Genomic DNA, 208,082 nt, shown 5'->3' with positions numbered 1-208,082 from the left:
ATCAAAGTGTTGTTGGAGTCTGGGTGCCAGAGGGAGTGAGCTGGAAAATAGGAAGTGGTATTTGCAGAGTGGGGTGCAGTTATTGGTTATGGCAAAGTCTAACCTATGACTCTGGGATGAAGTGGCAGAGGTGGGTGAACTATGTTATTAGAGAAGAGACCCCAAAAACCAAACCCGTTGTCATTGAGTCAATTCCGACTCATAGTAACCCTATAGGCCAGAGCAGAACTGCCCCATAGGGTTTCCAAGGGGTGGCTGATAGATTCGAACTGGTTAGTAGCTGAGCTCTTACCCACTGTGCCACCAGGGCTCCTATAGAAGAGAAGCTAAAGCCAATGATAGGACTGAGTATTCAATGGATCCTGTTTGTGAATACTGACATCACCAAGAGTGAGGACAAGAAAAATGATGGAGAGGAAGAGACAGTAAGGTAGATGCTAGAATGAATGAAAGAGAAGCCAATAAGTGACTACAAAAGGCAGAGGCAGTAAGAGATGATGATTTATTGCCATGTATTTTTATTTTTAGGAGGGAGGAATAAGGGTCTAGAATTGGCAAAAATAAGACACAGCTCACTTTCAGGATCAGTGATTAGTTGGTCTATAACTGATGGAGTCGGTTTGAACTAGTTCTATCTGATTTTAAATTCTTTCCATTATACCACTTCAGATCTGGATTGTAATTATAATTCTTGGACCTAGATTTCAATATTTTCTTACCATCCTTCCAGTGTAAACCATTCAGCTGCCCTCAAAGTTGTGTCACTCCAAGTAATTGCCAGGATCTATTTTAAAAGTCTGATTCCTGCTTTAAAAAACGTATTATGGAAATTTCAAACATATACAGAAGTGGAGTGGCTACTATAACAACCCCCCATGTACCCATCACCCAGTTTCAACAATTATCAACTTAGAGCTGATCTTTGTTCTTCCATACCCCCATCATCCTCCTCCTTGATTGTTCTGAAACAAATCCCCGACTGCATGTCATTTTATCAATAGCTCAGTATTTATCTCTAAAATATAAAGAACCATTTTTAAAGAAGTCACCCCTAAAATTACAATAATTCCTTACTATCATCAAATATCTAGTCAGTGTTCACCCTCTCTGATTGGCCTATAATTTATTATTATTATTATACAGATGTTTATTCAAATCAGGATCCAAATAAAATCTATACATTGCAATTGGTTAATGTGTTGGAGAACTGAGTTCTTTGTTCTGTAGTTTCCCATGGTTTAGACCTGGCTCATTGTGTCCCTACGGTGCTATCTAATGTGTTCCTCTGCTCTCTGTAATTCCTGTAAATTGGTAGTCAGATCAGATTGTTTGCTTTTTGGAAAGAATACCTCATAGGTAGTGCTGTGATTAGAGGTCACATAAATTCAGGTTCTCTTTCTTTGGGATGTTAGTAGCTACTGATGATTTTTGCCGAGACTCATTATTAGTTCCGTTATTTCATTAGGGTATAAAACAGTGATCTATCAATTCACCTTTATTTATTAGATTGCCAACTTTGAAGCAGAGCAACCTGCCTTAATTAACTATTTGGTTACCCTGAGGTACAAGTCTTGTAAGAAAGGTAGGCTTTACTTCTTATCTATTCACTTTTGAAAGGGGCTTATCTGAGAGTTCCTGCGGTTTTAAGGGATGTGTAAATTTTGCCTTTAAAGTATTTAATTGTAGCTTGTCCTATGGTTAGGTGTCCTACTTTTAAAATTAGACTATGTTTACAGGATGCAAGTTCACATTGTGGTTTAATATGGATAGATTTATGGTTAAATGGGAATATACTATAGGATTTAGTGTTAACTCTCTTGAAGGACTGTACTGAGAAGCACTCAAATGTTCAACAAGTAGCTTTCCATTGCTCCGCTGCATTTCACGAAAGCTGATAAACTCTTTTCTGAAAGGTGACCAGCTAAATAATTTATAAAAAACAAAGTCTCATGCCAGTGCAAGTACTAGCAAGTATCTTTTCTTTAATTCAAGGAGATGTCACAGGGGTATAGTGGCTTTGGAATCAGGCAGATGGGGTTTGAATTCCCCTTCACATATGGTGACTTCATTACTCCAAACACACACGTGCGCACACAAACACACACACACACACAACCCGCTGCTCTCAAGGCCTACTCATAGTGACCCTATAGGACAGAGTAGAACTGCCCCATAGGGTTTCCAAGGCTGTAATCTTTATTGGAGTGGATAGTCAAGTCTTCTCTCCCAAAGAGAACCGACCTTTCGGTTAACAGCTGAGCGCTTAACCGTTGTGCCATCAGGGCTCCTGCAAGTTATTCTGCATATCCCGAATATATAACAAGAGAATCTGAAATATCAGTGAATATTCTAAAATGTTACACATTTCTAAAGCATTAGAAAATACACATTTAGCAAAAGCCTCCTCATTACTTTGGTGAGGGTGGGGATGAGGTCAGGAATGTTGCCAATTGCCAGATATTGTTAACTTGAAACAGTAAAAATTCCTGTATTGAGAACATGACATGGTTGATTCTCAGGGCAGTGGTGGTGTAGTCAGCTGTAGGCTGAAGTCCTTCGTAACACTGGTTGAGCTGCATTTGAGGCCAGGCAGGTTTACACCAGAGAATTCCCCTAAAGCAGTTTAGGGAGAGGGAACTGGGCAAATGACCAGAGTTAAACTTGCCTTTGGTTCCACTAAGGGTACAATGGGAGACTAAGCACCAGTGAGAGAGAAATGCACTCTAATTGACTAGAAAATAACCATAACATACCTAGACATTTCTATTCCATTATGGCTAACGTTAGCCCCTTGCCTCAACCTGCTCTCCTTCTCGCTCTCTTTTTTACCTCTTCCCAGGCTGAGTCAGTACTATCCCATTCCTAGTTTGGCTCCCTGTCTTACTGGATTCCTATTATCCCACAATTGTGTCATCTTTTGTGACAGTGCAAACACAATTTCAGAGTTGTTAATTCACGGGGCAGCAAAATGATTTCCAAATCACTGAGAAAAATATATAAACACTGGAAAATGTATCCCTGCTGCCTAATTTACATGGGTATCTATAGATTAGAAAGATATGAGAATTGAGATAAGTGGGGGAATAGGGTATAAATTATTAATACACAAAGGATTTTACGATGTAAAGGTTATGTTCATATTTTGTCACTGTCTTAATCATATTATGTATACTTTAAGTTCTGTGGGCAGTGTCTAAGAATTACATTTTTACAAACTTTTTATTGAAGTGTAATACACATACAGAAAAGTGGGATTTACATTTTGAGATTTACATATTTAAGGTCATCACGCATAGTGCCATACAGCCATGACTGCCTTATTCTTTTCCGTGGTGACCCCTAATACTGTTAAAATTGTGAATTCATATGATAGAACGTTCTCATCTTTAAAGCAGCATTAAGTCCAGTTGTGCTGTGCTGCATCCCAGTTAGTTCTGAGTACAGTCTAGAACAACGCATGGTCTGTTATATTAGCTAATGTGTCTTATGAGTCGGAACCGATGCGACAGCACCTAAAAGCAACAAACGTATCTTGTAACTCTTGAACTCAACAAGCTGAATAAAGTTCAAGCTACACCTTCAAGGTTATATTTCTTACACACGCACACACATTCGAGAACAATTTATGGTTTTCTTAACAAGGAGGATGTTAACTACAAACAGTAAAAAGATTTTGCAACCAAGAGTTGCAATGGAAACAATAGAGACCAAATTGTGTTTATAGACACCATTATTGGCAGTTTTACTATCAGTCATTTCCTGTGGGACTATTTCACTGGGATGGAAATTTATGCCTCAACTATTCATTAAGTAGTCCTAGGTCCATGGAATGAAAATATTCAGAAGTATAAATAGAAATACATGTAAATTATAGCGTAAAATTTCATAGCAGTACTTTTCAGAGATGAGAATTATTAAACTATATTTCTTATTCATCACTGAAACTAATTTTAAGATAACACTAGCACAGTATGGTCTAGTGGAGAGTTAGGCAATAGACTGGAAATTAAGGCCATTTGTTTCCTCTAAACTAAAATTGATATGAATTCAACAAATATTTATTCACTGGTACAGTACATAGGATGCTATACTGGTTCTGTGGAGAGTACAGAGGTGAATAATAAATAGTCTCTGCCTCTATGGAGTTCATGATTTTCTTATAAAGGAGATAGGGCATGCACAGAAATACATAAAACAAAGAAATAATAATAATACTATGAATGGGTATGAATAAAGTACTACTAGAGTTTGGAGAATGAGAAATTACATCCATCCGGGAGGTCAGAGACAACTTCATGAAGTAGAAAGCAGTTGAGCAGAGTCTTAAAGGATGAATAAGATTTCTGCAAAGAGAGGTGAAAGCAAAATTATTCCAGGACACAGAGATTAAGTACTAATAAGGGTAGTTTAAAGACTGGAGCCTCTGACTGGTGCAAAAGAAAAGTACATAGGAAAAAACAGTTGGAAATAAAGTAAGTTAGGCTATTTTCTTTTATTCAATTATGTAGGCATTCATTCAAAAATATGTGCAGATACTGTACTAGGTTTAGGAGTACATTTAGGAGCAACTCAGACAAGAGCCCGTTCTGACAGCGACAGGTTTGGTTTGGTTTGTTTGAACATAAACCAAAAAAGAAAAAGAAAAAAAAAAAACCAAACCCAGTGCCGACTCATTGTGACCCTATAGGACAGAGTAGAACTGCCCCACAGAGTTTCCAAGGAGCATCCTGGTGGATTCGAACTGCCAACCCTTTGGTTAGCAGCCGTAGCACTTAACCACTACGCCACCAGGGTTTCCTTGTTTGAATATATAAAGACTAAAAAGTGTAACTCTTAAGTCAGGGGTGACAGCAACACTGATTCTTATCAATGACTGATTCCAACTGATCTGTGACTACAAGGGGTGCTTTAGTTTAGAACTGGTACACAGAACAGGGGATTTAGTGTTTGTCAGAGTTGGAATTTCTAAATTACATTGTTTCTTATTTTCAATCTGATTGTTCTCAACTCACTGTTTTAATTAAAATGAAATGTTAACTTTTTTTTTTTTTTGGAAAGCTGCCAAACTGTGTTTTTAATACGGTAGTCTTGTAGGTGGGGTGGTACACAAACAAAAACAAACCCATTGCAGACGAGTGGATTCCGACTCATAGGGACCTTACAGGCGGGGTGGTGGGGCCACTAAATATGCGGTTCCAGCTTACAAGTTTTGGCTAATGTAATAATTTCGTGCTAGAATGCATCAGTTGAGAGAGACTCCTGTTGGTAAATCCACCCCCCCCCTTTTTTTTTTGGTGAAAAAAATACACAGCAAAAGATACCTCATTTCAGCAATGTCTACACGTGCAATCCAGTGACAAGTTTTTCAAGTTGTGCAACTTTTCTCGCTATCCTTTTCCAAATTATCCCGGTGATTTTCTTGACAAAATGATTCGCTAACTCCTCGTGGAATTAAAACGATTCGGAACTTTTTAGAACACATTGCACTACATGAGATACTCTTAAGCTCTGTTCTTCAAAACAATCTTTGTTTTCTCTCAAACTTAGACTTGCTATATTTTAGGCACGCCTCAGGCAATGGTGACGACGGTGATGTGGTAGCGGCCAGGAGGGCACTTTCCCTTTCTGCGGCTCCCTAGCCAAAACCTTGCAGCCGCCAGCCATTCCAGACTCATCCTCCACCCCACCCGCTCTCTCGCTCTTTCATCCTTCCGTAACTCTTACTGCACCCCTCGCGCACTGAGCGCTCGCTCACTTCCTCGGTTTCCCTTACCTCACCCCTAACCCTGCTCCCCTCCCGCGCCCTCCGCTTCGCCCCGCGCCGCCCGCGCGCCCCGTCGCGGCCCGGAGCTCCGGGGCATGCGCGCTGCGGCCCCGCCGCCCGCCCCCACCCCTTCCCGCGGCACAGTTATGCCAAGTATGTGAGGAGCCCGCGAGGGCCAGCGCCGGTCATGGGGAGCAGCCGCCGCCGCCGCCGCCGCCTCTGCGAGCGCGGCATCTTCCGGAGCGGAGCTCCGACCTCTCCCCGCGGCCCGGGCGAGCCTGGCTGCTGAGGCCGGGGGAATGGCCGACCCTCTGAGGAGGACGCTGTCCAGACTCCGGGGGAGGCGGGGTCCCCGCGGTTTCGGGGGGCTCGGGCTCCGGGCGGCAGCTGCAGCGACCGTGGCGGCCGCCTCGGGAGACGCCGGGAGTACTTCGGTCGCCCCTGCACGCGAGCACGCAGGAGGAGCTCTGCAGAGCCTGGGGCAACCTCCGCCGTCGCCTGCGCCGTGGGGGCTCGAGGCGCGGGTTCCGGAAGGGCACCCGGAGCAGTCCGGGGCGCGGGGGCCTCGACCGTGCGGCGGGAAGGACGCTGACCACCCGGTCCGTGGGCTCACCAGTGCCTCCTTTCTGCACGCTCCGCGGGACCCGGAGGGCAGCGGAGAGGAGGAGGACGACGACGACGATGAGTACGCCGCCGACTACTACGAGAACCTGCCCGGCGGCTCCCAACCCGCGCCCCAGGCTGAGGGGGCGGAGGCGGAGTGGCGGCCCCCGCCTTCCCCGGCGGCGGGCTCCTCCCCGGGGGCGGAGGGCGGCCGTCTGGAGACGGGCAGGCTGCGGACCCAGTTGCGAGAGGCCTATTATCTGCTGATCCAGGCCATGCACGACCTGCCCCCTGACTCGGGCGCGCGGCAGGGTGGTGGGGGCTTGGCAGATCACTGCTGCTCTGCGGGAGCCTGGGCTCCGGGCCAGCCGCCTTCCCCCAGCGGCGCTGCGGACCGCCGAGGCTGTTCCCGAGACTGGGAGCGGGGAGGCGGCGGTGGCTCTCTGCAGCAGGTGTCCCCGCCCCGGTCGCCACCGAGGGAGTCGGGGAGAGGCCGCCTGCGGACTCCTCGGATGCAGCTGACCTGCAGCAGAAGCCTCGAGAGCCTCTTGGTGGGTGTCAAGCCGCCTCCCTTCCAGCGGTGGCCAAGCGACAGCTGGATCAGGTGCGGTGCACGCGGGGACCAGGACGCACTCCCGCCACGTGGAGGTGGGATGGACGGCTGCAACGGGGGTAGCTCCCCGGCCGCGGCCCCGGCCGGCCTCCTGCTTCCCCAGGCCAGGGACCCCGGCCGCTCCTCGGGGAGCCCTTTCAGGGATCCAGCGGGGCCCTCTGTGATACGCAACGGCAAAGGAGACGGCCAGGAGGTGCCTCCCTTCTTCAGGCCGCCCGCGGTGACAGTCAAAAAGCTGCAGAAGTGGATGTACAAAGGACGTCTACTGTCCCTGGGAATGAAAGGTCGCTCCCGTGGGACACCCCCCAAAGTCACCGGAGCGCCGGCAGCCTCCCCAAATTTGGGTGCTTTGGAAGTGCATGAAAGCCAAGCCCTCGCGGTCCCTCCAGACCAAAGAATTACGCTGACAGGTAGAGTACTTTGCAACCAAAACGCTAACAACTGAGGGCACTCGTGTTTATCAGCTAGGCGTCTGCCTTAACGAAGAATACTGTTTTTGCAGACAGGTGCGTTAACGTGCCAAAGTAGGTGTCATGTAAGTGGCAGCTTAAAGCGATTTCGAGGTTACTTAGTATAATGCATTCACTCATTTTGCTTTTTTAAAAAGGCAATGGCATGAGGAACTTTTTTTTCATTTTGTAAGAGCCAGTGTGCCTACTCCTCAACACAAAAGTGCGTAAAGGTTAAGTTCGCCACACTTTAGTAGGTTTAGAGATGGGCAGTGCTGCCTTGGTTTTTATTCTTTGTAGCTCTAGGCAAATCCATAGACTTTTGTGGAGTTTGTGAATTTGAATTTGGTCCAAGACAGACTTTACCAGGTTCATAAACTGTCATTTTACTCATTATGCTTTTTCCCTTCCCTTTCTGCCATGCATAAAACGCGCACACGCACACACAAGCAGCCAAACCAAAGCCATCATGAGTAAAAAAAAATTTTTTAGTCAGGTGAGATTTCACATACTCCTTCCCTCCACCGCCCTGAGAGGGGGAACCCAATAAAGTAAGTAATCTTTTTATTATGGAAATCAAGGATTTCCTCCCAAACTACATTTTTTTTTTTTCCGTGTGAATGCGCAGTGGTTAAGCGCTTGGCTGCTAACAAGCGGCTGGAACCCACCAGCTGCTCCGCGGGAGAAAGACGTGGCAGTCGGCTGTAAAGATTACAGCCTCAACAGAACAGGCTCAACAGCAGTGGGTTTTTGAATTCAGTGTCTTATTTGGGCCCTGCTATAATCAAAAGAAGGATGTTTCTCACTACTTTTAAAAAGTGTGCAGACATTCAAAGTTATTTGTAAACTAAAAAATCTTGTTTATATTAGAAGTAAATTAGTTTAAAAAATATCTGTTCTTATAATAGAATTTAGCCATTTTTATATGCAGAATTTTTAATTTTCACTGAAAGTGTAGGTTATCAGTTCTAGAAATCTGTTAGCTGTGTTGGAAATAAACCAAAAAAACAAAAAACCCACTGCCATCGAGTGGATTCCAACTCATAGCTACCCTACAGGACAAAGTAGAACTGCCCCATAGGGTTTACCAGGAGCGCTTAGTAGATTCCAACTGCCAGCCTCTTGGTGAGCAGCTGAACACTTAACCACTGGGCCACCAGCGTTCCATGTTGTAAATAGCAAAATGTTTTTTTCTGAAAGAAGTACAATACCTTCAAACTGAGCCAAAAACAAAATGGTCTTTTGACCTACATACTTAAATATAAAAAGTTTTAGTGAATTGAAAGGCTTACATGTAAGTAGAAACATAAAAAAGATTATATGCTGAGATGTAAAAAATGTATTCAAAGTAGTTGGCAGTTTTTCTCATAAGAATCACAGGTCTTACAGGATTGGGCTTATACTCATTAACTTTGCTTAACAAATAAACAGAACAGTGGGGAGAAACAAAGTTCACAAAACTTTTAATAACACAATAAGGACAAATCAAATGGTTTATTTTGTATGTGTATAAAAGAAAACCGAAGCTCACACAAAGTTTTTGAACTTTTTCCTCAAATTTAAATATTCCATTTCATTGGGAAAAAAGGACGTTGTTAGGTGCCATCTAGTTGATTCCGACCTGTAGCAATCCCATGTGACAGAGTAGAAATAGGGTTTTCTAGACTATAATCTTTACGGAGCAGATTGTCAGGTCTTTCTCTTGTGGAGTCTCTGGGTGGGTTTGAACTGCCAACCTTTAAGTTAGTAAAAGGTTAGCAGCCAAGCAATTAACCATTTATGCCACCGGTGCTCTGATAAAGAATTCAAAAACCAAACCAAACCCAGTGCCGTCGAGTCGATTCTGACTCATAGCGACCCTATAGGACAGTGTAGGACTGGCCCATAGAGTTTCCAAGGAGCGCCTGGTGGATTCACACTGCTGACACTTTGGTTACCAGCCATAGCACTTAACCACTACACCACCAGGGTTTCCGAATAGTAGGATGTAAATTCTTTTTGAAGTTTATTTTAAAATATGTGTTTCCAAAGAAAAGTATTCGTAATCATTTATTAGATTTCATTGCCACAATATCTTTACTTCCCCTGATCTTGGCTCAGTTAACCCTTTGTAATCTAAATGTCAGCCAGTACTAAATCTGTATAAAACTTTAGTCAGGTATTTTCTACCCTTTTATTATAAAGGTAAAACTTTACCATTTGATGGCTTTTAATGCTTTCAGTTCTGGTGCAAACATTCAGTTGTTTAAAAAGTAATAATAAATTTTTTTTTTTTTTTTTAGCTCCTCTAAGGAGTGATGTTTCCACTGGGAAACTAACTAAATTAAACTCATAACTTTAAAAGAAACAAAAATGAAACATTAGAACTATGTGATAGTATATACTTAATTACATAGATACATTGAAAACTTTTGAGACCATATGACAGATGGAAGCCAAATGATTTTCTGTGCTGATTTCTGGCCCCTGCTAAAACCACTGGGTACTAAAACCAAACCCATTGCCATGGAGTCAATTCCGACTCATAGTGACCCTACAGGGCAGAGTAGAACTGCCCCACAGGATTTCCAAGGAGCAGCTGGTGGATTCAAACTGCTGACCTTTTGATTAGCACCCGAGCTTGTATGGCTCCTACTAAGAACCACTAAAACTTTGCTAGTACAGTTGGCCTTCGCTCTTGGTGGATTCTACATCTGTGGATTCGTCCAACTGTGGATGGAAAATATTCAGGAAAAAAAAAGTTCTAAAAAACAAATCTTGAATTTGCCACGAGCTGAGCACTGTGCTGAATCCACAGGAATGAAATGAGGCATACCCGGCTGTAGCCTCCCACAGTTTTACAGACCCTCAGGCTCTTTCCAGCACTTGTTTGGGCTTGCAAAGACCGAGAAAGGATTAACCCTTTCGTGCTCCGATTATTTTTTCCTTTTTTTTGATACTATGTGTTTTCAGTAATGGAGTGCATGCTGAATTATACTGTGTGTGAATTTTTGGTCGATAATATGGTTTTTGTTTTACGCCTCATTCCACAAATTGAACCCTTTGAGTCCAGAGGTACATACATGTACCCCTGTGAACACAAATTCTACCCTCAGAGTCCAGAGGCACATATGTATACCAAGTAAAAGTTTCAAAATTCATGTTTTTCCCACCACAAATTCAGTGATTCAGCACCACCTCATCCAATACCTTCTAAGAACAGTAAATTGGGCACATGCCTGTTTTTTTCCATTTCGAACTGTTATACGTAATATAGGGCCCTGTCTACCGGAAGCACATACTGTCAGCGCAACAGTAGCTTTCCAATGACCCCCAGAGTTTCGAAAAGTAAATGGTAGCTATATGCTGCCAGTCCTGAAAGAGTTACATGTAAGTATTAACAAATATTTACATAGCATTTACATTGCATTAGATATTATAAGTAATCTAGAGATGACTTAAAGTATACAGGAGGACCTGCATAGGTTATATGCAAACGCTATGCCATTTTATATAAGGAACTTAAGCATCCTTGGATTTTGGTATCCTCGAGGGTCCTGGAACAAATCCCCCACAGATACCCAAGAACGACTGTACTATATGCAATTATTTTGATTTGATGCAGTTAGGTATTTAGTATTCACAGATTAGCTAATTTGTTCCTAATTGAGATGATTATTTAAGAAATCTAAAGTCATTACACATAGTAAATATTGTCAAGTTTCTGCAAGCCTTAAGATTATGAAGGGGTCTTTATTTACTGACTAAATTTTAATGAAATTACTCTACTCAGGGAGCCTTGGTGGCGTGGTGGTTAAGAGCTACCAAAAGGTTGGCAGTTTGAATTCACCAGGCAGTCCTTGGAAACCCTATGGGGAAGTTCTACCCTGTCCTGCAGGGTTGCTATGAGTCGAATATGAGTCGAATCGACTTGAGGGCACCGGATTTACTACTCAGAGGTAAATTCAAAGGCCCCAGGTTGGACTGAACTCTTTTGTCTTTGTTATTGCTTAAAAAAAAAAAAATCAGCCTATTTTGACTCCATTTTTCCTGACCTCTGAAGGAAAAAAATTAGGGCTTGTAATTTGTTAATATTTTGTCTAAAATCTTTAGACAATTCTTTTAAAGTAGTATTCATTGGTATGACCTGGTGTATTATATCTTAAAGTGAAGTTGACACTTATTAGGATGCAGATTCCCATCTCTTTCTACTAGTTTTTTAATTATTTATGGCTCTGATTTCTTATATTTATGAGCATTATCTTTCTGTATTTTTTCAGCAAATTCTTTCATGCATCAGCCCTCTTCAAGATTAGTGGCAATAGGCATGTAACTTTTGGCTATCTTCTAACTTTAAATCTGCCTTTGAGAAATTCTGCCTTGTGGCCCTAGAAGCAAGTGCAGTTTTTTTTTTGTTGTTGTTTTTGAAAGAGTGTCATAAAACGTTGGCATTGCTTGTGGTTGGAAAATTTTGAAAACTACAAATGCAGCAGAAAATAGTTTTGTGTTGATTTGAATGTCCTACATTTCTGGATCATTTGTTCCGAAGAGATGTGTGGCATTTGTGTTTTGAGAACCAATAAGACCACTTTCTAGACCTTTGCCACTCAGAGTGTGGCTCACGGTTCTAGAACAGTGTTTTTCAAGCTTAAGGTACATTTAAATTCCTTGGAGATCTTATTAAAATACAGATTCACCAGGTGTAGGGTAGGACCTGTGTTATGGATTGAATTGTGCCCCCCCAAAATGTATGTCAATTGGCTACCCCAAGATTCCCAGTATTGTGTGATTTCCACCATTTTGCCATCTGATGTGATTTTTCTATATGTTATAAATCCTATCTCTATGATGTTAATTCATACTTGGTTAAGTACTACGGCTGCTAACCAAAAGGTCAGAAGTTTGAATCCACCAGGCGCTCCTTGGAAACTCTATGGGGCAGTTCTGCTCTGACCTATAGGGTCGCTATGAGTCAGAATCCACTCGATGGCAACCGGGGGTTTATGATGTTAATGAGGCAGAAATTGAGGCAGTTATGTTAATGAGACAGGACTCAATTTACAAGATTAGGTTGTGTCTTAAATCAATCTCTTTTGAGATATAAAACAGAAAAGCAAGCAGAGAGACAGGGGGACCTCGTACCACCAAGAAGCAAGAGCCAGAATAGCATGTCCTTTGGACCCGGGGTCCTTGTGCTGAGAAGCCCCTTGGCCAGGGAAAATTGAAGACAAAGACCTTCCCCCAGAGCTGACAGAGACAGAAAGCCTCTGGAGCTGGCACCCTGAATTTGGACTTCTAGCCTCTTAGACTGTGAGAAAATAAATTTCTGTTTGTTAAAGCCATCCATTTGTGATATTTCTGTTACAGGAGCACTAGATGACTAAGGCAACCTGAGATTCTGTATTTTCACAAACTCCCAGTGTAGATGCTGCTGTTTGGTGGACTACACCGAGTAGTAAGGTTCTGGAGATCTCATGTCCCCCCACTCACCTATGTTGATACGTTTGTTATAGTTCTGAAATGCGTTCTCACTTACTTTGATACTTGAACTAACTCCCTTAAGAGCAAAGCACTTGATTTCTTTTTGCTTCAGTTTTATATGCATGAGTTTATACTTACCATTTAAGAATAATGAATTTGGGCAATTTCCTCCATATTGGTCCCACCTTGCACCAACAAAAAATTGGGAGAATTTGGAATCTGCAATCCACTCCCACTGCCATCAAGTCGATTCTGACTCATAGCGACCCTGCAGTAGAGGAGGCCAAATAGTATAGTGGTTAACAGAATAGAGACTTCAGAGACAGATTGTCTGGGTTTCTAATTACAGTACCACTTACCAGGCTCCTGTCCTTGGGCAAGTTACTCAGCCTTGTCAAGTCTCAGTCCTCATGTTCCTCATTTGTAAAATGGAGATAAAGATAGCACCTATCTCCTAAGGTTGCTGTGAGGATGAAAAAAGATAATCCACTTAAAGCATTTAGTACCATACCTGGCACTTGGCTATTATTATCAAGAGAAAGGCAAGCAACTTTTTCAAGAATATTGCCTTGTCCCAGGTCATTAGAATTTTGGATGAAGAGGGAAGTGGAGGAGTACTGCCTTGAGTATTGGGAACTAAATCAGAGGGAAGCCCTTCAGGGGGCCTTACTCATTCTGTTCATCTTTTGTGCTTCCTTCCCTTGCCCCTCCCCATTACTTTTGTGGAACTGAGCACAGTCTCAAAGTTTTCTTCTCTATTTTCCTGTCCCCAAAACTAGCACACAGCTTTCTTTTATTTTTATTACTATTCACAAGGGAGGAAAAATAGATATAGGAAAATTACTTCTTTCCTTTTCCTTCTCCCCATTTAGATTCATCTGGGAAAGATATATACGTACACACACACACACACACACACACACACACACACACGCACTAATGTATATGTATACCTAAAGCTTAAGTTTATTCTCGTCATTTCATCTGGGCTGCCTAGCTTGACTCTGTAAGCAGGGACTGCTTATATTAGTTTAGTAATCTAACACAATGTTTATATGGATAATTTTATTTAGGAGTTTTTAGGAGAAGTAAGCAAAAGCAATAGTTTCTGCAGCAGAAATTTAAAAATGACGAAAAGTTGTGGATAACAGTACATTTTCAGTGAGGGTTGAAATATATCTCAGAATGTTTGCTGATGCATTTGAGCTGGGGCAGTAGTTAAATGTTCAGTAATAGTTACCTGGGTTTGTTATGAAGCAGTAGCTGAGAAAACAGAATTGGTCTGAGTAGTTCACTGCTATGTAGAATATTTTTCTGAGTGAAAAACTTTTAATTGCTCCCACTGCATTCTCTTACAGATTTTTAAAGGGAAATGACTTTAGTTACAATCTGAAAATTATGCCATAACATTCATAGTTGCAAGAGAATTAGGATTTTTTTTTTATCTTGGAACTTTGCACACTTATTTTTATATTTTATTTGTGCCTTCTTTCAGTATGTATATATATATATATATATATATATATATATATATATAATCTGAGGCTAAAGGTAAGCTTATAAATCTATGCTAATAAAAAAAAAGCAAAACCTGTTGCTGTTGAGTTGATTCCGAGTCATAGCGACCCTATAGGACGGAGTAGAACTGCCCCATAGAGTTTCCAAGGAACACCTGGTAGATTTGAACTGTCGACCTTTTGGTTAGCAGCCATAGCTCTTAACCACTACGCCACCAGGGATTCCTGTACTGATAAGTTTTTTTTTTGCTAATAAGTTCAAATATTAATTTTAGCATAAAATGGAAGGGCAGGGAAGATTGCAAATACTTTTCCATTTCTGTGTAGTTTACATTCTATACATCTATCTAACTTAGATAAAAATTAAATATTTAAAATTATTTGTAAGTGCTTAAGTAAAATTTATTTCCCTTGATAATATGTTGCTTATATTCAATTTTAATAATGAAATAAATTAGGCTTTTATCAGAAATTATGATGTAGCTATTCATATCTAAATTTAAACTCTAGCATCATGTGTTTTGAAACATTTGAAAATAGCAATCAGATTATACAAGTTTCGAGTTTTTGTAGTTTTATTAAAAATAGTTGAAGTGGCTCTCAGAAGTCTCCATTAAATGCCTATATCAATAGAAGTACAAACTTGTTTACATATGAGATGCTAGTAGCTTTATTTTCCTCATTGCAGTTCCTTGGAAGGTAGTAGAAGTAACAGTGTATTTAAGGAGTCATTTATAGTATGTGTCCAAAGACTGTTAGGACTCAAAATAATATGCCTAGCTGTGTAAAATTGTGGATGTTGTAAGAGCCTCCTGAGAAAAAGATAAAATGAGGTGTAGCTCATAGCCATCGTGAGTTAATTTCATAATTTTTGCATCAAACTTATAATTGCGTCAGAATTATATATAATACTTTGTGAAGGTCTGAAATGCTATTAAATAACGTGTGGTTTGGGCTCAGATGTGAAATAGATCTGGATTTCAGTGCACTTGATGAAAGATGAAGTCACTAAAAACCCGGAAGCCCCAGTGATTCCTGAGTATGTTAATTTTCAGTTCTTAATTTTAAGTGTAAAGGAGACAGAGCCAAAAATAAACTCTTGAATCTTCAGGTTTTCATGAATTAAATTAAACTAAACCAATTCAAGATTTTTATTGAATATTTTATGTTTGTGTGTTAAATACTAGGAGGGTGGAGGTGGGTATCCTTTATCAGTAGTGGCTCTGATGTACTACTATAAACTTCGGAGTCAGAAGTTTATTTTGAATGCTGCTTTTTCCATTTACTTGCTAGGTGGTCTTAGCAAGTTTTGAGTGGTGCTTTATAGTTTTCAGAGTATTTTCTAAAGTTATATAATTGTTAGAAGTAGTCACCCTATAAAGTAAACTGGGTTGATATTATCTTCATGTTCAAATAGGGTCACCTGATTCCCTACTGTTAGTGGGTAGCATGTTGTGGGGAGAGGGTAAGGGCATGGATTTTAGGGTTGGACGGGATTAAATCTGAACCCTGGGGCACAATCATATTCCTCATATTCTTTTAGGCACATGGAGATAATTGTGCCTACCTCATAGGATTATTGTGGGGGCTAAATGAGACTATTCATTACCCATTGGTATGGAATTGATCCCCACTCATATTGACCCTGTAGGACAGAGTAGAAGTGTCCCATAGAGTTTCCAAGTCTGTAAATGCTTACAGAAGCAGACTGCCATATTTTTTTCCTGTGGAGCGGCTGGTGGGTTTGAACTGCTGATCTTTCAATTAACATCCAAGTGCTTAACCACTGTGCCACCAAGACGCCTCTAAATGTGGGTCCAAACCAAACCCGTTGCCTTCGAATTTAATTCCATCTCATTGCAAGCCTGTAGGACAGAGGAGAACTGCTCCATAGGGTTCCCAAGGCTGTAAATCTTTACGGAAGTAAACTGCAATATCTTTCTCCTGTGGAGCAGCTGGTGGGTTCGAACCGCCGACCTTTCAGTTAGCAGCCAAGTGCTTAACCACTCAAATTGGAAAAGAGTACGAAAAACTTTATTTAGATTAAGATTACAGTGGAATGGCAACATATTAGCATTTAATATATGCAAAAATAACTCTGTTCACTCAGAGAAATAGATACTCGAATTCAAGATCAAGTTCTCTCAATATAGGTGAATGAGTATTGCTCTGGAATGAGCCTGAGTTCATGAATGTGATTCTCCTTTTTAATTAAGGATAGGTAGGTAGGTGGTAGGAGCCCTGGTGGTGCAGTGGTTAGGAGCTACAGCTGCTAACCAAAAGTTTAGCAGTTCAGATCCACCAGCCACTCCTTGGCCCTATGGGGCAGTTCTACTCTGTCCTATAGGGTAGCTATAAGTCGAAATCGACTCCTCGGTAATGGGTTTAGGTAGGTGGGGGGGTGGATAAATGGATGCATGAATGGTACAATACCGCCCATTAAGATAAGTCAACTCTTTTATCTGGTGCTCAAGCAGAGGGATGGTCATCTGTGCTCCTGGAAGAAAGACTAGTTGTGTTGTGCTTACTGTGAGACAGTATACCAGGTCCTAGAATGGGGCCAAGTAATTTTCAAGGGTAATTTTAGCTCTTTGATTTTTGCCTTAGATATTTAGAACTTGAACCCTGCATGAGATGCTACCACACTATGTGGTTAGGAGACAACTGTTATGTTGAAATTTTGGTAATTGCTAAGGCCTACTTTTTAAAAAGATTATTCAGAGTTAACCTTTGTGTGAAGAGGTTGGAATATTACATGTGTTTTCTAACAACTCACTGGTTCTTGTAATAGTGAGTTGAAAATTATTCAAACATTGATCAAAAGGATACTGTATACAAAGCACTTTATATGAACTTTTTATAAAGCATGTTTTGCTTAGGGTAAGGCTTTGGTAGCACTGTAACAAAAAAAAACAAAAACAAAAAACCAAACCCACTGCTGTTGTCGAACTGCCCCATATGGTTTCCAAGGCTGTAATCTTTACGGACACAGACTGCTACATCTTTCTTCTGCAGAGTGGCTGGTGGGTTTGAACTACTAACCTTTTGGTTAGCAGCTGAGCGCATAACCACTGTACCACCAGGGCTCCTTGCTAGCACTGTAGTTTTTATAAATGCAGTCTCAGAGTTTGAATATTCTTTTTCTTAGAATTCTTATTGCATATCCTAATAGTATGATTTCTAAGTAATAGATGGAAAAATCCAAAGTATTTCTTGTTCAGTTTTGGTCCCTGAATGTGAGTAATATTACTTTTCTTTTTTGAAGTAGTACTTTAATAACTGATCTGAAGTGACCCATCTTTCTGGTATACCAGGAATTATATTCTGCCTTTTTTTTTTCTTTGTAACAGATTTATTTGAAAATGTCTATGAGTCTTCCATGAAGAGAAGAGAACTTGAAGATCTGAAGGATAGTATTGAATTCAGAGGTCATAAGCCACTTAACACCATCACGGTTTCAAAGAAACGTAATTGGCTGTATCAGAGCACTCTGAGATCTCTTAATCTGGAAGAAGAAAATACAAAACACCAAGATATAAGCAATTTGCCCACCTCACCTGTGTCTCTGCCTAAGCACCAGCTATCACAAGCACTCCCCAAATCATCTGAAGACTATTGTACTTATGTGGTGTGTAATGCCACAAACTCTTCATTATCCAGAAACTCTTCTTTAGACTTTAACGAGGAAAATGATGCAGATGATGAAGGAGAAATATGGTACAACCCCATTCCAGAGGATGATGACCTTGCCTCTAGTTTTGATGAGGCAAACCCTGCTGTTTTGAAGCTTCCTGCTCTTAGTTCGAGAGTATTGGCTGGTTGTGACCTGACCAAAGCTGAGCAGCATGCTGAAGACTTGCTGCGCTCTTCTGAACACACAGGTGATGCTCAGACCACACAGTCAAAGGAAACAAATCCTGTCGATTCCATGCATTCATTTGTGCAGCAGTATAAGCAAAGGCCTGGACACAAGACCCAGGAAGGTATGATGGTGGAGGACAGTCCCATGTTGAAATCTCCCGTTGGAGGTAAAGATCATACGTCTGCCTTTTGAATTCTTTCACAGTAGCTAAAAGTAAATATAGAAGATGTCTATTGTATTGATGTACTTTTTCTCACGAAATGAATATATTTTCACAAATATAAAGAAAACGTAAAAAGGTTTGCAAACATTTTTATATAGTTGGTGGTTTAATTATTCCTATCACAGACTTTGTTTTGTAATCTACTGTGCTTTAATATGTTGATCCTTTGAAATAGTAATTACTTTTAGTTGAACGAATGGAATCACGAGGAGTAGAAGAGACATATTCCTTGTTTAAATCTTATTTTGCTTCATTCATTCATTTATACCTGTCCTGGCCACAGCTGAGAAAGTTGTATTTGCAGTATACCAGTAGTTCTTAGTTTGCTTAGCTTCTATGCCCTAGTTTCCTCATGGGCAAAGGAAAGGAAGAAGAAAAAAAGAAATGAGACAAAAGTAAAGACCTTGCAAATATCCACTATAGTAGTATGGAATCCAGAAAGGAAATAATTGAAGTTTGATATATTAAGTTGGAACATATAAAGTTTCCATATTCAGCCATTTTTGATTTTGCAGAACACAGCATTTCATATGGCTTGACCTAATGGTTTTGTTATTCCTTGATTGCCGTTGATTTTCTGGTATGCTTCTTTTCATATTTAGTCCTAGATACACTACCCAGGACACAGAGCATAAGGCATGTTTTAGTTGCAAGTATCAGATGTTGAATCGAAAGCAGCTCTTTTTTATTCACAGAGTTTTTATTCATATGAATTGTCATTTGTAGAATTTCAGATGATGTAGGATATTAAAAAACGTGGGGTGTAGCAGATGCTGTCAGTGCATTGCCTATATTGCTTGGGTTTTACTGCTTCTGTGGGAGCAGCCTCCTTCCGACCACAAGTGCATCCCTGCCTGAAGGCTTTTTCAGAACTCATAAGGAGTCTTCTGCAGGGCATCCGGGGAGTCCCCTCACCCAGTGACTGACAGGAGTTGGTATATGACTACCACAGCTTCCTTACCCCTTGGGTAGGATAATTCTGAGGCAAGTATTCTACATTTTTCATGAGGTTAAGCTCCAGGTACCCATAGGGGTTGCAGGCTTGATAATTTACCTTCTACTGGCTGCATTCCTTTCCCAGAATTTCCTCACTTCCTTGCTAGTGTTTCTGTACTTTGCAAATAAACTACTTGGATTTTAATCCTTTTTTCAGGGACATTGGGCCATGGAGTAAATATTATATTGTTAAGAGAAAAAGAGTTATACAATAGTGTGTACTGTATGGTGTCAATTTTGAAAGAAACACTGAAAAGCTATACTGAAAATACTTTTTTTTTGCTATGGAATGTCTTAGACTAGTAAAGCAGTAGAATTGTACTGTGATGTGTGGTACAAGGGAATGCTTTGTTCAGTTTATCAAGCACTACATTTCTTATTAGCTGCTTACCAGAAAAGCCCAGTAGGCATAGTTAAAATAGTCCTTTCTCTGTAAAGAAACCACTTCTTTTCATTAGGACACATAAAGGGGCTTGGGGGAGTGTTATATTAATACTTTTAAGAAGGTAATTTAATTTGTTGATCTTTGAAATGAATAAAAACTTTTTTTCTTATTTTAATTGTGAAATGTAAGGATAAAACAATGGGCTCAAGCGTAACAATGATTGTGAGGATGGTGCAGGACCAGGCAGTATTTCATTCTCTTGTGCGTATAGGGTCGCTGTGAGTTGGAACCGAGTGGACAGCACTTAACAACAACAGGGATGAAAATGATACTTCATAGATTAGCTTCTGATATTAGGGTCAGTAGGGATCTTCCTCTATAAGGAATGGTTAGACAAAGTATGAAAAATTAATTTCACATAATTAGAATAATACTGGATTGTTTTTCTTTAAAGTAATAGTTTATATAGTACTAGATTTTAATAGATACTTTCACTTTGCTTTCTTAGTTTGAAAACTTACTAGGAACAAGTTCAAATTTTAAAATGAAATTGATTAGTCTGCATAAATTTTTGAATGAGGGGACTGAACTAACTTTTTTTTTTAGTAATATTTTATTGTGTTTTCAGTGAAGGTTTACACAGCAATTCAGGTTCCCATTCAACAATTTCTGTACAAGTTATTCAGTGACATTGGTTACATTCTTCACAGTGGTTGAACATTCTCATTATTTCCGTTCTGATTGTTCCATTTGAACTATTTAACTTTTTAATAAAAATTGAGAGAGGTCTTTAAAAAAAATTAATGTGTATGTATGGACAGAGAAATGTTTAGAAAAATGGATAGGCTGAAAGTGTAGTAGTTAAAAGTATGGGCTCTGAAGCCTATCCTTAGGTTCGAATCCTGGCTCTGCTACTACCAGCTTTGTGATCCTAGACAAATTAGACAGCTCTGTGCCTGACGTTCCTCGTAGAGAACGGGGCATTAATGGTATCTAACTCAGAGGGTTGTTGTGAGAACTAAAGGAGTGTCTTTGCATGCTAAGTAACCCAGTAAATGTTGACTGGTATTGTTATCGGTGCCTCGGTGGTACAGTGGTTAAGAGCTCAGCTGCTAACCAAAAGGTCGGCAGTTTGAATCTACCAGCCACCCCTCGGAAACCCTTTATGGCGGTTCTACTCTCTCCTATAGGGTTGCTATGAGTCAGAATCAACTGGACAACAATGGGTTTTTTGGTTTGGTGGTGTTATTACTATTTTTAATATTTTCACCGAAGTATTTATAATGGTTAATCTCTAGGTAGTGCAGTCTAGACCATTACCTACTTTAGTTGTACTTTTTTATATTAAAACAAATTTTTTAAATAATAGGCCTGAGTTATTTTGACATGTAGAAAAGAATAAAGCTATTGTGTGTAGATAAAAATTCAGAAGTATTTGAAGGTTTTACTCCGTGAAAATTGAAAAATTTGGAGAATTATTTATACCTTTGTACTGATGTTTAACATTGAAAATTGTAAGGCAAGTCTTTAGTTTAACTTTTGAGATTCTAGGGAATTACTGTACATGAATAATATAAGAAAGAACATGTCTTAATACTTTTGAAAATTGCACAGTTATATTTATGATATTCAACATTTGATTATTTTGATTGACTAGAGTTCATTCTATATAATCTTTGGTGATAGGCTGTCATAGAATTTTAGAACAAGGAGGGGATCTTAGCTGTCAAAATTATAAACTTCTTTGGTTATTAACTTTTTTTTTTTTCCTTAAAGCAGTGCTCCTTTGGGATAAAATTGAGTTTTTAGAGCATTATAAATATAGATGAAATACCTTTTTAATAGTATAGGACTTCTAGTTGACATAAACATTTTAAAATAGACAGCTTTTCCTGTTTTCTCTGCTAACTGCTGTTTAAGGTTATAAAATAAAGTACTTGCTGAGGTATTTTGGAGTGGAAAAGATTTAAAAGGAACCTATATTACCCTTCCTCAAAATCTTCAGAACAGAGAAGTAGATGGAGAGGGAGATGCTTCTTTCTATTAGACACCGTTTAGAGATTGTTGCTATTCTACTTGAACCTGACATCTTTTTCCTTGAGATGAGACAGGAGAAGAATTTCTGTCCATGTGAGAGCTTGTTTAGTTGATTATATAAAAGCAAAAGAAGGAATCAAAACATATCGCTTAGTAATATCCTTTTTTTTTTTTTTTAAAGGTCCTGGGATCCTAGCTACTACAAGTAAGACTGAACTGGGAGTTATAGAACCATGTTCTCCAAGTCCTAGCCCTGTGAAAAAAGGCAATTCAATTAATTGGTCTTTCCCGGATAAAATAAAATCTCCACGAACTGTGAGGAAACTTTCCATGAAAATGAAAAAGTTGCCAGAACTTAGCCGAAAGCTGAGTGTTAAAGGAACCCTGAATTACATAAGCAGTCCAGATAATACTCCTCCTTTGTCTAAATGTAACTATCAAGAAGTTCATCATACTGTCATTCTGCCTTCTGGGAACACAACCACAGCTGCTAAGAGGAATGTTATAAGCCGGTACCATCTTGATACCAGTGTATCTTCTCAGCACAGCTATCAGAAGAAACCTTCTATGAATTCTAAGTATTCCTGCAAAGGTGGTTACCTCAGTGATGGAGATTCACCTGAACTCATAACTAAATCTAGCAAACATGGATCTGAAAACAAATTTGGAAAAGGAAAAGAAATAATTCCAAATAGTTGTAGCAAAAATGAAATAGATATTGATGCTTTTAGACATTATAGCTTTTCTGATCAACCTAAGTGTTCACAGTACATATCTGGACTCATGAGTGTACATTTCTATGGAGCTGAGGATTTAAAGCCACCCCGGATAGACTCAAAAGATGTCTTTTGTGCCATTCAGGTAGACTCAGTAAACAAAGCAAGAACAGCTTTGCTCACATGTCGGACAACCTTTTTAGACATGGATCACACTTTCAACATAGAAATTGAAAATGCACAGCATTTGAAATTAGTAGTATTCAGTTGGGAACCTACTCCACGGAAAAATCGAGTGTGTTGTCATGGGACAGTTGTTCTCCCCACCTTGTTCAGAGTGACAAAGACACATCGGTTGGCTGTCAGACTTGAACCTAGAGGTCTTATTTATGTGAAAGTGACCCTTATGGAACAGTGGGAGAATTCTCTTCATAGACTGGATATAAATCGTGAACCAGTAATATTTGGGGTTGATATTCGGAAAGTTGTGGAGAAGGAAAATGTAGGCTTGATGGTGCCACTCCTGATAAAGAAATGTATTATGGAAATTGAAAACAGAGGCTGTCAGGTAGCATTTCACTGTGTTTCTCTACTACCTCCTTTATTATTTATTTATAGTGAGTTTTGGAGAAAGGAGTTTGAGGTAAAAAAAAAAAAAAACTTGAACATTTTCCCATTCTTATTCTTTATTTCATTAATGTTTTGAGTATAATGGATACTCTGTGTCGTCAATGATTAAGAGCATGTTCTATGGTTCCATAGTTTATATTGTGATACAGAGCTACGTGGGCCTTATACCTATAGGTCAAGAATGTTTTATAGTGGCATTCCTAGGACAAGCCAGAGCTGATGACACAGACTTAATTCATTTACGGAGTCCTTCTGTATAGTCCACTGCTGCTATGGTAGAGAGTTCCAGTAGTGAATATTGTAGTGCTGCTTAATTCCTAAAATTAACTCCCTGTCCTTATTCAGTACTACCCCTTAGTTCCACTCATTAGAAGGCATTAGCTTATTCTCTTACCTTTGGGATACCCTGGAAGCTGAGGAGAGGTCCTGCAAATAACACATCTCATTCTCTTAGTAAGGAGGCAAAGGTAAACCCACTAAAACAAATAAACAAAAAGCCTGGTGTTATTCGTAGCAAGATAGGTATATGATAGCCAGCTAGTAGACTTCATCTTTATTTTCGTGAATGCATGTGGACTCTGACGATGAGAAACCGCATTTTACTCAGGGTACTGTTCTGAGATACGAGTAATTGTTTATACTTATTTTGTGATACAAATTAGGCCTAAAAATGATTATAGTCTGAGATATTTCTGCTGTAGTAGTTTTAGAACTTACAACATTGGTTAAAAAGATAAAAGATGTTGAGAGTAAATGTCTGAAATATGATTTCTTTATATGTAAAAAGGAATTTAAAATAGCTTACTTTGAACTTAACATGGAAACTCTAGTAACAGCTTAGGTGAGTGTTTTGCATTAAGATGTAGAAGACCTGGACTCTGGTTTCTTCTCCATTATTAATTAGCTGTGTGTAATGCTGGGCAAGTCACTTAATCTCTTTCATTCTTACTTGCTTATGTCTATAAAAGTAGATACAGTCGCTTCCTGACTCTAAGATGTAGCACATCTGAACTCTTGAAACCTCCTCTAACTTAGATATATGATCCTGTAAAGCCCAGTTTATGTTGCCTTTGTGGAAGTGAGGTCTTTTGGTTTCAAATCCAACTTCTGGCCAAATCTGGTTACAGTTTCTCTGTCATTGTCCTCTGGCAGCCTGTAAAAAGTTCAGAGATTAGGAGGGCTTTATTTTATTAATTATTTTACTAATAAATAAAAGTTTATTAAACAGAAACTTTTATAATTGAATATTAAAATAAGTAACTCAAATAGCACTGTACTTTTACAGCCTATTTTCTGAAATAGTTTATAAAGAGCAAGTATCTAAGACTATTATAACTTAAGTACCAAGAAATATTTTTAGCAGCCCTTTTTATATCTATACTTAAGGTTTAGAAAGATTTCATTAATGAAAAATTATTTCCAGTGAACTAAAAAGTAACATTTACCTTGTGCATTTGGAACTGCACTTTTTAAAGACCTTCTTCATTTTGTTTCTTTTGCTTTTTCCTCCCCTTCCCGTCCCTCTACACACAGAGTTAGGTTTATTATGCCTTCATTTTACAGACCGGCCTACTGTTTAAAGGAGCCTTGGTGGTGCAGTGGTTAAGTGTTCAGCTGCTAACGGAAAGGTTGTTGGTTGGAACCCACCCAGCCACTCCTCAGGAGAAAATCTTGGTAACCTGCTCCTGTAAAGATTACAGCCAAGAAAATCCTGTGGGTAGTTCTACCCTGTCACATGGGATAGCTGTGCGTTGGGATCAATTCGATGGCACCCAACAACAATACTGTTTAAATTTTGTTTACCTTTAAATTTTTTCCTTGCTTTTTCACTGTGCAAATCAGATTTTGATAGATTCATATGGAAATAATTTGTGCCATGGACCTTTGTATCTTCCAAAAGCTTTGAGTACTACTACCACCCATCCTCTGCTTCCAGTGGGAAAAATTACTGCAGAGATCATACTCATGGTCCATCTGATAGAGGCATCAAGCATGTACTGCAAGTGCTTGATTTGAGAAGTCAGCCTCTGAAACTAGGGATATGTTCTAAAAACCCTTTCCTTGAAATACCAGTATTAGATCTTCCTTCCATTTATTCTTGTCTTTTTAAAGTTTATCTTTGTAATTTGAGCTTTTTCGGATAACATGTTACATTAATATGTTACCTACTATTGAAGTAGTAAGCACTTTAATTTGTTCTGGACTCATCTCTTCAAGTTCAAGAGGAAACATCTTTTTTCTGTAGTATTATGGGATTTGGGAACACTTAAGTATTAAAAAAAAAAAAAATTTTTTTTTTTTAAGTATTACTCTTTTGACTGTCTCTAATAAATTTAGTTTTTTCTAATGTGGTAGCATTTCCTTTGATCCTGTTTAATGCTTTAGCTTCATTTTCTGGACCATCTCCAATTTTACTATGTCTTTCTTGAGATGACGTGGCCAGAATAGCACATGGTATTCTCAATGCACCATGAATTTGAATAAGAGTAGAAAATTTGGATTTTCTTCCCAGCACATTCCTTGGCTTCCCATATTACGTTAATCCTTTGGAATGCAGCAGCACCTTGCATTACCATCTCTTAGAAATAGCTTTAGGTTCTTTACTGTTTTTCAATGAATACTTAATAGCTTATCTCAAATATTTTGGATAACATTTCCCTGTTTCTGTTATTGACACTTTCCCACATTGAGACCTACTTGCCACTTACCTAAATTCCTGCAAAGTCTTGTAACATTTTTTCTGTACTCTGTTTTACCTGTTTGTATTTAATGACTAAGAAGAGCTTAGTGTCATAAGTAAACCTAGAAATTTCATTGTGCACTTTGTCCTCTGGGTCGTTTATAACATTATAAAGTGATTTTTAAATTCAAATCCTTGGGGATCCCTGTTGTTTGTTTTTACCTTATTCCTCTCTTGAAGTAATTTCTTTATCAGTAACTCTTCCTTCAATTCAAGGTGATTGAGCTTCCTAAGTAGTCTTTGATGTGGAAGTATAGATGACAACCACTTTTTCTTAATTTTCTTGAAGGTTTATTCTTCTAAAGAACTTTGATAGATTAGTCAGGCATGTTTTCTGTTTACAGAGACCATGTTAATTTCCTATCCATGAATTTGTGGTAAGCTTCTTAAGACTTAGAACCGGTATGAACAGTTTAAAAAACAAATCTATTCAGTATAGATTGGGGAGTGGTAGTCTGTGCATGTTATATAAATTTTGAACTAGAGGTTTTATTTTACCTTTAATATACTATTAAATTCCCTTCATCACTTTATAAACAATTAATTTGACAAGTTAAAAAAAAACCCTCGGTTTACTTTTATTTCTTGAGAATCTATTTTTTTCTAAAATGCTAGCTTTACATAAATAGTACTGTAGAATCTTATTTCAACTATATATGTATTTTCTAGATAAAGCAACTGAGTTTTAAAGAGATTAAATAACTTGCCCAAGTTCACCAAACGAGAAGTGGTAGAGTGGGGCTTTAAGACTCCGAAACCCTTGTTTAACCACTATGCTGCACTGCTTCAGTCTAGAACAAAGGATGTTAAAGGACAAGTTCTTGGGACATGGAGATACTGGATGAGCATATAAAGCAAAAGGGGAGGAATCTTTACTTAAGATAGCCAGCATATAGAAATAGTGTATTGTTTGAATTTAAATGAATAGCAAGTTTTTATTAAACTAATTAATATAGTCTACAGTGAGATTTCAGAAGCTGTGTTTGAGGTTTTTTAATTAAGTATATCAGAACATATAGCATTGCCAATTTCGTGTGATTTATACATGCTGTGCTACTATATTTTCTCTTTATCTAATTTACCATAATGCGGTCATAATTTTATTTCTAGGTAGTAGGCCTCTATCGATTATGTGGTTCGGCTGCAGTCAAGAAAGAACTTCGAGAGGCTTTTGAGAGGGATAGCAAAGCTGTTGGTTTGTGTGAAAACCAGTACCCAGATATAAATGTAATAACAGGTAATAAATAGATTTTATTTTACGTACTCATTTTGGAAAGACTATATCTGCAGGAAAAAGAACTGAAATACAATTTTGGAACCTAAATTAATTTGGTTTTATTCTGTAGTCTTACTTTCCTTCTTTCACAAATACTACTATGTTACTTTCTGTGGAGAGATACTAGGATATCTTCCTTGCCTGCAAACAGCCAACAAAGGTTGGGGGAAAGTAGTACCTATACTCAATTAGCTGTGGTAGCCAGCAGAGAGAAAGAGTACCTTCACATAGGTGTAAATAAAATGCCATGGAAGATCAGTTGACTGGAGCTTAGATAATGTGAAGGGTGTTGACTATCTCATTAGATGGTTTAGATTTATTTAATAGGCAGAGAGGATCCATTAAGATTTTTGAGCAGGGGAGCAAAATGGTCAGAGATAGTCTTCAGAAATATTAATCTGGCAACTCTATGTGATGGATTGAGATTGGAAAAGACCAGAGGGAAAATCAGTTAGGAAGCTTTGACAGTAGTCCCAGCAAAGAGGTGATGAGTACTGAAGAAGTTTCTGGCAGTAGAAGTAGGAAAGAATGGAACTGAAAGAATGTGAAGAAAGAGCAGCCCAGGCAAAAATGACTTTGAGTTTGAGACCTGGTTGATTGGGAGAATAACGCCGTGACCATTAGCAGAAATAAGAAAGCTGGGAGGACAGCTACTGCTTTTAGTAGGAAAATGTAGATTATGAATTGGGTTTCAAATACATTGACTTTGAGGTGCAAATAGGAGACATAAGTGGATGTGTCAAGCAAAACTGAAAGTGCTCATCTGTCCTAAGGAGAGGATGTGGTAGAATTCGAAGTGTCTCTTTACTCACTCAGGTGGTATTGTATAGCACTGAAGATATTCTTCTAGTGACCCTGAGAGATAGAGATGGAAAATGGCAATTTAAGGGTCCTTGGCCTTTAGCGGGGAAACCCTGGTACCATAGTGGTTAAGTGCTACAGCTGCTAACCACAAGGTCAGCAGTTCGAATCTACCAGGTGCTCCTTAGAAACTCTATGAAGTAGTTCTACTCTGTCTTTAAGGGTCACTATAAGTCGGAATCAACTTGATAGCAATGGGTTTGGTTTTGGTTTTGGCCTCTAGGAGGTTCCTGGTGGTGCAAGCAGTTTACACTTGACTACTAACCGAAAGAAAGGTTGGCGATTCGAATCCACCCAGCGGCGCCATGGAAGAAAGACCTGGCGATCTGTTTGCATAAAGATTATAGCCAAGAAAATCCTATAGAGCTCAGGTCTACTCTGTAACACATTGGGTTGCCATGAGTTGGAATCAAAGGCAACAGGGTTTTTGGTTTTGTCCTGTAGGTGTAATTAAAGCCATGCAATTTATCCGTAAAATTTGAGAAGACAGCAACTTTAGGGGATTTTCAGACAGGCAAAAGAAAGGAGAAATAGTTAAAGACATTGAAAGGGAAGAAATTAGAAAGATTGGGAAGCAAGAGACAGCAGAGTTATGGGAAGGACGTGGTGTAGCTTCATTTTGTGGAGAGATCAGATAAGATGTGAACAGGAAAAGGTCTTTGAATTTGGCCATTAGGAAATAGTTCATAACCTTATCGATATCTTCAGGAGCTATTGGCTTATATAGTTCTGTGCTTCTTGTTTTACTTTTTATTATCAAAGTATTCAAGCATATGTGAAAGTAGAGAGAATGCTATTATAAACCTCCCTTATCCATTATCTGCTTCCATAATTATCAGCACGTGAATAAACTTGTTTCATTTATACCCCATATTTGGTCCTCCCCAATCTTGGATTGGAGCCCTGGTGACTCAATGGATAAGGCATTTGGCTACTAACCGAAACGGCAGCAGTTTGAACCCACCAGCCACTCTGTGGGAGAAAGATGTGGCAGCCTGCTTCTGTAAAGGTTACAGCCTTGGAAACCTTAAGGGGCAGCTCTGCTCTCTCATATAGGGTTGCTATGACTCCAGATCCACTCACTGGCGATAGGTTTGGGTTTTTTTGTTTATTTGTTAATCCTGGGTTATTTTGAAGCCAATCTCATAGTTCATACCATTTCATCTGTAATGCTTAAATATGTATCTCTGGATGTTTGATGTATTTTGATAGTTCTTTCTCTTCTCTCGGCAGCCAGCGGTCTTGCCATAATAATGGTGTTTATCTCTTCTAATTTGCTTTCTTATTTTGCTCACAATTAATTATCTGGGTGAGAATTTGAGGAAGGTTCAACTTGTACATTTTAGACATTTTTATTGGTTGAAATACATAAAGCTTACTTTTAGGATTGAGGCTTTCCAAATAATTGAAGTTATCAATCTCTGAACTCTGATTGACAGTATTTTCATGGAGCCCTGGTGGTGGAGTGGTTAAGAGTTAGGCTGCTAACCAAAAGGTCAGCAGTTTGAATCCACCAGCCGCTCCAGGATTCAGTATATACTTTTGAATAACCAAAACTTTTATCCCAACCATTTTAATTTTAAGAGAAAACAAACCAAGGCACTTTTTCTTTCTTATAAATTTTAGCAAATTAGAAATGTTTACTTTTATTTTTTAATAAAGGAAGAAAGGGTTCTAATTTCCACAAAAAGAAAGATGTTTTTCCCTTGTTGATATGTAATTAACAAAATCAGCAAAGGATCCATTTTATGAATACATTAAAAAGAAAGTTTATAAACAGAAATTCTTTAGAAAGTGCACTACAACTAAATGAAAGTGGATTTTTGTCTTGGTGAAGCCTTGTTTTTGAAATAAAAATTATGTCAAACACATACAGATAGCTAAGATGAAATGATGCGATTTCAATTCATTATTTGTTATTAAGAGAGGGTCCTTAGTTTTGGAAATTAGCAGTATATGCAGGATATATGAATAAAAGGCCCATGAATATTAGATTTATAACTTTTTAATTGAGAGTTGTCATAGTTTACAATTGGGGTGGGTATTCCTTGGCTCCCTACTCTGTTTACTATTCCATTTCAGTAATGGAAAGAACCTAGAGCTATTTTCTTTTTTGATGAAAAGCCAGTGAAACGATTTAAGATTTGTCTGAGAAATATCTTTGGAATTGCAATAAATTATACACAGAGTCTCACAGGGACTCAAAATAAAGTATTGCCGATTTGGGGAATTGGCCAGTAATGGTGTTGCCTTATGTGTTTGTTCCATTGGAACTCACATTTCTGAGTAAACCCTGAAATATAATGAATGGCCAAGTAGGTCTAAAACTGAGAAATGAATGAAGTGAATGTGAAGTTTGTTCACAGTTTAATGTGTGTCTGGGGCATAGAACAAACTGTAGCACAGCTATACTGTGAATACTGTTCTGCAACAACAACAAGAAAAAACAGTTGCCATCAAGTCAGTTCTGACTCGTGCCTGACCCAATTTGTGTCACAGTAGAACTGTGCTCCATAAAGTTTTCAATGGTTGGTTTTTCAGAAGCAGATTTCCAGGCCTTTCTTCTGAGGCAAGTTTGGGTGGATTTGAACCTCCAGCCTTTCAGTTAGCAGCTGAGCGTGTAACCATTTGAACCACCCAGACACTCAAAAGCATCATGCTAGGATCCCAGGAAAGTGTAGTGCTAGATTTAAAACTCCAGTCCTGATTTGGAGAAAACAAAACATAATTTTTCAGTAGTAACCATTTATTAACTCTGCAACATAATTGGATCATTTTTAAAAAAGTTTTTACTAGATACTGTACACAGGAATTTAAAAATTTCACTGATTGTCTCTGAACATAATGTGCACTGAATATACTTTAGGCTTAATCAGTATTTGTTAATAATGCCCCCTTATTTGCCTTCAAATTATAGTGAAGTAAATAATCTTGATCTTGAGTTAATTTAATATTCCATTTATATTAATTACATAAAGTAATTAATTACATAAAGTATATTAATTACATAAAGGATAATGATATTTGAAATATGTGTCTTACTAAGTTATAAAATTATCTTTTAGGTTTTAATTTAATATAATTGCATTATAGGGCAAGTCTCAAACTACGGGGGCAAATTGAGTTTTGTAAGAACTAACAAGTCTTGCTTTGTCAAGGAACAAATACAGGATCCCTTTCTTTAATCATGCCCCAGAGGGTTAGTAGGGTCTTTATTTGGCAGCTGCAGAAAATTGCATTTCCGATTGTCCTCTTTACGTTGAACATTGCTATTAATTTTAGGTAGATTTAGACTGAAAGAAGTAAAGGGAGTAAAGATCACATGATATAAATTAAGGAATGAGAATAAACAAGTTTTGCATGTCTGCTGTCTACCAAATACTTTATCATGTCATCACTATTACAGCTTACAGGTCTTGATTGCTCATGATGTGCCAGGCATTTTTATCTATCTCTTTTTCATATATGTCAAGGAAGGAGTTTGGTCAGTATTCCCTTGGCTCCCTGGTGCTATTTCCAGGTTATTACCTTTCTACAAGTAGAAACTTATGCTCTCTTGAAACTTATGCCACATGCCTACACGACCTGTATGTGCCCTTTTTACTTAACGTCATCTATAGAACTCTTGGAAACCCTGGTGGTGTAGTGGCTAAGTGCTACGGCTGCTAACCAAAAGGTCAACAGTTCAAAATCTGCCAGGCGCTCCTTGGAAACTATGGGGCAGTTCTACCCTGCCCTGTAGGGTCGCTGTGAGTCGGAATTGACTCGACGGCAGCGGATTTGGTTTTGGTTTTTTTTTTTTTATAGAACTCTTGGATACTCCAATTCATTCATTGCAAATTTTGATATCTCACGTATGGTTATATTTTCATCATAAGTTCTGTCATCATCCTGGGTGACATTAAAATGCACATAACCAATCCAGAATCTTAGACTCTCAGTTCCTGCAATCTCCAGTGACCTTTTTATGTCAACTCCACTTCAGTGACCTTTTCCTAAAATCATAATTTGGTTCTTGTCATCATCCTGAATTGCTCTGCCTCTGAAACTTGGAATTTATTTAGGTCTGTAAACTGCAGTTTTCTGTCTGTCAAGTTCTCTCATGCTTACTGCTCCTGCTCCTGTCTTTCACCTCATTAGTCATTCTTAAATTTATTTTTTCTTGGATCAGTTCCCTTCTGTCTTAATTTCTTCCTGTAGTCATATTAGATTTCATGGTTCATCATTTCAGCTACTTTCATGCAAATGTCCTTAATTTCCTTGCCCAGTTGTCCCTCTATCCCATCCATCTGGCAAAACCTCCACTTCAGAATGTCAATTATCAGTCTTTTTTTCCCCCACAGCTTTATTGAGGTATAATTATCATATAATAAACTACATGTGTTTAAAATATACAATTGGATAAGTCTTGACATGGGTATACATCCTGGAACCATCACCACAATCAAGATAATGAACATAACAATTACCCTAAAGGTTTCCTCATGCCCATTTATAATGCTTCCCTCCCACACGTCTCCTCCCACTGTCCCGTCATGAGGCAACCATTGATCTATTTTCTGCCATTATAGATTAGTTTTTATACAGGAGTATATGATATATAAGATATACGTATATATTTGTTGTTGTTCCTGTTGAGTTGATTCTGACTCATGACGACCCCGTGTGTGCAGACTAGAACTGTGTCCATAGAGTTTTCAAGGCTGTGCCCTTTCAGAAGCAGATGACCAGGCCTGTTTTCCGAGGTGCCTCTGGGTAGGTTCAAACTGCTAACTTTATATGTAACTATATATATAAATATATACATAAAAGCCAAAAAAAAAAAACAAAAAACCCATTGTCATCGAGTTGATTCTGACCGATAGTGACCCTATAGGACAAAGTAGAACTGCCCCATAGGGTTTCCAAGACTGTAAATCCTTATGGAAGCAGCCTGCCAAAACTTTCTCCCTCGGAGCAGCTGGTGGGCTTGAGCCACTGACCTTTCTGTTTGCAGCCGAGTGCTTAACCACTGTGCCACCAGGGATCCTAAATATATACATAGTTATTAGAATTTTATATAAATGGAATCATAGAATATATTCTTTTATATTGTCTGGTTCCTTTTATTAGATAGTTGTTTTGAGATTCATCTGTATTATTAGCGTGTATCAATAGTCCATTCCTTTTTATTGCTAAGTAGTATTCTGCTGTGTCAATATACTGCCATTGGTTTATCATTCATTCATTGATAAACATTTGTGCTGTTTCCACTTTTGTGCTATTACAAAAGCTGCTATGATCATATGTGTATCAGTCTTTGTGTGGGCGTTTACTTTCATTTCTCTTGGGTAAATACCTAGGAGTGGAATGGCTGGTTCATACACATGGTAGGTATGTGCTTAACTTATTAAGAAATTGCCAGACTATTTTCCAGTTTTACATTCCTACCAGCAATATGTGAGAATTGCAGTTGTTACTCTGGTATAACCAATCTTTTAATTTTAGCCATTCTGATAGGTATATAGTGGTAACTCATTGTGACTTTAATTTTGCATTACCTAGCAACTAATAATAGTGAGCCTCTTTTCCAATGCTTATTTACCATCTGTGTATTTTCACTTAAGAAACATCTATTCAAAATTTTTTTTCTCATCTTAAAAATTAGCATGTTGATTTTCTTATTATTGAAGTTTTAAAGTTCCTTATATATTGTGGATACAAATACTTTATCAGACATGTGATTTGCAAATATTTTTTCCCAATCTTTAGGTTGTTATTTCATTTTTTTACTCACTGTCTTTTGAAGAACAGAAGTTAATTTTATCAGTGTTTTCTTTTGTGGATGGTGCTTTTGGTGTTGTATATAATCTTTCCGTAACCTAAAGTCACAAATATTTTCTGCCATGTTTTTTTCTAGAGGTTTTATGGTTTTACATTTAGGCCTCTGATCCATTTTGAATTAATGTTTGTATACGGTATGATGTATGGATTGATGTTTATTTTTTACATATAGCTATCCAGTTGTTCCAGCACTGTTTGATGAAAAGACTCTTTTTCTCCGCTAAATTGCATTGACATTTTTGTCAAAAACAAATTGACCATATATGTGTTCATTTCCTTTTGGACTCTATTTTGTTTCATTGACCTGTTTATCTATGTTATGCCAAAATCTCACTGTCTTGATTATTATGGCTTTACGATGAGTCTTGAATTCAAGTACTGTAAGTCTCCAACTTTTTTTTTTTTTTCTAAAGTTCTTTTAGCTATTCTAGGTCCTTTGCATTTCCATATGAATTGTAGAATCACTTTGTCAATTTCTACAGAAAACCCTTCTGGCTTGTGTTAAGATTACCTTGAATTACAAATGTATTTACCCTTTGATTTAACAGCCCTGCTTTGGGAATTTATCCTACAGTCATATCTGTATACATACAGAGTGACCATGTGCAGAGTTATTCATTGTAGTATGGTTTGGAGTAACGAAAGATTAGAAACAATCTAAAAGTCCATCTGTAGGGGATTGAATTAAAAAAAACTGTGGGACATCAATACAATGGAGTACTATGACGTGGCTGTAAAAAAGATTGAGGAAGCTCTCTGTGTACTGAAATGAAAAGATTTCTAGGATATGATGTTAAATGGAAAAGCAAGAAACAAGTATGACATATATGCTATCTTTAACATAAGAACATGGGATGAATAGTAATGTATTTATATTTACATAAACACTGGGAGGATGCATAAGAAAATAGTGAAATAATGCCACTTTTAATTATAGAGGACTTTTTTTTTTTTTTTTTAAGGTGGTAGGGGACAAGGTGGATGAAATCAGAGGTGACAGTGAGACTTTGTTTGGCTGCTAACCGAAAGGTTGTCACTTCAAACTCACCAGTGGTTTCGAGGGAAAAGATGTGGCAGTCTGCTTCTATAAAGATTTCAGCCTAGGAAATCCTATGGGGCAGTTCTACTCAGTCCTATAGGGTTGCGATGAGTTGAAATCGACTTGACGGTGCACAACAACAACTGCTGTCTATTAAAATTTTCTGAATTATCAGATGGGAAGCTACCATGTGATCATGTTTAAGTTCAAACTACAGCTAATCTGAGAGCATGTTCTCAATCAATATTGCATGTATTTAGGTTTTAGGTATCAGTACTCTATTTTCCCTTGTCATCACATTCCAGCCTTTAGCTAGTACCTTGTCTACCTTGCTTATATGAAACAACCATTACTCTTTCTTGTTTCCTTTACTATAGGTAATATCTCTTCGATCATAAGCACTTGGGCTGTGTTTGCAATTGATTTCCCTCACTCCTTTTGTGGTGACAGGTCTGATGTTTTCTGTTCTTGGCTTTTGGTTTTATTTGTTTTGTTTTAGAAATGATTTTTTTTTCTTTCACAGGAGAGTGTAGTATTTGAGATTATCCAGCTATCTAGTATAAATACATAAAACACATCTCCTGTATTAAAGAGGAAGCATATAATCTTATTTATTTGCAAGGGCTTTGGACCACTGGTATTCTTTCACTATTAATTTAAAGTCTAGAAACTCAAAATTCTTACTATTAGAATTATTGGCAATTAGTATTAGTGTGCCTTGCTTACTTAGCTTTTGTTTTATATCCATTTAGACGGGCTTTTTCTTGGAGGGGAAATTAATAGGGTATATGTATTAAGAACAGCTTACTTTATGAAAAACAAACCTAATAGGTATGGTAATTTGATATTATATATATGCATATTTAGCATGCTTTCAAAACAAAAAGGCAACTTATGGGAATGCAAAATGCTAGTGTTTTGTTATAATACTTTTCGTGTTATTGCTTTTATTGTTTTCAGAATATTAGAAGAGCTGGCCACAATAGTACTTACATTAAAAAAAAATTACCGTAGCTCTTCATTTCACTCTGAAGACCAATAGCCAACTGTTTCTAGTTCGTTTATTTGTTTGTTTGTTTGTTCTTTAAAGGTGTTCTTAAGGATTATTTAAGAGAACTTCCTTCTCCTCTGATAACAAAGCAGCTTTATGAAGCCGTATTAGATGCAATAGCAAAAAATCCTTTAAAAATGTCATTAAATGGTTGTGAGAATACCCCCGGCGACTCCAAGTACGCTGTTGACCTGCTGGATTGTCTGCCTGATGTTGAGAAGGTAAGCGTGATTGGTGTGTGTTTTTCCTGAAAGTCAGCTAATGAATTACACTTAGCTCCCAAGCTACAAATGATATTTTATGTTTTTGACATTTGTGGCATTCATAGGTTTAAGCTCTGCTTTTATTGCTTTCGGAAGCCCTGGTGGCATAGTGGCTAAGTGCTACGGCTGCTAACCAAAGGGTTGGCAGTTCGAATCTGCCAGGCGCACCTTAGAAACTCTGTGGGGCAGTTCTACTCTGTCCTGTAGGATCGCTATGGGTCAGAATTGACTCGATGGCAATGGGTTTGGTTTATGGGTTTTATTGCTTTTTAAACAGACTACACTAAAAACTGCTTCTTAAACAGATTAAATCTAGAAAGCCATTTTTTTGCATATGATTTTTACCAAGGCAAGAATACTCCCTATAAATTTTATTTTGTTATTATTTATTTTTATTATTTTGGGTTTTTATTATTTTAAATTTATATTTATTTATTATCATTTACTTATTTTTATTTTTGTTAAAAAATATACACTTATAAAAAGAGGAATGGAAAATAACAATGATCAATATCCAGAGGCAATTATGATGAATATTTTGGAGTATTTCCTCTTAGTATTTTAAAAATATGGTTGTGAACTTTTTTATATGCACTTTTTAACCATTTTGGGGGATTGGTTTTTAAAACTTGGCATTATAACATAAATATTTAAATTGATGAAAACTGGTCATATAAAAATGGGCTCAAAACATAAGCAGCCTCCCCTTCCCCATTTCCTTCCTTCTTACCTTTTTCGATTGCCCTCTTCCCTATGGTCTACATCTTGGAACCAGAATCCTCAGGTATGCCTACAGGAGAGACAGAAGGATAGCTGAGTCTGCAGAACAAGCATTAGCTTCACTTCAGCTGTTGTTCCTTAAAACAAAAAGAAAAAATAAGAGAAAGACACATGGCTGGGCTTGTCCAGATGAGACTGACTTTGCCTGGATTTGCTAACCATATAGGGGCAGCAACTGCAAAAATGAGTGGGAAGAAACTTAAAGTAAACCCAATAACTTAGCTACTAGTTTACTGTGGTCGCCTGAGTGTTCTGGTCTCTGTCCAATTAGGTTAGCAATTGCTTCTCCTTTTGGAGAAGAAATGGGTAGAAGCAGGAGGGTGGCGTGAAGGGGTAGAAATATTCCCTCCCCAACACTTGGCAAAATTATAAGTGCCTCTTTACAGATGAAGAAAACAAGTGTCAGGCAATTTAAATCACTTGCCCAAGGTTATATAGCTTGCGAGTGTTGTAGTCAGCCACACAAATTTAGGTCTGATTATAAAGCTCACACTGTGAACAGCCTTTCTGGAAGTATGCATAATATTCCATTGATTGAATCTGACATAATCTGTCACTATGCCCTTTGATGTAATATCTAGGTTTTTAACCTTTTTGTTTATATTTGTACATAGAGGTTTCTTTTCAGTTAGAATTATTTATTTAGAATAGAATCTCAGAAGTGGAATAGCTGCTTTAAATGCTCTTAATGCGTGTTTTCAGATTAGGCTTCAAAAGAGACATAGCAATTACATTTTTGGCTCACTTACTTAGCAGACCAAAAACAAGCATCCTATTTCAAGTTTGATTTCTTTATTTGCCTTTGAGATTGAACCTAACATATTTAACCATTTGTGGTTCGGCGCTGGGTTATGTGTGTGTCTGAATGTGAATGTTTCAGTTATAATGCACTGACAATAGCCTTAATAGGTCAACGTATGTGGAGTCCCATTTGTGTTAGGAAATGTATAGTGAAAAAGAGGCAGAAGCAAATATTTATTATCTGCATTCTTTTATGATTCATATATTTGACTTGTTTTGATTTCAAAATATCAATTATTATCTTGTCTAGTTTTCATATCTGCCTTCATTCCTTCCCTTCACACCCAGACATTGAGAGAATGTTTATCTTTGCTGTCATCACTTCTTCACACTCATTTACTATTAGACACATTGCAACCTGGTTCCTACTTCATCTCTGTGAACTTGTTCTTGCCAAGATTACTAATAACCTCCTAATCGCCAAATCTAATAGTCCCTTTTGGCACCAGAAATAATATGCCATCTTGATTTCTTCTTTGTATATAAGATTTTTAACTTACACTTTTTATTTGACATTTCTTCAGTGCACTTCATAAAGAAGAAATTACACAGTTATTATTAAACAATTGGTTATATAACGATACCTCAAAAAAACATTACTCCTTTGCATAATTACTTAAACTTAAATAAAATACTACTGGCCATTCCACTTCTTGGGCCTACTTCCCTTACTAGTTTCTTTGAGGATTTTTTTTTTTTAAATAATTTTTATTGTGCTTTAAGTGAAACTGTACAAATCAAGTCAATCTGTCACATATAAGCTTATATACACCTTACTCCATACTCCCACTTACTCTCCCCCTGAGTCACCCCGCTCCCTCCTTCCAGTCTCTCCTTTTGTGACGGTTTTGTCAGTTTCTAACCCTCTCTACCCTCCTATCTCCCCTCCAGACAGGAGATGCCGTCAGTCTCAAGTGTCCACCTGATACAAGTAGTTCATTCTTCATCAGCATCTCTCTCCAACCCATTGTCCAGTCCCTTCCATGTCTGACGAGTTGTCTTTGGGAATGGTTTTCCTGTCCTGGGCCAACAGAAGGTTTGGGGACCATGACTGCCGGGATTCTTCTAGTCTCAGTCAGACCATTAAGTATGGTCTTTTTATGAGAATTTGGGGTCTGCATCCCACTGTTCTCCTGCTCCCTCAGGGGTTCTCTGTTGTGCTCCCTGTCAGGGCAAGTCATCGGTTGTGGCCGGGCACCATCTAGTTCTTCTGGTCTAAGGATGATGTAAGTCTCTGGTTCATGTGACCCTTTCTGTCTCTTGGGCTAACAGTTATCGTGTGACCTTGGTGTTCTTCATTCTCCTTTGATCCAGGTGGGTTGAGACCAATTGATGCATCTTAGATGGCCGCTTGTTAGCATTTAAGACCCCAGATGCCACACTTCAAAGTGGGATGCAGAATGTTTTCATAATAGAATTATTTTACCAATTGACTTAGAAGTCCCCTTAAGCCATAGTCCCCAAACCCCCGCCCTTCGAAGCATTCAGTTTATCCCGGAAACTTCTTTGCTTTTGGTCCAGTCCAATTGAGCTGACCTTCCATGTATTGAGTATTGTCCTTCCCTTCACCTAAAGTAGTTCTTATCTACTAACTAATCAGTAAATAACCGTCTCCTACCCTCCATCCCTCCTCGCCTTGCCTCGTAACCACAAAAGTATGTGTTCTTCTCAGTTTATACTATTTCTCAAGTTCTTATAATAGTGGCCTTATACAATATTTGTCCTTTTGCAACTGACTAATTTCACTCAGCATAATGCCTTCCAGGTTCCTCCATGTTGTGAAATGTTTCACAGAATCGTCACTGTTCTTTATCGATGCGTAATATTCCATTGTGTGAATATATCATAATTTATTTAACCATTCATCCGTTGATGGACACCTTGGTTGCTTCCAGCTTTTTGCTATTGTAAACAATGCTGCAATAAACATGGGTGTGCATATATCTGTTCGTGGAAAGGCTCTTATTTCTCTAGGGTATATTCCAAGGAGTGGGATTTCTGGATTGTATGGTAGTTCTATTTCTAACTTTTTAAGAAAACGCCAGGTAGATTTCCAAAGTGGTTGTACCATTTTGCATTCCCACCAGCAGTGTATAAGAGTTCCAGTCTCTCCGCAGCCTCGCCAACATTTATTATTTTGTGTTTTTTGGATTAATGCCAGCCTTGTTGGAGTGAGATGGAATCTCATCATAGTTTTAATTTGCATTTCTCTAATGGCTAATGATCGGGAGCATTTTCTCATGTATCTGTTAGCTGCCTGAATATCTTCTTTCATGAAGTGTGTGTTCATATCCTTTGCCCACTTCTTGATTGGGTTGTTTGTCTTTTTGTGGTTGAGTTTTAACAGAATCATGTAGATTTTAGAGATCAGGCTCTGGTTGGAGATGTCATAGTTGAAAATTTTTTCCCAATCTGTGGGTGGTCTTTTTACTCTTTTGGTGAAGTCTTTAGATGAGCATAGGTGTTTGATTTTTAGGAGTTCCCAGTTATCTGGTTTTTTCTTCATCATTTTTGGTAATGTTTTGTATTCTGTTTATGCCTCGTATTAGGGCTCCTAATGTCCCTATTTTTTCTTCCATGATCTTTAACGTTTTAGTTTTTTTTTTTTTAATTTTATTAACTTTTATTGAGCTTCAAGTGAACGTTTACAAATCAAGTCAGACTGTCACATATAAGTTTATATACACCTTGCTCCGTACTCCCACTTGCTCTCCCCTAATGAGTCAGCCCTTCCAGTCTCTCCTTTCCTGACAATCTTGCCAGCTTCCAACTCTCTCTATCCTCCCATCCCCTCTCCAGACAGGAGATGCCAACACAGTCTCAAGTGTCCACCTGATATAATTAGCTCACTTTTCATCAGCATCTCTCTCCTACCCACTGTCTAGTCCCTTTCATGTCTGATGAGTCGTCTTCGAGAATGGTTCCTGTCCTGGGCCAACAGAAGGTTTGGGGACGATGACCACCGGGATTCCTCTAGTCTCAGTCAGACCATTAAGTATGGTCTTTTTGTGAGAATTTGGGGTCTGCATCCCACTGATCTCCTGCTCCCTTAGGGGTTCTCTGTTGTGCTCCCTGTCAGGGCAGTCGTCGATTGTGGCCGGGCACCAACTAGTTCTTCTGGTCCAAGGATGATGTAAGTCTCTGGTTCATGTGGCCCTTTCTGTCTCTTGGGCTAACAGTTATCGTGTGACCTTGGTGTTCTTCATTCTCCTTTGATCCAGGTGGGTTGAGACCAATTGATGCATCTTAGATGGCCGCTTGTTAGCATTTAAGACCCCAGATGCCACATTTCAAAGTGGGATGCAGAATGTTTTTCATAATAGAATTATTTTGCCAATAGACTTAGAAGTCCCCTTAAACCATGGTCCTCAAACCCCCACCCTTGCTCCGCTGACCTTTGAAGCATTCAGTTTATCCCGGAAACTTCTTTGTTTTTGGTCCAGTCCAGTTGAGCTGACCTTCCATGTATTGAGTATTGTCCTTCCCTTCACCTAAAGCAGTTCTTGTCTACTAATTAATCAGTAAATAACCCTCTCCCACCCTCTCTCCCTCCTCCCCTCGTAACCACAAAAGTATGTGTTCTTCTCAGTTTATACTGTTTCTCAAGATCTTATAATAGTGGTCTTATACAATATTTGTCCTTTTGCCTCTGGCTAATTTCGCTCAGCATAATGCCTTCCAGGTTCCTCCATGTTATGAAATGTTTCACAGAATCGTCATTGTTCTTTATCGATGCGTAGTATTCCATTGTGTGAATATACCACAATTTATTTAACCATTCATCCATTGATGGACACCTTGGTTGCTTCTAGCTTTTTTCTATTGTAAACAGAGCTGCAATAAACATGGGTGTGCGTATATCTGTTTGTGTGAAGGCTCTTATTTCTCTAGGGTATATTCCGAGGAGTGGGATTTCTGGGTTGTATGGTAGTTCTATTTCTAACTGTTTAAGATAACGCCAGATAGATTTCCAAAGTGGTTGTACCGTTTTACATTCCCACCAGCAGTGTATAAGAGTTCCAATCTCTCTGCAGCCTCTCCAACATTTGTTATTTTGTGTTTTTTGGATTAATGCCAGCCTTGTTCGAGTGAGATGGAATCTCATCATAGTTTTAATTTGCATTTCTCTAATGGCTAATGATCGGGAGCATTTTTTCATGTATCTGTTAGCTGCCTGAATATCTTCTTTCATGAAGTGTGTGTTCATATCCTTTGCCCACTTCTTGATTGGGTTGTTTGTCTTTTTGTGGTTGAGTTTTGACAGAATCATATAGATTTTAGAGATCAGGTGCTGGTCAGAGATGTCATAGCTGAAAATTCTTTCCCAGTCTGTAGGTGGTCTTTTTACTCTTTTGGCGAAGTCTTTAGATGAGCATAGGTGTTTGATTTTTAGGAGCTCCCAGTTATCTGGTTTCTCTTCGTCATTTTTGGTAATGTTTTGTATTCTGTTTATGCCTTGTATTAGGGCTCCTAAGGTTGTCCCTATTTTTTCTTCCATGATCTTTATCGTTTTAGTCTTTATGTTTAGGTCTTTGATCCACTTGGAGTTAATGTTTGTGCATGGTGTGAGGTATGGGTCCTGTTTCATTTTTTTGCAAATGGATATCCAGTTATGCCAGCACCATTTGTCAAAAAGACTATCTTTTCCCCAGTTAACTGACACTGGGCCTTTGTCAAATATCAGCTACTCAGAGGTGGATGGATTTATATCTGGGTTCTCAGTTCTGTTCCATTGGTCTATGTGCCTGTTGTTGTACCAATACCAGGCTGTTTTGACTACTGTGGCTGTATAATAGGTTCTAAAATCAGGTAGAGTGAGGCCTCCCACTTTCTTCTTCTTTTTCAGTAATGCTTTACTTATCCGGGGCTTCTTTCCCTTCCATATGAAGTTGGTGATTTGTTTCTCTATCACGTTAAAAAATGTCATTGGAATTTGTTTCGGAAGTGCATTGTATGTATAGCTGGCTTCTGGTAGAATAGACATTTTTACTATGTTAAGTCTTCCTATCCATGAGCAAGGTATGTTTTTCCACTTATGTAGGTCCTTTTTAATTTCTTGTAGTAGTGCTTTGTAGTTTTCTTTGTATAGGTCTTTTACACCTTTGGTAACATTTATTCCTAAGTATTTTATCTTCTTGGGGGCTACTGTGAATGGTATTGATTTGGTGATTTCCTCTTCGATGTTCTTTTTGTTGATGTAGAGGAATCCAAGTGATTTTTGTATGTTTATCTTATAACCTGAGACTCTGCCAAACTCTTCTATTAGGTTCGGTAGTTTTCTGGAGGATTCCTTAGGGTTTCCTGTGTATAAGATCATGTCATCTGCAAATAGAGATAATTTTACTTCCTCCTTGTCAATTCGGATGCCCTTTATTTCTTTGTCTAGCCGAATTGCTCTGGCTAGGACATCCAGCACAATGTTGAATAAGAGCGGTGATTAAGGGCATCCTTGTCTGGTTCCCGTTCTCAAGCGAAATGCTTTCAGGCTGTCTGCATTTAGAGTGATGTTGGCTGTTGGCTTTGTATAAATGCCCTTTATTATGTTGAGGAATTTTCCTTCAATTCCTATTTTGCTGAGAGTTTTTATCATGAATGGGTGTTGGACTTTGTCAAATGCCTTTTTTGTATCAATTGATAAAATCATGTGGTTTTTGTCTTTTGTTTTATTTATATAGTGGATTATATTAATGGTTTTTCTAATATTAAACCAGCCTTGCATACCTTGTATAAATCCCACTTGGTCGTGGTGGATTATTTTTTTGGTATGTTGTTGAATTCTATTGGCTAGAATTTTGTTGAGGATTTTTGCATCTATGTTCATGAGGGATATAGGTCTGTAATTTTCTTTTTTTGTGATGTCTTTACCTGGTTTTGGTATCAGGGATATGGTGGCTTCATAGAATGAGTTAGGTAGTATTCCATCATTTTCTATGCTTTGAAATACCTTTAGTAGTAGTGGTGTTAACTCTTCTCTGAAAGTTTGGTAGAACTCTGCAGTAAAGCCGTCCGGGCCAGGGCTTTTTTTTGTTGGGAGTTTTTTGGTTACCTTTTCAATCTCTTTTTTTGTTATGGGTCTCTTTAGTTGTTCTGATTGTGTTAGTTTAGGTAGGTAGTATTTTTCTAGGAATTCCTCCATTTCTTCTAGGTTTGCAAATTTGTTAGAGTACAATTTTTCGTAATAATCTGATATGATTCTTTTAATTTCAGTTGGGTCTGTTGTGATGTGGCCCATCTCGTTTCTTATTCGGGTTATTTGTTTCCTTTCCTGTATTTCTTTAGTCAGTCTGACCAATGGTTTATCAATTTTGTTAATTTTTTCAAAGAACCAGCTTTGGCTTTGTTAATTCTTTCAACTGTTTTTCTGTTCTCTAATTCATTTAGTTCAGCTCTAATTTTTATCATTTCTTTTCTTCTGGTGCCTGATGGATTCTTTTGTTGCTCACTTTCTATTTGTTTAAGTTGTAGGGACAGTTCTCTGATTTTGGCTCTTTCTTCTTTTTGTATGTGTGCATTTATCGATATAAATTGACCTCTGAGCACTGCTTTTGCTGTGTCCCAGACGTTTTGATAGGAAGTGTTTTCATTCTCATTGCATTCTATGAATTTCTTTATTCCCTCCTTAATGTCTTCTATAACCCAGTCTTTTTTCGGGAGGGTATTGTTCAGTTTCCAAGTATTTGATTTCTTTTCCCTAATTTTTCTGTTATTGATTTCCACTTTTATGGCCTTGTGGTCTGAGAAGATGCTTTGTAATATTTCGATGTTTTGGATTCTGTAGAGGTTTGTTTTATGACCTAATATGTGGTCTATTCTAGAGAATGTTCCATGTGCTCTAGGAAAAAAAAAGTATAGTTTGCAGCTGTTGGGTGGAGTGTTCTGTATAAGTCTATGAGGTCAATTTGGTTGATTGTAGCAATTAGGTCTTCCGTGTCTTTATTGAGCTTCTTACTGGAAGTCCTGTCCTCCGAAAGTGGTGTGTTGAATTCTCCTACTATAATTGTGGAGGTGTCTATCTCACTTTTCAGTTTTGTTAAAGTGTGTTTTATGTATCTTGCAGCCCTGTCATTGGGTGCATAAATATTTAATGTGGTTATATCTTCCTGGTCTATTGTCCCTTTAATCATTATGTAGTGTCCTTCTTTATCTTTTGTGGTGGATATAACTTTAAAGTCTATTTTGTCAGAAATTAATATTGCTACTCCTGCTCTTTTTTTGATTGTTGTTTGCTTGATATATTTTTTTCCATCCTTTGAGTTTTAGGTTGTTTGTGTCTCTAAGTCTAAGGTGTGTCTCTTGTAGGCAGCATATAGACGGATCGTGTTTCTTTATCCAGTCTGAGACCCTCTGTCTCTTTATTGGTGCATTTAGTCCATTTACAGTCAGCGGAATTATAGATAAGTGTGTGTTTAGTGCTGTCATTTTGATGCCTTTTTGTGTGTGTTGTTGACAATTTCAGTTTTCCACTTTTTCTTTTGTGCTGAGACGCTTTTCTTTGTAAATTGTGTGTTCCTCATTTTCATAGTTGTTGAATTTATGTTTGCTGAGTCATTATGTTTTTCTTGGTTTTTATTTTGAGTTATGGAGTTGTTATACCTCTTTGTGGTTACCTTAATATTTACCCCTATTTTTCTAAGTAAAAACCTAACTCGTATTGTCCTATATCACCTTGTTTCCCTCTCCATATGGCAGTTCTATACCTCCTGTATTTAGTCCCTCTTTTTGATTATTGTGATCTTTTACATATTGACTTCAATGATTCCCTGTTTTCAGCATTTTTTTCTTTTTAAAATTAATCTTAATTTGTTTTTGTGATTTCCCTATTTGAGTTGATATCAGGATGTTCTGTTCTATGACCTTGTGTTGTGCTGGTATCTGATATTATTGGTTTTCTGACCAAACAATTTCCTTTAGTATTTCTTGTAGCTTTGGTTTGGTTTTTGCAAATTCTCTAAGCTTGTGTTTATCTTTAAATGTTTTAATTTCACCTTCATATTTGAGAGAGTTTTGCTGGATATATGATCCTTGGCTGGCAGTTTTTCTCCTTCAGTGCTCTGTATATGTCATCCCATTGCCTTCTTGACTGCATGGTTTCTGCTGAGTACTCTCAATTTATTGTTATTGATTCTCCTTTGTAGGAGACCTTTCTTTTATCCCTGGCTGGTTTTAAAATTTTCCCTTTATCTTTGGTTTTGGCAAGTTTGATGATAATATGTCTTGGTGTTTTTCTTTTTGGATCAGTCTTATATGGGGTTAGATGAGCATCTTGGATAGATACCCTTTCGTGTTTCATGATGTCAGGGAAGTTTTCTGCCAACAGATCTTCAGCTATTCTCTCTGTATTTTCTATTATCCCTCCCTGTTCTGGGACTCCAGTCACACACAAGTTATTCTTCTTGATAGAGTCCCACATGATTCTTAGAGTTTCTTCATTTTTTTTTAATTCTTTTATCTGATTTTTTTCAGGTATATTCGTGTCAATTCCCTTGTCCTCCAGGTCCCCCACCCTGCATTCCAATTCCTCGAGTCTGCTCCTGTTACTCCTATTGAGTTGTCTAATTCTGTAATTTTACTGTTAATCTTTTGGATTTCTGAATGCTGTCCTCTATGGATTCTTGCAGCTTATTAATTTTTCCACTATGTTCTTGAATAATCTTTTTTATTTCTTCCACTGCTTTATCAGTGTGTTCCTTGGCTTTTTCTGTACATTGCCTTACTTCATTTATGCAGTCATCCCTGATGTCTTGACACATTCTGTAAATTAGTTTTTTATATTCTGCATCTGGCAATTCTAGGATTGTATCTTCATTTGGGAAAGATTTTGATTCTTTAGTTTGGGGAGTTGTAGAAGCAGTCATGGTCTGCTTCTTTATGTGGTTTGATATCGACTGCTGTCTCCGAGCCATCTATAAGATATTGTAATGATTTATTTTGTATTTACTGACTGAGTCTTATCTTGTTTGGTTTTCTTTCAATATATGTAGATGGGCTACTATATTGCGCTATCTTGATTGTTGTAGCCCTTGAATCACTTATGTCCTATTACCAGCTGGTTTGGGCTGTTACTAGATATATAAGCCTAAGAGTCCGTTCACTATTCTTGAGTAGAATCTGATTTTGGGTCATCAAGTGTGTGGTGCAGACTGTCACCTATCCACCTAGCAGAGTAGTGGTGATAGTTGTGTTCACCAGATTCTAGTAGCAGCAGGGGGTCACACTCCAGGGGGGGCAGGATGCTGACAGGCTTCCCCCAAGTGCCAGTGAGGTAGGTGTGTCTTTTCCTAAAACACTTTGGTGGGTGGGCTCTGCAGCTGTACCTTAGGCACCCAATGCAAGTACCTCTACAGATTGGTAGGTGTCACCATCCTTAGACCCGTAAGGCAGGAGGCTAGGTGATCTGCGGGGAGCTTTAGCCCTCAGTTCCCTGTTGTGGGTCAGTGAGGGCTCTGTTGAACACGCAGAGTTATCAGACCTGTCTTTCCAGTAATCAGCTAAAACAATTACAGTCAGATCCCTATCAGAATTACCTTTGCATTATAATAGCCACCTTGTTCCCTGTAGGGATGAAAGCCCAAGACAGTGGATCTCATATACTTGGCTGGAGCTGGTTCTGTATTTTTAGTCCAATTAGGGAAGGATTTTTGGTCCCTGGGTTTTTTGTAGCTGCTTCTCTCAGGCCAGGAGAATGGGTTAGGAAAAGACGGAAAAAAAATGAAAAAGAAATACCACAGAGCGCTTCACTCTCTGGTTCAGGAAATTCCAATGTTAATGAAGCCGCCTGGGAAGGAGAGGGGAGGGATCAGATAAATAGGAGAGAGTAGCATCCCGGAATATAGACAAAGTTACTTATCTTGTTTGGTGATGACTGTTTTATCAGAGATTCCCGAGGCGTGTGTAGCCTGTGTGCATTGGCTGGGTCAGGATTGCCCCCGAGGGTCAGGCCTGTGTCCTGTGCTTGTGCTGTCTCAGAAGCCGTGGTCAGTTCCTCAGCTCCCAGTGCAAAGCCCAGTGCCAAGGTTCCCGGCTGGGACGCTGCAGTCCAGGCTCCAAAATCAGTCACTGCCTCCCGGTGACTTCTTCTTCTGTCAGCCTGTCACTGCACTGCCTGTGTGCACCGGCTGGGCTTCCCCCGAGGTCACTTCTGGGGCTAGGGCTGTGCCCCGTGTTTGCGCCGTCTCAGGGTGCTGTGCTCAGCTTCCCTGCGCTCAGTCCAAAGCCCGACGCCAAGGTTTTCTGACTCGGACACTGGCTCCAGGCTCCGAAAGCAGTCATTGCTTCCCCATGGTTGTTTGTTCTCAGTCTCTGTCACTCAGGTCAACTCTTTAGATCTGTGTTTGATGATCAGGGTTCATAGATTGTCATGTATGTGATCAATTCACTTGTTTTTCCGAGTCTTTGTTGCAAGAGGGATCCACGGTAGCTTCTACCTAGTCAGCCATCTTGGCCCTGCCTCTCGAGGATTTTTTTAAAAATTTGTTTTTGGGGTGACGCCCCAGTGGCAGAGTGGTCAGATGCTTCCGGTGAACCCTCTTACAACAAAGACCAAAAAAACAAGTGAAAAGATTACATTTATGACAAGCTAGAAGCCCTGAACATCAAAGGCAAAGTTAGAAAATGGACTGAGTTGCCGGGGGAGGGAGATATAGTTCAGAAGCAGAGAGGAGTTGCCAGACCTGAATTCCGGGGAACCCTCAGGCACCATTCCCGGGAGCAACTGTGGTGGGCCAATGGTAGCCTTCGGCCTCAGTTTCCTCAAAGAGAAACATCCAGCCACACAGCCTACTCAAACCTCCAGAACCAGAGAAGAACAGTGCTCTCGGCAAAAGCTAAGTACTTCCATGTATTTTATCATGTCCCCTGCCCCAAAGCTGGCTTCAGTGGCTGTTGATTTCCCTCGGCCTGAGATACTTCCTGTTGCGCAGCTTGAGCCATTCTCTTGGCCTTGGAGAAGGAATCAATTCATAACTGGGGAAAAGATAATCTGCCAGCTCCATTAACCTGGGGAACTCAGGACAGAAGTGGCTCCTGTCCAGGCATAAGCGGTCCATGGATTTTGAATAACTTTTCTCCCTGTGTGGACCTGTGCGGGCCTATTTCAGGAGAGTAGGCTTTTGTTGGCCGACTGTAACTGTTTCAGCTGTGCAGTAGAGAGGTGAGTGTTTGATGTTTGACACCGCTTTGTGTATGAAACAGGCTCCTCACCTACCCACGTCAGGGGCCTCAGGACTGGTGATTCCACTCAGGTCACCCAGCCACCCGTGACTAGGGTCCAAAGATAACTGGTAACTCCCAGGCCTTACAGCCAAAAGCACTGGGTGCCCAAGGTCCATCTGCAGAAACCACCCACCTGTGTGCTCTAGGGAACAGGGATGTGCTTTCCTCACAGACATTTGGGAGATGGTTGTCACCTTCTGCCTTGTTCATAACGTGATCCCCTGCTGCAACCAGATACCAGTACCTACACCAATCACCCATTCCCCCTAAGACTTTAGGACAGAGCTGGTACCCACACTTGATGAGCAACTACCTGAACACCTTAGCTGAATCCATACAAGAAATGTGAATGGACTCCTAGGCTCATATACCTGATAACAGCTCTGGCTATCTGGTGACAGGACGTTAGAGCATCAAAGGTGAAAATAACCAAGGTAGCTCACTCAAGCAACTTATTTGGGCATATCGAAACAAAACAAAGCAAGAAGCTAGGATACACTAAGCAAAACATAAAATTAATGCAATAACTTATAGATGGCTAGGAGACAACAGTCAATATCAAATCACATAAAGAAGCAGACCATGATCGCTTCAACAAGTTCTCAAAACCAAGAATCAAGGGATCTTCTGGATGAAGGTGAATTCCTGGAATTACCAGATGCAGAATACACAAGATTAATATACAGAACTCTTCAAGACATCAGGAAGCAGATCAGGCAATACGCAGAACAAGCCAAGGAACACACAGGTAAAAAAGCTGAAGGAATTAAAAAGGGTTATTCAAGAATATGATGAAAAATTTAATAAGCTGCAAGAATCCATAGAGAGACAGCAATCAGAAATTCAGAAGATTAACAATGAAACACAGAATTAGGCAATGCAATACAAATTCAGAGGAGCAGAATTGAGCAAGTGGAAGGCAGAATTTGTGAGATTGAAGGTCAAGCACTTGCCACCAATACACTTGAAAAAAAATCAGATAAAAGAATTAAAAAAAAAAAAGAAGAAACCCTAAGAATCATGTTGGACTCTATCAAGAGAAATAACCTACGAGTGATTGGAGTACCAGAACAGGCAGGGAGAACAGAAAATACAGAGAGAATTGTTTAAGATTTGCTGGCAGAAAACTTCCCTGATACCATGAAAGATGAGAAGATATCTATCCAAGATGCTCATTGAACTCCACATAAGGTAGATCTTAAAGAAAGTCACCAAGACATATTATAATCAAACTTGCCAAAACCAAAGATAAAAAGAGAATTTTAAAAGCAGCTTGGGATAACGAAAAGTCACCTACAAAGGAGAGTCAATAAGAATAAGCTTGGACTACTTGGCAGAAAACATGCAGTCAAGAAGGCAGTAAGATGACTTATATAAAGCATTGAAGGAAAAAATTTCCTGGCCAAGAATCATATACCCAGCAAAATTTTCTCTCAAATATGAGGGCGAAATTAAGATATTTCCAGGTAAACAGAAGTTTAAGGAATTTGTGAAAACCAAACCAAAACTACAAGAAATACTAAAGGGACTTCTCTGGTTAGAAAATCAATATTATCAGATATCAACTGAAGACGAGAACACTGTACGGAGCAATCAGATGTCAATCCAGATAGGGAAATCATAAAAATAAATCAAGATTAAAAAAAAGCCCAAAATAGGGAAACAGCGATGTTATTATGTAAAAGAAGGCAACATTAAAAAAATAAAGAGGGACTAAGAAATGTAGTCATAGATCTTTCATATGGAGAGGAAGACAAGGCGATATGAAGAAGTAAAAGTTAGGTTTAAACTTAGAAAAATAGGGCTAAATATTAAGATAACCACAAAGGAGACTAACAATCCTACTCATCAAAATAAAATACAAGAAAAAAATAGAGACTCAGCAGAAACAAAATCAGCTACAATAAAGAACAGGAAAACAATATATAAAGATAAACTACTTAGCATAAAAAATTAAGTGGGAAAAAGAAACTGTCAACAACATACAAAAAAAGACATCAAAATGACAGCACTAAACTCATACCTGTCCACAATTACGCTGAATGTAAATGGACTAAATGCACCAAAAAAGAGACATAGAGTGGCAGAATGGATAAAAAAAAACATGATCTGTCTATATGCTGCCTATAAGAGACACACCTTACAGACACAAACAAACTAAAACTCAAAGTATGGGGAAAAAAATACATCAAGCAAACAACAATCAAAAAAGAGGAGTGGCAATATTAATTTCTGACAAAATAGACTTTAAAGTTAAATCCACCGCAAAGGGTAAGTAAGGACACTGTATAATGATTAAAGGGACAATATACCAGGAGTATATAACCATATTATATATTTATGCACCCAGTGACAGGGCTGCAGGATACACAAAACAAACTCTAAAAGCATTGAAAAGTGAGATAGTGCCACAATTATAGTAGGAGACTTCAACACACCACTTTTGGTGAAGGACAGAACACCCAGAAAGAAGCTCAATAAAGACACGTAAGATCTAAATGCCACAGTCAACCAACTTGACCTCATAGACATATACAGAACACTCTACCCAACAGCAGCCAAGTATACTTTCTTTTCCAACGCACATGGAACATTCTGTAGAATAGACCGCATATTAGGTCATAGAGCAAGCCTTCGCAGAATCCAGAACATCAAAATATTACAAAGCATCTTCTCTGACCATAAGGCCATAAAAGTAGAAATCAATAACAGAAAAAGCAGGGAAAAGAAATCAAACACTTGGAGACTAAACAATACCTTGCTCAAAAATGACTAGGTTAAAGAAAGCATCAAGGATGGAATAAAGAAATTCATAGAATCCAGTGAGGATGAAAATACTTCCTATCAGAACCTATGGGACACAGTGAAAGCAGTGCTCAGATGTCAATTTATATCAATAGATGCACACATCCAAAAAGAAGAAATGGCCAAAATCAAAGAATTATCCCTACAACTTGAACAAATAGCAACAAACGAAACCCTCAGGCACTAGAAGAAAGCAAATAATAAAAATTAGAGCAGAACTAAATGAAATAGAAAACAGAAAAACAATTCAAAGAATTAACAACACCAAAAGATGGTTCTTTGAAAAAATCAACAAAATTGATAAACCATTGGCCAAACTGACAAAAGAGAAACAGAAGAGGAAGCAAATAACCCAAATAAGGAATGAGAAGGGCAATATTACAACAGACCCAACTGAAATGAAAATCATATCAGATTACTATGAAAAATTGTACTCTAATTTGAAAACCTAGAAGCAATGGATGAATTTCTACAAACACATTTCCTACCTAAACTAACACAAACAGGGGTAGAACAACTAAACAAAGTTATAACAAAAGAAGAGACTGAAAAGGTAATCAAAAAACTCCCAACAACAAAAAAAAAAGCCCTGGTCCGGAGGGCTTCACTGCAGAGTTCTACCAAACTTTCAGAGAAGAGTTAACACCACTACTGCTAAAGGTGTTTCAGAGCATAGAAAAGGATGGAATGCTCCCAAACTCATTCTATGAAGCCAGCATATCCCTGATACCAAAACCAGGTAAAGAAAGACACCACAAAAAAAGAAAATTACAGATTTCTATCCCTCATGAACTTAGATGCAAACGTGCTCAAGAAAATTCTAGCCAATAGAATTCAACAACATATCAAAAAAATAATTTACCAAGACTAAGTGGGATTCATACCAGGTATGGAGAGATGGTTCAACATTAGAAAAACAATAAATGTAATCCATCGTATAAATAAAAGAAAAGAACCACACGATCTTATCAACTGATGCAGAAAAGGCATTTGACAAAGTTCAACAGCCATTCATGATAAAAACTCTCAGCAAAATAGGAATAGAAGAAAAATTCCTCAACATAATAAAGGGCATTTATACAAAACCAACAGCCAACATCATCCAAAATGGAGGGAGTCTAAAAGCATTCCCCTTGAGATCGGGAACCAGGCAAGGATGCCCTTTATCACCACTCTCATTCAATGTTGTGCTAGAGCTCCTAGCCAGAGCAATTAGGCTAGATAAAGAAATACGGGGCATCCAGATTGGCAAGGAAGAAGTAAAAGTACCTCTGTTTGCAGATGACATGATCTTATACACAGAATACCCTAAAGAATCCTCAAGAAAACTACTGAAATTAATAGAAGAGTTCACCAGAGGATCAGGATACAAGATAAACATACAAAATCATTTAGATTCCTCTACACTAACGAAAAGAACATCTAAGAGGAAATCGCCAAATCAATACCATTTACCATAGCCCCCAAGAAGATAAAATACTTAGGAATAAATCTTACCAAGACGTAAAAGACCTATACAAAGAAAATTACAAGACACTACTGCAAGAAACCAAAAGAGACCTACATAAGTGGAAAAACATACCTTGCTCATGGATAGGAAGACTTAATATTGTAAAATGTGTATTCTACCAAAAGCCATCTATAGATACAATGCAATTCCAATCCAAATTCCAACATTTTTTAATGAGATGGATAAACAAATCACCAACTTCATATGGAAGGGAAAGAGGCTACAGATAAGTTAAACCATTACTGAAAAAGAAGAAGAAAGTGGGAGGCCTCACTCTACCTGATTTTAGAACCTGTTATACCACCACAGTAGTCAAAACAGCCTGGTACTGGTACAACAACTGATACATAGCCCAATGGAACAGAATTGAGAATCCAGACATAAATCCATCCACCAATGAGCAGCTGATATTTGACAAAGGCCCAAAGTCAGCTAAATGGGGAAAAGGCAGTCTCTTTACCAAATCATGCTGTCATAGCTGGATATCCATCTGCAAAAAAATGAAACAAGACCAATAGGTCACACTATGCACAAAAACCAACTCAAAATAGATCAAAGACAAATATAAAATCTAAAAACGATAAAGATCATGGAAGAAAAAATAGGGACAATGCTAGGAGCCCTAATACATGGCATAAACAGTATACAAAACATTACTAACAATGCAGAAGAAAAACTAGATAACCGGGAGCTCCTAAAAACAAATACCTATGCTCGTCCAAAGGCTTCACCAAAAGAGTAAAAAGATTACCTATAGACTGGGAAAAAGTTTTTAGCTATGACATTTCTGATCAGTGTCTGATCTCTAAAATCTACTTGATACTGCAAAAACTCAACAGAAAAAGACAAGTAACCCAATTAAAAAATGGACAAAGGATATGAACAGGCACTTCACTAAAGAAGACATTCAGGTAGCTAACAGATACATGAGGAAATGCTCACGACCATTAGCCATTAGAGAAATGCAAATCAAAACTACAATGAGATTCCATCTCACCCCAACAAGGCTGGTATTAATCCAAAAAACACAAAATAATAAGTGTTAGAGAGGTTGTGGAGAGACTGGAACACTTATACACTGGTGGTGGGAATGTAAAATGGTACAACCACTTTGGACATCGATTTGGCACCTCCTTAAAAAGCTAGAAGTAGAACTACTGATCCAGCAATCCCACTCCTTGCAATATATCCTAGAGAAGTAAGAGCCTTTACACGGACAGATATGTGCACATCCATGTTCATTGCAGCACTGTTTACAATAGTAAAAAGATAGACGGAACCAAGGTGCCCATCAACGGATGAATGGATAAATTATGGTATGTTCACAGAATGGAATACCACTCATAGATAAAGAACAATGATGAATCTGTGAAACATTTCATAACATGGAGGAACCTGGAAGGCATTATGCTGAGTGAAATTAGTCAGTTGTGAAAGGACAAATATTGTATGAGACCACTGTTATAAGAACTCGAAAAATAGTTTAAATAGAGAAGAAAATATTCTTTGATGGTTACGAGAGTGGGGAAGGAGGGAGTGAGAGGGGTTTTCACTAATTAGATAGTAGATAAGAACTGTTTTAGGTGAAGGGAAAGACAGCACACAATACAGGAGAGGTCAGCACAACTGGACTAAACCAAAAGCAAAGAAGTTTCCTGAAGAAACCGAAGGCTTCCAAGGCCATTGTAGCATAGGCGGGGATTTGGGGACCATGGTTTCAGAGGACATCTAAGTTAATTGGCATAGTAAAACCTATTAAGAAAACACCATGCATCCCCTTTTGGAGAGTGGTGTCTGGGCTCTTAAACACTAGCAAGCGGCCATCTAAGATGCACCAATTGGTCTCAACCCACCTGGAGCAAAGGAGAATGAAGAACATCAAAGACACAAGGTAATTATTTGCCCAAGATCTAAGATGCACCAATTGGTCTCAACCCACCTGGAGCAAAGGAGAATGAAGAACATCAAAGACACAAGGTAATTATTTTCCCAAGAGACAAAAGGGCCACATAAATCAGAAATTACATTAGCCTGAGACAAGAAGAACAAGATGGTGCCTGGCTACATCTGATGACTGCCCCCACAGGGAACACAATAGAGAACCTGTGAGGGAGCAGGAGTGCAGTGTGATGCAGACCCCAAATTCTTGTAAGAAGACCAGACTTAATGGTCTGACTGAGACTAGAAGGACCCCAGAGGTCATGGTCTCAGACCTTCTGTTAGCCCAGGACAGGAACCATTCCCAAAACCAACTCTTCAGACAGGGATTGGACTGGTCTATGGGATAGAAAATGATACTGGTGAAGAGTGAGCTCCTTCGATCAAGTAGACACATTAGACTATGTGGGCAGCTCATGTCTGGAGAAGAGATGAGAGAGCAGAGGAGGGCAGAAGCTGGCTGAAAGGACACGAAAATAGAGAGTGGAAGGAAGGAATGTGCTGTCTCATTAGGAGAGCAACTAGGAGTATATAGCAAGGTGTACATAAGTTTTTGTATGAGAGACTGACTTGGTTTGTAAACTTTCACTTAAAGCACGGTAAAGATTTTTTTTTAATTTTGTTTTCAATGAATTTTTCTTTCATTTCTAACTGTACTCTTCTTCCCTTTTATATGGTTCATGTATGTAAAATATTTACTGTTAAGAAGCCCATTGGTCTTTTTATAAGTCTTTCACTATCTGGACCGTGATAGAACTTGACCATGTTTTGAAATGGTTACCTTGAGATTTAAGTATGGTAGTTCCCTATTTAGGCCTCTAAGATTTACCTGTACTTAAAAATGAATGCTCCTACCCTGATCTTCTTTCTATCACAGCCTTTGCTGTTGTCATTTCCGAGGAGAGAAGAGAGTAGAGCTGATAATGCATTTGCCTAGGAACTGCAGCTGAAATTTGAATGCACTTCTGAGTATTTCATAGAGTGGATCTTTTAACCATTTAATGGATATAAATTATGTCATCGGAAACTATGGACTCTGGTTAATGTTTCTCTAAGAAAATAGAAGTTCCAAATATCTATTCACAAACAAGGTTTTGAAACAACCCTCTTTAAAAGTGATAAGATGCCTACCTATATTTTCTGCTATATATTGTTTCCTTGAATTTGCCCATGTTTATGACTATATTAAGTGAAATTTAGTTTAATTTAATTTAGGCAACCCTGAAGATGTTGTTGGATCATTTGAAATTGGTGGCTTCTTATCATGAAGTGAATAAGATGACCTGCCAGAATTTGGCCGTGTGCTTTGGACCAGTATTATTAAATCAGAGGCAAGAGACTTCCACCTATAACAACAGAATCTTTACTGACTCAGAAGAACTTGCAAGTGCTTTGGATTTTAAAAAACATATTGAAGTTCTTCATTACCTACTCCAACTCTGGCCAGGTAATGAATCTATGAAAATATTTTTCTGTTTCAATGTTAGGGTGTTTAAATTAGCTAATCATTAAATATGCCCATATATGATTGAAGAAAATCTAGATTTTGCTTCTTCAAATAGTTATGATTTGATACCTGCCTTTTTTTTTTTTTAGATTTCTCCATTTAAATTTCCTGCCTTTGCTGATATTATTATAGACATATAGACCAATGTATACATTTTGGATTGAGTCACGTCTTGATTTGAATCCCGGTTTTGCCACTTGTTAGCAGTCTGACCTTGAACAAGTTCTTTAACATCTCAGAGCCTTGATATAATTTTTGTCATACAGTTTTAATAATATAGAATTTATATGAGGATGAAGTGAGGAATTATGTATGTAAGGTGCTCGGCATAGCTCTTGACACATAATACCAAAACCAAAAACCAAACCCATTGCCATAGAGTTGATTCCAACTCCTAGTGACCCTATAGGACAGTGTAGAACTGCCCCATAGAGTTTCCAAGCTGGTAGATTCAAGCTGCCGACCTTTTGGATACCAGCTGAGCTCTTAACCACTATGCCGTCAGGGCTCCTGACACATAATAGGTGCTCAATAAATACTAATTTATTTACTCTTCTTATTTTTAGTTCAACCTATATGAAGCAGAATTCATTTTTCTCAACTTGGTTCTTCTTACTGACATATATATTACATTCATGGTCATTCAGATTACCCAGACTTGAACTGACAATTGTCTTTGATCTTTCCATCTTTCTTATCAATGTCTTATTCCAGTCAGTGATCAAAGTTGACAGTTATTTTCCTAAAATATCTCTTTACAGTTTTAGAGCTGAAAGTAGTATATATTCAATTAGATGTTTTGTAAAGCATCCTGTGCTTCAGTCCCCGAATTTTCTTATCCTGTGGTAATTCCTGCTTCCCTCCCACCACCCTGTATAGTACCGAGGATGAAAGTACTTAGATGTTTAGTGTAGAGAATAGTGGTAAAAGTTTGTGGGCCATGCATTCAGACCTGGATTCAGATCCTAGCTGGGGTACTTAGCAGCAGTGTAGCCTCAGACAAATACATTAACTTCTTTAAGCCTCAGTTCTTTTCTGTGTAAATGGTGCCTACCTCTTAGAGTTGTTGTGAAGATCAAGATGAAGCATCTAAGCCAGCGTGCAAAGCTCTTAGCACAAAGTACGCCCTTGGGAAATGTTCTTTGTTACTGTTCTATTGATGTATTTGAGAAGTATAGTAAAAAATACAAGGGAATGCTTGTGAGAGTCTTAAATCTAAGTTTTAAATGCAGATTAAAAATTGATCTAATAAAAATTTCCATCCTGAACTTGGAAAGTTTTTACTTTTTTTTTTTTAAAAACACAAGCTTTAAAACTTAGTTTTAATTTATTTTTTTTCTGAACTGGGACGTATTTATTAATTATTTAAAAACCTGAATCAAGATTCTCTGGGTACTTGAGCTGATTACTGCATGTGGTGCCCAACATAAGGTTAAATTTTAAAATATGTGATTCCTAGCATTTTCTAGAACTGCTTTAATTCTGATAAACATCAGGAATTTGGAAGAGGAACCATCTCATCATTGCAATTACAAATGAAAACTTGCTTCCTTGGAGATATTAAGTTTATTATCCTTACCTGAGTTTCTTGTCATTAATTCTGTATCAGAGGTTAATGTCACTTCATTATTTTGTACTAGTCTCCTTAGTTCTATGTTTGGCATCAATAAAACTTAATTTACGTACTGTTATATAGCAAAAGCAGATTCAGATTTCATATTCACTGCATTTTAATGACAACCTTAAACAGCCATCTCCTAGTATACATATAGTCCTTCATTTTTATAACCTGTTATTTTTCTTTGGTTGTAGCATCTCAGACAAAAAACAGAACAGGGATGAAGGTATGAAAGGAAATAGCAGTGAGCTTTGCCCTCTAAATCACTTGCTATTGGGTTCAAGAAAAGGCAGATATCAAGTAGATGTGGTACAGTTACTGGGCCTGAGAAAATTCATGGTAACATAGAGGATGTGGCGAGGACTGGGCCATATATAGCATATTAACTTGGTGAATGCCTGCCTCCATGCATTTAGTAGAAGGTATTTGGCTCTCTTGCAGTACATATCTTCTTTTTCTTTTTGGAATGTTACCCTCTCCATAGGTAAAAAGAGTTGTTTTTCTGCTTCATTTTTACTTAATGTTTTCTTGTGGTATACTATGTTGTTGTTGTTGGGCGCTGTTGAGTTGATTTCTACTCACAGCAACCCCATGTAACAGAGGAGAACTGCCCCATAGGATTTTCTTGGCTGTAATCAAGTTGTTTCTTCCAGAGAACCACTGGATGGGTTCAAAACCACCAACCTTTCAGTTAGCAGCCTAGTCTTAGCCGTTGTACCACCAGGGCTCTACACAACATAAAATTTGCCGTTTTAACCATTTTCAAGTGTGCAGTCCGGGGCATTAGTCACACTTAGAGTATTGTGCAATCGTCACCACTGTTTGTCTCAAAACTTCATCACCCAAATAGAAACTCTGTACCCATTAAGCAATGACTCCTCCTCCCAACCTTCCCCAGCCCCTGGTAAATGCTAGTCTACTCTCTCTTTCTATGAATGTGTATATTCTAGATATTTCGTACAAGTGGGATCATGTAACATTAGTCTGTTTGTGTCTGACTTATTTCATTCAGCATAATGTTTTCAAGTCTCATCCATGTCACAGCATGTATCAGAGCTTCATTTTACTTTATGTCTAAATAATATCCCATTGTATAGGATTAACCACATTTTGTTTATCCATTGGTCTGTTGGTGGACATTTGGATTGTTCCCACCTTTGGGCTGTTGTGACTAGTGCTGCAGTGAGCATTGGTCTACAAGTATCTGTTTGAGTCCTTGCTTTCAGTTCTCTTGGGTAATATACATAGGAGTGAAATTGCTGGGTTATATGGTAATTTTATATTGAATTTTTTGAGGAACCACCAAACGGTTTTCCATAGCATCTGTACCATTTTAACATCACCACCAGCAATGGATGAGGGTTCCAATTTCTCCACATCCTCACCAACACTTTTTTTTTTTTTAATTTGGAGCAAGAATATAATTTGCTTTGAGCTTTCTATTTGAAAAATCTTGTCTTCAAAGTGATTAGTTAGAACTCTAGCATATCAGCACCAGAAGGCAAAAATTATCCTGCCAAGAGTTTTTCCTATTATATTCCCTAGGGTTCTTTGGAAGTGGCTTTGGTGCCGTATCTGCAGAGCGTGGGGGGGAAAAAGTGGAAATACACCTTCTTTTTGACTGGAGCAGTTTTCTTTTCATCTGTTTTACGTATTGAGTTTTCACAAAATTTTTCCTTTTAAAAATAGATTGTTTTAAGAAGAATGTTGAAAATTACTGAGGGATCACCCTTTTATTTTACAGATAAGGAAACAGGCTTAGAGAATGACTCCTAGACCAGCTCTTTATTGTACCACATTTTTGTGATGAGTAGATTTGGGGCAGTTTTTTTGAGGAAAAGGTAGCAATTTTTCTCTAATTATTTTTATTTGATTTCCTCACAGGATAGTAAGCTTCATAAGGGCAGGACTATATATTGCTTACCCTTAGGTTTCCAGGTCTTAACTGTACTTGGCACTAACTAGGCTTTCAGTATGTTTTGTTAAATAAAATAATTATACTATAGGTAAAAAGCTAATAAGCCAGTGATTAAAAGCATACATCTCTTGGTAGAAAACAGGATAAGGAAAAACTGAGTTTTTTAGTACTTATCATTATGTTTTGAAATTTTTTTCAGAAATCTTATAGACTGCTCCCCGCCCCCCCCCCCCCCCCCCCGTTCTTTTGAAGGTAGGTAGTCAACAGTGCTGCAAAAATCAAGAGCTTTTCTTTGGGGTTAAAATGAGCCATTTTCTCTGCATATTTAATAAGAAGTCATTCCAGCAACAGCAGTTAAAAAGCCAGTGAAGATGATTTTTCAGAAACTGAATTTTTAGTGTAGAAGAAAGAAAATATTAACTGGCTTCTTAAATAGTTTCCAAGAAAATATACAATAATATATTTTAACATATAAAGTGCTTGAATAAGGTCTTAGTTAAACAGCTGTAAGCAACTGGCAGTAAAATGAACCTAGATTTTGCAGGTGAATGTCAGAAAATGAAGGCACAGTAAGGGAAGCTTAGGACACATAGTTAAAAGATGTTTTGTTGAATCACAGACCAGATGACATGAAGATTAGCAAAGTACTGTAATTGGTTGGCAAAAACAACAGGCATGACAGTTAAGCACTGAGAAAAACAGGAACAGCATAGAGAATGAAGGAAAAAAAGCCAAGGAAGCTTAGTGGAGATAAGCAAGCAGAGGAAGAAAAGGCATATGAATAATTAAACACTGGGAAAATTCAGCTATCTGTTCCCCGATTACATTAGTTAATGGCATGGAATATTCTCTGTTATAAAGGATATTAAAGATCAATTTAAAATATTTATCAGAACTTTATTTTATAAAAAAATTTAGATCAAGAATTTTTACCTATCTGATGGTGTATAATAACCATCATAACAATGTATATAAATAGAAAAGTTAAAATCATCCTATATATGGTTATCAAGTATTTTAAATAAAATATAAATTAAAAAATTACGTGGTCTCTGACAAACATTATGAATATCACTGTAAGTTTGGAATACTAGACTCATATACATGTTTGTATAGTTTTCTGATTTTCTTATTTTGTACAATAGCAAATAAGCATTCGTTGTATGTTGGGGAGTGTAAAGCTGGTTTGTTACCACGTTTCCGTGTTCCCTTTAGGGAGGTATAAATGGAGAGGCACTTATTAAAGTAGAACAAACAAGCAGAAGGAGAAAGGTGTCTTGAACAATCTTTAAGAGTCAAGTCCAGACATTTTAAATTAAGTCCATTTTATTTATAGAAGAGCCTTAGATAAATGTTTTGTTCAATATACACAAAAGAGCAAGGAGTAAAGCCTTTGTTGAGAGGTGATGTGTGTCTCCTGGTAATCTTCAGTGTGTCCAGTATGAATGCATAATCTCAGAGGAAATTTGTCTTAATATGAGGAATATTATTTGGGATTGTTAGGTACCTAACCAGAATGGGAAAATAAAATATTTGTACTATTTTCAGGCAATAAATGAAGACTATTTAGTAGCTAATGCTGTATAATCAAACTCAGGTAACAAGTGGTCAAGTCTAGTATTCGTGCATTTTATCAAAGTGAAATTTGGGCTGCTTGGTACAGTAAATTATGACACTGCTGCTAATAGAATTGCAAAAAACAAAGGTCAGAACTTTTAGAGTGGTCACTTTAGATGCCTTGGCCTTGTTAGATGTTTGCAGATGAAAGAACTTTTTGTTTTGTTTTACCCAACATGCCTTGGCTGCTTTTTGCTCTAGCTTTTAATTTAGAAGAAGCTACCAGCTTTTTTTTTTTTTTTACCAGCTTAGCTGCTGTTTGAATTATAGCTAGATAATAATTAACTGGCACAGAAAGTTAATCAACATTGAAAGTTTGATTTGTTTTGGGACATTATGATATAGCATGAATCAGCACCACTAAACTACTAGCGTCTATCCCTAATCTTGATTATGTCTGGTGATAGGAAAAATAATTATGGAATGCTTTATTTTTATAGTGTGCATGTTTAAATGCATGTTTGTAGTTGATTATTAAATGGCTTATCTTAAGCTCTGTTTTTTTTAAGGCCAACTGGATTACTGTCACTAACACAAATTTATTCTTCGTTTTCAGTGCAACGTTTAACTGTCAAAGAGTCGACAGACAGTTTGTCCCCAGAGCAGCAATTTTCTCTGAATTATTTGAGGCGGAAGAGAGAACGGCCTTGCGTGTTAAATTTAAGTGGTACTGAGACATTAGGATTACTTAGGCCAAGGCAAGCCAAATTAGACAGCCCACTTAGCAATCGTTATGCAGGAGACTGGAGCAGCTGCGGAGAAAGCTACTTTTTAAATACAAAAGGAAATTTAAATGATGTGGATTATGACGATGTCCCTTCAGAAGAGAGAGAAAATGGAGAAGATTATGGCAAAATGGATGGACCAGATATAATAATTGAGCAGCCAATCCCCATGTCCAAAGAGTGTGCATTCCAGACATATTTTACAATGCAGACAATTGAGTCTACAGTGGATCGAAAAGCCAATCTTAAAGATCTACAAGAAAGTATTGATACTTTGATTGGAAATCTGGAGCGTGAGCTCAACAAAAGCAAACTTAATATGAGTGTTTGAGATTGAAGGTTTTTGCTTTTTTTACATAATGTCTTATTATTTCAACCAGTCTTTTCTCTCTTTTCTTGTACTTCCCTCAGTGATGTTTTTATTCTTCATTCTTGAAACCTTCAATTTCTAATAAGTTTATGTGATGTAATTAAAAAAAACTATTGATTAGTATAGTTTTTACTGATCCCATTAGAAAATTTTTCCAGGGGTAAAGATATCTTGGACTTCTTGTGGATATTTTAATAAATCTTGCCACTTCTAATGGATATAGCTTTTAAATGCACTTATACGGTTCAGATAAGTTACTAGTCTCTTAAGATTTTTATACTTCATGGGAAATGCTCTTCTGTAGCAGAGATACACTTTCCTTTTAGGGAAACGCTGCAGCCGCTTAGTCTGATTTTCAGAGTGAGTCACTGTATACTGCAACAGCATTTGGCCACATTTCATCTGCATTGCAAAGGCTGCTGTAAGAAAACCTTTTTATAAATAAAAGTAAAGTTATACAAATATTAATGTATTCTATATTAACACTGAGTATTTAAGCTCATAAAAAGTAAGTATTTTTATAATTCTGAAAATATGTATGTATTTGTAAGTACATATATATATAGGCATTAGACTGGGGAGTTGGCTGTAGAATCACATGTATATTTAAAGTCTATATGTCATGAGGCCAAAATCATTAGCTTAAAAATACTTTTCTTCAGGAAAAGAACATTTAAGTTAAAGGAGGAGAAATAATATTAACACTTGGACAAAAAGGAAATTATCATTCTAGAAACCTCTATCTTAATAGAAATAATAGACTTTCTTTTATTCACAGAAAGTCACACTATCCCCTGTGAAAAGTTATCTTTTAAATTGAAATCCCCTAACTCCTTAAGGAATTAAGCGCCCAGATTACTGCACCGATGACTTAGATTTAAAAAAAAAAAAAAAAACTTCGTCACCTACTGTTCTGTGCGTTTTTATATTCTGCTTTAAGTGTTTGTTTATGGTAGTACATTTATAACATTGACTTTACAATTATCCCCATTTGTTTTTAAAGAAATCTTGCCAGCATACTACATGTTATTGATTTTTAAAAATTAACTTATTTTGGCTAAGTGTATCTGGAAGGTAGTTATTATATCACAGCAGTGTTTGAAAATGTAAATTTAGAAGGCTTTTTTAAAATTAAATCAGGATGTATTTTTTTTTAACTTTTATACTTACGGATTGTGTAATTTTAAAATTATAAATAAAATTTGAATTACCAACTTAAAGGTGTAGCAGCCACTAAAAAAAAAACTGACTTCTTGATGTTTTTCTAAATATTAAAATATTTAACTATTTGTATGCAATATACACTGGTAAAGAACACATTATTTAATTTGAAAAGCCAATTGTTTTAAAACCAGATGAATAAATATTTTTCTAAGAAATCTTCATTTTTTTAAAGCTTTGTGTAATGATTCAGAAGAATACCAAAAAAATATGTGACAGGTATATGTATTGCGTAAGCTGTCAAAGAAATGTACTTGTAAATGTTTTATAGGAAGACAGTCTGTTTTCTTCATTTTGTTTACTATATCAGGTATATTGTATAAATTGAATAAGTTCTAGAAATTTAAAAATTTTATTGAAATATTATAACCTTGGTATCATGCTATTAATTATCATAATGATTTTAAGGATCACTTATTTTAATAATATTCTTTTTAAACAATGATATTAAAGCATTGGACTGTCATGTTTTATTCATAAATGTTTGTAGTAACATTTATTTGTCCAAAATTGAATTTTCCAGAATCTGAAATATTTTAAGGGTATTTTGTTAAGCTGTTTTGGATAGGACTACTTTTAAAATTGATCTCTGCTGTCTTACATAGAGAATACTAGAGTTTTTTTGTTGTCTAAATCACTGAGTCATAACTATAAGCCTGTTTTATCGATCCTGCTATATCCAGTAGGGCTGAATAAGTTTTAAAGCTTTTTACTTTAAATGGTCTTTCACTTCAAATATTTTTTTGTTTTCATACCTGCTGTTTATAATTTCTTGGGATCATCCTACACTTTTAGACTGAGTCTGCCAGCCTAATGTTTTTTAAGATTAAAAACAATTTTAATTTTAATGCATGTACCTGCATAAAAATTTTAAATAATTCAGATGGATAGAAAACAAGTAAAAGTGCTTGCCATCCACATGGATCCTCCCTCTCACAGGTAATAACCACCTTTTATTCTTCAGGTAGTTACCTCCATTGCTCTAATACGTTTATTGCTGCTGTTTCTTGATTTATCATTGAGCACTATCTGTTGATTGTCCACTAAAAAGGATAGCAATTTATCACACTCCCTTCCTTCTCCTCATTCTTGATAGTTATGTTTTTAGTTTTTCTTTTGATTTCCTTTATAACTTTAGTAACCTTTATCTCTGGATCCATCAATTTTTAAATAGTATTTCTTAACTCCCTACCATTGAGGAAATGATCAATCCTGTACTGACCTTCCAACTCATTACTGCTCTTTACCTTCTGATTTCTGTAAGTCATACTACTATTTTATATAATCAGCATTTATAGAAATACATTATTTTGGGGAACAATAATTGACTTATGTTTTTCCTTTATATTTTACTTCCCAAAACTGCAAATCAGTGACTGGCAGTCATGCTAGATTATGCAAAAGTATTCACAGGTAAAACAGGTGATTTTTCTCCTTCTACTTACCCAGTCTTGCATCCTTAAATCTATGCTGATTTAAACAACATTCCAAAGGCAAAGGTCAAATGGTTTATCTTAAAGCCATCAATTTCTCAAAATTACGCCATGTGTTATTGGCTTCATACTGGGTCATGGATTTTGCAGACATTTGTTTTTCCTGGAGTATGTAATTGCTTTTTTTTCCCTGACAGACGAAAAATTCTTCATGATAACACTGGTATCATTTTAAGCTTCTTTTATTCGTACTATTGAATTACGAAATTTGTTCAGAGTGCTTTCAGCTCTGATCCTGGGATTCTGAAATATATTCTTGTCTTTATTTTTTTCTTTGACAAGAAGAAAAATACCTTCTTCACTGTAATCCTGAGATTATTTTAAGTTTAATCAAATTTAGTCAAAGTGATTTTACCTATCATCTTGGGATGTATTTTCTTTTTATTCCTATATTCCACTTTTTCCTGGATCCCACTCTTTCTTGAATTTTTTTTTTTTGTTGATATGTTGACGTATATTCCCAAGTATTACCTTTTTTTTTTTTTTGCCCAGAAAGGGTGCATGGGAGATAAACTTTGAGCCCTTGAATGTCTGACAGGGCTTTATTTCTTCCCCACACTTCATTTTTGTTAGACTTGTCATTCTGGGTTCAAAATCATTTTCCTTTAGAACTTTGAAGGCATTCCTATATTATCTTCAAGCACCCAGATTTACAATAATCCAAGTGAGAGGTGGTGGTTCAGATCAGGGTAGAAGCACTAGAGGTGTTGAGGTGGTTAGATTCTGGATATATTTTGAAGTAGGAGCCAAAAGAATCTGCCAGTGGGCTGTGAGAGAAAAGAGGCCTGAGCAACTGAAGGGTGGAACTGCCATCAAATGAGATTGAGACAGCACCATCATATTTTTGAAATGAGTTCCTTGTTTTGGATGTTGGTATTAATGCAGTGCCTATTGAAATGCCCTATAATGTTCTGTTAACTATAAGTGCTAATCCTTCTGTGCCTAGAGATGATGCCCATAAAGTCACTGCTAGAATAAGAAACCCAAAAGACCCCACATCTAAGCAAAGTCCTACATAACTGTCTTTTGGTAATTTCAGATTGTGCAGCTCTATAAGAGGGGGCCTAAATAAACAAGTTTGGGTAGTGTTATGGTTCCCGAAAAGAATTTTGTTTCTAGACCACAGAATGAGTTTGAGGGTTAGGGTTTTATAATTTAAAACATTAATTTTTAGGTCTGTGGCTTATGATAAAGTTGTCGTATGCCTACTAATAACAAATGCTAATTTGAATCTTACTGCCCTGGAGACATTGGCACAAACAGGAATGCTCTTTTGCTCCTTTTTCTGCCTAATTTTCATTTTTAATTGAGTAAGGCTCTGATGTGATAAAGTTTTAAGTCCCAGATATTAGGGTTCTTGGATGCATCCTGACTCAGCCAAAAACTGACTCTAGATAACTCAGGCAGAAAATGAATTTATTGTAAAAATAATGTATCAGAGGGGATGCTGTTTTAGGGTGGTAGAAGTGTTTTATATTTTGATCTGGGTGGTGGTTTCACAGACGTTTATGTGCATATCAATTGCATACTTAAGATTTGTGCACCTTATAAAGTCATACCTTAATTTTTGATTACAGTAAATTAAAACTAAAAACTGGGAAATCTGGGAAAGTAAACTTGGAAAATAAGTAGAGACAAGAGACTCGGTGGTCAGAATGATAGCAGTCAAGGCTGTGCTGCTGCCGCCACCACCACCAAACATAGCCCCACATGCGCCACTGGAGGTGATTATAAACCATCCCTGGCTTCTTTGCATCATTCCTGCTTCAGAGTCGCTGACTTTGAATCAGATAGGCTGCATTTGGGCCATACACTTGTGCCCCAGCTTCCAGGAATTAGCCATTAGCTGGTTACTTGGCGACCATCCCTTCCTTAAAACTCACACAGTGGTAAGTTCTGTGAATATAAGAAAGGGATGCAGGCAAAACTGGCAAATGTCTACAACACTTCTCTAGTCTTCGTCTCACACAGTTGTCCCCAGATTGGAGTTTTTTCCCTCCCCGTTTCCAACCCGTCAACAGGTCTGGCTACTGTATGCCCTGACACTGTGGACTTAACTTTGTTACTGCTGGCACTGTAGTCCAAACCACTGTCGTCTCTCAGTCTCTTCCTATTTCATCTCTTGCTGTCCCTCTCCCCTCCCACAATCCACTCTATCCATGGAAACCAAAGTAATCTTTTTAAAAGATAAATCACATAATTTCCTAGGCCATTTCTCTTGTTCCCCAGTGCTTTAGTGACACTGGGCTTTATTGCTGTTCCCCAACATAGGGACCTCATTGCTGTCCTTATGGTCTTTGCATTTGCCATTCCCTCTGCCTAGAAGGGTCTATCCAGAGCTTACTTGGGTAGCTTCTTTTTTGTCATTCACTTCTTTTCTCAAATGTCACTTCAGAGAGGCTGCCTCTGCAAATTAAATCAGTAGCCTGCTTTGAGAATTGAGGGAGGAAGGACATAGGGATTTCTGTTTCTTGTAGCAAGCACTGTGGTAATATTTGATTAAACTATAGGCATTTACAACTTTGTTAGATGTGAAAACCAAACTCAAGGAAAAAAAAGATTTTAAGTATATGCACACCCATTGTCACTCATATATCACTCTGGCTTATTTTTATCATGGAAAAAATTTTTTTTTCTTTTATTTATCACTGTCTGAAATTAACTTGTTTATTTATTATCTACTTCCACTCCACTAGAATGTAATCTCTATAGCAGCAGGGACATTGTATATCTAGTTCATTGTCATGTACTAAGATGTCCAATTAATTGTTAATGAAAACGAATGTAAAGAGATACTGAAAAATGATAAAAATTGTCTTTTTGTCAGGAAAAGATTAAGGACTATGAGATGTAATGTCTATGTAATTTTTTAAAATATTCACTCTCAAGTAATAAATTACTTGTGGTAAAGAAAGTAATGTCACCTTTTTTTTCTTAAGTGATTGGTATTTATTTCTTTTAGAATCAGAGTGGGTTTGGAAAAATTAGTGACTTAAAAAGTTAATGGGTTGTTACATGGGGATAATTTTGTGTATTAGTGCTGCGGAGTACAGTAGAAGGAGTTGTTTAAGTATGTGTGAGCGGAAAGGTACATCTTGCTGTAGGAATGGAAGGACTCTAAGAAAGCTTTTGCTAAAACATATAATTTATTTCTTTACAGAAATCATGAGGGAAATAGACCTTGCTAGCAACTCGATGACAGTGGATTAAAGTTTTGGCCCAATTCACTTCAGTATGTATTTTGCTAGAACTAGAGAAAAACCTGTTTTTGATTTTACTAAAGGAAAATGTTTTTATAAAATTAATGAACCCTATAAATGTAAGTCTTCTTTATTAGAAAGAATCGCAGAGAACACTTTTGGGGACAAGCACACATTTAATGTTTTTATGTTCTCAATGCCAAGTGTTTGTTTTAAGTGAGTGAGAAAAAATGTCTAAATATTATTCCTAGATTGAACTAAATCCTTATTTGCTTGATAAGCCATCTGGCGTGCTTTTAAGTCCTTTGGATTAATTGTGCTTTTTCTCTCAATGGAGGTGTAGACTTCAATGTCCTATATACTCCTTTGACTAGAAACTATTCTTCAAAATAAAATCTTCCAAGGAGAGTTTAAAGTTTCAACTTTAGAAAAACACAATGGATGTTAAGTCAAGAAAAGGGAAAGCCCCTAGAATTCAAGACTCTTTGTGAAAGTTATGAGACAGCAAGCCTGTGACTCGCATTTTTTCGCAGCTGCAGATACTGAACAGTGCCCCTTGTTCTTGACCTTTGATCAAGAAACGGGTTGCCAGCCTCTTTACGTCTGCTCTTGCCTAACTTTTTTCCCCTGTAGCCATAGCAAAACCCGTGTTTTAACTTAAGAGCAAGTTTGAATCATTAGGTAAGTGAAAACAGCTTGTCTGAACTGGTAGATAAGAAATGTCAGGGCATAAAGTGCTGTCTGTCCAAGGTTATGAATTGGTGTTTGATCTGTACCCTGTCAAAACTCACCTGCACTGTCAAGCAAACTAGACATAAGAGAAGCCATGTTAGTATCTTTTCCCCTTAACACTTTATCATGAACACTTTCAAATATAGAAAATGTTGAAAATTGCACAGTGAACACCCATATATCTAACACCTAGATTCTGTAATTATAAGCATTTTGCCATATTTGCTTGATCATAAATCTATCCAATCATCCATCTTATTTTTGTGTGCAGACATCAGTACACTTCACAGTAAGTGTCATTTTGAAAGTAAAAAAATTGAATTAAGGATGAACTTTGTGTTATAAGTAACTTCCGGGAGAGTCACATAATACATGAATTCACCACAAATCCTAGAATTCAAATTCTTTTCTGTTAGAAAGATCCAACTTTGCTATTACTAGACTCTAAAAAGTAGTGAGTATTTTGGGTATCTTGTGATCCCTTCCACATTGCTTTCAGATATCCCAAACTTCCATTATTCACAGACAACCCTCATAATTTATAGCATATCCACATTCTACCTATAATACTATTTTCTCTAAAAAGGCTTTTTAAAATTAAGCTTATTCTTAGAGTAAAGCTTCCTATCAGTACCATGAATGGAAGGTCAGTATCATTTGTCATAAACAGAAGTTAACCATAAATTTTTCTATACACTAAAATAAATTTGTAACTATTAAAATAATTAAAAAGTGTGTTTTATTCAGCATATGTACCACACTTTGGGAAATACTGAGTTAAAGTCTCCATCCTTCCCCCTTTTCGTATCACAGATACCAAACCCAAACCTGTTGCCGTCGAGTCCGATTAATAACGACCCTATAGGTCAGAGTAGAACTGCCCCATAGTTTCCAAGGAGCACCTGGTGGATTTGAACTGCCGACCTTTTGGTTAGCAGCTGTAGCACTTAACCACTATGCCACCAGGGTATAGGGACATAAAACAAAAATAAAGTTGCATTTGCAGTTGAACACATAGATGGTAACAGGTTTATCTCTTTTTAAGGAACAAAAGCAAATAAAGAATGAGCAAAATTCATGAACAAACACCTCATGAAAGAAGATACATGGATGGCAAATAAATATAGAAAAATATGCGCAACATCATTAGTCATTAAATGCAAATTAAAACCACAATGAGCTACCACCACACACCTATTAGAATAGCTAGTGGGGGTGTAGATGAACTGGAACTCTCATATACCGCTGGAGAGAATATAAAATGATACAACCACTTTGGAAAACATTTAACAGTTTCTTAAGTTAAACATACACACCCCTACCGTGTGATCCAGACACAGTAGGGGTGTGTATGTGTGTTCCTGTATTTATTTATTTCTTTTTTTCCAGACAGAGAAAGTAGGATGCTAATAGGTAAAACCTTTGTTGGTATTCCCCTGAGCCCTGGAATATTTTTTTGAACTGGTGATATGTTGAATAACGCCCCCCAAAGATTTCCATGCCCTAATCTCTGGAATCTGTGAATGTTACCATACATGGCAAACAGGACTTTGCAGATGTAATTAAGTTAAGGATTTTGAGATGGGGAGATTATCCTGGATAATCCAGGTGGGCCCTAAATGTAATTACAATATCCTTATAAAAGGGAGGTAGAGGGAGATTTGACTACAGAAGAGGAGATAGCCATGTGAAGATGGAAACAGAGGTTGGAGTGATGTGGCCACAAGCCAAGGAATGCTGGCAGCCACCAGAAACTGGATGAGGTGAGAAACAGATTCTTCTCTGGAGCCTCCAGAAAGAACCAGTCCTTGATTTTAGCCTCATAAGACTTAGTTTGGACTTCTGACCTCCAGAACCACAAGAGAATAAATTTCTGTTGTTTTAAATCACTGAATTAGTGATAATTTATTACAGCAGCAATGGGAAACTAATACAGAGCTCTACTTCCCAATCTTCTGTAATTATTCTTTGCTGCTTTTTAAATTTGTTACTGCTTCTGGTTACTTACCCTTTTCTTTCAATGAGTGTTTTGCAGACATGGGTGCAAAGTGAAGATTAGCTGCATTAGGGATGCAGCTAAACACCCTGCAGTGAACATAAAAAAAGTGAGCATAGCAAAGAATTATTCCACCCAAATATCAATAGTGCAGAGATTGAGAAGCTCTGTTTAGCTCCTACCCCCAGCCCGACTTCACCTGGCTAACTCTTCAGGTCTCAACACTTCCTAGGTTAGATAGCCTTCCTGTAATATTGCCTGTTTTCCTATGTCTCCCCCTTCTGACCAGTGATTCTTAACCCTGGCTGTACATCTGCCCTTATACAACACTCATAGGTGATTCTCACGTGTAGTCAACACTGAGAATCCCTGCTGTTGATGTGGATTTTTGGAGGTAGTTGATGGCATAAAAGGAGCCCTGGTAACGCGGTGGTTAAAGCAGTCAACTGATAACCGAAAGGTCAGTGGTTCGAAACTACCAGTGGCTCCTCAGGAGGAACATTTGACAGTCTGCTTCCCTGAAGATTCACAGCCTTGGAAACCCTATGGGGTCACTATACGCTTGAATCAACTCAATGGCAATGGTTTGGGTTTTGGTGATGGCATAAGGAGCCCTGGTGGCGTAGCGGTTAAGAGCCATGGCACTAACCAAAAGGTCGGCAGTTCAAATCCACCCGCTGCTTTTTGGAAACCCTATGGGGCAATTCTATTCTGTCCTATAAGGTCGCTATGAGACAGAATTGACTTGATGGCAATGGGTTTAATTTGATTTGATTTGGGTTTTGATGGCATAAATAAAGCAACTCAGGCCTTGCAAGCTTAGAAAACCATTTTGCAAATCCTTGTGGATTTTCACTGCTTTCTAAGGCACATGTACTTGGACAACTTTTGATGAATAAAGTAAAATGCTCAAAGCCATCAGAAATATTTCTCTAGTATCCTTTATTTTCAACTTGCATATTTATTTTTAATGGCTTTTTTAAAACCTGGTGATATGGTTTTTTTATAAAAATACTACTTATTTTAAAATTTCAGACAATATGAAAAAGCACAAAGAAAAAAGAAAAAATCTTAAGAACTCTGAACATCCAACGATGGTTAGATTACTTGTTGGTGAATACCCTTTCAGACATCTCACAGTCCACATAGTATATACGTAATTGTATGTATGACATTTAAAGAAAATAGAATTGTATACATACTGTTCTGTAATTAATTTTTTTAACTCAAGACTATAAATCCCAGGTATCTTTTCTAGTCAATAAATACAGATTCACATCATAGTTTTAATGAATTTCTATAATTACTTTTTATAGCTCCTTAATGATTTACATAATTGGTCCCCATTGATGGACATGTAGGTTGTTTCCAATTTTTCACTGTTATAAACAGTGCTGATATGAACAACCTTGTGCAAATAGAGGCAGTATAAGAGTCAGGAGTGTGGACTTAGGGCAGGATTGTCTGGGTTCAGCTCTTAGCTCTACCACCTACTTGCTGTGTGACTTTGGGTATGTTATTAACTCTATAACGGGACTGTAAGAATCAGGTAAATTGATATATGTATAATGGTATCTAGCACATAGTCAGCATTTCATATTATTATTATTGCATCTTTTCTTTTGTCACATATGTGGTTTGCAAATATTTTTCTCCCAGCCTGTAGCTTCTCTTTTCATGCGCTTAACAGGGTCTTCACAGAGCAGAAGTTTTATTGAGGTCCAATTTTATGGATCATGCTTTTGGTGTCAAGTCTAAGAATTCTTCGTCTAGTCCTAGGTTCTGCAGATTTTTTCCTAGTAGTTTTCCAAAAGTGTCATAATTTTACATTTAAATTCGTGATCTATTTTGAGTGAATTTCTCAGATATGAGGTTTAGGTTTATTATTATTACTTTGTCTAGGAATGTCCGATTGTGTTCCAGTACTATTTGTTAGAAAGGCTGTCATTCCTCTATTGGATTGCTTTTGAACCTTTGTCAAAAATCAGTTGGTCGTATTTGTGTGGGTCTATTTGTGGGTTTGCTACTTATGTGTTCTATTGATTTGTGGTTCTACTCTTCCAGCAAAACCATATAGTGATTATATAGTAAGTTTTAACATCAAGAAGAGTGACTTCTCCCACTTTTTCTTCTTTTCCAAAGTTGTTTTGACGATTCTAGGGCCTTTCCCTTTCCATATAAAGTTTAGAATAAGCTTGTCTACCAAAAACATTGCTGGGATTTGGATACAAACTGTGTTAAACCTACAGATGAATTTGGGGAGAACTGATATCTTTACTAGGTTGTATGCCAGTCCATAAACAAGGTAAGTCTCTATTTTTGTCTTCTTTGATTTCCTTCATCAGTACTTTGTAATATTCAGTATACAATTCCTGTACTTGTTTTGTTAGATTTAACCCTAAGTATTTAATTTTCTTTGGAGCAATTGTAAATGGAGGCTGTATTAAAATATACCCTGCCAAACTGCTTTGCAGGCTCTGCAGTGCTGCTTTCTTTAAGGCTTCATAAATATTGAGAATTATTAACCTTTCCTTCTTTCCCAATGTACAAAGAATAGTAGTTTTTGTTTTAAAACGTACTTCTTTGGTCTTTCATAAAATTGGACATCTTTTTTTTTTTTTTTGCCATTCGTATGTCTTGATTCGTGAACTGTTGGTTTTCTTCTGAGATATTATATTTTCTTACTGCTTTATGAGGGTTCTTCATATTTTAGAGGTATTGATCCACTGCCTAGTTGTGTTGCAAATAGTTTTTCCAAATTGAAAAATTTTATTGAAGTAAATACAGGCTTGAGTTGTGGTCACAGGGATACATAAGTAAAAATCAAGTCAGCTGCACACTTAAGATTTGTGCACTTTACTGTTTATAAGTTACACTTTCATAAAAGGTAATAAAATATGAAGAATGCATGTTTCCTGTAGTGATTCCAACAATATGTAGAGTCTGCAGCTGAAAACCCATTCTTCTATACTCTTCTTGTCTTTCCCCGCCTCCTACTCAAATACAATCCCACTCACCAGGGTAGGACACATGGTTCTCTGGTTGACAAGGACATAGAAAGTGTCTTCCACTCTTTTCAACAAGTGTTTCTCTTCTTTAATAAGATAATGTCTAACTTTTTCCCTCCTTCTAAGTTTTAGACTATGTTGTTGTTGTCAGGTGCCGTCGAGTCGCTTCTGACTCATAGCGACCCTATGCACAACAGAACGAAACACTGCCCGGTCCTGCGCCATCCTTACAATCGTTATTATGCTTGAGCTCATTGTTGCAGCCACTGTGTCAATCTACCTCGTTGAGGGTCTTCCTCTTTTCCGCTGACTCTGTCAAGCATGATGTCCTTCTCCAGGGACTGATCCCTCCTGACAACATGTCCAAAGTATGTAAGATGCAGTCTAGCCATCCTTGCCTCTAAGCAGCATTCTGGCCGCACTTCTTCCAAGACAGATTTGTTCGTTCTTTTGGCACTCCATGGTATATTCGATATTCTTCACCAACACCATAATTCAAAGGTGTCAACTCTTCTTCGGTCTTCCTTATTCATTGTCCAGCTTTCACATGCATATGATGCGATTGAAAATACCATGGCTTGGGTCAGGCGCACCTCAGTCTTCAGGGTGACATCTTTGCTCTTCGACACTTTGAAGAGGTCCTTTGCAGCAGATTTGCCCAATGCAATGTGTCTTTTGATTTCTTGACTGCTGCTTCCATGGGTACTGATTGTGGATCCAAGTAAAATGAAGTCCTTGACAACTTCAATCTTTTTTCCGTTTATCATGATGTTGCTCATTGGTCCAGTTGTGAGGATTTTAGACTATAAGACCTGTGTAATTGTAAAATAAGTTAGTTGGCTACTAATGCATGTAAATTCATGGTTTATCCAGTGTGCTTAGAGAATGGAACATCTTGGTTTGCTGAATGTTAATTAAGTATTAATTATCAGGAATTACAGTGTAATAAATATATACTACAATAGACTTAAGTAAACTTCCTTTGATGATTCACAAGTTACCTTAGGACTCTAAAGTTATTCAGCATCTATAGCTCTTGGTAGTCCATGTATTCATTTTTATAGCACGTAAACTTTACAAAGTACTTTCACATGTTTTATTCAATAATCATCATAATTCTGTGCAGTGGCAATTATTATCCCCATTTGATAGTTGAGGACATGAAGGGTCCAAAGGTTATTTGCCCAACACCACAAAGCTGGAGAGCAGCTATGTTTTCACTCACTTGACTGTCTCTAAAATGATGACCTTCAATAATTCTTGTCCAGATCCATTTGGTTATAAAAACAATAAATTCTTTTTTTTTTTTTCTTAAGCAAAAAAATTTTTTTTTATTAACTTTTATTGAGCTTCAAGTGAACGTTTACAAATCAAGTCAGACTGTCACATATAAGTTTATATACACCTTACTCCTTACTCCCACTTGCTCTCCCCCTAATGAGTCAGCCCTTCCAGTCTCTCCTTTCCTGACAATTTTGCCAGCTTCCAACTCTCTCTATCCTCCCATCCCCCCTCCAGACAGGAGATGCCAACACAGTCTCAAGTGACCTCTTGATATAATTAGCTCACTCTTCATCAGCATCTCTCACCTACCCACTGTCCAGTCCCTTTCATGTCTAATGAGTTGTCTTAGGGGATGGTTCCTGTCCTGTACCAACAGAAGTTTTGGGGACCATGACCACCGGGATTCCTCTAGTCTCAGTCAGACCATTAAGTATGGTCTTTTTATGCAAATTTGGGGTCTGCATCCCACTGATCTCCTGCTCCCTTAGGGGTTCTCTGTTGCGCTCCCTGTCAGGGCAGTCATCGATTGTGGCCAGGCACCAACTAGTTCTTCTGGTCTCAGGATGATGTAGGTCTCTGGTTCATGTGGCCCTTTCTGTCTCTTGGGCTCTTAGTTGTGGTGTGACCTTGGTGTTCTTCATTCTCCTTTGATCCAGGTGGGTTGAGACCAATTGATGCATCTTAGATGGCCGCTTGTTAGCATTTAAGACCCCAGATGCCACATTTCAAAGTGGGATGCAGAATGTTTTCATAATAGAATTATTTTGCCAATAGACTTAGAAGTCCCCTTAAACCATGGTCCCAAAACCCCTGCCCTTGCTCCACTAACCTTTGAAGCATTCATTTTATCCCGGAAACTTCTTTGCTTTTGGTCCAGTCCAGTTGAGCTGACCTTCCATGTATTGAGTATTGTCCTTCCCTTCACCTAAAGCAGTTCTTATCTACTAATTAATCAGTAAAAAACCCTCTCCCACCCTCCCTCCCTCCCCACCTCGTAACCACAGAAGTATGTGTTCTTCTCAGTTTTTACTATTTCTCAAGATCTTATAATAGTGGTCTTATACAATATTTGTCCTTTTGCCTCTGGCTAATTTCGCTCAGCATAATGCCTTCCAGGTTCCTCCATGTTATGAAATGTTTCATAGATTCGTCACTGTTCTTTATCGATGCATAGTATTCCATTGTGTGAATATACCACAATTTATTGACCCATTCATCCGTTGATGGACACCTTGGTTGCTTCCAGCTTTTTGCTATTGTAAACAGAGCTGCGATAAACATGGGTGTGCATATATCTGTTTGTGTGAAGGCTCTTATTTCTCTAGGGTATATTCCGAGGAGTGGGATTTCTGGGTTGTATGGTAGTTCTATTTCTAACTGTTTAAGATATCGCCAGATAGATTTCCAAAGTGGTTATACCATTTTACATTCCCACCAGCAGTGTATAAGAGTTCCAATCTCTCCACAGTCTCTCCAACATTTATTATTTTGTGTTTTTTGGATTAATGCCAGCCTTGTTGGAGTGAGATGGAATCTCATCGTGGTTTTATTTGCATTTCTCTAATGGCTAATGATCGAGAGCATTTTCTCATGTATCTGTTAGCTGCCTGAATATCTTCTTTAGTGAAGTGTGTGTTCATATCCTTTGCCCACTTCTTGATTGGGTTGTTTGTCTTTTTGTGGTTGAGTTTTGACAGAATCATATAGATTTTGGAGATCAGGCTCTGGTTGGAGATGTCATAGCTGAAAATTCTTTCCCAATCTGTAGGTGGTCTTTTTACTCTTTTGGTGAAGTCTTCAGATGAGCATAGGTGTTTGATTTTTAGGAGCTCCCAGTTATCTGGTTTCTCTTCATCATTTTTGGTAATGTTTTGTATTCTGTTTATGCCTTGTATTACGGCTCCTAAGGTTGTCCCTATTTTTTCTTCCATGATCTTTATCGTTTTAGTCTTTATGTTTAGGTCTTTGATCCACTTGGAGTTAGTTTTTGTGCTTGGTGTGAGGTATGGGTCCTGTTTCATTTTTTTTGCAAATGGATATCCAGTTATGCCAGCACCATTTGTCAAAAAGACTATCTTTTCCCCAATTAACTGACTCTGAGCCTTTGTCAAATATCAGCTGCTCGTATGTGGATGGATTTATATCTGGGTTCTCAATTCTGTTCCACTGGTCTATGTGCCTGTTGTTGTACCAATACCAGGCTGTTTTGACTGCTGTGGCTGTATAATAGGTTCTGAAATCAGGTAGAGTGAGGCCTCCCACTTTCTTCTTCTTTTTCAGTAATGCTTTGCTTATCCGAGGCTTCTTTCCCTTCCATATGAAGTTGGTGATTTGAAAAACAATAAATTCTTAACAGCAACTTACTTATTTGCCTTTGTTGTCACAAGTGTTCATTCCAGAACGAGAAAATAATGAAGTTCCAGTTTTTGGTTGTTAAGATTCTGAGTAACTAGGAGCTTATTCTTTTGTTGTTGTTTTGTTAGGGTGAGAGCCATACAGTCTAGAGAACTTCATTAACAGCAAAAAATGATGTCAATTTCAGCTGTTAGTTTAACTTGTTTATTAAAGCTGAAATAAAGAAGCTTTCCAAGTTTGACTTAGCGTTTATTGTTTCTTATTTTTAGTTTTTTTTTTTTTTTAAGAGAATTGGTGTTCTTAAAAATAAGGTTCCTAAAAGGGGCTGGGAAATGCATCTTTGGTTGACAATGAAAAATGTGAAATCTGTTTTACTCTTTCTCCAAGGAGCCCTGGTGACGCAGTAGTTAAGCGCTGGGCTGCAAACTGAAAGTCGGTGGTCAACCTACCAGCGGCTTTGCGGACGAAATAGAGATTACAGCCTTGGAAACCCTATGTTGCAGTTCTACTCTGTCCTATAGGGTCTCTAAGAGCTGAAATTGACTTGATGGTGATGGGGTTTTTTGGTTTTGTGTCTTCCCTCTCCTTTGTAAGAAGCTTTGGTGGGGCAGTGGCTTAAGAGCTCGGCTGTTTACCAAAAGGTCGGCAAGTTCAAATCCAGCATCTCTATGAGTCAAAATAGACTCGATGGCAACAAGTGGTTTTTTTTTTTTTCTCCTTTTTAAGAAAAAAGAATTTAAAAAGCTCAATATCACATGACGTATACTGATGAGTCAGAGAAAACTTATTTTCTATCCTTTTACGTTTGGAGTATTGACATTGTTGGAGGGAAACACAACCCAGTTATTTGTCAGACTTACTGCGTATATTTTTAATGTTGTATTTGAACAAGAAAGCATTTGGAAGCAATTACACTTACTCTTATTAAACCATCGCTTCCCAACAAACTTCCAAGGCGCCAGCGTTTTTCAACAACAGCTTTCTGTTGGTTTCTCTGGTGTTCGGGGCTCCGCCAATCGCGCACTGTTTTACGTGATGAGCCTGAGACCCTCCAACAGCCCGGCAGCCCGGGAAGGCGTGAATTCACTGCACAAGGTTTAATCTGCCCTTCGCTGAGAGATTTAATTTCCAGCCGAGGGGGTCTTGCTCAGTTACATAGTATGTGACCTGGCAATGGCAACCTAGCGACAGGGTGGAATGCTGCCTACCGAGCCGCATCCAGGGTAGAAGGGTGCAGGGAGATGTTAATTATTTACGACGGTGGATTAGCAAGGCTGCCGAAGAGTACTCAGCCACTGTCTGCTCGAGTTAATTACTTTTTCATCTGCAGGACGCACAGATGATGTGTTTATCCGGGGACCCAAAAGTATGCTGGTTTAATTATACAACATTTCATGGTGGGTAAAAAGCATTTTGTAAAGGTGAATGATAATTAAATGTAACCTAAGCCCATGCAAATAAATCAACTATTATTACTATGGGTAGAAAAAAAATACGGGTAGCCATAAGCATTTTAAGTTCTGAAGAAAATAAAAAAAGAAAGAAAAGAAAAAACTACTGTTCAGATTTTAAATAACCAAAAACCAAACCAATTGCCATCCAGTCAATTCTGACTCATAGCAACCCTACAGAAAGATCAGCGGTTGGAACCCAACAGCCGCTTTGTGGGAAAAAGCTGTGGCAGTCTGCTTTGGGAAAGATTTACAGCCTTGGAAACCCCATGTGACAGTTCTACTCTATCCTATAGAGTCGCTATGAGTCAGATTGTAAATACTTCGACCGATAGTTTCTGGTCCCACATTAAAATGATCAAAGGCTAATATTAAACCAGGCATGCATAGCTACTACTTAAGTCCCATTTTTATTAATAATGACAAAAATGTTAAAGTCAGAGATTATTACGTAGGACAAAGAGGAAATACTATTGTCTTTCTGGTGTGTGTTTGAGCATACTTGAGACCAGGCAAGAAAATGAGGCAACATTGTGGTGCAAATGATTAACGTGCTTGACGGCTAACTGAAAGGTTCGCGGTTCAAGTCCACCCAGAGGCGCTTGGGAAGAAAACCGTGGCTATTTACTTCTGAAAAATCAATCATTGAAAAGTCTGTGAAGCACAGTTATACTCTGACACAGATGGGGTTGCCATGAGTCGGATTTGACTGGACAGCAACTGGGTTATGAGCCATGTACTTTATATACATTGTCTTTGTATGTTGTCGTTGTTATTAGGTACCTTTGAGTCTAAGGTAACAATAATGACCATCCCCATTTTACAGATGAGGTAGGTAAGCCTTAGGGGATACTGCAGCTTGCCTAAAGTGGTGGAGCTGGGATTTGGATCCAGGTCTGCCAGAATTTAAACCCCTTGCTTTTCACTATAGGCCAGACCAAAGGATTTTTTTTTTTAAGATAATATTTTGTGTTTTCGGTGAAAGTTTCCACAGCAAATTAGATTCCCATTTGATAATTTCCATACAAATTGCTCAGTGACATTAGTTATATCTTTCATAATGTGTTAACATTCTCTTTAATTGCTTTCTAGTTGTTCTATTTCCAGTGCTCTAGTTTCCCTGTCCCCTTATCTTCTTATCTTTGCTTTAGTGTAATTGTTGACCTTTTGGTTTCATACAGATTTTTTTTTAATTAATTTTTATTTTGCTTTAAGTGAAAGTTTACAAGTCGGGTCAGTCTCACATACAAAAATTTACATACACCTTGCCATACACTTGTAATTGCTCTCCCTCTAATGAGATAGCACAGCTCTTCCCTCTACTCTCTCTAGTCATGTCCATTCGGGCAGCGTCTGGGCCCTTATGCCTTCTCATCTCCCCTCCACACAGAAGATACCAACGTAGTCTCATGTGTCTACTTGATCCAAGAAGCTAGTTCTTCACCAGTATCCTTTTCCGTCCCATATTCCAGTCCAATCCTTGTCTGAAGAGTGGGCTTTGGGAATGGTTCCTGTCTTGGGCTAACAGAAGGTCTGGGGACCATGGCCACCTGGGTCCTTCTAGTCCCAGTCTGACCATTAAGTCTGATCTTTTTACAAAAATTTGGGGTCTGCATCCCACTGCTCTCCTACTCCCTCAGGTGTTCTCTGTTGAGTTTCCTGTCAGGGCAGTCATCAGTTGTGGCCGGGTACCATTTAGTTCTTCTGGTCTCAGGCTGATGTAATCTCTGGTTTATGTGGTCCTTTCTGTCTCTTAGGCTCGTAATTACCTTGTGTCTTTGGTGTTCTTCATTATTCCTTGTTCCAGGCTGCTTGAGACCAATTGATGCATATAGATTTTTTTTTAATATAATTTTTATTGTGCTTTAAGTGAAAGTTTACAAATCAAGTCAGTCTCTCACACAAAAACCCATATACACCTTGCTACATACTCCCAATTACTCTCCCCTAATAAGACAGCCCACTCTCTCCCTCCACTCTCTCTTTTTGTGTCCATTTTGCCAGCTTGTAACCCCTTCCACCCTCTCATCTCCCCTCCAGGCAGGAGATGCCAACATAGTCTGAAGTGTTCACCTGATCCAAGAAGCTCACTCCTCACCAGCATCCCTCTCCAACTCATTGTCTATTCCAATCCACATCTGAAGAGTTGGCTTCAGGAATGGCTCCTGTCCTGGGCCAAAAGAAGGTCTGGGGGCCGTGACCACTGGGGTCCTTCTAGTCTCAGTCAGACCATTAAGTCTGGTCTTATGAGAATTTGGGGTCTGCATCCCACTGCTCTCCTGCTCCCTCAGGGGTTCTCTGTTGTGTTCCCTGTCAGGGCAGTCATCGGTTGTAGCTGGGCGCCATCTAGTTCTCCTGGTCTCAGGCTGATGTAGACTCTGGTTCATGTGGCCCTTTCTGTCTCTTGGACTCGTAATTGCCTTGTGTCCTTGGTGTTCTTCATTCTCCTTTGATCCAGGTGGGTTGAGACCTATTGATGCATCTTAGATGGCTGCTCGCTACCGCTTAAGACCCCAGATGCCACTCTTCAAAGTGGGATGCAGAATGTTTTCTTAGTAGATTTTATTATGCCAATTGACTTAGATGTCCCCTGAAACCATGGTCCCCAAACAACTGCCCCTGCTACGCTGGCCTTTGAAGCATTCAGTTTATTCAGGAAACTTATTTGCTTTTGGTTTAGTCCAGTTGTGCTGACCTCCCCTGTATTGTGTGCTGTCTTTCCCTTCACCTAAAGTAGTGCTTATCTACTATCTAATTAGTGAATGCCTCTCTCCCACCCCCACCCCCCTCGTAACCACAAAAGAATATTTTCTTCTCAGTTTAAACTATTTCTCAAGTTCTTATAATAGTGGTCTTATACAATATTTGTCCTTTTGCAACTGACTAATTTCACTCAGCATAATGCCTTCCAGGTTCCTCCATGTTATGAAATGTTTCACAGATTCCTCACTGTTCTTTATCGATGCGTAGTATTCCATTGTGTGAATATACCATAATTTATTTATCCATTCATCCATTGATGGGCACCTTAGTTGCTTCCATCTTTTTCCTATTGTAAACAATACTGCAATAAACATGGGCGTGCATATATCTGTTCGTGTAAACGCTCTTATTTCTCTAGGATATATTCCAAGGAGTAGGATTCCTGACGTATAGTAGATCTATTTCTAGCTTCTTAAGGAAGTGCCAAATCGATTTCCAAAGTGGTTGTACCATTTGACATTCCCACCAGCAGTGTAGAAGTGTTCCAGTCTCTCCGCAGCCTCTCCAACATTTATTATTTTGTGTTTTTTGGATTAATGCCAGCCTTGGAGTGAGACGAAATCTCATTGTAGTTTTGGTCTGCATTTCTCTAATGGCTAATGATCGTGAACATTTCCTCATATATCTGTTAGCTACCTGAATGTCTTCTTTAGTGAAGTGTCTATTCATATCTTTTGCCCATTTTTTAATTGGGTTCTTTGTCTTTTTGCAGCTGAGTTTTTGCAGTATCATGTAGATTTTAGAGATCAGGCGCTGATCAGAAATGTCATAGCTGAAAATTTTTTCCCAGTCTGTAAGTAGTCTTTTTACTCTTTTGGTGAACTCTTTGGATGAGCATAGGTGTTTGATTTTTAGGGACTCCCAGTTATCTAATTTTTCTTCTACATTCTTTATAATGTTTTGTATATCGTTTATGCCATGTATTAGGGCTCCTAGCATTGTCCTTATTTTTCTTCCATGATCTTTATTGTTTCAGATTTTATATTTAGGTCTTTGATCCATTTTGAGTGAGTTCTTGTGCATGGAGTGAGGTATGGGTCTTGTTTCATTTTTTTGCAGATGGATATCCAGTTATGCCAGCACCATTTGTTTAAAAGACTGTCTTTTCCCCATTTAACTGTTTTGGGGCCTTTGTCAAATATCAACTGCTCATATGTGGATGGACTTATATCTGGATTCTCAGTTCTGTTCCATTGGTCTATGTATCTGTTGTACCAGTACCAGGCTGTTTTGACTACTGTGGTGGTATAATAGGCTCTAAAATCAGGTAAAGTCAGGCCTCTCACTTTGTTCTTCTTTTTCGGTAATGCCTTATTTATCCGGGGCCTCTTTCCCTTCCATATGAAGTTGGTGATTTGTTTCTCCATCTCATTAAAGAATGTCATTGGGATTTGGATCAGAATTGCATTAACTGTATATATCGCTTTTGGTAAAATAGACATTTTTATAATGTTAGGTCTTCCTATCCACAAGCAAGGTATGTTCTTCCACTTATGTAAGTCTCTTTTGGTTTCTTGCAGAAGTATACTGTAGTTTTCTTTGTATAAGTCTTTTACCTCTCTGGTAAGATTTATTCCTAAGTATTTTATCTTCTTGGGGGCTACTGTAAAAGGCATTGATTTCGTGATTTCCTCTTCGATGTTCTTTTTGTTGGTGTAGAGGAATACAACTGATTTCTGTATGTTTATCTTGTATCCTGATACTCTGCTTAACTCCTCTATTAGTTTCAGTAGTTTTCTGGAGGATTCCTTAGGGTTTTCTGTGTATACGATCATGTCATCTGCAAATAGAGATACTTTTACTTCTTCCTTGCTGATCTGGATGCCCTTTGTTTCTTTATCTCGCCTAATTGCTCTGGCTAGGACTTCCAGCACAACGTTGAATAAGAGTAGTGGTAAAGGGCATCCTTCTCTGGTTCCTGATCTCAGTGGGAATGTTTTCAGGCTCTCTCCATTTAGGGTGATGTTGGCTGTTGGCTTTGTATAAATGCCCTTTATTATGTTGAGGAATTTTCCTTCTATTCCTATTTTGCTGCACGTTTTTATCATAAATGAGTGTTGAACATTGTCAAATGCCTTTTCTGCATCAATTGATAAAATCATGTGATTCTTGTCTTTTGTTTTATTTACGTTAATTGTTTTTCTAATGTTGAACCATCCCTGCATACCTGGTATGAATCCCACTTGGTCATGGTGAATTATTTTTTTGATATATTGTTGAATTCTATTGGCTAGAATTTTGTTGAGGAGATTTTTGCATCTACGTTCATGAGGGATACAGGTCTATAATTTTCTTTTCTTGTGGTGTCTTTACCTGGTTTTGGTATCAGGGATATGGTGGCTTCATAGAATGAGTTTGGTAGTATTCTGTCCTTTTCTATGCTCTGAAATACCTTTAGTGGTAGTGGTGTTAACTGTTGTCTGGAAGTTTGGTAGAACTCTGCAGTGAAGCCGTCCGGACCAGGGCTTTTTTTTCCTGGGACTTTTTTGATTACCTTTTCAATCTCTTCTTTTATGGGTCTATTTAGTTGTTCTACCTCTGTTTGTGTTAGTTTAGGTAGGCAGTGTGTTTCTAGGAATTCATCCATTTCTTTTAGGTTTTCAAATTTGAGTATAGTTTTTCATAGTAATCTGATATGATTGTTTTAATTTCAGTTGAGATTGTTTTAATCTCTATTGTAATATCGCCCCTCTCATTTCTTATTCAGGTTATTTGCTTCCTCTCCTGTTTTTCTTTTGTCAGTTTGGCCAGTGGTTTATCAATTTTGTTGTTTTTTTCAAAAAAACAGCTTTTGGTCTTGTTAATTCTTTCAATTGTTTTTCTGTTTTCTATTTCATTTAGTTCAGCTCTAATTTTTATGATTTCTTTTCTTCTGGTGCCGTGGGTTTCTTTTGCTGCTCTCTTTCGATTTGTTCAAGTTGTAGGGATAATTCTTTGACTTTGGACCTTTATTCTTCTTGTATGTATGCATTTATTGGTATAAATTGGCCTCTGAGCACTGCTTTTGCTGTGTCCCAAAAGTTCTAATAGGAAATGTTTTCATTCTCATTGGATTCTATGAATTTCTTTATTCCATCCTTAATGTCTTCTATAATCCAGTCTTTTTTGAGCAGGGTATTGTTCAGTTTCCCAGTGTTTGATTTCTTTTCCCTGCTTTTCTTGTTATGGATTTCTACTTTTATGGCCTTATGGTCAGAGAAGATGCTTTGTAATATTTCAATGTTTTGGATTCTGCTGAGGCTTGTTTTATGACCTAATATGTGGTCTATTCTAGAGAATGTTTCATGTGCACTAGAAAAGAAAATAAACTTGGTTGCTTTTGGGTGGAGTGTTCTGTATATGTCTACAAGGTCAAGTTGTTTGATTGTGGCATTTAGATCTTCCGTGTCTTTATTGAGCTGCTTTCTGTATGTTCTGTCCTTCACCGAAAGTGGTGTATTGAAGTCTCCTACAATTATTGTGGAGCTCTCTATCTCACTTTTCAATGCCGAAAGAGTTTGTTTTATGTTTGTTGCAGCCCTGTCATTGAGTACATAAATATTTAATATGTTTATATCTTCTTGGTGTATTGTCCCTTTAATCATTTTATAGTGTCCTTCCTTATGCTTTCTGATGGATTTAACTTTAAAGTCTATTTTGTCAGAAATTAATATTGCCACACCTGCTCTTTTTTGATTGTTATTTGCTTGATATATTTTTTCCATCCTTTGAGTTTTAGTTTGTTTGTGTCTCTAAGTCTAAGGTGTGTCTCCTGTAGGCAGTATATAGATGGATCTTGTTTTTTAATCCATTCTGCCACTCTCTGTCTCTTTATTGGTGCATTTAGTCCATTTACATTCAGGGTAATTATGGATAGGTATGAATTTAGTGCTATCATTTTGATGTCTTTTTTTGTGTGTTGACAGTTTCTTTTTCCCACTTGATTTTATGTGCTGAGTAGATTTTCTTTATATATTACCCTTTCTTCATATTTGTTGTTGTTGATTTGTTTCTGCTGAGTCTGTATTTTTCCCTTGTATTTTGTTTTGATGAGTAGAATAGTTTGTCTCCTTTGTGTCTACCTTACTATTTACCCCTATTTTTCTAAATTTAAAACTAACTTTTATTTCTTTGTATCTCCGTATCTTCCTCTCCATATGGAAGGTGTATGATTACATTTCTTAGTTCTTGTTTATTATTTTAATGTTGTCTTCTTTTATGTAATAACCTCGCTGTTACCCTGTTTTGGGCTTTTATATATATATATATATAACCTTGCTTTGTTTTTTTGGATTTCCCTTTCTGGGTTGCCTTCTGGTTGCTCTGCCCAGTGTTCTAGTCTTGGGTTGATACCTGACATTATTGATTTTCTAACCAAAGAACTCCCTTTAGTATTTCTTGTAGTTTTGGTTTGGTTTTTACAAATTCCCTAAACTTGTGTTTATCTGGAAATGTCTTAATTTCACCTTCATATTTAAGAGACAGTTTTGCTGGATATGTGATTCTTGCCAGGCAATTTTTTTCCTTCAATTTTTTAAAGTATGTCATCCCATTGCCTTCTTGCCTGCATGGTTTCCGCCGAGTAGTCTGAGCTTATTCTTATTGGCTCTCCTTTGTAGGTGACTTTTCGTTTATCCCTCACTGCTCTTATAATTCTCTCTTTATCTTTGGTTTTGGCCAGTTTGATTATAATATGTATTGGTGACTTTCTTTTAACATCTACCTTATGTGGCATTTGATGAGCATCTTGGATAGATATCTTCTCATCTTTCACAATATCATGGAAGTTTTCTGCCAACAAATCTTCAACAATTCTCTCTGTATTTTCTGTTATCCCTCCCTGTTCTGGTACTCCAATCACTTGTAGGTTATTTCTCTTGATAGAGTCCCACATGATTCTTAAGGTTTCTTCATTTTTTTGAATTCTTTTATCTGATTTTTCTTCAAATATATTAGTGCCAAGTGATTTATCTTTGAGTTCAGAAATTCTAGCTTCTACTTGCTCAATTCTGCTTATCTGACTTTCTATTGAGTTGTCTAATGCTGTAATTTTATTGTTAATCTTCTGAATTTCCGATTGCTGTCTGTTTATGGATTTTTCCAGCTTATTAAACTTTTCATTATATTCCTGAATAATCTTTCTAATTTCTTCAGTTGCTTTATCTGTGTGTTCCTTGGCTTGTTCTGCAATTGCCTCATTTCCTTCCTGATGTATTGAAGGGTTCTGTATATTAAACTTTTGTATTCTGCATCTGGTTAATTCCAGGAATGCACTTTCATCTAGAAGGTCCCTGGATTCTTTGTTTTGAGAGCCTGTTGAGGTGATCATGGTCTGTTTCTTTACATGACTTGATATTAACTGTTGTCTCCGAGCCATCTATAAGTTATCGTATTAGTTTATGCTTGCTTACTGTGTCGTATGCTTGCTTACTGTGCTTTGTTTTGTTTTGGTATACCCCTATGGGTTGCTTGAGTGAGCTAACTTGATTATTTTTGCCTTTGGAGCTCTGGTGTCCTGTCCCCACCTGGCTAGAGCTGTTATCAGGTATATCAGTCTAGGAGTCCATTCAGTTTTCTTGTATGAATTCAGCTCAGGTTTCCAGGTAGCTGATCATCAAGTGTGTGGTACAGGCTCTGTCCTACAGTCTTAGAGGGGCAGGGGTGATTGATGTATATACCAGTATCTGATTGCAACAGGGGGTCATGCTCTGAACAAGGCAAGGGGCTGAGAACCGACCCCCAAGTGACTCTGAGGAAAACGCATCTCTGTCCCCTGGAGTGTGCTGGTGGGTGGGTTCTTCAGAGGGACCATGGGCACCCAAAGTTTTTGGTTGTAAGGACTGGGAGGTACCAGTTATCTTTGGAGCCCTGTCGCAGGTGGCTGGGTGACCTGAGTGGAGGTACCAGTCCTTAAGTCCCTGATGTGGGTAGGTGAGGATCTTGTTTAATAGGCAAAGCAATGTTGAATGTCAAACACCCACCTCTCCGCTGCCCGGCTGAAATGGTTGGAGTTTGCCAACAAGGGCCTAGTCTCCCGAAATAGACCTGCACAGGTCCATGCAGAAGGGAAAGGTGCTCAAGGTCCATGGACGGTTTATGCCTGGACAGGAGCCGCTTCTGTCCTGAGCTCCCCCGATTAATGGAGCTAGCAAATTATGTTTTCCCCCTAATTGCAATTTTTTTCCTTCCCCGAGGCTGGGAGGATGGCTCTAGGTGCTCTTCAGGGTCTATCTCGGGTCCAAGGATTCAGCCACTGAAGCTGGCTTGGGGGTGTGGGGACACGGTAGAATATACGCAAGTACTTAGCTTTTGCCGAGAGCACCGTTCTTCTCAGGTTCCAGAGGTGTGAGTAGGCTGTGTGGCTAGCTGCTTCTCCCTGAGGAAACTGTGGCTGAACGCTTATGCTAATACCAGCCAGCCACCGCCGCCACCGCTCTGGGAATGTTGCCTGAGGGCTCCCTCGATTCAGGTCTGGTAACTCCTCTCCACTTCTGAACGGTCTCTTCCTCCCCCTGCCCCTCAGTTCGTTGTCTAATCTTGTGTTTGATGCTCAGGGCTCCAGCTTTTCACAAATATACTCGTTTCACTTGTTTTTTGGGGTCTTTGTTGTAAAAAGGACTCTCCGGAAGCGTCTGTCTATTCCGCCATCTTGGCTCCCATAGATGGTTTTTTAAAGGAGCACCGTACTCCATTAAAATTAAGAATATTAGTAATATCCTTTATTTTGTGTGCTAATCAGCTCCTTCACTAAAAGGTGACCCTAGGGGATAGTTGTGGCTCAAGGTTTAAAGAATATCTCAGGGTGAGAGTCTCAGGGAGTCCTCTAGTCTCAAGTGGTCCAGTGAGTCCAGACTTTTTAAGAATTTGAGTTCTGTTCCACATTTTTTTCCCATTCAATCAGGGTCCATTTATTTTGGCCCTGATCAGAAGGGTCAGGCATGATAGCCAAGCACCATATAGTTCTTCTGGTCTCAGAACGCCATGGCTTGTATAGGCTATTTGCCCTGTAGAATAAGTTTCTTCTCTGAGACTTCAGATCAAAGGATTTAAGGGAAGAAGACTCACTGTACAACTGGAAAGGAATGGATGATAGGAAAAGAGTTAGAGCTGTGGAGATTGGAAGGTGCCAGTTAGTTCCATTTTCATTCACCCCAATATTCCTACGTTTTTAGTTAGAACTGTTTAGGTTCCTTGTTTGAGACTCAGCTGTGTTCTCAGGTGGGTTTCAGCATGTGTGACCTTGTCTGATATGATGGTCAAGGTGTCTTAAGTGTCCATTTGGCTACTAAATTATCCAGTTATTTAATCAAACCCTGATCTAGGTGTTGCTATAAAGGTATTTTATAGATGTGATTAACATCTACAATCAATTGATTTTAAGTAAAGGTATTATTATGAATTGAACTGTATATGTATTGAAGTTCTAGCCCTTATAAATGTGGATATGATCTGGTTTGGAAATAGGGTTTTCTTTTGTTATGTTAATGAAGCTATATTAGAGTATGGTGGGTCCTAAACCTAATTACTTCTGAGTTATAAAAGACCAGAATAGACACAGAGAGACACACACAGGAGGAAGGTGCCATAGGAGACACACACACACACACACACGGCAGAGGCATCTACAAGCCCAGGAATGCCATGGATTGCTGCAGCTACTAGAAGTTGAAATTGACAAAGAAGGACATTTCTCTAGAGCCATGGCCTGAATTTAGACTTCCGGCTTCCTGAACAGTGAGAAAATAATTTCTGCTCTCTAGAGCCACTCACTTGTGCAATATTTTGTTATGGCAGCACTAGGTAATTAAAGGAGTCCCTGGGTGGTGCAAACAGTTAACTGCTTAACTACGAACCAAAAGGTTGGTGGCTTGAACCCACCCAAAGTCACCTTAGGAAGAAAGGCTTGGCAATCTGCCTCTGAAAGCTTACAACCTTGAAAACCCTATGGAGTGTAGTTCTACTCTGCGTACATGGTGTTGCCATGAGTTGGAATCAACTAGATGGCAACTGGTTTGATTGCTAAGACAGGTGACAAAGACAAGAGATTACCCTTGGTAGTGTGGGTAGGCCTCATCCAATCAGCTGAAGGTCTTAAGAGCAAAACAGATTTCTTGGGGAAGAAGAAATTCTGCCTCAAGTTTGCAGCATCAAATCCTGCTGAGTTTCCAGCCTGCCTTATGGATATCAGACTTGCCAACCCCCACAATTGCATGAGCCGACTCCTTAATGTATATATCTCCTATTATTTCTGTTGCTCTGGAGTACTCTCGCTGATACATCTGTAAATAGATGGGCTGGGTCAGAGAAAAGGTCATTTGCTTGAGGGGTTGAAGAGCCACAGAGAGAACTCATCTTAGGGAAGGAGGCAGCACATGAGTTTGCTTGTGTTCCAATACCTCAGTGTCAAAGGAAAGTGGGCATGCTGAGTGGTTCAAGCCTTATCCTACCCAACTCTCCTTCCTTCCCTCTCTCCTTCCATAGGTACCAGAACTGCATCGAGGTCTGAAGTCTCTTCTCGGCTTCTCCTGCTCCCTCCCACAATCTCTTGCACATCTCATTTTGCCTTGGTGTGTGCATCTTGGTGGACTTGAACTAGCATAAGGGCATTGTTCTAGTACCTTCTCCACCTTCCTCCCACTATAGGCATTGGGCAGCTCCGGCACATGGAGCCTAGATTGCCTGGTGGCTGTGGGTTTCTTTTCAAATATATGGGACTCCACCTTCATCCCAGGGACTACTGAGCACACCTTGGGACACTTTGCAGAAGGCTGAGATCCTAGGTAAGTAGGTGGTCCAAGGTCCCATGAAACTTGGGCTAATGCTATTAATATGACCTCTTTGGTGGCTGTAGGCTGGTGAGATGATGAGACCTGGAAAAACTGAGCTTATAAACACACAATTAAAATATACTAAACTGAAAATAACTGCTTCCATGAGCATGGTGAAACCCATGTTTAGTTTCTACAGCAAGAAACTGTATAGGGTCGCTGTGAGTCGGAATTGACTCAATGGCAGTGGGTTTTTGTATAGCAATCGTGTTATAGATTTGGTAAAATAATAGGAAATGTATTTAGTGTTTACTATATGCCAGGCACTAGATTAAACTCTTTGATAGCCCTAAGGCAAGCATTTAATCAATATCCATTACCCCTTTCTTCTACGCTAACAAAACCCGGCTTTTGTTTGGGACAACAATGTGCCTAGCCCAGGTAATGATTTATGTCATGCAATCATGACACTCCTGCTCTGTGTATTCCCAGCTGCTCTTGCATTCAGGGGTGGCCATACAACCTAGTTCTGTCCAGGAGCCCTAAGCAGAAATCTGCTGGGGGAGGGGCTGGGTTCTAGAACATGCTTTTCATAGAAGGCTATGTGGTGAAATTGCTCACTCCCTTCAAGTCTCTAGAAATCGTAGTGGCATAGTGCTTAAGAGCTATGGCTGCTAACCAAAAGGTCCACAGTTTGCCTGCACCAGGTGCTCCTTGAAAACCCTACGGGGCAGTTCTACCCTGTTCTATCGGATCGCTGTGAGTCGGAATCAACTTGACGGCAACATGTTTCTTTCTTTTTTTTTTTCAAGTCTTTGCTCAAATGTCCCCTTCTCATTAAGACCTGCCCTGATCACCCTGTTTATAATTGTAGTCTGGCACATAGCAGGCACTCAATGCATTTTTTTTCCCCATTTGATTTTATTGATGCTTATTTGGTAGATTTTACATTTCAATAAAACTGTAAGTAAAAGCAGAAGAAAGCACATATAAGACAACAAAACAAAACAAAAAAACCCTCAAAAATGTGCAGTATCATTTGAAAAATGGAAGCATATGGCATTGCAGATGACTATTTTATTGGCTACATATAATCTTTTTAAAATTTTATTGTGCTTTAGGTGAAAGTTTACAGCTCAAGTTAGTTTCTCATTAGAAAATTTATAACATTTTTTGCGTGAACATGTGAAAACAAAATAAAAAGTGGCATTTATAATTCTGCAGATCATCAATTTTTGTTCTTTTTATAACAAGAAAAATTAAAGAACTGCTCTTGCATTGACAGTGTCTTTTAACACCGGGAAATCTTCTTGCCTGAAGGACTGAGAAGCCATCTTGCAGAGGTCTCGTTCTAAGCAACTAAGGGGCCAGAAAGGAGCCAACCCAGCCCCATAGCTGATACCAATCGCTCTTTCCTGGGCCCCGGCCACCCTTCCTGCCTCTGACCCTGCTAGGGCATATTTCTCATCTGGGAGGGAACACACTCCCTCCCCTGTACCTCTCTCTCTCACCCTCTAAAATCTTATTCAGCCTTCAAGGGTTTGGCAATGGGTCTGGCTTTTTGGTACTCTGACTTTCTAATGGATCATTGGAAGGAAGAGCTTTAGGTCTCAACTTGGTTGCCCCTCTGCAACATTTATTGCGGGTGACCATGAGTTTCTTCTTGAACTCTTTTTCTCTTGTGGGTTCTGTGGTCATACCTTGGACTAGTTTCTGTCTCTCTGGCCATAACTTCTCAGTTTCTTTTACTGCTTCTACTTCTCTATTCATCCCTTACATGTTGGGGTTCCTCAGCCCTTTTCTACGTATACATGCTTCTTGGTGTTTTCACCCACTGCAACGGCTCCACCCACTGCTTGTCTACTGCTGCTGCCCATCTTTCGGTTTCTAGCTTTTATGTATAGCAGCAACGGATATGTCTACTTTGATTCAAAACTACAAGCTCTTTAAACTTAACATATCCCAACAGATTTCATTATTATCTCTCCCCATCCCAAAACCAAATCTGTCCCCTATAGCATCAAAGTGTACACGACCATATAGCACAGTACACAGCAGCATAGGCTCTAAAGTTCATGGGTTAAAAATCCCTAGTTCTGCCTTTTACCAGTTGTGGGACCTTGGGAAATATCAAATATCAGATAGGGTGTCATTTAACAGGATTTTTAAAAAAAATGTTTGTCCTTGGCATATTATAATCACTTGAATGAAGATGATGATTCATTCATTAATTCAATAATTCAATGACTATTTATTGAGCAACATGTGTGCCAAATGGGCCCATTGGTGCAATGGTTAAGCACGCAGCTGTTAACCGAAAGGTCAATGGTTTGAACCCACCAGCTACTCCGCAGGAGAAAAGACCTGGTGATCTGCTCCTGTAACTATTTCAGCCTAGGAAACCCTATAGGGCAGTACTACTCTGACCTTTAGCGATGAGTTGGAATTGACTTGGCAGCACACAACAATATGTGTGCCAAGCACTGCTCCAGGTATTAGACAATCAGGAATAAAAAAAAAAAATTGGCAAAACTGTGAAGTATTTGGGCAGCAATAAGTGCAAAGGAAGGGGAAAAGCATGAAGTGGGGATATGAAGTGTCAGTGGAAGTTTGAACTTTTAGGTGGGATTGGCAGGGAAGGCTTTCCAGAGATCATGGCTGTCTTAGCTACCTAGTGCCACTGCAACGGAAATACCATAAGTGACATGGCTTTAAACAACAGAAATTTATTTTCTCACGGTTCTGGAGGCTAAAAGCCCAAATCAGGGTTTCAGCTGTGTTGATTCCTTCTGTGAGCCTCTCTCCGAGTTTCAGGTGTCTGCCAGCAATCTTGGGCATTCCTCAACATTTGTCTTCCCTGTGTGTGTCTCTGTGCCTATTCTGCTCTTTTGATAACTCAGAAGTGATTAAGTCCAGGATCCTCCCCACCCTGGTATGATCTCACTAACATAACAAAAGAAAACGCTTATTTCCAAACAGAGTCATATTTACAGGTATAGAAGTTAGGATTTCAACACAGATTTTCGGGGACCACAATTCAACCCGTAAGAGTGGCTTTGAGCTAAGACCTGAGGGAGTGAAGGAGTTAGCTCTTCAGATAGTTAGAGAAAGCACAGAACGATGATTGCAAATGCTCTGAGACAGGAGCGTGTCTGGTGGGTCTGATGGCTAGGAGGGCAGGCAGTTCATAGTCAAGCTTTTCATTCATGCTCTGAGTGAACTGGGAAGCCAAGGAACAGCTCTGGGCAGAAGAATGACAGTATCTGACCTCCATTTTAAAACTACCATCAGACTGCTGTTGAGAGATACTGAACAGGGGCAAAGGTCATAGCAGGAGAACAGTTAGGAGGAGGCTGCTGCAAAACTCCAAGCCAGTGGTGATGGTGGCCTGGACCATGGTGGTAGCAGTGAGGGTGGAGAGAAGTGATCTGGTTCTGGGTATAATTTGAAAGTGCAGTGAACAGGATTTGCTGACAGATTGAATATGGATTGTCAGAGAAGAGAAAAAAGGGAGACTTCAAGGTTTTTGTTTCAAGCAACTGGAAGCAGGGTGATGGGGAGGACTGCAGGAGGAAGGGGCTTTGAGGGGAATCAGGCACTCAATTTTGTACATGTTAAGTTTGAGACTGTCTATTACAACATCTAGTTAGATGGATATACAGCCCTTGATTTCATGGGAGAAGTTCAGGCTAGGACTATAAACCAAAAAAAAAAAACCATTGCCGTTGAGTTAATTCTGACTCATAGCGACCCTACAGGACAGAGAACTGCCCCACAGGGTTTCCAAGGAGCACCTGATGGATTCGAACTGCTGGCTAGGGATATAAAAAAATTTCTCTCTCTCTTTTCTATTGTGGTGAAAACACACACACCAAAACATCTGACAACACAACAATTTCCATATTTACAACTCAATGCCTCGATTTCATTTTTCTTGTTGTGCCACCATTGTTACTATCCTCATCCAAAACATTTTACTGCCATTAACATAAATTCAAAGCCCTCCAGACAAAAACTCCCACCATCCCTCTCCCTCTCACCCCTGGTAACCATTAATCATGTTTGGCTTCTATACTTTGCTTATTTCATGTAAGTGAGTTCATACATTATTTGTCTTTTTGTGACTGACTTATTTCACTGAGCATAATGTTTTCAAGGTTTATTCGTGTTGTGGCATGTGTCAGAGCTTCATTTCTCTTTATGGCTGTATAATATTCCATTGTATGTATATACCACATTTTGTTTATCCATTCATGTGTTGATGGGCGCTGTGGTTGTTTCCACCTTTTGGCTGTTGTGAAAAGAGCAGCACTGAACATTGGTGTACAGGTTTCTGTTTGCATTTCTGCTTTCACTTCTTCTGAGTATGTACCTAGGACTGGGATTGCTGGGTCATATGGTAATTCTATGTTCAACTTTTTGAGGAACCACCAAACTGTTTTGCACAGTGGCTGTACCATTTTACATTCCCACCAGCAATGGGTTGAGTATTCCAATTTCTCCACAACCTCACCAGCACCTGCTGTTTTCTTTTTTTTTATCATTACCATTCTATGGGGGGAGGGGTACGGTGATATCTCATGTGGTTTTGATTTGCATTTCTCTAATGGCTAATGATGTTGAGCATCTTTTCATGTGTTTATTGGCCATTTGAATATCCTTTTTGGTGAACTGACTATTCAAGTCCTTTGCCCATTTTTTGATTGGGTTGTTCGTCTTTTTGTTGTTAAGTTTGTAAGTAGTGCTTAAAGCTATGAAACTGGATGAATTCACCTAAGACAGAGTGTAGGCTAAAAAAAGAAAAAAAAGTTCAAGGGCAAGGATAAGCCCTGGGACATTCTAATGATGACAATATGTGCTGGACACCAGCAATTTATCTACAGGCACTCATCTGTCCCTCATAAAAAGGCTGCAAGGTAAATACTATTGGTCTGACCTGATGAAAGGGAATTCACAGAGATACAGAATTTGTGCAAGAGCACATTAAAAAAAAAAAGGCCATTGAGTCGATTCCGGCCCATAGCGACCCTACAGGACAGAGTAGAACTGCCCCATAGGGTTTCCAAAGAACGGCTGGTGGATTTGAACTGCCGACCTTTTGGTTAGCAGCTGTATCATTTAACCATTGCACCACCAGGGCTCCTCAAGTGTGCATAGATGGTTACTAAAAACAAAACCACCAAACCCGTTGCTGTTGAATCAATTCTAATTCAAGTGCTAATAAATACCTCTCTGACTTCAAAGTTTTCCTTCTTCCAGCAACCTAACTTGTAAACCTTGGCATAATCCTTTCTCTTCCCTTTCCCATCCAACTGGCCTTTCATTTCTATTTTCAAATTGAGCTTAAAACAGGCCATCCTAATCTTTTACCTTCAACTATTGCTATTGCCTCTTAATAGGATTTCCTGCCTTGAGACTCTCCCCACTCTAATCCATTCCTTATCTTCCTGAAAATAAAGCTGCTCATGTCACCTTCCTGCTCAACCCTTCTATTAATTCCCATTATCTATGAAATATAATCCAGCTTCCCTAGTTTGGTTTACAAGAGACTTTCCCATCTGGCTCCAACCTACTTTTCCATCTCATCTCCTGCTACTTTCCCCCATTCCCCCCTCCATTCCCGTTGATTCTCTGGGACATTGAACCTCTTACTGAGAAACACTAAGCTCTTCTGCAACCCAGACAGTTTCATGTACTGTTTTGTTTTTGCACTCACACTGGTTAAACCTCGGGTGCAATAATGACTAGAAAGTGTGATGGTGGACATCATGTCTTGTGCCTCATCTCAGAGGAAAGCTTTCATGTTTTCACCACTAAATATGATGTTTGTTGTAGGATGGTTTTAGGGTATCTTCATCAGATTAAGGAAGCTCCCTGGCTAAGGATTTGTTATTGTCATGAAGGGGGGTCAAAATTTATAAAATGTTTTTCTGCATCTATTAAGAGGGCATCATCATTTCTCTCCTCTAATCAATCATTAAACAAGAATTATTTCTGCAGTTAAATTAACCTTACATTCCCAGATAAATCCAGCTTGATCTTTATGTATTATCCTTTAAAAAAATATATATGGGTTCAATTTGCCAATATTTTGCTTAGTATATGGCCTTACAGTTTCAGCGGTGGCCCCCCCAAAAACCAAACCCATTGCCATTGAGTCAATTTTGACTCATAGCAACCATACAGGACAGAGTAGAACTGCATCATAGGGTTTCCAAGGACCATCTGATAGATTAAAATTGCCCACCTTTTGGTGAGCAGCTGAGCTCTTAACCACTACGTCACCAGTGCCCAGAGGAGCACTTTTTGGAGAGTGACCAAAAGCAATCTGATAATTAGGAACAAAGTTTGATGTCACTTCTGTCTGGGATTAGGACGTCTGAATGGATAGTGGGGGCGGGAGTTGGAGGGGATGTACGAAGCTTTGTATTACTTTAGGAAAATGAAAATGTCATAACATTTTTTCATATTCAGTCTAATAATAGCCTAGTACCAAAAGAGAAACAGATCTTCTTGTTATAAATCAAAAGTTTCAATATCGATAAAATAAAGGCCTACATTTATATATAAATCTAATTATGTTTAGTTTGCTAGTTCCATAAAAAAAAAAAACTAATGAATAAAGGGGGAGGGGAGTCCCATACAGTCCCCAAAAACCCTTTCAGCAAGGTTTCCTACAGAATGTCCATGTATGACACTTTCTCTGAGACTTTGATTAGTCCGAGGTTGATGAGGACGGTCTTTTCCAGTTCCAGATAATTGTCATAGTCCATTTTCAATTCAGCTTCCATTTGTTCTTTTGACTTGTGATAGGTTTTCTAGGGGAGAAAAAGCAAGACACTCGTATAAAATTCTGACAGCTAAAAATACCAAAGGACGAGCAGGGGCTGTTGTAAACAATTGGCCTGGCTGTGCTCTCAGGGAGTCTGCAGGAAGGCAGGAGGGAAGGGGGTACCTCTTGCTGCAGTCAGGGGGAGGAGCTGCTGCTCTGTACAGAGAAGGTGGACACCCAGCCGACTAGTGTGGATAGATTCAAGATACCTCCTGGAGGGGGAACAGACACAATTTGCTGCTGAGTTGCCTGTGGGGGTCTCAGGGGAAGGGAGGAATCTTGGATGCCTTGCAGGCTCCTAGCTCAAAGGAGAGAGCACAACCACTTACTGAGGGAGGAGAACATTGACAAGGGAGAGATAGCAGGGAACCTTCATGCTACCAAAGAGTCTCTGGGTGGTGCAAACAGTTAAGTGCTTGACTACTAACTTAAAAGTTGGCAGTTCAAACCCACCCAGAGGCACCTCAGAAGAAAGGACTGGTGATGTTTCCAAAAGGTCACAGTTCTACTCTGCACACATGGATGGGGTCACCATGAGTCAGGATCGACTAGATGGCAACTGGTTTGGTTTTATTTATGCAGCCAATTTATCCAATACCACTTATTGGATAATCGGTTGTTCAGGATTCCTTCAGGGATTTAATACATTCTTACAGAGTCTAGGAGTCATTTCTGGACTACCTGTTCTGTTTTTCGATCTGTAAGTATTTGCATCAGTACTGATCTAGTTTAATTATTTTGGTATTTGAACTCATTATCATATCTGATAGGGCAAGCCCCCAGGCATTATAATTTTTCAGAAATTTTTCCCCATCTGTATATTCTTTCAGATGAACTTTAGAATCATTTCCATTTTGGTGTATTGTCCTTGTATTGTCTTTCTTTCCCTCCTCTTGTCTTCTCCCCCATCCTACTGTCTTCCTGTGTCACTAAGCTCCGTCTTTGTGTGTTCCATTAGGGGGATTAGTACTCTCGACATTCATTCTAGTTTCATTAGAGAATAGTTTTTAAACAATGTTTTCCTCCTTTGAGACTTCAGAGTAATAGTCCCTTCTTCGTCTGGGGTGTTTTTCCATATGTTTGCTTATCTTTCCCTTTTCTTAATATCTCTGACTTTCATATTCCTCATCTCTAATGATAGGACCCACTTCATAGCATTGTGAGTGTTAAGTGAATCGTTTATTTAACCCTCATGTCAAATCCTCAGAATAATGCCTGCACTTAATACCTGCTAGCTGCAATATGTAACCAATTCACAAAAAAAAGCAAGACTCGATATGGTAAAAGTAGAAAACACCTTCTAACCACTGTCCTTTGCAATATATGTAGCAGATCCCAGGGCTTTTCCTATTACTTTTAGGTACTATGAATAGTGTCAGGTTCAGGTATTAAAAATCCAGGCCCTCCCATGGCAGTGCCCCCTGATGTCGGCCATAGGTCCTGGCTGGCTGCTGATGGGCCTGCCCCCAGTTTATCTGCACCTGACTGTGCACCTCCAGCCTCTTTCTGCTGCAGCTGCCTCACCCCAGATAGAAAGTTCTTTTGGACACCTGATTTGAGCCCAAGTACTTTCCAAAGGTGTCTACTTGGCCCCAGGAAAGCTTGCCTCCCCCTCTGCCATCAGGAGATGCTCCTCGCTCCACCAACCTCTCTCCACAGCCTGCTGTCAGGGCACCGTAAGCCAGTATCTGGCCTGCAGGCTTTTCAGGCAAGAGCCAGACCTAGTCACTGGATTCTTAGCTCTCCCCCACATTCTGCTCTGTTCCTTGATAACATGTGGCCCTTGGATTTCTGCTGCTCAAGAAGCCTCTCTCTAGCAGTGGTTCCCCGGAAGGTCTCCTCAGGAAGTCTGATATATTGAGGAAGCGGGAGTCGGGAATTCATGGCCCTCTGATGCCTGTCTCCCAATAAGAAAAGAAAATTTTTTTTCTCTTGCCATTGACTTCCCTATAACTCTTGCCTCCTCTATGTAGCCTGGAGGCTGGGGGATTGACTAGAGGATGCAGAATTCTTTTGAACTCCCTCCCACTCCCTTTATAGATGGTGTAGCTTGTGGGGTTATGTGGCACTACTGTTTTCCCCACTTTTGGGTCTCCGGCTGAAACTTTAGTTAAGGAAATTCCTATTTCAGAGCTGTAATTACTATTACCCATCAAGAAGTGAGCTGTATCAGGTTTGATGTTTGCAAAGATGCAGGAATATGGTTCCCTGGGATCTGCTGGTTGAAGTGTGCAGCCTAATGCCTGGTACTGGTGGGCATCTAGAACGTCTATCCCTGGGACAGATGTGTGGTCTTCTAGATCCCTCTGTAAAAATACTAATACTGAACACTTACTGGCACTCTCTATGTGCCAGTTATTCTCTTGCTGTGTGCCTTAGAGTCGATTTTTGACTCAGAGTGACCCCATGTGACAGAGTAGAACTGCCCCATAGGGTTTTCTAGAGTGTAATCTTTTTTTTTTTTTTAATTTTTATTGTGCTTTAAGGGAAAGCTTACCAATCAAGTGTCTCTCATACAAAAATTTATATACACCTTGCTATATACTCCTAGTTCCTCTCCCCGCAATGAGACAGCACATTCCCTCTCTCCACTCTTTATTTCATGTCCATTCAGCCAGCTTCTGACCCTGTTTGCCCTCCCATCTCCCCTTGAGAAAGGAGCAGCCCACATAGCCTCATGTGTCTACTTGATCCAAGAAGCTCACTCCTCACCAGTATCATTTTCTATCCCATAGTCCAGTTCAATCCCTGTCTGAAGAGTTGGCTTTGGGAATGGTTCCTGTCTTAGGCTAACAGAAGGTCGGGGGACCATGACCTCTGAGGTCCCTCTAGTCTTAATCAGACCATTAAGTCTGGTCTTTTTAGGAGAATTTGGGGTCTGCATCCCACTGCTCTCCTGCTCCCTCAGGGGTTCTCTGTTTCATTCCCTGTCAGGACAGTCATCATTTGTAACCAGGCACTATCTAGTTCTTCTGGTCTCAGGCTGATGTAGACTCTGGTTTATGTGGTGCTTTCTGTCTCTTGGGCTCATAATTACCTTGTGTCTTTGGTGTTCTTCATTTTCCTTTGCCCCAGGTGGGTTGAGGCCAATTGATGCATGCTAGCTTTTAAGACCCCAGATACCACTCTCCAAAGTGGGATGCAGAATGTTTTGTTAATAGATTTTATTATGCCAATTGACCTAGATGTCTCCTGAAACCATGGTCCCCAAGCCCCCACCCCTGCTACACCGGCCTTCAAAGCATTCAGTTTATTCAGGAAACTTATTTGCTTTTGGTTTAGTCCAGTTGTGCTGACCTTGCCTGTATTGTGTGTTGTCTTTCCCTTCACCTAAAATAGTTCTTGTCTACTATCTACTTAGTGAATACCCCTCTCTCTCCCTTTCTCCCCACTCTTGTGACCACCAAAGAATATTTTCTTCTCTGTTTAAATTATTTCTCGAGTTCTTATAACAGTGGTCTCATACAATATTTGTCCTTTTGCAACTAACTAATTTCACTCAGCATAATGCCTTCCAGATTCCTCCATGTTATGAAACATTTCACGGGTTCACCATTGTTCTTTATCAATGCGTAGTATTCCACTGTGTGAATATACCATAACTTATTTATCCATTCATCCGTTGATGGGCACCTTGGTTGCTTCCGTCTTTTTGCTATTGTAAACAGTGCTGCATTGAGCATGGGTGTGCATATATCTTTCGTGTAAAGGCTCTTATTTCTCTAGGATATATTCCAAGGAGTGAGGTTGCTGGATCGTACAGTAGTTCTCTTTCTAGCTTTTTAAGGAAGTGCCAAATGGATTTCCAAAGTGGTTGTACCATTTGACATTCCCACCAGCAGTGTAGAAGTGTTCCAGTCTCTCCACAACCTCTCCAACATTTATTATTTTATGTTTTTTGTGTTAATGCCAGCCTTTTTGGAGTGAGATGGAATCTCAATGTAGTTTTTATTTGCATTTCTCTAACAGCTAATGATCGTGAGCATTTCCTCATGCATCTGTTAGCTACCTGAATGTCTTCTTCAGTGAAGTGTCTGTTCGTAACTGTTGCCCATTTTTTTATTGGGTTATTTGTCTTTTTGTAATTGAGTTTTTGCAGTATCATGTAGATTTTAGAGATCAGATGCTGACTGGAAATGTCATAGCTAAAAACTTTTTCCCAGTCTGTAGGTAATCATTGTACTCTTTTGGTGAAGTCTTTGGATGAGCATAGGTGTTTGATTTTTAGGAGCTCCCAGTTATCTAGTTTCTCTTCTGGTATTTGTGCATTGTTAGTAATGTTTTGTATACTGTTTATGCCATGTATGAGGGCTCCTAACATTGTCCCTATTTTTTCTTTCATGATCTTTATCATTTTAGATTTTATATTTAGGAGTTTGATCGATTTTGAGTTCGTTTTTGTGCATGGAGTGAGGTATGGGTATTGTTTCATTTTTTTGCAGATGGATATCCAGGTATGCCAGTACCATTTGTTAAAAAGGCTGTCTTTTCCCCCATTTAACTGAATTTGTGCCTTTGTCAAATATCAGCTGCTCATAGGTGGATGGATTTATGTCTGGATTCTCAATTCTGTTCCATTGGTCCATGTATCTGTTGTTGTACCAGTACCAGGCTGTTTTGACTACTGTGGCGGTATAATAGGTTCTAAAATCAGGTAGTGTGAGGCCTCCCACTTTGTTCTTCTTTTTCAGTAATGCTTTGCTTATCTGGAGCCTCTTTCCCTTCCATATGAAGTTGGTGATTTGTTTCTCCATCTCATTAAAAAATATCATTGGTATTTTGACTGGAATTGCATTGTATTTATAGAACACTTTTGGTAGAACAGATATTTTACAATGTTAAGTCTTCCTATCCATAAGCAAGGTATGTTTTTCCACTTATGTCAATCTCTTTTGGTTTCTTGCAACAGTGTCTTGTGGTTTTCTTCGTATAGGTCTTTTACGTCTCTGGTAAGATTTTTTCCTAAGTATTTTATCTTCTTGCGGGCTGCTGTAAATGGTATTGATTTGGTGATTTCCTCTTTGATATTCTTTTTGTTGGTGTAGAGGAATCCAACTGATGTTTGTATGTTTATCTTGTATCCTGATATTCTGCTGAACTCTTCTATTAGTTTCAGTAGTTTTCCTGAGGATTCTTTAGGGTTTTCTGTGTATAAGATCATGTCATCTGCAAATAGAGATAATTTTACTTTTTCCTTACCAATCTGGATGCCTTTTATTTCTTTATCTAGTGTAATGTTGAATAAGAGTGGTAATAAATGGCATCCTTATCTGGTTCCCAATCTCAAGGAGAATGCTTTCAGTCTGTATCCATTTAGGATGACGTTGGTTGTTGGCTTTACATGCCCTTTATTATATTAAGGAATTTTCCTTCTATTCCTATTTTGCTGAGAGTTTTTATCATGAATGGGCGTTGAATTTTGTTAAAAGCCTTTTCTGAATCAATTGATAAGATCATGTGGTTCTTGTCTTTTTTTATTTTTTATATGATAGATTACATTAATTGTTTTTCTAATGTTGAACCATGTCTCGATACCTGGTATGAATCCCACTTGGTCATGGTAAATTATTTTTAAGATGTGTTGTTGAATTCTATTGGTTAGAATTTTGTTGAGGATTTTCGCATCTAAGTTCACGAGGGGTAGAGGTTTGTAATTTTCTTTTTTTTGGAGTATCTTTACCTGGTTTTGGCATCAGGGATATGCTGGCTTCATAGAATGAGTTTGGAAGTATTCTGTCCTTCTCTATGCTCTGAAATACCTTTAGTAGTAGTGGTGTTAACCCTTCACTGAAAGTTTGGTAGAACTCTCCAGTGAGGCTGTCCGGGCCAGGGATTTTTTTGTTGTTGTTGGGAGTTTTTTAATTACCTTTTCAATCTCTTCTTTTGTTATAGGTTTATTTAGTTGTTCTACCTCTGTTTGTGTTAGTTCAGGGAGGTAGTGTGTTTCTAGAAATTCATCCATTTCTTCTAGGTTTTCACATTCTTAGAGTACAATTTTTCATAGTAATCTGATACGATTCTTTTAATTTCAGTTGGGTCTGTCATAATATCGCCATTTCATTTCTTACTTGGGTTGCTTCCTCTCCTGTTTTTCTTTCGTCAGTTTGGCCAATGGCTTATCAATTTTGTTAATTTTTTCAAAGAAGGAACTTTTGGTCTTGTTAACTCTTTCAATTGTTTTTCTGTTTTCTATTTCATTTAATTCTGCTCTAATCTTTATTATTTGCTTTCTTCTGGTGTCTGAGAATTTCTTTTGTTGCTCTTTTTCTATTTGTTCAAGTTGTAGGGATAATTCTTTGATTTTGGCCCTTTCTTCTTTTTGGATGTGTGCATTTATTGATATAAATTGACCTCCGAGCACTGCTTTAGCTGTGTCCCAAAGGTTCTGATAGGAAGCATTTTCATTCTCATTGGATTCTATGAATTTCTTTATTGTATCCTTAATATCTTCTATAACCCAGTCATTTTTGAGCAGGGTATTGTTTAGTATCCAAGTGTTTGACTTCTTTTCCCTGCTTTTTCTCTTATTGATTTCTACTTTTATGGCCTTATGGTCAGAGAAGATGCTTTGTAATACTTTGATGTTTTGGATTCTGCTAAGACTTGCTTTATGGCCTAATATGTGGCCTATTCTAGAGAATGTTCCATGGGCAGTAGAAAAGAAAGTTTTTACTTGGCTGCTGTTGGGTGGAGTGTTCTGTATATGCCTATGAGGTCAAGCTAGTTGATTGTGGCATTTAGATCTTCTGTGTCTTTATTGAGCTTTTTTTCTGAATGTTCTGTCCTTCACTGAAAGTGGTGTGTTCAAGTCTCCTACTGTAATTGTGGTGCTGCCTATCTCACTTTTCAATGCTGTTAGAGTTTGTTTTATGTATCTTGCAGACCTGTCATTGGGTGCATAAATATTTAGTATGGTTATATACTCCTGGTATATTGTCCCTTTAATCATTATATAGTGTCTTTCCTTATCCTTTGTGATGGATTTAACTTTAACGTCTATTTGTCAGAAATTAATATTGCTACTTCTGCTCTTTGATTGTTGTTTGCTTGATATATTTTTTTCCATCCTTTGAATTTTAGTTTGTGTCTCTAAGTCTAAGGTGTGTCTCTTGCAGGCAGCCTATAGACGGATTGTGTTTTTTTAATCCATTCTGCCACTCTCTGTCTCTTTATTGGTGCATTTAGTCCATTTACATTCAGGGTAATTACGGATAGGTATGAGTTCAGTGCAATCCTTTTGTTGTCTTTTTTTGTGTGTTATTGACAGTTTCTTTTCCCACTTAATTTTAAGTGCTGAGTAGATTATCTTTATGTATTGTCCTTTCCTCATATTCGTTGTTGATTTTGTTTCTGCTGAGTCTCTATTTTTTTCTTGTGTTTTATCTTGATGAGTAAGATTGTCAGTCTCCACTGTGGTTACCTTAATATTTACCTCTATTTTTCTAAGTTTAAACCTAACTTTCATTTCTTTATATCACCTTGACTTCCTCTCCATATAAAAGATCTATGACTACATTTTGTAGTCCGTCTTTATTGTTTTAGGATTTTCTTCTTTTACATATTGACATCATTGTTTCCCTGTTTTAAGCATTTTTTTATTTTGATTTATTTTTGTGATTTCCCTATCTGGGTTGACAGCAGGTGCTCTGTCCTGCATTCTAATCTTGGGTTGATATCTGATGTTATTGATTTTCTAACCAGAGAAACTCCCTTTAGTATTTCTTGTAGTTTTGGTTTGGTTTTTACAAATTCGCTAAACTTCTGCTCATCTGGAAATGTCCTAATTTCACCTTCATATTTGAGAGACAGTTTTGCTGGACATATGATTCTTGGCTGTCAATTTTTTTCCTTCAATGCTTTATATAAGTCATCCCATTGCCTTCTTGCCTGCATGGTTTCTGCTGAGTAGTCTGAGCTCATTCTTATTGACTCCCCTTTGTAGGTGACTTTTTGTTTATCCCTAGCTGCTCTTAAAATACTCTATCTTTGGTTTTGGCAAGTTTGATGATGTCTTGGTGACTTTCTTTTGAGATCTACCTTATGTGGAGTTTGATGACCATCTTGGATAGATATCTTCTCATCTTTCACACTATCAGGGAAGTTTTCTGCCAAAAAATCTTCAACAATTCTCTCTGTATTTTCTGTTATCCCTCTCTGTTCTGGTACTCCAATCACTCAAAGGTTATTTCTCTTGATAGAGTCCCACATGATTCTTAGGGTTTCTTCATTTTTTTAAATTCTTTTATCTGATTTTTCTTCAAACATATTGGTGTCAAGTGCTTTATCTTCAATCTCACCAATTCTGCCTTTCACTTGCTCAATTCTGCTCCTCTGACTTTCTATTGAGTAGTCTAATTCTGTAATTTTATTGTTAATCTTCTGAATTTCTGATTGCTGTCTCCCTACAGATTCTGGCAGCTTATTAAATTTTTCCTTATGTTCTTGAATAACCTTTTTAATTTCTTCAACTCCTTTATCGGTGTGTTCCTTGGCTCCTTCTGTGCATTGCCCGATCTCCTTCCTGATGTCTTGGAGAGCTTTGTATATTAATCTTTTGTATTCTCCATCTAGTAATTCCAGGAAGGCACCTTCATCCAGAATAGCCTTTGATTCTTTGTTTTGAGAGCTTGTTGACGTGATTGTGGTCTGCTTCTTTATGTGATTTGATATTGACTCTCGTCTCCGAGCCATCTATTAATTATTGTATTAGCTTATTTTATGTTTGCTTACTGTATCCCTGCTTCTTGCTTTGTTTTGTTTTGATATGCCCAAACAGGCTGCTTGAGTGAGCTAGCTTGATTATTTTCACCTTTGAAGCTCTAACATCCTGTCACTAGATGGCTAGAGCTGTTTTCAGGTATATGAGCCTAGGAGTCCATTCACTTTTCTTGTATGGATTCAGCTCAGATATGCAGGTAGTTGGTCATCAAGTGTGTGGTACAGGCTGTGTCCTATAGTCTTAGAGGGGCAGGGGTGATTGGTGTAGGTATACCTATCTTGTTGCAGCAGCGGGTCATGCTCCGAACAAGGCAGGGGGCTGACAACTGTTCCCCGAGTGTCTGTGAGGAAAGCACGTCCATGTTCCCTAGAGCGCACAGGTGAGTGGGTTCTGCAGATGGACCACGGGCACCCAATGCTTTTGGTTGTAAGGACTGGGAGGTACCAGTTATCCTTGGATTTCTGTTGCAGGTGGCTGGGTGATGTGGGTGGAGCCACCAGTCCTTAGGCCCCTGATTTGGGTGAGGACCCTGTTTATAGGCAAAGCAGTGCCAAACATCAAACACCCACCCCTCCACCACACAGCTGAAATAGTCACAGTCTGCCAACAAGAGCCTACTCTCCTGAAGTAGGCCCACACAGGTTCATGTGGGGGGGAAGGTATCCAAAGACCATGGACTGTTTATGCCTGAATAAGAGCCACTTCTAGTAGGGTTGGCAGATTATCTTCTCCCTAGTTGTGAATTGATTCCTTCTCCAAGGCTAGGAGAATGGCTCAGAGCATTCAACAGGACCTATCTCAAGTCCAGGGAAATTGACAGCCACTGAAGCCGGCTTGGGGCCTGAGAGAGCAGTAAAATATACGCAAGTACTTAGCTTTTACTGAGAGTGCTGTTCTTCTCTGGTTCCGGAGGTGTGAGTAGGCTGTGTGGCTGGCTGTCTCTCCCTGAGGAAACTGTGGCCAGAGTGCTACCACCAGCCTGCCACAGTCACTCCCAGGAATGGTCCCTGAGGGTTCCCCACAATTCAGGTCTGGCAACTCCTCTCAGCTTCTGAACTATCTCTCCCTCCCCCTGCCACTCATTCCATTTTCTAATTTTGCCTTTGATGTTCAGGGTTCCTAGCTTGTCATAAATACAATTGTTTCACTTGCTTTTTTGGGTCTTTGTTGTAAGAGTGATCACCAGAAGCATCTGACTACTCCACCATCTTGGCCCCACCCTCTAGGGTGTAATCTTTATGGAAGTAGATTGCCAGACCTTTCTCTCACAGAGCCTCTGGGTGTGTTAAAACCACCAACCTTTTGGTTAGCAACCAAGTGCATAACCATTGTGCCACCAGTGCTGTAAATCTCTTAACTCATTTAATCCCCACTGCAATCCTCTGAGGTTGTTACAGTTACTATTCCTATCTTGCCCTATTTCCTGTTTATCACCAGTTGCTTATAAGGAATTATGTCTTACTAACACTAGTTGTTTTTCCTTCGTGTCCTTTTTCATATTCTAATGTAGCAGAGGAAGCCTTTTAAATTTGTTCATTTATCCAGGATTTAGCTTCAGAGAAATTTTGAGAAATGATAACTCTACTTAGAAGTGGGTACTAAGTCAAACGGAAATGAAGTTATAAAAACGAAAAAGTTTGGAAACCAGAAAGCACAATACAGTATTATAATAGTTGGGTGCTTTAAAAGTATTTCACATGCAAATTAATTTTGGGTTATCCACAATTCACTTGCTGCCACCGATGTAGCTAAATAGGAACAGTCAGTGTGGTATATGAACACTCATAATAACTGTGGATAATTGCTGGGATAGGGGAAGGTGGAAGATTATCCCCTACAACATAATTTCAGCCAATGTTTGTGGGTGTGCAAATAAACAAGCCAAGATCAATTTGTTTGTAGTAGGAGAAAACAATGAAAAGCTAATTAATTGGTACTCTTTTACACTTTGTCATTACTAAACAATTCTTTTGAATGGAGGCCCTCTGGCTTTATAACACTAATTAGGATCTATCTATAAATGATAATGTTAATCTGAAACCAAATATGTTGCCATCAGTCAATTTCGACTATAGTGACCCTAAAGGACAGAGTAGAACTGCCCCATAGAGTTTCCAAGGAGTGCCTGGTGGATTTGAACTACCGACCTCTTGGTGACGTAACCACTATATCACCTGCTAACGTAGTACATTAAAATATTTCCACATGCTGATGCTTTGGGACCTAGGGTCTTACATGAATAATTACATTGAAGGACGTTAGATACTTGGCTACAAGGAAACCAGAGATGGGATCAATGATGAAGTTGCTGGTGACAAAAGTTCAAAGGATGGATGAGCAACAGATTCAAATAAACAGCAAAGAGAAGTAGACATATAGACTGAAGTAACATCAAGTGGGAAAGAGAGAAGCATGAATTCACAGAATATTTAAAGTCTCCAAATTCCAGATGAGAAAGGGGAGATCAACAGAGTGACGATTCATATGAAACAGAAAGCAGCTGAGAAGAGGGGGAGAGGGGAATATAGAGCTTTAGGTTCCTTTTCGGTAGAGTTTACTATTGTTGTCATTGATTCCAACACAGAGACCCTATAGGACACAGTACAAACTGCCCCCATAGAGTTTCTAGGCTGAAATCTTTATGGGAGCAAATTACTAGATCTTTTCTTCCATGGAGAAGCTGGTAGGTGTGAACTGTCCACACTTTGGTTAGCAGCTGAGCACTTAAAGCATTGTGCCACCAGGGCTCCTGAGTTTCAGACAGATGCGTCTTATATAAATTCACTTCTACATTGAATTTCAAAGGTCCAGTATACTATATTGTAGTAGAACTCATATATATAGTTATAGTTACATTAAAAAAAAAAAAAAAACTAGTAGCTACCATTTAATGAAAAATTATTTGTCAGGTTACTTAACAGTTACCCCTACAGTAACCCTAAAAAAAAAAAAAAAACCCTAAAAGGTAGTTATTATTATTCCCATGTTAAATTGAGAGAGCAGATAAAGGATAAGAGCCTTGCTCCAGATCTCAAGTTAGTGAGTGGGCACTTTGAGATGTGAGCCCACGTCTTGACTCCATATTTTACTCTTTTTATGCTATCTATTTTAACACATTATTCACTGGGTGTTAAAATTCTATATAGTATTCAAATGTTGAATCATTGTATTTATACCAAAGGAATTCATAGAAATTCATAGAGAAAATTTCAGAAACAGAACTAGATGAAATCTTGCTAGTTGTCCCTCGGTAGTTCTCACACACGGTGAGCTAGAAAAGCAGAGAAATGCCCTCTTGACTCATAAGACCGAGGGAAGAATATGAAAAGGTATTACTTTTCCATTAAAACTGTGGAATAAGCCAATCAAATACAAAACCATTGGCATTAGAGGAAAGCAACTTCCATTTCTGAAATTTAACTTACAATTTTTTTCTTCTCAATTTCCAGATCCATCTCTTGCTTTTCTTGCTCACGAATTTTTTTGCGCTGCTCCACATATTCCAGATGCTTGACTTCTCTTTCAAAGTAGTGGTTAACACTCGCTATCTGTTAAAACAAAGGCCCACGAGAAGGTAACCCATGCGGAAGCCCCCATGTTCTTCATAAGGCTCCCCTGGGATTCCTGCTGCTTGTACTTAGGTAAATTAGCTACTTTGGGACACCATTAACCATTTAGGTGGATGTACTTTGGAAATTGTTCACTTTAATTGCCTGTCTAAATCTCAGAGAGAATGCTTTTGCAAATCTATAGTTGATAAAGTAGCTTCCAAATTCCCCATTCTCTCAGATTTGTGAGGATTTCTAATACTTCTTGGCAATGCTGGGCAAAAAAAAAACCCTTCGAAGGTGTCACAGCTCTGGCTTGTCTTCATGACTGTTTAAAGCAGGGACTGCTTGATGTTATGGTTAAAACGATTTTGAATTGTATTCCAGAATGAATTGCAGTGGGAAACTGGGCCCTGGATTGTATATGATTTCAGGGCAGTTCAACAAACACTTATTGAGCACTTATTCTAAGCACTGGAGCCCTGGTGCCACAGTGGTTAAAAGCTTGGCTGCTAACTAAAAGGTCAGCAGTTCGAATCCACCAACCACTCCTTGGAAACCCTATGGGGCCGTTCTACTCTGTCCTATACGGTCGTTATGAGTTGGAATTGACTCGACGGCAACTGGTTTTATTCTAAGCACTGGGAAAACAATGATGATATGCTGTAAGAGAAAGTCCATTTTTACCATTAGAAAGTTTTGATACTGGTCTTTTAATTCAAGTGACATCAAGTGCGGTACTTATATTTAAGCTATTTCTACCTGTAATACAGGTAACTAGAGGTAATGGGGAGGGACAGGGTTCATAGGCCCATAGCCCCATTACCAGCCAAATTTGCAGGTTATAGTGCAAAGGTTAAGGCCCTATGAATTACAGGTTTCCAGGAAGAGAGTGGGGTTGGAACAAGAAAGCAGCAAAGAGTTGTAACTTCATAGAAAAATGTTCAGGGATTGCCTTTATCCCTGTTATTCCTTCTTTTTCTAAGCTGGAGGGAAGTTTCATGTCATCAAGCAACTTGGAAAACTCAGATAAGAACATCAATGTAGATGCTAAAGGGACTGGAATCAGAGGTGAGTTCCTGCTGCCCTGGAGGGTATACTGTGTGGGCCTGAGAATAGCAACAGGAAAGGCTGCAGAGACCTTGGGGAAGGCAACCAGTGGAAAGAAGGCTTTTTGCTTTCTAGTAACTAAGCTCTGTGAGGAATTGCAACAGATTGCAATCTATATATTTAATATTGGTTCTATGTATATATATACGTATGTGTGTGTGTACATATATATATGTTGTTGTTAGGTGCCATCGAGTCGATTCCGACTCATAGTGACCCTGTGTACAGCAGAATAAAACACTGCCCAGTCCTGTGCCACTCACATGATTGTTATGCTTGAGCCCATTGTTGCAGCCACTGTGTCAGTCCATCTTGTTGAGAATCTTCTTCTTTTTCACTGACCCTCTACTTTACCAAGCACAATGTTCTTCTCCAGGGACTCATTCCCCTTGTCCAAAGCATGTAAGACTTAGTCTCACCATCCTTGCTTCTAAGGAGCATTCTGGCTGTACTTCTTCCAAGACAGATTTGTTTGTTCTTTTGGCAGCCCAGGGCATATTCAATATTCTTTGCCAACACCATAATTCAAAGATGTCAATTCTTTGGTCTTCCTTATTCACTGTCCAGCTTTCACATGCATATAAGGTGATTGAAAACACCATGGCTTGGGTCAGGCGCACCTTAGTCTTCAAGGTGACGTCTTTGCTTTTTAACACTTTAAAGAGATCTTTCACAGCAGATTTTGCCAATGCAACCTATCATCTGATTTCTATACTGCCACTTCCATGGCTGTTGATTGTGGATCCAAGTAAAATGAAATCCTTGACAACTTCAATATTTTCTCCATTCATCATGATGTTGCTTATTGGTCCAGTTGTGAGGATTTTTGTTTTCTTTATGTTGAGGTGTAATCCATACTGAAGGCTGTGGTCTTTGATGTTTATCAGTAAGTGCTTCAAGTTCTCTTTACTTTCAGCAAGCAAGGCTGTATCATCTGCCTAATGCAGGCTCTTAATGGGTCTTTGTCCAATCCTGATGCCCTGCTCCTTCTTCATAGAGTACAGCTTCTCAGCTTATTTGCTCAGCATACAGTTTGAATAGGTATGGTGAAAGGATCCAACCCTGATGCACACCTTTCCTGACTTAAAACCACAAAGTATTCCCTTGTTCTGTTTGAACGACTACCTTTTGGTCTATGTACAGGCTCCTCATGAGCACAATTAAGTGTTCTGGAATTCCCCTTCTTTGCAATGTTATCCATAATGTGCTATAATCCATCCAGTCAAATACTTTTGCATAGTCAATAAAACACAGGTAAACAACCTTCTGGTATTCTCTGCTTTCAGCCAGGATCCATCTGATATCAGCAATGATATCCTTGCTTTCCACGTCCTCTTCTAAATCCAGCTTGAATTTCTGGCAGTCCCCTGTCAATATACTGCTGTAGCCACTTTTGAATGATCTTCAGCAAAATTTTACTTGTGTGTGATGTTAATGACACTGTTCTATAATTTCTGCATTCAATTGGATCACCTTTCTTGGGAATAGGCAAAAATACGTGTGTAGCCAGCCATCACTTACCAGTCTGAAACTCCTTCCTCTCACACTTAGCCTTTGAGGGATTGCTTTGATCACTTCATTGCTTTTTTAGGCCCCCCCCCCTTTTTTTTTTATAGAAGCAAAGGGTAAGCACAACACAACTAGTGAATGACGGAGATGCTAGGTGAACTATGCTCAAACAACAAGCGCTAAAGACCAAAGATCTGTGAAATGGCAGGAAGCTACGGCAGGGGATGCCCCCACATCACTTTCATTCTCGTCGATTCAGTGTAGTGCTTGGCATGTGGCAAATTCAACTTTTGCTTTTTGGAACTTTCTTTTCCCGAATATTTTCAATCCGCGATTAGTTGAATCTGCAAATGTGGAACCCACGGCTATGAAGGGCCAACCAAAACCAGAAACCAAACCTGTTGCCGTTGAGTTGATTCTGACTCATAACGACCATACAGGACAGAGTAGAACTGCTCCATAGGGTTTCCAAGGAGCAACTGGTGGATTTGAACTGCTCACCTTATGGCTTACAGCCATAACTCTTAACTATTGCACCACAGGGCTCCATTTACATATATATATATATATATACATACAATCAATATCAAATATATAGATTGCAATCTATTGCAAGTCCCAACAGAGCTTAGTTGAGGAAGGCAAAAAGTACGAATAGCAGTTCTACTCTGTCCTATACGGTCACTATGAGCTGAAATCGACTCAACAGCAACAGCTTTGGGGGTTTTTTTGGTATATAGATGTATGCGTGTATGTTCACGATAAAAGGAGAAAATATTGAAGTTGTTGAGGATTTCATTTTACTTGGACCCACAGTCAATGGCCAAGGAAGTGTAGAAGAAAAAAATTTTTTTTTTTTTTTTTTGCAAGGAAGCAGCAGTCAAGAAATCAAACAACGGATTGCATTGGGCAAATACGCAGCAAAAAGACCTCTTTAAGGGGTTAAAAACCAAAGATGTCATTTTGAGGACAAAGGTGTGCCTGACCCAAGCCATGGTATTTTCAATCACCTCCTGTGCATGTGGAAGCTGGTTACTGAATAAGGAAGACTGAAGGAGAATTGATGTGTTTGAATTATGATGTTGGCAAAGAATACTGAACCATGGACTGCCAGAAGGATGAATAAATCTTGTTTTGGAAGAAGTACTGCCAGAATGTTCCTTAAAAACAAGGATGCTGAAACTTCATCTCACTTACTTTCGACATGTCGTCAGGAGAGATCAACCCCTGAAAAAAGGCCATCACACTTGGTAGTGGGTCAGCAAAAAAGAGGAAGACTCTCAGCAAGATGGATTAAAACAGTGGCTGCAACAATGGGCTCAAACAGAGCAATGATTGTAAGGCTGGTGCAGGTCCGGGCAGTGTTTCGTTCTGTTGTACATAGGGTCGCTATGAGTCAGAACCAACTCAATGGCACCTAACAACATAACAGCAACAACATATATATATATATTTCTATTCACTGATCTTCTTTTTATAATTTCGTTATTAACACTGCTTGAAACACTTGGGTGGTAGATATGGAGGGGCAGAATGTTGCCGGTTCAGAGATGCCTGCAATATCCCAAGTTGGAGGAGGTTAGGACAGGGGTGGGTGACAGAGAGATGCATAAAAACATCAACTGGGTCCTCAGGAAAGGGCATGATTGAAATAAGGGTCCTACACTTTGGTTGACCTGAAGATAATATTTTATGGTAATGAATCTCCAAGTCAATTCTCTCAGAATCTGGGCTTCCTTTACTTGGCCTTTCTCCCATTTCACATTTTTGTTTTCTAGCTTTGAACTATTTAACTCATGCAAGAGGAATATATATCATGATTTTCAACTGTATGATTCTTTTGTTTTTTTAAATAGCAGAAATGATGTCATTTCTGAACACACTTTTAAAATATGCCTCATAAATATCTGGTCACATAAATCTTTGAAGACAAAAGTTACTAACCTCATTGGCAGAAGGGTGACTTAATGTCCAAGGAATCTCTAATATATGCAGCGTTCCGTAATAATCAGCTATGGCTATAAATTGCTGCCTAGCTGAAAGATTAAAACAACGGGACAAAAATCAGCAAACAGGAAGCTATCTTGGAGTATAAACATAAAATGTGCTTTTGTCTTGTGGTCTCTCTTGGGGCCTGCTGTGGCTACAATAATCTTGGCATCTTCATTAGATGCTCATAACTGGCAAAAATGACGTGTAAAAGTCATTTTTTTCCAGTCGATGAAATGAAAGCTGAGACCCTGCGCCCTTGTCAGCCACCCTGCCTCTTCAAATCTTCTTCTCCTGGTGTCTACATAGGGACTGTGGCTCCTGGCTCAGGTGGACCCTCTCTGTGGTTGGGCCCTCTGGGTAGATTTGAAAAGAAAGCAGGGACAACACATGCGAAGATTTTCAAAGAAAAGTCATGAAGCATATTTTTACCAAACACTCAATAAGGTCTAAAGAATACCATTATCCAAGTGAATTTCCAACACATAGTCAGGCCCACAGTTTTCCTATTATAAAAACAAACTGCCTGCTTTGAACATTTAAAATGGGTAAAAACAAATATGTTTGAGAATTTTATATCTCATCATGTATTTGTATTTTTTTGTCATTCCTAGAATATCTGGCTCATATTGCCAAATTCTGGACTCTTAATCCCTATAAGGATGCAAAAGCAATGTTTTGTGTCAAAGATGGGAGAACGCAATTTGGTAACATGTATGAGTAAGCAGTAGCCAGACTGTGGCACTCCAGGGATTCTGAAGACTCAGTTTCCAAATCTAACGTTTTTGAGAAAGAAATGGATAGAAAATTTGATGCCCGCACTTCTTTGGAAACAAAAGGGAAACTGATCTTCTCTTTAAAGAAGCAAATATACTAGATTTATACAAAAAGTAAACTTGGGTGAGACAGAAAGATTAGGGCGAAGGAGATGAATTATTTTTCTATAGACACATCCTTGAATTTCTGCATGCTTGGTTGTACATTATTTTTTCCTTGTAATTAATTTAAAAATTAGTTTAAATAGATATACATTCTCAGAGAGTCATCTGATTTTGTCAAAAGGACTGCTTGATATCGTCCAGGGAGAACCACAAAAGTGATGAAATGTTGGGAAAATGTGGCTTATAGTGAGAAGTTAAAAAAACAAAATGTATTCTGTCTGGAAAAGAAACAGCAAAACGTAGCAAAGATTTAGGGATCGCCCTGTCCGGCCTGGAAAAGATGAGAAGGGTGTTTTCTAATGTGTGTTTCAAAATCAGCCTCCGTTTGACAGGCTAAACATGTCTCCAAAGTAATTGTTGATAAAGCACAACAGTGAGAGAAGCTCAGGTTGTATCCAAGATTTGAGAGCAAGAGGGAAGGGAAAGGAAGGGAAGGAGACAAAAACAAAAACCTGAGAGAAAATACTAGAAGCTTTCCAGATGAATGTCCCAAGTTACCTAAAAAAGGCATAATGAGTTAGCTCTTAACATACCAGAAAGGGTCCAAGGTTTGATGTAGGTGATCATTGTTACGCAGATGTTTTGTGACTGGGCTGGTTCATGGGTTTTTTCCAGAAGGTCCCAGATATCGATGTATCCATCTTCTCGTCCAACATAGAAAACCCCAGGCCTTGTCAGGGACCAGTGCCCTGAGGTGTACCTTTTTGGTGCACAGCATGACTGAAGTAGGGGTCCACTCTTAAAAAAAAAATTTTTTAAGACAAATTCAAAGTCTTTTTGTTACCATCTGAGGGAAATTCGGAATGATTTTCAATTCTGAATCTAAAGCAGTTTCCTGTAAGTACAAGTCAGATGGCTATGATCACATAAGAGCAAAAATATGTCCATTCAGAGTCTTACTTCTTTTTATGGTAGGGTTTTGTTTTTTAAAATATAATTTCAGCTCTTTTCTTTCCTATGTGTTTTCATAACACCCTTTTTCTCTTTAGTTGCTTTTTAGAAAAGACTAAACCTTCAAATCAAGCTGTAATCATTCTAATAATCCAACTGCTGCTAAAGTTCATTGCTATTTCTATGGAGGCTGATGGGCATTAGATAAGTGAAGTTTATAAGGTGATTATCACTGCAGACCTTCATTTTGCTATCAGATGTCTGCTTCCCATGGAAACAGCTTCGGTAGCCAGGTAAAGCAAATGAAAACTCTTGTCAATCCTGGCTATGAGCTGCATGTTGAAAATGCACAGCAGGGTTGGCAAACTTGTGCTAAATAACTTTAAATGGAAGCATCTAATGGCTTATAAATATTGTTTGGAAGGGATCGTAGACCACTAAAGCCTCATGAGATCATCTCTTTTCTCTACCATGGGGCCATCTGCATTCTTTGGGAGGTTTTCACGGAGAAGGAAGATCAGAATGTGCTTTCTTCCCACTCTACGCGCCATCTGGCAAGCAGGCGTACCCACTGACCTACTTACATCTGCAGAGGCTAAACTAGACCATGGAGCTGCCTCTCATCCTCCAATACATGCATAAGAAACGCTCCTGTAGGGAATGAAGAATGTCACAGATTCGTGGACTCAGAAGCAGCACTTCAAACCTGTTCTCCTTACCGGGGGATAGCCAGGTTCCTGACCCCTGCAGAGACTCTGGACAATCTTGCCTGAATTTTCCTTTTCTTTTAAACTACAAAACTAATACTTTTTCATTGTTAAAAATAAAAGAAACACAAAAGCAAAAACCTCAAACTTTACAGAAGTACATTTGGTATAAAGTAGATGTCCTCTTGCTGATGGGCATTTAAGTAGTTTCCAGTTGTTTCAATGACAACATCCTCGCACATACATTCATCCACATTTCTTCGTGTATTTGTGTTAGAGTCCCAGAAGTGTAATCATTAGGTCAAAGAATATATATCTCTATATCTATCTCCAGCTGTGAACTATATATACATACATTTTTCATATTTTGATAATCTTGTCAAATTGCCCACAAAGGGATAGACCAGTTTAAACTCTCACCAAAATCAGTGTTTCTCCCATACCGTTGCTTTGCTAGATTTTATCAGTCTAATTTTTCCAGTTTAGTTTCTCTGCCTGGATCTAGCCGCTTTTCCTAACTGACCACCACATTCTTGTCACCGCCTCACCACTACCTCTGGCACATGTGTGTCTCTGGATGGGTCATGATCTACCAGGTAATGGACCACATAGCTTACTCCCTCTTTCTGAACCTACCAACATATTCCTGGTACCGAGCAAAAATGCCAGACCAAATGTTTCTCCTTGGGCTTATACAGTAATCAGCATCACACCTTTTATTTTAAATGGAGAAAAAAACATAAAAGCAAGTCATTGGCCCACAAAAACAAAAAAACCAGGCCCACAATATATATTATATCTCAAAGAAAAGATTATAAGTTTTCAGAGAACAAGGGACTTGTAAATGTTGTTTCACTCCCTCAGGAAAGAAAAGCAAATGGTTGTTTTTAAAAGGTTAACAGTGGTTCTGCTGACTAACTGGAGCCCTGGCCATCTGTTCTAATTTTCTAAGAAGTATCCCAAAGGCACTGTTATGTCAGAACAGTCTGTTGTTCTATTTGTCTTTCTCATTAACAAATGGCCACACACCCACTCATACATTTTCCATGCAACTTACCACAACACCTTCTTTCCAGATAGCCACATTCCATCCCCCAATGGACAGGATAATGTCCTTGTAAAAAGGTGACCTCTGAATAGTGTGGACGGCTCCATCATGGACAGTGTAGAGGTGAACTGGCTTCTTTGCTGTTGGAGTGGAAAAGGCCATTTCATCCTTAACAGTACTGTTTAGGTCCCCACAAGGAAGAATTGACAGGTCACCAATGGACAGATAGATCTCAATTAATGAAGTTAAAGAGTGGCGAGCCAGAGATCAGTTGGGGTAAATGAAACTATCAACTAATAGCTCCTCTTCCCCTTTTTGTGAAAAGTCCAAGGAACTTTACATTGAGGCCACTTCTCAGGCCTAGAGTGATTCTTTTTTTTTTAATTTTTATTGTGCTTTAAGTAAAAGTTTACAAATCAAGTCAGTCTCTCACACAAAAATTTATATACACCTTGCTACATACTCCCAATTGCTCTCCCCCTAATGAGACAACCCGCTCCCTCCCTCCACTCTCTCTTTTTGTGTCCATTTCGCCAGCTTCTAACCCCCTCTACCCTTTCATCTCCCCTCCAGGCAGGATATACCAACATAGTTTCAAGTGTCCACTTGATCCAACCAACATCCCTCTCCAACCCGTTGTCCAGTGCAATCCCTGTCTGAAGAGTTGGCTTTGGGAGTGGTTCCTGTCCTGGGCCAAAAGAAGGTCTGGGGGCCATGACCACCGGGGTCCTTCTAGTCTCAGGCAGACCATTAAGTCTGGTCTTTTTACAAGAATTTGGGGTCTGCATCCCACTGTTCTCCTTCTCCCTCAGGGGTTCTCTGTTCCGTTCCCCGTCAGATAGAGGGATTCTTTATGTTATTTATTTAACTCATTCATTCAGTCAGTAAATACTGGTGGATTGCCTACTTGTACCAGCTACTGTACAATGGTGAACAAACAGAATTCTGCCCTAATGGAGCTTACAGTCTGATGGGAAAGACAGTCAAACAACCCCAAAAATATACAATAAAACACTGAAGAGTGCCGTGAAGGAAAAAAAAAAAACTAAAAAAATAATAAAGGGACATAATTTAGACTGGATGGCCAGAAAAGGCTTCTCTGAAGATGAGTTGTCTAGGCCTGAGTACAGTGCAGCATGGGAACATTTTGGTGTGGAGGAATATTTTAGGTAGAGGGTACAATACACCAAAGTCCTGAGGAGAGAAAGTGGTGCCTTTTACAAGTTTGAGGAAGGCATTCTGACTGGGGTTTGGTAATCACAATCTGACTGGAGTTTGGTAATCACAATGTGAGAGGCATGAAACAAGTAGAAGAAAGGTAGGTGGAGATCACTCAGAGCCTTGTAGGAAAAGAGATTAGATTATATTCTAAGTACAGTATGTGTTCATGAGTCTTTTAGGCTTAAAAGTGAGATGTTCTGATAGATTTTTCCAAAAGATTCTCTGGCTGCTGAGAGGAGACTGGATTAGAGGGAGGTAAAAGCATAAGAAGGGAGTCGATGGGAGGCCATCATGGTAGTCCTGGTGAGAGATGATGGTGGCTTAGATTAGGTGCAATGGAGAAGAGTGGATGGTCAAGAAATACTTGGGAGCTGGCATTGCCAGGACTCGGAGACGGCTTAAATGGGAAGGGAGCAAGAGAGGAAGTATAGCCAATGGCAGCCTCGCTTCTGACAAGAGCAACTGGCTCAATGGAGTTTCCATTTATTGCAACTGGAATCACTAGAGAAGGAACAGTTTGGATGTTAACAGCAAGAGTACTGTTTAGTCCCTGCCCCAAACCTCTGAGATCTCTTTACCCAGCCATTGCTTGGGTTTCCTCCTGCCCCTCCTAATCCCCAGGCCCAGCTGTACTGTGGAGCTGGACGCTTCGCTCCCCGTTCCTTGCCACAAGCGCAGTCCCAGTGATGGCCATAAACAAATAATCCTGTTGAGGCTGAACCACAGTGCTGGGCTACTTTCTACTAAAACCACAAACTTATTCAGAAATCTTATCATATTAATTGCTATGTGAGCGCTGTTACCCGACCCTCCCCCCACCCCGCCAGAACACTGAATGGGGCATCATATACAAAAAGAGTTACTGAATCTTCTAAAAAGCTTATAAAGTAAAAATAAATAAATGAAAAAATTTAAATATAGCTCTTCTGGATTAGAAAAAAATAAAAATAAAAGAGCAATTTTCCTCCAGCCCAAGCCTCATCTTGAAGAGAGCATGAAGATATACTAGTCAGGCCATTCCTAAAGTGATGTGCAAGGTTCCTGGGAATTAGAGGCTTTCTTCCTGCTGCTGCCCCAGATTCTCAGAACCTGCTTTTGCCCTTAGGGCTAGAGGGGCTTCCCCAGACACCAGCTCACCTGGTAAGCAGGGTAGGGCAGGCGCCTGGAAGCCCTCTGAGAACTGTAATGATACCAGTGATAACAATATCAACAAAGATCAAGGTTATACTTTAAAATAACATGTTCATAGATAGACAAATGGCCACAAGCACGCACAAAGATGGTCAACGTCATTAGTCATTAGGGAAATACAAGTGAAAACCATAATAAAATACCACTTTACACCCACTAGGATGGCAAGGTTGGGGAGAAATTGGAACCCTCGTGCATTGCTGGTTAAAATGTAAAATAGTGCAGCTGCTGTGGAAAACATTTTGGCAGCTCCTCAATAAATTAAAAATAGAATACCATAAAACAAAACAAAAAACCTTGTACACGAATGCTCATAGCAGCATTGTTCACAATAGCTAAAACATAGAAACAACTCAAATGTCCATCGACTGATGAATGGATAAACAAAACACTATAGATCCATACAATGGAATATTATTCAGCCATAAAAGGGAATGAAGTACTGACACATGCTCAACATGGATGAACCTTGAGAACATTACGCTAAGTGAAAGAAGCCAGTCACAAGAGTCACATATGGCATGATTCCTTGTATATGAAATGTCTACAACAGGCAAATCCATAGAGATAGAATGCAGATTAGTGGTTGCCAGGGACTGGGAGTAGGGGAAGGGGGAAGTCAGGAGTGACTGCTTAATGGGAATGGGGTTTCCTTTCGGGGTGATGAGAAAGTTCTGGCCCCCGATTGCGGTGATAGTTGTACAGCACTGTGAATATAATTAATGCCACTGAATTGTATGCTTTGAAATGGTTAAAATGGTAAATTTTATATTCTATGTATCTTACCACAATAAAAAATAAATAACATGCTAGATGTTTTCGGCCTATAATAACTTCTCCTTTCTGGGGCGGGGTGGGTGAGGGAAGTGACTTTTCCTTCCCTTTGTTCTTTGAAAGACCTTAGGGAAAGGATGTTCCATCAATACACCAATGAATGCAGCTGCCCTAGAGCTATTATTAATTTTACTAATGGAGTGCCAGAGCCCACAGGCCATGTTATTTTAACAAAACTACAATAAACAAGAAGTAGTTTGTTCCAGAGTCATTATCTAATGCGGGTTTCAGTATAGTGATGAGGTTAAGAGCATGGACTCTGGCAGCCAGACTGCCTGGGTTCAAATCCTGCCAACGCCACTTATACTACTTAGCCCATAGGGTTGTTGTGAGGGTTAAACAAGTTGATCCATGGAAAGTGCTTAGAAGAGTGCCGGGCATGTGACATGCGCTGGTTTGTGAGCATACAAAATGATTATGTGAACTGTCATCACTCAGCCTGCATTTTCTGGCTTGTCACTTAGATTATTTAGAAATTTTGTTTAATTTGAACTTCTTCATCACACACTTCAGTCAGGGGGTTGGTAATCTGCCTTTCAGAAGTCTCTTCTTAGATGAGGAAATTATTTTTCCCTCCTAGTTCTGTATTCATGATAAGAACATGGGATTCCAAACAGACCAAGAGGGATGGGTCCCAGTCATTGCCTCTAATTGACATTTACTCAAGAAATCTACATGGTGTTTATGAAAGACACTGCTGCTGGCAGGTCCAAAGGAAAACATTGCCAGTTCACAGAATGTAAATAGAGCACATGGTTTACCGTTGAGAACATCTATGCATTGACTCTCATTGCATTTCAGCCATTATCCAATGGGAAAACCAGTGTTTTCCTTGTTACAAAATAATTGATGATTTTAAATAATTATTATAATCATTTGATTGAGTGGTTAAAGCTATTTCCCACTTTTTTGAATGAACTAAGTACGAAGAAATTAAAAGCTACCCTTCTTCCTTACCACCCACATCCCATTGGTCACAATGCCCTGCCATGTTAACCTTTAACTCTCTCTCCTACTTCCTCTGCTATACATCCCTGTCACCACACCTGTAGCTTAATCCTCACTATTTCTCACCTGTGCTATTGCAACTGGTCATCCTGGTTTCATTATAAATCCCACCAGTCAGTTAAGCCAGCCCCTGCTCTCCTGCCAGAGTGATTTTCTAATTAGATTGGTGGCTCTAGGATAAAGTCCAAAGCATTCAAGGCTTTTTGCCAACTGGACCCAAAAGTCGATCCTGCCACCTCTCCCGCTGCTCCCTTCCTTATTGCTATGCTTTGGTCATGAGATCTCCTCTCTGCTCCCTAATTGCCTGGTGTTCTTTTGGGTTTCCATCCCTTTGCATATGTTATTCTTTCTGCCTGGAATGTTTCCCATTTTCTCCATGTGGAAAACTCCTACTCACCCCCTTGAGGCCCAGATCAACTGTATTTCTTTTCAGTAAGACCTTTTCTTAATAGCACAAGAGTTTCAGTCCCTCCCTGGGCTCCACATCACTTTGGGTTTGCTTCCAAGTACAGTTCTAATGACACTACTATAAGTCACCATTAGTTTATGCATCTAACTTTTCCAATAGATCATGGGGACTTTTGGGGGAAGGATAATATCTTAGCCATCTCTATATCTCTAGCATCTAGCACACCGCCTGGCACAAAGGCGGTTCTCACTAATGATTTGATGAATGAATGAAAGATCAAACAAATACCCATAAGATTCAAACATAAAGCTTCTGAGTTTTAAGTTTATTATCATTGGTTATTTTATAAATAGAATCTATTTAAAACAAATAACCAAACCGCTTATCATAGGCCCTCTCAAAAGTTTAGAAAGCTGGTTCCAGGAAGATGTGGGGTTGGAAGAAAATTTCTGTGACCAGGAGGAAGCAGGGTTACCAGTACACAATCAGGCCATGGCACCAGGCCCTCAGCTTATAACCCAGATGTGTGGTAGAGACTGGCCTGCCAGAGGTGCTCAATAAACATTCATGAATTATGGACTAAGTAATTTATGAATAAGCATAAAAGAAGTTGAATGGAATTAATTATATTTAATTATACAATTTTGAGACATTCAAGTTTAAATCATGTAATTAGGAATGAACGGAAAGTAGAAAATGAGTATAAATCCTATATGCTCTTGACCAACCCTTGGGTCACACTTATTCCTCTCCTAGTGCCCCATTGTTACCAATAACACTTATTTGGTCCACATACATTTGGGTTTCTGGTCAGGTGATACCAAGTAAGAAAAGTAGGGATGCTTTTGCTTCGAGATTAAAATGGCTGCCCTGAAGGCTAGGCTGACAAAGAAAGCCTTCTCAAGTCTAAGGCATACTCTTACCTGTGGAAATAGACTCAGTAAAAGTGAACGGGGTGAAGTTTGGAGGTGAAGACCCAGCCCCAGCAACTGCTTTCTGCAGGTTATGACTCTGACTTCTGCCCTTCATCAGTCACTCATATTTCCACTTGTTCCAACCACTTGCAGTCCCCTTCTGCCAACATAACCTAGCTGCTCCTCCACACTGCTCCTGCCTGTGGCATTCTGAAGCCTTATTACCAGCCTTTACTTGTCCAGCAGTCCCAGGAGGGGCCCTCTTCCTTTGCATATGGCTATTCCACGCTTTGAAGTATAGTATAAATGTATTTTCATGCCATGATAAAAACCAAGGCTTTACACTAAGAAGCGACAATTGTAGTCAATCCCAAGGCTCTGAGCCTATTAAAGAGAGGGAGGTTTGCTTATTGGGGACCTGCACTCCTGACTCTGATTCCTGTCACACCTGGGCGTGACCCACATACCTCTGCTCAGCTGCCCAGAGCATCAGGACCCATGGGGCAGGGAAACACATGGGCACTACCTGTCTCAACCCTAAAAGAAAGTCCAGTAGTCACTTCTCCTGTACTGTCCTGGGGCCTTCAAGATCATTGTAAATGTAGTTTATAATCTCACACTGACTTTGATTTTTCCACACTGTTGAGCTACTGGGTGTCAAATTACCGAGACGGCATTGTTATTTTTTAATTAAACTGTCCAAATCTCTCAGTCATTTAAGTATTATATAGGCCAGTGGTCCTCAGATTTTGGTGTGAAAACAAATCACCTGGAGAATTTTATTAAAATCCAGATTTGGATTCAGTAAGCCTAGGGTAGCATCCAAGATTCTGTACTTCTAGCAAGCTCCCAGGTGATAACTATGCTGCTGGCTCAAGGCCCTTCCTTGGAACAACAAGTATATGGTCAGAACCATAGGTGCCCTCCCACCCATTAGCAAGGCTCAGTTACTCAGTACTCAGTGAGATTCCTCTGGGTAGGTTAATTTAAAAGGAACTTCTTATTAATAATGGGGCAGTCACCAAAACTTACCCATCAATCGTCCAGTGTCAGGGTCTCTTTCCATTTTCCAGTCTGTATATATCACTTCACCTTCCTAAAAATATTATACATTCCCAATGAGTTCAATGACAACTTAAGAGACAAAAGACCTCACATGCATGTGCTAAGCCTAATTGTAACCAAAAGCAAACACAGAATGACAGGTCAATTTAATCAAATAATAATTCAATACAGTAGGGGAGTAAAGGTTCAAACTGATTACTTGATTGCATGTTGAACAAACCCCCACGTGTCTGTCAGTTTGTCATACTGTGGGGACTTGTGTGTTGCTGTGATGCTGGAAGCTATGCCACCAGTATTCAGATACCAGCAGGGTCACCCATGGAGGACAGGTTTCAGCAGAGCTTCCAGACTAAGACAGACTAGCAAGAAGGACCCGGCAGTCTACTTCTGAAAAACATTAGCCAGTGAAAACCTTATGAATAGCAACAGAACATTGATATAGTGCTGGAAGATGAGCCCCCCAGGTTGGAAGGCACTCAAAAGATGACTGGGGTAGAGCTGCCTCCTCAAAGTAGAGTTGACCTTAATGACGTGGATGGAGTAAAGCTTTCAAGACCTTCATTTGCTGATGTGGCATGACTCAAAATGGGAAGAAACAGCTGCGAACATCCATTAATAATCAGAACCTGGAATGTACGAAGTATGAATCTAGGAAAATTGGAAATCGTCAAAAATGAAATGGAATGCATAAACATCGATATCCTAGGCATTAGTGAGCTGAAATGGACTGGTGTTGGCCATTTTGAATCAGACAATCATAGAGTCTACTACCCTGGGAATGACAACTTGAAGAGGAGTGGCGTTCATCGTCAAAAAGAACATTTCAAGATCTATCCTGAAGTACAACGCTGTCAGTGATAGGATAATATCCATATGCCTACAAGGAAGACCAATTAATACGACTATTATTCAAATTTACACACCAACCACTAGGGCCAAAGATGAATAGAAGATTTTTATCAGCTGCTACAGTCTGAAATTGATCGAACATGCAATCAAGATGCATTGATAATTACTGGCGATTGAAATGCGAAAGTTGGAAACAGAGAAGAAGGGTCAGTAGTTGGAAAATATGGCCTTGGTGATAGAAACAATGCCGGAGATCGAATGATAGAATTTTGCAAGACCAATGACTTCTTCATTGCAAATACCTTCTTTCACCAACATAGACGGCGACTAGAGGCATGGACCTCGCCAGATGGAACACACAGAAATCAAATTGACTACATCTGTAGTAAGACACCATGGAAAAGCTCAATATCATCAGTCAGAACAAGGCCAGGGGCCTACTGTGGAACAGACCATCAATTGCTCACATACAAGTTCAAGCTGGAACAGAAGAAAATCAGAGCAAGTCCACGGGAGCCAAAATATGACCTTGAGTATATCCCACCTGAATTTAGAGACCATCTGAGGAATAGATTTGATGCACTGAACACTAGTGATCACAGACCAGACGAGCTGTGGAATGACATCAAGGACATCATCCATGAAGAAAGCAAGAGGTCACTAAAAAGACAGGAAAGAAAGAAAAGACCAAGATGGATGTCAGAGGAGGCTCTGAAACTTGCTCTTGAGTGTCCAGCAGCTAAAGCAAAAGGAAGAATTGATGAAGTAAAAGAACTGAAGATTTCAAAAGGCCTCTTGAGAAGACAAAATCACGTACTATAACGACATGTGCAAAGAGCTGGAGATGGAAAACCAAAAGGGAAGAACATGCTCGGCATTTCTCAAGCTGAAAGAACTGAAGAAAAAATTCAAGGCTTGAGTTGCAATAGTGAAGGATTCCAAGGGGAAAATATTAAACGATGCAGGAAGCATCAAAAGAAGATGGAAGGTTAAACAGTTAGAAATAGAACTACCATACAACCCAGAAATCCCACTCCTCGGAATATACCCTAGAGATACAAGAGCCTTCACACAAACAGATATATGCACACTCATGTTTACTGCAGCTCTATTTACAATAGCAAAAAGCTGGAAGCAACCAAGGTGTCCATCAACGGATGAATGGCTAAATAAATTGTGGTATATTCACACAATGGAATACTACGCATCGATAAAGAACAGTGACGAATCTATGAAACATTTCATAACATGGAGGAACCTGGAAGGCATTATGCTGAGTGAAATTAGTCAGAGGCAAAAGGACAAATATTGTATAAGACCACTATTATAAGATCTTGAGAAATAGTAAAAACTGAGAAGAATACATACTTTTGTGGTTACGAAGGGGGGAGGGAGGGAGGGAGGGAGAGGGTTTTTTATTGATTAATCACTAGATAAGAACTGCTTTGGGTGAAGGGAAAGACAACACTCAATACATGGAAGGTCAGCTCAATTGGACTGGTCCAAAAGCAAAGAAGTTTCTGGAATAAAATGAATGCTTCAAAGGTCAGCGGAGCAGGGGCGGGGATCTGGGGAACATGGTTTGAGGGGACTTCTAAGTCAATTGGCAAAATAATTCTATTATGAAAACATTGTGCATCCCACTTTGAAATGTGGCGTCTGGGGTCTTAAATGCTAACAAGCGGCCATCTAAGATGCATCAATTGGTCTCAACCCACCTGGAGCAAAGGAAAATGAAGAACACCAAGGTCACACGACCACTAAGAACCCAAGAGACAGAAAGGGCCACATGAACCAGAGATCTACATCATCCTGAGACCAGAAGAACTAGTTGGTGCCCGGCCACAATCGATGACTGCCCTGACAGTGAGCACAACAGAGAACTCCTGAGAGAACAGGAGATCAATGGAATGCAGACCCCAAATTCTCATAAAAAGACCATACTTAATGGTCTGACTGCGACTAGAGGAATCCCGGCGGCCATGCTCCCCAGACCTTCTGTTGGCACAGGACAGGAACCATCCCCGAAGACAACTCATCAGACATGAAAGGGACTGGTCAGCGGGTGGGAGAGAGATGCTGATGAAGAGTGAGCTAATTATATCAGGTGGACACTTGAGAGTGTGTTGGCAACTCTTGTCTGGAGGGGGGGATGGGAGGATAGAGAGAGAGGGAAGCTGGCAAAATTGTCACGAAAGGAGAGATTGAAAGGGCTGACTCAATAGGGGGAGAGCAAGTGGGAGTACGGAGTAGGATGTATGTAAACTTAGATGTGACAGACTGATTGGATTTGTAAACGTTCACTTGAAGCTTAATAAAAGTTAATAAAAAAAAGAAGATGGAAGAAATACACAGTCATTACACTAAAAAGAATTAGTCGATATTCAACCATTTCAAGAGGTGGCATATGATCAGGAACCAATGGTACTGAAGGAAGAAGTCCAAGCTGCTCTGAAGCCATTGGGGAAAAACAAGGCTCCAGGAATTGTTGGAATGTCAATTGAGATGTTTCAGCAACAGATGCAGCACTGGAGGTGCTCACTTGTCTATGCCAAGAAATATGGAAGACAGCTTCCTGGCCAACTGACTGGAAGAGATCCATATTTATGCCTATTCCAAATGTAGAAATTGTAGAACAATATCATTAGTATCACACGCAAGCAAAATTTTGCTGAAGATCATTCAAAAATGGCTGCAGCAGTACATCGACAAGGAACTGCCAGAAATCAGGCTGGTTTCAGAAGAGGACATGGAACCAGAGATATCATTGCTGACATCAGATGGATCCTGGCTGAAAGCAGAGAATACCAGAAGGATGTTTACCTGTGTTTTATTGACTATGCAAAGGCATTCAGCTGTGTGGATCATAAGAAACTATGGATAACACTGGGAAGAATGGGAATTCCAGAACACTTAATTGTGCACATGAGGAACCTTTACATAGACGAAGAGGCCGTTGTTCGAACAGAACAAGGGGATACTGATTGGTTTAAAGTCAGGAAAGGTGTGCGTCAAGGTTGTATTCTTTCACCATACCTATTTAACCTATATGCTGAACAAGTAATATGAGAAACTGGACTATATGAAGAAGAACGGGGCATCAGGATTGGAGGAAAACTCAATAACAACCTGCATTATGCAGATGACACAACCTTGCTTGCTGGAAGTGAAGAGGACTTGAAGCACTTACTAATGAAGATCAAAGACCACAGCCTTCAGAATGGATTACACCTCAACATAAAGAAAACAAAAATCCTCACAACTGGACCAATGAGCAACATCATGATAAACGGAAAAAAGATTGAAGTTGTCAAGGATTTCATTTCACTTGGATCCACAATCAACAGCCATGGAAGCGGCAGTCAAGAAATCAAAAGACGCATTGCATTGGGCAAATCTGCTGCAAAGGACCTCCTCAAAGTGTTGAAGAGCAAAGATGTCACCCTGAAGACTAAGGTGCCCCTGACACAAGCCATGGTATTTTCAATCACATCATATGCATGTGAAAGCTGGACAATGAATAAGGAAGACTGAAGAAGAGTTGACACCTTTGAATTGTGGTGTTGGCAAAGAATATGGAATATACCATGGAGTGCCAAAAGAACGAACAAATCTGTCTTGGAAGAAGTGCGGCCAGAATGCTCCTTAGAGGCAAGGATGGCGAGACTGCATCTTACACACTTTGGACATGTTGTCAGGAAGTATCATGCTTGGCAGAGCACAGGGTCAGAGTACAGCGTCCTCGTTGAGGAAGACCCTCAACAAGGTGGATTGATACAGTGGCTGCAACAACGAGCTCAAGCATAGCAACGATTGTAAGGATGTCTCAGGACCCGGCAGTGTTTCGTTCTGTTGTGCATAGGGTCACTATGAGTCGGAACCGACTCGACGGCACCTAACAACAACAGCAATGTTGAACAAAAAAATGAGTTTGTTGCGTTTTTATCTACTTAGTGTAGATAAAAAAGGGAGACCGAAGAAGAATTGATACATTTGAATTATGGTGTTGGTGAAGAATATTGAATATACCATGGACTGCCAGAAGAATGAACAAATTTGTCTTGGAATAGGTATAGCCAGAATGCTCCTTAGAAGCAAGGATGCCAAGACTTCATCTCACAGACTTCGGACATGTTATCAGGAGGGATCAGTCCCTGGAGAAGGACATCATGCTTGGTAAAGTAGAGGGTCAGCAAAAAAGAGGACGACCCTCATTGAGATGGATCAACACAGTAGCTGCAACAATGGGCTCAAACATAGCAAGGATCATGCGGATGGCTCAGGACCAGGCAGTGTTTCCTTCTGTTGTACATAGGGTCGCTATGAGTCAGAATCAACTCAATGGCAACTAACAACAACAACAACACATTACAAAGACACTGTTTAATAAATATTTGTGAAATAAGAAAGAGTGAATGTGAATTTATAATATGGTGCTCACTACCTTTTAAAGTTGAGAACAGGAAACGAAGTTCTATCAAAATAAAATAAGAAGTAAAATGTATTTCATTTGTTGTCTATAGCCATCTTAAAGGTTAAGGGAGGATACAGACCAGTAAAGGTATTGCTAGTCTGCTGCCCTGTGAGGCACTTTGCGCAGTGCTGGCACTTCTCCCTCCTAAGGACCATTTACTGAGCACAAAGTGCTTGCTGCAGTTGTCAGTAGTTTTATGAGCATAATCCCCAACCCTCACCATAGCCCTATAAGAGAGCTCTTAAAATCTCCTGGGTCTCACAGCTGGTACGTGGAACAGCGAGAAGGAATCAAGTCACAGGGGAAGAGTTTGGATAAATTTAATAAGCATGTGTTGAGTTCCCATTATGCCAGTTAGTCACCCAGCTAGAAAACTTCACACCTGTCCCCATGCAGTCACCAGTCTGACAGTGCTACTCACACACTCACCTGTGTGGACATTCTCAGCCCCACTGCACAGGCCCTGGGTTGGTCTCCCTTCCCGACCTCTCTGCTTCCAGGGTTCCACTCCCTCCACCTTAGCCCTCCACCAGAGTGTTTGTAGTCTAGAGGGCCTTCCTTAACCACCATCTCCAAAGTAGGAGGCTCAGCCACATCAAGAGTTGGGAGAAGAGCATCCCACTAGAGTGTCAGCCCCACAGGGCAAGGAATTTTATCTGTTTTGTTCACTGCTACACCCCCAGGCCCAAGAACAGTGCCTAGCATATGTTAAATGCTCAATAAATATCAACTGAATGATGGATGGAAACCCTGGTGGCGTAGTGGTTAAGTGCTACAGCTGCTAACCCAAGAGTCAGAAGTTCAAGTCTGCCAGGCGCTCCTTGGAAACTCTACAGGGCAGTTCTACTCTGTCCTATAGGGTCGCTATGAGTAGGAATCGACTCGACAGCACTGGGTTTGATTTGGTTTTTTGGAATGATGGATAAAGAAGTTCCAAGCAAAGCAAGGGCTGTAAAGGCAGGAAAGAGCTTGATGTATAAGAAGAATGTGAGAAAAATCAGAGCAGTTGGAGTGAATCAGAGGGAGAACGGTGCAGATGGGTTGAGGGATAAGCAGGAGCCAAGTTATGCAGAATCTTACAGGCCATAGTGTGAAGAGTTTGGATTTTATCTGTGTTGCGCTGAGTTGCCACTGATAAGAGTTTAAATGGGGGTGTGTCATACTTAAAAATTTCTGTTTTAAGATCTTATGGTCCTTTAGCTTTCTCAAGTTGACCTCACTGTGTCATTCCGCTGCTTAGAAATCTTTGGTATGAAACTGAAGTTATAAAATAATTACCGAACATGGCAGAAAAGGCCTGTTGGTAATTGACCTGGCATTCGAGGCCTATCTTCCTCTCTTACACCAAACTATTCCACAATCTCCACACGAATCCTGTTGTTGTTGGCTGCCATTGAGTCAGCCCCCAGTTCGTGGCGCCACCATGTGTTACAGAACAGAACTGCTCCATAGGGTTTTCTTGGCTGTTATCTATATGGAAGCAGATCACCAGGCCTTTCTTCCATGGAGCTGCTGGGTGTGTTCAAACTGCCAACCTTTGGGTAGCAGCCAATTGCAAACCACTCGCACCACCCAAGCTCCTTAGACAAATCTTAGACTTTCATCACTCCAAAATGTTGTTCAGGCTGTTACGTCTGCTTGGAATGTGTCCTCACAGTGATCTTTCAGGTTCCTTCTCAACCTCCAGTGTCCCACAAGCTCACAGATCACTTCTGTGAGGCTCCCTCAATCTCCCCCTTCTAGTTCATGCAGCCTCTGAACAGGCGCAGGCATCTATCATACTGCCCATGTATCTGCTCCTTGACAAGGCAAGGAACATCCTGAGGACTGGGACTGGGCTAGCCATCTGTGATCTCAGCGCCTAGTGCTGTGCCTGCCAGCTCTCAAAGGCATGTGGAATTGATGGATCCCCCCCTTTTTCTTCTCATAATACTAAAATGTGAATACTAATTGTATTCCCATGAGACTGAGCTATGGCATTTCCTCATGGTGGTATGGCCTGGGAGAAATTCCCATTATTTCAGGGAAATAGAGTTATGAACAAAAGAGCAGCTCTGACTCTGTATGACTGTGGATTAAGTTCTGAGCCTCAGTTTCATCTGTACAGTGGGGGTACTAATATAAACCTTATAGCAGTATTGGGATTAAATGAGATATAATTTGGGAAATACCTAGCACGGACCCTGTTCTTATTCATTGCTATCGAGTCAATTCCAACTCATGGCGACCCCATGCGTGCAGAGTAGAACCACTCTATAGAGTTTTCAAGGCTGTGACCTTTTGGAAGTCGATGGTCAGGACTGTCTTCCAAGGTACCTCTGTGTGAGTTCAAACCACCAACTTTGTGGTTAGTAGTCAAGTGCTTAAATGTTTGTGCCACCCAGGGGCTCTATATAGACCCTAATAAATGATAAAAATGTCTAATAAATGTATGCTCTTGGTTATCATAATAGATGCTGAAAAATGGCAGCCATTATAGTTATTATAATCGTTATTTATCTTTTGAATTGAGTGAGTTTTTCACTATCTTTCCTACTAGACCATGCTATTCTAAAAAACAGCATATTTGCTTAGGAATACCTAATATTTAGCATGGTTTCTTCCACATGGTATAGGTGTTTGACAAACATTTGTAGATTGATCAATAAATTATTGATAAAAAGGGTCATACCTAATTTTATGGGGTTTTCTACATTTGTTCAGGAGCATTTCAAATGTGAAACTATGAGCCATCGAGGTTTAAAACTTTAAATGCAAATAAGTATATTAAAATATGAAAATGGTATAAATATAAACCAAATCCTTTGCTGTCGAGTCGATTCCAACTCATAGTGACTCTATAGGACAGAGTAGGACTGCCCCATAGGGTTTTCAGGGATATAAATCTTTACAGAAGCAGACTGCCACATCTTCCTCTGGCTGAGTGCCTGGTGGGTTCAAACAGCTGACCTCTCGATTAACAGCCGAATGCTTAACCACTGTGCCACCGGGCTCCATAAATATTATAAGTGCTCATAAAGCACACATGTACAATAGGGAGTACAATAATATATTTCAGTGTAATTAGAAGTATTACTTTTAAAAGCAGGTAATTCCAACTTACCTCCGTTCCCATAAAGAACTTTGTGGAAAAGTCTTCTATTGGCTTAAGAGGATTGGCCAGCCCAGCTTCCAGATTCTGGTACGGGTTCATTTCGCCTACCTTCATTGCTTTGTCCTGGGCTAACAGTTTCTCTTTCAGAGGAGTATAGATAGAAAAAGCACATATTTACAGTGAAAGATCTTTTTTAAAAAATATAGCTTTCAGTTTCTGCTCGTAGTCACACACAGCCACCCCATTCCCTCCCCAATGTGGTGGGCAAGTCCAAACATTTTTGGACTTCTAACTTAACAGTAGGACCCTTTTCTCAAACTGAAGCTTATGTGGAATTCCCTGCACGTAAAACTGATCACAGGGGTGTAGGGTTTGAGCAACAAGGAAAGGGGCTTCATCAATAGTTTAAAGAGGATGAGGCCAGAGAAAAATGTTATCATCAACTATGTCTACTCAGGCTTGACTGGAATAACTTTTCGGTATTTACTAAAGTCAAGGTCATGCTTATAGGACGTGGATTTACCATCATTGAGGATAGTAATCAGAATTGCAGCTAACATTGTATGCATACTATATGCCAAGCACTAAACTGTGTGCTTTAACCAAAACCAAACCAAACCCAGCTCCGTCTAGTCAATTCCGACTCATAGCGACCCTATAGGACAGAGTAGAACTGCCCCATAGAGTTTCCAAGGAGCACCTGGTGGATTCGAACTGCCGACCGTTTGGTTAGCAGCCCTAGCACTTAACCACTATGGCACCAGGGTGTTCGCTTTAGGTGACTTATTTCATCAGTTCAACACCTCCTGAGGCAATTAAGCACTAATCCTTCTTTAAGGATGAGTAGACTGAGCCTCAGAGACGTTAGTGCTCAAGGGCTCACACTGGTGGCCAACACTTACTGTGAGTTAACTTTGTACTGTTGTCAGTGCTAATGTTAACAGTCACTTTATCTTCACAATACTCTGTGGTGTAGTTACCTTTATTGTCTACTCCCCTTTCCTCCTCCTTTCTTTTTAAACAGGTTAAAAAGAAATAAAGAAGAGTAAAGTAATTTGTCCTGGTGAAATAATAAATTGCTGTGTGGGAATTCAAACCCAGACCACGAACTCCAGAATCCACACCCCTAACCACTATGTTAATTGCTTAGAAAATATCACACGTTCTGAAGGCAATTCCAAAAGAGGAATTCCAAAACCATTTAGAGCAAAGGCTTTGTCATTAGAATAAATATATAAAAAAAAAAACCAGTGCTGTCAAGTCGATTCCGACTCATAGCGACCCTATAGGACAGAGTAGAGCTGCCCCCATAGAGTTTCCAAGGAGCGCCTGGCGGATTCGAACCGCCCACCCTTTGGTTAGCAGCCATAGCACTTAACCGCTACTGCCACCAGGATTTCCAGAATAAATATGAAAACCAAAAAACCCAGTGCCGTCGAGTCGATTCCAACTCATAGCGACCCTATAAGGCAGAGTAGAACTGCCTCCATCGAGTTTCCAAGGAGTGCCTGGTGGATTCGAACTGCCGGCCCTTTGGCTGGCAGCTGTAGCGCTTAACCACTAGCCACCAGGGTTTCCAAATAAACATCCCAAAAAACCCAATGCCGTCGAGTCGACTCCTACTCATAGCTTCTTAAAATGACTACTGAAAGGGCCCAGACTATAACGGACCTAAAATGGCAGGCAAACGGTGAGCGGCCTGTGGCCACTAGGTGGCAACAGAGTACTAGGCACTGACTCTGAGTGAGCCTCTTAAAAACTTATTTCCAATCCCTTTATGAACTGATTTAACCAAATATGTCTTTCTTAAGCAGAAAATAAGCACTTTATAAATATCTGTTAAATACATGAAAGTATGGGCCATGTTGGCACAGTGCCTGACCCATGGCTGGAATTCAATAAATTGTAACCATAATCATAATAAAGGAAGGGGAGGAAAAAAACAAAAACATGCCTTAGAGTCCCACTGGAATAAAGCTGGCCCAAATAAACCAGAAAGCATTACATCCAATGTTTCATATTTTACTGCTTTGAAAATGTCTATGAAAACGTAGTGATGCCATTTTTTTCCTTTTTTAGCATGAGCTCTTGGGTTACATCTACAAAATACATGGCTCCAAAGTGAAATTTCGCTCAAGCTGGGTATCAAGCATGGTATGTTTTTGTTAGACTTCCTATTATTATTTAAATGAACACTGAAAAATTTATAAGTGGAAATCCTTTTGATAAGGCAAATGTTTGGAAAATATTTCAATTGCTAGTTATTCTTGGAGATTTTCATCATGTGTCACTCTCAAGGTGAGATATTTGTGCACACCTTTATTTGAATTAATCTTGTACTCCTATAAGGCACCCTTCATTTATGTCAACAAAGATGAACGGGTTGAATGGAGATACATGTAAAAGTGAATTGCTCTATCTTATTCAGTTTTATCATGGTGCTATACAAATATTAATTTTTCTATTATATTCTGGCTGAGAACGGTAATTTCTTTCTTAGTACTTCCCAATTTACTTGCTAGACTTCAGGTGTGTTCCATTCTATAGAGTTATTCTTTAAGCATAAACATTCATTACGTGGGCTTCATTAAATTTTTTTTTTAAATAATGAGTTTCAAAAAATACATAAATGTGCTTAATAAACATTTGTGAAACTGAATTGACTGAGTTTTGTTAATTTTTTTGTGTGCGTAAGTAGTTTTAATGTGCTGGCTACACAGCTATTACTGTTATGGTTAGCTGCTGTCATGTCTGCCCATGACTCATGGCAACCTCATGTGTTACAAAGTAGAACTGCCCCATAGAGTTTTCTTGGCTGTAATCTTTATGGAAGCAGTTCACCAGGACGTTCTTCTATGAAGCTGCTGGATAGGTTTGAACCACCAACTTTTAGGTTAGCAGCCACTTGCAAATTGTTTGTGCCACCAAGCCCCTATAGCTATTATAAAGTTCCATATTGGGGGTTTTGATTTTCTTTGTACTTTTTACAAAGGGGACTATCATAGCAAGCAATTCACCTCAGACGTAATCAGCCACTAACACTCAACCTACTAAACACCTTTTTAATAAAGCAAAGCAGTTACCTTCTGATCTGTAAAGGAGATGCTCTTCGCTCAGGCTTATCTTGGTTGGGCAGTGTTCTAAACTTGTTTCACCCTTAGACAGCCTTAACTTTCGGGAGAACATATAAGAAAGATTATTCCCATATATCCCTGTGTGATTTGTCCTTGCCTCTCCCTTCTGCCTCCAGATTGCCGTTTCCTGCCTCCTTCTCCCTTCCTCTTTCTCTTTCAGATTCCTAGTTGCTTTTCTCCATGGAAAATACCTAAACCACAGTTCCTACAACTTTCCCACTGAAGAGGTGCTCATCTGGGGGGCAGAACTGCAAAATCTCTAGTCTTCATGTGTTGTTTTCTTTGCAAAAATGTCTTATATTCCATCCTGTTAGTTTTAATATAAAAATAATGGTGCATTCCTCTCTTTCCTAATTCTTTCAGTTAAATGAAACTCCAGGGGCTGAGCAGGGACTATGCACCCACCTGGCCACCAATGGATCCCTTCAGGGATATGCGTGCACATGAGTATCAGAAGCGGCCACAATGGAAAACTGTTACATTTTACATTTTTTCTTTATCACCCCCCTCCTCCATTTTCTCCTCCAGAATGTTTACATGCTCTGCAATTATTCTGAGGGTGTTTTGTTTTTTTTAAACTAGATACAGCTCAAACACTTCTACTTCAGAAAATTTCTAATCCTCTCTTTCCAGTTTTTTTCCATCTAACTCAGGAACATTCTCTTCCCTTTGTGGTCATTCTTCCATTGAGAGCAAACACATAAGGATGTAACTCTACTGATAGTGATAAGGCAAAAGAAAAGAAAAGTCTTAAGTTTGGAATTAAAATTAGACATCTACAGAAAGAGAGCCATCAGCCTCAGAAATCTATTCAGACTTTCTATACCCATCATATCCACAGGCTTGTCTTTCTCAAATTAATACTGCTTTTCTTCAAGATCTGCTATTCAAGATAAGTACAAATCATTTCTCACTCAGCCACTGCTCAGTTTTGTTTGGTCATAGGCATTACAATAATACCATTTTCTACCATTGATATGCAAAATATGCAGAATTTTGGCTACAATAGAGGTAAAATTAGCTTTTCTGGGATAACCTGGGAGCCTGTCAATTTTCAAGAAACTGATATGCATTTGAATATTATATAAACCATTTGTAAGTTGTGACTTGCTTATACATGAAAATATCAAGGCTCAAGTTCAGGATGCTTGTGACTTCTGGCCTGATCCAAGCAGACATCGTAAGAATTCTCATTCAAAGAATTCACTGGTTAAATGAGTACATGAACTGTAAAGTCCTGTGTTAATTTGAGCTGCTTTACTTTTAACGTGTGCATATTTGTGTATGTATACATATTATATGGTGTATACACCTTCTCCTCACGTATCAACTATCTCATTATCTGACATTTCGAATTTACAACAATAGTAAAAAATCTGCTATCTGACTATTTTGCACATTAATGACATATGTCTGGCAGTAACGAACACCAAGGTGTGAGGTGAGCGTAATGGTGGGTGTGATTGTTAAGGTTATGTGTCAGCTTAGCTGGGCCATGATTCTCAGTGGTTTGACGGTTGGGTAAGGACGCAATTTGGCTGTTATATAATGATATAGTCATTTTCCATTTTGTGAGGCAATGTGGTCATACTCCATTCACATAATGCCAATTTTGCATAACAACCTGGTCTTTGGGACCTAAATACATCATAAGTGAGGAGAGGGTGTATAAGCAAATTCCCAAAACCCAGTGCTGTTGAGCCTATTCTGACTCATAGCAACCCTATAGCACAGAGTAGAACTGTCCCAGAGAGTTTTCAAGGAGCACCTGGCGGATTCGAACTGCCGACCCTTTGGTTAGCAGCCATAGCACTTAACCACTACGCCACCAGGGTTTCCATAAGTGAATTAGGATGGAATAAATCCCATGTTACTTACCTTAGTGAGAGGTTTCCAGGAGAGATCTAGATGCAAAAAAGTAGATGGTATATCATAAGGAATTTCAATACTTTCTTCTTTCTTTTTCTCTGTCTGCTGGGGGGTTAAAGTTTTCTGTGGTCTGATGTCCCAAAAACATATTGTGCTAAAAAAAAATCAAAGTTTTATTTTATTTTTTTTAGTGAGTACTAATAAGAAGTATAACCTTAGGACTGCCATTAGAAAATACAGCCACGTCATGGTAGCTTCACGGATACATCCAAACTCCCTGATGGACTGAATTGCTGGGCAGAGAGCTGTGGGGACCATGGTCTCGGGGAACATCTAGCTCAATTGGCATAACATAGTTTATAAAGAAAATGTTCTACATTCTACTTTGATGAGTAGTGTCTGGAGTCTTAAAAGCCTGTGATTGGCCATCTAGAATACTCCATTGGTCTTACCCCTTTGGGAACAAGGAAGAATGAGGAAAACTAAAGATAAAAGGAAAAAATTAGTCCAAAGGACTAATGGACCGCATCTACCATGGCCTCCACCAGACTGAGTCCAGTACAACTAGGTGGTGCCCGGCTACCACCACTGACTGCTCTGACAGGGATCACAGTAGAGGGTCCCTGACAGAGCTGGAGAAAAATGTAGAACAAAATTCTAACACAAAAAGAAAGACCAGACTTGAGGGCCTGACAGAAGACTGGAGAAACCCTGAGAGTTTGGCCTCCGGACACCTTTTTAGCTCAGTAATGAGGTCACTCCTGAGGCGCACCCTTCAGCCAAAGATCAAACAGGCCATGGAACAAAACAAGACAAAAAGGGCGCTCCAGCCCTCGGGCAGGGACTAGAAGGCAGGAGGGAACAGTAAAGCTGGTAATAGGGAACCCAGGGTTGAGAAGGGAGAGTGTTGACATGTGGGATTGTTAACCAATGTCATACAACAATGTGTTACTGTTTGATGAGAAACTAGTTTGTTCTGTAAACCTCATCTAAAGTACAATTAAAAAAATATATAGCCACAGTCACATTGCTAACTGTGGCTATATTTTAATGTCTCTGAAACTAAAATTATTATGAAATGGGACTGTTTTGCACTTTATATTTTAGAGGATTGTACAATGTATAGAGTTATTTAACAACTTCCCTAGTCTTGAGACTAATATTACTATCATATATGAGACTTGACTTTGGAGGCTGATGTCATCTCTTTTTAATATAACAGCTTTTTGAGATTTAATTCTTATACCATATAATTCATCCACTCAAAGTGTACAATTCAATGGTTTTTAGTATATTCACAGAGTTGTGCAGCCATCACCACAATCAATTTTAGAACATGCTTATCATCCCTAAAAGAAACCCCTTGTCCTTTAGCAGTCACTCCCCATTTTCCTCTACTCTCCTCATCCCCAGCCCTGGGCAGCCACTACTCTGTATTCCATGTCTGTAGATTTGCTCGTTCTGGACATTGCATATAAATGAAATCATACAATCTGTGGTCTTCTGTGACTGGCCTCTTTGACTTAGCATATAATGTTTTTGAGGTTTATCCATGTTGTGGCATGTAGCAGTATTTCATTCCTTTGTATTGCCAAATAATATTCCATTGTAGGATATACCTCACGTTATAAATCCATCCATCAGTTGACGGACATTGAGCTGTGTCCACTTTTTGGCTTTTCATGAATAATGCTGCTATGAACATTCGTGTACAAGTTTCTGTGTGGATACATGTTTTCATTACTCTTGTGTGTATTCATAAGATTGGAATTCAGAAATTGACAGACTATATTCCTAACGTGGCTGTGCCATTTCCATTTCCATTAGCAGTATATGAGTGTTTCAACTGATCAGCATCCTTGCCAATGTTTGTCATTGTTTGTCTTTTAGTTATACTCACCCCAGTGGGTGTGAAGTGGAATCTCAGTGTTGTTTTAGTTTGAGTTTGCTTGAGGTTTTGGTTCCATATATAGGAAATCATTGCCTAACCCAAGGTCATGAAGATCTACACCCATTTTTTTTTCTGGGAGTTTTATAGTTTTAGCTCTTTCTTCTTTTTTTTTTAATTTTGTTGTTGTTGAGAATATTCACAGCAAAACATACACCAATTCAACAGTTTCTGCATGTACAATCCAGTGACATTGATTACATTCTTTGAGTTGTGCAACCATTCTCACCCTACTTTTCTGAGTTGTTCCTCCCTCGTTAAAATAAACTTAACTACCCCCTAAGGTTCCTATCTAATCCTTTGAGTTGCTGTTGTCAATTTGATCCCATAAAGAGCATAATGCTCAAGACAGACATTTTTTATTAGTTAACCTAGACTACTCTTTGGTTTTAAGAAGACTGCAGGGGATATTTTTTGGTTTAAGGTTTAATGATTATCTCAGGGCAATAGTTTCAGGGGTTCATCCAACCTTCATGGCTCCAAGAAGTCTGAAGTCCATAGAATTTGAAATTCTGTTCTGCATTTTCCCCATTTTGATCAGGGTTCTTCTATAGAATCTTTGATTCCATAGAATCTTTTGTATCAGGAATGCTGGTGGTGCAATGGTTAAGTGCTCAGCTCCGAAAGGTCAGCAATTCGCACCCACCAGCCGCTGTGTGGGAGAAAGATGTGGCAGTGTGCTTCTGTAAAGATTTGTAGCCTTGGAAACCCTGTGGGGACGGTTCTACTCTGTCCTATAGGGTTGCTATGAATTAGAATTGTCTGGGTGGCAGTGTTTTTTTTTTTTTTTTTTACTTTAATATAAAGGCTTTGTGTTAATTATGTGAAAACATGGTGGCGTTGTGGTTAAGTGCTATGGCTGCTAACCAAAAGGTCGGCAGTTCAAATCTACTAGGCGCTCCTTGGAAACTCTATGGGGCAGTTCTACTTCGTCCTATAGGGTGGCTATGAGTTGGAATCGACTTGACGGCAGTGAGTTTGGTTTGGTTTATAAGATGATGATGATGCCCAAGAGTATACCATATTATCTCTATAATTTCTATCACTGAGGTTATGCGTAGCCTAATTAGTGAATTTAAAGTGTTATTAAAGAATTTAGATGTGTAAGTTAAAGTATTTGGATAAATAGGTAGTAACTCAAGTAAAACTAGCAAAACCTTTATTTATATGGTTTATTTAATTACTATTAATCATTTATTCATTGTAATAATGAATAAATGTTTGATGTTAATAAAAATATTCATAATCTTTACCCTGTCAAAACATAAATCCTCAAGAGACCACTGGAAAAAAAAAAACCCAGTGCTGTCTGCAAATGACATATTAAGGTTTGCTTTTAGTTGGTTTTAAACAGTTTTTTCAAAATGATATAGCCGTATGGAATCATATTTATAACATTAATTTCCATTATTCATGAATGGTTAAGCTAAATACAGATGACTTCATTTGAACTTTCTACATGAATCAATCACAAATTCTTAATTAAGAGAACCTAATTTTATCTTATTTTATGTTAGAGGATCCTTAGCATGGCTGAAGTCTAAAGGTTAGGGCTGATGAGTTTTTTCGATAACTAAAGCTTTAGTTTTTCTAAATATGTAATTTTTTTTTACTTTAGAAACTTTTGAAGGAAGTATTTTCAGTATATTCTATGTTTAGTAAACCTAGAAACATAGTTCTAGTAAAAATAGAAACATAGTAAAACAGTTCCACGTTTATATAAACATAATATTTCAACCAATCAACTTTCTGCCTTCTTTGTTCTTTCTTTCCTATCTTTCTTCTTTCTTTTCAATCTCAAGGGACATCACTATAAACAAAAACCAAGGACCTGTGTCTTCAATAAGAACATGCACTATTCTAGGTCTGTTAAAAAAAAAAAAATTTTTTTTTAAGGTGCTTCTAAATGTTCTCCAAGGCTACTGAGGGACATAGAGATTTACATGCTGTTTCTTACAACCAACATTATAGCATTTGCCCATGAAATTGTAACATAATTTTAATTGTTTCATAATATTCCATATAATCCTATAGGTGACATCTGTTGTTTTTGCTTGAGCAACAGTTCCCATGTTTTTCTTTGGCAAAAGCATTCTAATTATTAGAGAACTGCCCTTTCCCTATTACATACAATCCTGTTGCTATTCTTTCCCTGGCCAAAGGAGTGCTCTCATGATGCAACAGATCCCATCAGATTCTGTCCTTTCACTCTGATCCTGAGTAAAGTGACACATAGATACAAAATGGCTGGAACCGATTCGTTCAAATGGAAGGGGCTGGCCATTTGTTCCTAGTATTCAAATCCTGGGGCTCGTTCTGAGGAGCCGACAGCTCTTTCTTTGACTCACCACAGTCATTACTTACTAGCTGCAGTATAGGATATTAGCTACAGGTAGATAATGTATTTACTTCAGAGCCTCATTTCTTCCGTCTGTTAGTACTTTCCTGGGTTATTATGAATATAAAGTAATTAACCTATTAAAGCGATAGAATATTGAGCATAAACTTCCAATAAATTTATTTATCTTAAGTTAGCCATAATCAATTTCTGTTGCTTGCAATCACAGAACCTTAGCCAATATATGTCCCACAGGACTAATCATGCCTCCTGCGCCCCTTGTCCATGCCCCTGCTAATGTTACTTACGCCTTTGCTTGCCACACTCCCTGGTTGCTTCTGCTGCTATCAGTACTATGGCTGAAGGTGTCATTATTTCTATTACGGTCAAAGCTATTTGGGGTGGTAAAGTTTTGCCAGTATTTAGATGCTGGATAAATTCTATTACTATTCATATTTTTTTACTTCATTATGAATTTTTAGTTCTATAAATTAGGAGAATTAATTTTTATTTAAGTGAACATTTCTTTAATATAGCTCTGTCACGGACTGAATTGTGTCCCCAAAAATATGTGTCAACTTGGTTAGGCCATGATTCTCAGTATTGTGTGGTTGTCCTCCCTTTTGTGATTGTAATTTTGTGTTAAAGAGGATTAGGGTGGGATTGTAACACCCTTACTCCGGTCACATCCCTGATCTAATGTAAAGGGAGTTTCCCTGGAATGTGGCCTGCACTACCTTTTATCTCTCAAGAGATAAAAAGGAAAGGGAAGTGAGCAGAGGGGGGGACATCATACCATCAAGAAAGCAGTGCCCAGAGCAGTGTGTGTCCTTTGAACCCAGGGTTCCTGTGTGGAGAAGCTCCTAGTCCAGGGTAAGATTGATGACAAGGACCTTCTCCAGAGCTGACAGAGAAAACCTTCCCCTGGAGCTGATGCCCTGAATTTGGACTTCTAGCCTACTAAAAAAAACAAACCAAACCCACTGCCGTCAAGTCGGTTCTGACTCATAGTGAACCTATAGGACAGAGTAGAACTACAGCATAGAGTTTCCAAGGAGCACCTGGCGGATTCGAACTGCCCACCTCTTAGTTAGCAGCCATAGAACTTAACCACTACACCACCAGGGTTTGAAAAAGTAACTTTCTCTTTGTTAAAGCCATCCACTTGTGGTATACTCTGTTATAGCAGCACTAGGTGACTAAGACAAGCTCTAAGTTGTTTTTAAAAACACTTTTTGTATATATATATATATATATACACAATAAAAATGTAAAAGGGCTTTCTCAATTAAATTTTATAAATATTTGTAACTACAAGGTCAAATTGAATGTGAACAACACATATTGTAAATTTACAAATATGAGAATGTGAAGAAGTACAATATCAATGGATAATGCTATACAACATTATCTACCATAAAACCTAGTTAATTCTTTTTAGCATATATTTATTTATTGTTAAACACAGGATTTTTATTTATATTTGGTTGTTATTTATTTTTACTCTTCTACTTCAGATGAAGGTTTACAAAACAAACTAACTTCTCATTAAAAAATTAGTACACATATTGTTTTGTGACATTTGTTACCAACCCCACAACACGTCAACAATCTCACTTCTCGACCTTGGGTTCCCAATCACCAGCTTTCCTGTCCCCTCCTGCCTTCTCGTCTTTGCCCCTGGGCTGGTGTGCCCCTTTACTCTCATTTTATTTTATGGGCCAGTCTAATCTTTGGCTGAAAGGTGAACTTCAGGAGTGACTTCATTACTGAACTATAAGGGTGTTCGGGGGCCATGCTCTGGGGGTTTCTCCAGTCTCTGTCAGGCCAGTAAGTCTGGTCTTTTTTTGTGAGATAGAATTTTGTTCTACATTTTTCTCAGCTCTGTCTGGAATTTTTATTGTGATCCCTGTCAGAGCAATTGGTGGTGGTAGCCAGGCACCATCTAGTTGTGCTGGATTCAGTCTGGTGGAGGCTGTGGTAGTTGTGGTCCATTAGTCCTTTGGATGGATCTTTCCCTTGTGTCTTTGGTTTTCTTCATTCTTCCTTGCTCCTGAAGGGTTGAGACCCGTGCAGTATCTCAGACGGCCATTCCCAGCCTTTTAAGACCCCAGACGCTACTCACCAAAGTGGAATGTAGAACATTTTCTTTATAAACTATGTTATGTCAATTGAGCTAGATGTTCCCAGAGACCATGATCCCCAGCCCTCAGCCCAGCAATTCGGTCCCTTAGGGAGTTTGGATGTGTCTATGGAGCTACCATGACCTTGCCTTAGACAAGTCGTGCTGGCTTCCCCAGTATTGTGTACAGTCTTACCCTTCACCAAAATTACCACTTATCTATCATCTATTCAGTGTTTTTTAATCTCTACCCCTCCCCTCCCTCAAAACCATCAAAGACTGTTTCTTTTTGTATGTAAACCTTTTCATGAGTTTTCATAGTAGTGGTCTCAGACAACACTTGTCCTTTTTTCATTGACTTATTTAACTTAGCATAATGCCCTCCGCATTCCTCCACATTGTGAGATGCTTCGCAGATTCATCATTGTTCTTTATCACTGTGTGTATGTGCCATAGTTTGTCTATCCTTTCATCTGTTGATGGGCACCTAGGATTTTTCTATCTTTTTGCCATTGTGAACAATGCTGCAATGAACATGGGTGTGCATATGTCTATTCATGTGATTGCTCTTATTTCTCTAGGATATATTCCTAGCAGTGGGATTGCTGGATCATATGGTATTTCTATTTCTAACTTTCGAAGGAAGCGCCATATCGTTTTCCAAAATGGTTGTATCATTTCGCATTGCCACCAGCAGTGCGTAAGAGTTCCCATCTCCCAGCAGCCTCTCCAACATTTGTTATTTCTTCTTTTTTTGATTCCTGCCAGTAGTGCTGGGGTGAGATGGTATCTTATTGTAGTTTTGATTTGCATTTCTCTAATGGCTAGTGATCTGGAGCATTTCCTCATGTGTCTGTTAGCAGTTTGAATGTCTTCTTTGGTGAGGTGTCTGTTTATTTCCTTTGTACATTTTTTAACTGGGTTGTCTTTTTGTTGTAGAGGTGTTGGTTTTTCCTGTAGATTTTGGAGATTAGACCTTTGTCATATTTGTCATAGCCAAAACTTTTTTCTCAGTCCGCAGGTGCTCTTTTTACTCTTTTGGTGAAGTCCTCTGAAGAAAATAAGTGTTTAATTTTTAGAAAATCCTAGTTTATCTGGCTTACCTTCTAGAATTTGAGCATTGCTAGTTATGGTTTGTATCCTGTTAATGCCATGTATTAGAGCCTCTAGTGTTGATCCTATTTTTTCTTCTATGATCTTTATAGCTTTTGGTTTTATATTTAGGTCTTTGATCCATTTTGAATTAGTTTTTGTATATAGTATGAGGTATGGGTCTTGTTTCATTTTTTTGCAGATGGACATTAAGTTTTGCCAGCACCATTTGTTAAAAAGACTGTCTTTTCCCCATTTGGTGGACTCTGCACCCTTGTTGATGATCAGGCGACTGTAGGTGGACGGATTTACCTCTGGGTTCTCAATTCTGTTGCATTAGTCAATGCATCTACCTTGCACCAGTATCAGGCTGTTTTAGCTATCACAGCTATATAGTAGGTTCTGAGGTCAGGTAGTGCGAGTCCTCCTACTCCATTATTTTTCAATAATGCTTTACTTATCAGGAGCTTCTTCCCTTTCCATACAAAGTTAATGATTAGTTTTTCCATCTCTTTAAAGAATGCCATTGGTATTTGGATCAGAATTGCATTGTATTTGTAGATTGCTCTGGGTGGAATTGACATTTTTACAGGGTTAAGTCTACCTACCCATGAGTGTGGCATGCTTTTCCATTATGTAGATCTCTTTTAGTTTCTTGCAGTAGTGTTTTATAGTTTTCTTTGTATAGGTCTTGTACATCCCTGGTTAGATTTATTCCTAAGTATTTTATTTTTTTAGGGGCTATTCTGGGTTATAAACAGTATTGTTTTCCTGATTTCCTTTTCATTGTTCTCTTTATTGGTATATAGGAACCCAACTGATGTTTATCTTGTATCCTGCTATTCTGCTGAATCTATTGGTTCCAGTATTTTTCTCCTTGAGTCTTTTGTGTTTTCTATGTATAGTATCTTATCATCCGCAAATAGAGACAGTTTAACTTCTTTATTGCCGATTTGGATGCCCTTTATTTCTGCTTCTTGCCTTATTGCTCTAGCTAGGACTTCCAACACAATGTTAAACAGGAGTGGCGATAAAGGGTCTCCTTGTCTTGTTCCTGTTCTCAAGGGGAATGTTTTGAGCCTCTTTCCACTTAGGATGAAGTTGGTTGTTGGTTTTGTATAGATGCCCTTTATTATGTTGAGGAATTTCCCCTCTATACATATTTTATTAAGAGTTTTTAAAATCAGGAATGGGTGTTGGACTTCTCTTTTTATAATATATTTATACTTACAAAAAGACTTTTCTAAACTAGCAACAATCTATAACATTGTGTCCTTTAATTATATTAAGTTTATTTGCTATAATAAAGATTACTTAAGGAACAGGAGACAATGATCTTAGCAGTATCTAAAAAAAAAGAATATATTGTAGGAATACATATTATAAAACATTCACAATAAAACATACCAATCTGCTGAACATGTCACAAGTTGGCAGCATATTTCACTTCGATTTTCAAAGACAGAACCCATCCTGTTAATCTATTTTAAAAAAGTAAATCATAATAAATAAATGTGTATCTAAAACAGCAATCATTTTCTCACAGCTTTACGTGCTTTTTATCTTTTAAATTTTTCCTCTTTGCCTCAATATTTATAAAAAGAACATAACATTATCTCAGAAATTTGCACAAGATTATAAAATCAAATAGAATTCTTCCATATATTCTTTTAAGTCTTTGTTCATAGTAACATTTTTACATAGTTTTAATTAGAATGTATATAATTTTTTATTCTGAGATTTTTCACTTAACATAATTTGAACACTGACTCATTTAAATAGTTTTATAATATTTCATATAGTAGATATTGTACCATAATTTAATTATCCATTACTATTAGACATATAGGTTCTTTCAGCTTTTCACTATTAATTGTGGAGCCAAACATAGGAACTTACAAGAGACTGCTAAGCAGGAAAGGTCAACAGAAAAGAGGCTTAGTGTTAAATAAGCTACCAGTGGTATGCGGTTGCCAGTGCCTGCTGCGTTTTTTGAGAAATTAGCAGCAGACATCCATAAGCACACATGGGATTTGCAGGAGGGTTTATGACTCCTTCGGGGTACCAAAAAATTAAAAATCCAAACTTGCTGCCGTCAAGTCTATTCTGACTCATGGCAACCCTCTGTGTGCAGAGTAGAACTGTGCTTCATAGGATTTTCAAGGCTAGGCCTGTCTTCCAAGGCATCTCTGGGTAGGTTTGAACCACCAACATTTCGGCCACTAGTCAAGTAATTAACTATTTGCACCACCCAGGGTACTAAAAGGTCCAAAATTCCAACCAACTAGCTTTCAAATGACGTGAAAGTTTTTGTGGTAACCTGACTATGACAGCATCACTTTGGAATCAACAGGAAACATGCCTCTCTCCACTTTTCCACCCTCCTGATAGGGCTGATGAGTACAGTAGTAAATAAACAAAGGTGGGACTTCCGGCAGCAAAGAAAGGAGTCAAAGTAGGACTGGGAGGAAAGATGAGAACAGGGGCCCTGGTGAGGCCTGTCAGGCATCACAGGAGATAAGTAGCCACAAAACATGGCTGACACCACTGCAGCCTGAACTGTTTCAGACCACGGTAGGGGCTAGCAACTTCCACTCCTATCTGATAAACAACCTCAGAATTCGTGCTGCCTCTCTCCCTTTTGAGGCTTTCCTGCTGTGCAAAGTGGGAGACCCCAGGAGGTGCTTGTTCTCGGGTTCCAGGTTGGGTTGAGACATCCATCTACGGAAAACATGCAGGGCTGGGGATTCTCCAGTGCTGTGGAGACTGGGGGAGGGGGGAATGGCATGTATGTTTTAATGATTTCTAAAAAAAAAAATTTCTACCAAATAGAAAGCTTAGTAAAAAGAAGGTTTTAAAATCAAATATAATTCTACCTTGTATTCTTTGCCAATTTTCTGTCACGGATACACTTTGACATGATTTTTTAAAAGATGTGCATGTAATTTCTGTATCTTGAGATACACATTGGATTATTTCTGAGTATGAATGCAAGAAATTGAAATTACTGATCAAAAAGTTTGAAAATTTGAATGATTCAAGAACCACATTGACTAAGTGCATTCCAAAAGTTTTAAACCAGTTTCACATTGCAATTACCAGTTTCATCGCCTCATCTTTTCTAACACAGGGTATTATTTAAAAATCAAATCGGCCAAAAACAGTACATTATTATTGCTTTATTATTAATTTTTTTGCTATTAGGAAGGCTGAATTGATTTACTAATTGTTTTCATATTGATTTACTAATTGTTTTTATTTAGTATGTGTCTTTTGCTTGTTTGTTGGGAATTTTTATATTTATCATATTCAGTACAAATATTATCCTCTATTTTGTTATTGCCCTTTACCTTTTAATTTAGAATTTACGTATGTGTGTTTTCCATTTGTCAACCTCTTCTTTTGTGATGTCTTTCAACATAAGCGTAGAAAACTAGCCCTATTCCAGAAATCCGATATTCTCTTCTTATTTGCTACATTTTTTCTATAACTCATTTTTCAATTTAAATTTATAATTCACATAGAATTAATTTTTTTGTATGGTGTGAGTTATGGGTTGAAACGGAGTTCCTTTTCTTGTATTTTGATACTTCCATTATTATATGTTAAATCTTATAGATAACAGAAACTATTTATGGACTATTTCTTTTGATGCATTACTACCTTAAAAATTGTTGTTGCATCATATAATACATTTGAATATTTGGAAGTGCTAATCACCTCTCAGAGCTCTAATTTTTTAGAATATTCTTTGATATTCTCACTTGTTAATTCTTCAAAGTACATAGTGCAGACCCTTGGTATCCTTGAAGGAAACATTTGGGGAGCTTTACAAGTTCCCACATTCACAAATACCACATTCTGTGAGGTCACTGTCAAGTACAGAAACACAGGCCAAACTGAAACGCAGACACTGGGCAGTCAGCTAGGCTCACTCACTTACCAGCCTCTCGGCACACTCAACTCAAGACTGTGCCTCGTGAAAATCACACGTTTTTTGTATCACTGATCTTCAGGATTGCCTGCCCCCAAACTGCTGAAATCATAAATTTTAAATCCACAAATGCTAAGCGTGTAATATATTTGTATTTTATTTTTACATATAAAACTCTTATCTTCTTCATTATTGTATTGCAACAATTTTGACCCCACCAATTCTTTTTTAGTGGTTATAAGCAATCCAAGCTGAAAGACTGTCTTTATTCTCATCCTCAAGTCAGATGTTCATCTGGCATGTAAATGAATTTCTAACTTGAAACATTCTCTTTGTATAAAATCTTCTGGAAATTTACAATCCAGGAGGAGAAAGTGTTGAGCCATCAATACTCACCTCAAATGTGTCAGACAGCCAATGTATATCTGTAATTACTTTCTTATGTCCATTTTCTATTGAAGAGACAGCACAGTGTCTGATATACATTGCTTCTTTATTACTCTCTGGTTCAAGGAGAAACATGGGCTGGAAGAACATTAAAAGAAAGGTGCTAATTTGAGAGAGCTCATAAATAAACTGATACTTTATTCATTATACCTGTCGTTATGAATTGAACCGTGTCCCCCCACCAAAAAAAAAAAAAAAAAGATATGTTAAAGTCATAACCCCTACTACTTGTGAAGTGACCTTATTTGGAAATAGGAACTCTTCAGATGTAATCAAGTAGGTCATACGGGACTAGGATTGGCCCTAATTCACAATGACTTTATAAGAAGGAGAGAAGAGACATAGACACATAGACACATAGAGAAGAGGGCCATGTGAAGACAGAGGCAGAGATTGAAGAGATGCAGCTTCATGCTAAGGAATGCCAGGGATTGCTGGAAAACCACCAGAAGCTACCCAGAGCCAAGGAAGAGTCCTCTCCTAGAACCTTCAGAAAGGGCATGGCCCGGCAGACACCTTGATTTTGGACTTTTGGCCTCCAGGACTGTGAGAGAATAAATTTCTGTTGTTTTAAGCCACCCAGTTTATGGTAATCTGTGCTGGCGGCCCTAGGAAATTAATACACATATTAAAACTAATAACTGGGGGAAATACTAGTTCAAGGAAAAACATAAATTAGTGTTCCTATGTACTATATATTAAGGTAGCAGGATTATCTATTTTCCCCTTTAGTTTAATCTAAGATTTTATCTCTAAATTTCAGCAGTATTATTGATCCATGCCCTAAAGAATCAATGAGACATCTCATTTCTGAAAATAGTATTTCTTTGTGTGTACACTGAGGGCTGCATGCCTACTGTTCCTCGGTAGGAGACCTGTTGATGTTAAGCTCGCGGGGGTGAATGTGCAATACGATGGGTAAGAACTTAGTTGGGAGTTGAAGAATATTTTTCTAACCCTCCTAACAGAAACTTTAACTTCACAAAAATTATAGTATTTTATTATCAGAAAGGATTGTGACCCTTTGATTTTATACACACACAAAAAACGATTTCTGCTGAGGTCAGGTGACGTGTTCAAACTCACAGGGCTATGATGTGGAGCCTGGATACCTAGCCCTTTTGATCAATGCTCTTTCAACTGCATCAGTTTAGGCAAGTCACTTGGTCTCTTCATTTTATTAAAAAATAAACAATAAATAAATGACTTGCTGAGATAGATGATACAATTTGTTTTGCTGTATTTTTAATCAAGGCCTTCATAAAAGTGACACAGAATGTGTCCCCCAGCAGATGTGAAAGCTCGGGAAATAACCCCCCTTCTCCCGTTAGGTCTTTGTTAAGCTTGGTAACTACGTTTTGCACTTTTTGATAAATTCTTGAATGGAAAAAGCTTGCAAGTAAAATGTTATAAAAAGCTAACCTTGAGTGTGGCTTTTTTACTTCTACTACCACCCGTCTTAATGTTTTCTATGCGATCTGCGTGTGCTGTGATATCCCACATGACGATCTAAAACAGAAATAAATGTGACTACAACATATTTTCAGGAAATAGCTAATTGAATATTTAAAGATCTTTTTTTAAAACTATTCTTATGCAGCCTGATATATCACTCACCTAGAAGGAGAATATATTTAGCCTACATCTTAAGTCAGCTACCCCAATGTAACTTTTAAAGCTAGACTCGATGGCACTGGGTTTTTTTAGAAAAAAAAAAAATGTTTTCTTTACTATTAAAGTATTTTCAGCACTTTGATTTTTTGTGCTCGTGTTGGTAGGCACTAAATTTGTTTAAAGTTCAAGAAAAATATCATGTAATTTCTGAATGAGATCTCTACTTTGAGCAGGTTCTTCTGTCTCTGGGACTTTGCCATGATTGTGGGGACAACCCTTTAGACCCAATGGGAAACAGCCTCTTCTCCAGAATGAAGTTCAAATGCGCAATTCAAAAATCAGCCATTGAAAATCCTGTGAAACACCATTCTACTCTGAAACACATGGGGTATCCAAGAGTCAGAATTGACTTGATGGCAACTGGTATATCTATGTTTATGTTTATGCCTCCCTCTGTTTAGTCTAAGATTTTATCTCTAAACTTGAGAAGTATTATATACACATATTTAAAAAAAAAAACATTGCTGTCGAGTCAATTCTGACTTATAGGGGCCCCATAGGACAGAGTAGAACTGCCCCGTACAGTTTCCAAGGAGCAGCTGGTGGATTTGAACTGCCAACCTTTTGGTTAGCAGCTGAGCTCTTAACCACTGTGCCACAATGATACAATTATGTTTTATGTTTTCCAGTGAATTTCTATTTAAGTTCTGAATCATCCCCTAACTTCTACCCCCAGGAAAATTTTAGAAGAGGGCTCTTGACCCTCTTGCCTAAGAGATATTAATACTGTGGCTTTTGTTCTTTCCATGTAATCTTATACAAATGTGTGGTTCTATCCCAGCAGCACAAATAAATTTGTCAAATCTCCAGCACCAATATCTTGTCTAACACAATTTATACCCTAGATCCTGGCATGGTGGCTGGCAAACAATGGCTGTGCTCTTTCCTTCTGCTGAACTGAATCCTTAAGTTCAAAAAACTACCAATCAAAATTTATTATAGAATGTTATCTGAATTGATAAATAGCTGGAAAAAAAAAATCTACAAGTACCTGTCCATTTATACAGCCTCCAACAATGATATTAGGGTCAGTGGGACAGAACTTGAAGCAGAAGATGTCATCTGGGCTCTCCAGCATTAACTAAAGCAAATCCCACAAATTCGAGAAGGAGTGAGAAAACCTTACACAAGTCAGGCTATCTCCTACTAATATCATAACTAGAAGATAACATTAAGACACTCAAAAGTCTGATTTTACATGCTATTTCTAAGAAATGTACGTATAGAGTTTATTTCTAAACTTCTACCTCTAGATTAGAGGCTGCTTCAGTTGAATTTTATTGTGGCTATTGACCATGTGTATTTTTTATGAAAGTACATATTCTAGGTCCCTCCCTTCTCTGCCTTCCATGCAAGGCAAAGGGTACGTCCCTATTAGGGGTTGCTATGATTTTTATAAACAAAAAAAAAATATATGAGATTAGTGTTTCTAAAAGGTATAGAATGTAAGCTCTGTGATATTTATCTGTTTTGTTCTTGTCTGTATCCCTAGCCTGGCAAAGAGTGGGCACTCAAAAACAAAATATGTCAAATGAGAGAAGATAGAGTCACTGCCGGTGGTAATATTTCAAATTTTAAAAATAATACATAATGTAGAAACTCAAGTGCCTGAAAGTAGGAAGAGGACTCTGGAGAGAATGCCCAAGTGTTAAGAAACAGGTATATAAACAATAGTTAGCACCTATGCTGCTGTGTGTATCACAGAGAAAACACCTGCATAGTTACTGGTCCTCCTTTAACAAAATGTCAAAAAGACCCCAGTAGTCCACTGGTTTTCTACTGCTGACCTAATTGTTTCAAACTGGAATTGAGGTAAATTATCTTGGTTTATAAGGTACTCTGCAGATTTTAGGGAAACCTTTACTTTTGAAAATAGAACCTTTTAATAAAGTCCTATAGTTTTGATGGGAAACCCTGGTGGCATAGTGGTTAAGTGATAAGGCTGCTAACCAAGAGGTTGGCAGTTCGAATCCACCAGGTGCTCCTTAGAACAAAGACAAGATAAATCATTTGCGTTATGTATTCAAATAATTATTTGCTTTTCTCTTGAAAGCTACTCTTCTAAAGAGGGAAAAGGAAGGTCTCCCTTTCCCTCTCCTAACTGTCTGGAAATTAGTCACATGTCCATGGTGTGGAGTAGAGAGTAGTTCTACAGGGTAGAAGGTTAGAAAATCCTAGGGAGAGAATGGTACCTTTTTTCTGGCAAGAAGGCCAACAAGAAAGAGCTAGAGGATCTATTATTTCTATCTCTGGATCTATAATATTTAAAGTATCTAGAATCTATTACATTAAAATTGCCTTGGTGGTGGTGGTGTTAGGCACCATCGAGCCAATTCTGATTCATAGTGATCCTATGTGCAACAAAACGAAACACTTCCCAGTCCTGCACCATCCTCACAATCACTGGTATCCTTGAGCCCATTGTGGCCGCCACTGTGTCAGTTCATCTTGTTGAGGGTCTTCCTCTTTTTTATTGACCCTCTACTTTACCAAGCATGATGTTCTCTAGGGACTGATCCCTCCTGATAACATGTCCAAAATATGTGAGATGTAGTCTTACCATCCTTGCTTCTAAGGAGCTTTTTGGCTGTACTTCCAAGACAGATTTATTCATTCCTTTGCCAGTCCATGGTATATTCAATATTCTTCGCCAACACCACAATCCAAAGGCATCAATTCATCTTTGGTCTTCCTTACTCATCATCTAGCTTTTGCACGCATATGAGGCGATTGAAAATACCATGGCTTGGATCAGGCACACCTTAGTCTTCAAGGTGACATCTTTGCTTTTTAACACTTTAAAGAGGTCTTTTGCAGCAGATTTGCCCAATGAAATGCTTTTTTGAATTTCTTGATTGCTGCTTCCATGGGTGTTGACTGTGGATACAAGTAAAATGAAATCCTCAACAACTTTAATCTTTTCTCCGTTTATCATGATGTAGCTTATTGGTCTAGTTGTGAGGATTTTAATTTTATGTTGAGGTGTAATCCATACTGAAGGCTATGGTCCTTGATCTTCATCAGTAAATGCTTCAACTTGTCTTCACTTTCAGCCAGGAAGCTTGTGTCATCTGCATAACACAGGTTGTTAATGAGTTTCCTCCAATCCTGATGCTCCGTTCTTCATATAGTCCAGCTTCTTGGGTTATTTGCTAAGCATACAGATTGAATAGGTATGGTGAAAGGATACAACCCTGACACACACCTTTCCTGACTTTAAACCACTCAGTATCACCTTGTTTTGTTCAAACGTCTGCCTCTTGGTCTATAGACAGGTTCCTCATGAGCACTATTAAGTGTTCTGGAATTCCCATTCTTTGCAATGTTATCCATAATTTGTTATGATCCAACAGTCAAATGCCTTTGCAAACTCAATAAAAGACAAGTAAATATCTTTCTGGTATTCTCTGCTTTTGGTCAGGATCCATCTGAAATCAGCAATGATGTCTCTGGTTCCACGTCCTCTTCTGAATCCAGCTTGAATTTACGGCAGTTCCCTGTTTATATATTGCTGCAGCCGCTTTTGAATCATCTTCAGAAAAACTTTACTTGTATGTAATATTAATGCTATTATTCCATAATTCCCACATTCGGTTGAATCACCTTTCTTGGGAATACGCACAAATATGGATCTCTTCCAGTTGGTTGGCCAGGTAGCTGCCTTCCAAATTTCATGGCATAGATGGGTGAGCACTTCCACCACTGCATCTGTTTGTTGAAACATCTCAGTTGGTATTCGGTCAATTCCTGGAGCCTAGTTTTTTGCCAATGCCTTCAGTGAAACTTTGACTTCTTCCTTCGGTATCATTGGTTCCTGATCATATGCTACCTCCTGAAATGGGTGAATGTCAACCAATTCCTTTTGGTATAGTGACCCTGTGTATTCCTTCCATCTTCTTTTGATGTTTCCTGCATCGTTTAATATTTTTCCCGTAGAATCCTTCAATACTGCAACTCAAGGGCCTGAATTTTTTCTTCAATTCTTTCAGCTTGAGAAATGCTCAGCGTGTTCTTCCCATTTGGTTTTCTATCTCCAGGTCTTTGCACATGTCATTATAATACTTTACTTTGTCTTCTTGAGTCGCCCTTTGAAATTTTCTGCTCAGCTCTTTTACTTCATCATTTCTTCTGTTTGCTTTAGCTACTCAACATTCAGGAGCAAGTTTCAGAGTCTCTTCTGACATCCACTTTGGTCTTTTCTTTCTTTCCTGTCTTTTTAATGACTTTTTGTTTTTCTCATATATGATGTCATTCCACAATTCATCTGGTCTTCGGTCATTAGTGTTTAACACATCAAATCTGTTCTTTAGATTTCCTCTAAATTCAGCTGGAATATACTCAAGGTTGTACTTTGACTTTCATGGACTTGTTCTTATTTTCTTCAGTTCCAACTCGAAATTGCGTATGAGCAATTGATGTTCTGTTCACAGTTGGTCCCTGGCCTTGTTCTGACTGATGATATTGACCTTTTCCATAATCTCTTCCCACGGATGTAGTCGATTTGATTACTGTATTCCATCTGGCAAGGTCCACACGTATAGTCACCGTTTATGTTGGTGAAAAAAGGTATTTGCAATGAAGAAGTCATTGGTCTTGCAAAATTCTATCATGCAATCTCTGGCGTTGTTTCTATCACCAAGACCATATTTTCCAACTACCAATCCTTCTTCTTTGTTTCCAACTTTTGAATTCCAATCACCAGTAATTATCAATGTATCCTGATTGCATGTTCAATCAATTTCAGACCACAGAAGTTGGTAAAAAATCTTCCATTTCTTCATCTTCGGCCTTGTGGTTGGTGTATAAATTTAATAATAGTCGTATTAACTGTTCTTCCTTGTAGGCATATGGATATTATCCTATCACTGACAGCACTGTATTTCAGGATAGGTTTTGAATGTTCTTTTTGATGATGAATGCAACGCCATTCTTCTTCAATTTGTCATTCCTGGCATAAGAGAACGTATGATTGCCTAATTTAAAATGGCCAATACCAGTCAACTTCAGCTCACTAACGCCTAGGCTGTTTATGGGTTTCATTTCATTTTTGATGATTTCCAATTTTTCTAGATTTACACTTCATACATTCCACGTTCTGATTATTAACAGATGTTTGAAGCTGTTTCTTCTCATTTTTGCCACAGCAGGAAATGAAGGTCCTGAAAGCTTGACTCCTTCTATGTCATTAAGGTTGACTCTACTCGAGGAGGCAGCTCTTCCCCAGTTGTATTTTGAGTGCCTTCCAACCTGAGGGGGCTCACCTTCCTGCACTATATCAGACAATGTTCTGGTGCTATTCATAAGGTTTTCACTGGCTAATTCTTTTCTAAAGTAGACCACTGAGTCCTTCTTCCTAGTTGTCTTAGTCTGGAAACTTAGCTGAAATCTGTCCACCATGGGTGACCTTGTTGGTATCTGAATACCAGTGGCATAGCTTCCAGCATCACAGCAACACACAAGCCCCCACAGTGCAACAAACTGACAAATGCATGGGGGAAAACTGCCTTAATTCAGACTAAATAGGAAAGAATTGGGGTCACTATGAGTCAAAATCAACTCAAGGAAACTAACAATGACAATAAGGGAAGGCAGAAAGGGAGCTAGGGTTCATTAGGGAAAAGTCTTAACTATAGAATACTTAGGGAATGCTTTATAGAAACAAGAAGCCCTGGTGAAGCAGTAGTGAAATTGTTCTGTTGCTAATCAAAAGGTCAGCAGTTTGAACCCACCAGCCACTCCAGGGGAGAAAGATGTGGCAGTTTGCTTCCATAAAGATTTACAGCCCTGCAAGCCCTATGGGGCAGTGTGATGGTTAAGGTTTTGTGTCAGCTTGGCTGGGCCATGACTCTCAGTGTTTTGGTAGTTGTATAATGTTGTGATCACTTCCCTGTTGAAATTTCATATGTGATCACGCCCAAAATAGAATCTGCTGAGTGGTACTGACAGGGGTGGGGCCTGTGGAGGCTCACTGTCCCTTCAGCCTTTATCTCTCCACCCTCTGCCACCTACGTCTCTCCACCCTCTGCCACCTACTTCCTTCCTGCTCACCTTGCCAAGGTTTTTGGCTGGTTCTGGATCCTGCAGCTTTCTCTTATTCATCTGACCTCTGGTTCTTGGGACTTGGGACTTACCTGTTGATTTTGGGATTCATAGATCTTCACAGTCTATGAGCGCAAGTCTTGCTCTTTGATCTGCTGATCTTGGGCTCATCAGCCCTTGCAGCTACGTGAATCAGGAGAGGCCTTGTGGTCTTGTCTGCCCATCTTGGGATTCATCAACTCACAGCCTGTAGTAAGAGTCCTGCTCTCTGACCTGCCAATCTTGGGTTTGCCAGCCACTGCAGCTATGTGAATCAGGAGAAGCCTCTATCCTGATCCACCAACTTGGAATGCTCCAGCCTCTACAATTACATGAGCTGTTTTCCTGATATAAATCTCTCTTATACACTTTACTGGTTTTGCTACTCTAGAGAACCCAGCCTAAAACAGGCAGTTCTACCATGTCTTGTAGGGTGGCTATGATTTGGAATTGACTCAACAGCAGTGCATTTGGTTTTTTTGTTTGTTTTATAGAAACAAAATAGTATTATATTTCAGTACATTGAATAACTTAATCTTACACTATAAAGCACCCTCCTACCCCAGGAAGAATGCTGGAAACTGGAACCCTGTGGAGGAAGTCAGACTTCAGCCTTATTTTATTTGGATTGATACATAGTTTGTTTCGGTTTGAGTGGAGTTTTGCGCATGTGTGTGTGTTAGTTTGATTTTAGTTATTTAAAAATAGGGCGATTTTATCCAAAATTCCAGGTTTCTGAATTCTCTTGACAAGTGGGGTCATCTGGCAGCAAGAGAGCTGAAAAGTGCCTTTCCCCACAGATGAACTGTGCAGTCTCCATTTGGCCACAGTCCCCACGACCCCTCATTGCCTCACACACAATCATCTTCACTCATTGTCATTGCCTACTTGATGATCCTTACAGATTCTTGGAATTTAGGAAATTCGTGTAAAATGAAACTTGAATAATTAGTATTTAAATAAAGGCCATAAAAGAGTTTGCTTTTAAAAATAAGTTAAACCTTCCTTTTACAATCTTTACTTAAAATAACATTTTGATTTGTTAGACTTTTCGGTAAACAAAGTGTAAACTTCAGTTTTGCTCAAACTGAATGATGACCAATCTGAATTGAAGAACGTCGAAATTAATGAGGGTTTATGACATTAAATGATTGAATTTTGTAATTAAAACTCCTAAAGACATATATGAAAGTAGTATTTGAAATTTTTAGACTACATGGATGACTCTCCTTAAATACCTGAGGATGTATGGGATCAGAGAAACTCCAGAAAAGAATCAGCGATGGTTGCAACAACAATTTGCCAGAATACTGAACTCTGTCTTCAAAGGTGAGCCGCACGGCCACTGACACGGCTATTAGCCCTGATTGAAAAACAATTAGAAATTAAAATGTGCAATAACTGTAATGGAGAAGTGTTTTTAGTTTTTGCTCTTCTACATAGTCACTATTCAGTTCCATTTTGATGGAATTGGAGTAAAAATACTGCACTGGAGACCAAGAGTGCTACACTAGCGGTAGCAATAGCCCCATGTGTGGCTATTGAGCACCTGAAATGTGACTGGTTTGAACTGAGATGGGCTGTAAGTGTAAAATAAATAGTGGATTTCAAAGATCTAATAAAAAAAAAAAGTAAATCGGCATATTATTATTTTTTTATATTGAGTACATGTTAAATGGTTTTGGATATATATATCATTAAAATTAATTCTACCAGTTTCTTTTTACGTTTTACTGTGGCTACTAGAATTAAGAAATACATATGCGACTCATACTTGTTTTACGCAGTGCTGACTTAGACAAATTCAACAGAAATATGGCTGGATGTGTAAGAAGTCACTTTGCTTACTCAAGTAGAAAACAGATGAAACCCTGGTGGCATAGTGGTTAAGTGCTATGGCTGCTAACCAAAGGATTGGCAGTTCGAATCCGCCAGGTTCTCCTTGGAAACTACAGGGCAGTTCTACTCTGTCCTATAGGGTCGCTATAAGTCGGAATTGACTCGACAGCACTGGGTTTGGTTTTTGGTTTGATATGTTGTCTGGTAAGCAGTTTTTATAACACAAGCCACAGTGTTTTGTGGGCAAAAAAGGCAGTTGTCCTGATTCACCTGAATACTAACAGCGGCAGCAACAACAATAATGACAATCTCATACTGACTGAGTACTGACTACGTGCCAGGCACTATGTTAAGCACTTTATAATCATTATCATATTTCATCTTTGCAATAGCCTTATTACTGTCTCCATGTTCAGCTGATAATGGGCAAACCCCAGTATGCAAACCCTTTAGGGTGACGTATGTTTTTCCCTAAGGCAGGTGCATTAAGTATCAATAGGAGAAAGCATCAATTGTGTGTCATTTTTGCGAGAGACCCCTGAGTATACGAGTTCAACAAGCACTTATCAAACACCTACTTTCCCTCATTTATCCATTCTTCCAGAACTGTATTGTTTAAATTAAATAAAGCTGTTCTTAATGGTCCATAGTTCTGTAACTAATGTCATATAGTTCTAGAGGAAGAGTTGTTTCCTTTATTAATGTTGCATAGCTCTACCATTAGGAGCAAGTCTTTCCTTCTGCATCTAAGGGCTTAGGGAAAGGAGTAGCTGTTTTTGAGATGAGTATACATGATTTGCTACGCTTACTGTAAGCTGGCTCATCAGTCAAAAGCAGAACTCATCAGTCCTTCCAAAAATAACCAAACCAGTTACCATGGAGTTGATTCCATTACTGAATACTCATTGCCTTCAAGTTGATTCCTACTTACAGTGACCCTACAGGACAGAGTAGAACTGCCTTATAGGGTTCCCAAGGCTGTAATCTTTACGGAAGCTGACCGCCACATCCTTCTCCCATGGAGTGGCTGGTGGGTTCCAACTGCTGACCTTTCTATTAGCAGCCATGTATTTAAACACTGTGCCACCAGGGCCACAGGGAGATACTTCTATATACCTGTTAGAATGGTTAAAATTAAAGAGACTAGCCACACCAAGTGTTGGGGAGGATGTGAAGCAATTGAAACTCTCATTTATTGCTCATGGGAATGTAAAATGATACAACCATTTTGGAAAACTTTAGTAGTTTTTTAAATGGTTAAACATATACCTAGGTAACCATTTCTTCTCAGTTTTCCCAGGACTTTCCTAATTTTAAGATGGAAATTTCTGAGCCCCAGAAATGCCCTCAGTCTTGGGTACTCTCCCAGTCCCAGGCAAACCAGGATACCTACCATATGACCCAGCCATTCCACTCCTAGCTATTTACCCAAGAGATATGAAAGCATATGTCCATACAATGCCTCCGAGTGGAGCTTCAGTCCTCTCCTGGCAAAATGGGATAATAATGTGTGTCCCACAGGATTGCTGGGAGAACACATGGCTGAGAGAAGGTACGGAGAGTGATTGCTAGGTGCCTGACACTCAGCAAATGAAAGTTATTTTATTGAAATTGAGCTACTTTACAATTTTACATATAAAAACAATAGACAATTTCAATGCCATCTGGAAAGGGAATTCCAGTCATTTCAGTCTCACCATAGATAGTTGGATGCCACGACACGCAGGTGATAGTTTTTTCTGTTAGATTATGAAGGTCGGTAAAGGACTGGTACTCTTTCAGGTGGGTATCAGTCTTATCCCCAAAGGTGCCTTCTTCTTCTGCCAGGCATTTCCAGTCATCAATAAATGTGTTCATGATTTCATTTTGTTGCAGGGCTATTTCAACACTGTTTTTGTAAAAGAAAAACAAGATGTTGGGTTTTAGCAGTCAATGATATTATGACTATTTCAGAAGCTCCTCCTACTTCATTGATATCAAAAGAGATTGTTCTCAATTACATTTAGTAACTAATCATTAACCTCATTTCAAATAAATGACTTAAAGAGGAAAAAAAAATTCATGGTGGTATGCTACTCAGAACTTGTTTTAAGAAAAAACTTGTTTAGCTGCAAGGAGTGCTTAGCTGACAGTCTCCAGCACCTTCACCATCTGCCTCTGTTCCCAGACTGAGGCCATGCTCTTCCCAGAACAGTGTCTGAGCATGTGGGGTTGGGGGGAGAGGAGGCGGGGAAATGCCAGAGTTGGCCTACGCTGCCTTCTGTAGGACTTCTCAACAGGCCATCTTGCTCTGGAGTCCCTTTGGGCTGGCTGAGACTTTCCCTGAAGATCTACCTGAATAACCATGCTTCCTCCCCCTTTATTTTCATGGTGTAACCCTCAGTAAACCTATACTTCTAACTCTATTTCTGCATTTGCTTCCTAGAAAACCCAAACTGACACAAAAGGCAATTTTCTTACGTGTATTTGGCACTAAATGATTACTTATACTAAATGAGGGTAGCTCAAAAAATATGTATATACATTCCATATGTATATATATGTGTGTGTGTGTGTGTATGCACACACAGACAAACCTGTTGCCATCACCTCATGGCAACCCCATGTGTTACAGCATAGAACTGAGCTCCATAGGATTTTCTTGGCTGTAATCTTCATGGAAGCAGATTTCCAGGCCTTTCTTCCATGGTATTACTGGTTAGGTTTGACCAACAACCTTTAGGTTAGTAGTCGAGTAGACGGCACTGGGTTTGGTTTCGGTTTTTAAACAATTTGCACCACCCAGTGACCTTATGTAGATACACACACGCATATATGCATATATATATACAAATATACACACACACATATAATACATAAAAGTCAAAACAACAGATAAGGGGTTCCCAACCAGGGGATAGTTGGCGTTTAGAAATGTGGGGGAGGGGAGGGAGAAGGGGCTGGTTGTCACAATGCCTTGGAGGTGCTACTGTGTCTAATTCTGCAATGTATGGGACTGTCTCTAAAATGAAGAATTATCCTGCTAAAAATGCTAATGTTGCTCCTTTAAGAAATTATCTAAGCTCTAGCCTCATCTTTTAATAGTATAGGGATCCTGCTTCGATAGGCTCCTGTCTTAAGATAGTTATTGTAAGGTTTATTGTCTCTTTACATGCTTGAATTTGAAAGCTCAGCTCATTCCCAAGATTTAAGAGATCTCTCACAATTAAAATGCCACCTAAGGTTTTACCCTAATGATCCAAATACATTTTTTTTTAAATAGATGTGGCAAGCTGAATGAAAAAAACCCAGTGCCATCGAGTCGATTCCAACTCATAGCGGTCCTATAGGACAGAGTAGAACTGCCCCATAGAGTTTCCAAGGAGTGCCTGGCGGATTCGAACTGCCAACCCTTTGGTTAGCAGCCGTAGCACTTAACCACTACACTACCAGGGTTTCCCAAGCTGAATGAGGGGTTCTCAATTACGAACATCTTAAAATAAGAAGAAGAACTTTATTTGGACGTTTAAATATAAACATTAAAAAAAAAATACTCCTAAAAAATTAATTAAACAAAGGTACCATTTGATGCCATTAAATACTAATGACCACCATTTACTGCTTAATCGAATACTGTTTCGGTTCAATTCTTCTTGTATTCTATCTTTAAAAATAGAAAATGGAAGCATTTTCTAGGACCTGGCTCCTTAAAGTGTGGTCCATGGACCAGCAGTATTAGCATGACGGAAGTTTGTTAGAAACGCAGAGTCACAGGCCGGGCCCCAGACCTACTGAGTTAAACCTGCATTTTAACAAGATCCCCAGGTGGTTCATATGTACATTAAAATTTAAAAGCCCTGTTCAAAAAGGAGCTTCAAGGTTTAAATGCAGTTAAACGTTAGTGTTTCCAAAATCTTATTTCTTTATGCTTCAGCCTGAATAAGAAAGGAATTCTCAAGAGAGAAGTTAAAGACAGGAACTTTAGTCTCTCCAGATTCTTCCCTCTCAGCCAGAAACGGGAAGTAATTCACAAAAGAGAAGTGAAGGTTTCCTGTTCCTTGATTTCTCTGGCTCTGCCATGTGGTTCCTGAGAGTGATGAATTGGAGGCCGGAGAAACTGTTGTTTGAGGTAAAGCCCATGATATCAATGCTTTTTAACCCCAAAATGAAAATTTCTTAGTTGTGTGACCCCAATACCCCCCAGCATGTTTTCTCCTTTTTCAAAATGGACAACTGAGAGCTTAACTAAAAAAAAAAAAAATTTTTTTTTTTTTTTACATAACTAAGGCCACGATAAACCTATAAGTTGTTCTTCCCCTGCTTGCCTCCCTCACATACCTCTGTTAACGGCTTTGTTTTGACCAAATGTTAATGACTTTGTTCTTTGCTTTAAAACTGATGCAAATAACCTTTTGTTTCGTCCGGACCACCTGTGGCATACAACCCCCACAGGAAAGTTGGAGCCCAGGTATCAGATATACATGTATATCTTTAGCCTAATAAAGAAATGTCTGGCAGGGAACTATAAAGACACTTGTAACCCTTGTAAGATTCTATATAAACTCTAATGTAAAACTGCTCTTTGGGACTCCATAGAGACAGCCTGTGTTGCTGCCGGGTCCCCCGTGATGTATACTTCTCCTTAATAAACTTTCTCACTCTTTCTGACTTGGAGTACGTTTCATTGGCTCAACTGCTCCAGGGCACAGACCCTAATTGCAAGTTGCTTTGCAAATTCCCTTCAAGTTTCTCTCTCTCCTTTCAAATCATTGCCTTCTTTTGCAAATAGTGGTTCCCTTAGGTTCGTTTTGGATAAAATACAATGAGAAAGATCTTTAGAATTAATTTCTAAAAAGGCTCTCTTCCAGAACAAAACCAGGCTTATATTAATTTCTAAAAATTAAATAAACCTTAAATAGTTTTAAAGTTCAAAAGATGGCAGTAATATGAATGTGAGTTCCTTATTTATCTTGGCCAAAGGTATTATAATTCCTGTGCCAATTTTCCTTTCTTCTTATAGAAAGGAAAATTGGCACATCTTAGGAGGGAATTACAAAGCAGTTCCCCTGTTCCTTTCTTTAGAAGAATGGTAATTGAAAGGGAAGAATAAAACCTCAGGTCTAAAGATAATACACAATGTGGATAATTGAGAATTGACTAGAAGCTATTTATTTTGAACATTTTTGTTTCCTCAAAGTCTAGTTTTCCCTTGAAATGCGTCGTCCATCAACAGACTTCTCATTGTAAATGCTTTTATCAGGAAAACATTTAATGACTACTTAATTTTGTCAGAATTGACTCCACGGCAGTGGGTTTGATTTTTATTTTTTATTTTGATATGGGGAAAAAGAAACCGTAAGTTTCTTTGTTGCTCCCTCATTGCTCACATAGAAAAAAAAAGAAACAAAACACAGTATCTTTCTTGTGAGTAAATGACAAATAATGCACTCTCTTTGAATTTTTAATACAATTTTGAGCCAGATTCTCCCTAGACAACATGAACAACTTTTGAGAGGTGCTGGAATTTTCCAGACATTTAATCCAGTCTGAAAGAACTAATGATATTTTCTTAAAAAAAAAAAAAAGCTTAATTTGGGCTGTATATGACCTTGACCACTAAATTTTTAATTTTGGAAAAAAATGGAAACCAACTATTGAATATAATTGGCAGACTAGTACACCATTGGTTTACCCTTCACTGAATTCTCAGATTAGCTTGATAAAAAAAAAAAAATTTTTTTTCTCTCTTTTTTTTTTTTTTTTTTGATAAGACCTTGTCAAACTCTCATCTAGCTTAGAAGCCCCATGGCTCTGTCCAGGCTTCTAGTACCAGTGTAGGGGAGTCTTGACACCTGTCTTTCAGAGCCAGTAAGAGTGACAGCAACACAGGAATTAGTGATAAGGGTGAGATCTCCAAATGTACAGCTGAATTGAGGTCAGGTTCTCATTTACAAAGTTTTTTTTGTTTTGCAAATTCTTATCATCATCATCATGGTCATCCTCAACATTCACAACATCCTCATTCCTGCTAGCCTGTAAGAGTCAATGATGACCCAAATTCTCATAAAAAGACCAGAATTGATGGTCTGACTGAGACTAGAAGAATCCCGGTGGTCATGGTCCCCAAACCTGTTGGCCCAGGACAGGAACCATTCCTGAAGACTACTCATCAGACATGGAAGGGACTGGACAATGGGTTGGAGAGAGATGCTGATGAAGAGTGAGCTACTTGTATCAGGTGGACACTTGAGACTGTGATGGCATCTCCTGTCTGGAGGGGAGATGCGAGGGTAGAGAGGGTTAGAAACTGGCAAAATTGTCATGAAAGGAGAGACTGGAAGGAGGGAGCGGGCTGACTCATTAGGGGGAGAGTGAATGGGAGTGTGTAGTAAGGTGTATATAAGCTTATATGTGACAGACTGACTTGATTTGTAAACTTTCACTTAAAGCACAATAAAAATTATTTAAAAAAAAAGAGTCAATGATGAGTTAGCCAAGCTGAAAAGGGAAATGCCAAAAATACTCAAATAAAAGAAACCATGATACATGCTCCACCAGGTGCTCCTTGGAAACCCTATGGGGCAGTTCTACTCTGTCCTATAGGGTCGCTATGAGTCAGAATCAACTCAATGGCGATGAGTTTTTTTCTTTTTTTTTTTTTTACAATACATGCAAAATAATTGTTAATTTGCAATTAGGAAAACATCCTCCCACACTTGCCTTTATACACTCTTGCAGGCTTACACTGCATTTGGTATGGCCCTAGATTGGGAGGTCTAGGATGTTGCTTAGGAAAGAAAGACTGAGACTCTGTAGAGTGTGTCATGTGCCTCCATTTATCTGATAATTGCCTCTATAGCTTCTGTCTAGACACCATATATGGAATTGTTTATTAAGACCTATTAGTACAAGGATACATACACATCTTTTTTTTTTAATTTAATATACAATTTTTACCTCACAGACACGTTGTTAAGAAAATCAGTCAAAGATTTTGATTGTCCGAATGCCTCTTTTTCCTCTTCTGAGAATTCTCTTGGATAATACTGTGTACTAGCATTTTTGGGATATGTCCTAATATATTAAAAGAAGATTGCATACCAAAAATTAGATCAAATAAAAGCAAATATAGGTCACCACAGTTCAAAGTTTTGCTCAGTGACAATAATACTAGGATATTATTTTATATTTTATTCATTGAGTATTATAGTATTTTTCTTTACCCTAGTCAACTGATGTTGACTTCCATTCAGTCTATTTGTATTTCTCACCAATATAATTTGTTTACTTCTACCACCTTACTGTAGACATTAAAGTAAATGTTTTACCTGGTTTAATTACAACAAGCTCCTCTCCTCATCTCCAGGCTCTCTATGCTCTCCAATGAACATTGCCTGGCTCATTTTATTTTAAAAGCCTTTCATCCTGCCTCTCTCTTGCTTCAAACCCTGCCAAATTTCCTTACCATCTGCCACAGAGAACCCACTTCTCTGTCTACCTTCTAATACTTCCTCCATTCTACCCTCTCCTCGTGGTCCCGCACAAACTGCTCTCTCATCCCCTTGAATTGCTCAGGTCATATATATATATATACATATATATATGTGTGTGTGTGTGTATTTCATCTGGGCTGTTTTCCCTTTCTCTATGTCTATATATCATATTGAAAATTCATGGCTTATCTTCTGTAAATCTAAAATTAATTAAAAATAAAATTTAAAAATTCCTTAAAAGATGCATGGTTAGTTAATACATCTTCAAATCTATCCAATATTCAAAGCCCAGTTTAAGTCCACAAAACACTCCCTCAGCAATGCATTTCACAGCAATTCATTCATTGGATAAATTTTAATTAAGAGCTTGCTGTGTGAAAATGGTGTGGTTTGTACCCTCAAGGTACTTTGGGTCTAGGGCAGATGGATAAATAAACACAGGTGTATAATAGGGGTCATGAGTGCTATGATAAAAATACCTCTAAGATCTAGAGGTGGCCTAGAGGAAGGAGTGATCAATTCTACTTGTTGGCTCAAAGAAGTATTCACAGAGGAAAGAGCACTGAACTGGATCTTAAAGGATGAAAAGAGGTACCTCAGGTAGACAAGGCAGTGAAGGGCATTTTATGAGAAGGAACAGCATAGGCAAAGGCAGGAAGATGTGGAAAAGTCAGTTTGTTGGGAATTGGAAGCAGCTCATCTGGCCAGAACACTGAGTACTTTTCTGGGAATAGGGGGCGATGAGGCTGGAGAGGCAGTCAACGCTGGGTCACAGAGGAAGGAAGACCTTGTATGTTACCTGAAGTGGTATGGACATGTTTCTGTAAGTGATGGAGCACCAAAGGAGAGATTTCGGCAACGAAGTAACATAATCCAGTGTTATGTTTACGAATGATCACTCAGGTGGCAGTAGTGAGCACATACTAAGGTGGAATGGAAAGCTAGTTAGGAGGTAATTATAATATTCCAAGTGAGAGAATTGAACAACTCTGTGGAGTTTTATGTCATCATTGTCAATCCATTTTGGTTTGTTCTAAAGATCTTTCAAAATATTCGTGGAAGTGGCTAGATTTTACTGTAATTTGCTTTCGAAATACATCAGCCCATTGCACAGTTACCATTTTGTCTGAGTACTTATGTCATTGATTTTGGGGATGACTTGCACGCCGACATCTTTCTCAAGTTGTTTCACGGTAAAGTTTTTATCTGGGTAGGCTGTACATTCAATATAGGCATCTTTTATACTGGAAGCATTATGGTCACTAAACTTAATTGGTGCTCCAAATTCACTTCGTTTCCGAGATATCATATATGTAATCTGAAATACATATAAGCAGAAAGGTAACATAATCAAGTTCCTGGAGAAAAATCATATATAGTAGACAACGTTGGTGCTCAGCCCAGATCCTCTCAGATCCCTCCAGCTCCACGTACTTTCGATTTCAATGGCCAGCACAGCTTCTCCTCTTTGGAGGCCTGTGCTAGGTCTATGAAAAATAGTTTGCCTGCAGGTACAAAGAGTAGGAAGTGACTGGCAGTTTATTTCTTGACCAATGACCAGCTAGCTGGTCCCTTGGCTTGCTTTGGGATAACTATGAGGTGTAATTTATAGACCAGAGTTCCCCTGCGGGTTCAGGCAGAAGCCTTCCCTCTGCTGGATTTTCATCTGAGATTCTACCCTTGTAGGGCTTCCTCCACTTCCCTGTCCTGCTACCTTTCCCGTTCTTGTATGGGGCACATAAATTATCTCAGGGGCTGTTTCTGGGAACCTCACCTAAGACAATGGCCATTCTATCAGAAAGAATCATATCCCCATGGCAAACATACAATTTCAAGGTTATCATGAAACTCTCAAGAATAACTGTTTTTCAGCTACAAGTAGGTAGGTATATGACTGGAGATCATATTTAAGCCGCTGACCTGTTTTGTAGATTCTTTAACTGATTCTTCCTCAATTTCTTTTTCACTGCCCAAAGAAACCCATGGTTTAGAGACAGGTGGTTTATAAACATACATATCTTCAATAACATGCTCTTTATGTTCTTCAAGTTCTTCTGGTGCTTCTGGGGCCTAGGGTGAAATAAACAGCACTAAAAAATATATGGCCAAATTTAAGTTATAGCTAAATCATACATTTTGCAATAAACTTTATTTTTATATAAAGTCATTAACTATTTCCGTATTATTAGTGTTCCTTGTTGGCTCATGCTTTTGATTTATGAGAAAAAAAAAAAAACTAAGAAAAAAAAGGAAGAATAAAGAAAAAAGAGGATATATCAAGGACATGGAGAGATGAAATGAGGAAAATATGGGAAAAGAAAAAAAGGAAAAGATACATGATAAGAAAAAAGCATTTACTACAATTGCTTATCTTTACTAATGTGGGTAGGATGCTAAAGTTTCATGATTAAATATAAAACTGCTTCCTCTGATTTAATATAATGTCCTTTGTCAAAAGGATCATTGTTGTTGTGTGCTGTCGAGTTGATTTCAACTTACTCAAAGCCACAGAGATGGGAAGATGAGGACTGGGAGTATGGGGCAGGGAGTGGCTGAGAGCAGAGTCACTATTTCCTGTCTTACTGACTCAGTGACAGGCAAATAAGTAGAGTATCTGCTACCTTGGGATGATATATACCTAACAGTAAGGACTGAATTTTTTTTTTAAGACCAAGATGTCTACAAGGATATATATATACATATGTATACACATATATGTACATATGTATATATATATCCTACAAGATGTCTACAAGGATATATATACATATATATATAACATGGAAAAACTGGCGATGCAGTGGTTAAGAGCTACAGCTGCTAATCAAAATGTTGGCAGTTCAAATCCACCAGACACTCATTGGAAACCTGTATGGGGTAGTCCTACTCAAAAGCAGTGGGTTTGTTTTTTTTATAGTAAACATGTACATACTATACTATATACATATATATACATACATATATATGTATGTATACTACTGCTTTCCTTGTAATAGTGAAAAAATGAAAAACCAAATGAGTATCAATAGGGGAATCAGTTGGTAAATTGTGGTATAATCATAGGACAAAATCCCATAAAGGAGTTACAATGAAAAACTCAATCTATATGAATATGATACCAAAATGTATCAAAATGGATAGATCTGAGAATTTTATAAAATTATAATTTTATAATTCTAAGTTGCAGAATTATTTGTATGAATATAAATTATTACAGAATATAATTTTGTGAGTTTTAAATTAATAAAACAATAATATATATTATTTATGAAGCTACATATATGATAAAAGTATAAAACTATGAACAAGAAAAATATGTACCAAAAGTTCAGGAGTACGAGTCCACCAGCTGCTCCTTGGAAACACTACAGGGCAGTTCTACTCTGTCCTACAGGGTTGCTATGAGTCAGAATCTATGGTAGTGGGTTTGGTTTTTTGGGGGGGCAGTGGTTATACTAGTATTTGTTATACTATTCTTTGTACTTTTCTACATATTTGAAATATCTCACATAATAAAAGAAATTAAACACACAGAGAAAACTATAAAAATAATGTTAAAAAATATAAGGCTAAGTGAAAATTATTTTTAATTTAAAAAATTATCCAATATTTTTAAATTTTAAGGTTTTCCTTTATTTTTCTTGCCTATTGGCCAACCAGGCAAACCTCTCTGTGTTCCCTCAAACAGTCTAGACTAATTCTTTAATAAAGTGGCCATTCATCTCCCTAGAAGGATGTGAGATCACAAGGCAAGTTTCATAAACCCCATCACCTGTCATGACCACCTTGAATGCAACACCTCAAAGGTGAACTTACTATCTTTCCTTGGAAACTACCCATCTGCTCATCTTTGACACCTCCCTCTCACTCAACTGCCCACTGACCAAGTCATCCTTTTTTTGGTTTTATATAATCATAGGAAACTTATATGGAGCACCTAGTTTTGTGCCAGGTACTATGCAAAGGGCTTTACCTGTATTAATCTATTTAATGCCCAAGACAGTCCTGGAAATGGGCAATATCAGTGCCACCATTTTACAGAAGAGAGGTTCAGTTAACTTAGCCAAAGTCACAGAGATGGGAAGATGAGGACCACTTTTTCCTCTATCTCCTCTCTTATTGAGTCAATGACAGGTAAATAAGTAGAGTATCTGCTACTCTGAGATGTCTGATTTGTTCATTCTACATATACTCCTCACCTACTCCAGGTGCCAGGACCTGACCTGGGACCCAGGGAAACAGAGATGAATGAGAATAATCATAATCACATATAGGGCTCCCTCTGTGGACATAGCTTCCTTCTGACAGTCACCAAATTGCAAGAGTTTGGGGTACACTTACATTTAAAAAGCTTTCCTTGCCCTCTTCAGTTCCAATAAGATAAAAGTTAAGTCCATATTTGAAGTCTTTGTCATAAACAAGCAGAAGCTCACCTCCAGGATATTCCTGCAGGAACATAACCAAAAGAGGTTAATGTTCAATGGACATTCAGTATTCAGGCTCTAACACACAAAATTGGTATTTCTCTAATAAATCAATCATACAGCATAAATGATAACCACACTGCTAATCTATGGCTGTTGTTATCATGTTGTTAACTGCTGTTGAGTTGGCCCCCCACTCATGGGGATCCCACACACAGCAGAATGAAGGGCTGCCAGGTCCTGCGCCATCCCCATGATTGACTGCAGATCAAATCTTTGCAATCCATAGGGTTTTCACCGGCTCATTTTTCTAATTAAATCACCAGGCCTTCCTTCCTAGTCCATCTTAGTCTGGAAGCTCCACTGAACCTGTTCAGCATCATAGCAACAAGTAATCCTTCACTGAATTCAGCTTGATGGCAATGGGTTTTTGGTGTCTCCCATGCAAGGCAAGAATTCTACCACTAGTAACTCTGAATTGCATAATTATTTTGTTTAAAAAGTACTTAAAACACAGTGGGCCCAGGGAAATTAACTATGCAATTTCATTTCGAAAAGAAAAAAAAAAAGAAGCATTACTTTTTTTTTTGACGTTGTCCTCTATAGCATGTTTGGAGAAACATCAGGACCAAAATTATGAATTAATCAACAAGGGAAAATAAAGGTGAATCTCTTTCTGGTTACAACTGGGCAAGGAAGAGCTTTCTAGTTGTGAGATAATGTAACCAGTTCCTGACAGGACTTTGTTTTTCACAGAGGACCATCAAACAGGACTCCAAGGGAGGTGTGGACAAACTATCATTTGCCCAAAGTAATGGGGAATGCCACATTTGAACTCAACACTCTCTCCAACTTTTGTTATTATGTATCAGGAAAAGGAACTTTTTGAGGTAGAACTGAAAAATAAAGAGGAGCATTGTACTTACCTGGACAATTTTTTTGACTGGGTGGAAATCAGATACTGCAGCTCTGTTGTGCAAGTCCTCAATAATGTCTTCTTTTTTCAGAAGTTTATAAGGTTGTTCGTCTGTGAAATCTTCATTTACTCGGCAGTTAAATATTTCCTGGGTCTTGGTAGTTAATACTAAAGGAAAAATTTCAGGATGACCTGGAAAAAACAAAGTGGAATTTGGACATGAAATATAACCACTTAAAATATTAGCAATAGGAAACTTGGAATTGTTTGCTTAAAGAAATTCTTTATATAAAAGTATTAAAAGACTTTAGAATTATTGTTCTGATTTTAAAAGTAAATAAATTCATTATGAAAATTTTTGGAAAAGATAAAAGAAGAAAATAGCAATGATTTACATACTACCACTCAAGAGAGTACCTCTAAGAATATTTTCCTTTATTTCATTCTAACTAATCTGTATATAGTTGTGATGTTAGTTGCCAACTCATGGCGACCACCGTACAACAGAACGAAATGCTGCCTGGTACTGCACCATCTCCGTGATTGTTGGTGTATGTTGAGTCCATTGTCGCAGTCATTATGTAGCGCCTTCCAACCTAGGGGGCTCATCTTCCAGCACTATTTTGGATAATATTCAGTTTCGATCCATAGAGTTTTCACTGGCTAATTTCTGGAAGTAGATCACCAGGCCTTTCTTCATAGTCTGTCTAGTCTGGAGCTCTATTGAAAATTGTCTTCCATAGGTGATCCTGTTAGTATTTGAAATACCAGTGGCATAGCTTCCGGTATCATAGCAACATGCTACCACAGTATGACAAACTGAAAGATGGGTGGTGGCCGTATATAATACCTTAAATCCTAAATCCTGCTTTTAATACTTACTGTTGTGTCACAAGTATATTCCTACAGCATTAAACAATCCTTCTAAAACATCATGTAAATTAATTCTGTAAAATAATTTTTTTAATTTATTTATGCTGTTGTTGAGAATATACACAGCAAAACATACACCAACTCAACAGTTTCTGCATGTACAATTCAGTGACATTGATGACATTCTTTGAGTTGTGTGACCATTCTGTTCTGAGTTGTTCCTCCTCCATTAACATAAACTCACTGTCCCCTAAGGCTCCTATCTAATCTTCGAGTTGCTGTTGTCAGTTTGATCCCATATAGATAGATCTTCAAAGAGCATAATGCTCAAGGCAGACATTCTTTACTAGTTAAGTTTAACTATTGTTTGGTTTTAAGAAGACTTCAGGGGATATTTTTGGTTTAAGGTTTAATGATTATCTTGAGGCAATAGTCTCAAGGGTTCATCCAACCTTCAAGGTTCCAAGAAGTCTGGATTCTATAGAATTTGAAATTCTGTTCTGCATTTTCCCCCTTTGATCAGGATTCTTTACAGAATTTTTTTTTTTTGAACTTTTTCTCCATTTTATTTTCGTCCAAAGTTTTTATTTTTATTTTTTATTGTGCTTTAGGTGAAGGTTTGCAGAGCAAATTAGTTTCTCATTAGGCAATTAATACATGTATTGTTTTGTGACACTGGTTGCCAACCCCACAACATGTCAACACTCTCCCCTTCTCCACCCTGGGCTCCTCATTATCAGCTTTCCAGTCCCCTCCTGCCTTCTAGTCCTTGCCCCGGGCTAGCGTGCCCATTTTGTCTCATTTTGTTTATGGGCCTGTCTGAGCTTTGGCTGAAGGGTGAGCTTCAGGAGTGACTTCAGTACTGCATTAAAAATGTGTCTGGGGGCCATACTCTCAGAGTTTCTCCAGTCTCTGCCAGAGCAGTAAGCCTGGTCTTCTTTTTGAGTTAGAATTTTGTTCTACGTTTTTCTTCAGCTCTGTCTAGGACCCTCTGTTGTGATCCCTGTCACAGCAGTTGGTGGTGGTAATTGTGCTGCACTCAATCTGGCGGAGTTTGTGGTAGTTGTGGTGCATTAATCCTTTGGACTAATCTTTTTCTGTGTCTTTGGTTTTCTTCATTCCCCCTGGCTCCAAACAGAGTGGGAACAGTAGAGTGTCTTAGATGGTTGCTCACTTCTATAGAATCTTTGATCAAAATGTTCAGTAATGGTAGCTGGGTACCATCCAGTTCTTCTGGTTTCATGGCCAAGGAAGCAGTTGTTCACGGAGGCAATTAGCCATACATTCCATACACCCCTTCTATTCCTGCCTCTCCTTCCTCTGTTGCTCCAGGCCAGTAGAGACTGAACGTGTCTTGGATGGCCACTTGGGAGCTTTTAAGATCACAGGCACTACGCAAAGAACTAAGAGGTAGAACAAAAGCACTGAACACGTTATTAGTCCAATTAACTGGGATGCCCTATGAAACAATGACCCTAAACCTACAAACCAAAGAACCATAATCCCATGAGACGGTTGATTGTACATAAGCAGCCTAAGCAGCTACTTTTTTTTGTCATTGTTGCAAATATATCTATCACATAACTTTTGCCAATTCAATTTTTTACAGGTGTACAACTTAACTGGCAACACTTGTAACAATCAGCTATGCAATCCTACCCTTAATCAATATGATATTTCCATCACTGTTAAACCCCCTTCCCTCCTTCACTGGAAACCACAATGAAGTTTGGTCTCCATACATTTGCCTTTTCTTGTCTTTTTATATAGGTGAGGTCATACAATATTTGTCCTCTTGTGATTCACTTATTTCACTCAGCATAATGTCTTCCAGCTCCAGCCATATTGTAGCATGTATCAAGACTTCATTTCTCCTACTGGCTGAGTAGTATTCCATTGTTTATATGTACCACATTTTGTTTATGCATTCATCTGTTCATGGGCATTTAGGTTGTTTCCACCTTTTGGCTATTGTGAATAGTGCTGCAGTGAACACTGGTATACAAGTCTCTGCTTTCAAGCCTTTCGAGTATATACAAAGGAGTGGAATTGCTGGGTCATAAGGTAGTTCTATTTTTAGTTTTTTGAGGAAATGCCACACTGTTTTCCATAGTGGCTATACCATTTTTTATTCCCACCAATGGATAAGTGTTCCAATTTTCTGATATCCTTGCCAACACTTATTTTATTATTATTATTATTATTTTTAAATCTTAGTGGGAGTAAAATGGTATCTCCTTGTGGCTTTGATTTGCATCTATCTGATCGCTCAGACACTGAGCGTCTTTTCATGTGGTTGGTGGCTATTTGAATGTCCTCTTTGGTGAAATGTCTATTCAAGCCCTTTCCATTTTATGATTGGGTTATTTGCCTTTTTGTTGTCGAAATATTTGGTTTCTGAAGATATCCTCCCAGTTGGTGGCTTGTCTTTTCACTTTTTTTGTTAAGTCTTTTGATGAACAAAAAAAAATTTTTTTAACTTTTATGTTGTCCTATTTATTTATTTTGTCTTTTGCTGTTTATGCTTTTGTTATTATGTTAGATAAATCATTGTTAAATGCGAGGCCTGACAGCATTGCCCCTGCTTTTTCTTCTAAAATTTTACAGTTTTAGCTTGCACATTTAGATCCTTAATCCATTTTGAATTTGTTTTTGTGTATGTGTTGCATAATTTTTAACCACTTTCTTTTTTCTAGGTATTATATTTTTCTCATTTGTTTCCAATTATTGTAAATAAACCCACAAACAAATATCTAGCATATGAATTTTTATCATACTGGAAATTATTCTCTTAGGATAGATATTAAAAGCGAAATCATTGGTCTGATGGTATGATCATCATCCTTGGCTCTTTCAAACCTGTATTGCTTTCCTAAAATACTTCCAACCTTACCCCTCACCTGTTGCTCTCTCTCACTAGGTGACCTTGTTGCCTATTTTACAGAGAAAACAGAGTCTGTATAGCACACAGTCCTGCCACTTTTGCAGCCCTGCCCACCAGCTACCTTCCTCATGAATCCTGGTCCCATCAACTGTCCCTCTCCCGCCAATGATGTGCATGTCGATTACTCAACTCTCTCCCATTTTAGATAAATCTCCTCTTGACCTTATATATAAGTACCTCCACCCTCTAGGACTCCATCCTTTCTCATCCAAGCTTATTGTCACTCAGTTCTTCACATCTTTTAATTACTGACTTCCCCAAAAAGAACCCTTGGGAGTAGGGAGGATAATAGGGTAGGGAAATCTCCTTTTCCCCGCTCTGGCTCAGCAGACCTAACAATATCCTCAGAAAAGTGGTGAGAGGAGGGGTTTATGGGGCTTCTATGGTTGCTCTTCCCATCTCTCTCCACCCACTCCAGTGAGACAGTGGATAGAAGAGGACAAGGTAGTATCTTGCCTCCTACTATTCCTTTTCTCAGGCCCCTGAGTGGCACAAAGGGTTTAGCGCTCAGCTGCTAACTGAAAGGTTGGAGGTTGGAGTCTGCTCAGACACTCCTCAAAAGAAAGGCCTGGCAATCTACTTCCAAAATATCAGCCATTCAAAACTCTATGGACTCAGCCAGTAAGAGAAATAAAGTCTCCATACATGCTACGATATGGATGGAGCTTGAAGACACTGTGCTGAGTGAAATAAGTCAGTCACAAAAGGATAAATATTGTATGACCTCACTTATAAAAAAGACAAGAACAGGCAAGTGTATAGAGACCACAGTTTATTAGCAGTTACCAGAGCTGGAAGAAAGGGGCAAAAGGGGGTTGTTGCTTATGGACTATTGAGTTTCCACTTATGGTGACTAAAAACTGCATTGATTAAGGGTAGGGTTGCACAGCTGATTAATGCAATTACTATCAGTAAGTTGCACACTTGTAAAAAGTTGAATTGGCTAAAGTTATGTGATAGATATATTTATAACAATGACATAAGAGAAAAGAGTAGCAGCTGAAGCTGCTTATGTACAACCAAACGTGGGATTTGAATCCTTGGTTTGGAGGTTTAGTGTCATGGTATTATAGGACATCCCAGTTAACTGGCCTAATAACATGTTTGGTTTTTCTGCTCTCGTTCCTAGCTTGTTATGTAGTGCCTGGGGTCTTAAAAGCTTGCAAGTGGGCATCCAAGGCACAACAATTGGTCTCTATTTGCCTGGAGCAACAGAGCAAGAAGAGTGAGGAATAGGAGGAGAAAATGGAATGTGTGGCTAACTGACTCCATGAACAACATCCTTCTTTCTCATAAGACCAGAAGAACTGGGTGGTACCTGGTTACCATTACTAAACATTTTAATCAAAGATTTTATAAAAGAACCCTGGTCAAAAGGGGGGAAAAGGTAGAAGAAAATTTTAAATTCACATGGAACCCAGATATTCAGGAGCCATGAAGGCTGAGTGAACCCCCAAAACTATTACCCTAAGATAACCTTAAACCAAAAATATCCCTTGAAGTCTTAAAACCAAACAATTATTTAGCTTAGTAGTAAAGAATGTCTGCCTTGAGCATTATGCTCTTTTAAGATCTATCAGTATGGGATCAAATTGACAACAGCATCTGGAAAGATTAGATAGGAACCTTAGGAGGAAGCAAGTTTATATTAATGGGAGAAGAACAACTCAGAAAAGGAAGGTGAGAGTGGTTACACAAACTGAAGAATATAATCAATGTCACTGATATGTACATGTAGAAATTTGAATTGGTGTATGTTTCTGCTATGTGTATTCTCAGCAACAACAACCATAACAAAAACATAAAATTAAATTATTTTAAAACAACAACAGAAAACCCTATGGAGCACAGTTCTACTCTGACACACATGGGGTTGCCATGAGTTGGAAGCGACTTGATGGCAACTTGTACTAGTATGCCCTCTCTGTCCTTCTTTTTATCCTTCTTATCACCACCTGCTTCCCCACCAGCTTCTACCACTCCAGTCCCAGCTCTGCATCTGCCCCCAGAGCTCTCTCTCCTAACTGCATAGTCCCAGGGTCCCAGAACCCCCTCCCCCCTCTTCTCCAGCCCCTATACCCCTGGGTGCCTGACATCCCCCCTCCTACCATTTAACATGGTCAAGAGAGGGAAGTATATGTGGCCTCTCAAGCGGGAATTTCGAATTTAGTTTCCCACAGAAATGCCCTCCTCTAGTGGCTTTGTGGTAATTTTCAGGTAATCGAGTTTTTTTTAATGACTTCACGCACAACAGTAATGATATGAGGAAATCATATTCCAAATCACAATCAGGTGGTGTAAAAGCAAACAAGTGGAATACAAGTTGTTCATAAATTAGGGACAAATTGCCCTCTTTTTTTTTTTTTTAAAGCTCCCTTAAAGTACCTAACATAATACCTGGCACCTATGAGATGCAAAATAAGCAACTGTTGATGTGATTCACATACAAGTAATCCTTCAAAACCATTCTGTGGATGGCGATCTTGCATAGTGTCAAATGCATGTTAAAAATTCTGTAGTTTTGCCTTTGGATACCACTAGATGGAGCTGTGGGATCTGCCCTGGGCCAGTACCCATTTGTGTAGTTGCCCAGAAGCATTGGGGAGCCAGGGAAACTTTCTGCTAGGCAACTAGAAAGAGAGTGACGTTTAAAGTGTATAATTTGATTAGTGTATACAATAAATTGTACATATTTAAAGGTACATTTCAATAAGTATATGTATACACCTGTGAACAATCGCCACAATCAATTTAGAAAACATATCCACCATGCCCAATAGTTTCCTCCTGCCCTCCCTCCCAGCATCTCTCTCCCATCCCCAGGTAATCACTGATCTGCTTTCTGTCACTATAGACTAGTTTTCTTTTTCTGGAATTTTTATGAATGGAATAATACAGTACAATACATACTGTGCTCTTTTTGCGTCTGATTGCTTTTACTCAGCATAATTATTTTGAGATTCATCCATGTTGTTGCCTGTATTGTTGCATATTTATTCCTTTTTATTGCTGACTAGTATTTCATAAAAGAAAAAAATTGATTAGGCAAAGATTTCTTAAGATTTATGGCTTTTGGTGTTGTATCTAAGAATTATTGCATAATCCAAGGTCACAAAGCTTTTCTCTCATTTTCCTTCTAGAAGTTTTATAAATATTTAGTTTTATGTCTAGTTCTATTACCAGCTTGAATTAATTTTTGTGTCTGCTATAAGATGTGACTGAAGTTCACTTTTTTGCATACGGATATCCAATTGTTCACAACATTTGTTGAAAACGCTATCCTTTCTCCACTGAATTGCCTTTGAACCTTTGTTGAAAATCAACCTAACATTTATGTGTGTCTATTTTTAGGGTCTATTTTGTTCCAATGATGTATTTCTCTATCTTTACAGTATCTTTTTTTTTATATAGTAACAAGAGTTAACATGAACCTATTTTGTGACTGCCCCTCTGTAGGGAAATGAACACACATTACCTAAATTAATTTCTACAACAATCTCATGAGGTTGGCATCATTTTCTCATTTTTTAGATGTGGGAGCAGAAGCCTGGAAAGATGCAGTCATTTCTGGTCACAAAGTCATTAAAGCGGTAGAACTATGATTTGAAGCAGGTCTAATTCCAAAGTCTCTGTTGTTAACCGCTGATTCTCTAACTTGTATTCAAATATGACTTGGGTAAATTATTTAACTTTTTGGAGTCACAGTGCCTCCATTTCCATAATGGTCACAATAATGCCTACTTTATAGAGCTAAAGAGATGAAAGCTGGGTGCCTGGCAGAAGCCAGTGTTCCGTAAGTATTTACTACATGTAAAAATTACATCTATTCTTAAAGAAGCCTCTAGACATTGCCCTTTTTGGCCCTTAGAAGAGAGTTTGTGACCTAGTCTGTTGATGCCTTGGTTCCTTGGTCCAAAAAAACACACTGCCATTGAGTTGATTCCAACTCATAGCAATCCTATAGGACGGAGTAGAACTGCTCCACAGGGCTTCCAAGGAGTGCCTTGTGGATTCACACTGCCAACCTTCTGGTTAGCAGCCGTAGCTCTTAACCACTATGCCACCAGGGTTTCCTGGTTCCTTGGTAGGAAAGTGAATCTTAGTAACCTGGAGGATGACAGCCACAAGTTCTGAATGACAGCTGGTAAGGTGAGGATGTCACTCTGAGGAAATTCTTTGGGGGGAGCCCCTTGTATAAAAGATGCTAAATAAAAACCTACCCTTAAGCCTAAAAGTATTGAGGTTGTTTTGTTTTGTTTTTCTTAAACAAATATACTCTCTTCTATTTTTCAGTCTATTTACTTTCAGCTAAAACATCTCCATCATGCCCCATTCTCAAATTCATGGATTCTCCTACCGGCCAATTCATTCAGTCAACAAATATTCATTGAGCACCTGTTGTGAGAAAAGCATGGTGCTGGTGCCAGGGCAGAGGATCTAGAGGGGTAGACAGACATTAAACAAATAAAGGTGCTCAAAATATAGAAGTACAAATTGTGACAAGTGTTACGTAAGAGAATAGAGAGAGAAAATAAAGAGTGTGGCATGGTGGTGGTCTATTCAGAGAAGAAGAATAGTGAAAGCAATTCATTCCTCCACTTAATCAACCAATCAAAAAACATTTACTGAGTGCTCATTATGCTTCAAGAACTGTTTTAGGCATTAGGTACATTGCTGAAGGAAATAGTTTCTGCCTCCCTGGAGCTTCTGTTTGTGTGTGTGAAAGAGAGAGAGAGGAAAAAAAAAAAAAAAAAGAATGTGAAGGTGTGTAAATAGGCGATAAATGCATAAACTAGTAAATACTTGATTTTAGAATTATAAGTGCTATGAAGGCAACAAAACAGGGTAGTAGGATAGAGAGTAATTATAGGTAAAGCAGAGTTTGAGAAGACCTAGAAGGAGGAAGTTACATAAAGATCTGAGCCAAGATCTATCCAGGCAGTGGGAGCAGCCAGAGCAAAGCCCCTGAGGCAGGAAAAAATTTTATATATTCTGTGCTAAGTGAGGTTGATTGGCTGTAGAAGTATGTGTGTGGAGGTGGGAGGCTGGGCAAGGTCAGAAAGGAAGTGGAGCCAGGGCATGGAGGGACTATGGACCATTGTAAGGAGTTCCCAATTGCAAAGAAGAGCCATGGGAGGGTTCGAGCAGGAAAGAGACCTGCTTGTGTGGAATGGATTGAAGGAGGCCGAGAGTGGAAGCAGCGATACCAGTCAGGAGGCTAAGTAAGGTACTAGTCTAGCAGAGGGATTCAAAGGCTTGGACTAAGGTTGCAGGGGGTTAGGGTGGGGGAATAAAGAGAATTGAGTGGATTCGAGATATGTTTTAGAAGTTGAATTGACCAGTGTTGGGATGGTTTCGATGCAAGGTGGGGAGATGAGAGTTGAAGGGGAGAAAGAAATAAAGGTCTCGCTCTATAGGAAGCAGGCTGAATAATGGGCACCAAAGATTTCAGGTCCTAATTCCTAGAACCTGAAATTGTTACCTTATAAGGAAAAGGGTTTTTGCACATGTGATTAAGGTAAGAATCTTGACAGAAAGATTATCCTGGATTTTCTGAAGGGCCCTAAATCCAATCACAAGTGTCCTTAACAAAAGAGAGGGAGATTTGATACACACAAAGAGGAGGTGGCAATGTGACCATGGAGGCAGAGATCGATGTGATGCTGCTGCAGGTTGAGGAATGCTGGAAGCCACTCAGAATTTGGAAGAGGAAAGGACAGATTCTCCCCTAGAGCCTCTGGACGGAGTGCGACACCGCCAAAACCTTGATTTCAGCTCAGTGAAACTTATTTCAGACTTTTGGCCTCCAGAACTGTGAGAGAATAAATTTGTGTTGCTTTAAACCACCCAGTTTGTGGTGACATGTTACAGAAGCCACAGGAAACTGATACAACTCCCAGGTTTCTGTGTCGTATACTCATTAATACAATAAATATTTATTGGGTACCCTGCTCCAGGCACTGTGCCGGGTACTGAAAGCAATGCCACTTACCCTGTACTGACATCCTCCCACCTTCTCACCACCTCCACACTCCAGGCCTCCAGTGGCGCTTCCACCCTGGCCCAAGCCACATCATCTCTCTCCTGGATGACTGCAGTGGCTTCCCAACTTGTCTCTCTGCTTCTGCCCTGGCCCCTGCAGTTCCCACAAGAGTAGCATAAGGCAGATACATAAGTCACCACCCTGCTTAAATACTGCCAACAGCTCACCATCCCACTTTGATTAAAAGTTAAAACCTTTACAATGAACTACAAAGCTCTTCAGATCTCCCTCCCTCCCCCACCCACTCTCTTCCCTCAGTCTCTAAAAATGAACTGCATCCTTTAAGTCAATTGCAAAAGAAAAGTTACCACTTCCCCCCCCCCAAAAACCCTTTTGGGATAAAAATGCTTAGACTCTAAAAGTAGGAATAATATAGTTTGGTTATCTAAGTTCTAGTTTATTTGCTTAAAAATCAGTCCCTTTCCTTGAAATAGTGGGATGAGGGCTTTGATGGAAAGCCCCCTGGTCATTTCGTAAAATATCAACATGATCACTCTCATCAAAGACAGAGGTGACAGGGACATCATGTTCCACAAGATGGGCTTTCAGAGTTGGGTTGAGTAGACATACTGGCTTGGAGGGCAGAGCAAATGCTTGTGAGCTGAATTCTTGGAATATCTAAATTTTGACCATTTTGTTGGTGGAAAGTTTAAAAAAAAAAGAGGAACAGGAATTTCAGATTATGGTCCCAGGTTCATCATTGCGTGATATTGAACTTACAATCATAGACATGACTGCTCCCTCTTTCATTCAATTCTATTTTATTTATAATTACATTTGCTACATTGCTATTTTGCCTAAAATAAGCCTCCAGTGAGAAGCTCTATCAACTCCAGAGAACAAGAGGTACCAGAGGTGAAAATAGGCAAGAAACACAGAGTCCACAGAAAATTTAATTCAAATCTTACCATGAAGTGCAGATAAACATAGCCCATGAGCTAGAATTTTGAAAAATACTATTCTAATAAAAGTAATACCTTGTAGACTTACAACACTCCATAGTCACAAAAGGTCTTTCAAATAATCATGTAATGCAATGGTTAAAGCTCTCGGCTGCTAACTGAAAGGTCAGCGGTTCAAACCCACCAGCAGCTCTGCAGGAGAAAGATGAGGCAGTCTGCTTCCATAAAGATTACCGCTTTGGAAACCTGGGAAGTTCTACTCTGTCCAATAGGGTCACTACGAGTTGGAACCGACTTGACAGCAATAGGTCTTGGCCCAAGTCCATTTCTCAGTTTGAAATTCTCTTTTCCTCTCTTTATTCTTTCTTAAAATTTTTTTCACTTTATATTCTAAATGACATGGTGTAATTTTAGCTCATGTACATTTATGATTGATCATCTTAATTTGCTTCCTTAATTCGTATTAAAATATTATAAAACTGGGGACATAAACTCTAAATTATATTTCACTCACCCATGCTCTCCATAGATATAGGCACCTGTTCTTCATTATCTAGAATATAATAAAATGATTTACATTTACATTTTAGAACAAATTTATATCTCAGCTTATTGCAGTCTTTTACCAAGTCTCAAAACATACATGCAAATATACAATGAGGACTTATATGATTTTATTGACAATTAAATAGAGAAAATTTGAATAATTGTTTTTCTCACAGAATTATCTCATCAATGTATTTGCTATGACATTCATTATATGCCATTTAATTGATATTATTATGAAATTGAATAGAAAAAGTTAATCTCATAGACTTAATTCAGCACGTGTTTTACTTCACGACAGCAAAAAACATTTCATTTTACTTGATAGATAAAACGACAATCATTTTGGCTGGTGATATATGTACAAATATTAAACCCACAAAAACCTCATTAAGTTAAAAATCACTCATACCAGATGGTATTTGTTTCTTTTTGCCCTGTGCTCCCTTTTTTCGGCCATCCTTGGGGCTCTTTGGTTTCTGAGGTTTTGGAGCCATGGTTCAGACTTGGGCTGCGTAAAGAGATGATATCATTAGTAAATTCTGGTTGACAATGTCAAATATCTAGCCTTATCATTTAGTAAACATAAGAATACTTTTTCTAAGTTTTACCTTCAGCTAAACCAACATATATCTTCATAGAATGAGTGTGCTGCAACCAAAGATTTACTGAAACAAAAATCTTACTGATAAAATCACACGTTCCAGTGGAGCCATTCAGCTGAAGCATGGGGCTGTGACCTGGCAGAACTTCAAGGTCTCAGCCTCAGACCCTGCCATGGAAGCATGACAGAAAACACTGGCTTCCCTGCCTCCCTTAAAGCAGTTTTCTTTCCAGGTAGTTAGTCTGCGTTGCCCAGGGCCAGGATAGGCCCGTGAGGCCTTAAACACTGTAATCTGTGGTGCCGCCTCCTCTGCTTAGTCATGCATTTGAACAGGATATGTGAGTCGATTTGTGTGTGTGTGTCCTAGCTATTCATGATGTAACTTCTTTTTAAAAAGGACTAACATTACCAATTGAATACAAAAGTTTTGTATGCCACTTTAGCAGAATGAGATGAACTGGATTATATAATTTTTGGTGGATACAGGGTACTAAGATTTTACTATATACCACATTTTCTACAAAAAGCCCTACCAGTTCCATTCCACTGCAGCACTCACTTTTCCTTGTGTCCTGTCTGCTTGGCATCTGTGGGTCTTTGCTTTGGACAACAGGTTCCCCTATTTTGTTGATGCCCTACGCACATGCTTACCTTGCTTATTGGGTAATCCATCCCTGGCATTGCCATGTGCTGGGCCTCCCATAGGTGCCCATGCCCACTGGGGTAAACAGGTCCACAATGTGGAAAACAGCAGTTGCTGCCCAGTCAATTCCAACTTATGGCGACCCCATGTGTGTCAGAATAGAACTGTGCTCCATAGAATTTCCAGTGGCTGATTTTTCAGAAGTAGATCTCCAGTCCTTTCTTCCAAGGTACCTCTGGGTAGACTCAAATCTCCAACCTTTCAGTTAAGAGCTGAGTATGTTAACCATTTGCACCACCCAGGGACCCCACGATGTGTATAAAAACCCATTGCCATCAAGTTGACTCCGATATATGTAATTTTTAAATTAACCTCATTTAAATAGTACTTTAGTCCTAGGATGTGTACATACAATTGTTGTGGCCTTATTTGTGCTATCAGAGATTGCCTCCAAAAATTTCTATGGAATTGCTCATACATTTTGACAGGACATCACACCTGACAAGGCCATCACGACATCAAATCCTTGCAACCTCCTCAATGCTCACTTTTGCTGCACCCTTGTTAAATGGTTAGGAATATGATTTCAGGGGTTTCATTAGCAGGTTTGAAATAGGCTCTACCTTTTACCAGCTGTGTGACCCTCAGCAAATTACTTATCCTCCCTAGGAGGATGCTCCTTAGAAGCGAGGACAGTGAGGCTTTGTCTCAGGTACATTGACGTGTTATCAGAAGGGATCAGTCCCTGGAGAAGGACATCATGCTTGGTAAAGTAGAGGATCAGCGAAAAAGAGGAAGACTGTCAACAAGATGGATTGACACAGTGGCTGCAACAATGGGCTCAGGCATAACAACAATTGTGAGGATGTTGCAGGACTGGTCAGTGTTTTGTCCTGTAGTACATAGGGTTGCTATGAGTCAAAACCGTCTCAAAGGCACATAGCAAGAACAGACTTCAATTTACTCATCTGTTTATCAGGCACAGTAATAATACTTACCTCACATCGTGTCATGAAGATTTAATGAGATGTTTCTTCATCATCATCATTACCATCATCGACTCAGTCATCCCTGATTGGTTTGCCTCATTTTAATTAACCAATACAGATTGAACATTATTTCATAGCCCATAGTAAAATATATCTCATTTTATTTTATAAACACTGACCAAAGTGTGGGTGTGTCTGTGTGTTTATGTACATATACTGCTTCTTTTAGATTTTTCACACGTATTTTTTCAAATGGTAATAACAAGAGCTCACATTTGCTGAGTACTTTCTACGTGCCAGGTATGGTTCTAAGCACTTACTTGCATTTTTTTTAATTTAATCTTAACCACCCTTTTAGGTAGGTATTTTATTATTATTTCTTCACCCCAGTTTTATGATGAGAAAACAGAGGCACTGAGAGGTCAGGTAAGTTGCCAACGGCCATGCACACAGTGAGGAGTAGAGTCAGGGCTTCAGCATGAGCAGCCTGGCTCCAGGGTCCACATCATTAACTACTGGACTAGACTCTCACTTGTGTTTTAATGATGACTGTTTACTATGCTGCATTGAGGAGCCCTGGTGGTGCAGTGGTTAAAAACTCAGCTGCTAACTAAAAGGTCAGCAATTCAAATCCACCAGCCGCTCCTTGGAAACTCTATGGGGCAGTTCTCTCTGTCTGAGTCAGAATGACTTGACTGCAACAGGTTTGCTGGTTTTTTCTTTCTTTTTTTTTTTTTTTTAAGCCTTCTTTAAGAGCCCTGGTGGTGCAATGGTTAAGAGCTCAGCTGCTAACCAAAAGGTTGGTGGTTCAAACCCACCAGTGACTCCATGGGAGAAAAGGCCTGGCAATCTGGTGCCCTAGAGATTATAGCTTAGGAAACCCTATGGGGCAGCTCTCCTCTGTCCTGTAGGATCACTACGAATTGGAATCCACTTGATGGCACACAACAACAACAAAGCCTTAATTAAAAGGCATAGTATCTAAGTTGCTAGCCATCACAGACAGAAAAATTCATTAGCTGCGATGAGCCTGGTGAACATTGTCTAAACTGAAAAGAAAACATTTGCTTTGGAGGTAGGCACTTTACATTATATTTGTGTTTCAGGCAACATTTTATAGTTTACTTTAGTAATTGCAAATACTGAAAATCCTACCAATATTAAGTCTGGAAAATACATCATTCCTAACTGGAGATACCTAAATTAAATGAATAATGTAGTCTGCATAATTTCAATAAACACACTTATTTAGTCAAGGCTTATTTTTAATGCAGATTTACTTTTTAAAAAAAATCCCAAATAAAAGACTCTATTTTTAAATGATAGCAGAGCTTACTGAAATTTTTTTTCACAAAACTAATTACATATTTCATACAGTGAATGTACTATACTTACATTTTTCAAATCTTATTTTTCTCATTGAAATGACTATTAAAAGATCATGAAAATGTATCTCAGAGAGGCAGAGGTGAGAGAATGATGAACACAGAATAGTGCAACCCACCAACAATTCAAGCATTATTACCCCGAATATGTTAGGTAACTATCCAGTGGACTAGGTGATTTCATAAATAAGCATTTTGCATTCTGCTGAAATCTTAGCATTTTAAAATATAAGTAAAAATACTCTGTTGTTGTTGGTGTTGTTAAGTACCATCGAGTCTATTCCAACTCATGCACAATCTGTGTACAACAGAACAAAACACCACCCAGTCCTATGCCATCCTCGCAATCATTGTTGTGTTTGAGCCCATTGTTGCAGTCATGGTGTCAATCCATCTCGCTGCGGGTCTTCCCCTTTTTCACTGGTCCATTACTTTATCAAGCATGATGTCCTTCTCCAGGGACTGATCCCTCCTAATAACATATCCAAAGTATAAGACAAAGTCTTGCCATCCTCCCTTCTAAGGGACATTCTGGCTGTAGTTCTTCCAACACAATTTGTTTGTTTTTCTGGCAGTCCATGGTATATTCAATATTTTAAAAAGTGTTTTGGGCTGTGTATACCTCTCTAACTTCTGAAAACTGGAGATTTGTTTATAGTCTTTTCCTAGTTAGTAACAGTCAAGATTTTTTTTCATCACGGTCAACAAATTTGCCTAGCATCTATTATGGGATAGATGCTATTTCTATCTTCAAGGAATTTATAATTTAGTTTGGGAGAAAAGTCCAAAACATACACAGAAAGCAATTATTTAGAATGAAAAATTAACTAACATTTATAGAGCACTTAATTCAGTACCAAGTATTTTGTTTTACTTGTATTATCTGACGTAATTTTTCCCCAAAACTTCATGAAGTAAATTCTATATATAATCGTCTTCATTTACAGGTTAAGAAACTGAGAGGTAGCTTATCCAAAGCCATACAGATCGTAAGTGATGAAGTCAGTATTACCAGACACCATAGGCACTGGCTTCATCCTTGGACTGTGCTGCCTGTCGAATTAGCTGTGTATGTATTTGAAACTCTCTCCTCCTCTGGTTTCTGTTATATTGCCTAGTTCCAGTTCTCCTGTCTCTCTTACACTCCATTTCTATTTCCTTTGATGATTTTTTTTTTTTTTCTTTCTTCTGGCACCTGACACTTAAAATACCTTGTCTTATTGTTTGTCTCCTCAAACATACACCACCCCTCCCCCCCCCCGTTATTAAGAACAAGGATATTTGTATTTTTTCAGGTGAGTGTTGTAGGAGAGACAAAAGCTATACACATTTATTATTACCTAATATGGGCAGAAAGAAGTTCCTGGGTGATTAAGCTCTTGACTACTAACAGAAAATTTGGCAGTTCAAATTCACCCAGAGGCATCTCAGAAGAAAGGCCTGGCTATCCACTTCTGATAGATCACAGCCATTGAAAACCCTACAGAGCACAATTCTACTCTGAAACACATGGGGTTGCCACTAGTCTGAATTAACTTGACAGCAGCTGGTAACTGATAGTATGAGCAGGCACTCGGCACCACTGAGGCACTTTACATTTGTTCTCAGTGAATTTTCATTTCAACCTTTGGACTGAGTGTTAGAATCTCCATTGCACAAATTGGGGTGACCAAGGTCAGAGAGGTTAAATAATCCATCCAATATCACAGAGTAGGAACTGCGGTCTGCCTTTTCCAGGATGTATAATCTCTTAACCCGCTACAGGAATTTAGTAAACTTTGCTGCTCTCTTCTCTCTATAGTCATCCCACTAGTGAGCTCATCCACTCCCAGAGCTTCAGGGAGTACTTCTAGACAGGTTGTTACCAATCCACATATTCAGGCCAGAAGTCTCACCTCAGCTCCAGCCTTGGATTTGCAAATACTGTCACCTCAAACTCAACATGATCAAAACTAAATTAATTCACCATCTTATCCCAGAATTGGCTGTTTCCCAACCATCTCATTTCTGGCAGCAGGACTATATATATATACTTTTTTTTCAGTGTCCCCAGTTATAATCCTTAGAATCATTTTTGACTGTTTCTTGATCCCTTATATCAATTTGTCACAAAATCTATGCCAATGCTTTCTTCAAAATAACTCTGGTTTCTCCCGCCTCCACACCCACTTTCACTCCTTTCCAAGACTGGATATTTACTCATTTAAGTAGGTGTCATATCCTGCCCCTTTGACATGCCCCCTGAGTTCTGAGCCCTCCTCTTCCCATAGCCTCCTCTGCTTCAGACCTTCAACATGTCCTCCTACACTTCGAGTTCTTAAACTATTTGTGCCATGAACACTTTTGTCAGCCTGGTGAAGTCCATGCATCAAATAAAAACATGGGATTATAAAAGAGACACATTATATTAACATACAATTACACAATATTCTTTAAATTATGGTACAATAATCCATGTCCTTCTTTATTAAAATCCTAAATAATAAGATCTAGCAGTGGGTCTAATAACTGTCTTAATTGTGAGGTGGCGATGAGCATAGATAATATATCTGCAACATCTCATGTAATATGAAAAGATCTCTAGTTTCTTTTTGTGGCAAAGTCACAGGTCCTGCTAATATTATCGTGCTTTATTACCAAATGCATAAACTTCAATTAGCGGTTAATGAAAATAAACATGTAATTTTTTCTAACCCACAGATCCCCCTTATCTATCCTGACTTAGATCATGGACACTTCACTAGCCTTCTGTTCTAACCAGAATAATCACCCACAGGGCAAGCCTTCAGAACTCTTTCTACAGTGCAGGTCTTATCAAGTCATTTCTTTGTGTACTGACTTTCATGGGTCCCTATTGTCCACAGCTGGTGGTGCAGTGGATAAATGCTCGGCTGCTAACCCAAAGGTCAGTGGTTTGGACCTGTCAGGTGCTCCTTGGAAGCAAGATGTGTCAGTCTACTTCCGTAAAGATTACAGCCTTGGAAACCCTATGGGCAGTTCTACTCTGTCCTACAGGGTCGCTATGAGTCAGAATCAACTCCACAGCAACAGGTTTGGTTTTTTATTGTCCACAGCAGCATTCTCTGCCAGCAGTATAGAAAAGGAGCTCATGTGAAGTGCAGATTTCCCACCCTGATTCTGCAGGTGTGCGCTGAGCTTGGGATGCTGCATTTTTAAAAGCACTACCAGGCCAGCTTGCACTGGTGGTCTGCAGACCTCAATTCCAGTTGCTGTGGAGTTAATTCATGGTGACCCCATGTGTGTCAGAACAGAACTCTGACACATGAGGTTTGCAATGGCTGATTTTTGGGGAAGTAGATCTCCTGGACTTTCTTCAAAGGTGCCTCTGGGTGGACTTAAACCTGAAACCTTTCAGTCAGCAGGGAGTACATTCACTGTTTATACCACTCAGGGACTCCAGTCTGCAGACTAGACCTTGCAAAAAAGTATACAATTCACACTTGTAAGCATGGCCTTCAACACCTTGCAGAATGTGCTTTCTTATACCCACCTTCCAGTTCCACTCCAGCCACAATGGATTACCATCTATTCCCAAATGAGCTGGTACTTTCCCATCTCCTCTCTGGAAAATCCCCTTCCTTCCCCACTCCTTCTGTTCCACACCAAGCACACACTTCTCTGCTTGTTTAAATCTTACTCATCCTTCAAGGCTCATCTCCAGTATGACCTTCTCTCTGAAGGCCTCCCTGATTTGCTCACTCAGACTAAGCCAATCTTGTTGTCCCTGACAGTTTTCTAACCACGCTGTAGTGTAGTTAATTATGCCAGGCCTCTGCAGAGGCAGAGGGCCTCAAACTCAGATCTGCCTGAAGGACTGCAGTGAATTCCTTCAGCATCTGACACACTTGGGGTAGGGAAGGAAATGAGCAACAATTAAGTACTGGCTAGATTAGTCATTGGAAAGTAAGACAAAGTCCTCGCTTTCACGTAGTTAATGCTCCATCCGGTTCATCTTCCTCACTCATCTACTCAACGGCCTTTCTCAATGGCTCTGAAGTCATCTCTGTGACTAGTTCAGCCCACATTAATCTTTTTCTTCTTTAGTCTCCTATACTGATGAATAATCAGGATCTTGCCGTTTTCGTACTCATTCATTTTTATTGAACTTCTACTATATGCCAGGCAATGTTAGAGAGTGAGGATATACGACCTGTGAATAAGGCCTCTCAAGACGCTTAGAATGTGGCTAACTCCTCTCTCGTTGCTGTATTTAATCTCCCTGGCTAGGCTGGAAGCTCTTTGAAAGCAGAGGAAGTCTTTTTTTTTTTTTTTTTATTCTTCACCGCATCTAACATACAGCTGGCACAAGTGTCCAAACGCTTTTGAGAAAAGTGAGTAAAATACTTTTTTCCCCCAACTCTCCTTTCCCATTCAGAGCTTCCCTTACCTGATACTGTTAAACTGAAAAAGCTCTTTGCAGTATTCTGAAGAAAACTCCCTCAAGAGCTGGAGTTGGGAGTTTGAACTCTTCCTCAGAAAAACAAGTCCCAAGAGCGCAAACCCACAGCAATTTGGGCCGGCCGTTGCTGGGACGCATCTGTTGCTAAGAAAAAAGAGGCGACGCCTGTGCTAAGATTGACAAAGCATCTCCACCAATAGAGGGTCCGCTCCCTCAGAATCTCTTGCATGGCTGGCTGGTGATTGGTTGCTATGGTGTGACGCCACCCAACGTGAGCCGGGTTAGGCGCAGTTACCGTAGGAAGGAGTTGTGCAACTAAGTTCTGTCGAGGTGGCTTCAGGCAGGGACGCAGCTCTCAACATAACAACGTACCGTCGCCAGAGATGTATCCTTTTGGGATGTGGTCTCTTACAGCCTGGACTGAAGGCGGATGTGAAGGTTGCCCAGTAGAAATGCCTTGGGGCAGCTGCCCTGCTTGCGAGCTTGGGGACCTCTTAGGAGCCTGCTGTAGTTTCCTGAGGGAGAGGAATTTGGGCTGGATTGGGTGTCGTGGGTGTGTTAATTTTTCGCTTGCTAAAATAACTTTTGTATAAAATAGAGCTTGACTTAAGCTGGAAGTATGGGCTCAGGGGAAGAAGATTAAATGGCTGAGCTGCTTCGAAGTTCATTTTATCTGATTATGGGTCCTTTGGGGGTCATACAGTAATCTCATGTCTCAGAACAGTTTCCTCTTTCCTTTAAAAAATAATTACACTGCCTAATTTGTAAGCTAAGAGAAGCAACTCGACGGCAGTGGGTTATGAGTTTAATTCGTCAGCTGGCAGAATTTAATAAAGGAATGCAAATTGCTACTGTAATTGATCAAAATGAATTTTTTATACCCAGTTCAAATGAAAATGTTTGAGAAGTGACTTGTAGACTTATGACATTTTTGAGACGTGGTAACTCTAAGTGAAGATAAAATCTAGAGGAGGATCATACAAGTTTCTGAAGGATTAGTGTTTGCAAAATGCAAATAAATTTTGTTCTAGAAGTCATCAAAAACAAAACAAAAAAACGAGGAAGAAGTCGTATCTAAACACTGTGACAAACTTTTCCCAGGTCCTTCCACTCCCTGACAGTTAAAGATTAGTTTTCCTCTGAGCTCGTCCTGAGTCTTCTTTTCTCAGTTTTTGCCCTCTTTTCTGTGACATTGTATCTATTTTCCTTAACTTCAACTATCATCTCTAAACACGGTAGTGAGTTACATTTCTATGTCCTCAACCTCATGTTTATCCTTAAGACATCAAAACTGAATTTCCAGCTACCTATTGAACATTTCCAACTATATGTCAAACTCAGTTCCTTGTATTTCATAGTTGCTAAATAAAAATAAAAAAAAAAATTTTTTTTTAATTAAGATATTGAATAAATGAGTGAGTGAATGAATTCGTGTACCACAAGCATCACATCTTAACAGAGCCAAAAGACAACTCATTTTCTTTCAGGTACCTTTTGGGTATCTTTCAGAACATTTTTTTCCCTCATTTATGTCCTATCTTAGGTAATAGTATCACTGTCCATTAGTTTGCACAGCCAGAAATCCAAGAGTCATCCCGAACTCCTCTTCTACTGCCCACAGTCAACATGTTTCTAAATCCTGTCATTTTTCCCCCTAAATAGTTCTCGAATAATCCATCTCCTCTTAGCCATCCTCATTGCCTCTGCCTTATTTCAAGTATGCCTAATCCCTCATGTCGTTAGTAGTAATAGTCTCGACTTGTTTCATCTCCTCCCCTCTAATTAATTTGTCAAGTTGCCACAAAGAGTTCCAAAACAGAGATTCAATCGTGACATCACCCTGCTGAAATATCCTCAATCTGGTATACGGTACCTTGTGCAAAAAGGGTTCTGAAAGATATCTGAAAGGTAAGGTGTCATTTTTTTAGCCTCAGTTCCTCCCCCTCTTCCTGGCCCAGCCCACACTTTAGTCCAGTGGTTCTCAAGGTTCTCCACTGAAGACCCGTAAGAACCAAGGGGTTTGAAACTACAGGGGCCAGAGGTAGTAGAGGGCTGATAGCAAGAGAGGTTGTAGCTTGAAGTAGACTTCTGCCACAGAGATATATTTGTTTCACATGAAAAATTCGTCAGGTTTTTGCATTCTGCTCTACAATGTATTCATATGTGTCTTAATTTTTAAAAATGGCTATAATCACTCTGGTGTATTCACTGAAATTGACAGAAAATTGAATAAACTCAAAGAAACCCAGGAAGCTGTGGCACGCTTATCCTGTGGTTTTCCACAGCCATTGGTATGCTACAACACATTCCAGGAGTTTAGGTGTCCCAGGTCAAGAGCCAGGCCTCTGCTTACACAGAGCTCCCGAATGCTCCCCAAATATGCCATGTCCTTTCACAGTTCTGCATCTGCTCATCCTCTTTTCTCTGCCTCTACCTGCAATGCCTCTTTTCATCTTCATTACCTGGTAAACTCATATTTATTTTTGAAGACCTAACTCAGGTATCACCTTCTCGGTAAAGCCATCCAGGTAACCAATAGAATTAGTCACTCTTTCCTCTGTTTTTTCCCTTATAGCAAGTATCACCCTTAAAAACCTGTTGCTGTCAAGTTGATTTTGACTCCTAGAGAACCCATATGGTGTGTCACAATGGCTTGTTTACATGGATGTCTCCCCGGCTAGACTGTGAGCTCCTTTGGGAGGAGATGGTGTCTTATGTCTTTATATCTGCATTATCTAGCACAGTGTCTGACATGTGTGCTTAATAAAATATATGTTGAATTATTTAATTGATTGACTATCACTGAAAGGAAAGTCAAAAGAGGCTCTCTAACAAAAGACTCTGCATTCTCCCAAAGCATTTCTTTTTCTAAAAAAAAAAAAAAATCATAAATCCTTTGCAGTCAGATTTAAGGAAGTAAGGATTATGACCTTGTGATTTGGGTAAGACACTAAACCTTTCTGCCGTCTTTTCTTTAGAGACACCCTAGGGGGATGTTCACTTGGAAGAATGAGTCATAAGTCACAATTCCAAGAAACGTAGAAAATAAATTGGAAACGTTTAGTAATTTCTTCATGTCACAAATTCATAATTGGCTGATGTGGTCAGAAATGAAATGTCTCCATGGAGACTAATGAACACTTCCATGCTCTTCTGAGAATGCTGAATTAAATTTGCCTGAAACAAGATTTTTAAAAATAAGTGTTAGTTTTATTAAAAAAAAAAAAAAAAAAATTACCGTGGAGTTGATTCTGACTCCTGGTGACTCATATATTTCAGAGTAGAAATATACTCTGTAGAATTTTCAATGTCTGTGATCATTTGGAAGTAGATAACCAGGCCTTTCTTCTGAGGTGCCTCTGGGTGGATTTAAACTGACAACCTTTCAGTTAGTAGTTAGGCTCTTAAATTTGTGCACCCCCCACGGACTTCTTAGTTTTCTTAGTTGAATGAAAATATAATGAGTCAAGAAGCTGTAACTGAAAACACTTCTTTGAACATTTAAGGGCATCTTGATAAGCTTCAGTTGGCTTTACACAAAGGTAATCTGACAATTAGTTATGACATAGTTATTATTATTTTGGTACATAATTTCCCACCCTTTTTATGGATACATAAAAGGAAGTGTTAGCTCAAAAACTAGAGGTAGAAGACCCTAAATAGGAGTCTTTAAACCTTTTGTTTGTCTGTATCAGTAGGCTAGAGGGGAGGGAAGGTAGGAGGGAAGAGAGTGCCTTTCTTTGAGCCCTAAACTGCTGAGATTGAGGCATGTTTGCAAAGTGGTTGGTGAAACCACTACAACCTGTCACATGAGGAACTGAGGCATATCCCAGAAGAGTCCCCAGCTTCCAAAATGAGAAAACAGGCAGAAACGTCTGACCCAGGAACAAAGCTTTAGCTGTTGGAAGAGAGGCCAATTCTGGTAATTCTAAAAAATGGACTAAAACTTCGACAAGAAATTGGGATACGTGCAACACTAAAGTGAGGAGAAAGTCACCCCTGCCACTTCTGTACAGAATGCAATATGGCTTGAGCCTAATGGGGACTAAAGAGGACACAGGCCCATGGTACCAGAATTGCTAGCCCTTCCCATTATGGAAGTGTCATGGATTGAATTGCATCTCCCCAAAATATGTGACAACTTGGTTAGGCTATGATTCCTGGTATTGTGTGGTTGTCTTCCATTTAGTGGTTTTCCTATGTGTCATAAATCATAATCTCTGCCTATAATTAAAAAGGATTAAGGTGGGATATAACACCCTTGCTCAGGCCACATCCCTGATCCAATGTGAAAGGAGTTTTCTGGGGGTGTGGCCTGCACTATCTTTCATCTTACAGGAGACAAAAGGAAAGGGAAGCAAGCAGAGAGCTGGGGGCCTTGTACCACCAAGAAAGCAGTGCCAGAAGCAGAGTGTGTCTTTTGGACTTGGAGTTCCTGGGAGGAGAAGCTCCTAGTCTAGGGAAAGATTGATGACAAGGACCTTCCTCTAGAGCCAACAGAGAGAGAAAGCCTTCCCCTAGAGCTGATGCCCTGAATTTGGACTTTTAACTACTTTATAGTGAGAGAATAAACTTCTGTTTGTTAAAGCCATCTACTTGTGGTATTTCTGTTATAGCCACACTAGAGGACTAAGACAGAATTTGGTACCGAGAGAATGGGGTGGTGCTCTAACAGGTACCAAAATGTGGAAGTGGTTTTTGAAACTGTGAATGGATAGAGACTCAGGAGGAAGTGAGGAGAACTGTTAACACCAGAAAAAGTGCAAATGGTGAGAAACAGCAGCAGAGGACTGGCAGCAGCAGAACCAGAAGACCAGCACCAGACAGCGCTGTAGCTGACCCCGGAGTGAGAGAGCTGAGAATTGGGTCTGATTCCCAACCAATGCATCTCAAGAACAGCTACCAACTCTCTGTCAGTGGAGCCTTATTTGTTGCTATGATGCTGAACAGGTTTCAGGAGAGCTTCCAGACTAAGACAGACTAGGAAGAAAGGCCTGGCAACCTACTTTCCAACTGATTATAGGGATGGTGCAGGACCAGGCAACATTTTGTCCCACTGCAGTCATGAGTCAATGGCAGCTAAAAACAACAACACATGTATAATGACTATTACCACTAATGCACTTTAAATATTAAAACAGAGTCACTCAAATAATGGACTTCAAGTTAGAAAATTATGGTTTGAAGTCTAAATTTGTCCCTTTCTCAGTAAGTGCCATCAGGCAAGCTACTGAGCTCTCTAAATTTCGGTTTTGACATCTGCAAAATCTGGGGGTGATAATGCTTTCATCAGAGCTGGATAAAGGGTAAGAGCAAGCACGTTGCTATTGTAAGGGATGTAATACAAACAATCCTAAAGCTTCACCATAGTGAATCAGAATATGTCATCAATTGTTTGGGGTTTCTACAGGGGACTTCTTACATACCAGGGGAAAGATAAGATTGATTCTTTCCTCAACCAAGTGGACTGAGCTTCAGATTTGAAATAAAATCCATCTCTTTTGAATATTTTTGCCATGAGAGGGTACAAATAACAAGGTTCAACCAAAAGGCAAAGCCCCCATCCCTGAGCTCAGCTAGCTTTAATATCAATATTTGAACAGCTCAGAATGTTCCCAAGATGCTGTCTAATTTTGAAAACTGTTTAATAAATTCCTTATGTTAAATGTAAAGAAAGAGACACATGTGTTTGTTTACAGGAATCAGTTTTCCCCCATTTCCACTAAATACATGGTGAACAAGTATTTAAAGAGCATACGATGAACGGGTGCCAAATTATGAGCCTGCTCAGATTGCCCACAGATCTTAATCTGTCTCTTTCCATAGAGTTGCCATAAAAGGCCAACAGAGCACCTAAATGTGGCAGATACTCAGTGAGTGGTTATTGAATTGGAATTAATCCTAAATGCTATTCAAAGTGAATTTATAGACATTGCCTCTGCCTTTTGGTGAAAATTAAATGCAGATTTGAATTAAACGCAGATCAGTGCCAGCCTACCAAATATTTGTTACTCATCTGCAACAAACCAAACAAACCAAAACCCGTTGCCATCACATTGATTCTGACTCATAGCGACCCTATAGGATGGAGTGGAACTTCCCCATGGGGTTTCCGAGGAGTGGCTGGTGGATTTGAACTGCCGAAATTTTGGTTAGCAGCTGAGTTCTTAACCACTGCACTACCAGGGCTCCATCTGTGACAAAGGCAGCACAGAAATTAAGAGTATTTAGGAATCTTATAACAATTTGACAGAGTAACTTTATGTATGTACAAACTTAGGGCTTGTATTTTATGTCTTTATTTCATTTTTCTAGCAATTTATTTGGACTGTGTTTTATAGAAGTATCAGTCTGTGAGAGCAATCAAAACAAAACAAGCTCTTTGCCAAGTCTACTGCAAAAATGAAGACCATTCTCAGCAACCAGGCTGTCAACATTCCAGCAAATGTGGGCATCACTCTGAAGGAAAGCACAGTCATTGTGAAGGGCCTCAGGAGAACCCTACGGAGGGACTTCAATTATGTCAATGTGGCGCTCAGTCTCCTTGGAAAGAAAAACAGACTTCCAGTTGACAAATGGTGGGGAAATAGAAAGGAACTGGCTACAGTTCTCACTATCTCTAGCCACATACAGAATATGATCAAGTGTGCTGCACTGGGCTTCTGTTATGAGATCTGTGTATGCTCTCTTCTCCATCCGTGTCCTGATTCAGGAGAGTGGGTCTCTTGTTGAAACCCAGAATTTCTTGTGTGAAAAATACATCCACCGGGTCCCAGTGAAACCAAGCTTTGCTTGTTTGGTATCTCAAGCCCAGAAAGATGAGTTAATTCTCCAACAAAACACCATTGAACTTGTATCACATTCAGCTGCTTTGGTTCAGCAAGATGCAACAGTTAAAAACAACAGTATCAGAAAAAATTGAATGGTACCTATGTCTTTGAAAAAGGAACAGTTCACCAGGCTGATGAGTAGGATGTAAGAGCTTTCCAGCTACAGCAACAAGATGCCGAATGATTTCTACGTCCCTATTTGTGAAATTTTTAAGTGCAATAAAATTTGCCTATTGATTGGTGGGGAGGTTGGGGGGGAGCGTCGAAGAAAACAAATAAAAATAAACTGGCCCGTCCATGCAATAGTCTGAGAAGCACTTGACAGACATCCAAAACTGAACTCCTGATTCTCCTCACCGACCTGGTCATCCTGCAGTTTTCTTCATCTCAAAACAAACAAATAAAACAAACCCATTGCCACTGAGTGGGTTCCTACTGACATTGACCCTATAGGACAGAGTAGAACTGTCCTATAGGGTTTCTAAGGAGCTCCTGCTGCATTTGAACTGCCGACATTTTTGGTTAGCAAAGGTAGTTGTTAACAACTATGCCACCAGGGTTTCCTTCTTTGTCTCCCCATCCCAGTATCCCAGTGCCGTCAGTTGATGGTAATTTACGGTTGCTCAGGCAAAAATTTACAAGTCGTCTTTGACTCTTCTGCTTCTCTCCATCACTCTTTTGGGATATGTTTTTAACGCTGCAGCCAGAAGGATGCCCTTTTAAAACGTAAGTCAAATCATGCCACTTCTCTGCTTAAAATCCTCCCATAGTCATAGTTCCCATTTCACTCTGAGTAAAAGCCATTACAATGCCCTTACAATGACTTACATGGTGCAGCATGACCTGGCCCTGTTCCTAGTCTCATGTCCTACTATTCTTCCCTGTGGCTCACACTGCTGCAGACGCACAGGCCTCCTTGGAGTTGCTCAAACACACCTGGCACGCTCCTGCTTTGCGTTCTCTCTTCGCTCTGTCTGCGATATTTAACCCAGATATCCTTCAAGTTTTTGCTAAAATGTTAACTTCTTAGTGAGGCCTGTCCCTACCCTGTTAAAAACGGCATTTCTCTGTACTCTTCACTCTCTAGCGCACTGTATAATTGACTTAGTATGTTCGTTGACTGTCTTTGTCTGCTAAAATGCAAGGTCTATGAGGGCAGGAATTTTTGTCTTGTTCACCGCTGCTAAATTTTGCAAGAGTGATGTTGTCTTTTAAAACAAAAATATGCATGACCTATTTCTATATATTATGGGTACATGTAGGTGAGAAAAATATTACAGATGTACTGAGGCGATTCACACCAATTTATGAAAGAAGGTTGCATTTGGGGAGGGGTGGCTAACTTTTTGATGTTTTGTCGTTGTTGTGTGCCATCGCATCTCTTTCGACTCTTAGCGACCCTGTAGGACAGGGTAGAACTGCCCCATAGGGTCTTCTAGGTTGCAGTCTTTACAGGAGCAGATTGTCATGTCTTTTCTCCTGCGGAGCGGCTGGCAGGTTTGAACTGACTACCTTTCAGTTCGCAGCAGAGCACTTTAGCCATTGTGCCACCAGGGCTCCTTTATGATATTTTATTTCTTATAAAATAAAAAGCCTGAGAGCAAATAAAATGAAATGTAAGATTTGTTCTATTTGGGGATTGTGAGTATGGAGTACACAACAGCTACATGTACAGAATTACTAAATATGTTATTCTTTGCACTATGCTGTATTCAAAAACTCAAATTAAAAAGAAATGGCTTTAGACTGTAAGATCCTTAAGAATATGTAAGATCCATGTTTTATTCATATTTATGTCAACAGTACCTAATACACATAGTGGCACACAAGAGGTTCTTAATAAATACATGTTGAATAGCTAAATATTTTAGTAATATAAAAGCAAGAAGGAATTAAGGGAGAAAAGAAGAAGAGTTGTAGAAATGTTGGAAGACAAAAACCAAACCAAACCATCGAGTCAATTCCAACTCACAGCAACCCTATAAGACAGAGTAGAACTGCCCCACAGAGTTTCCAAGGAGCACCTGGTAGATTTGAACTGCCAACCCTTTGGTTAGCAGCTGTAGCACTTAACCACTATGCCACCAGGGATTCCTGTTGGAAGACAGAAGGGTGAAAAGTCTTTTGGGTTGACATATGCATGAACTAAGGTAATATCCATACTGCCTGAGACTTTCAGCTGAGCTATGTTATTGGGAAGCAGATAGAATTTTTGAGATGGCAAGAAGATAAAGACATGAGAAAAGACCCTTCACCCAGCAGATACCAAGAATGTCTTAGAGATTCATTGGTTATTGTAGTAGTGTTCCCAGTTTCCCAATGAATATTAATCTTTGGGGTTCAGGAAAAAAAATGGAATTTCTGGGATTTCTTTGGAATTCTTGAAATCATAAGTTATTCTGTATTTTTCATAATACTTTATATGTTTTTAAAATAGGTAACCATAATAATAAACAGTAAATCATTTTTCTGTGATGTTGTTTTGTTGTCGTTAGGTGCCATGGAGTCAGTTCTGACTCATAGTGACCCTATGTTTAACAGAACAAAATGCTGCCCCGTCCTGTGCCATCCTTATAATCACTGTTATATTTGAGCCCATTGTTGCAGTCACTGTGTCACTCCATCTCATTGAGGGTCTTCTTTTTCACTGACCCTCTGCTTTACCAGGCATGATGTCCTTCAGGGACTGGTCCTTCCTGGTAACATGTCCAAAGTATGTGAGTTCCAGAGAGTTTTTTGTTAAAAAAGAAAAAGATAATAATAAAAGCATGGTTTATTATTATTATGAAACAATATACTAGAAAAGAGTACATATTTCAACTACATAATATAACAACGATCACTTATAGGCATTTGAAAATAAAAAATATTAAAAGAAGAGAACATTAGCACAAAATAAGTGCTAGATAAAACCATTTTAAAAACAAAAGATAATAACAATAATATTTAATGTTTAAAAGTTATTCTTCAATGAAATTTTAAAACATGTAGAACATTAAGTGACTTATATGATATGCTTGATCTTTTTTGGTGTGTGATAAATATTCCAGATGAAGAAAAATTTCTTTCATTTTGCATTTGACGTTGGTCCAGTTGTTAAAAGTGCTTCCAAAAGCATCATCAGATGGGGCATTAGGGTATATGTTGCTTTTTATTTAAATTTATTTATTTATTTTATTTATATACATACCCCAAAACCCAGTGCATATATATATATACCTGTTGCTGTCAAGTCGATTCCGACTCATAGCACCCTAGAGGGCAGAGTAGAACTGCCCCATAGAGTTTCCAAGGAGCAGCTGGTGCATTCGAGTTGCCAATCTTTTGGTTTGTAGCCCTATCTCTTAACCACTGCACCACCAGGGGTCCATGAATGATGTAGAATGACATATATATCATTTCCTTTTATAAAAATGAAAATATTTTGCCTGCTTTACAAAGAACAGTTGTTGGGTGCCGTTGAGTCGATTCCAACTAATAGCAACCCCATGTGACAGAGTAGGACTATCTTGTAGAGTTTTCTTGGCTTTAATCTTTACAGAAGCAGATCACCAGGTCTTTCTCCCGGGGAGTGGCTGGGTGAGTTCAAACTGCCAATCTTTCAGTTACCAGTCAAGAGCTTAACCCCTGCTTTACAAAGAACTGTAACCTGTAGCAAATATTCAAGCACTGCAAAATGCAGCAAACATGACCAAGTAGTATTCAAATAACATAACATTTGGATCTCCTAGCAAGGTCAAAAATACTACCCAGAATCACATATTGAAATTGCCAATTTAGGAACTAATTTTACTTCCAAAACTTGTTATTTCTTGAAATTCCTCTTATAGGATTAGCACAATGTATTCTGTGTTTATAAACTTATTAATGTTTATTTTATTTGCAAGAATGACTCACACACAGGCAAGGCCATGGACACACTTACAACATAGCAGCAATTACAAGCCAGACTGTCTGATCAGATCTGCATTGTTTCTCTCCTGTGTGTTCCTGTCTTGGTTTCCTGGTTGACCTTAAAACTTTAAAATGATAAAAAGAAAATATAGCACAATATCTGCACAAGGCACAAAAAGTGTTTAAACATGAATGAAAAGATTGATAAATTTTACAACCTGTCAATCACAAAACAGCATGAGAAAAGTGAAAACTTAAGCCACAAACTGGGAGAACGTAGTGGAAACACATGTTTGTTACAACTAATTGCTATTACAAACAATTCTGAAATGACATTGAATTGACAATAATCAAAGTTTAGTTTTTGTTCATGACCTAGTCCAATATAGGTCAGCACAGAGCTCTGTACCACCCAGCCAGTTAGTGATCCAGGTTCTTCCATCTAGTTCTGCCTGGGGTTTTTGAGTCCTCCACAGAATCCTCTCTATCTGTCTGGCTGATAAGGTAAGAGAGATAAAGTGGAGGATTGCATGGGAGATTCTTTAGGGGCAGGTTATTGAAGTAGAATAAGTTATTTCTGGCCACATTCCATCGACCAGGAAGCAGTCAAATACTTTCATCTAATTTCAAGGGAGGCTGGGAATTATGGACTCATTGTGTGCCCAGAAAGCAAAGAAATGGGGTTTCTTTCCACAGCATAAAATTGAGAAAGGATTAATATCTAGCATATGTTAAAAACAAATTAAAACAACAGTAGCACTAACAATAGCAAAAACAACAAAAAAACCTAATTTAATAAGAAAAAGAAAATTAAAAAATGGCAAATTACATAAATATGCTTTCCATAGAAGAGGAATCCTGGGAGGCCAAAAGCTGTTCAAACTCAGTAGCAATGGAAAGAAATACAAATTGAGACCACAATGAGCTATAATTTCATAGCTGCTAGATTGGCAGAAATTAAGAAGTATGCCAATACTGAGTAATGAAGAGGAAGCAGATCACTGGAAACTCTTATACTATAGGTGGAAATGAAAATTAGAAAACCACTTTGGAAAACATTTTGACATTTTTGTGTAAAGTTGAATATTTGCATGCCCTTGTGCCTTATTGCCTTATGGTTCCATTTCTAGGTTTATGTCTTAGAGAAACTCATGCACATGTGCACCAAAAGACAAGTTCAAGAACACATAACAGCTTTGTTAGTAAAGGTAGAGAAGTCTCTGGATAGTGCAAATGGTTAACACACTTGGCTGCTAATCAAAAGGTTGGAGGTTTGAAGCCACTCAGAGATGACTCAGAAGAAAGGTGGGTGAACTGCTTTAAAAACATCAGCCATTGAAAACCCTGTGGAGCACAGTTCTACTCTGACACATGTGGGGTGGTCATCAGTTGGAGTCGACTTGAGGCAACTGATTAGTAAATGTGGAAGACTAGAAACAAGTCAAATTTCTATTGACAGGAGAATGGATAAATCAAGTATGGTATATTCATACACTGGAGTGTAATACAGAAGAGAAAATAAATGCACTCACAGCTACAGGGAACAAAGTAGATGGATCTAAAAGCAACACTGAACAGCTAAAGCAAAAGAAAGAAATGATAAAGTAAAAGAGCTGAACGGAAGATTTCAAAGGGCAGCTTGAGAAGACAAAGTGAAGTATTTTAATGACATCTGCAAAGACCTGGAGATAAAAAACCAAAACTGCATTTCTCAAGCCGAAAGAACTGAAGCAAAAATTCAAGCCTTGAGTTGCAATATTGAAGGATTCTTTGGGGGAAAATACTAAATGACACAGGAAGCATCGAAAGATGGAAGGAATGTACAGAGTCACTCTACCAAAGAGAATTGGTTGAAGTTCAACTATTTCAGGAGGTAGCATATGATCAGCAACGGATGATAGTGAAGGAAGAAGTCCAAGCTGCACTGAAGGCATTGGTGAAAAACACTTCTCCAGGAATTGATGGAATACCAATTGAGATGTTTCAACAAATGGATGCAGCGCTGCAAGTGCTCACTCATCTAATCCAAGAAATTTGGAAGACAGCTACCCGGCCAACCAACTGGAAGAGATCCATATTTATGCCTATTCCCAAGAAATGTGATCCAACTGAATATGGAAATTATCAAACAGTATCATTAATATCACACACAAGTAAAGTTTTTCTGAAGATCATTTGAAAGAAGCTGCAGCAGTACATCGACAGGGAACTCCCAGAAATTCAAGCCAGATTCAGAAGAGGACGTGGAACCAGGGATATCGTTGCTGATGTAAGATGGATCCTGGCTGAAAGCAGAGAATACCAGAAAAATGTTTACCTGTGTTTTATTGACTATGTAAAGGCATTTGACTGTGTGGATCATAACAAATTATGGATAACATTGTGTAGAATGGGAATTCCAGGACACTTAATTGTGCTCATGAGGAAACTGACATAGATCAAGAGGCAGTCATTCAAACAGAACAAGGAGATACTGTGTGATTTAAAGTCAGGAAAAGTGTGTGTCAGGGTTGTATCCTTTCACTATAATTATTCAATCTGTATACTGAGCAAATAATACGAGAAGTGGGGCTATATGAAGAAGTGGGTATCAGGATTGGAGGAAGGCTCAGTAACAACCTGCATTAGGCAGATGACACAACCTTGCTTGCTGAATGTGAAGAGGACTTGAAGCACTTACTGATGAAGATCTAATATCACAGCCTTTAGTATGGAATATACCTCAACATAAAGAAAAATCCTCACAACTGGACCAATAAGCAACACCATGATGAACGGGGAAAAGATTGAAGTTGTTGGGGATTTCATTTTAGTTGCATCCAGAGTCAACACCTATGGAAGCAGCAGTCAAGAAATCCAAGGACGCGTTGCATTGGGAAAATCTGCTGAAAAGACCTCTTTAAAATGTTGGAAAGCAAAGATGTCACCTTGAAGGCTAAGATGTGCTTAACCCAAGCTGTGCTGTTTTCAATTGCCACAAAGCTGGACAATGAATAAGGAAGACCAAAGAAGAATTGATGCCTTTGAATTGCAGTGTTGGCGAAGAATATTAAATATACCATGCACTGCCAAAAGAACTAACAAATCTGTCTTGGAAGAAGGACAACCAGAATGCTTCTTAGAAACAAGGATGGAGAGACTACATCTCACGTATTTTGGACATGTTATCAGGAGGAATCAGTCCCTGGAGAAGGACAGGTAAAGTAGAGGGTCAGTGAAAAAGAGAAAGACCCTCAATGAGATGGATTGACACAGTGGCTGCAACAATGGGCTCAAGCATAACAATGATTGTGAGGGTGGCACAGGACCAGAGAGTGCTTTGTTCTGTTGTACACAGGGTGGCTATGAGTCAGGGCTGACTTGATGGCGCCAAACAACAATATAAGGAATGTTAAATTTAAAAAGCAAGTTGAAGAAGGTTACATACAATTTGTTGTCATTTTATAGAAGTAAAAAAAAAAAAAGGCAAAACTAAGCAATATACTGTTTAGAGAAATACATATACACAATTAAATACTAAAAAAAGAACACTAGGGACTGATACCAAAATCAGGATAGCAGTTGCGGGTAGAGGGTAAGAGGGCAGAGTCAGGGTCTGAGATAAAAGAGAAGCACGTAAGTAGTTGCAATGCTTATTGGTAATGGTCTCATCCTCAAGCTGAGTGGTAGTTCATAATAAAAGTAAAATTAATTTTATTATCATGCTTCAAAATGTATTTTTGGTGTGTATCAAATGGTTACACCCTCAACTATAACCCCAAAGGCTGGTAATCTGCTTCCAAAAGGTCACAGCTTTGAAAACCCTATGGAGCAGTTCTACTCTTCACGCATGGCGTCACCATGAGTCAGAATCACCTTGACGACAACTAACAACATCAAATGTGACACTTTTTTTTTTTTTAAGCAAGCTCCATTGTCTATGTATGGGTATCTAAATAAAGAAATACAATAACTCAAAGTTTCATATGAATGGATATTCCATCTACCAAAATAAATTTTTAGCTCCAAAAATGAAAAGGAATTAATATTTACAAGCGTATAACTTATGCTAGGCATAGTAATGGTTGCTTTACATGCATCCTATCAATTTAAATTCACAATTTCTTTCATTAGACAGATCACACATAGAAGGAAATGGGGAAGTAGAGTGGTTAACTAACTGCCCCCAGGCCACAGAGTCAATGGCACAGGAAATTTGGACTCCATCTGCAGGGTTCTAACACCTGGCTTTTTCAATCCACCAGTCTTCTTAACCCTAACTAGGGTTAAGTGAAAGCCATTATTTATTCCTGCAAACCTCTTTAAAATTCAGATTGTTTCTGAACAATCAAGCATTTCAAATGCCACCGTCATGGCGACTTCACTGTTACAGTAAGGAGTGTTAAATCAAGCAGAGGCACAAGGGCATTAGAGATTCAATCATGTTTTCCAAATTGCACTTGAGAATTCAGTGTGCCAATTATATCCTCTTGGGTATCTACCTTGTTCACAGCACTTGGAATTCAGGTTAATGAGAACGTCATAAATTTCTTGTACCCCTTTGCAAAGAAAGATATTTCCATTTATACATTATTCATACGAACTGGGTTTAGGATTTGAAAAAGGTTTTTTAGAAGGTCTCATGGCTCTTGACGTACTTTCAGGAATACCCTGTTATGGAAATTTTTTGGCCTTTACAAACCAACTCATGGCCAAAATACCACTACTAATAAATTAATTAAAACAAGCAAGCCCCAAATGGTTGTAATTAAAACTAATAAAAGTTTTGGATTCACTCCTGATAAGGAATAAACTAAGGTTTAATTTTTAAAAAGAATGCATTAAGAAGAAGGTTACTGTCCTGAGACCTGTGGATATTTCTACTCACAAACATTTTTTTTTTCTAAGAACTTTTCCAAGGCACTTTCTGTCCCAGCACCCAATCTAGAAAAGACTCTATTCGACAGTTCACTAATTTCACAGAAATTCTCTGATATTACAATGCTTAGAGATGCTACGGGAGTCCCTTCTT

The 208,082-nt window shown here is 38.9% G+C and overlaps 2 protein-coding genes and 1 pseudogene across 4 annotated transcripts; 2 read left to right on the top strand and 1 right to left on the bottom strand.

The window, feature by feature from the left end:
* The first annotated feature begins 6,587 nt into the window (after positions 1–6,587).
* SYDE2 (synapse defective Rho GTPase homolog 2) lies at positions 6,588–69,595 on the top strand. Of its 3 annotated transcripts, XM_003411114.4 has the most exons (7): positions 6,589–7,390; positions 17,757–18,434; positions 22,091–23,193; positions 27,106–27,232; positions 36,085–36,266; positions 56,569–56,800; positions 62,570–69,595. In XM_003411114.4, the coding sequence occupies exons 1-7, from the start codon at positions 6,643–6,645 to the stop codon at positions 63,067–63,069; spliced, it is 3,570 nt and encodes a 1,189-aa protein (XP_003411162.1). In that variant the 5' UTR covers positions 6,589–6,642; the 3' UTR covers positions 63,070–69,595. The 3 variants fall into 3 exon arrangements, with proteins under 3 accessions (XP_023405185.1, XP_023405184.1, XP_003411162.1); XM_023549417.2 differs by lacking the exon at positions 56,569–56,800 and having other exon boundaries at positions 6,588–7,390; positions 62,570–62,687; XM_023549416.2 differs by lacking the exon at positions 62,570–69,595 and having other exon boundaries at positions 6,588–7,390; positions 56,554–56,663.
* A 28,165-nt stretch (positions 69,596–97,760) lies between these two features.
* On the bottom strand, positions 97,761–176,931 carry DNAI3 (dynein axonemal intermediate chain 3). Its single transcript, XM_064279961.1, has 21 exons — positions 176,877–176,931; positions 173,009–173,190; positions 172,000–172,104; positions 169,579–169,728; positions 168,777–168,976; positions 167,123–167,239; positions 161,884–162,074; positions 159,586–159,710; positions 153,261–153,350; positions 152,018–152,104; positions 150,545–150,673; positions 147,622–147,695; positions 138,724–138,868; positions 136,795–136,882; positions 133,721–133,851; positions 125,262–125,325; positions 118,662–118,792; positions 116,540–116,744; positions 115,021–115,112; positions 110,335–110,457; positions 97,761–98,176 (listed from the first exon to the last, which is right to left on the bottom strand). Exons 1-21 carry the CDS (start codon positions 176,929–176,931, stop codon positions 98,033–98,035), a joined length of 2,628 nt encoding a protein of 875 aa, XP_064136031.1. The 3' UTR covers positions 97,761–98,032.
* Positions 176,932–198,749: 21,818 nt separating this feature from the next.
* LOC111750980 (large ribosomal subunit protein uL6-like) lies at positions 198,750–199,319 on the top strand (annotated as a pseudogene).
* The last annotated feature ends 8,763 nt before the right edge of the window (positions 199,320–208,082 follow it).

Source organism: Loxodonta africana, chromosome 3 (genome assembly GCF_030014295.1).
Source record: "Loxodonta africana isolate mLoxAfr1 chromosome 3, mLoxAfr1.hap2, whole genome shotgun sequence".
NCBI lineage: Eukaryota > Metazoa > Chordata > Mammalia > Proboscidea > Elephantidae > Loxodonta > Loxodonta africana.
This window is presented reverse-complemented; position numbering and strand designations above follow the sequence as displayed.

Excerpts from the sequence above, each read along its gene's own strand:
- SYDE2 (XM_003411114.4), top strand. The coding sequence starts at position 6,643 with ATGCACGACCTGCCCCCTGACTCGGGCGCGCGGCAGGGTGGTGGGGGC. Across the intron at positions 7,391-17,756 it reads CCAAAGAATTACGCTGACAG|ATTTATTTGAAAATGTCTAT; the intron begins GTAGAGTACTTT and ends TCTTTGTAACAG. Across the intron at positions 18,435-22,090 it reads GTTGAAATCTCCCGTTGGAG|GTCCTGGGATCCTAGCTACT; the intron begins GTAAAGATCATA and ends TTTTTTTTAAAG.
- DNAI3 (XM_064279961.1), bottom strand. The coding sequence starts at position 176,931 with ATGCACATCATTGGCGGGAGAGGGACAGTTGATGGGACCAGGATTCAT. Across the intron at positions 159,711-161,883 it reads GTGGCATCCAACTATCTATG|GGCTAATAGCCGTGTCAGTG; the intron begins GTGAGACTGAAA and ends TTTTTCAATCAG. Across the intron at positions 152,105-153,260 it reads GAGGCTGTATAAATGGACAG|ATCGTCATGTGGGATATCAC; the intron begins GTACTTGTAGAT and ends TTTCTGTTTTAG.